The sequence below is a fragment of the Primulina tabacum genome, chromosome 1 (genome assembly GCF_025594145.1).
Source record: "Primulina tabacum isolate GXHZ01 chromosome 1, ASM2559414v2, whole genome shotgun sequence".
Lineage (NCBI taxonomy): Eukaryota > Viridiplantae > Streptophyta > Magnoliopsida > Lamiales > Gesneriaceae > Primulina > Primulina tabacum.
This window is the reverse complement of record NC_134550.1, coordinates 4064055-4348544: the sequence shown is the minus strand read 5'-3', so window position 1 is coordinate 4348544 and position 284490 is coordinate 4064055. Positions and strand designations below refer to the sequence as shown.

General features: G+C 34.0%; 27 protein-coding genes and 2 pseudogenes across 42 annotated transcripts; 14 read left to right on the top strand and 15 right to left on the bottom strand.

Moving 5' to 3' along the window:
• The first annotated feature begins 3473 nt into the window (after window positions 1-3473).
• LOC142529156 (uncharacterized) lies at window positions 3474-8891 on the top strand. The gene is made up of 5 exons (XM_075634634.1): window positions 3474-4713; window positions 6879-6937; window positions 7045-7173; window positions 7669-7804; window positions 8426-8891. The coding sequence occupies exons 1-5, from the start codon at window positions 4015-4017 to the stop codon at window positions 8762-8764; spliced, it is 1362 nt and encodes a 453-aa protein (XP_075490749.1). The 5' UTR covers window positions 3474-4014; the 3' UTR covers window positions 8765-8891.
• Window positions 8892-9460: 569 nt separating this feature from the next.
• LOC142529080 (DNA repair protein RAD4) lies at window positions 9461-18473 on the top strand. Its single transcript, XM_075634507.1, is given in 15 exon segments — window positions 9461-9651; window positions 9874-9927; window positions 10029-10141; window positions 10947-11222; window positions 11320-11412; window positions 12973-13065; window positions 13154-13255; window positions 13972-14021; window positions 14460-15221; window positions 15817-16162; window positions 16265-16459; window positions 16552-16603; window positions 16606-16703; window positions 17509-17718; window positions 17939-18473. Coding segments are annotated over 15 exon segments (2856 nt in total). The 5' UTR covers window positions 9461-9611; the 3' UTR covers window positions 18311-18473.
• Window positions 18474-22811: 4338 nt separating this feature from the next.
• LOC142529006 (pentatricopeptide repeat-containing protein At5g66520-like) lies at window positions 22812-25832 on the top strand (annotated as a pseudogene).
• A 1629-nt stretch (window positions 25833-27461) lies between these two features.
• LOC142528889 (mitochondrial carnitine/acylcarnitine carrier-like protein) lies at window positions 27462-30593 on the bottom strand. Of its 2 annotated transcripts, XM_075634269.1 has the most exons (3): window positions 30187-30593; window positions 28547-28938; window positions 27462-28116 (listed from the first exon to the last, which is right to left on the bottom strand). In XM_075634269.1, exons 2-3 carry the CDS (start codon window positions 28936-28938, stop codon window positions 27615-27617), a joined length of 894 nt encoding a protein of 297 aa, XP_075490384.1. In that variant the 5' UTR covers window positions 30187-30593; the 3' UTR covers window positions 27462-27614. The 2 variants fall into 2 exon arrangements, with proteins under 2 accessions (XP_075490384.1, XP_075490307.1); XM_075634192.1 differs by lacking the exon at window positions 30187-30593 and having other exon boundaries at window positions 28547-28944.
• A 1366-nt stretch (window positions 30594-31959) lies between these two features.
• On the bottom strand, window positions 31960-37478 carry LOC142528696 (senescence-associated protein SPA15, chloroplastic). 4 transcript variants are annotated; one of them, XM_075633916.1, is made up of 13 exons: window positions 37460-37478; window positions 36420-36818; window positions 35928-36071; window positions 35618-35691; window positions 34806-34882; window positions 34638-34709; window positions 33876-33944; window positions 33651-33697; window positions 33435-33552; window positions 33278-33346; window positions 32865-32968; window positions 32512-32587; window positions 31960-32297 (listed from the first exon to the last, which is right to left on the bottom strand). In XM_075633916.1, exons 2-13 carry the CDS (start codon window positions 36698-36700, stop codon window positions 32124-32126), a joined length of 1305 nt encoding a protein of 434 aa, XP_075490031.1. In that variant the 5' UTR covers window positions 36701-36818; window positions 37460-37478; the 3' UTR covers window positions 31960-32123. The 4 variants fall into 4 exon arrangements, with proteins under 4 accessions (XP_075490031.1, XP_075489950.1, XP_075490108.1 ...); XM_075633835.1 differs by having other exon boundaries at window positions 36420-37251; window positions 37460-37474; XM_075633993.1 differs by lacking the exon at window positions 37460-37478 and having other exon boundaries at window positions 35973-36071; window positions 36420-37431.
• A 3481-nt stretch (window positions 37479-40959) lies between these two features.
• On the bottom strand, window positions 40960-41783 carry LOC142516660 (protein RSI-1-like). Its single transcript, XM_075619875.1, has 3 exons — window positions 41650-41783; window positions 41540-41564; window positions 40960-41289 (listed from the first exon to the last, which is right to left on the bottom strand). The coding sequence occupies exons 1-3, from the start codon at window positions 41731-41733 to the stop codon at window positions 41108-41110; spliced, it is 291 nt and encodes a 96-aa protein (XP_075475990.1). The 5' UTR covers window positions 41734-41783; the 3' UTR covers window positions 40960-41107.
• Window positions 41784-44322: 2539 nt separating this feature from the next.
• LOC142516644 (geranylgeranyl pyrophosphate synthase 7, chloroplastic-like) lies at window positions 44323-45984 on the bottom strand. Its single transcript, XM_075619874.1, has 2 exons — window positions 45632-45984; window positions 44323-45218 (listed from the first exon to the last, which is right to left on the bottom strand). The coding sequence occupies exons 1-2, from the start codon at window positions 45943-45945 to the stop codon at window positions 44441-44443; spliced, it is 1092 nt and encodes a 363-aa protein (XP_075475989.1). The 5' UTR covers window positions 45946-45984; the 3' UTR covers window positions 44323-44440.
• A 4703-nt stretch (window positions 45985-50687) lies between these two features.
• On the bottom strand, window positions 50688-55930 carry LOC142556490 (uncharacterized). The gene is made up of 4 exons (XM_075667943.1): window positions 55834-55930; window positions 52622-52798; window positions 50962-52565; window positions 50688-50744 (listed from the first exon to the last, which is right to left on the bottom strand). The coding sequence occupies exons 1-4, from the start codon at window positions 55928-55930 to the stop codon at window positions 50688-50690; spliced, it is 1935 nt and encodes a 644-aa protein (XP_075524058.1).
• LOC142528616 (DELLA protein GAI-like) lies at window positions 55836-58051 on the top strand. Its single transcript, XM_075633720.1, has one exon. The coding sequence runs from the start codon at window positions 56101-56103 to the stop codon at window positions 57823-57825; it is 1725 nt and encodes a 574-aa protein (XP_075489835.1). The 5' UTR covers window positions 55836-56100; the 3' UTR covers window positions 57826-58051.
• Window positions 58052-78692: 20641 nt separating this feature from the next.
• Window positions 78693-81102, top strand: LOC142528551 (8-hydroxygeraniol dehydrogenase-like; annotated as a pseudogene).
• A 1859-nt stretch (window positions 81103-82961) lies between these two features.
• LOC142528476 (putative glycosyltransferase At5g03795) lies at window positions 82962-87822 on the top strand. Its single transcript, XM_075633546.1, has 6 exons — window positions 82962-83227; window positions 83327-83650; window positions 84624-84910; window positions 86437-86669; window positions 87090-87247; window positions 87423-87822. Exons 1-6 carry the CDS (start codon window positions 83054-83056, stop codon window positions 87522-87524), a joined length of 1278 nt encoding a protein of 425 aa, XP_075489661.1. The 5' UTR covers window positions 82962-83053; the 3' UTR covers window positions 87525-87822.
• Window positions 87823-88647: 825 nt separating this feature from the next.
• LOC142528139 (uncharacterized) lies at window positions 88648-97969 on the top strand. Of its 7 annotated transcripts, none has more exons than XM_075633368.1 (6): window positions 88648-91803; window positions 93098-93351; window positions 95887-96492; window positions 96904-96985; window positions 97057-97194; window positions 97441-97969. In XM_075633368.1, exon 1 carries the CDS (start codon window positions 88716-88718, stop codon window positions 91524-91526), a length of 2811 nt encoding a protein of 936 aa, XP_075489483.1. In that variant the 5' UTR covers window positions 88648-88715; the 3' UTR covers window positions 91527-91803; window positions 93098-93351; window positions 95887-96492; window positions 96904-96985; window positions 97057-97194; window positions 97441-97969. The 7 variants fall into 7 exon arrangements, with proteins under 7 accessions (XP_075489483.1, XP_075489527.1, XP_075489451.1 ...); XM_075633412.1 differs by lacking the exon at window positions 95887-96492 and adding an exon at window positions 92595-92732; XM_075633336.1 differs by lacking the exon at window positions 95887-96492 and having other exon boundaries at window positions 97624-97969.
• A 666-nt stretch (window positions 97970-98635) lies between these two features.
• LOC142528064 (uncharacterized) lies at window positions 98636-102831 on the bottom strand. Its single transcript, XM_075633146.1, is given in 7 exon segments — window positions 98636-99060; window positions 99177-99520; window positions 99639-99771; window positions 100757-101385; window positions 101387-101548; window positions 101972-102078; window positions 102491-102831. Coding segments are annotated over 7 exon segments (1782 nt in total). The 5' UTR covers window positions 102777-102831; the 3' UTR covers window positions 98636-98939.
• A 640-nt stretch (window positions 102832-103471) lies between these two features.
• Window positions 103472-104315, top strand: LOC142527982 (uncharacterized). The gene has a single exon (XM_075633037.1). The coding sequence runs from the start codon at window positions 103519-103521 to the stop codon at window positions 104173-104175; it is 657 nt and encodes a 218-aa protein (XP_075489152.1). The 5' UTR covers window positions 103472-103518; the 3' UTR covers window positions 104176-104315.
• A 7008-nt stretch (window positions 104316-111323) lies between these two features.
• On the top strand, window positions 111324-115973 carry LOC142527899 (receptor-like cytosolic serine/threonine-protein kinase RBK1). Its single transcript, XM_075632926.1, has 8 exons — window positions 111324-111636; window positions 111975-112550; window positions 114255-114512; window positions 114766-114920; window positions 115014-115093; window positions 115178-115313; window positions 115424-115573; window positions 115662-115973. Exons 1-8 carry the CDS (start codon window positions 111624-111626, stop codon window positions 115818-115820), a joined length of 1527 nt encoding a protein of 508 aa, XP_075489041.1. The 5' UTR covers window positions 111324-111623; the 3' UTR covers window positions 115821-115973.
• Window positions 115974-120558: 4585 nt separating this feature from the next.
• LOC142527822 (AP2-like ethylene-responsive transcription factor AIL7) lies at window positions 120559-126714 on the top strand. Its single transcript, XM_075632820.1, has 10 exons — window positions 120559-120673; window positions 121086-121315; window positions 121693-122188; window positions 122317-122399; window positions 124816-124824; window positions 124914-125002; window positions 125340-125413; window positions 125510-125560; window positions 125626-125702; window positions 126032-126714. Exons 2-10 carry the CDS (start codon window positions 121159-121161, stop codon window positions 126427-126429), a joined length of 1434 nt encoding a protein of 477 aa, XP_075488935.1. The 5' UTR covers window positions 120559-120673; window positions 121086-121158; the 3' UTR covers window positions 126430-126714.
• A 235-nt stretch (window positions 126715-126949) lies between these two features.
• Window positions 126950-143967, bottom strand: LOC142527749 (nucleobase-ascorbate transporter 11). The gene is made up of 10 exons (XM_075632701.1): window positions 142907-143967; window positions 142076-142173; window positions 141813-141983; window positions 130752-130852; window positions 130299-130434; window positions 130145-130195; window positions 129664-129951; window positions 128154-128388; window positions 127600-127880; window positions 126950-127392 (listed from the first exon to the last, which is right to left on the bottom strand). The coding sequence occupies exons 1-10, from the start codon at window positions 143571-143573 to the stop codon at window positions 127168-127170; spliced, it is 2253 nt and encodes a 750-aa protein (XP_075488816.1). The 5' UTR covers window positions 143574-143967; the 3' UTR covers window positions 126950-127167.
• A 2567-nt stretch (window positions 143968-146534) lies between these two features.
• On the bottom strand, window positions 146535-147263 carry LOC142527671 (protein SKIP34). Its single transcript, XM_075632591.1, has one exon. It carries the CDS (start codon window positions 147140-147142, stop codon window positions 146846-146848), a length of 297 nt encoding a protein of 98 aa, XP_075488706.1. The 5' UTR covers window positions 147143-147263; the 3' UTR covers window positions 146535-146845.
• Window positions 147264-156286: 9023 nt separating this feature from the next.
• LOC142527594 (kinase-interacting protein 1-like) lies at window positions 156287-159835 on the bottom strand. Its single transcript, XM_075632472.1, has 2 exons — window positions 159404-159835; window positions 156287-159115 (listed from the first exon to the last, which is right to left on the bottom strand). The coding sequence occupies exons 1-2, from the start codon at window positions 159495-159497 to the stop codon at window positions 156486-156488; spliced, it is 2724 nt and encodes a 907-aa protein (XP_075488587.1). The 5' UTR covers window positions 159498-159835; the 3' UTR covers window positions 156287-156485.
• A 1876-nt stretch (window positions 159836-161711) lies between these two features.
• LOC142527508 (MADS-box protein SVP) lies at window positions 161712-166908 on the bottom strand. Its single transcript, XM_075632367.1, has 7 exons — window positions 166396-166908; window positions 163290-163433; window positions 163118-163217; window positions 162992-163033; window positions 162715-162756; window positions 162469-162626; window positions 161712-161920 (listed from the first exon to the last, which is right to left on the bottom strand). Exons 1-7 carry the CDS (start codon window positions 166575-166577, stop codon window positions 161902-161904), a joined length of 687 nt encoding a protein of 228 aa, XP_075488482.1. The 5' UTR covers window positions 166578-166908; the 3' UTR covers window positions 161712-161901.
• Window positions 166909-171834: 4926 nt separating this feature from the next.
• Window positions 171835-179391, top strand: LOC142527367 (14-3-3 protein 1). 2 transcript variants are annotated; one of them, XM_075632255.1, is made up of 5 exons: window positions 171835-172428; window positions 173009-173131; window positions 173983-174099; window positions 178632-178681; window positions 179110-179391. In XM_075632255.1, exons 1-4 carry the CDS (start codon window positions 171952-171954, stop codon window positions 178650-178652), a joined length of 738 nt encoding a protein of 245 aa, XP_075488370.1. In that variant the 5' UTR covers window positions 171835-171951; the 3' UTR covers window positions 178653-178681; window positions 179110-179391. The 2 variants fall into 2 exon arrangements, with proteins under 2 accessions (XP_075488370.1, XP_075488296.1); XM_075632181.1 differs by lacking the exon at window positions 179110-179391 and having other exon boundaries at window positions 171837-172428; window positions 178632-178987.
• Window positions 179392-180186: 795 nt separating this feature from the next.
• On the bottom strand, window positions 180187-187493 carry LOC142527280 (ATP-dependent 6-phosphofructokinase 5, chloroplastic). Its single transcript, XM_075632073.1, is given in 15 exon segments — window positions 180187-180422; window positions 180966-181094; window positions 181420-181500; window positions 181971-182075; window positions 182155-182271; window positions 182421-182561; window positions 182762-182836; window positions 182937-182960; window positions 182962-183039; window positions 183729-183824; window positions 184080-184191; window positions 184668-184741; window positions 186421-186456; window positions 186458-186512; window positions 186985-187493. Coding segments are annotated over 15 exon segments (1605 nt in total). The 5' UTR covers window positions 187299-187493; the 3' UTR covers window positions 180187-180254.
• A 3612-nt stretch (window positions 187494-191105) lies between these two features.
• Window positions 191106-194429, bottom strand: LOC142527198 (putative L-type lectin-domain containing receptor kinase S.5). The gene is made up of 2 exons (XM_075631965.1): window positions 193027-194429; window positions 191106-192161 (listed from the first exon to the last, which is right to left on the bottom strand). The coding sequence occupies exons 1-2, from the start codon at window positions 194264-194266 to the stop codon at window positions 191335-191337; spliced, it is 2067 nt and encodes a 688-aa protein (XP_075488080.1). The 5' UTR covers window positions 194267-194429; the 3' UTR covers window positions 191106-191334.
• Window positions 194430-204438: 10009 nt separating this feature from the next.
• On the top strand, window positions 204439-212714 carry LOC142527129 (diacylglycerol O-acyltransferase 2D-like). Its single transcript, XM_075631876.1, has 9 exons — window positions 204439-204794; window positions 204892-204966; window positions 205064-205149; window positions 206157-206263; window positions 206346-206501; window positions 208283-208369; window positions 209160-209257; window positions 211668-211755; window positions 212498-212714. Exons 1-9 carry the CDS (start codon window positions 204604-204606, stop codon window positions 212597-212599), a joined length of 990 nt encoding a protein of 329 aa, XP_075487991.1. The 5' UTR covers window positions 204439-204603; the 3' UTR covers window positions 212600-212714.
• A 12014-nt stretch (window positions 212715-224728) lies between these two features.
• LOC142527053 (thioredoxin reductase NTRB) lies at window positions 224729-227475 on the top strand. Its single transcript, XM_075631790.1, has 2 exons — window positions 224729-225785; window positions 227248-227475. Exons 1-2 carry the CDS (start codon window positions 224759-224761, stop codon window positions 227316-227318), a joined length of 1098 nt encoding a protein of 365 aa, XP_075487905.1. The 5' UTR covers window positions 224729-224758; the 3' UTR covers window positions 227319-227475.
• Window positions 227476-234048: 6573 nt separating this feature from the next.
• Window positions 234049-237141, top strand: LOC142526926 (uncharacterized). Of its 2 annotated transcripts, none has more exons than XM_075631707.1 (5): window positions 234049-234306; window positions 234619-235278; window positions 235361-236274; window positions 236364-236548; window positions 236835-237141. In XM_075631707.1, the coding sequence occupies exons 2-4, from the start codon at window positions 234636-234638 to the stop codon at window positions 236508-236510; spliced, it is 1704 nt and encodes a 567-aa protein (XP_075487822.1). In that variant the 5' UTR covers window positions 234049-234306; window positions 234619-234635; the 3' UTR covers window positions 236511-236548; window positions 236835-237141. The 2 variants fall into 2 exon arrangements, with proteins under 2 accessions (XP_075487822.1, XP_075487748.1); XM_075631633.1 differs by having other exon boundaries at window positions 234050-234306; window positions 234612-235278.
• A 1189-nt stretch (window positions 237142-238330) lies between these two features.
• On the bottom strand, window positions 238331-254917 carry LOC142526746 (DNA mismatch repair protein MLH3). Of its 3 annotated transcripts, XM_075631430.1 has the most exons (26): window positions 254736-254917; window positions 254249-254317; window positions 253359-253505; window positions 252906-252957; window positions 252551-252598; window positions 247956-248110; window positions 247819-247876; window positions 247501-247558; window positions 247285-247374; window positions 246999-247158; window positions 246897-246912; window positions 246584-246807; window positions 245710-245779; window positions 243044-244435; window positions 242903-242954; window positions 242667-242746; window positions 242346-242413; window positions 242035-242232; window positions 240624-240668; window positions 240496-240549; window positions 240288-240394; window positions 240037-240085; window positions 239307-239366; window positions 239133-239205; window positions 238852-238937; window positions 238331-238529 (listed from the first exon to the last, which is right to left on the bottom strand). In XM_075631430.1, the coding sequence occupies exons 3-26, from the start codon at window positions 253482-253484 to the stop codon at window positions 238371-238373; spliced, it is 3480 nt and encodes a 1159-aa protein (XP_075487545.1). In that variant the 5' UTR covers window positions 253485-253505; window positions 254249-254317; window positions 254736-254917; the 3' UTR covers window positions 238331-238370. The 3 variants fall into 3 exon arrangements, with proteins under 3 accessions (XP_075487545.1, XP_075487465.1, XP_075487627.1); XM_075631350.1 differs by lacking the exon at window positions 254249-254317; XM_075631512.1 differs by lacking the exon at window positions 254249-254317 and having other exon boundaries at window positions 239139-239205.
• Window positions 254918-256574: 1657 nt separating this feature from the next.
• On the bottom strand, window positions 256575-266197 carry LOC142526671 (serine/threonine-protein kinase/endoribonuclease IRE1a). The gene is made up of 7 exons (XM_075631245.1): window positions 265802-266197; window positions 264130-264343; window positions 260085-261553; window positions 259804-259976; window positions 259321-259567; window positions 258433-258736; window positions 256575-256937 (listed from the first exon to the last, which is right to left on the bottom strand). The coding sequence occupies exons 1-7, from the start codon at window positions 265969-265971 to the stop codon at window positions 256791-256793; spliced, it is 2724 nt and encodes a 907-aa protein (XP_075487360.1). The 5' UTR covers window positions 265972-266197; the 3' UTR covers window positions 256575-256790.
• A 4555-nt stretch (window positions 266198-270752) lies between these two features.
• Window positions 270753-282831, bottom strand: LOC142526541 (protein PIN-LIKES 7-like). Of its 2 annotated transcripts, XM_075631050.1 has the most exons (11): window positions 282711-282831; window positions 279886-280172; window positions 278769-278848; window positions 278215-278339; window positions 275863-275984; window positions 275095-275277; window positions 274814-274909; window positions 274600-274700; window positions 274288-274340; window positions 274028-274213; window positions 270753-271204 (listed from the first exon to the last, which is right to left on the bottom strand). In XM_075631050.1, exons 2-11 carry the CDS (start codon window positions 280018-280020, stop codon window positions 271077-271079), a joined length of 1209 nt encoding a protein of 402 aa, XP_075487165.1. In that variant the 5' UTR covers window positions 280021-280172; window positions 282711-282831; the 3' UTR covers window positions 270753-271076. The 2 variants fall into 2 exon arrangements, with proteins under 2 accessions (XP_075487165.1, XP_075487245.1); XM_075631130.1 differs by lacking the exon at window positions 278769-278848.
• Between the last annotated feature and the right edge of the window lie 1659 nt (window positions 282832-284490).

Here is a 284490-nt window from a genome sequence, read left to right as displayed (position 1 = left end):
ATACCAATTGTAGTACCGAGAGCTTGCCGCTTTACCAAAAGTTATAGGTCGTAGTAATGGTGCAACTCAAATATTTTAATCGCACAACAGTTCAAGCACCACGGTTCGATCGCTCTACCAAGTAAAGACAATTATTGCACCCAACAATGGAACTCGTAGCTCGGAGTTAAAGATTCAAAACTACTTGGGGTTGGTCACGTACTCTATTTAATATTTGATACATTCCAAAGTATGGAGCAAAAAACAGTACTGAACTTGTGCTTTTCTATTTTTTTTTAAATAATCAAACTCATTAATTATTATACCCGTTATATTTGCAAGATTTCATGGTAATAAACCTATCATCATTGTTCTTGATCTCATATCCAGGTGAATTAGAAAAGAGTGTTGATATTTATTATTTTAAATTCAATAAAATGAAACTAAAGTTAAGTAAATAGCGAGGACAATGAATAAATTGATTAACTAAACTTGTGTCACAAAGGTCAATCGAGTACCTACTTTAATTTTAATGTGTTAAAAATATTGACTTGCCTAACAAATTCACTTTATTTAAAATATATTCGGGTAAAATAGTGAAATATGTCTATATTTAGTCCAGACTATTATACGACCATATATTTAAAGACAAGAACTAAATATATTATATATTTTAAATTTTATGGGCCGAAAGTTTTACATTTAAATATTGAAAGCTAAAAATATTATAAAAAGGGATAATACGATAAATAACCCATATTAATAACACAAGTCTTTTTGTTTTGTCATATTTTATTGTCAAACAAAATAATTTTTATACGAAATTTTGGCACAATAAAAAAAACTCGTAGAAATATGTAAAATGATTCAAATTTGAATCCTACTCTCTTCAGCATAATAATAATAAAAAAAAATTAGAGATTAATTTGACTGCCAAAGAAAAAGGAGACGATTTCAGAAAAAAAAACAAAAACAAAAAAAGGACCAAAATGATAGGATCTTATGAGGGGACAAACTTTGAGCTATAATAGCTCTATTTTTGTAATATTGAACATCAATAAATTAAATCGAATTTGGTTTTCAACTAAATTAAAGACATTCAAAATAATTCATCGTAAAAATCACTTAAAGTTTGTCCCCTCATACGATCTTGAGCTATAATAGCTCGATTTTTATAATATTGAATGCCAATAAATTAAATCGAATTTGATTTTCAACCAAATTAAAGACATTCAAAATAATTCATCGTAAAAATCACTTAAACATTTTGAATTTTTTTAAAAAAATTTGCAAGTTGAATATATAAAAAAAAATTTGTTAAAACATCTTATAAATACTTGACATACAATATTTTTGTATTTGAAGAACATACAAAATGCTACAACAATGCATCTTAAAAACATTATCAATAGTAAGTAAATGATATAAATAAATAGACACAGATTTGTTTATAGATGTTCGAATATTAACAACTCTTATGACACTATTTTTCTATCTAATAAAGTATCACTAGAAAATTTTGATTTATACAACTCATTGTACAAACTTATTTGAACTTAGGACGTATACATTGCCTAATTGAAACTCCTAGCACACTCGATTGTAGTCCGCAATCTCACAATTCGCATAATGTTTAACGTCTCTTATGTCAATACTACAAACACAATCTTTAATATATTTAAGGGAAGACACACTCATATAAACTTTGAAGCTCACACTTGGGCTTACTCTCATTCTAGATAATCTCTTCATATATGTTGCTCATGCTTTGAATCTTCTTCCAAAACTTGTATTTGATCTTCAATATATTGTATTTATGACATCCAATAATGATATAGATGTTAGATTCAATAATATGACCGTTTGAAAATATTGTGTATGAATTCTAATATTGCAACAGTCAAATTCGTATTTCTAACCATTTTGTGAACTGGAATGTTGATGGTCTGCCATCAAATCAGCTTGGTTTAATCTAATCCGATCTGTTTGGTCTTACTTGAGCTTAACCAATTCAAGATGACCAAGTCAAGCTCTGTTGTTCTCCTGATTATAAATCTCGATTCATCGATTTTTGGGTAAAGTGATAATCATAAAAGTCATATGCTTTTCTATTAGATTTCCATGTAGTCAATAATATCTCAATTCTAAGTTCGTATGAGATATATGTTTTATAGATCAAACTATTGGCAATCTGAAACTAGGTTTTTATTCAGTGCAAAACCAGCAACTTTATAGTAGTTTATCTGCTTCTTATGACCAGATTCATTCTTTTACTTGTGAAGATGTTTTGTATACCATTCTCTTAGATTTGTAATGCATACTAAATTGTTCTATTTGAATAACCAAGCTAAGACATATGACAAAAAGGCAAGAATGGCCAACTGAGCTGATTGCTCTTTTCTTTTCGTCAGCTCGATTTTGCAACTAATATTTCGTATAGATAACATTCGAAACAATTGAAATGCTATGAAATATGACTTGTGAAAATTTGAGTTTTTATTTATTCGTTTTTGAGGCTTGTCATTTGAATCACCGAGATGTGAGATATAACCAAAACGGCGCAGTTCGTCGTTTTAATACCTATTATTTGAATTATTCTCAATTTACTCCTCCTCCACTTGAATGGGCGGCAATAGTCCCAATTTATATAATATTATAACTATTTTACAAGAAAAAAAAACAGTGTATGAGTAAGTTCAAGATTTCAAGCTACAGATACAAGTGTCATCGCCGTCTGCATTAGGGATTTCCTATTATTATAAGGCAACTCTTTCATTTATATAAAATATAATATAGAAATAAAATGATTTTAGATACCATACTTGGTAAATATTCTACTTATACACACGCGCACGCGCGCGCACACGCACACGCACACGTGCATATATATATATATATATATATATATCAATTTTCCATTAAAAAAATGAAAAACAATATATCAATGTCATTTTTAGTTTTTTAAAAAATTACACTCCGGTAAAATACTCTATGGAAAAATTTCGGGATAATGGAGTAATAGAGTGAATCCGAAAAATTTAATTATTATAATAGAAATCATTATAAATTATAATACTTTATTAATATAATAATTCCAGTTTGTGATCAACTAAAAAAAGTATTTTGTTTTTAATTTTGGTCGATTCTTTATTTAAGAAAATGATCTTATCAAGCGTTGAAGATGTCATTTTTTTAAATAAATTGTTGATCAATCTTATTTTACAAATTCTCCCCTAAATAAAAGTAATAATAAATTTGGTGATGACTTTTAAGCATATATGACATCAAAGCGTCTCAAATTCAAGTTTTAAATATAATAAACATTTTCTCAACTAAAAAACAGTAATAATAATTTTTAGAAACACGGAAAAACGTATTTTGAAAACCAACCAGACATTTATAAAGATCCTAAATTTGATACTGTTATCAAATTCGAGATTCAGAAATCTCAAAATCGGAAGCTCAATCATAACAAAATATTCATACCCCAACTAAAAAAAGAAGAAGCTATGTTTATGGTGGCCAGAAGTTGAAGCCTAACTGGTTGTGCCTGGTAGAGTGGGGGTCATACGAGCCTAGAATGACATGGTGCGGGTGGAGAAACAATGTCAATGTCCACCTGTCTCTTTCATTTCTTTATTACTTATTGTAAAAAGTCGTTTCTCATTCCCAGCTGGTCGATTCTTCGAACATATAACGAGCACTTTGTCTCTTCGTCCTCGCTTATTCAACTCTTTTGGAATACGCGCGTCACACGCATGACTACTATCATTACAAAGGAGAGGAGAAAGGGGGGGAATCTTGTATCTCAAGATTGAGCGCTGGAATAAACCCGTTTCTGGGTTTTCTATATCTGATTATCCACGGAGTTTCCATATTTACAAGTAATTTCAGGCCCCACCCACGTGAGGCTTTTTGCTGATTCTGATCGGCTTCCCACGTGAAGTTACCATTTTTTTAGCTTTTACTCCAGCGCAGGAAACAAGGGTTCTATTCAACTCCAAGTTCTGAGTTGTGGTTGATCTGCTTGCTGAAATGTCGGTGGGCTGTGGGGTGGAATGCGTGGTGATGTTGGGCTGCATGCGGTGGGTGTGGAAGCGCTGCACCTACATAGGTGCGGACGACAGCGCTACGTGGACCATTGCCAGCGCGGAGGAATTCGAGCCCATTCCGCGCGTCTGCCGCGTCATATTAGCAGTCTACGAACCGGACCTCCGCTGCCCCAAATACGCCCCCCAAGGCGGCTACCGCCTCAACCCCGACTGGGTTGTCAAGCGCGTGACATACGAGCAAACTCTTGGCCACGCGCCTCCTTACATGATTTACCTCGACCATGATAATCAAGAGATCGTACTTGCGATCCGCGGATTGAATTTGGCTAAAGAAGGTGATTACAGGATGCTGCTGGATAATCGGCTGGGTATGCAGATGTTCGATGGGGGATATGTGCATCACGGATTGTTGAAATCAGCGAAATGGGTTTTGGATGCTGAGTCGGTGACTTTGAGTAAACTGTGGACGGAGAATGGAAGGGGGTACAAAATGGTTTTTACGGGCCACTCGTTGGGGTCAGGAGTTGCGACGCTGTTAACTGTGATTGTGGCAAACCATGGGAATCAATTAGGGGGAGTTCCCAGGAGTCTGTTGAGGTGTTACGCAGTGGCACCGGCTCGTTGCTTGTCGCTGAATCTGGCTGTTAAGTATGCTGATGTTATATACTCCGTTGTGCTTCAGGTGTGTAGTTTTGGTGTTCCCTGGCAATTATTTTTTGTCATTATTGGTTTGTTTGTAGGGGATTTACTGTTTTGCCTTCAGCTGTATATTGGCAAATATATTTTGTTTAGAATTGCAATCTTTAATTCATTTCGATGAGATTCTTCTTTTTTTTTTATTGGAAAATGAAACCGCTATGTCTAGCTATTTATTTTCTTTCTTGCTTTAATTATATAAAGTTATGGACACCTTGCTGCAACACTATTATGTAAACCTTATGGAAATGGAAAAGATGTTAGAGTCTTTACCTATTTGTAGTCGAGCTAACGTGAACGTATGGATGATTGAGCGAACATTACTTTTGATTAGTGGAAGTGTAAATTACTTAAATCACATAAATTGGTTTCTTGGATCAATTGGCAAGGCATAAAAGTAGTTCAAGAAATTATATAGTAGCCTAAAATCACATTGCCTTGTCACTTTTAAGATCCTGCCAATTACATTAATTTCTGTTCGAATCACTTTGAGGTAATCGATAGAAACGGAGAGGTGCTCCAGCTCATGAAAAACCATTCTCTCCTTGGGAATAGATGAATATTGCATCAGCATCATTGTATATCATTAATCTTAAAATGTGAAGGAGGAACTTGTTTAGGTTTTAGCTATTGTCACAGATGTTTGTACACATGTTTTTTAGAGTGTGTTACGAAGGAAAAGATCATAATCATAATTGTTGTATGTGACATTCATCTTACTCCGTTAAAAAATAATCTCATGTTGTTTGAAACAGGAACAAGACCACTAGGCTGCATTATTGAAATTAATAAAACGTTCTACATGTGCCTTGGTACTGGTTAACCTGATCGGGGGCAAAACGTGCCCCAGTGTTATCTCTGCCTCTTCACTTCATTTTGAGGTTAAAAACTCACCTGAATGAAATCAGCGTATAGGTCCTACTCCTTCAAGAATTCTTTTGGCTATATTTTATGAAATATTCGAAATTGACATTCAGTGTTGATAAGAAAAATTGAGTAGTCATCAGTATACCTCAAATCAGTGATTTAATTGCTATTCCTACTTTTGTTGAGTTTGTCTTGTTATGTGGGTGGATCAAGCTGAACAAAAGAGCCTTGAATTTCATTCCCTTGACCTTGATTAAAGAACTATCACGAGACCACTGTTTCCAGGTTGGGTTAGGGTGGATCAGAATTGGATCGATTAAATCTTTGGTTGTTTTGCCCACTATGATGGATTATTTTAGGACCTAGAGAAGAATATGGGGTAACCATGGGGGTGCGGGGTACTAAAATATGCTGAAAAATTTTGATCTAGAATTTTTTTTTTTCAAATGAAGTTAATATCTGATTCGTACTATGGAAAATTACCTGGATGTCTTCTATGTCAAATAAAGTTTTTACTCATAAAACGAGAACCATGATTCAGAAAAAAAGGCATAATGGACTTTTTTTGGTTTCAGTTTAGTTTTAGGGAAATGGTTTTGCGGAGTTTGGTGCATGTTTATAGTGTTATGGTAGATATCAAATCATGTCAACTTGTCTGATATCGATGCCATATCATAAAAGAAAATTATTTATAATTTGTATGTATGTTAGGCATGTCAATCCAGTTTTTACTCGTAAAATTAGAACCATGATTCAGAAAAATACACATAATTGACTTTGTGGTTTCATTTGGTTGTTCCGGAGACATTTTAGGGAAACTGTATTGGGCAAGTATGGTATATGTTTATAAAGTTTTTAGTACATATATCAAATCACAGTAGAAAGTATTGATGTCATGTCATAAGAGAAAATTATTTAAAATTTTGAAATAGCATGTTTTGGATTAGAATGCAATATATTCACCAGGTATTTGATAGTGAAAACTTGGATCAAAATAAATAATTCTGTTGGGTGATGTGAGCGAAAGTGTTTTAGGGAAAGAGAAATAAAATGAGATGGTAATGTTTGGTTTTATTTTTTTCGATGGAAAATGTGTTGGGGAAACTGAAACCAAGGCCAATTTTATTCTCATTTTTCCTGTGGAGGAGAGTTCTTTTTGCATTTTAAGTGAAACTCTCTTGCGAAGAAGTAAATGATTCTATGTTGTATTCCATCTCATTTCATCGGTTGAAACCACTAGTGCTTCTTAAACTAATTACTCTCTTTTCACTTGATATTCTTCAGGATGATTTCTTGCCCAGAACACCCACTCCACTGGAAGACATTTTCAAATCCGTCTTTTGGTCAGTAGTTATAAGTAATATTGCTCGAAAACATCGAATTATATTCTTTGCCTCTGAAAGGAGTGAATTTTATCATCATTTAAACCAGGTCTTTTTGCTTTGGACAGTTTGCCCTGTTTAATGTTTCTCATCTGTCTGAGGGATACATTCATTCCTGAAGGTAGAAAGCTCAGAGATCCAAGACGACTATATGCCCCTGGTCGGATATATCACATCGTGGAAAGGAAGTTTTGCAGGTAAATTGCACCAAAATTAGTATACCGAATCTTGTAAAAGGAAAATATTATTATTGTTGAATCCTTAGTATGTCATTGTCTGCATCCCTGAATACCACTCCTAATGTATGCGTCAGTGTCATGTAGCCATGTACACACTTCTTGTCATTGCCACACACACAGAACTTGGTAACGAGTGTCTTTATATTTGGTGTCAGACATTACTTAAATTCTTGTGCTGCTGCTGCAACTCTATTGCTGCCAGATTCCTAGCAATATATAAATGTACTGAATACTGCTTTTTTCATAATTAGCAGAGGTACCAAACACCAACCTCATGCAAGTAGCTAGCTATCTTCACAATTTCCAATAACTATTTTTTTCTATACAATGGGAATACTACTGACGTGGTGCTTGTAAGCCTTGTGCTTTAATGTTGTGTAAAGAATTCTATATGCTTGCAATTATGACGAGAGGAAAAAATTAAAGATTTATTTCACTACTGGGTACTTGCAGATGTGGAAGGTATCCCCCAGAGGTTAGAACTGCAATTCCTGTTGATGGAAGATTTGAACATATTGTTTTGTCATGCAATGCTACCTCTGATCATGGTATTATTTGGATCGAACGAGAGTCTGAAAAAGCTCTTGTGGTAAGCATAAGCCAGTAGTATCATAACTCATTTTTACCATTCAGTTTTTCTCTAGCTTAGCAAACTTGGTATCTTAATCCCGGAGAAATTGAAAATCAAGTCCAATGATTTACTCTCATTTGGTTCACGGGCTTTGGTCTTTTGTAGTTTCCTATCCTAGAGAAATAACAATAAAGTTATTCTACCCTCCGAGCTTTTCACTCTCCTCCAGAAAAAAACAGAGAAGTATTTAGCACTTGCAAGAATACATAACAAAGTTTTTTTTAATTATAATATATAGTAAAGATTCTTTTCCAATAAACTAGTTTGTTAGTCTCCCATCAGGTTATGGTGGTTCTAAACTAGGCCAAACCTCTAAACATAATGGCAAGTTATTATTTAATCATATATTGTCACATGTCTAGCAATCTGATGCAGTCGTTTTCTGAAATCGCACTAGCAGTTAGATTGTGAATGATTATGAATCCTCAAGTCTAAAGAAGTACATATTTACCCTTTTAACTACTTGAAAAAGTGGCTACAAAATTCTGTACGAATTGCTTTGTAACTGGTTGTATCTACTGGTTAGATATCAGACACTCAAAGAAATTGGTTTTATATATTCCATCAAATGTTATGCAGAATTTAAAAGACCTTAGTACGGAGACCATAACGACTCCACCAAAGGTACAAAAACTTGACAGGAAGGAGACTCGAGAGAAAGAACACAAGGACGCATTGGAGAGAGCCGTCAGTTTGAATATACCTCATGCTGTTTCGTCTGCAGAAGAAGAAACTTGGGGAAATACTGAAAATGGATCTCCAGATGACACCGGAAATTCTTCAAAAACAGAACATACGGATGCTAGGACCAATTGGAATTATTTAGTGAAGAAGCTTTTCAAGAAGACTGAGTCAGGGAATTTGATATTGAAACAAGGGGCCTCTGACCCGGTCGTTGAAAATGCCCCTGATTCATAAAAGGCGAAAATTTTGCTTCAAAACTTGATTTCTTAGTAAATTTTTGTATTTATTCTTTGAACACATGTACGCACTCGATGATAGTTGAACATGAACGTGGTTTGTTTTCTTACCATGTTTTTTTGTACACCTGTTTGGACAAAGACAAGAAGCTGTGATTTTTTGTTCCGCTGTAAGTTTGTGTGCCGAGTGTTGTAATGATAAGAAAACGTTTATGGGGGTAACTCAATGTTAAATAGGATGAGATGCTCGTCGCTTGTAGCAACTGTGTACCATGTTTGGAACATATGGAATCGAGCCATCATCGATTGCGAAGTGCCCGACGTTGAAGAGACGATCAAGAAAATCAAGATACATGTCTTCCGTTCTATCCTAAGCTCTATTGATGTTTTTCATATTTCGATCTAGTGATGTATTTTCGTAGTGGTATGTAAATATTTTCTGGGAATGATCAGTGTATTTGTATATTTAAATTTTTTATTTTTTCTAATGAAATATTTTTCATTAAAAAAGAAAAGAAAAGAAAACGTTTATTATTTTTTCCCAAATCCCAAAAGAATAAGTTGTACATACTTATTTCCTCACATCCTCCACAGTGTGATGGATAATGCTACAAATTGACACATATGTCCTTGAGTTTTCATTGAAGAAACTTCTACAAATTTGGGCCACTACATCAGGCCTTCAAAAAGTTTGGGCCTCTGTCACGGCCCACGGCGCGCGGCACTCCATCAGCTAGCCGGGCACTCTTCGTTCCTCAACCGCCAAACTGAGTATAAAAGCGACGCCTTTTCTTGGTTGATTTCCTACTCCTACATGCGTAAGAGGCGCGCGCATTTCAACGAGAATGCGAACCAGAAGCCAATCCAAGCGACCACAATCGACGGGTACGTACACGAATTCCACTCCCAAGCTCACACTATTTGTTTGTTTTTGGAAAATCGATCTTTTGATGTCCGATTGTTCGCACAAAGGCCTTTAGAAATCCGTTTCAGGATTTTCAGTGGAATATGTACCTGTGTGTGTGTGTGTGTTTTGAGAGCCTAATTGCGGCTTAGAGTCTACAATATCTGAACGGTGGAGCTTACTAGCGTTTTCTGTGTGGCCAGGTGAGAAGGGAGCAAAGAAAACCCGTCTTTTATCAGATATCTCTGATGATAAAAGTGAGTTTATTATGCCCATTTTACTATAAGACTGAATTTAGAGGAGTTTTTGTTATGCATTACGTTTGATTTATGACTGGGAATTTTAAATGGTATTTCAGGGACTCTTTTGGATATATCTGGAGACGCGGTGGCAAAACTTTTAAGAAGAGTTAAAAAAGGGTCTAACAAAGAAGATGATGTTTATTTGCGGCTCTGTGAATCTGCAGCTGAGGTATATTTACTACCGTTTTGATTTTTTGGGCGATGGTATTTGTCTGTTATTCACAACTAGTGATAGTGAGGCGCATGGTTCTTGTTTCTCCCCCCTTAAAAATGACAATAATTTTTGTCAGTTTATCAAGTAAAAATATAGAAAGATGAAGGAATACATGATATAAGAAATGACAGAGGGAAATTTCTTTTTTTTTTCTCTTTTCAAATTGATAGACGAAAAGTTGAATTACTTTTCATAAGTGGAGTTGAATTATTTTTATCTGACTGTTGTTTGGGTTGTGCTTTTCCCTAAACACCAAATAAGTTTATAAACGGATTTCCCGCTTAATAAATAGTGATAGATTATAGTGGTTTACTTCCTACTCCTTAAACTTTTAGTGCCCACACAAAACACAGAGTAGACTGTTGAGTGTTAACTATATATCTTCATCTTATCGGGATTTTATAAAGGAGCACATGTAATATGTTGCTGTCATTAACTATGATACTTATGAATACTAACCCATGATTTATGCATACACCAGATTTTGCGTGTAATCAAATACTGAATCTTGAAATATAATACTACATATGAAGTAATTGTAATTGGAAAAAAGCAAATGATTTTAGATTTTGAATATGATGAACAGTTGCTGAAGAATTAATTTTTTTAATTTAATGTATGCATGATACAATTACTTCCTACGGTCTAGTGTGTATGAGATCAATGGGATATGCTGAGTGAAGATGGGCATTCTTACATCTCATTTTTCAACTAATTCAATTTGGCAATGTCTACAAAATTTTGATACCATTTTTAGCAGGGAATAGAATTAAAGGAGAACAACAAAGAATTATTGGATAAAACAGAAAAAAAGGATACAGCAGACGCTGATTCTTGTAGAGGAGATGCAATCGAACAGTATTATAATCTGGACGAGGAGTATGAAGATTCTGATTGGGAAGATGGTTCAATTCCTACATTATCTTCACCAAAAGAATATCAAGAAGATTTAGTCAGTGGAGTTTCAGTTGAGTTTGATGTTTCGCCTGGCTTGGCTAAGCGGAAGTCTGTGCGAAGAGCCACTTCAGAAGAGAAGGTAGCGTATACAATTCGAATATAAGCATGAACATTGTCTTTCAAAGGTGGGCTCATTTACTTCCTGCATTTTTATATCCAATCTTGTTTGATTTCAGGAAGTGGCTGAGGTTGTGCACAAGTGTCATTTGCTTTGCCTGTTAGGAAGGGGAAGGTTGATTGACGGTGCTTGTAATGATCCACTAATCCAGGTCATTATCTTTTCACCTTGTCTGTGTTTTGTGACCTCTTTGATGCACATCTTTATGACCAGGATGTATATTTACTATTATATGAATTATTTCTATGTTCTACTTATACCATTGTCCATTCAAGCCGAGCAGTTCTGTGAATGCAGCCTATCAAGTGTCAAAGAAATAAGTGGTTGTGGCATTGGCCATAGTATTGTTTGTCCATTTAATGGACAAGTGATTGATGGGTGATAAATTCAATATAATGTTGAGCGCAAAGGACTTAATACATGATTGTATGAACTGATGAAAGATCAGTTACAGTCTCTTTCATATTAGATTATAGCGATCCAATGCTTAATTTTTTCGAAGAATTATTTTTGCCTGGCTGTTTTAACCCATTGTATTAGCATTTGAATCCTCTGCATTTATGCTTCCATTTATTTCATAGAATTAATTTTACAGAAATATCCTCATGTGTGCTATGATTTCTGATGCTATTTACCATCTGGAAATCAAGTTCTTAGTTTTTTGTTTCTTTTTTGTCGAAGTACAATGTAAAACCACATATTTGAGGATGCATGCCATTCTTCACGTCACTTATTTTTCCAGTGGTATTGGCAAATAAATTGGAAGTGTTTTGTATCCCCAAAACCCCAAAATATTGGCTGCCTGGAGCCTTTAACTAAGTCCTGGACCAAAACATGCCATGGCCATAATTGAGTTGCTGTAGATTAATTGTACCTTTTTTTTAATGGAAAGAATAATGGTTTCCATATGTTTTGATTTGCTTTCAATGGTTAATTATATTGGAATTTGGTATCGTTCTTAAAAACTGATAATTGAACGCCACTATTAATTTTCTTCCTTTGGACGAGATTGAAATTTCACGAATGATTTTTCATGAACGCAATTCTCTATCCTATATTTAACTCTCATAGTCCTTCTCTGCCTCTTCATTTCTTGATTTCTCAGTTTGCCTCCTTTTTCCACAATGAGATAATATATAACATCTCCCTATATATTTCAAGAGAGAATGCATAATAGTTACATATTTAGGACTCTAAATATGTACTTACAAAACTAATTTCAATCTTAATTTTAAAAGACCGTACGAAATTGACCATTAATTTTCATTTTGAGCTCCAAATTTATACGCTGCCAGTTTCACATTAACCTCAGATTTGTTAAAGAAGGATATGAAGCATGTATCAGAATCAGCCATATTTCACAAGTTTATTTCTATTTATTTATAAAGATAAAAAGAAATTCATAGAAGCTAAATTTTGAATTTGAAGTGCAAACTTTCATGAATAATTTAAGTTCAATTAAAATTAGAAGGACATCAAATAATTCGAAAAATGCTTAATATGCTGAATGATTGATAACCAAATACTATTCTATTTAAAAAAATTACAGTTTTATTAGAAAGTATTTTTTTGCTCTACGAACTTGCAAGTAAATCTTCTGTTTTCAAATGTAACTTGAACAAAAATATAAAATAATCATTTTTTCAATATTTTTATGCATACATACAATGTTTGTTTTCATGAACTAATTTGCTGTTGTTTCGAATTGCAGGCTTCTCTTCTTTCTCTTCTGCCAACTCACTTGCTGAAGATAGCAGAGTCTCCAAAACTTGCAGCTAGTCATCTGTCTCCGCTTGTCAATTGGGTATGACTATGAGCTTTCTAGTACACATTCGTTTTTCCCCTTTTGTAGGACTTTATAGTACTTTTCTGTTTTCTCTGCTTGTTGTCAGTTCCACAATAACTTCAGTGTATGTAGTCCAAGTTTAGTTGAAAAGACATGTCATTGCGCATTAGCATCTACTTTGGAAACTCGAGAGGGTACTCCAGAAGCGGTATGCTTCTACTCTTTCTATTTATGTTATGTAATCTCTTTCTCTCTCTGGCTATAGGCATGCTACTTGAAGAAACTCAGTGTTGAGTTAGCAATTCTGTAGGTCTATGTAGAATGTGAAGACCAATTTTAATGAGTTCCTCATTAAAGTCATTTACAATGTATCTGCCAGAGATCTGCCAAAATCGATTTTCTAGCTTTCAGAACTTGATGCAATGCGAACTGTGTTTTTTAACTCTGGCAGCTTGAATTTGAGTTCATTAGGGAACTTCTGTGACCATACACTGGGGACCAAATTATGCACCCAAGGTGTGCTATAGCTTTTAGCTGAATCAGTCAAATAGAAAAACAGAAATTCTGGAGAAAAGTTTCTATAGGCGTTAATATGGACCTTAGTAGCAATTTTTTGAGGGTACTGTATAGCAATATTATGTAATTTGCGAGTCATATGGATATATAGGATGTGGTAAAAGAACATAGGATACAATGCTCATTTTTGGTAGAACCATCGACGTAATTGATTATCCCTCCTGAAGTTCCGAGATTAGTATTTTTACTTTTATTTGATGCTCATAGTAATTTTTGCAGAATATCATGTTTTATCATATTTTTATCCTAAATTTTAGAGTTGGATTTATGTTTTTTTTTAATGCTTGCTATCGAGTGAAACAATGTTAAATATTGAGTTTGACAGCCACTTTATTACTTCTGTTGCAGGTTGTGGCTTTATGTGTAGCCTTATTTAGGGCTCTAAATCTGAAGACTCGGTATGCAATTTTATCATCACTTGATGCCTGATGCTACTTTTAGTTTGTTACTGGCCTCCTTTTCTTGTTAGGTGTAATTATGAGGTTTTTATTATGTTTATTCCATGTCTTTGTGCATGCGATGTAAAACTGGTGTGCGTGCATAATTGTAGCCTCTAATAAGTCCAAAATTCTTGTCAACTTTAGCTCTAGCTAATACAATTGTTGGCCTGCATACTCATAGAGTTGGGTGTTATTTTTTGTTCCTGAAGTAAAGATATGAGCAGAATACAATAAAATGTTCGAGCAAGATCGAGCCCTAAATTTTTCGTAATATTTGTCTCATTTGTGCTACAATTTTTGGGTCCCCATATGATCCTTTTGATGACCTTTCGTCTTTATTCATATGTAAATCTTCGTTTTCAAACTCTCAAGTGTTAAAATTCTTGTTTTTTTCAGGTTTGTCTCCATTTTAGATGTGATATCCTTGAAGCCAGATGCAGACAAATGGAAATTTGCTGTTGAAGTAGGCAAGGGGCAGAAGAATATTTTTAATTCCTCAACGCCGATGGTGGGTGGACCAAGCTATTCATCTACTCTCTCTCTCAAATCCTTGTCAGATGTCAAGGAGAGTGGTCAGACTGATGCAAAAAGCGCCAACATATCTGAGACAGAAAAGTCCAAAAAGCACATAATCAAATCCCAAGTTTCTCGAATCACTAGTAAACCAAAAGAAAAAATGTTGGATGAATTAGTCTACAAAAACCCATATAATGCTTCTGAATCATGCGATGTTCAGGTTGAGGGATTGAAGAGAAAAGGAGATCTTGAATTTCAGATGCAGTTGGAGATGGCACTCTCAGCCACTGCTGTTGAAAGTTCTAAACACAGCATGACATCTACAGTGTTGGAATCACCAAGCACTTCTTCAACTCATTCTCCACCATATAGAAGAACGAAGAAAATCAAACTAGAAGAATCTCAAACTTCCTCACACGAAATATCTACAGCTATTGGATCCAGAAAGGTGGGAGCTCCCATTTATTGGGCCGAGGTATTTTGTGCTGGAGATAATTTGACTGGAAAATGGGTGCATATTGATGTTGTAAATGCAATTGTTGATGGAGAGAGTAAGGTAGAAGCTGCAGCTGCTGCATGCAAAACATCATTGAGATACGTCGTTGCTTTTTCTGGAAATGGGGCTAAAGACGTGACACGCAGGTTAAAAACCTTCAGAGTGTTTGATTGTTGAGCTGTATCTTGACCACTAGGTTTTCTCCTCTTAAAGTAGTAGACGATTATCTCGGTATGAATGTGTATTGATTCTGATTACTTTATGTGGAGAATGAAGTTGGCCGGTGACTGCGTGGTGGCATAGCAGAAAATTTTTAAAGTATGATATTTTGAAGAAAAGCTACCATAACAATAATTGGACCAAGTGGTTGCTCCAAAGCCTCTATCTGATATCAATATCATAGTTTCAGATACAGTAATTAAGTATAACATGAATTCATGTGTGGATTATAAAATAGATACTAAAAGTTATGCTTAAAAATATGTGTATTAAGCTATATGATAATCAGTTAGGAGGAAATAGTTACATATTAATTGATAATGTCCGTAAATTCTGATTTACATAGGTATTATGCGGATGCACACTGTCTTACTAGGTTGTCTATTGTTTGTGCACGTGAGGTGCTATGTAAGTTGAAGGCTTCTGGCCTTTTTAGGATCCCTTGCTAGAGGAACTTTATTTTATTCAGCTAATAATCCCTCATAGAATAAATTCCATTTTTCACGAAGATTATCATGTCAGATATTGTACTCAATGGTACAAGGTAGCATCACAAAGGATCAATTCGACCTGGTGGGATTCTGTGTTGTCACGATTGAAGGAGTTGGAGTCAGGTGAAACCGGTGGCACTGTCAATTTTGGTCAGAAAGCTTTAGGTGATGAGAAGGTTGAACCATCTGTATTAGCAAATCTGAATAATGGATGTGTTCTAAATGCTAAAGATTTAGATGGAGCGTCTGAAGAATTTGGTGAGAAGAAGGCTGTTGATTCCTGTATAGAAGCCTCGTTTAATGCCACTTTGAGCTCTCTTGAAGATATGGAATTAGCAACTAGAGCACTAACTGAACCACTTCCCACCAATCAACTTGTATGACAAGACACCATATGTATATAATCCAAGTGTTTTTCTTACAACTATTAGAAATAACGGCTAACATAGTTTTTATTTCCTGTAATTTTACTTTATCAGGCTTACAAAAATCATCATTTATATGCGATTGAAAGATGGCTTAAGAAGTATCAGATAATTTATCCCAAGGGACTTGTGTTGGGCTTTTGTTCCGGGCATGCTGTATATCCACGCACTTGTGTCCAAATACTTCATACAAGACAGATGTGGTTGCGTGAGGGGCTGCAAGTCAAAGCTGATGAACTTCCTGCTAAGGTCAGATATTGTACTGGAATTTATGTTTGGTCGATTCACTTAGTTTGATTAACTTTTATGAGGATGTGTAAGTAAGTGCTATATTATTTCAGGTTCTTAAGCGCTCTATGAAGCAACATAAAAAGGAAGTGGCAGAAGACAATGAATTACTTATGCCAACAATGAAAAGAATATCGATCTATATGGGAAGTGGCAAACTGAACCATTGTTGCTTCCTCGTCCTGTTAATGGGATTGTTCCTAAGGTAGATCTATGTTTTCATACTATGATGGATTTAGAGGATTAGATCATTGAACGAATGCTTTATTAATTGTGAATGAAAAACATAATATTAGATTCCCTATATTTTATATTCTCCGAACCACATTATGAGTGATTGTTTAGGAATTCCATTTGGTACACAGGAAATAGTTTTCTTTTAGTGAGGATATTAACACTCATTTTTTATATGAAGTCGAATTCCAGGTGATGTCAGCTGAATCTTGTTTGGTTGGCAGGGGCACACGGTTACATTAATCCCTGTTTTTAGCAGCCTATAAGGAATTGGTACCTTTAAGCAAACTCTGAATCTATTTAGCACCTATAATTTGATGTGCATAAGATCTATTTTTAAATATGTTAGTGCCATGTATCGAAGTCAGCTGAATGGGAGTGAGACTTGAGTATTTAGAATTTCCTATATATGATCTGACAAATATTTATCTTCAAAAAAAATTTATGCATGATGCGATTTGCTGTAACCGAAGTGAAAACATGTTTACAGAACCGGTAAGTTTAATACATTGTTAAAGCTTATCTGCTAAATATGTTTCTACGAAGTTTAGATTATTTCTCAGTGTTAGTTTTTTGTTCTTGCTATGCTGCTTCGTGATATTGAGAGACATCATTGTAATTCACCTTTTGTTTTGTCGGGAGATCTAGTATATCATACTTAAAAGGAAGGATCCGTACCAATACTTGTCATAGCCTTATACTAGATTATATAACGATAAAAATTTTTCACTTATTTTGCATTTGTGAACTGCTGATTTCTATATTCTACTTGGTAGAATGAACGCGGTCAAGTGGAGGTGTGGTCTGAGAAATGCCTCCCACCAGGTACAGTCCACTTGCCTTTTCCAAGGATACAACCTGTTGCGAAAAGGCTCGGTATCGATTTTGCCCCTGCTATGGTTGGATTTGAATACAGAAATGATCGATCCTTTCCCGTCTTTGAGGGTATTGTTGTTTGTGAAGAATTTAATGATTCCATTCTAGAGGTAAGTAACAAACTATCAAATCTCGATTGTTGTTTTATCGAATATTCCTTAAAAAATATTTATATTTCGGTATGTCATGGAATCTTGAAACCTTAATGTATGTTTGTTTGATGAAGTCATTTAGTCATCATTGTTGAGCAGTTGCCACCTTGGTAAAACAATTATACCCGAATAAAAAATTTCATTCTTTGCTGTGTTTGATGATGATTATATTTGTTAGGCATATGCAGAGGAGGAAGATAGAAGGAAGGCTGAAGAGAGAAAACAGGACGAGGTACGGGCACTTTCAAGGTGGTACCAGCTTCTTTCTTCCATAGTCATTCGGCAGAGATTGAACAACAGCTACGGGGAAGGATCAACATCACAATCCTCTTTTGACGTCCCAGCACCTGGCGTTAAGTACCATAAATTAGCTGTCGGTACCGAGAAAAGTGATGATTCTCCAAAATGCCCGGAGCAAAAAATGAAATCACCAAGAAACCATGACCACGAACACGAATTTACTTTAGACGAGCAAGCATTCAATGAAGATGGCTCGACAAGAGTGAAGCGATGCCGTTGTGGATTCTCAATTCAGTTCGAGGAATTGTAGAACCCTGCTTCTATGTATAATTCTTGTATTATCATAGTTGTAGGAGATGCATGTGTTGTTAGTTGCTCAATCTGCGCAGAACCAACACTTAGGTTATGTTCCCATGTAATTTTTGAATCTAAGGTTGTGCCTATATGTTGTATATTATCTCAAATGTTCCTGGTACGTGAGCCAGAGGATCCTATTGTTACTCCTTTTTTTTTAACGTAGTATTTTATTAATGATATCAAAAAATCTATAAACATTTACTTTTTAAACTTTATATATTTAACAAACTAGAAAAATGCAAGCGCACCTGAAAATCTAAACCGCCGAAAATATATGTACAAAATTTTGATCATATTTAAATGAATTAAAACATGATTAATGGCATTTATCAATTGAAATAAATTAAGCCACAAAAAATAAAAAATCATGACCATAGACGTTATATGAATAGGAGAATTTGTCTTATCCACTTGACACACTTCTCAATATGCTTCTTGGTTGATTTTGACAACTCAACATTTCTTTGTCGTAGTTTGTTATAATATGCATATAACCATTTTGGTATACTCAACAAGTATCTTGTCTTTTTTAACATCTATTATGTTATTTACAATCCTCATCTGGGATCTGACATGCTCGTAGCTTGATTCCTTATCACGACATTTTTTCGATTTTCTACATTGTTTTTATCTGATAATCTTGTTTTTTCGACTATTTGTTTTGTTGTTAAATGATTTTTCAGTTTTTGACAATCATCAACTATAACTCTTAAGAAAAAATGCTTGTAGTCGTGATAGATTTTTACTTGTGACTAAAAGTATGCATAACTTATATATTCTTCAACAACATAACCAATGAATGATGTTGCACCTTCTTCCAACATCGTGATATTTGTGATATCGTTTTTATATATTTAGTATCAATATTATCAACATATAGTTGTAAAGTTAATAAATTTTAACAACTATTTCTCAATCACTGTGATAAAAAATACTTGAAAATCTCTTCAAATGACTATATCTTAGAATTGTGTCCTCGTTTAATTTGACGTAATTCAAGAAAGTCGCTTCGTTCGTCATTTTTTTGAAAGCTTTAGAACAATGATTGCGTGCATCATGTCATGAGATTGATATAGTTTCAATCTCATTTGTTGTATCTAGAACATAATATTATATTATTCATTGAAACAAAACAAATTTTTTTCTATTGAGTTTACATTTTGTTTTTAAATATTTTGTATCTTGTGGAACGACATACAAAATTAATTATGGTATTTTAAAAATCTTGAGAAAAGACACGAATAACGTAATTAAGATAGGCATATGAGATATCATTCAAATATATGTCGAAGTATTTGTCTTATTCAATATCTCATATAATAATACAACTGTTTATATTTCATAAGTATTTTATGATAGTCAAAATTAATTTTATGAAATATTGTAGAATTTATTTGAATTTCAATATTTGGCTAAGTGAATTTTTTTGGCGACATATCTTATGAATTAGTTGGTTAGGAACTTTGACTAAAAAAAGAGACAAAAACAACTTTTTAGCCACCTCGAAATATATCGAGATAATATTGGAGGAAATAAAGTGAAACTGGATGTCTCAATAAAATGCACAAAAAATTTATCTATTTTGTCCACAAAGCTTTAGAATTATTCTCATACCATTTATAAATAGAATGAGAATTATGCACAATTTGTTTTTCATGTATTTTTTCTGAATGAATAATTTTTTCTTTTTGAAAAACTATTTTACTTTTTAGAAATATTGATATTTTATATGGAATTCATATGTCGCAAACCATGAATTAGCAATATAATCACTATATAGCACTTAACGTACACATACAATTCTTCAATTTCTTCTTCATTGTGCTTCGTTGAAATTTAAATCTGAATAATTTTTTATCTTAACATTTTGCTTTAAAAACGATTTAATATATATGTAAATGTGTTTCATGTTAGTTAGACCTAATTTCTAATATCTATAAAAAATGTGATTGAATTATATAATATAGAAATTAGGACATAGTAATACAAAACATTATTTTTTATTTAACACGTCTTTTTTTCATCCACTATATTTATCTTAACTTTTTTGTTCAAAATTTGACGTATTTCGTAGACTATATGTATGAAGAACTAAAAAATTATATATTTCACAGAAACCATTTATTATGCTCTTAGTAGGACAGAAGACTCAAAATACGTGACTTTGATTGGTGTACTCTCATACTTATTTTCATCTAAACAACAAAGCACATCATATAATTAATATCAGAAAAATCAATTACATCCAACAATATTAATCAAAATGAATAAAAAAATCATAATACATACAACCTCGATAAGAAAAAAATGATAACTCGAAGTTTAAAAATAATTTATAGTACAATAACAAAGAAATGGAAGTATACACGAGTAACAAAAAGCATAAATCACTATCAAACTAAATACTAACTCATATTATTAACAATTGATATAAATTTTTTGATATTTTTTTCAAATAAAGAGAAAATGTCTTATTAACGTCATTATTTCATAGATATTTCACATTTTTTTTTTGAAAAAAACACAAAAAGCAAAAAATGGTGTCTCGAAATCATCATGAAAAAATCCTTTAATAAAACCACTAAGAAAAATAGTCGTAAAAATATAATATAAAGTCACACAATTTTTCTTAAACCAAAAATATATATTAGATAATTGACAAAATATATCTAGCAACAACAAAGCATGCGTTAACTGGTGATATAATTAAAATTTTGAATCATGCATAATCATTGAATTATAACAAAATCGTATCGCATGCCAAAAATCTATTGGATATTATATCTTTAAACGATTTATCCATGTTTGTCGTCCACAAGAGGACTCCTAAACCTACCAAATTTTTTTAGTCCACCTATTATTTTCACAATAAATAATACAACAAAAATAATATTACGAAGCACATAAAAACTCAAATTCAAATACCTTCTATCAAGCTAAATATAAAAATTTTGAATAGAGAATACAATAATTTTCGTAAAAATTTTAAATATTGATTTATAGACAGAAGTCTTGAAATATATTTGCTGATCAATAAATAAAAAATACCATCTCTTGATATTATGAGACACAAGGTAAAAATAAAAAAAATATTTCGACATTTTTAATATTTTCTAAGTCGCTTCAAACTAAGTAATCTAGGCAAACAGAAAACATGCATTATGTGTTTAAAAATTAACAAAATATCTCAACAATAAAAAAATTAAAAAACAACCATTTTTGTGGGATATGTGGTTTTGTATTGTATTTTCTTTCGGCAAACAAACAAATCAGATAAGCAATCCAAACATAACATGATCAATACTAATGACATATAACAATAAAACATGTTAACGCTAGGGTAAAAAACTCATCGCATTGCAAGAACACAAAATGATCAAATAGATCATGTTATTTAGTAATATTTATTTAGCATCATTTATAAAAGGAAAAATTGACCAAATAGCCGAAAACAATGTTTGAAATCATTTTATAATATTTATTTATAATAGTAATATATGTTAGTAATATTAGAATTTTTTTTAAATGTATAACATTATGATAAAGATTTTCCATGAATTTGAAATGTATAAAATTAAGTAATTAAATTAAATTTGAAAGTAAAATCAAAATAAAAATTATCTTATTTGAGTTAAGTATACTATTAATGACTATATTAAACCAACATAGACAATGACCTAAATAACCTCATGGACATTACAAATTATAAAATAAATAAAAGGGTAAATAGTAAATTCACAAATGGAAGTCATATATTTATAATAGTAATAGAGTTAAGTACATTATTAATGACTATATTAAACACACGTAGACAATGACCTAAATAACATCATGGACATTACAAATTATAAAACAAATAAAAGAGTAAAATAATAAATGCACAAATGAAAGTCATATATTCAAATGAAAGTCATATATTTATAATAGTAATAGAGTTAAGTATACTATTAATGACTATATTAAACCCACATAGACAATGACCTAAATAACCTCATGGACATTACAAATTATAAAACAAATAAAATGGTAAAATAATAAATTCACGAAATGAAAGTCATATATTAATGACTATATTAAACCAACATAGACAATGACCTAAATAACCTCATGGACATTACAAATTATAAAACAAATAAAAGGGTAAAATAATAAATTCACAAATGAAAGTCATATATTTATAATAGTAATAATAGAAATAGATAATAGATTAAATGCTATGTTATATCTTCAATTTGAATGATAATCACAAATTTGCACATAGGAAGGAATAAAACTGAGTTGTCTACTAAATTGAAAATTCCTTTAATTGCGTGTCAATTGAAAAAATATAATCTGCTAACTGTGCATTCGAAGTAAAAATTAAATGATACAAAGATTTTCTTGAAATCCAATAATAGAAGTATCATGGAGGAGGAAGCAACAATGGTTCCGTACCAAAAAAAATGTTGATGCCAGGGTGGGTGGGCCGTGTAATAATCTAATTGCGAGATAAAATGGGGGCAGTGATTTTCAAAAATTAATGTTTCGACGAATTCCAGAATGTTACGAAATCGATGATTGTCAAGAATCTCCAACCATTAACTGTTAAATTCTCTACTCCGACATGGGTTCGCCATAACCAGCTCTTTCATAGGCACCCCCGACTGCAACTCCTCCAAGAACAATGCAGCAAAACTTTTCACGACCTCAAACAGCTTATTTCCTACGTTTTTGTTTCAGGCCTTCATCGCAACTCATTCGTAATGAGCCGCCTTCTTTACACGGCTTTGATCGAATTGGGAGACACCAATGGGGTGGAAAGTGAATTTGGAGTTAAGATTTTTTATCAAATCAGAAAACCCAACATTTTTTCTTGGAATACAATGATTAGATATTTCGGCGCATTTGGTGGCTTGCAAAGTAGTGGGATTGCTGTGCGTTATTATATGGAAATGCTCAGCCATGAAATGGTTCCCGATAGATACACGTTTCCGTTCTTGCTTCAGGCTTGTGGGGCTACTTCTGATTTGCGTTTGGTTGAGGAAGTTCATTGTCACGTTATGAAGTTGGGTTTTCATAGTGATCTGTTTGCACTAAATTGTCTTCTAAATGCTTATTTGGTTAGTGGGTCTACGATAGAAGCATGGATCCTGTTCGATGAAATGGCTGATAAAGATATAATTTCATGGACTAGTTTAATATCAGGGCTTGTCTCTCTGTCCAAAGATCGTGAAGCACTTCTTGTTTTCAAAAGGCTTATGGTGGATGATTGTGTCCCGTGTCCCAATCTTGCTACTATGGTCTCTACGATGTCGGCTTGTGGCAATTTAGGATCAGTTACCCTTATGAAATGTATGCATTCTTTACTAGAGAAGGCTGGATGGGTTGAATCAGATACTTCTGTAGTTAATTCACTCATAGATGCTTATGCGAAATGTGGAAATTTATGTTATGCGAAAGAAGTTTTCGATGATGTTGAAGATATGAAAAGAGACTTGTACTCGTGGACTGCAATAATTTCTGGTTTCGCAATCCATGGCCGAGGATTAGATTGCCTAAACCTGTTCTCTCGAATGGAGCAAGCATGGCAGGTTTACTCCTGATTCAGTAACCTTTCTTGTGATTCTTTTGGCATGTTCTCACTCCGGACTGGTTGAAGAAGGGTTACGTATTTTTGAGTCAATGACAACAAGATATAGGATTAAGCCTAGTCTTCGTCACTACGGATGCATTGTCGATCTACTGGGCAGAGCCGGGATGCTTGAGCAAGCTCATAATGTTGTTGAAAACATGCCAGTGGAACCTAATCTGGCCATATTGGGATCACTACTAAGTGCTTGTCGTCTTCAGAATAATTTGGAGTTGGGGGAAGCTGTTTTAAGAAAGATCGATTTGTTGAAAGAGAAGGGAGGATCAACTGTTCTTTTGTCGAATATGTATGCAAATGAGAACGAATGGAACAAAGTTGCACTCATAAGGAAAGAAATGAGAGGAGTAATGCAGGAAAAGCCCCCTGGTAGAAGCTTGATTGTGGTGAAAGATGTTGTGCACGAGTTTGTAGCAGGAAATAAGATCACCCATCAAGAAATGGAGCTGCAAATATCTCTTGAAGCATTGGAAAATCTCACTAAATCACAGTAATTTAATTTTGATTAACTCATGATATCTGAATCCTGTCATTGGGTGAGTTCAGAAATTGTTTATTTAATGTCTTAGGCATAGTTTCGCAACGTGATCGCATAAAGGCATTCGCCGCATGTGTAGAATCAGAATGTGCATGCGTATCACTAAACATGCACAAGGTTCCATGAGAAAAGGTATTATTGGCATTGACGAACATCGTAAATATCTAGCGAACATGTTTATATTCAGAGCTAAAAAAGTTAATTATATGACAATTTTAACTTGAGTCAGTAAGTTGGCACTTTTCTACCTCTTAAAATTGAAAATTAAGGTTCCAAATTGTAAGAGGTTTCTATATTTTTTTCAACTGATCTTCTGTATTGTAAAAATATCCTATCTAGAAAAGATCAACAATCTTTTCTATTAGGATTAATTGCCTTTTCAAGTAATTCACATTTGATTTTATTCCTTCAATTTATGAACCACCGCTTAGCCAAAGAATAGTCCCAATGGAAAGTGGTTAAAAAATAATGACAGGAGAAGGGGCAACAGCAGACCTGGACTCCTGTATTTGAAATGCCAAACATTCTTCAACATGAGCGAAATTTGAAGCAAGCATGCCTTATGATTCTATGTTTGGATAGGGTGATGACCACAGAGAATCTGATTTACACACTCAACAAAATGTTATCAAGAAGATTCAGTGACTGAAGGCTTGTGTGGTAAGCTACGACAGAAGACAAGGGATAAGGTGTAAATTATGGATTGCTCCTTAAGCACGATGAGATTAAAGAAAAACCTTAGCTTCCAGCTTTTTAATATAGGAACTGTTACAAAAGCCAGTTTATTGACAGGAAGTGGCTGAATTTGTGGGCAAGTCTCAATTTCACAAAGAAGGTTTGATAGTTGATGCTGGAAATGAAAATCTGATCCAGTTATTCTCCCTGATCTGCTGCCTCTTTCGACACACGCCCTCATTTGTTCTTGTGGTTCTGTTTGAGATTTTTTCTCTAGAAATGACTTCTCAAGCTGAAAAGAGAATTTCATCCTCGTCTTTTCATATGATATGACGAGTTATTTCCTCCCATAGATGAGCCTACAGAAGCTAGTGAGGAGTGGCGACATTGTCCCAGTACTTCCTCTTTCAGCTGCTGGAGTGAGATCTCCCTCAGATGAATCCTACATATTATACTGTCGACACTGCATTGGTTTATTCCTTTTTTTTTTTTTACTGTTCTTTTAGCGCAACTCCAAGAAAGGGGTTTGGCTGATAACATGTAAGAATCTGTGTGATTCATTGACCTTTGCTTTAATCTTGTTGATGATCATATGTCATCCAAGAAGTTTATCAATGGATTTCTGCAATTGAAATTTCCGAAACAAGAATAACGAAATTTTTTAGCGAAAATATTTAATCTTCGTCTAATTAAAAAAATGATAAAATTTTAGTTTAATAAATTTATAATTTATCTATAAGTAACATATCTCGATAAAAATTTATTTAGCTTCATCTGTATTTTAGAATTGTTTTTTAAAAAAATCATATCACCACTAACCTAAAATATTATTATAAAAAAATATATTTAAATTTTAACATAATCTCTAAATATTTCACACAAATTTTATTTCAAATAATAAAAAAATATGTATGCGCACATTGCTTGCGAGATGTGCTATATTTATGAACACATGACATTGATAAATTTTTTCATGTTTATTTTAATTTTTAATTTTGCTAATTAATGGTGAAAATTGTGGCTTCTGCTATGTTTTTGTTATATGATTTTGCTTCACAAGCCATCCGGTGTTGGGCATGCTTGAATATTTCAATAAATTTTATTTACTGGACATTCTTTAAAATCATAATTACGTAACTGTTACATCATAATTATTAGTGGAATGATAAAATATTTGAGCAAAAACGTTTTTATTATTATTATTTTTTAAAAAATAAACACTTCCCTAGCGATGTTTGGACATAAATTTTCCTATATTTTTCTTTAAAAGATATAAAATTTGGCTCGTGGGATTTTACTTCAACTTCTTCAGAAACTGAAACATAAAACTTTGTGGAGTAAGTCTCTGTGAGACGGTCTCACGAATCTTTATCTGTGAGACGGGTCAACCCTACCGATATTCACAATAAAAAATAATAATCTTAGTATAAAAAGTAATAATTTTTCATGGATGACCCAAATAAAATATATATCTCACAAAATACGCACACAAGTTTTTGTCAACTTTATGATATTACAACATTGTTGAACTTTTTGCAAACAAATATTCGCCCTTTAAAGTAAACGGAACCACCACGTCGACTTAATTAAACTTGTGGATGATGTTTGGTGAAAACAACTTTTGGTAAGTTGGAATATTGTGTCGTTGTTTATTGTATCTCATTTTTTTTTTTTTTGGTTGGCAATTACCAAATTTCCATGAAGTCTAATTTAAAATTTTTTTTTATCTCTATTTCTACCAAAATATATATTAAGATATCACGGCAGTTCTGCAGAAATTTACATAATAAAATGGTTTTTTTTATTTTTAAAATAAAAATCATTAATTTTTGAAATTAAAATAATAAGAAAGAAAATAAAATGTAAAAGAAAAATATGATATATATATATATATATATATATATATAATTGAATAAAATATTTGCCCTTATACCAAAGTTAATTAGTAAAAAAATAAATTAACTTTAATAAACAATATAGGTATGTATGCCAAGAGTTAGATAGACCAGCAACATCATATTATTTGAAATAGAACAAAAAACTTCATTTTTTTAAATCCCAAGCAAAACTATCCATCCGTATTTCCCTTTTAGAAGATCTATGTTTGTGGTTTTTAAAATATTATTAATTTTGCATAGGAGCTTTGTGCACTGTTGACTTATAAATGACAAATGTAGTTTGTCCCAGAAAAGAATGACCAGAGGCTGCCTGATCATTCTGCTTGTGGCGTTTTGGCTGAAAATCTCATCCGGCAAAGCAAGCAAGAACAGAAAAAATTACTTGAATTGTAAATAACAATGTTCTATTTTTTAGCATTATGCATGTATCCACTTTCAATAAAATTCAAGAGATTGTGGAGAAAATAATATCCCGAAGATGGCGAAATTGGCAATGCCCTTCATTGGCAAAATAATGCAATTAACCTAAACTAGACCTTGTAACTTCATATGCCAAGAAACATGCTGCATTTGCAGGAACACTACGCGCCATTGCTGGACCAAATCCCCTATAAAGACCTTTGACTCCTTCTGCTTTCAAGATCTTTTTGAAGGCATCCATGGATCCAGAGAACTTCGGATTCTTGTAGTCATCGACTTGAAGCACACTCTTTATGACATCCGTTGGGTAAACTGAAACCCAGAATGAAGCTCCAGCCAAGCCTCCGGCTAATATTAACGACCCTCGTCCTAAATTGGATGTGTCGTGGCCCCCAGCAAGATACTGCTTCAATGCTTCATACACACCAAACATAGCAGCATTACCAGGTACTTCACGTCCCAAGGTGGGAACTAATCCCTTGAACAGTCCTCTTACTCCCCCTTCTGATCGAAGGACGTGTCTTGCCACATCCATTGGCCCATTGTATTTCAAAGTAACGGTGTCGGTGCCAGAAACAGCTAACGCACTCTGGGCTTGCAATCTGCAACGAGGAACAATTCAAACATCGACAAGGTCTCATTATTATTAAATGATGAATCGCTTTACAATTTTAAATACTTTTGTTCCCCAATACGCTCACTTGATTATTCAGAATTGACTGCTAAAATAATCAATTATCATAAAAGTCCAAGAAAACTTGTAAGAGAAGGAACTGGTAGTCAGACTTGGGAAAGTAGGATGAATCAAAGAAATTCTCTACATTTGACCAAAGAGTCTTGATTAATTGATCTTGGAATTTCTATCTTCTTAAAATGGTTATTTTAAGATAAAATGCTGGCTGCTGTACCAAATATTAGTAAAAGGTAACAGTGCAATCATATTATAATTATCTTGCCATTGAACAAATGAGCCCACACGTCAAACAGACCTATCCCACCATGTTCCTATTAAGACTGAACTTGGAAACTGACCTGCACTTTATCAACTCTGTGGGGCATGCAAGAAAGGATACAGCGACTCCAGCTCCAGCACCACAAATAACCTGTTGATCGACACTGAGGGGAGCACCAGGTGCAGACCTCAACAACGCTTCCATTTGGCCTCGGACTGTGAATAGCAATGCATTGAAAGCTGCTACAGTCGCAAGTGGAGCTCCCATTCCCTTATACAGACCCCTTGGTCCTTCTGCTGCTATTGTTTGTTTCACAGCATCTATTGCACCTGCAAATTTAGGAGGCTGACCAGGAAGTGGAGCAGGCTGACTTTGGAGCTTGACCTTGATGGTATCAAAAGGGTGTCCAACTATCAATTGAGCTGCCCCTCCAACAGTGCCAGAGGTTAGATCTTTAGCTACATCACCCATCTGCATAGTTTTTTGGTTAGAAAAGAAAATGAAATTAGATAGCAGAACTTCCAGATATTCCTTGTTAATCTCATATTCAGATTCAAAATTCTCTCAGCATATGGAAAATGGACGCATCCACTTTGATTAGAGAAAACTGGGAAAATAACATGGAGACTTGAATCTTTGAGATGCGAAACAAGTATACACACAGTTACACAAGAATTAAATGATACAGTATTGAGAGATAAAGAATGGTACGAGAAATGTTTAAAGATAATGAAGGATGGTTCAAAGCATCAGCAAAGAAACAACATTAGACATCTTCCTATTGTGTGAAAGATTAGCATTGCAGGACTACGATTTGAGAGGAAAAAAAGTGTGTACCAGTGAGTGAATACAAATTATCAAAATTTTATTCCCGCAGAAATAAGAACCTAATAAAAACATCACCAGAAAAAGTAATTTATAATTATCATCATCATATCCCATCTCCAGAATTCATGTGTGAAATATCAAGTCATATTTAGAAAGTTTTGAATCCACATGTTGAAGTTAAACACCTCCCTGTGGCAAGTGCCTGGTTTTATAATATTTTTTCTCTCAAAAGTAACCATCCAATTATCAACCTGGTAAACTTCTTTGTGTGATGATGAAAGAGGTAATATCCTTTTGACATGCTTTGTTGATGGTTTTTATCTTTTTTCAGATTTACTCAACATTTGCATCCATGACCATGATTTATATACAAATTTTACCAAACTTACATGGGTCATAAGTTAGCAGGTCTTTGAGTATAATTATATAAGAGAAATAATTTTGATCGACTAACACACATACCCCCACAAAGACTCCTCAAGAGAAGTTAGATAAATATCAAAACATTGATAAATTTTACAAAATTCAAATTGCAAAATAAATCATAGCAGGCCCTAGTTTAATTTTTGTTGTCAAGGAAAAATTCCAAAATGAATCAATAACCAAAGGCAGTTCCGGACAAGATCCGAACCTTACAATCGACATTCAAGATCTAAGTGATTCACTCCAAGAAAATCATTCAGATAGCCAACAACAATCTCCTTTTTTAGAGTCATCAAGCCCTTTATCAGAAACTTATTCGGTTCAACAGACAGCTACCGAAAGAACATCAAAACAACGTATGTGTGTAAATCTATAGCTCCAGAAACGATTGATAAGCACTTCAAATAAGAATCCAATTTCATGAAAAAAACAAAGATCAACATACAGAAATCATAGGGAAAAATTCACCTCGTCCTATTCCCTTAAATCCCAGATGAAACTTGCAACAAACAGACAATCCCAATTCAACCGCACACCCTTTATGCTAAAATCCCAGATGCAATCTGAGAGACAGAGGACACAATAAGACTGTCAAATGCCAGAATGCATAGAGTATTTAAACGAACCACTGAATTTCCATTTATAATAAATGGAAAACCATTTGAATATTCTTAGTTATTTCAATTTGTATTTATTTTCATAGGGAAGAAAAGTGTTGTATTTTGTATAGGATTGGTGAATAAAGGGAGAATCTTGTGGACAGTGAGGACCACAAAGGCGAAATCTAAGAAGCGACAAACATAGGAATTTGGGAGTTCGCGAGCGAGGAGTGGGTGAGGGAGATGCGGTGGGAGTGTTTGGTCCAATGTCAGCCTCTCGCTGGGTGAGGTGAATCTGAATATACCTCGAGATATCTCTTAGTATTAGGAGCCACTAGTCACGTAGGTAGGATTAGGGTTGAAAATGATCACAACAAAATCTAATAGTATTAGGTTTGAACTTTAGAGTGACAGAGATTCAAGCTCAATTTTGTTTTTATCATCAAGGTCGAGCTCGACTTATCTTGAAATTATTAAGCTCGCGAAAAGCTCAAGCTCGACTCGTTAAAGCTCGTTTATCTTGATCTCGAGCCGTTCATTAATAGCTTGTTTATCACGTTTAATAATTCAAGCTCGTAAACATACAATTGAGCTCGAGTTTGATTTTAATTCAAACTTGTCAAAAATTAAATATATCTCTGTTCAATTCTTTCCATTGGGATTAGTACTATTATTTGTCGACTCGAGCAAAGAGCCAAGCTCGAGCTTATGAGCCATCTAAACAAGTCGAGCTCGTGAGTCTATCAATGAACATGTTTGTCAGCTCAAAAGCCGAATATCTTCAGGCTTGAGCTTGGTTTGATTAAATTATCGAACTCGATTTCGAGCTCGAGCTCCGCTTGATATGTTTGACAAATAAATTCGAACAAGCTTTTATTGAGTCGAGCTTTAAACAGCTCACGAAACATTCGGTTCGTTTACATCCTTAGGCATGATAATGCCCTTATTGTATTATAAAAAATTTGGGAACAACACAAAAGGGTGAAACCATGTTACATCGAAAATAGATACTCCTGTTGTAGTCATGGTTTTTGGACGTGGTGAACCTCACGTCAAATGATTCAAACAACATGAGGAGCTAAAACTTCCATGTAGCATAGAACTTTCCATTTTTATAAAAAAAGATGGAGGTGACAACTTTATCATAGAAAAGAGTCCAAGGTTTCAGCGGAAAATTTCATGTTACCAAAGAGCTAAAATTATTTGGCTAGCCTCGTGTTTAGTGGAGCATCAATTTAGTATTTGTTTGAGCCGGATTTGATGTATAAATTTTTTTCTCTCATCTTTTTTGTTTTAATCAGATGTTTGAAGGCTGATTTTTTTTATATAAATAACTATTTAAAGAAAATCATAAACGAAAGATATTTGAGCGAAAGTATCTAAGCTAACATGTTTATGAAACTCATTGGACTTGAAGGCGATTACTGCTAAACTTAGTCGTCCAAAAAAAATCTGTATCAGTGTGACCGTGATTGAAGCTGTAACAATCAAATACTTGCAAAATTAGATTTCAAGCATATGCTCTACATAATTCATGTATAATGCCCCTCCTAACAACTCGAGCTCGAAATTCACAAACCTTCAAATAACCTGAAGATTGTGTTTATTTTTCATTTTTCACATATTCTTTAACCATTTGGAATGAAATAGCAACAAAAATAGCACGTAACACATCTGGTTCAAGAATGATGAGAATATAAAGATTAAGCTTACAAACCCTTTATATATTAGTCGTTTTATCCATTCATTAGTTAGTATGAACTAAGAATTCATAATATCTACAGTAAATATGTGAACTCGGTATTGTCAATCAGTCCCGGTATCATCTTCGATGTCCCCATCGACTATTTCACTTGGCAAGCTCTGGCTCATCATGTATCTCCAGGTATCGTCTTCTTCTATTTCCCACTGTTTCTTCAGTTCATATATTGTTTTTGATGCAGCCGCAGCAATTGCAGGATTTGGGTCTTGTGCTAGTCTCTTAAAAAAGAAGAGTAATAGGTTTTAAAAAATATATAATACTGAACAGAAGGGAAAATGAAAACATTAACCGCAGAACGAAGAGTTTATCATAAGAAGGATGCTTCACGTATCTTTCCAGTGAGGCAGGAAATTCCGACAAACTTTACATAAAAAAATTTGATCTACACTTTTTAATTGGTGGAGACTATTTCGATAGCAATCGTATATGTACCTGCAAAGCTCCCATGCCAGCATTTCCAAGAGTCCACATGGATGGGGCAGCTGATAATGCATTAGCTAATGCTCTCCTGCTCATCAAGGTTTACGAAAAAACAAGAACATAAGTGGAACGCATGAACATGAATTTGAGTTGTTTGGGAATAAATGTGGCAATCACTCTGCTTATCTATCATATTTAAATCCTGTATTTAGGCATTAAACATTCAAATATGAAAGTTTGGTTGATAGCATTTCAGGTTTTGCCGCAAATTTATTGCATATATTATAGGACAGTAGTACAGAAAGAATATATAGCAGGGAACATTGCTTCTACCACCCATGGAATCATGACATGAGATTAGATACCTCGTACTGACATCAGGAGAACTTGAACACTCTGCCAATAGGGATACACTGCTTTTACCATCCATGGCATCAAGATCTATAAGGGTTGCCACCAAAAACTCCAGCTGATCCAAACAAAAACAGCAAAGATAAAAATAGTCGACTTAAATGAGTTATAGACGATGTATTTGGACTCAAGATTTTCTTCAAAGTTGAAATTTTATGTTTTCGTTTCAGTACTTTTGAGCATGGTTTTGAGAAATATCAGTGACATTGAAAAACAATAATTATGAGTTTCTGGTTTCATGTTAAGCTGAAACAAACCTTTTTTTTCCCCAAAGATTCTTTATCTTAATAAAAAATAAAAATAGTGGTTCTAAATCAATTTCAAATTCATTTTCCCAATCTCAGACATGTACACATTTGGCTCAGACCTCTTCTGGATCAGTGTAGTCAATCCCATCAGCTTCCGAAAGCGCTGAAGCTATGCACCAATAAGCTTCCTGTGCATCAGTAAAACATTAAGGCTCAAATAACAGTTATCACTCTTGAAAGTAAATTCCTCAAGATTTAAATACATTCAAGACAAACCTGAATAGCATCGATACGGTCTGCAGATACCTCTCCAGAAATGACATCAAGAGTTTTCCTTAAATTTTCAAGTGTAACATACCTTGCCACCTCATCAGTATTAGTTGAATCTGTTTTCCTGAGCAAATAAAGCATTTGCTTGAGCAAACAGTCTCAAAAACGTGATGCCTAATTTATTTTACATCGGAAAACTCTTATGTTATTACAGTAACTTACACTCTGCACATTTTGTTCACCATCCTATCATGAAGATTTTTGACTAACTGCAACTCCAACAAACAGATATCTGAATTCTCAAATCATTGATAAAAACAAAGGAAAAGTATTATTTGTGAAGGAAAGAGGGTGTGATTGGTAGAGGGATACTAGACACCATAAGAAAAACAACGTTTCGCTCCAACTGTGCAAGGAAAAGAAACAACACATTTTTAACGACAGTACCTCCAAAGCCATAAGAGAATCTTCCATTGCACGTCGTTTGGCAGCAACGTCAGCCCTCTTCAAATCCGCCTGAACGAGAAAAAGCAGTGTGTTTTTACTTGAGAAACCAGTACAGATTATAAGAAGTCCAAATCTTCGAGGAAACACCAAATAACCATTGTCGTCATAGTTATATCATCTCTCCTCCATATTTCCTTTAGAGAGATTACCAAATGACAAACATGGCATATCTATAACAAAATATTTGCCAGACAACACGGCAATAGATGCAGGAATCCAGAAAAAATGCGGAAAAAAAGGATAATGTCATACTTTTGAAAGAAAAAAGTATATATCTAATTGGGATGGGAAAAAGAAAAAGAAAAATAAAAGCCTTCATGACACACTAGCTACCAAAGAACTAAACAACCAATTAGCTCATTCGATTAAAAATTTATTTGATATAAACAAAAGGTTAACCAATATTTTAAGAACATGTATAGCAGTAGATCCAACATCAATCTCCTTCAATAGATGTCACTCTAAATCATATGCCAATCAAATATAGAGGGAAATAAATGGAAATACAATATACAATATTTCAAGGTATGTCGAGCGAAAAGAAAGCATTAAAAGATCACTTCATTTGATTAATGTTAGGCAAGTGGAAAGCTGGAAAAAATGCAAATTAATTGCTCAAAAAAGAATTGAATCAAGTTATAATCCGCACCAAGTAAAATAATATATTCAGATCAGAACAGTATTGAAGGCACAGACACTCACCTCTAATGCACCATCACTCCAGTGCTTGTCAGCAGCTTTTTTCAATCTTGATTGAGCTTTCTCTTTTAAAATCTTCCAGGAAGCCGAAACTAATTAGAACATTATCGAACATAATTCCAGCATGTTTTTTCAATATGCTTGAGAAAAAAGTAAGAAAAGGATCCTTACAGTAGCAATATGATGAAGCCTTTCCGCTCTTCTCTTCACATCATTGTCAATTTTCTCAGTTTCTTCTCTGGCCCGTGCTGCCCGATAAAAGGCATAATCGTATTGAATAGATAAAAATTTACAAAGCAGGATTATTTATGTTCTGACCTCCTAAGAAAAGTCATTCAAAATACTCATTTAGGTGCTTGTGCTGATTAACATTGCGAAATCTATTCTTTCAGTGTAGGGTAGGAAAATTCATTAAGAGAGAAGATACAATTGTTAGATATTTGGGCTTAGGAAGCCTAGCGGGTTGGTCCAAGAGAGTGAGACAAAGAAGAAGCCAAAGTAACTTAAATCCTCCAGTATCAAAGGTTTAGATTAGGAGGATCCAGAGAAGGGAGAGGGAATAGGTTGCTTGTGAAATTTTCAGTCGCATTAGGAAGGAGAGAGATATATATTCCTTCAGGACATATTTCTTGCTCCTGGGGCCATTTTGTCTTGAGGTGAATTGGTAATTTATCCTGTTACTTTTCATTGAATAAAAATCCTTATTGTGTTTTACTGTCGTTATTTCCCTTGTAGCTAGTATTATTTGGAGGCGAGGCTTTGTGTTTTTATCACCAGTCCCCATAATCGTAAGTTCATCAACTAGTTTGGTCAAGCTCATATACACAAAAGCAATAATGATATGCTCCTCAAATGAAATGAAGCATCCTAACAAATGTTAAGTGATATGCCAAATAATTTGGTACAGCAGGTGACAGGAATTCAGACACTTGAATATATCGTAAATTTGATAACCTAAAATAAGGTAGCCACAAACTTCATACCATCAAGTTTAAGGAACTCTGAACCAAGAAAGGCAACATCTTGTCTTGCACGAGCATCCAGCCTCATTATGCCTCTATTTGATATGTGAAAGCATAAATTATTAGCATTCATACAAATGATGGTTGCTTATCTAGCATTGTCTTGATAACTAAAAGGATGCATAGTCGTTTATATTAAGATATCGAAAGCCTTCAGATCAATGACATGAACCAGCAAAAGGATCCTTTCGGAGAAACATAAATAAAAGACTCGAAAATTTTGGACAATATAACCATTGCCTGAGCTGCGATAATTGGACAATAATTTTACCGAGAAAGAAGTATAATGTCATTTCTAGCTCGTTCATTCATGAACCTTGCATCATTGTGAACAAATTTGCATGCCTCGGATAATCTATGACTCGAACAGGTACTCTTATCAGTCTCGATAGGGTGCTTGCTTTCAGATTGAGGACTGATGCAAAAACAAATACATATCTTGAGTTATGACCATCTCACAACAAAAATAGATTAAGAATGCCCCTGATTCACAAGCCCATTCCGTAAAAACCAACAATTCAATAAGTATTAGCTTCTATATTTCATCATTTTGAGATGATTGACGAGTTTACATGTGGAAAGCTCCAGAACTATATGATGGATTGAAACACTTTTGTGCAAATTCATAATAGAGTTTGAAAAGGAACATATTTGTATGGAGAACACCTTACCATTTCGGATAACCTAGAACACTAATGAATCGTTTGAGGGCCACACAAACAGATGGTTTAAGAAAGAAGAATCATTAAAAGGCCACACATACCTGGATACATGTGAAAATTCAGTATAACATCTCACACGTTCTTTTGTGTCCGTACTGTGTGTTTCTGTTGACTGACACACCAGATAAGTTCGTCGAAATCCAATAAAAATTTTCCTTTTTCCACCTAAAGGCCAGAGCCCCTTGCTGAAGAACTTCGGTTTCAACACCAAGAGATATCCATCCCCTTGTTTTTGCTGGATGACTCCTTGCTTAATCGAGAATACATTAGTACTATGCGGCAATTTGACTGATGAATAAATAACGCCATTTGGACTAGCCATAAATGCTAATCCAAGGAATCTTGTGTCAGCGGCGAAGTGGCTTTGCTAGTGATGATAACGGATTAATACAGAAAATGAGAAACTCGAGCTAGCATTTTCCCAGTAGTACGTACGAGAGCTGTTAAGTAAAAAGAAGAGAAAATGTTAACACAATGAATTCAGATGATATTTCATGAGGGATATACAAGTCCACAAGTTAAATTAATTGACATCATGATTGGCTAGGATGAAACAAGTCAGTTTCTTGAATTTTTTACCAGTGGCCTCAATTTTTCTCCTGTTTTTCTAGTGTCAAAAATAGGTACCGAGATTGGTTTGACAAACTTTTAACAATAACTTCAACACTTAAATGATGTTCAATGACAAGAGATACAGTGCACTTCTGATTTTTTAATTGGACTATAATAAAAAGTAGACAAAAATAGTTTAGAAAAATTATACTACAATCATAGCAAACTTCCCAAATAAATCATCTTTTCCAGTTGTCGATAATCCAAACCAAAACATAGCGAAAGACATTTCAGGAAAATTGCTGCATAATCATCAATCATCTGCGACACAAGTATCAAAAATATCCCATTCCAAGCAAAAAATGTTACAAGTTCAAACATGACAATAATAAGCTTTATACAATATCAATCACAAGAAACCAAGAAGCCCAGATTCCACATTTGGCATGAATCTGACCAAACCAAAGACGGTGAAATTTCATCGAAAAGCAAATATAATGCAAAGATTGAGAAGTTCGGAAGCATTTACCTCCAATTGACTTGAACAGAAAGAGGGATGCTGAGATTTTTTGTATAGTCTTGCGTCAAAAATTGTTATGCAATAGCTATTCTTAATATTATTACTACTATATAATAAAGAATGACAGTGAAATGAAGGGCCATTGATGGATTGAAGCAAATTCTGACCACAAGCTTGGTGTGTGGCCCCTCTGTAGCCAGCCAGCGCACTAGAAGAAACAGAATAAGAGCAACAGGAGTCGCATCAAACGGGTCGACAACGTGGGCCGACCCAGCCCAATAAGGCCCGGTACCATCCCACACCTCGTGGTTCACGCTCATCCATTTTTTTTTTTTTTTGAACAAGGAAATGATGAGTTCTGCAGACATGCTATGTAAAGTATTAAAGAGAGAGACTAATTGTGTATACATGAACATTCGAAGTTCCAACGGCTTGTCGGTCTCTGTGGGTAAAAAAATACATGAAGCAACCAAGTTTAGTTGGGCTAACGGTACATAACTTATAGTATGAGATGAGTGATTTCTTGAGAAGTTCTTGTACGTTAAACCACTAATATTGCGCTGTTTGATTTTGTTGACTAGTGGACAATAAAAGAGTGAAGTAATTAGATCTTAACGGTTAGTATCATCTCTACTGAGAAAAAGACCGACGGTAGGAAAATGATAATATTGATGAGACAACACTAACAGATAAACACACACCTTCTCAGACTCGTGGGTCTAACATCTCAACTAATTAACATCCAAGTATGTGCATTATGCGTCGTCACTAGTATAAAAAATAAAGTTTGGTCTTAACTAACAGCTATAGTTTTTGACGTAGTGGTAAGCGTTTGATCTTAACACGTTGTTTGTGCAAAATATAATATATGAGTCAATATTATAATATATTGCATGTATATTGTAAAAAATATACATAAACATAATACAAATATATATTTATTGTCCAGAAATTTAAATATGGAATGTCTCTTTTTGAGAAGCTATAGATGAAATCAGAATGTAGCAAAACCACAAAGTAATAAGAAATTCAAAATAAACAAAAAAAAAAGAAAAAAGAAAAGAAAAAGCAACTAAATTGTATTATCTTACCCTTTAAGTTAGTCGATGCCATTAAACGTTACCAAACCAGTAGAAATGTCAATTTGGATATGGTCTGCCACCACTGAAAATGCATGTTGAATGACGATTTTGGCCGACTCTTTGGAGGCGGGTCCAAAATAACTGACCTAATTGGGTTGTGGGTCGGGACAAAGGAGGTGGGTCAATCATTTTTTAAAAATATTATATTATTTTTATAAATCATTTTTGAAATATTTGTATTATTTAAAATAGATTATGTATGATCGATTGTTTTTGAAATATTTATATTATTTATAATAAATTACATATAATTAATGAATTTTGAAACTCCCCCATGTTTGATGGCATGACGAGGCAAGCCGTTTGATAGCTCTCGCCTCTCTGTAGACAATTGAATTGCTAGCTGTAACATTTTTGGGCATAGCTGCCCATAATATTATACTCGACGAATTTTGATTAATATTATAAATCATTGAGTGTATTTCCCATTTGTACTCAAAAGCATCGGATGAGGATGTAAACTGAATCAATTTGAACCATTTCAACTTCATAAAATTGAAATGAATCGAGTTTTAATTCATTTAAGAATTGGCAAAAACTTGTGTGAGACGATCTCACGGGTCGTATTTTGTGAGACGGATCTCTTATTTGGGTCATCCATGAAAAAATATTACTTTTTATGCTAAGTGTATTATTTTTTATTGTAAATATCGGTAGGATTGACCCATCTCCAGATAAAGATTCGTGAGACCGTCTCACAAAAGACATACTCTTAAGGGCATCCGCATCCGTAGTCATTAATCTATGTTATTAACTTTCCATCTCTTCAAAAATTATAGGGTCCAAGAGCCACATAATCATTATATTAACACTCTCTCATTATTAACATACACTCACATTTATTTAATATCAACTTTTATTATTTATGGGTCCCACTGTCCACTTACTCTTTTTTTTTATTTTATATTAATTAAATATCTTTCAAATTTTGTTAAAAATTTTACAACAAATATTATTAAAAATAAATACTGTTATTATTTTAAAAATAACTTAATTTCAATATTAATTAAAATATTATTAAAAAATAAAAAAATTTCGAATCTTTTATTTAAAATATTATTAAAAAATGAAAAAACAATTTTTTAATAGTTTTATTGATTATTTTACGAGTTTCATTTATTTAAGTATTATAATTTGCGTTGAAGCGATTTACCTTTTTTTGGACGGTATTGTGCCAATGAGATCGAATTACGTTTAAAGCTCTCCGACATGAACCAGCGGAACGATTGTCATTGTAGTAGCTTGCAACACGTCTTCAGAAATCATTCCCCTTCTGATCATTGCCGATGATTGGGTCATCACTCATTGTGACATACGATTTCGCTAGGAGTTCGTCTTCCTCCTTTTTCCATATTATTCGCTTCTTCGTACCCTCAACATCTACATCAGCATTTTGCACATTTTCGAAATCAACTCGTGTTTCACGTTCGGACAACTGAGTCTCTGGGACAAACGTAGGAGTTGGCGGTTTGTTTTCGATTGGCATAACGGTGTATTGTGGATTATATAATCCATAAAAATAAGACGGCATGAAATCTAGGTTTCTCATACTTTGCCAATATTCGGGTGTAGGCGGTGGATACGGAGCTCGGGAGGCGTAATTTGGATGATTCAAAGGATTTTCATAACCTTGGAAATTTGAAACAAACGGTCAATTTGAAAATTGTGTTGGATATTGCGTAGAAGAAACAAATCGAGGTCGATTTTGTGAGTTCTTACTATTGTCACCCATTTGGCTAAAAATTATGATTCAAAAAATAAATGTTGAAAATGAAATTGAGAGTATGAGAATGTGTAGAAGAGATATTGAGTGTGATTACTAAAGAGAAATGTGTTGGGATGAATTTGTAGAAATTGATTAGTAATTTATAGTGAATAAATTATGTGTAAATATCATATGTAGATTTTTTAAAATGAAATGCAAAAGAGCCGTTTGCTTTTGTAAATAAAATATATTTTTTTTGAAGGATTTAATTTTCAAAACAAAAAGAATAAATATATATATATATATATATATATATATATATATATATATATAAAAGTTAAGTGAAAAGAGCCCTTTGAGATTAATAATGTGTAGACTCACATTGGTGCATGAATATTAATGGGTGTTAATAATCATCCATTAATGCACCAATGTGAGTGCCCTAAGAATTTCCCATTTTTGGGCGAAGGAAAACTCTTTATTATTGTTCTTGGTTTTTTTAAAAAAAAAAATTAAAAATAACAATTTTCTATTTTCAATCAAAATTACATCTCATGATTGGACAAATATCCCTTTTCTTAAAAACAAATAAAAATGAATTTATTATATGAAGACATTTAAGTTTCGATTCGATTTCGGTTAAATCGGGAACGAGGATCGAGTTAAATCAAATTTATGGTCATTGAAAACAAAAACTTTTCTGCTTCGTTTTACAAATGACGACAAACCAAATTAATTCCAAAATAATAACGTTCCGGCTATTATGCTAATCAGAAATAGTAACACATACAAAAAAAAATTATTATTAGTTCAAGGACACTTAGGGCCGCCTCGTTTAGTCTTCCAATTGTTGTAGCAAGCGCAAGTCTCTTTGTTGCCGTAGGTCCCCGGCGGCACACACAGGCACTTGGCGCAACACTTTAGGCAGAAGAACATGCATGGCTTCTTGTGCGATGTAGCCGAGCAACGGTACGTGCATCGAGGCTTGCAATCTGTGGCACCCACATGCAGATCAATTAGTTTCTACGACTAAACTCCCAAACTTTTCATATGTAATTAGTAACGACGGGTAAATTGCAATCTTCGACCATTCTGAATGTCAGTCGAGTTATGAAGCTCGTTATATTCTTGGATTTTAAACTTGAATCCAGAGACATAAATGGGATTGTTCTGTATGAATGGGAGTTCCCATTTATTTAAAAAAACTGGATCCATTTGAATGCATAAAATTTTTACACTAACCTTGAGGTCGAAGATGGTTATACCCCTGACAAATTAATATCAAGAACAAATGTTAATAAAAATCATTAAAAAAATAAAAGGATATAATAGGATTAAATGTTTAAAAATACCTGAACAACATTAGATAATGTAAGGAAAAAAACTAGGGACAAAACCAAGAAAAGAGTAGCGGTACTCTGAGTACGGCTTCTCATTATATCTTCGAAGAATTTTTTTTCCCCTCAGAAAATGTAGTAAAATGTGATGGTACATTTGGTGCACGAAATGTTGGTAATTTATAGGGGAAAAGATTGATTGGATCCAGGGAGGAAAAAGACAGCATTTGAGGCGTTAATCAAGGAAAGTTAGATTTTGACAAAGAAAATGTCAGTATTATTGGAGGCAATGGGAGAGGTAAAAGCGCCGTACTTGATGGTTGAGGTTATTTAATTTGTCAAATCACGTTTTCTTTTTTGCCTCAAAAGTTCAATTGAGTACTGGTCGAGTTAAATTGAATTAGAAATTCGGATTATGGTTCGGTTTGATTTCGTTTTTTCTAATATATCAAAAAATATTATCATCATATAATTATGCGACGGTTAATTAGATGGATCCAACCTCATTAACTTGGGCACATGTCGGGACAGGTTCAGATTTTAATTTAAATGTTTTGGAAAGGTTATGTTAAATTTTAAGGCAAAAATTTATGTGAGACAGATCTCTTATTTGGGTCATCCATGCAAAAAGTATTACTTTTTATGCTAAGAGTATTACTTTCTATTATGAATATCGATAGGGTTGATCCGTCTCACATATAAAAATTCGTGACACCGCCTCATAAAAGATCTACTCAAATTTTAATTACAAACGTATGAAAGAGACGAAGTTGTTCCCCAATTACCTCTTCACTAAATAAATAAACGTGCATAACAAATAGGAGTCTACATGAGGTTGATTTTGAGAGCATCTCCAATCATTCTCTATGGACTATAATCTCCATAATAGATTATGGATTTTCCTCCTATGCATCTTTAAATTGAATCTCCAAAACGGAGATTGCTATAATGATCTTCTATATTTGGAGAAGCCCCGCAGCTATAGAGGACGGTTTTGGAGGATGACATTAATTACGAAAATGCCATCCTCAAAAATTGCATGAAGATTCGAATTCTTGAAACGTTTAAGGCTCGAAATGTGTATATATTTAATATATACAATTATATTATATTAATAAAATATTAAAGTTCACGAGCGAATCGAAAACTATCAAATAAAGTAATTTTGCCTTAAGTTCGGTTAAAAAAAATTCAAACAGATTTAAGTTTGGCTCGAGTTCGATAAATTCGAATATATATATCAACTACTTATCAAATTAACTCGAAAAATTTGCGAATCGATTTGATTCGGCACTGTGTTAATGTGTATTGAGAGTAACACTCCTACGTTGAATAAAATGAAGCAGAGACCAAAAGTTCCCAATGTGACCAACTGAGCACATGTAAGGTTAGTATATGCTACATCAGAAGTGATTCTTTATCTATTTTAATATCATTAGATAACGTGAGTCTCTTATAAAAATTGATATATATATTGATGATTCAAAAATTAATATTTGAAACATAGCATATAATAACACATGTAATAACGGGCGCATAGATATGTGCCACCCAGGTACGGAAAGTAATTACATTATATATATTATATGTAAAATTTTGTTAAAAGTAGGTAATAATAATTTAAATTTTACTATACGAAAGAAAATGCGATGTTGTTCAGATTTGCCTACTTCCAGTTGTTATTTTAAGGATGTAATTTTGAAAATGGTATTATCGTGATCCTAATCCCGAAAATTATGAAGGTACAATAATTGAAATTTTATATATTTTATTTGAATAATTTACTCACATTTTGTTTAATCAATATTATCGAGCAACAAATTTATATTTGAACAAAAAAGGAATAAAAAAAAGTGTTCAGATTTTCATCTTACCAAAATCAACATATTTCTATATATAGATCATAGGAATGATAATCAAATAACAATACTTAAAATTTGTGTCAACAATAACTTTTTCTATCATGATTTATTCAATATTATTTTTTCTTCAATAAAATGCTAAACAATAAACAACTCTAAAACAAAATTACTAAAATGAATTCAAAAAGACCAAATTTAAATTGAAATATTTGTTTATTACGCTGAAATAAAATATGATTGCGCAAATTTGAAATATATAATAATAAAGATTAGATCTCTTCTGAAACGATCTTATAGATTTATATTCATGATACATGTCGATTCAATCTATAATTAGCACTAAAAATAATATTTTTGGCATGAAAGTAATATCTTTATTATAAAAAAAATAAATTTTTATTGCATTGAGTCGGGTAGAAGATTCATCTAACTGTATAGATACATCAGAAAGTTTCACAAGACTTGTTTGAATAAGAAAATCATAATTTATTTTTTATTTTGACTAAAAAATATATTTTTTGTGTTTAGATTACTAAATTACAATTTGGGTTCGGCCAATTACAAATTGAAACACATATTGGGATGAGGCAATTATGTTTATGTTTATATAATTTGATAGACAAAAATAATTTATTTGTGATTTACCTCGTGTCTTTCTGACAGAATTCAAATCTTGTTTAAATATAAATGTATTTTGGATCATAACATCAAAATAAAATTGGAGTGGGGTACTGATCACACACATATATAATCTTCTTCTTATTATTATAGAGGATCCACACACATATATATAGATCAAGTATATGTACACGTAAACCCTGTGAAGTCGAGACCAGACTTGTAGCTCAGTTGATCTCGACCATAGCCAATGTTGGCAATGACCCGAGTTTGAATCCACCTCCCCATGTGCTCAAAAAAAAAATCCCTGGAATTGAAGTTGTGAACTAATTCTGGCGATAGGCTATATAGTTAGCCAGATGATACAATGGTGCTGACCTCAGAACGTCGAAGCTATTAAGCTCCTCCATGGCCTTATCCGCCAGTTCCGCAGCAAACTCCTTTGCCTTTTCGAGCCCCATAAGCTTCGGATACGTCGCTTTATCGCTCTCCAAATCTTTCCCCGCAGTCTTCCCTAGTTCCTCGGACGATTTCGTGACATCCAAAATATCATCCACCACCTGAAAGAGCAACCCTATGCATCTCGCGTACTTCCTCAACCTCTTAATCTGGATCGCATCCCCGCCGCCCATTATGGCGCCGCACACAACCGCGGCTTCCAAAAGCACCGATGTTTTGTGTACATGAATGTACTCCAATTCATCCAGGCTTATCTGTTTTCCCTCGCTACATATGTCTACTATTTGTCCCGCGACGAGCCCTTCGGACCCGACAGCAGATCCCAGCTCGGCAATGGCCTGAACTACCCTCCGGGGCAAAACGTTTCTAGTATTGACCGCAACGTGTTGAAAGGCGAGGGAAAGCAGGGCGTCTCCTGCAAGAACCGCAGTTTCTTCCCCAAAAGCCTTGTGATTCGTCGGCTTCCCTCTGCGTAGGTTGTCGTTGTCCATGCATGGGAGGTCGTCGTGAATGAGCGACATCGTGTGTATCATCTCAATAGCGCAGGCAACGGGGAGGGCCATGTGTTCTTCTCCCCCCACCAGCTCGCACGCAGCGAGGCACAATGCTGGCCGAATACGTTTCCCTCCGGCAAGAAGTGAGTACCTGATTGGTTTACTTGTTAGCACAGTCTAGTAAAATCATACTTGATGGTATCTTGATTATTGTATATATCAAGATGCACGATGATAGATATATCTTATAAGAGTAGGAAAATATATCTTTTAGTTGATTATTATATATAATTAATTGTATTTATTTTCCAAAAAACATGATCCAATCTTCTCTGCATAATATAATACACCCTACGTACACTTGATTTTGAAAGTATATCAACTATAAACTAGCTCAATGACCATCTCGAGATCGATCGACTTGAAAATTCACAAGCCTAAACACGAGTCTAGAAAATTTTAAAAGCTCAAACTCGACTCATTTAGACTCCACATTTTATTATATATACCATAATTAGTCAATTTTGTAATCTTGAAACTGGAAATAGGGAAACACATTATTACCTCATAGCCTGGTGGATCTTAATGGGGTTTCGTAGCGGAACTGCATCATCCAAGGCTTTGTTCACCCTGCTCACCTTTGCTGCCATATAATCTTGAAACTGGAAATTGGGAAACACAAAATCCAGTGGCTTCGATGGACTGATCAATATATCATGAGATAAAGGTTGAGCTACAGACATTGTCGCGACATTCGGAGGCTGAATCTTCATTCGGATGATATTGTTCCTATTATTATTTGATGTTTTGATTTTACCAAAGTTGTATTTTCGAAAGAATAAGGTTTCGTTAGCAGGGATAGTTGCTAGAACTGCCATTGATGTTGTGTGTGTATCTTGCAGATATGAAAAGAGTTGGTATATATATATATATATATACATACATATAGTATGATGATAACGAGGTGGATTTATATGAAGTAAGGAGGCAGTTTGATTCCCTAGTAAAGTGCTTCAAAATTATGCCACTGACCTTAGATTTGGACTGTAATGAGTCTGAATATTTTAGAAACTTCAGCATGCAGTGAATGTAATCTCAATTAAAGATTTAAAATCAGTTCGTGGTGAAATATAATTAACTTAGCAACTCGAGTTATTCATTTATGTCAAGCGATGACGGATATGAATTAATAATATAAAAATTAGAGTTACAAAAGATATAATTTTAAACTGTGAACAATGTTTCTTTATGATTTCAAATTTATCCATAATTGAGTCAATATTGAAAGTTTAAGCAATCTCTTTCTTAATATATATTAGCAATTAAATATTTTCAGGTGATTAATCTTAGAAATTGGAGAGATGAGATTTTGAAAACAAAGAGAGGAGAGAAGAGATTTGAAAATTATAGAAATGATTGGATTAATCAAATTATTTCTCAGTAGTAAAAAATGATTGAATTATTTAAAGAAACGATATTTTGTCGAACAATTGGGTGGGGCAGGAAAGGGGGCAAGTGATTTTAATTGTAACTTAGATTCAAACTTTACGGGGTCGGATGTATGGGCAAGAAAATTTTGAGGGGAGGGGGACCTCCGCCCCTTTTGGCTCCGTCCTATAGTGAATATAACACTTTATCGAGCACGTTCAAGAGATGACTCGTATCCATTTTATTTATATACGTAGCACTTTGTTGTGCATATAACTTATTTTCTGATGTCTTTATCGGCGAGTATCGTTAATACTATTATGTCACGTCTCGAATTCATGCTTTCGTAAACGCAACTGCACAATAGACTTTTGTTACAGCTAATTCGTATCAGTTCTCGTTTTATGAAAATGACTAACATAAGTTACTATAGGAGTCAATTGCATCACATTTATTTAAGCCATTTTAATTGAAAATTATTGATGGAAATTTCAGCTGGCTTCAAAAATAAGAAAAGACAAAAATTTGTGTGAGACGATCTCACAGGTCGTATTTTGTGAGATGAATCTCTTATTTGGGTCATCCATGAAAAAATATTATTTTTTATGCTAAGCGTGTTATTTTTTATTGTGAATATCAGTAGAATTGACCTGTCTCACAGATAAAGATTCGTGAGACCATATCACAAGAGACCTACTTATAAAAAAATATATGTGCATAAAATCTGCTCGAGCGACACACTTGGCTCAAAAATCTCTCCAATTTTTTTTCCAGGAATCCAATATTTTATTTTTTTCGATTTATTATATAGCCGATTTGACTCATATAGAACTCCTCTATAATTAGAGTTTAAATCCACACGGTAATAAATAATTTCATGACGAGCGCAATGAGCCCCATTATTTCGTGAATATCGTCATTTTCTTTATTTTTATTATATATTTTTTGAGATGATATCAGTAAATGATGAATTATTTTGAATAATATTTAGTTGATTGTTGTTTATTTAATTCATTTAGACTTTATATTAAATTTTTTTTATAAGAAATCATGTAAAAAGATAACATATTATATTTTACAATATATTTATCTTATTAATTTAAATAATTATATCAAAACCGAAATAATCGAATCATTTCGATAGAAAACCGAACCGAAGCGAAGAAAAATGGTTTGGATATCAGATTATATATTTGTAAAACCGAAAACTGAAAAAACCGAAATAAAAAATCGAAAACTGAACCGAACTGTCCGATGAACACTCCTACTTTTATGGACACGCCCTAGTTTTACACATCCATCAATTAAAATATTTAATTATCTATAGGCGAAAATAGTTTTGGTTTTAACCTGCCGATCATTTATTAGCGCCTAACGACAACATCTCGACCCCTAAACACAAACTGATAGTGCTAACAAAGAATCTCTAGTCACGATATACCGATGATTGGATATTAGGGTAATGGTTCGTCGAGACTCCAATATGAATACAATTTTTTGTTTTTTTCCTCGCTAAAAAATCAACTAAAATTGTAATACATATTATTAGCCTACGTAGTGCATGGGAGGAAAATATTAGCGTATTATTTATATATATGAATAATATTCTCTATACATAACAACACATGTAATTATTTCTCCCACGATCACCTCTTCCATAATTATCTCGACTTCGAGTTAAATATGTGATATTTCATTCTTTTAACAATAGTTAGATCGAGCTCCATTATTCCATAACAACTACATATAATATAATCGGTGAATTTCACTTCGCAAAATAGTCCAAACATCATACTTTGATTGACATCGCCTCCATATAAAATTCATATAGATTGTTGTGTGTGTATATATAATATGAGTTATTAATCATTATTTGAAATTGGAGTATATACCTCGATGAAGGTGACAAAAATGCCTAAGTTAGATAGATATGAACAAAATTAAATTTAATATGTGAAATGAAAGAGAATCCTTGTCAATTGATTCCCGTGACAAGATCCAAGAAACGAAAAGCATAAGTTTAATCAATCAAATGTCGACATGGATTAAATATTTGTTTGTTACATTCACTTAAAAAGAAATCAAAATAGAGGGTCGTAAGCCAATCCGATGACTTGTAGTTAATATGATATCAATATCTCATGTTTAGAACGAGATCTCGAGTTCAAGACTCAATTGTAACAACCATCTCCCCTAACTCAAAAATAAAAATATAATTTCACAACTAGAAATTATGTTATCAGAAAGTTGAAGAGTATGTTGATTAGATCTACGTTTCATGGTAAGCATAACTCCAGTTAAATTTAAAAAATCGACCAAACTGAATTGATTCGAACAGTAGGATAAACTGATTCAAAAATTCAATTTTTATTGTTATTATTTCTATTTATTTGGTGTTCAACTTTTATGTGGGCCGGCCTATCACCATTCGTATTTCACAAATATTTCAACATCCATTTTTATTATTTATAATAATTATATATTTTTACTATTTTAACGATCTATTAGTTCATTTGCTCTCCAAACAACCTCGATATTTGCAGGAAAAATTTCAAATATGGATAATGGAATTTAATTTTTAAATTCATAGGCCAAACACAGCTTTAAAAAATTGGCCTAAGGCCCATTATTGTAGGATTTTGGAACCACGCAAGTCGAATGGAAACAAAGGATCATCTTTAAACATGTTTAACAACAATCTAGATTCTCATCCAAAATTCAATAAATTCTAAATTTGTGTATTTTTTCTTCCGATTTTTTTTTAAAATTTAACTGCCCTAAAATGAATTTTTTTTTAAAAAAAATCTTTGAAAGGATAAAAATTTATATAAATTTAGAAGAAGAATGAAATGTGATATAAAAGCCTTCAGTTTTAATAATAAAAAAATGTTGGGATAAACGTGTATAAGTGAGAGAAGTACTTGGATGTATGACTTTCTGGAAGTTATCATCCTGCAAGGTTGTTGACATTGTTGTAAGATCTGATTGACTTGGTGATTCGTAAAAGAGACATGTCAGATTTTAATGGATGAAAATGATCTCGGATAGAAACAATGCGAGCAACGAAAAAGGATAAGAATAACAAGTCAACAAGCAGTAAGACATGCTTCTTTCTCAATAATTTTTATCTTAGTGGTAAGAGATACTAATACTTGATATCAAAGAGAAGGTCATGGATTCGAGTATCTCCCAATAAATATATATTTCTATTTTTTTTAGGGTGAGAGGTTGTCATGTCCCGCGCCCGAAGTTTATGACATCGGCTTTGCCTTTAAATATTTTGAAATCAAGTCTCTCTAATACAAAAATTCTAAAAGCAGTCTTTAATTCATAAAAGTGATAGAATATTGTATTTACATTCCAAATGTCTCAAATATAACAACATAAACAAAAGAAAAACATGTTAATAAATAAAGTAGCAACTAACGAATCTACGAAATCATGTATCTACCCTCGAAAAATGTTGTTCTCCTCGATCTCGTTCTTGTTATTATTCTCATTTTCGTCTTAACTGGAATGATAGTTGTTACGCCCCATGCCCAGAACCAATGACACCGATGTTTGCAAATAAAATTCGAAAACAACAAATCTCGTAACACAAAATTTAACCAAACCAATCTATTTCATAAGCAAAATTTTTCTATACAACGATAATTGATAACATGACATGTGCGGAAACGTTACAACTTATAAGTAACGAAACATATACAGGCAACTAAAATATATCCTCATCCAGATGCTCGACACATACAAAAAGCTATAGCGATTGTTGGAAGAGTTTTCACTGAAGCTGGTTACCACCTTCCCTGAAAACTACTGAGGTAAGGAGACAAATGATACACTTGATGAATAAGCATCTGATGGAGAATCCCACCCAGGCCTAACTATCGAAAACTTCCTGAACCCGAACCCGAACCCAATGCATGTCAATGCAAAAATCATCAAGTGATTGGAAGTTGGTAGTTATGATATCACCAGGAATCAATTTATGTGCACATCACTAGAGGATTGAAAAGTGATTGAAGACAATAGACTTGAAGAACCAAACTTGAATATAAAGGCACCATACGTGAAATACAGAGAAGATCTTCTACAAAGAGTGATAATTCAAAGGCTTGGAGATTATTTTTCTAATAATATCTCTAGCCAGAACCAACTAAAAATCGTGTGTCTCTTTGAAGCATTGCTTTTTTCAGTGACGTGAAAAACCGCGGTCGCAGTCTTTCGATTCGTGCTGAGTAAACTCGAACTAACGCGATTGCATGTAAATCAAGTTAGCCAAGTAACCGTATTAAACAAGTCATGTACGACGTGCTCGCAGGGACGGATCCAGGAATAAAAGTTGGGGGGGCTTGAAGTCAATATGATAAGTTATATATTATTAAAAAAAATTTACATTATATCGTTCAACGAAGTTGTGCCCTACGAGATTTTAAAACATAAAATTCATCAATAATAGAATTTACATCAATATGTTTAGCTAAATCTCGTTCAATATAGAGTGTCAAACAATCGGCAAGAAAGTCATCCTCCATTTTATTGCGAAGTGCCGTCTTCACATGCTTCATTGCTGAAAAAACCCGCTCAGTAGTGGCAGTAGACACATGTAATGTCAAAACAAGATGAATCAACCTAGTCAACATAACATAAACACTTGACCGTCTACTCTCGGTCAATTGCTGACACAACTCAACAAGTGTAGAAACCTTTAAATTCTGCATCACATCAAGTTTATAATGTATCAATTCATACTCCAAAGCAACAATTTCTTGATCTGTGAAATCTCCAGGATAAAACTTCTTCGCAAGCTTGCAAATATCATCACTGTTAAATGAGTCAAATGAATTTTTAGGATCTAAAGCTGTACTAAGAGAAAGAAGTTCCACCGATGACTCATTGAACCGAGTATTTAACTCCATCAAAATGAAATCTATTGCTGCATTAAAAACATCAAAGTGGTAATGATGTTCTATTGTAGTTTGCCGACAGGAACGTCCAATCTTATATAGACAATCAAGGTCAGGTACATCAATTTCATTTCTTGAGCAAAAAACTTTAAATTCCTGAAGAAATTCATTACACCCACATTCTCTAAATTCTTGAAGGCAAGTTTTGGTAGTAGTGACAAATGTGATAGCAGTCAAAATGTCTTGAGATTTTCTTTGAAAAATTTGACAAAGAGTATCTGTTGTTCTCATAATTTTATGCATTAAGTGCAAAATAAACACAAATTCAAAGCTTGCCATGTTTCTGTAAATCCCCCGAACTTCAGCCTTAACTCTTCCATTTGGAGAATAATCACTGAGAGCTTCAAAAACTTTGCAAGTTGCAGTGTACATACCTATCAAGCTTTTTACCGAATCATAGTGAGAACTCCAACGAGTAGCTCCTGCTCGTTGCAAATTACCAATCTGGTTTGCACCACTTCCAGAATCACGTTCTCCAATTGACAACATATACTCAATTTCATTTCTCTGTGCAATATGTAATTCAGCAATGCGCTTAGTAGAAGAAGTGACAATATTAACAATATTGTCCAAATGAGAAAAGAATTCCCAAATAACACTAACATCCTTAGCTGCAGAAACCAATGTCAGTTGTAAACGATGTGCAAAACAGTGGACATAGAATGCATAGGGACAATCTTTGAGAAATAATGCTTGAAGTCCATTCCACGCTCCAGACATATTGCTAGCACCATCATATCCTTGGCCTCTGATTTTCTTAACATGGAGATCATGATGAACAAGAACATTTGATATCTCATTTTTCAAATTCATTGAGGTAGTGTCACTAACACTTTTGATGGCAAAAAATCTTTCTGTCAAAATCACATGATTGTTCACAAACCTCAATATAATGGTCATTTGCTCTCGTTTAGATATATCTCGGGCTTCATCAATAAGAATATAGAAGTATTTATCTCCAACTTCTTCACGAACCATCTGTCGTACTCTATTGGCCATAATATGTAAAATCTCTTTCTGAATTTCTGGAGCGATATATTGGGCATTTTTTGGAGCATTCTCAAGCACAACTTCATCAATTTCTATATTCATTTTTGCAAAGCCTTCACCAATTCAAGAAAATTTCCACGATTAGATGAAGATAGAGATTCATCGTTACCTCTAAAAGCACAACCTTGAAGTGCTAGCCAACGAACAGCTACAATTGAGGTGCTCAAACGCAGACGATTTTTCTCTTTTTCCTCTTTAGATTGTGCATGCATCACTTTATCAATATGTTGTGAGGGCCTCATCAAATTTTCAGCCCTTCTCCCACACATAGTATGAGGTGAAGAAGCTGCAGAACCAATATGGGCAAGAAAAGCACATGTTTTTCCTTGGTTTACCCTTTTCCAATTGTCAAATCCTTCATTGACCGATGCCGAGATATTAGATGAATTAACATCATTCAGGAAAAGAAAACAATAGAAACAATATGCCTTATTTGTTGAAGGCGAATACTCCAACCAATAAAATTTCTGAAACCATTTTTTCTGAAAACGACGATTCTGGCTTCTAAATTTTGTACATGGATACTCCAACATATCTGGTTGATAAGGCCCCATATTTAGATATGAACGTCTTATCTCATCTCGTACATTAACATGATATTCACATATTTGTTTTCTTTTTCCTGGATCTCGTTCAATAAAAGTAGACGAAGACTGATGATCGTCTCTAGGAGAGGAACATGAAGGAATTTGGATATGTGGAAATAGAAGACTTTCACTGGATTGATGTTGCATTGTAAGGACTGTAGGAATTGAAGTATCTTCACTAGCTTGACGATCTCTCTTCTTAAAGAAAGAGGATATCAATGTTTTTCCTTTCTTTGCAGCAGATTGATATTTCATTTTGAAATAGTTCAATTTATAATCCTAAACAAGAATAAAATAATTATTAACCAAATAAACAAGTAATAATCACTCAACAACTCAACAACAAACAATCAAGAAACCACAAATCACACACAGAGAAGCTATAAAAAACAAAATAAAAAATGTATAGCCGATTCTTACCTGGATTGTTGCCTTGCCGATGAGCAATTCGATTTCTTCGGGAGTCCGCAATTCTATTCTGTCGCTAAAGGGCTTGGGACTTGGGAGAGAAATTTTGTAGAATTGAGGTGGGGCGGATCAGAGGATAAATTTGGTCTCATCCTTGTAAATGGACGGGACTTGATTGGACTAAGACATTGATGTACGACGGTTTTTGAAACAACCGTCGCTATTAGCGACGGTTTTTAAAAAAACAGTCTAAAAACAGTCGCTAATAGCGACTGTTATTAGCGACTGTTTGAATAAACCGTCACTAGTAGCGACGGTGCAATTAAAACCGTCGCCGATCCAGATCGGCGGCGGTTTTACTAAAACCGTCGCAAATACTAGCGACGGTTTTTGAAAAACTGTCGCTAAAATATTAAAAAAGTGCGCTAAATTATTAAAAAAGTGGGCTGGGCTACAGCCCAGTACAGCCCTAGAATACATCTCCGAATAGGTGTTGACAGGGACAATCTGCATTGCTGTTCGTATTGTTCTCTGATTTCCTTATTTCAAGTGTGCGTGTGTGTGTGCAATATTGTATCTAAATGATCATTTATCTGAAGTCAAGATGGTAGGATATTAGGTCCAAATCCAATTTTGTATTCGAAATATAAGTTCTTTTTTAAATTCATTTGTGTTCTTGTGCAAGTGTTAAAAAGAGCCAAAAATGAGCATTGAGCGTGAAGCGCAAATAAAAGCTACGGTGTTGGTAAAAAAAAAAAAAATAGGTAATCCACAATGATTGAATGTGAAAAGGTGCGAAAAAGCAATAGTAGATAAAATTTTGAATAATCTAAAAAAAATTTACCAAAAAAAATAAATAAATAAATAAAGCTAAATCTCATTCGGTCTTAATAAAATAAATAGTCAGTCTTTTGTGTGACGATCTCACCAATTTTTATCTGTGAGATGTGTCAACCTTACCGATATTCATAATAAAAAGTAACTCTTAGCATAAAAAGTAATATTTTTTCATGGATGACCCAAATAAGATACTCGACTCACGAAATTGATCCGTGAAACCGTACGACTTGAGTTTTTGTGTAAAATAAATTCTACCCAAACCCTTTCCTTATCTTTGCATCCCCAAAAAAAGGTCCATTCCACCCAAACCCTTTCTTTATCTTTGCATCCCCAAAAAAAGGTCCATTCTTCGGGAACGAGACGGTAATAGAGTAGCTTGTAGGGCGATCAACCAAAAGTTTTTAATTATAATTTGTGTCAGTAGGTTTATAAGGTTGTGTTTGGATGAAACATTTGGATTTGTGGGAGGATTTGAAATGTTTGTATTTAAAATGATTTTGGAGAGTGAATTTAAAATTAAAGAAAAAAATTATACTTGGACGAAACAAGATATTGTAAATTATTCATTCTAATTTTGGACCAAAGTGATACAATATATTTGAAATCAAATACACTCGAATCTTTCAATCCAAGCGCAACCATTGTTGTGCTTGAATTTGAGTTAATTGATTTCAAATTTTTTGATTTATTTGAATGAATAAAATTTAAGTAAATTTCAAATATACTCTATATCAAGTTAAGAAATTTCAATATTAATAATAGTTGTGAATTTCAAATATACACGAGATGGACTCATTTGCCAAATCAAATCCCTTCTTCTATGTTGATTTTAGATATGAAAAAGTATTAAGAAGAATTTGAAATGCCTTTATATCGAGTTATATTTGAAATCCTATACAACAATTGAAATTAATTGTCGAGTAGATTTACCTCAAATAAACCAAAGAATTTGTTAGCGTAGATTTAAATGCGTAGATTCAAATCCATCAATCCAAATGCAACATTAGATCAAATATATCAATCCAAACACATTATTTAAGGTTGAGGAGGTTTCAAATTGATATGTTGTTTAAAAATTTTATACTAATAGTTTTGCTAAATCGTAAACGCATCATCATGAATGTTTTTTGCAATACAGAAACTATTATAAAACAGTCGTTAATTTTTTTTAATCAACAAAGTGTTATTTTACTTATCATTATAAATATAAATTGGATCGACTCATCTTACAAATATAAAATCTACGAAACTATCTCTTGCTATTCATGCACACAAATTTTTCTCCCTACCCATACACCCTAATATTAATTGATTCAACCAAAAGTGATTTATAAAATGATTTGACATAGTTAACAACCAAGGTTTTGGTAGTTGAAGCTCAAATTTATATTTCCTTATATCATCAATTTACTTTATATTAATGCTTATAACAAAAAATAATAATAAAAAAAAACAAATAAATAAATAAAGAAAGAAAAGACCTCACCATTACTATGGCTACGCTTTCTTCTCTTCCTTATCTCCTCCACTTCTCCTCCCTGCTCCTCTCTTGAAGCTCGCGCCTTCTTCACGAGCCCTTCCATTTTTAACTCAAAAATTGATACAAAAAACCAAGCAAAAATTAAGGCTTTCAAGTTTCAACTCCACTTGTGAAGATCCATGTTTCTTGAAGCAATTGCCCACCGAAAATAGAACCAGAAACCCAAAAGAAAAGAGGAAAAAGAAAAATCAACCCCTACATTCATCTTTCAGTATGAAAAGAGATCGAGACCGTGGCAAGGCAGCGGCGGCGCCCCCTTCCTCCGCAGACAAATCCAAGAAGTGGGAGGAAGAGCAGAAGTGGCAGCAGCCAGATGCGGGCATGGATGAGTTGTTTGCTGTTTTGGGGTACAAAGTGAAGTCTTCAGAAATGGCGGATGTGGCAGAGAAGCTTCAGCAATTGGAGATGGTGATGGGAACCACAACTGAAGATGGGGTTTCTGTTCTTTCAACTGATACAGTTCACTACAATCCCTCTGATCTTTCTGGATGGGTCGAAAGCATGTTATCTGAGCTTAACAACTCCAGTAGTTTCGATATGCTTCCCGATTCAATTGTAATTTCAGGTGAATCTTCCAGTAATATGATCAGCTTTTCAAATGATGGGAACATACAAGGAAACGGAGGAAATATCATTTATGATGATGATTTGAGAGCAATCCCTGGCGGTGCTGTTTTTGGTAACCACCAGAAAGATGTTCTTGATTATGATCCCGAGAAAGGTAATAAGAGGATAAAATCCGCTACTGGATCTGAATTTCTCGAGAATGGGTCGATGGTGGAGGCGGCGAGGCCGGTGGTGCTGTTGGATTCGCAAGAAACCGGAGTCAGACTCGTCCACACTTTAATGGCGTGCGCGGAGGCCGTTCAGCAAGGAAACCAGAAAGTAGCGGATGCTTTGGTGAAGCACGTTGGTTTACTGGCGGTCTCTCAAGTTGGGGCCATGAGGAAAGTTGCCACCTATTTCGCGGAGGCTTTGGCACGAAAGATTTACAAGATTTATCCCCAAGATTCACTTGAGTTCTCCTACTCCGATGTCTTGCAGATGCACTTCTACGAGACGGGCCCTTATCTTAAATTTGCCCATTTCACTGCCAATCAGGCGATCTTAGAGGCGTTTGCTGGAGCAACTCGAGTTCATGTGATAGATTTCAGCTTGAAGCAGGGGATGCAGTGGCCAGCTTTGATGCAGGCTCTGGCTTTGCGTCCCGGAGGCCCGCCAGCGTTTAGGCTCACTGGGATTGGTCCGCCGCAGCCGGATAACACAGATGCTTTGCAGCAGGTGGGTTGGAAATTGGCTCAACTGGCGGAGACAATCGGCGTAGAATTCGAGTTCAGAGGTTTTGTTGCCAATTCATTGGCTGATCTTGATGCCAAAATATTGGACATTAAGCCGAGTAACGTGGAAGCGGTGGCCGTAAATTCTGTTTTCGAGCTGCACCGACTGCTGTCCCGACCAAACGCGATAGAAAAAGTGCTGAATTCAATCAAATCCATGAATCCCAAAATAGTAACGATTGTCGAACAAGAAGCTGATCATAATGGGAACGTTTTCTTGGACAGATTCAACGAGGCCTTACATTATTACTCCACCATGTTCGACTCTCTGGAGAGCTCCAGCTCGATCGACCCAAACAGCCAAGATTTGGTGATGACGGAAGTCTACTTAGGGCGACAGATATGCAACGTGGTGGCGTGCGAGGGGGCGGAGAGGGTTGAAAGACACGAAACTTTGGCCCAGTGGCGACTCCGCCTGGGTTCCGCCGGTTTCGACCCGGTTCACCTGGGCTCAAACGCGTTCAAACAGGCAAGTATGTTACTGGCGCTGTTCGCCGGCGGAGATGGTTACAGGGTGGAGGAGCACGAGGGGTGCCTGATGCTTGGCTGGCAGACTCGACCGCTCATCGCCACCTCCGCATGGCGGCTTAAGGCGGAGTAGAATTCCGGCAAGGGGACCGAGTGGGTCTAGAAAGTTGTACAGCTGAGTTGGCTCGAGAGAATGGCACAGAGGGGCTGAGAGCGACTGTCCGAAAGAGGAGTCAAATCTTGTCTTTTTACCTGTTTTACTGCTCTCAATCTTAACCTCACTTTTTTAATTACTTTTCCCCCCTTTAAATTCGAGGTTTTATTCTATGTTTTACTTTACTTTTTTTTTTTTTTTTTGTGTGTGTGAAAAAGCCCTTTTTGGGTTTGATGTACTCTGTTTAATTATCTTTCTTTTCTGTTCAAGTTGTGTGTCAGTCACTCTCATTCCAATATCATAATAATAGTGGTGAATTTTGTTTCAACAACAATTTATTTATTTTTATTTTATATATAGAATAGGGGACATATAATACCATCCATTTTTTAAAAATATATGTAGTTTATTGCTCTATGGAATAATATTTTAATTAAGGAAAATTTTTTGGGGGTCCGTTGAATTTTGACAAATTACTTGTTCCACTTTTACTCTTAATTCTCTCAAGGATTGGGTATTTGATGCATCACGATCGATTACGGCGCATTCGGATAAGATAAGTCTTCAAATTTGAAAAGTGTTGGGATTTTGACTAATAATTCGTTTTTTAAGTATTTTTTTATCACAAAAACTTTTACAGAGACAATCTCATTGATCAATTTTGCGTAGAAAACAAACAAATGAATGTGTTTGTTCTGATCAGCCCAAAAAAAAAAAAAGGAAACTAAAATCTCTAACACATAGTAGTACGAGGCAAGGAGTTGTAATTTTTTGAACTTGACAATGTATATGTGTGTGTGTATTCAAGTTTTATAAATAAAAAATAGGAGCTAAATTATTTTAATATTGGTTCAATCCATATTGGTTCGATCCAAGCTGGATTTTGAATGAGTTTGAGTCGAACATAGATAAAAAGATGTTTTTTTTAGTTTATTTAAAGAGTTTATAAATCTAATATGTCGTAATTTATTTTAACATTAATAAACTTATAATACTATATTAAAAACAAAGAGTTAATATTTTGGATTAAATAAGTTAACAAAATTAAAAAATATTGGAATATTCAGTGTAATAATTTTTTTTTAAATTTCACAATTACAAAATTGTGTATGACACTGTGAAAAGAATACAAATATATTTGTTTTTTGGAAGATAAATCGGGACATGATAAAATTTATAACAATACTTTGCATAGCTTATAAATGAAAAAAAAAATATTATTTTGACATCTTACAAGTTGTTTTAATAAAATTTTATCGATAAACGACCAAACGGGATGATTCGAGTATCAAGTGCATTAGATTCCTCCGGCTAAATCAATGCCAGTCTCTTGAAAACGAACTATATAAATAATGGAATCTTGCTCCCACTTGTTTCATTTATATTTAAAAAAAACATTAATATAATTAAACTATTAGTCTTAGTTTAGAGATGATTAGTTTTTTAACGACCTGGCCAGCTTATTTTGTTTTTGGTGTTAATTTTAATGACATTATAATATTATGGTATCTATAGGCTGCCAATCGAATAAATATATGATACAAATGCATAATACATTACACAATTTATATCATGGTATCCAGCTCCCCTATGCAGTACTGTGGGGACCCTTGCAGAATTCGTCACCGGATCCTAGGGCGGTGTTCGTAAAAGATTATATTTTGATAAAAATGATTAGATTTATAAATTATAAAAAAGAGATGATGTTTGAAAATAAAAGATAAAAATAACGATTAACTCTCGAGCACATGATAGATTCTACGTATGTATATTTGAAAGATCTACGATTTGTTTGTGGCCTTTGTTTGAGTAAAATATGTTTTCATGATTCACAAGCAGACTGGTATTGAAAATTATAAACTTCCATATATATATATATATATATATATATATATATAGACACACACATATATTTCATGAATTAGTATAGATGGATTAATGTCAATATATTTGTAGGATCGAGTGCTTACCGCTTTACCAAAAACTATAACTAGTGGTAATGGTGCAACTCAAATTTTTAAACCGCACAACAGCTTAAGCACCAGGATTCGATCGCTCTACCAAGCAAAGACAATTATTGAACCCAACAATAGTTTTAAATATACGTGGACAAATTATAATTATTTTAATTAAATACTGACGTTCATCGAAATATACAAAATAAACAGAAAAATTTACATTTACTTGAAATAAATTAAATATCCATTTCAAGTTGAACTTATCCTATTACTCGTAGTTGTTAAAAAGCATGTTGTTGTCTTAATCCTAAAATCTTGTCGTAATAATCCAAGTGATTAAGTGGAAATTAAATTTTTGACTTTGATATAGTAGGTAAGTTGTCATAATTATTTACCAAACATTATCCATAATATTCCACCTGAGGGAAATATTACACAAAGCTTTGACGATTTTAAGCCACTCATGATTAGTCTTTGGAGATGATTAAGACGTGATTGGAATTGCCGATTCAATCTGATCGTGATGGAAAAACACAAATATATATATATATAATTTTTTTTCTTATTATAACTAATTAATTATTTTTGGAGTTAATTTAAGTTCAAGTCTCAATCTTACATGGTATCAGAGCTTCAGATCCATCGTTATGTGTTAGCATGCCCATAGTTGGGTCATATGTTAATCTTCTCACACTCTAGATATTCATTATTGGGCGTAAGATCCTCCAGCGGTTGGATAAAAATCCATAGGAACTGCGTATAAGAGTTTGGATAATCCCTTTGAGCTAACTTTTAAAATTGAGTGAACGGAATCTCAATCTTAATCAGTCAATTATACGTTCATATGTACTTTGTGAACAAAATCTATTTATAAGACGAGAAAATGTTAAATTGGTTTTTAAAGTTGGCTTATGCAGATTTTTTTCCCATGAATTGGTCAAAATTTGACATCTACCAACAATGTCAGTGATGGTAATATTACCGTAACAATCGGAGTAAATGTAAAAAAACAAAACCAATTTATTATTCTAAATTTTAGAATCTTACCTTTTTAGCAATACCTTTAAATTTTTTAGATAATTATGCTGTTTAGTTTGACAAAAAGACAGTACAAAGTATAAAAAACTTCGTAATCACCAATAAAATAACCTACATATTTGTCGAGCATCCGAATGATTAATAAAAGAACTGATGAAAACAATGATTAACTAACAATTTGCACACTATAACATGTCCTTTTTTGTGTGGGATGTGTTTAGCTTGTTTATAAAATATAAACTCATATCGTTTAAGAAACAAGTCGTAGGATCAAACGTCAAAAATTATAATTAATAAAAATAATACAATTATGATATTTTAAATAATAAAAACAGTGAAACATATTATTGGATTTTTATTATTATTTGATGGGTGACTGAATTATTGTAATAATAGTAGAAAAAAACATCATATCACGTTGGAGAGGACATCCCTTTGAATGGGATTTAAGGCCAATGAACAATGTTCATCCCATGTGCAACATACACAATTAAACATGGAAAGTATTGTTCCCAATTATAGCCTCGACAATTTTGGGACCCAAAAACAAGATAAAAATTAGGACACATTTGTGGGTTCATTGTTATCCAGGCATGACTAGACCCTCCCTTTACCCACAAAGGATATATATATATAATATGTATGTCGACTGCAGTACTGTATTTATATATGATACCCTCGGATCGAGGATGAGCACGGACTACTCTCGATAGTCCAGATAGTTAGTGACTCAACATTAAGGAGCTCTTGGCAGGACATCCCCACGGGAGGTCATCCGGTAGGTCATCCAGATCGACCTCCCAAAACACCCGTAATCAAGGCAGAACGGACATGGCCGACCTCCCATGCCGAGCTCCCACGAGTTTCCGAGCCAACCTCCCATAAGGTGTTATCGCACCGATTGGACATATTTTGACCCACCTCCCGAGCCGAGCTTCAACAAGGTCCAGAATATAGACGGGCTCTTACCTAGAAGAGCTTCTATTTAGACGATAACATGTAGCCCACAGAAATAAGGCCCAACCGTCAAGATCTAACCATATCTAGAAGATCTAGCCAAATCTACAAGATCTAACCAAATCTTTCACAAAATTCTGAGCATCTAAATCTACTAAATCAGGACAATATTTCTCTCCTATAATTATCAGGTTTCGTTCATTGTTTATTTATTCATATATTCACATTCTCTTAGAACACACATTATTCTCTCAGTTTTTTGTTATCTGACTTGAGCGTCGGAGGGGCTACGCCAGAACAACCTTCAGGCCCACTTGTAACACTCCTGTTTGTACTTCCAGATCCGATCCAAGCTTCACAAGTGAAGATCTGACCTCTCAGCTATCTTTTGTAGGTCTGATCCGAGCTCCACTAGTGAAGATCCAACCTCCCAGCTACCATTCCGGATTTCAACAACATCAATATATATATATATATAAAAAGATTTTTAGTTCGTTGTGTTTTGTAATTAATTTTTTGTGTTGAGAATTTTACGATGTTTAAACTTAGATAAAGAATTACACACATATTTTCTTTATGTTTAATTCATGTAAGATTGACATAATTCTGTGTCGCACCCACACACCCACAAAACGTGGGGACCCGGACGTTAATCATCTTCTTAATCGTCATTGTGATAATTGGATCAATGTAATTAATCTGGGTCTAAATTTTTTTATTTTTAAATTACAATATTAAATGCGGAACGTAATGGAATACATTCTAACATACATATCAGCATTAAAGTACAAGTCTTGTACTATATACAATCATTCAAAACTAAGCTTTAACGACTACATATCAAGTATTTAAACCCTATCTCTAATCAAAGTCCGTAGTCTCCACTCTAATCACGATCTCTCTTCATCTCCTTGACCCTGAACATGTCCCACCTGTTGCCATGCAGACATACAAACACGACAACAGCCGGATAACTCTGGTGAGATATACATCCCAGTATAAATCAACGAAACATGCAATCATATAAGCATGAAACAAATAACAGTAATATGTATCAAAATCTGAAAACATAATCAATATAAAACTGTCAATCAGACTCGTGACTCCACGTCTCAGACTATACTCAATCCTAGTCTAGGGATCCCGGTTTCCAGACGTTGGCATTCCTTTATCGAATTCAGTAATAGAAGAAACTTCAATTCTATTCAATCGATATAACCAAACATCCGGTGTCTTGACCTATTCGTCACAGACTGTGGCACTATCGTCAATTCACTATCTTGTGACAAGGTGCAATGTGCCAGTGACGATTCCATCACCATCGGCACTTATGTCACAAGACTACTCGTCTAATACTCATCTAATACATGCTTCTATAAATCAATAGAACAAGCATATCAATTCAAATCATTGTAAATAATAACAATAACTATGTGATTTAGGAAAACTAAAGTATATCCTACTCGAGCCGTTCTCCCAGTACCACATTGACTTATACCTTTCGTTCGTAGTCCCGGTCTGAAGAATTGGAATTTCTGAATTCAAGACTGTCTCTGTCAATCTGAAATGACATATCGAGAATAGCAATATCAACATTCCATTCCCAATTCAATACTAACTCCGATCAATCTGAATCTAATTCAAAATCAACGGCATAACGACACAATCCCGATATCCCCGTCAATACAATATCAACAGATATCAATTACAAATCAAAACCAATATATGATACAATCCATAATCAATCAATAATCCAAATCTGTCCAATTTCAATCGATATAATCAGAAAATCATAACAATTCCATAATCAATCTGTTCTTCGATCTGACTTCTATTCTACGATGTCTAGTATTCTCAGAACACATAATAATAATCAAATAACAATTCCTCCAATATCATAATTTTAAATGATAACAGAACTCAATAAAAGTTACATCCTGTAATATCTATCGACGAGATGATCATAAAACTGTGCTCGGATCGAAATTCTGATAACCGGATTTGGCACAATCAAATTTCTAAGTTAAAATGAAGTTTGAGAATTTCACGAAGCTCTTCCCTCGATTCTTTCTCTGGAAGTTAAGAAGGAAATGAAGATTGTTTACATATCAAACGCATGGTGTGACAAGTGTCCCACTCAAATCATTAATTGCACTTTAGCCCCCTGAAATCTTCATTATTTGCGATTTGGTCCTCACAACTCTTTTTAATTCAATTTAATTCCTACTAATTACAAAAATCGTGGATTCGTAAATTAAATAATCTCATATTAAAATGATAAAATCTCGGGCCTTACAATTCTCTCCCCTCTGAGACATGATTCGTCCTCGAAATTGCAGGCAATCAAATCATAACAATAAGAAGGTATAACAGAAGCTAAACAGAAAGCCCACATCAATGAAATAACTCTGGAAACTCTTGTTTCATGTCTGATTCAGTCTCACAAGTAGCTTCTTCAATGCCATGACGAGTCCATTGCACTTTCACAAGTGGAATGGTCTTTGTTCTGAGTTTCTTTTCTTTACGATCAATAATCTGAATCGGTTTCTCGATATAACTCAGACTTTCATTGAAACGTCTACCGTTTTAAAAGTGCGGAAATATATATATTTTTTTAAAGCTCGCAATTACAAAATAACATTTAAAGTAATCGTATTTATTTGCCAATAAGAATAATGCAATTTAAAAATAACTAACGTCATCCAAAATCAACGAAAGCGTAACGTGTAAAAATCGTAATATCATCAACTTATAAAAATGTGCAACTCCTCTCAAAAGACGTGAATCAATATGCGGAAAAATAATGGTCCTCGGGTCGTGTCATCGCGCATCCCGCCTGCCTACTCAGTCTTCGGCACCTCAGGTCCCCTGATCAAAATGCTCACCTGCATCACACACGCCTAGTGAGTCTAAAGACTCAACACACCTGTACCAGTAATAACAAGTACATATACGTAGCACACAGCAGTGAAAAATAGCATAATCAAAATACGTTTCATGAGCTTAAAAACATGAACATAAGCGTGTCGTGTAAAATCGTAACGTGTCAAAACATGTCTCATCATGTTATCATAGCATATGCGTAACTGTGACCTGTCAAAACTTGGTAATAGCATGTATCATCGTATCAGCATATACGTGTTAAAATCTTAATTTGAATTCCGTTCATTAGCTGTGACTTTCGTATCATCATGTCATCATGTCAGTCGATGGATCCATCTACGTGTAACCGCGGTACCCGGCGGCGGGGGACATCAGCGACACTCTCACCCGTCAACTGAGCCCGAGCCTATCATGTCAATGGAAATACGATCGTCGGGCTCCCTCTGGGGCCTTCTCCCGTAAACGGGCTCCCTCTGGGGCCTTTTCCCTCCCGATATCTCCAATCATATCATCGTTTCATCGTGTTAGTCACAACTAAATCACTTCCTTCAAAACGTGTCATCATATTCATCACTTAATAAAAACATGCATAAACGTAACTTTTCTTTTAAACCAAGCATGCACCGTATTTATCATAATTGCGTAAAAATCGTAAACATGATGCATGAACATTTAAAATATCATAAATTTGTGCTCAGGGCGCTGTCACGACCAAAATCTCACTCCGAGTGCAAAATGACTATTTTGCCCTAGAAACCCAAAAATTATTGTTTCAATCCTGGACTTCTAAAATTGACCCGAAGCTTACCAAACTCCTTAAAACAATGTCCCAAAACATATTTATAAGCGTTCCTAGACGTAACTCGAGCCCAATTCACCGCTTATCTAATTCGTTTAAAAACTCGATTCGGGGTTCCGATTTTAATCCGAATCGATCCAAAATTTACCCAAATCTTCTACAACTTTTACCATATCCTAGTAACACTTAATAGGCCCTAAAACACTGTCATTAGGCCCCCAAACCCACGGCTGAAATTTCCAGAACTAGCCAAAACTCTCGGTCCTATCCTATTGCACCACCTCATACACTCATTCTTTTCCAAACTCACGCCACTGCCCACACCCGACGTACCAGCCATGAACGACCTCCCCTTGACCACCTTGGGACTCTACTTGACACACTAAACCCATGGTTCCAGCCCCATGCAAGCGGCTGTCTTCTAAAAATCGAGAAACAACAAAAGGCTCTGACCGTGACCAACCCGTCTCGCCTTGGCTTGATCGATCGTCCCGTCACTCCAGCATGGTTTGAGCTGTTCCAGACCTCAACTCAGACCCACCAGGGTCTGGTCCAGGGCTGGAGAAGGCCCTCGCACAGCTGGTGTAGCAGGAAGAATGGATCGCGCCATCTCACAACTCACACCCGATCGGCCCTCATCTATTTCATCAAAACCCAACAAGCTGCGCACACCAGCACTTAAAACTTACCAACCAAGATCTGAACAGACCCTTAACATCATAATACAGCAGCTCCTTGCACCAAAAACCAGAAAAAACGTGAGCCACACTCATAGGAACGAGACCCACATAAAAACCGAAAAGATCTTTCATGGAAATGCTTAGATCGAAACATGTTATGCATGAACACCATCATCAGTATATAACACGGGTATGATGCAGAAAAAATGGTGCAAAGCGTGCCTGATGATTGAAGACAAGAATGATGCAAATGGAGACCCGAAGGAGTTTTCTTTGCAAACCCAAGCCAACCACCGGTGCTTTCAGCTGCTGGGTGAAAAACCCGAGGGTGATGAACTCTGAAAGTGGGGTGTCGGCTGCTAAGGGATTTAGGTTTAGGTTAATGAGTAATTAGGTAGTGATTAAATAGATAAATAGTAGGTAATGGGCTTTAAATTATCAATTAAAGGTTTAAAATGCTAATTAAGCCCAATAGGCTTAAAAACGGGCCCATTAGTTCTAAACGCACTCCCGAAAATATTTCGTGATGAAAAGATGTTGAAAATATTAGCCGAACTACTAAAAAGTCCCCCGATTCGATAAAATTTGCGTACCGTAAAAATTAAAGATTCTGCGGGTAAAAATACCCAAAAATTCCCATTTTGAAAAATACACTTAAAAATGCTTTAGCTTTATTTATAAAAATAAATCGTGTAATAAAATAATTTTTCTGAAAATTCTCCGGTCTCCGATCCTCGTTCGAACGTGAAATGCACCTAGAAACCCTAATGCATGAACTTTAAAATTTCATTAATTAAATCCTATCTTGCATGAATTATGCATAAAATACATAAAAATAATTAAACGTAAATTAATGAGATAAACAAGCATTTAATGCTTTAAAATAATTAAATAAAATACCAAAGAAATTTAATAACTTGCATGCACGTGGTTTACGTGGACCTTCAAATTTTCGGGACGTTACATTCATCAAGCTCGACCTCATCTGACTGAATAATGTGAGAATCATCAGGGAGATACTTCCGCAGCATGGATACATGAAAGACATCATGTATTCCGGATAGAGAAGGCGGTAATGCGATTCGATATGCACAATATCCTATCTTCTCGAGAATCTCGTACGGCCCAATATATCGTGGAGACAGCTTCCTCTTCTTGCCAAATCTGACAACTCATCTGAAAGGTGAAATCTTTAAAAATACTCAGTCTCCTGCCTCAAATACCAACGGTCTACGTCGAACATTGACATATTTGGCTTGTCTGTCTTGAGCTGTCTTCATTCTCTTCTGAATCAGCTTTACTTTTTCTGTCATATCCCTAATCATATTAGGTCCAAACTCAGGTACCTCAGAGATATCATCCCAATACAGAGGGGATCTGCATTTCTTACCGTACAATGCTTCAAACGGAGCCATCTCAATACTCGTCTGATAGCTGTTATTGTATGAAAACTCACAAAGTGGCAATGCATCCTGCCAATTAGTGCTAAAATCAAGCACTACAGCTCTCAGCATATCCTCCAATGTCTGAATTGTCCGCTCTGACTGTCCGTCGGTCTGTGGATGATATGCGGTACTCAGATGTAACTTCGTACCTAGAGCCTGCTGCAAACTCTGCCAAAAGTGCGAAGTAAACCGAGGATCACGGTCTGATACAATCGACTTCGGCACTCCGTGCAATCTGACCACTTCTCTGACATAGATTTCTGCCATTTGGTCATATCTGTAGATCATCTGATACGAAATGAAGCATGCTGATTTGGTCAATCTGTCAATCACAACTCAAATCGCATCACAACCTCTGAAGGAACGTGGTAACTGCGTCACGAAGTCCATGAAAATGTGATCCCATTTTCATTCAGGAATCGATAAACTGTGCAGTAAACCTCCTGGTTTCTTTCTTTTCGCTTTCACATGTTGGCAATTCAAACACTTGGATACAAATTCAGTAACATCATATTTCATCTGTTTCCACCAATACTGTGTCTTCAAATCATTATACATTTTTCTGCCACCAGGATGAATGCTAAAACGACTGCTGTGCGCTTCTGCTAGTATCCGCTATCTCAAATCTGAAACATTCGGCACAACAATACGATTATTCACATACAAAACACTGTCACGAACCTGATACTCTGATCGATGCCCTGTTCTGACCATTGAAATCAAATTCTGAACATTCTGATCACTTTTCTGAGACGGTTTAATTCTCAAAATCAGCTCTGGTTCGACTTGAATAGCATATAATCTCATTGGTCTATAATCTGTCTCAAATACAAATCCAAACAAACAGCAATCTTCTATCAAATTCGAAACATCAATCGTCGATAAGGATAAAGAACATACCTTTCGACTTAGTGCATCAGCTGCTGCATTGGACTTTCCCGGATAATATTTGATTTCACAATCGAAATCCTTCAATAAATCAAGCCATCTTCGCTGCTTCATATTCAACTCGGACTGTGAAAACAAATACTTCAGGCTCTTGTGATCAGAATAAATTTCAAATTTTTCACCGTACAGATAATGTCGCCATATCTTCAATGCAAAGACGATGGCTGTCAATTCAAGATCATGAATTGGATAACGAGTTTCATGGGGCTTCAGCTGTCTTGAGGCATAAGCGATAACATGTCCTCGCTGCATCAAAACACAACCCAATCCTTGGTGAGAAGCATCACAATAAACTACAAAATCACCAGTACCTGACGAAATAGTCAACACAGGAGCACTGGTCAATCTCTTTTTTAACTCAACAAAACTGGACTCACACTCCTTAGACCAGACAAATGGAGCATTCTTCTGAGTTAACTGCGTAATAGGTTTAGCAATACTCGATAAATCTTTAATGAATCGGCGATAATATCCTGCCAAACCCATAAAGCTACGTATCTCTGGTACAGATGTCGGTCTCGGCCAACTAATCACAGCCTCAACCTTACTAGGATCAACTGAAATTCCATCACCAGATATGATGTGACCCAGAAATACAACATGTCTCAGCCAAAACTCACATTTCGACAGTTTGGCATACAATTTCTCAGCCCTCAAAATTCTCAACACAGTTCTCAGATGTTCAGCATGTTCTATCATATTCTTTCGAATAAATCAAAATATCATCGATGAATATAATCACAAAATCATCAAGATATTTCTGAAACACACGGTTCATTAATCCCATAAACACAGTTGTAGCATTTGTTAAACCGAAAGGCATGACAATAAACTCATAATGTCCATACCTGGTTCTAAACGCTGTATTCGAGATATCAGAATCTCTGACTCTCAGCTGATGATATCCAGATCTCAGATCGATCTTGGAATAAACAGATGATCCCTGCAACTGATCAAACAAATCATCTATACGAGGCAATGGATATTTATTCTTTACCGTAGCCTTGTTCAGTTGCCGGTAGTCAATGCAAAGTCTCATTGACCCGTCTTTCTTCTTCACAAACAACACTGGAGCACCCCAAGGAGAAACACTCGGTCTGATGTAACCCTTGGCCAGTAAGTCTTCTAACTGCTCTTTCAATTCTTTCAATTCAATTGGTGTCATTCTGTACGGAGCTCTAGAAATCGGAACTGTACCTGGCATCAATTCAATGCTGAAATCTATTTCTCGAATCGGAGGCAATCCCGGAATCTTGTCGGGGAAAACATCTGCAAACTCGCATACCACTGGCAAATCAGCCAATGATGGGCTCGATTTCAGTAAATCAATTGAATAGACAAGGAATCCCTCGCTCCTTTCTGCAATAATCGAGTCATAGACATAGCAGATATCAAAGGAATCCTAGATCTAGAACCCTTACCATAAAATTTCCACTCCTCAGCCATCTCAGGTCTGAATCTAACTATATTATGAAAACAATCAACGGTAGCTCTGTACATGGTCAACATATCGATACCGATAATACAATCAAAATTAGACAACCCAAGTACAATGCAATCTAACTCAATCACATGCTCATCATACCGCAGTATACAAGATCTAACAGATGTCACTGATATCAAACATGTCCCCAAAGGAGAAGAGACAGATACTACAGCAGCTAGGGACTCAACAGACAATGCATGCATCAATGCAAATCTCTCAGAAATAAATGTATGTGATGCACCAGTATCAATCAATACATATGCAGGATAACCATAAATAAAACAGTTATCTGCAACAACATCGTCAGGTGCCTCCTGAGCCTGCTCCTCTGTCAAAGCAAATACTCTGGCATGCTGTCTAGGAGGCTGGCTCACTGTTTGGTTACCTCCTGAGCTCTGCTGTGACTGAGATGGTGCTGGCTGGAATGAATGAACAGCAGCTGATCGTCTATCAGTCTGTGCCACTGATCCAGATGATTCGACACCCTGTGATCTCTGAGATCTCTCTGGGGACAAACTCGAGCAAAATGTCTCTGCTGTCTACAAATACGACAACTGCCGAACACTCCTCGGCACTGCTCTGTGGAATGCTTCTCTCCACAGGTGCTGCAATAAGGTCCTGCATAACTCTGGCCCTGACCGGTCTGTCTTGAGCCACTAGAACAAGATGAACTGCTTACAGATCTCTTTAACTGCTTTTCTCTAGCTTTCAGGAAGTCTTTCTTTCCTCCACTGCTGCTGCCACTCTCAAATCGGGGAGGTGGTTGCTGTGGTCTCGGTGATGGAGGTACAAACGAAGCTCCTCTCTGTCTCATCAGACCGGCTTCGGCTCCCTTAGCTCTGTTCAAAGCATCAGTAAAATTATTCGGTCTCTCGGTATTCACCAAGGTAAAGATTTCCAGATTCAGGCCATTAATGAACTGATCAGCAACGACTTCGTCATTCTCGGCCACATGTGGAGCAAATCGTAGCAGTGTAGAGAACTTGACCACATATTCCTTGATGTTCAGCTGACCCTGTCTCAAATTCGCAAATTCTGCTCCCTTATCCTTCATGTATGACACTGGAAAGAATTTCTGATAAAATTCGGTTCTAAAGACATTCCAGGTAATAGTCGTACCTCGGTGCTCCAAGGCCCGCTTTGTTGTAATCCACCAGTTCTTTGCCACATCATGGAACTGGTGCCCAATCAGTTTCACTCTCCGCTCATCAGTGTAATCCAAGGACTCAAACAGCATCTCAATGTCGTCTAACCAACTCTCACATTCAACTGAAGTCTAAGTACCCTTCAGAGTCGGTGGATGGAAAAACTAAAATCTCTTCAACAATGTCTCCATCGGTGTTGCTGTCACATCCATTGGAGGATTCGAAGTGCTACCCTGTTCTGGTATTCTTCGAGGAGGCATATCTGATTACCAAAAGGGTTAGTAACCAAATACAACAAACATGTTTCAGTCCTCCTCTGATCATCTTACTGATGATCAAGAATCGGTTCTGATTCATTCTCAATAATACACGTTACCAAATCAAATCAGATAAACAGGTAAACATGCATTATATAAAGCAGTAACACATGCTAGCAATCACAAGCAGGAAAGAAAACTCAATCTACCCCGCTCACTAGCTTCTATCTCAATCTAGAGGATCTATCGCTCTGATACCACATGTTGTGGGGACCCGGACGCTAATCATCTTCTTAATCGTCATTGGGATAATTGGATCAATGTAATTAATCTGGTCTAAATTTTTTTATTTTTAAATTACAATATTAAATGCGGAACGTAATAGAATACATTCTAACATACATATCAGTATTAAAGTACTAGTCTTGTACTATATACAATCATTCAAAACTAAGGTTTAACGACTACATATCAAGTGTTTAAACCCTATCTCTAATCAAAGTCCGTAGTCTCCACTCTAATCACGATCTCTCTTCATCTCCTTGACTCTGAACCTGTCCCACCTATTGCCATGCACATATACAAACACGACAACAGTCGGATAACTCCGGTGAGATATACATCTCAGTATAAATCAACGAAACATGCAATCATATAAACAATATAAAGCATGAAACAAATAACAGTAATATGTATCAAAATCTGAAAACATAATCAATATAAAACTGTCAATCAGACTCGTGACTCCACGTCTCAGACTAGACTCAATCCTAGTCTAGGGATCCCAGTTTCCAGACGTTGGCATTCCTTTATCGAATTCAGTAATAGAAGAAACTTCAATTCTATTCAATCGATATAACCAAACATCCGGTGTCTTGATCTATTCGTCACAGACTGTGGCACTATCGCCAATTCACTATCTTGTGACAAGGTGCAATGTGCCAGTGACGATTCCATCACCATCGGCACTTATGTCACAAGACTACTCGTCTAATACTCATCTAATACATGCTTCTATAAATCAATAGAACAAGCATATCAATTCAAATCATTGTAAATAATAACAATAACTATGTGATTTAGGAAAACTCAAGTATATCCTACTCGAGTCGTTCTCCCAGTACCACATTGACTTATACCTTTCGTTCGTAGTCTCGGTCTGAAGAATTGGAATTTCTGAATTCAAGACTGTCTCTGTCAATCTGAAATGACATATCGAGAATAGCAATATCAACATTCCATTCCCAATTCAATACTAACTCCGATCAATCTGAATCTAATTCAAAATCAACGGCATAACGGCACAATCCCGATATCCCCGTCAATACAATATCAACAGATATCAATTACAAATCAAAACCAATATCTGATACAATCCATAATCAATCAATAATCCAAATCTGTCCAATTTCAATCGATATAATCAGAAAATCATAACAATTCCATAATCAATCTGTTCTTCGATCTGACTTCGATTCTACTATGTCTAGTATTCTCAGAACACATAATAATAATCAAATAACAATTCCTCTAATATCATAATTTTAAATGATAACAGAACTCAATAAAAGTTACATCCAGTAGTATCTATCGACGAGATGATCATAAAACTGTGCTCGGATCGAAATTCTGATAACCGGATTTGGCACAATCAAATTTCTAAGTTAAAATGAAGTTTGAAAATTTCACGAAGCTCTTCCCTCGATTCTTTCTCTGGAAGTTAAGAAGGAAATGAAGATTGTTTACATATCAAGTGCATGATGGTGACAAGTGTCCCACTCAAATCATTAATTGCACTTTAACCCCCGAAATCTTCATTATTTGCGATTTGGTCCTCACAACTCTTTTTAATTCAATTTCAATCATACTAATTACAAAAACCGTGGAATCTAATTCATTATTCCAAAATTCGTAAATTAAATAATCTCGAATTAAAATGATAAAATCTCGGGCCTTACAATATACATATATATATATACACACATATGTATGTATGTACACTCATATGTGCTCATTTTATCACACACTTTCTTGTTTGCCCCAATTAAACCAATCATCACATGTCACTTGCATGTGATGATAGACAAAGGGGGGTCTTCTTCATTTTTCTAATGTTCACAACTTTAAGCTGGTCCGAACTTGTTGAGAAAGTGAGGGACAAATAGCAAGTTGTGGCATGAATCTCGTCCTAATATATACCACTCAACCATTTTAAAGTAACATCGAGTTGAAAAAGTATGTGAACAACTTCTATCGCTTGAAATAATATTGTTTTATATCATTACGAGTATATGTCCAGTGTATTTGTATCATATTATATTAATATAAAAATAATTACATCGGTGACGTTTACGTGATGTGAGCTAGTATGGGCTTCAACCTGGGCTAACTCACCTCTTATGGTCATATATCAAACTTAGACTATACTATTTTTGTAGGTCAACCCATGCATTTATGGGTCATAATTAAAGTCAAGTCACATTATTTATGTATTTATTCTTTGGGAGACTTAATTATTGATATATATTGATGGACTAATAGAGATTTTAATGGGCTAAGAGAATCTTCAAACTTACGTATTGTGGTAGGTAAGAACACATACTATAAAATATAAATATAAATTAAACAATGTTCTCCGTTTATCTCCTCAAGATACTTTAATTTATTTTTTAAAAAAAATCATTTATGCAATTTTTTTTTGAAAAAAATTAATTATTAAACTATAATCTAATGTTATAATGAAATTTAAGTATGTTAATATAATAACATTTAGTTTTTTGTATCATTATATATTTTAAAGTTTAATCTTTTCACAAACGATTTGAATTTCTTTTTTAAAATAAAATATGTTACAATTTAAGAGAACATATATATATATATATATATAAATATATATAATTTCTCGGGAGGTTTTTTAAAAAAGAATATATTTTTAGTAAACTTAAAATTTTGTCCATTGAGATGAAGAAAAATTAACCTGATACAAACGGCAGCTGTTGCCTCCTGGTGAATTTCTCCGCCGGCGGCAATAAGCGGACGGAAAGAAATTGCGGCGCTGCAGCCATCGCAACCGCTCAACCTACACCGCCCTTGATGAAATTGTAGAAATGGCCTTGGCATGTTCTCTATTTTTGTCTCGATCTCTGTACCTCTCTCCAACGTACATGAGTTCTCGATGCTAGAATTGATATCTAAGTCAAAGTTATGAGTTTCATTCCATGAAGATTAAAGAATGAAATCTTTTTTCTTGACCATCTTTTCCGTTCCTTAGTTCTGTGTCCTCTCTGGTTTGGGCTGCAGGTGTTATTTGTTTCATTTTTTCGTTTGCTTTGTTTTTGTTCTTGTTCCCAGCAAAGATGATGAGCTTGCTTTAGTTTTGGAATCGTTTTGCTGGTAGACTTTCGTGTTCATTATTATCTCTCTTTTTTTTGTTTACATTTCAGAGGAAAAGTTAGATTGTGGTGAGGAAAAAGGGCATAGGGTGATGTGCATTCAAAGATATTTTTAAAAAATGAAAGTAAAAATAAACTTCAAAATTACATGCCGGACATTAAACATAAGCTTTGAAAATTCCTGCCTGACATTGACGAGATATACTGGACAAAGGTAGTTAAGCTTCGCGACGTTTTGAAAGGATAGAATAATAAGCAGTCTGGCCAAGCATTAGTTTTGGATCCTAGCATTAGCTTTGGATCCTATGAACTATGATGAGTAAACGAAAATATCAAACATTTGTTTTTTGTCGGGGTGAAAAGTGATATCATATCACGAGTTAAGAAATAAGAAAAGACTTGAAGTTATCCAGGACTAAGAGTCTCACACACAGATCATTGATGGTTTCAGGTTCTTGGAGGAACAGCTCTTAGAAAAGTTGCTCTGGCCCAAGGATATAGATGTGCGGCCAATGATGGAAGTTGTAAAGGCAGCAGCTTCCAGTATATTGCAGGTGGTAGTATATTATGATATTGAATGTGTTGAGTTTCATGGAAAGGGTTTCATTTTTTAATAATTTTCAATGGAACACAATGAGTTTTGATTGACTTGGTATATTTAAGCTGTTGGAAATATTAGGCGGCTGGTGATAGTAAGACTTGTATAGTGAGTGGTACCGGATCTCTTGGTATCGAAGCTATGAGCGGAGGTTGCTCGGAGGTTCAATTTCACTCGTAATGGATGTTAGTTGTCCCACGTCGGTTATATAAAATTCTTGAGAGTTGTTTATATAGTCTTGGACAATCCCCCTCTTGAGCTAGCTTTTGGGGTTGAATTATGTCCAAATTTCAATCTTAACATTGTATCAGAGCTCGGGTTCTATCGTTGGACCACCCGTTCTGCCCATAGTTGGGTCATTTGTAAACTTCACGGTCCAGATGTTCATTTTTGGGCGTGGGGGGTGTGTTAGTTGTCTCACATCGGTTATATAAAATTCCTGAGAGTTGTATATATGGTCTTGGACAATCCTTATCTCAGCTATCTTTTGAGGTTGAGTTAGGTCAAAATTTGACATTAAATGATATTTTCATATAGAAAGATAACAGATATTCTTTCTGTGTGAGACAACTGATATGTATGATTTTTGTTCTTTTATATCCTATGAGTTTATTCAAGATTTAGAAACACAAGATCCCAATTTAAAAAAAGCAAGATCCTCCCCCAGATCATTCCAAAATAATAATATTAATAATAAAGTAAATAAATAATTAAATTAAGGATCATTCTTCCAATCATGTTTCGAACATGGTGCCCCCATTAATGATGTATTTGTAGTGTCTCGATTGTTTTCTTATTTTTTCTGTTCTTTTATTGTTTTTTTCCAAATAAACTTTAATTATTTTTGTTTTTAAAATCAATATTATCTCATTGCCACTCTATGATTCTACCAACTATACATCATGTAATGGGATAATACTGATTTTTAAAACTATGTGATTCTACCAACTATGCATCATGCAACTAAAATTTGAAATCACGCTGCGTCTCAACCACATTAAAAAAAACTCTAAAATCACATATTTCAAATCTCACAACAAGAAAAAAAAAATGTACTTCAGATTTTGCAAACTCGTAATATTTATTTATTTTTCTACGGTTTAACTCACTTCTTTCTTAAAAATTTGTTTCTTTTACTTTCGTTCGGACTCCAACTTAATCATTGGACGTGTCACACTTGAAACACTTGTGAGATTCCTTGACTTTTGTTCGTCTATGCAAACCCACCTCGATTTCTCGTCCCGACCCGCGCTGTGAAGATTGCAAAATCAAGCTCACCGACGAACCCGATGTATTTTTTTGGTAACATCAAGCGCCCTTGTAAATATTCCAAAGTTCTGCCGAATTGCGAAAAAGGTCACATGCATTAGACCATTTTAAACTTTGGTTGTTTCAAACGGTTATTAATTAAGTAACAACAGTAAATTATTGTACAATTATTTGATTGGCTGAAAGCACTTCTTTCAAGATAAAATTAAATATTCTTATTTTATTTTAATTTGCCTATATAACAATCCATTTCATTTTATAACTATACAACACGACCATACGTACGTACAAAATAAATTAATAAATTAATAAGATCATTTATTGAAAGTAAGATTAAATTATTCTACTAATTTATTTTGATGATTACAGAATTAATTTGTACAATGATATCGTTTAATTAGTAATAGTTACTCGACACATGATGATACCAATAATTGCATTTCTTGTCATTTATGGAATCAAACAAGCGATTTTAATTCTGATATCAATTACGAGACCGAACGATTGTCTCTTTGCTAAAAACTAAATATGAACATTGCAGTTTAAATATTTTAAATTGTACCAAATCCCAAGCAATACTATCCACTTGTCTTAACATGAATCCGAGAAAATCCTTCAAAAAAGTTATATGTAAAAATTTCCTATAATTGTTTAGAGCCTGAATAAAAAAAAATTCAACAGTTCAATTTGAAGTGATCTTCTTGGTTATAAAAAAAAAATTATTTTTGAAAATCAATGTAGGATAAAATTCATAAATGTTTTTTTTTGCTTATACATGTTTCATTAAGTTTGAGTCATGTGTAGATTAGGATTCATTTAGGCTACGAGAATAGAGAAAAAAAATTATTTTTTATCAAGAAAGCTACTTCATGAAGTTCTTGGTATTTATTTGGTGAATGAATTTATTTTCTTAAAATTACAGATTTTTTAAAGTCTTTTTTCTCAAATATGTGCTGTGAATTTTGTATTTCTAAATATTTATCCAAAATTTTACAATTTTCATATATTAATTGAATGTGATTCTTGATTTTATTTCAAAACTTACACTACATGGGTCGCTGACATAATAACGGAGATTATTGTTAAAATTCGTAAAATATCAATAGAATTAGAACAATAATCTCCGGATATCAATAAAATTCGTAAAATATCATTAGAATTTTAACAATAATCTCCGTTAAAAATTCGTAAAATATCAATAGAATTAGAACAATAATCTTCATACATCAATATAATTTTAACAACAATCTCCATTAAAAATTCGTAAAATATCAATGAAATTAGAACAATAATCTCCGTTATTATGTCACCAAACCATATATTGTAAGTTTTGAAATAAAATTAAGAATCACATTCAATTAATATATCACCCAAAATTGGTAAAAACAATTCAAATGAATCGATAATATTGAACATGTTTGACGCACTTCTTCTTTTTATATATTTGAATATGAAAAATGTTGCAAACGTTTTATAATATCAATTTTTTAAAAAAATCTGTTTACGGTGCGTTTGGTACGGGTAATTAGGTGGGTTTATTTTTTTAACACACCTAATCACATGTTTGGTAGGGTTGATTATTTAACCAAGTATATCCCTCCTATGAATGATTAGGTTATATTAGGTGTGATAAAATAATCACTCCCCACCCCCTATGATTATTTATCTCACTCTTAATTCATCATGTTTTTTCAATTTTACCCTTCTCCTAAATCCAAACTCACTACCACTTTACCGCCGCCACGTCATCGTCGACAACCGTCCAGCCACCGTCAACTTCCGGCCAACCACCGTCGACGACCGTCGCCGCCGCCGCCCACCACCACATAATTTGAATGACAATTTTGTCAATTCATCAAAAAACTATTATTTATCTCATCCTCAAAAATCATACCAAATATAATATTATTTATTCTTATTTACTTCAAATATTTTTTTTATCATTTCTCAATTAATTATTTATCGTACAACTATCCGTGCTCACATAAATTTTTCCTTTAATTTTGCTATAAATACCGTTGTTCTTGTATTCATTCACACGCATTTTTCTTGAGATTCTTTTTCCTGCGAGAGAAGGGAGATTGCTTTGACTAATGGCGAAATCACCGGAAACAGAGCACCCAGTGAAGGCTGTTGGATGGGCTTTCAAACGACACTTCTGGGGTTTTAGCTCCTTTCAAGTTCTCCAAAAGGTACAGATCCGAGTTTACATTTGTTTTTCAATATTTTTATAGAACTGGGAATAATGAAAGTTTTGATCTTTTTTAATGTTAAACATGGGTTTTTTTTCGGTGGTTTCATTTAGTTTGCGGAATATTTGTAGGGCTACTGGGGAGCATGATGTGCAGTTCAAAGTTTTGTATTGTGGCGTGTGCCTTTCTGATCTTCATATGGTCAAGAACGAATGGGGATTTACTCTATATCCTATCGTTCCTGGGTAAGATTTATACTCCGTGTGTATGTGTGTTCATATGTAAATATTATGTGGAAATGTTTTCTTGATGTGTAATAGATCATGGGTTCTTCATATGGGCAAGAATAAGTTCGGGGGGATCCACTCTATATCCTATTGTTCTTGGGTAAGATTTATCCTGTTTGTGTGAGTTTGTGTATTCACGTGTAAATATTTTGTGGATATGTTTTCTAGATGTATAATGGGTTTATGTTTTTTTCTTGTGCTATTATTTAGGAGGAATTCAAGCGAGATTTTTGTAGTTTGTGGGTTGTTGATGATATCGGTTGCAAAATATAATAGTTGAATTTGTATTTTCAAGTGCAAAATGAGAAGGGCTGTTTACTATTTTGAATAGTTCTTGCTCGAGTGTTGACTTTTTGGTCCAATGTTGTTGCTGTATACGTATGTTTAATCCTCAACTCAATTTAAATATTTATGTTAGAATTTGATGTATTTGCTGGTCACAATATGGTAACTGCGCAAAAGGGGCATGATACATATGCTTAATTTTATTGATATGTAGGCATGAGATCGTGGGGATTGTTACTGAGGTAGGTGAAACGGTGGAGAAATTCAAGGTTGGAGACAAAGTAGGCGTAGGTTGCTTGGTCGGATCATGCCGCCAATGTGATCAGTGTGCTATTGATCTCGAAAACTACTGTCCCAAACAAATATTCACATACAGTATGCCTTGCTCTGACGGGACCGTTACATATGGAGGTTATTCTAATCTCATGGTTGCTGACGAGCATTTCGTCATTCGTTGGCCTGAGAATCTGCCTCTCGATATTGGTGCTCCTCTCTTATGTGCTGGGATCTCGACTTACAGCCCATTAAGGTTCTTTGGACTTGACAAGCCGGGGTTGAAAGTTGGTATAGTTGGTCTTGGTGGCCTCGGCCATGTAGCCGTGAAGTTTGCTAAGGCTTTCGGGACTCATGTGACAGTCATCAGTACGCCGATCAATAAAAAGAAGGAAGCTATTGAAAGTCTTGGCGCTGATGAGTTTTTAGTTAGCCGCGATCCTGAGCAGATGCAGGTTTCTTTCTTCTCGTTTCAGTGGATCACTTTCTTCTATTCTAGTACAATGTAAATTACTAACGTCGTACTTATTTGATTTTGCGTGCATAGGCTGCAGCAGGAACTTTGGATGGAATCCTTGATACCGTGTCCGCAGTTCATCCCCTAGTACCTTTGATAAGTTTGTTAAAGCCCGATGGAAAGCTTATCTTGCTTGGTGCTCCAGAAAAGCCACTTGAGCTTCACACCTTTCCCCTGATTCAAGGTGAGAATAAATGTCTGTTAGGAAAAAAATGAAGGAAAAGTCATTAAAGAATAAACCTAAAATTTCACGGATATCCTAATGAAAGAACTGAAAATAACATCACTGAAAAAATTGTCTTCATTTCTATTTGAGTGTTCTATTTCTTATTGATGTATACTTTTTGTGGACTGCGATCCATTCGTTTTAGACTCTGCCGACTCCAAAATACAAACTCATTCACTTGTTTATTCTGTCACCTTTGGAAAAAATGAATAATAGGGAGGAAGACAATATCCGGAAGTGCAATAGGGGGCCTGAAAGAGACTCAAGAAATGATCGATTTTGCAGCCAAGAACAACATACTACCGGAGGTGGAGATGATCAATATAGATTATATAAACACCGCTATGGAGCGTCTCCTGAAATCTGATGTGAAGTATCGGTTCGTCATTGACATTGAAAAATCGTTGAAAGCTGAGTGAGGCTTTATAAAAAAAAATTGCTTCTTAATAAGTTACAGTTTCGGAGTATGGGAATAATCGATTCTTTTGTTGCGTTTTTGTAATTTTTTTTTTGTTTCGAAACGATGAGACTCTGCTATGGCAAGTGATCTTGTTGTATCAAGTTTATGATCAGCCTATGTACGCTTAAAGACTACATTTCTGGTTTGGCTTCTTGTTTTCATCTACCTTTTATGTGTTGTTTGTAGTTTTAGTTTATTTTTTTGTTTGTTTGAAAATGATAATGAATTTGCATAGGACAAGCATTGACGATCAAAGGTATATTTTTCGTGCCTAAATCTTCCCTATAATTTTCTAAATCTTCCCTATAATTTTTGTATCATTTTCTCTTGGACCATTTCCCTATCTCAACAATGGGGAATCAAAACCAATTGATCTAATTTTCAATTTTAAAATTCAATTTTTTTAAATTATTGGGACAAGTTTTTAGATTGGTAAACATTGTGTCCAATAATTTTGGAAATTATTATTTACGTAATTTTGTATTTGATTTAATCCGAAGTTACTTTTGGAGTTCCAAAATAATTTAGTGTTACGAATAGTACATAAAAGGAAAATGTGAAATTATTATTATTAAAAATATATATATTTTTCTGACTAATATAAAAATGCGTATTTTATTTTAGTGAAAACCATACTAAGCAGTGTATTTGTTGCAGAGAACAAACTTTTGTTGTACAATTTATAGATTTCTATTAACTTTTGCAAAATCTCACAGATTTCTAAATATTTTCACAGAATCTTGTATATTTATTTTGCGTGACTTTTATTGACATTCGTAAACTTTTTCATAGAACCCTGTGTATTTTGTAATTTATTATTTTGATTTTTTTAAAATTTATTTGAACTAGCAATTGAACATGAATATCTTTTACTTATTTCAAATATTTATCTCTCGTAATATAACATTTGTTATATATTGATTTTACGAAAGACAACAAATAAGTCAGTATTAAATTTATTGCAATTAAACTTCAATTATTCAAATCAATTCAACATGTTTATTTAAATAATTAATTTTTTTAAAAAATACATAATAATAATTTCAATTGTATAAAAAATATATCAATTTTATTTTTGATAATATGTCAAAAAAATAAACAAGACAAGTTTTTGTATCTGAAAATAAATAATAAATTGTTCAAATATTTTTAATTAGTGTAAATTTATAAAATTTTAATATATTTAATTTATTATAGTTATTCTTATATACGTGTGTTGTTAAACAAATTATGTATTAATCACACACACATATATTTATTCAAGTTAATGAAAAATATCATGTGCAATAAATCAAGATATAAATTAACTAAAATTATAGAAAAAAATTAAATATCAAATGTTATATAATAATCAATAAACAAAATTAAAATTTATTAATTAAAAATAAATATTATTTTCAATTTATAGATCAATAAAAATTATTATTTTTTTGTTATGTAGTGTAATAAAATTTTAATTTTTTAATAAATATAATTTTAAATTTTATGAGGTTTTGTGACTGAAACACCAAAAATAAAATAAACGATATTAATAATTTTGATTTTAAACTATTGTTAGCAATAAATAAATATATATATTTTAAAACAAATAAAATGAAAAATATATGGACGATAAAAGAATGAAAATTAGTATTTGTATTGAGTATGTGAATTTGAGAGTTTTTTCAATTAAATGTACATTCAAATCTTTAGGTTGAATCGAATACATAACATTTTATTGTGGTACCTTAGACTTTAATTCTTATACTTAGTATAAATACATGGAGTCAATAAAAGTCTATTGACATTTTGAATACTTATAAACTTTTGTAAATTTTTAAAAAATCAAGTTTGAATACCACATGATTTTTTAAAATTTTACAAAAATTTACATTACAAAAATTTACATTGAATGCTATTAAATTTTTTATAAAATATATAAAAATTTAGATTGAATATCTTTATATTGTTTAAATTCATGCAAATCTAAAAACAATACACACCTAAATTAAGGTTATAAATTTGGAAAAAAAGGAGGTAAAGTAGTAAAGTACCGTACGATAATTCGTGTGACGTTAGATATTGCTGATAAATTAAGACTCAGAATCACTCCGGCAGCAGCTCCGCCCGAGAATGTCGGCGGTGAAACCCCAGCAGATGTCGTCTTCCGCCTCCGTATTCACTCTCCGAGGCTCCCTACTCACTCTCAGTATCGTAACACTAGTGTCCTTCACTTACATTTCCATTAAATCCCTCAACTCGCCGTCTCTACAATCCCCCGATTCCCCTCTCACCTCTCAATCTCAGGTACTACCATTTAATTAATTAACTAATTATAATCCTTCACTATTTTTTCACAATATGATATGATTTCACCGATTTTCCAATTTTTTTTTAAATTTCAAGGTGAAAAACGATGAAGATTTGGTTCCTGCGGACGGATCTGCGGTTAAAGATATGGATGCGAGTGATGATGAATATGGCGACGTTTTCCACAGTCCGAAGGTGTTTAGGTTGAACTATGAGGAAATGAAGACAAGATTTAATGTTTACATATATTCGGATGGGGATCCGAATACGTATTACCAGACCCCGAGGAAGCTGACAGGGAAGTACGCGAGCGAGGGGTATTTTTTCCAGAATCTTAGAGAGAGCAATTACGTGACGGATGATCCGAATCTTGCAGATTTGTTCTTCATTCCGATCTCTTGTCATAAGATGCGAGGCAAGGTACACTGACGCCTCTATGTTTTTCTGTTTTATGCTTGATTATTGAATCACTACTGAATGATGGAAGCGACACTGAGTTCTGCCGGTGAGGGGGCACTGCCCTGTCCTATCAGCCACGCATTACTTTCCCCTTGGTTGGTGGTGGAATGTTTTCAAGGCAGTGCTTAGAGACTGATGCATCCATAACATGGCATCCTCAGTCATCTCTCTTGCTACTGCCCCCAATTACCATGTGTATTGTTTCCACTTGCCATAACTAGCCTGGCCACTGTTAGAAAACTTATTGGTTTGGATTCTGGAACCGAACCGAACCACTTGGTTACAGTTCCTGTTTCGGTATGATCATGGTCAGGCGAAAAATGGCGTGATTTATGAGTACTCAATCTAACCAAAGTTAATTATTTTTAGCAATTATATTACAAAATGGTATCGATATTTAAATTTTTATTTAAAAAAATAAAAATAGGGGCAAAATTTAGTTTATGTGAATCAGGTAGTTGAATTACATAAATTAAGTTGTCGAATATGCTCCAGGATTTTAAAATTAAGAGTTGAGCTTGAGACTTATTACGTGTCAGGGTCCTCTTTCCTATATTTATAGGACCGAACGGTGGAAATGGTTTTAATTCCGGTTTTCAGAGATAATTTAGGTTTTGGTTCACAGTTCCAAAGGATCTGTGGTCGGATCCAGCCATAGCTGTCACTGCATGCTCATAAAATGAGGCACTCATGTTTTAAAAATGATTTTCTATCCATTTTCAAAAAGGTTGCTGGTCAAATGCTCGCAAGTCCATTATATAGTGTTAATTATATTTTTGGGTCATTGGTCTGTTTTCTAGCGAGCTTTTACCTGTTTTGATTAAAATATAAGAGATTTTGATTTTGTGCTGGGAGGGAGTTATTCCTGTTACATCTGCTGCCGAACATTTGTGCCTCTGAACCATTATGCAATGTATCTTTAATTAACATGCAGGGAATATCCTATGACAATATGACCACAATCGTCCAGAAGTACGTGGACAGCTTAATATCCAAGTATCCATATTGGAACAGAACACTGGGTGCAGATCACTTCTTTGTTACTTGCCATGATGTTGGTGTGAGGGCCACTGAAGGACTTCCAAATCTGATAAAAAATTCGATTCGTGTTGTTTGCTCTCCAAGTTATGATGTTGGCTTCATACCACATAAAGATGTTGCTCTCCCTCAAGTTCTTCAACCATTTGCTCTTCCAGCTGGAGGAAATGATGTGGAAAATAGGTATTTCATGACATTTAACCTCATGAGTGTTTGCCCTCTGCCATATATTTTATTTATCTATCATATTAGTGTACCTAAAGTGGTCTGTTACTTGACCTTTTTGGGTTACTACCCGTAGCTCGAGAATGCACCTATGAGGTATCTATATCGTCTGTAATTTTTAAACAACTGAAGATTGGGATGATCAACTATTCATAACCCCCTTTCCCATCCATGAAGGAGAATTTTTCATGCCATGAGACTCTTTAGGTTTTGATTATATTGAATTTAAATTCCTGAAGTCAGAATAGGCACCTAAGTTTGGTCCTTTGCTCTAGATGTCTTCTTCGTCTTATGAAGTATCTCCTCTCCTTAGGCATAATTTGGTGATAATGTCATTATATGATTAAGATAGAATCTTCCGCAACACACTTATGATATGAGAGCAAATATTTTGCTTTGTGGAAATTTTTTTGTTTATGTATGTATATTGTTATTGAATATTATAAATAATGCTTACATTGAATAACTATCACAGTAATATGGAGACTATTCTTATAATATAAAAAAATGCGGAAAAATATCATAGAATATATACATATCTAATGATGCTCAGACATTCCAAAAAATTGACTCATGCCTTGTCTAAGATGTCAAGGACACGTCATGGGCATGACTCGGTTATGTTATGTGTCGGACATGCAATGTGGTTTGTTTTAAGATTAAGAGGGAAAAACACTGCACACAATAAGTACACAGCATGGACATTTTACATTTGTAAAGCTGGTCTGCTGGCTTGAATCTTTATTGTGCGAATGAAGTTTGAATTCCCTAAAAATGTTTGTTAGTTAAATAACTCATGGAGATCGATCTATATGCAAAGTTAATAAAGCTGGTTCTTGAGTTGATTGATGACACAGAGGCTTGAGACCTGCTATAGCTTACCTCTCAGAAGCCTTTGTTTCTGTATTTTTTTTTGTAAGAACTAAATCCAGAACTGAGTTTCTTTGTATTATCATTTGCTTGTTTATAAAGTACATATTGTGAATCGTGTGAATTTTTTTTCTTACGTCTAATTTTTTAACTTTATTTCTTAATGCGTCTCTTTTTGCTAAGGCGTGCAATTCACCTTATGCATTGGGACTATGCACTTTGAACTAGTTAATAGCTATGAACTTCTTGTATAAAATTTCTGTGAACTCTTTAACCGGTTTGCTTCTCAGCTTTTTTTCCACCACTGAATGATTACTGTAGTGTGTTTTGTTCCTTTAACATTTGATTTTTTCCCTCCATTAACTCTGATTTCTTGTTTCTGTCGATTCGTGAAATAGATGTCTGATATTGATAACTTTAATATTTCCCTTTATGAGTACGTCACAGTTTCAAATTTCTTATGGCTCTCTCTTCTATTTGATCATCTTCTTGGTTATTAGAAATCTTAGCGATTTGAAATTTACTCTTCTTTTTGGATGCCCGTCAGTATTTTTCTCTTAAAGCCCAAACTTCTTTCTAATTATTTTCGTGTAGCTTAAAGTTTTTATTTTCAGGACAATTCTCGGTTTCTGGGCCGGGCATAGAAATTCTAAAATCAGGGTCATCTTGGCGCGTGTATGGGAAAATGATACAGAACTTGATATTTCAAACAATAGAATTAACAGGGCGACCGGACATCTTGAGTATCAAAAGAGATTTTACAGAAATAAGTTCTGCATATGTCCTGGTGGCTCTCAGGTGAATAGTGCCCGCATAACAGATTCTATACATTATGGATGCATACCTGGTGAGAACTCTATCCTTTTTAACTCCTGAAACGTGCCTTCTCACTCTTCACAGCCCTCCACTATTTGCGGGAAATGATAAATTACTTTGTCATATCTCATGTGTTGTCTTTAATGCATCTGAGAAAAACGGAAGCGAGAAAACAACTAACAACTAGTTTTGGTTACTCTTTACAGCAAACTGACAAAAAACCATTATTGGTTACTGTTCACTGGATAATTTCCATTCATTTATGGGAGGTTTAATCATCAATGAGAACAGATCCTTGTTCTCTATGGTCACACATTGAAACATATGAATGTAGTTAAAAAAATAATTTGGATACTCCTCTTGTTATGAAATGTACACAACTGTTAATTTTCAAAAATTTCCATGATTAAGGTATCATTGCTTTCTAATCGTTTCTTAATGGTTGTCACAGTGATACTTTCTGATTTCTATGACTTGCCTTTCAATGATATTCTGAATTGGAGAAAATTTGCGGTGGTACTAAAGGAGAGAGATGTTTATCAGCTTAAACAGATTCTTAAGAATATAACACAAGCAGAATTTGTCACACTGCACAACAATTTGGTCAAGGTATGAATCTATCCTTGCTGCAGAATCTTCAACTGATATGTAAATTATTTATTGTGTGATACTTTCTTTTTTCTCGAGTGACAGGATTCTGTTTCTTCTTTTATGTAAGTTTATCGACTTAAGCAGGACTTTAATTACATGGCTGTTTTATGCTTTTGATATACTCTATCATCAGGTCCAGAAGCACTTCCAATGGAACTCGCCTCCCGTGAAACACGATGCATTCCATATGCTCATGTATGAGCTCTGGTTACGACACCATGTGATCAAATATTAACTCTTAAACCAACTAATGAGGTGAGCACGACAATGGTCAGATAGCATCGGTTGTCAATATGAATGCTTGTAAATTATCACGAGATAGTCGCAGATGGTTCATTCATTCTTGTTTCTCTTTTTTGAATTGTAGCTTTAGATAGAATATAGAAGCTCTGGTACTTCTCTACTGATTCGTTCTGTAATTGTCGAGCACTTGTAGGCATCAAAAGGATTTTGGATCAGACAATTTTAGAGTTTCAAAATCTGTACCTGATAAATTTTTTTGGCAGAGCCGTCCGCCACAGTAATTCTTAATTTACGAAAACAGTTAACTCAAGTTAAAAAAAAAACCCGTTGAACGACCTAAGAGTTACTTTTATTCTCCTCTCACGGTATCGATACAAGCTGATATTATAACGAAAGTTAATGGAAGTAATTCAATGTTCAAATTTGAATAGCTAAGTAGAAATCATTGAGGCGTAGATGTTATTTCATCTTAAGTATATGTCCACATTCGTTCCGTTCAAGATTGCATTGCATTGCCATTTAGACCTAAGTCTAATAAAGCACACGTAATGCAGCTGCTGTAACAGTATTCAGGTTAATTTTGGCGTCTGCGATACATTTCAAATTTTTATTGGAGATAATAATTATTTTAACAATCTCAATAATTATTCTTAAATTTTTATTTGATTTATATCTTGAGAACTAGGACAAATTAAATAAATATAATCTTAATTAATTCAATTGGTCTTTAACTAAATATCGGGATGTTATACACATGCAGTCCTTGTCTTTTCATTATCTTCAAACATTGGTGATGGGCGTATTTCAAAAACTAAAATGGTTATTGAGTTTATTCAGTTGTTTGGAAATAATATCTATGTACTCGGATGACATATATTTATTTTAATATGTTTATTTTTTTTATTAATTTATTATAATGCTTTTTAGTCATATATGATTTATTTATTGACTTTAGTTTTATTAGTAATAATATAATCTAGATAGAATGTTATTTTTATATATTTAATTCTTTTAATATGTAATTTTGAAATAAATAAATTTTTTTATTGAGAAAATATATATATATTTTTTTCCTTTAAGTTGTCATTGTATTATTTTATCTTTATGTGAATTTTCCATTTTCGAAGGAGTCTCCCTCGTCCTTCATGAATCTGATTCTGAGCTCTAACTCCCAAATCCATTCATGAATGGCGTCCTCCGCTCCGCCGCCTCCGTATTCCCCCTCGAGATGAAACGATCGATATCCGCCATTATTACACCGCAGCCGCTACTCTCCTCAGGTCAATCTTCCTTTTTTGTCATCTCTTCATTCTTCAAACCCCTATCATTCTCTATCGCACCCGCAGCCGAACCCGTTTCCCAATCAGAATCAACTGTCGGTGAAATCTCCTTTCAATTGTTTTCTCTACTCTCCCAACCCAATTGGCAAAAGCATCCTTCTCTCAAGAGATTAATCCCGGTGATATCCCCTTCACTTTTCTCCTCATTCCTCTCTCAGCATCCTCATCTCAATCCCCATACTGCCCTCGCATTCTTCAATATTCTCTCCGGTGCCCCCACTTTTAAGCCAAATGTGCAGACGTATTCATCTCTGTTACGCATTTTGATCCGGAGTAGGAATTTCGGGGTCGCGGAGAAAACGAGGATGCTGATGATTAAGTCCTGTGAGACTGCCGAGGAAGCGCGTCTGGCATTGTGTGTTTTGCGGGAGATGAATAGTTGCCATGATGATTTTAGATTTAAACTTAGTGTGAGGTGCTATAACACACTCTTGATGATGCTGACGAGGTGTCTTATGATTGATGACATTAAATGTGTTTATGGGGAGATGTTGGATGATAAGATGTCTCCAAATATTTATACTTTTAATACATTGATTAATGCATTTTGTAAATTGGGTGATGTTAGTGAAGCTGAGTTGTATCTGAATAAGATTTTGCAGGCTGGGCTGAGACCCGATACTCATACGTACACGTCATTTATTTTAGGACATTGTAGGAGAAAGGATGTTGATGCTGGAAGAACGATTTTCATGACAATGCCACAAAAGGGTTGTCGGAGGAATGAAGTTTCTTACAATAACTTGATGCATGGATTGTGTGAAGCAGGAAGGGTGGATGAGGCAAAGGGGCTATTCATGGAAATGGGGGTTGATAATTGTAAGCCGAATGTCCGAACCTACACAATTCTTATCAATGCTTTGTGTGGTTTGGATAGGAGGTTGGAGGCTTTGAACTTGTTCCAGGAGATGAAGGAAAAGGGTTGTGAGCCCAATGTTCACACTTATACAGTTATTATTGATGGTACTTGTAAAGATGGTAAGCTGGATGAAGCACAGGGAATATTGAATGCTATGTTAGATAGGAATTTGGCTCCAAGCGTAGTGACTTATAATGCATTGATCAATGGGTACTGTAAGAAGGGGATGGTTGATGCTGCTCTTGAGATATTTGACATGATGAAGGCAAGAAATTGTAGTCCAAATGTACGGACATATAATGAGTTAATATCTGGATTCTGTGAGATAAGAAACGTGCACAAGGCAATGGCACTTCTCACTAAGATGCAAGAGCAGAATATGTCTCCAGATATAGTCACTTTTAACCTTTTAGTTTATGGACAATGTAAGGATGGTGATCTAGATTGCGCTTTTCACCTGCTTAGGATAATGGAAGAGAAAAATGTTGTCGCTGATCAGATTACTTTTGGTACTCTTATTGATGCTTTATGTGAGAAAGGAAGGGTTGATAAGGCTTATGAAATATTTGATTCTCTCAAAGTGAAAGGAATAAAGGCTAATGAAGTTATATATACTGCTTTGATCGATGGTTACTGCAATGTGGAAAATGTTGATTTTGCCTTGACTTTATTTGAAAAAATGCTCGCTGAGGGTTGCCTTCCAAACTTGGCTTCTTACAATGCGCTGATCAACGGGTTGTGCAAAGTGAAAAGACTGCCTGAAGCTGCACAATTTATGGAAAGAATGTTGGATGCAGGCATGAAGCCCTCAATTGTTACTTACACTGTTCTCATGGATCAAATGCTAAAAGAGTTGGCGTTTGAACAAGCATATAAGGTTTTAAATCAAATGATTGCTCTGGGGCATAAACCTGATGTCTGTATATACACTTCATTCCTTCTTGCTTATTGCAACCAAGGAAAATTGAAAGAAGCAGAAGATGTAATGGTTGAAATGAAAAAAGAAGGTGTCCTACCTGATTTGATGGCTTACACAGTGTTAATTGATGGATATGGACGTTCAGGATCCGTAAATCTTGCTTTTGATACCTTTGTATCTATGGTTACTGCTGGGTATGAACCATCTAATTATACATATTCTGTTTTAATAAAACATCTCTCAATTGCAAAACAAATCAATGAAAATGACAGTGGAACAAGGCTTCATCTGAAAATGGATAGTGGCTCTATTAATATTGTTGATGTATGGAAAATTATGGAATATGATACAGCTCTCAAACTCTTTAAGGAGATGAATGAGCGTGGATGCATGCCGAATATAACCACTTACGATGCACTCATCACTGGACTTTGCAGAGAAGGGCGCATCACTGAAGCCTGGAGGTTGGTTGCTCATATGAAACAATGTGAAATCTCTCCAAATGAAGTCATATACAACACACTACTAAGCTGTTGCTGCAAATTGAAACTGTATGAGGAAGCTGTAGATGTAGTTGAGACCATGCACAAGCATGAATTTTTGCCTCATTTAGAGCCCTATAAGTTACTTATTTGTGGTTTATATGAAAAGGGAAATAATGAGAAAGCTAAATCAATCTTCTCCAGGTTGCTTCACTGTGGTTACAATTGTGATGAAGTGGCTTGGAAGGTTTTAATTGATGGCATGCAAAAAAGAGGGTTTCTGGACGGAAGCTTTGAGTTGTTTACCGTCATGGAAAAAAGTGGCTGCCAGCTTAATCCTCAGACTTCTACAATGATAATGGACGGGCTAATGGTTCAAAGAGATGGACCGTAAGACAGTATTTTATTCGTCTCTTGGTATATTGGTCTATGATTGGTGAGAAAATTTTTCGCGGATCAACTTGTCTATATTATTCAAGGCAAAGCATAGACTCACCTCCAACCAGATCTTTCCGTGCTGGTTTTTATGTGATGCGTGTATCAGATCAATACTCTTTAGCCTTTGCGGTCGGATTTGGTGGTTGTGTCAGTGATCTCACTCCTGCTCCTTGCATGTTTCTAGGACAAGCAATCACAATAGACTGTAGCCTGTGTCATTTGGAACATTTGAGGTAACTCATATTATATATTTTAAATTGTTCTGATTACTTGTCAAAATATTCTTTTTTTCTGCTTGTTATTTTTCTCATTTGTGCATGTACTATTTACCATAATATATAGTTTTTTTGGTATTCCTGTCACTATCTAGTTGAAATTGCTTATCTTTCTTTTGTTTTTATCTTTAGTAGTTCAACCATTTTCTTGAGTGGTGAATACAAACAGTTTACTCTTACATTTGCATGGAATGTTTTTGTTTAGTTATCTTCTCAGTTACACAGCATCCATATATTTTGAATTTGAATATGTTGACTGATTCACGCATTTGTTGATGATAATGGTAGCATGACTAACCAACCAATTGGGAGGTTGAAGTTGCTTTCTAAATCTGTTTCGCACAGTAAAGGAGAAAGGGTGGCTGAAAATGGTGAACTTCATAGTTTCCTAGTGAAAGTAATTTGGTGGGTGAGGCTAGCAGTTAGAAAATGTGTAACTTATGCACCTTTTTTTATAGATCAATAGGAATTTTTTCCAGTTGTGAAAGTCTAGATCAAGGAAAGATGGCATCCACTCATTGGAAATTTATTACTTTCCTTCGTTGTCTTTCCTTATTTTGTGCCTAAAGAAATCATCCTGAATTATTGAACTGTGACTTTGAGATCAATAGTAAGCAAGGCCTTTCTTCCTTGTTGGTTCTTGATTACCTTATTTGGTCAAGTGAGTCTACCTTGCAGACGAGCCAGATAGGCAATCCCTTGATCATTGGATCTTGAGATTGGATGTTTGATTAATGTTTTCTCTGTAGAATTTCCAGCCCAGGTGCAGTTACAAACTGTTTTGTTAGAGTATGTGGAAAGATCGTTGAAACTCCTTCTGGGTCATAAAATGGTCCCATGGAAAAGAATGAACTTAAAAGTTTTCTCTGTTGCTCATTATCTCTGAGGTGATGCATCAGCTTAGCTGACTGGTGATATCTTCTCTTATGTCCTTTTGTTTGGCATATCTTATATTTTATTTAGCTCTGAGGCTGTCATGTAGTACTATCAATTTGCAAGCACCAGTTATTGCTGTAGTCTGACAGTGCACCTGGTTTCAACAGTTGCACATCGAGAATATCATGAACAAAGATTAGAACAACCTAATATTTGTTCAACAATAGTATTGTCTGAGAATTGAGATGCATCATAAGGACAAATTTAAATTTGTTCAATGGTAGTATTATCTGAGATGCATAAAATTCATTCTTCATGTCATATTCAGTTAACATTGTATCAATTTATTGGTAGATTAATTTAATGTTCTACACAGATGTGGATCGCTAGAACATATATGCACTACTTCAATGTGCAATTGATAATGCCATCATGTAGAAATCCACAAATGCATACGAGATAAAGGGCTACAGAAAGCTGACTCGTATTAACTTGCAAGGAAAGACATTACAATTGATATATCAGCAAGGAATGCTTTGATATATCAGCAAGGAATGCCGTTAGATGTTTTGGTTGCAAGGTTTTGATCCTGCCAGTATGCTCGATAATACTCTAAGGGAGTTTCACAAGGTAATTACAACCAAATAGTAGTGTATATTATTGCTATGTCATCTTAGTATCTTTGATGCACATATTTCCTGCAGGTTGATCTGATGAGTCTTGAACATGACGAGCTTGTTTATTTTAATGGCAAACTAAGAACACAATTCTTTTTTGCCAATACTTGTGTATTATAAGGTATTTTGGTCTTGTTTAGTTTCTGTTAGGTCTCAATCCACAAAACACCAACAAAGCCAGTAATAAAAGAGATTCAAGGAAATAGTACTCAAGGTAATTATATTCAGCAAATAACAATATGATTTATTAAGAAAATGACCAATCCTCAAATGAATGGCCCCTTAGAGCCGAAAATATTCATAACAGAACATTTGCCCTATCAGAAACTGTCATAACAATCAAAGACATACTAAAATAACCAATCCCACCCCATTTTATTATTGACGCACATAAAATAACTAACCCCACTATTACCCATAAACCCAAGCCCACTACACTCATAAGCCCAAGCCCGTAGCAGTTTCATTCCAATAAAATATTTTCCATCCCACATGGTAAAACCAAAAATTGTCATCTCATTTTCATTTTATAGAGTTATAGTTTGTATTTGGATCGAAGGATTTGAATTTTATAAAAGATTTGTGGGAAGGATTTCAAATAACTCCATTTGTGGAAATTTGTAATTTGAGATCTATTGCATTAGTTAATAAACAAGCAAAAATTCCGAGAGATGAATTTCAAGAGCACCCAAACAAGTGAAATGGATTGTTATTATGATTTGGAATCTTGAGATTCAAATCCATCAATCTAAATGCAATCTTAAAGTTGAAGAAATATTACGAAGATAAAACACAACACAATACAAGATTTATGTGGTTCAACCATTGAGGACTTACATCCACAACACAATTCCCAGATGACCACTAGTATCTGATTACAGTATCTTGGTTTTGATTACAATTGTCACCTCTTCATGTAGGTAACATTTTATTGGGGGTAAATGTGGTGGGAGATAATTCCCGAACCTAAATCAGTGTGATATCATATCAAAGATACACATCACAGGATTTTATCAATAGTTTTCTTGTGTGCAAATGCAACAAGGTGGATCATTTGAAACTGGTTGGGTTGCTTCAACTGCTGCTCATTCCCTATCACATCTGGAACACATGTATATGGATTTTGTTGAAGGTTTCTTTTGACCATGACAAAAATTTCTCCTCATAGTAGTGGACGGATTCTCCTAGTACGCACATTTTGTGTCCCTTCTCATCCATACACGAGGGTTCTCCTTGCACAGTTCTTCTTCGACCACGGTTATAAGCTCCATGATCGTGATGTTACTTTTACTAATTCCTTTTGGAAGGTACTCTTTCATTTGAGCGGTCTCCATCTCTGTTTTCGTTTTACCTACCACCTGCAATGTGACAGCCAAACTGAAGCAGTTAGCTGCTTTGTGGAAATGTTTTTATGATCTTATAAATTGACGGAATGGTTGTCAAGGATGGTTCATGTTATTATACGAGCTTCAATTTCACCCCACCCTTAGAACAACACCTTTTGAAATTGTTCACAGACGCGTATGCCTTGGCCCTTATCTTATTGTCCAGGTCTTTCGCACATTGAGTTAGTGGACCATGAGCTGCGAGATAGTGAAACTGTGTTGAACAACCAATGGAAATGTTTATTTCATGCCTAGAATTCCATGACGACCCAACTACAATTCTTCACATGAAAAAGTCCGATTTGAAATGTGTGATAATGGCACTTTTGAAATTGCATGCTTATATAGCCAAATGACTATGGCCTCCCACACTTGCAAGAAGTTTCCTCCTCGATAGATATGGCCATTTATGATCATCAACCATGTCTAGCAAGTTGCATGCGAGCTCCAACTTCCTTATTCTTCAAAGATCTACCCAGTCTTTTATGACTCGTCCTTGATGAAGTTCAAGGGGGATGCTACTAGTAATACCATTCTACCACCACTATCACAGGGGAACTTCGACCCCTTCCACGTGCCATTCTAACACACAGGGAATAAAATTTTCGGTCCATTTGGGAGGGGCGGTCACACACACATGCTTTATGGGAGAACGCCTCGACCATGGGCAAACAATGCGCTTCAGTTTTGTTTGCAGACAAACTCTGTCCAAATCTATGAAGATAACTTGAAAAACATTTACTCCAAGGAAATTCAAATCAAATAGGACAATGAGTTGATTGATCTTTTATTTAATCATTATCTTTTATTCTATTTAAGTTTGAATAAATGAATAATTCCCGTAGTTAGGATTGTGAGTTAAGATATGTTGATCTTTTAATTTTGGTTAGGATATAATTATATTTTATGTAAACTCTATTATATATTTGAGAGTTTAATCGATAAAATAATAATAAGAAAATTATTCAGAAACTCTTTTTTACGAGATCTAACATTCTCTCTAAAACGAGCCTCCATTTCCACCAAAAATCTATTAACTGCCCCGTCACATGATTAATAACTCAAGGACCATAACAAATTGATATCAGAGACAGTCGTTACAGGGGATTTTCAAGCTAGTCAACAACAATTCAAAGCCTTTATGAAGAGATATTAAGAGGACGAGGTAGTCGCTGAGAAATGGCAGCTAGCATTAAATAATCAATTGGAAGAATTGTTCAAAACCATGTCATCAATATGGACGGAAGGCTGGGACAACGGAGACAAGGACAACAACCGGCAGGAATCAAACGACCGGTGTTTGCAAGGGTTGCAAGGCAAAGAAAAAGGCCATCTTACGTGCCTCGATATTCTAAGCTAAATTCCCCAGAATGAGGCGATGGACAGTTGGATCTCTTGGGCTGGCTTAATAGATGTGAACATTTCTCTCGACACCAGCGGATCCCTGAGGAAGACGAGGTTGGATTGACATTCTTTCACCTTGAGATCGATGTCCAACCTGTTTTTTGTAGTTGGAACGAGATCGTCCAGGGTTACAGTGGAATGAATTTAAGAACCAACACCACCTAAGGTTAACCCTGGAATACTACAGCAGCAAGTTCCCCCTTGTGCAGACTGAGGTTGCATACCCTTTGTTTGTGTTTGAGAACAAACACAATTGCAAGGGGGGGAATGTCATGGGATGAATACTGAAGTTTAGGAGATATTAGGTTGTACTATTTTGTATTCGTAAGCAATTTATGAATCTGAAATTCCTTAAATGCCTTCCACAAGTAATTGCGAGTGTAGGATAATGATTGTTTGGCTCTAAATTTCATTTAATGAACTATGTACATGATAATTTAATGCTCATATTATCTGTTTAGTTGTATTTTAGGGAAAAGGTCAGATGACCTTGCTTATATCAAGACATACACACATCAGTCCATTTCATTACAATTAAATTGTGGTTCCCTTCTCTTTTGATATCCAATTTTATCTTTGACTGCTTTGTAGCTCACCCTTTCCAGGTGGACCACTTTTGGTTTTGTACGTTATTCATGCTTCAAGCTGATATCTTGTCATTTGTTGTTTGTTATATGTACCCTTGGTTTCTGAGTCCTTTAACTCTGTTTTCGCAGGCGTAAATGGAAACCATATAATTCCGTCATGGAATCCTGTCAGGTGATAATATCGAAGTTTTAATGAACTGCATAGAAGAAGGTAAAACAGTTGTTACTTTCCTTTTAGTTCCTCTTCTGGTTGTCTTATATATTTTGATTTTGTTATTTCAGAATACGAGTTATCCGATACATTTGATTAATATGAAGAAGTTTTGCTCGATACCAATTTACAAAATGATGGGTATTGGAACGCCTGAATTGGGACGCAACCCAAAATCAAGGAAGTGAAGTTGTGGGACCTCCATTCTGGTAATCTATATTCATTTCTTACGCTTCTATTGTGGATGTTGGATTACTGTCACCATTATCTTTGGTTTATTACTATAAAAGAGAGGAACGATTAATATGTTAAACTATATATTCAACATATTGCTGCACCACCCAAAATCAAGGAAGGCTGAGCTAGATTCTTTTTTTATCGAGTTAAAGAGAACGGTCAAATATAAAAAAAACCGAGCTGCATGTGGCAACAGGTTTTGCTTCCCTTGGCAACAGGTTTTACTTCCCTTGGCAACGGGTTTAAAACGCTAAAGTCTACTTAGCACAAGGGATATGATGCAACATCTTGGAATAGGGAGGGGGGGCATCATGAAGAATCCTCTTGATTTTGTTGTTTATCTTCATTACATGGAGGACACATGTTATTGGCTTGTTGACTATCAAAATGCGCACGGACAGGTTGTCAAGCTTATTTTCATCGCAATAGAAGAGGTCGCCGTTCGACGTCACATAAGATACGAAGCAATCCAAAATAACCTGTCAGTGCGAATTACCAGGTATTCTTATAATACGTGAATTGGGATTCACTTGTGCAGGAAGATCGACAGTATCCGTAGGTAAAAACTATTGTGTCCTTGGATGCTATGATATTTGGACGAGTTGTTTTCCAGTCAAATTGTTTACAGATTTTTTAGCGCGTGAAAGTATCCAAAACAATTGTAAGGCGTTTAATTATCTGTTTCGATGTATATTGCATTGGTGTTAATTTACAAAAATTTCAAGGAAACTGAAATTGCTATCTCAATTTAGGAAAATTATAGAAATTCATTGACAGATATAACTGCTTTTGTAAATCTGCACTATATATGATAATATTTTTGAAAATTTGCAATTATTTATTATAGATTTTCATGGCAGATTTGATAATAATCTATTAACAAAAGTAGAATAATATAAATTTCTATCATTCATAAATTGGCAAAATTTTAAAATATCATCAAAATTTTGAGCGCTAAAAATGAGTTGGGCTTCTGTATCACCAATTGTGACCGACTCAATTAAAACTCGATTTATACTTGATTTTGACCGAACTTGAATAGATCAAGTCGAGCTTGTTATATTGGAAAGACCGCAGGACATTTAGAAACCACTATATCGCGCATCAAGCTTGCATTAACTCAAACTCAATTCAACACTGAACGTCTAGCAAGTCGAGCTTGAGTTTGTGTAACTCAAATTAATCTAATCAAGCTCGAGTTTGAGTCAAGTCAACTCAACACGACGCGATTCCCGCTCTCAAATTTGCTACAATTGAATGGCACTGTTGGTGCAAGTAATTAGTGATGGTATAAAAGCATTCTGGGTTCACGAGTAATAGAACCAAATGAGTGAAATGACCAATATGTAAATTTCATAATTCTGCGGAGCATCAAAATAAATATTCATAACCTAACATATAAATTGCACGAGATTTTGGAATATCGTATTTCGTTATTCAGAATAAGAATCGCATGGTAGTTCTAAAATAGAGGCTTAGAGCAGTAATATCTAAAATAAATTTTCGAGTACATTAAATTTGGTGGATACATATTTGAATATACGACACTTCTCCTGTCTTTTCCCCCTTTGGTAAAAAAAACATAAATCATTTATTTCGAAAAAATAATAACAAATAGTCAAGAAAGTAAAAGTTATACCGCGGACTTCATATTGTAAGTGACAGGGGTACCTATTTAACTCACTGCTAGATAACTCAGACCAGTGTTTTCTGTTAGCTACTTTTGCGGAGAAATTAGCTTATTTTCCTCTGAGTCGTGCTTCGTGGAGGAATCTCCGCCCATCAGTTCCTGAAAGCCTTCAACCTTCACAGGTTGAGCCCTCGGCATTCCCACATTCCTGTATGAAGGAGAAATATTCAGAGATGTAGATTCTCGATTAGATACATTTCACAATGATCTCAAAAAATATGGAAAAGGATCGAATTCATGTCAAAACTCAAGATAGTTTCTTACGGTGAAGGGATTTGTGGAATTTGAAGAGAAGTCATTGGCCTAAATGGGTTGTTGGCTTGAGAATGGAGAGACGATATTGCAGCAAGTTGTTGCTGTCGCAACTGTTGTTGCAGCTGGGGATGTCTGGAATTTATTGCAGTGAGGGCATTTGTATCAAGTGGAAAATCAGATGGAGCTTCCATCTTCACTTGCACCAGTGGCCTGTCCTTGTCCATATTCATATTCATGGCAGGACGAGGCGCCGCTTGTCGTCTTCTCATCCTCTCCCACTGCTGCTGTTGCTGAAAAGCCAGAAACTGGGGATTATTCATCTGCTGCATCTGAGGGTTCATTTGTCTTAGAATCTGTAAAAAAACCAGAGTAAATTAATTCAACATCAGATTTATTATAAATATTCTCATGTCAAAAACCACAAGTAAATAAAGGTATTCAAGAGTAAGAAAGCTGGTAAAAGGCATATACCTGCTGTGTCTGTTGAAAGGGAATTTGATGATGTGCTGGCAATTGTGCATGGATTCCCAGCACTTGTTGCTGAGTTTGGTGCACAACATTCTTAGTGTTGTCCTTCACAAGTTCAGCCAAAGCCCCTAGATTACTACAAATCAAAAGCATAACAAGTTAATCAAATGTGGAGGAAAGAAGTTCTCAGATGATGGTAATAAGCCTCAACACAAGCTACATTGACGAAGAAAAAACTATAAGCAACTCATGGATCAAAACATTAGATAACTCAAAACACTGGATTACTCTTCACCGCAAGGTGAGAGAGTGACATCATTGAGAAAAATATTAAAGGAAACAGATATAAATATAATGCAAAAGAAAAAAGCCAGATACAAATGCCAAAAATACAATGCATGATTGCATATGTAGAGTGAAAAAACTATAAGCAACTCATGGATCAAAACTTACATAACTTAAAACAAAGGATTACTCTTCACAGCAAGGTGAGTCAGAGTTATATCATTCAGAAAAGTATAGGAAACAGATAAAAATATAATGCAAAAAAAAAAGCCAGATACAAATGCAAAAATACAATGCATAATTGCATATGTATAGCGATAAAGTTGATTTATACAGGCATACAGCAAAACATATCTCATGTTTAATGTAATCTTTCGAATTCTACTCGACAAACTGCATGAGTCCCTGCTCATCAGTGAGTCTTTTCCATAGTCGGACATGGTATATCTTATCATTGTATATTCCTCATACAGGGATATATCAAGAATTTTTCCCAGTGGAGTCAACGTATGCTTGAACAATGATCAATGCAATCCAAGAATGAGAGCTAAAATAATATTTTATTATAAAGACCTTCCGGTGAAATGAGTACGCTTTAGAAGATGCAACAGAAACAGAATATCTGAGCAAAATAAATGAAGGTAACATGATTTATTAAAAATACGGGCCATTAATAGACCTCAAAATTGTAGTACGATCAAGTCCACTCTTCCTCATTTATATTTGTCCTAACTCCCATGTATCTCGCAGATAACACGTAACATATCGTGTTCATTTCCAGTAACAGATAACGCGTCTAAAAATTTCACATATAAAGTAAACAAAACATTTCTCACCTATTTTCTGACATCTGAAGGAACATTTTTAATAACTCAATGGCTGAACACTGTTTCCGGTAGCTGTCAGCAAGGAGCTTCAAAACACACCCCAATTTGTTGATATGACAACTCAAAAACTGCGTCAAGACTTCTAAAGGAGCCTCTGTAGAAGATTCAAACCCCACATTAATTAGTAATCGTGCTACTACCTTCTGCGACATTTGTGATGCTTCTTCTTGACCAAGAGGTTTTTCTCTTGCTTGAGATCCATTTTTTCCAGGAGTTTGATGTCCTCCTTGCTCCATATTAAGATATTCAGGTCTAATACCAAGCCTTTCAATCATAATAGGGCTGATCACAGAACTTTTGCTCATAATCTGTGGCAGGTTATCCAAAACCCCGTTGAACTGTACTTTCTGATTGTTATCCAGTGCACTTCTTTGCAGAACCGCACTATCAGGAACGCAATTCAAAGTAAACATGGTTTCAGGGAAAAAGACTGTTTCATCAGCTGTGTTAGTGTCAACTGCAACCAAGTTTGATCGCAAACTCGGCGTGTCATTAAAAGCTGTTCTCCTCCTTTTGTGATTCTCTAGTACTCTAAGATATGTGGCCATCTGTTCAGGTGTCCGCTTATCCGATTCTCTATCCCCCTAACAGTAATCTATATGATTTGCTTGCTTTATATTTCTCAAAAAACAAAGTATACCATGTTTCCGGCAATTCTTCGAACTTAAACCTTTGGGATATTGAATCAACTTCGGATTCACTATACCTTGTACCAGCACTAAGGCTTCCTTTAGATTGCCCCTGCGAAATTCATTGTTAACGAGAAAAATAAATCTAGCAGTGAATTAAAACATGAAAGACTTAAGCAATCAAGCAACAGACAAATGAAAAAGATTTGAATTACTGCATAGACAGAAGAATAGATCAGATAATCAAGTAATCGAACAGATAAATAGAAATTCTGATGGGCTAAATTTACAAAATATGGTACTATTTTGATTTTGAGCACCGGTATTTATTCGCATCAATATCTTATCCTAACTTTTGTTCTCTATATTAGACACCAGTATTTTAAACTTTGCCTTTTCCTCGTCTTACTAGACAAGAACTCAAAAGTACAATCAAGCCTCTAGATAATTAAACTGGGATTCTCTATCTTAATTCAAATCAATTCAGAAGATATTACGCATCACAATTCACAGCTACTAAAAGAAATTGCAAAACCTTGGAAGGTGCCATATTCCATGCAGCTAGGCCTTGGCGGGGTTGATCGCCATCTTGAGCACCATTTTCCAAAGTGAAATACACATCATCGCCATGCAACTCCAAATCTACACTCAAATTTATATGTTGAACAAAGGTTGAGTAAAAAAATGACAAACCTTCGGTTGCTGCAGTAATAAGGTGCGGAAGGAACAAAAATGACGAAAGTAGAGAAAATGGAATCTCATTGAGCAAAATATGTTCCTCAGAGTCGGCCCTCTAGAAAAAGAAAGTGCAAGCTAAAAAGGGCACTGATATATAAACCTAGATCAAGATTTACAAACATTCGAGACTAAAATTACAGACCATAAACTCCAATTTTGTACAAATACTACAGCTAGAAACAGAACTGTTCTGCACTAAGAACGAGGGAGAAAATTTGAGCCTGGTTTGGAAACCCAAATTATCGATACGAAAACAAAATCCAAAATCAAGTTGAAAAAATCATGAACGTAAACCCTCATAAAAAAGAATGCTTACAATTGGGATTAAGCTTTGAGACGGCGGGGAGCTGCTGCTGAGATTGAAAGAGTAGGGAAACCGAGGCCTTATCGTAGAGGAGAGCGCGTGCACGTAGCTGCAGCTGGATCTGAGATTTAGTCTTGGAGTCATTGGGTCGCATGAAAGCGTCCCAGGAGGCCGGGGACGAGAGGAAGTGAACGAAGTTGGAGTAGACGGCGTCGCCAAGCCACGAACGCCACACGCCGTGGCTCTCGAGTTTCCGCGCGAGATCGTAGCCTCGGCCGTCGTCTCCCATCAACGCCATGAACCTCCTTTTCTGGTGATCAATTATCCTAATGTGCCATTAACTGTTTTTTTTACGGGAATAGGAATATATACATAAATTTTATAAGTTGTTTCACTCCAAGTATTATTTCCGTAAAAATTTGGATTGATCTCTTATTTGAATCTTTTATAAAAAAAATTATTATTTTTCATTCTAAGAGTATTATTTTTTATTGTGAATATCGATAGAATTGACCGATCTCACATATAAAGATTTGTGAGACCGTCTCACAAAAGACCTACTCGATTGCATCAACTTCGTATTCATTTATAAAGTGATTATCATCTATTATATATATAATTTTGACATATTTTGTTACATATTTAATATACAAAAGTTAACGACATGTCAATACTATGTATATATATATATATAGTTAATAAAGAGATTGATAAATAAAATTGAGTGAGTTTTTTTATTATTATTCTCAAATTACCTTTATATCAACGTCTATATTTTTTTATAAATAGGAAGTGGTGAATAGTTTTGGTCAAGTTTTTTTTTATATTCTCAAGAATAAAATACAAAGTTTCCAAAGTAAAGTTTTTATATTCAAGTAGATGAGTCTTTCTTAAGTAACAAGTCAGACTGGCCCAGCCCATTTACCTCTGTTGTCTTGTATCTAGGTTTCTGGGAGCGGCCCAGCTCATTTACCTCTTTTCCTATATCTAGGTTTCTGGGAGCTCTCTCGCCCCAGCTCCAGCATCCTCCAGCAGCCGCCATGGCCGCCGTGCCCTCCGCCGTTGCACCGGCCACAACTCCGAATAAGGGCGTCCAATTTGCGCAGAAGCCCAACTTTCAGCCCCTAAAAGCACATGAAATCTCCGACGGCCAAATCCAATTCCGTAAAATCCCCGTCCCCCCTCATCGCTATACTCCTCTCAAAAAAGCATGGCTTGAAATATACACACCTGTATACGAAAAAATGAAAATCGATATCCGAATGAACCTCAAATCCCGCCGGGTGGAGCTCAAGACTCGACCCGACACTCCTGATGTCAGCAATCTGCAGAAGTGTGCAGATTTTGTGCACGCGTTCATGCTGGGGTTCGACGTGATAGACGCGGACGCATTGCTACGTTTGGACGAGCTTTATGTTGAATCATTCGAGATTAAGGATGTCAAAACGTTGAGAGGGGAACACTTGTCGCGGGCGATCGGTCGGTTGAGTGGCAAAGGAGGAAGAACGAAGCACGCTATCGAAAACTCGACGAGAACGAGAATCGTGATAGCTGACACGAAGATTCACATACTGGGTTCCTTCGCTAGCATTAAGGTTGCAAGGGACTCTCTATGTAGCTTAATTTTGGGTTCCCCGGCCGCGAAGGTGTATTCAAAGCTAAGAGCAGTAACTGCACGCCTGGCGGAAAGGTTTTGAAATTTCTTCTCCTTCGATTCTTGCAATTTCCCTATGGAGAAATTTGGGTTCTTTGGTAAAGATAATATTTGATGTGTGTGTTGATGGATTTTATTGTTATTCATAAACTTTATGGTTCAGTTTATAAGTTTGTTGGTGCATTTTTTTCTTGATTTATATCTGAAGCCAATTCTTTTGTTGCTTCCATCTGCTCCATTCTGGCATCAAGGGTCAACCAAGCACCCTCGATCCTTGCCTTAAAGTAATGGTTTGGATGGGAAAAAGTTGGAACTTATTTGGTGAAAGGTTTACTTTCTTGTGAATGCGATAGATTTGCAAAGCAGAAAAACAACAGCTGAGACATGTTATAATATTAGATGAAGTAGAAATTCACACAAATTAAGACAAACCATTTGAAATCAAAGATCATAGTTGCGCCTTGGAAGCTTTCCAGGGCGCCTTGGTGAAGGCTGCAATGTTTTTCTATTTTTTTAACAAAATGGGCTGCAAAGCCTTGAAATTTCTTCTCATTCGATTCTTGCAATTTCCCTATGGAGAAATTTTGGTTCTTTGGTAAAGATCATAGTTGCGCCTTGGAATGGGCTGCAACTTGAGCTCCTCTCAATTGGGGATAATACATATTATTATATTCCTCTAGTTTTCATTTTTCACAACTATGTTCCTCAAACTTTTCGTGTGTCATTTATATATCTTGTCTGTTAATTTTTGTCTTAAAATGTCTCTGTCCTCAACTCATCCATCGAGGGTAACAGAATTCTCATGTACTCTGTTCGTGCGTTAGCCCGTCCCAATTTAAAACCCAGAATTAATGCGTTATTTTATCCCTTTAGTTTTAACTTTTTCCCAAATATCTCTCTTGAAAATTTTCAGGCTTGATTTACTCGTACATCTGTTAATTCTTACCCGAAAAATGTCGCTGTCGGCAACTCATCTCTCAGTAGGTAATGGAATTCTCAAGTTTTCTACACGTGTGTCGGGAGAGCCCCAATTTATAACAATGTTCTCCATATTCTTGCATACACAAGTCCTAATCCCAAAATTCGGACGTCCTCATCGTCTCAATTTCTCTCTCGTAATCGGCAATTTTGCTCCGATATTCAGTTGACGACGAAGGCAATGAGGACTCCCCATAAGCCTCTTAGCTACACTGAAAGATAGATAATCATTATCAATATAAATGTATTGCCTTCAAGGTTGTGGTCTATAACCAGTAGCTGCACTGCATTTTAGCAAAATTCCAATCTTATTGAATCTCAAATGATCATCAAATTCCACTTCTCTGGCATCTATAGCACCAGTGTCAAAATGCCAATCCTAACTACTGAAAATTAAGTGTTCGTTGCTCCACTACCATAAATATTAGAGTCGTCAAAAAAAGTCAGGTTCATCGGATCAGCACGTCCCACTTTGAAAATAGGTGTTGTATTAAGTTTTTAGTGGCCGGTTTGGAGACTAGTGTTTTTTAAAAAAATTAAATTTTCTAATTTTTCGCTAATTTTTTTTTTAATCGTGGAAGCAATTAACTTATTTTTAGATTATGTATTTAGGAAATTAAAATTAATATTTGATGTGTTTTTAATGTCTCTTATTTTCTTTGTTTTTTTTTAATATAATTTAGTTTCTACTTATGTTATTAATATTATTTAGGTATGTGGTTTTTTTAATTCAAAATAAAATCGGTAGCGTGAAAACTTGTATGATTTGTTTATTTGTTTAATTGTGAAATTGATTACTAATTATTATGTTGTTAATATTTTTTTTTTGGAAATATCAAGTATTAACTTTATTTCATAGTTTTTATTTATGACTTTTTAATTAAAAAATTTGCACAACTTGGGGCATAGCGCGGTTTTTCCAACCCGCCGGATTTGCGGTTAGTCTGTCTGTGCTCTAATAAATATGAAACTTTAGGAGATCAAAGGATTATATCCTTAAATTTCAAATTTAATTCTTCAAATCAGATCCTTAATTTGTTCCATCAATTTCAATCACTTCCAAAATTATTCAACACAAACCACAAAAGTTCTTAAAGTAATACAATTTATATGTGTGTAATAATTTAAATTTCATGTTATGTACTTTTTATTTACAAACAAGGACAAATTGGTCTTCTGACAATTCTTTTAGTTAGAGACGTCACGTGGTCTATTATTTTTGACTTTTAAAGAAGATGGCTATCCGACCATTATTGCGCAATCGTACAAGATGGATTAAAGTGAGCTATCCCGTAGGCATTAATTGTTCGTTTGTTTATAGTGACCACTTATTTCTTCTATAAATTTATCTTTTTTGATACATTTTCTTTAATCTTTATCGATGAGACGGCGGGTCAATCTTATCGATATTCACAATAAAAAGTAATATTTTTAGTATAAGAAGTGATAATTTTTTATGGATGATTCAAATAAAAGATTTGTGTCACAAAATACGACTCGTGAGATCGTCTTACACAAGTTTTTGTTTTCTTCTATTTTTATACATTTAATGATATAATATATTTATAAATTTTGAAAAATAATCTAACCAAAATATTTAATATTATTGGATCGAGTATTTTCTGTTTTACAAAAATATGAATAATATATTATAAAACATACAATAGCTCCAAGTTATATTTCGATAAAAAAAATAGGCATGAATTGATATCTACTCCTCAAAATTCTTTTAACTTCAACTCCATCACCCACTAATGGAAGAGAGTCTCTTCAACTGAGGGTTAGGTTAGTTAATCCGGTCCGAGATTTGTTCATAGGGAAGTAATTAATATTGTTATCTAACAATTTATTTCAAAGTAATTGAGATATATTGAAATTGATAGGAAATTAACATACGATCTTAGATTAGATATTAGAATAAGTCTTTTGTGAGACGATCTCATGAATCTTTATCTGTGAGACAGATTAATTCTACCGATATTCACAATAAAAAATAATAATCTTAGCATAAAAAATAATATTTTTTCACGGATTACCCAAATAAGATAAATGATCACAAAACACGACCCATGAGACCGTCTCACATAAGTTTTTGACTAGATATCAATTGTAATATAGAAAATTTGCATTTTATCGAAAGCTATCACCGATAATAATTATATAAATCAGGTATTTTTAATTATGAAATATCAATGTGTTATTAAATCACTTACCCATCAACCTCAATTGTCACTTAACAACGTAATATATTTACATCTCATTTATTGTGAAAAATATATTACTGCAAAATTTCTTCACAGAAAAGTATTCAGAGTGGTCCACATACAGACACAGTTCGATTCAATTAATTTCATTTCATTCATAATTTCATGTTGAAATTATATTATTTTTATTTCTCATTATTTACGGCCAAAATACTGAAATACTTTCTCTTTGGATGTCATTTTTATAATCAATGATAATGTCATAAGTATACAATTAAATATTTTTAATCATATAACCAATAACCAATATTCTAAAAAAACTCGCTAATCTCTTTTAAAATTAAATATATTTAATCTCGTTAAACATTCGCGTTATAGTTACGACATTAATTCACAAGGTTTCATTTTTTTTTTTTTTGAATGAAAATATTTTTAGTAAACTATTAATTATTGCATTTTTAAACTATATCTGTTTTAGAACTTGGAGATATATCAAATTAATCCTATTTAATTAATTTTCTTATAAAATTTTAAAATATATAGGGAAAATAGATTTATTTCTCATAAAAATTTTAAAATTTCATGTTAGTTGTAATAATTGTCTCTGATGAGTAGAACAATCGAAACATGATGTTTTAGTTGTTGTACAATTTAAAATATTTTAGTTACGTTGTTATCACTAGTCATAAATTTTGGTTAAACGGAAAAAGTTCGGTCCTACAATTACTATCAAAGCCAGGGTCACGAATTCGCTTCGCATTGATTTCGATGAGTGCAATTATTATGAGTAAGATTGTTGAGGTAAAATAATTGTATCGGTTGGACAGAACAATCGAAAGACATATTTGATTTGTTCCGTTGTCAATAGATATAATTTTTGATAAAGCGTGAGCTGTCTCTTTCATTTCATAATATTTGAAAATTAAATTTCTGAAATATTTCACACGAATACCACAAATTGATGTTGGATTTGGTCCATCTGAATCATGAAGATATATATATATATATATATATATATCGATTACTCTAATTATTTAACTGTACCATAAACCTTAGTGGAGATTTACGACATTGCCTTTTTCTAATATTGTTCGGATGTGATGGAAGATCATCGGTCAATACGACTGAAACATGTTTGTTTGTTCGTTTGTTTTAGGCCATCTCTTTAACCAACTCCATAATTTGTCCGAGACCTACTGACTCTGGTTAATTAAATAATTTTAAAATTAATTGTGGAATCATAAATATTTGGACGTAAAATTAAAATCAGTATTTTTAATTAATCATATTTATTTTGATGTATTGAATCCCATGAATTTGAAATTCAATTTCTTCATTTTCTTTGAATTTCAAAAATTCACACAACGGAGTCATTATAAATTCATCGGACACCATTAAAACAAAAAAAATTCTATCAACCCCTCCAAATTTAAATCACCCCATCTAATTGTAATGTTATATAAATTATTCCAACATTAAAATTAAATTCTAAAATTTTTAAACCTCTTCATCATATCTAGTTCCTCCATATAAATCAATATTTTTCTTCTAAAAACATGTGTATGCATGCATATAACCTGGGAGAAATAGCAATTGATTCGGTTTTTTTTTTTTTTTTTTGAGTTGATGGAGAGATATTTTGTTACAATTGGGTATCGAAACGAGACATAATCCAAAACTTAATATTTTGATGTCAGATGAGCTACAAGTCATCGACGCTTGTTATGTTAGTTACTACCTATTAGAAATAAAAAAAAATAAATATTTTTTTGCTTAGAACGAAGTGGTTAATCGGTACTTTCTAATTGGATTTGCATTGGTGAGGTGGTTGACTTGACCTTTTGGTTTGGCTTTTTTTAGAGTTTTTTTTATAAAATAGTTAGTATTTTGGAAGAGCTTGGTTAACCAACTAAACCACGAATTTCAGGCTTAAATTTTTTTACCTTTGTGTCTCATCGTTTGTTGGTGTCTGAAACCGATTAATAACTAATTCGTTATCCATTTTTAAATATATGATATAACATGCTCGTGATTAAATTTATTATAAATATGATATTCCACTCGATTGAAATTGAAAATCGTCTTATTTATATAATTGTCACAATAATACGAGTTTCGTATAAAATTGACGTGGGATTCATTTATAATATATAATCTAATCCAGAGGAAAACCAAAAATTGGTTCTTTGAGTTGATCTAATCATGCTATCGATCGGCAAAAAAAAATCGGTCAGAATGCAATGAATAGAAATTTTTTCTCATGTTTTTAATTAGTTCCATTTTGTTATAGTACTGACATGACGTTGATATTAAATATTGTTGTCATCATGATATTGTTTATTTATTTCTATATATTTTTAACTTTGGCAACCGGGAGAGCAATTGTTATCTTTGATGTGCTCTGAGTAAAGCCAAAAGGTCAATATAATAGTATGCAAACCACACTGATCAGATAAACCACAAAAGTTGGATAAACCCAATTAGTCAACACAGTAACCTGCAAACAACACTGATCAGATACACCACACTGGACAAACTTTGTGTGACAGTCTCAAAGCTGATATAACAAAATCAGATAGAAAATTGAACATCTGACATCTTAATAGATGCTGACCGTACATTGAAATCCAAGCTACCCATTGGGATATTGTTAAAAGTTGATATTAATTATTGTTGTCATCATGTTGATGTTTGTTGCTTGCATTCCCGTTGAAATTGGAAGTCCGTAAAAATTTGACTAAATGATCAGGAGAAACCAATTTATTGTATAAATACCAAAATTTAGCTAATAAGAGGACCAAAAGTCGATAGAAAGCAACTTTTATACGAATTTTATTATCCCCCCATAATCCACTTGCTTAAAGAATATGTAGTGTGTTTCATCCTACATTCCCATGTAGCATAGATAATGTGGTTACTGATTCATGTGAGTATCTAATTTTGCAATCTAAAAATTCAATACATCTTAATTTAAGTAGAAAAGAATGTTACTAGAGAGTCGAAAACATAAAAAAAAAAATTTATAAAATTTTCCAATAAAAAAGAAAAGAAAAGAAAGTTATCAAGTATTAAATACATTAGTAAGTCATGACACATTCGATGTATGTCATCCGTAAAAATAAAAAAAAAAAAAAAGAAAGAAATGTTTTTTTAAGAAATGATATTTCACTAATTATTTTAGTTTTACCGGACATTGTTATACGTATAAAACTAGAACCAAACTGATGAAATAATACTTATGTGCTAGACTTGCTAAAGACAAAATCTTATTAAAAGAAAGGTAAACTTGCTTTAAATATCACGTTCTAAATGAACGATGATTATAATACCTCTTATCCCACGTTTAAGAATTTTTTTGAAGAATTTGTAATTATTTAAAAATGACTTATATAATAACTTGAGTTATCCACGACGAATACAAAATAATTTTTATTCTCATTGATCTGATAGATAGACTTACTCTTGTTTTTAGAAATATCCATCAATACCAAACCAAAATCTCATATAAAATCTACATATATTTTGGTAGTGAAATAAAAAAAAGAACTTATATATTCATATTCATCATTCTCAGTTTATATGGTGCGATCTGCTTGTAGCAAAGTTTTAGGTCACCATATGTGTTCGTATAGTCTTTTTATCACAGTCGTATGACTCATACGATGAGACGACGACAAATGACATAATGATTTATAATTTTAATTTTTTAAACAAAATTTGAGTTTAATGTGGGATGAAACAAATATAGATAATGAACTCATGTATAATCGTTCACGTTAGTTTATGTCTAACTATAAATAACATCAGTATGTTTGGAAAACAATATGTGTAGGAAGGAAGTTTTCCCTATATTGTAGGGATGGAATCTACAAATAGCCTTGTCCCATTTGAGTAAGAATGTAGATGCGATGATTGCGCATTAAACTATGGACGGCCCAGATTTAATCATTTTAAATGAAGTCTAAGTTAAGATATTATTATTGTATGTATAAATATAGCATTCATTCCCTTAACCACAAACTGAAACAAGCCCCAGTATTTCACTCTGCTTTTCATGTTCCTTTCCCCCCTCTCTTCCAAGAATCTCGACCTTCACAAGATATACTAATATACCATTTCTCTTTCCCTTCTCCATCTCTCTCTCTTTTGTGTCTCTCTTTCGAAGGAGAGGGGAATGAATGTAGGATTGCTCAAATGCAACTCTTTCAAGCTTTTTTTTTGATAAAAAAATGTGACGTATCCTTGAAAATTTTGGTGAAAACATTGGTGTTTATTGGAAATTTTGAATCTTTTTTTGATCCCTGCAAGCATGGATATGCAAGGTAAGTTTATGTTAATGGAATGTGTGTGTTGGGAGTGCTGAAGAATGTAATTTGAATGCGTGATTGTGTTTGTTTATGTGGGCAAGGAGGGGGGTAATTAATATAGGATTGCTAAAATGTGACTTTTCAAGGTCTTTTTGCCAAAAAGATTTGAAATATCCTAGAAAAATTTGGGGAAAACATCGGTGATTTTTTTTGGAGATATTGCTTTTTGATTGTTTTTGGGAGGTCCCATTATCCCGTTAACCATAGCCATTGAAGGTAAGATGGAGAATGTATTGAGTGTGTGTGGGTGTACTGGAGAATGTATTTTGAATGCGTGATTGTTGCTTATGCAGGGGATGAAGTTCCATCCGAAATCCATGTGAAAAAACTGGTTTCTGAAGATACTGCCACGAATATGGAAGAAAACCCAGAAACAGAATCATCAGAACACAGCAATAACGATGGAAATGAAGAACAGAAGGGGAAAAATCAGGGGCCGGAGTCTTCTGAAACTGAGGCGAAGAACGAAGAAATCGAGGAGCATTCGTCTCCGAGGGGTGTTTTGGAGATTCCCATCTCGGGTTCGGACTCGGATAATGGTAGCACCATGGATAGGAGCAGCAGTTTTGGGAGAGAGAAATCATCTGGAGTGTTAGTGGAATTGAGTTATGGGAATCTGCATTGGAAGAAACTGTTCAATCAGATAAAGAAAGGTTCATTGAAGAAATTTCCCACCATTTCATTGCTCGGCGGGCACGGTTACGGGTTTGGATTCGACCTGACGAGGAAGAAGATGACGAGGAAGAAAATAGGGAGGAAGAGTAGTCAAGAGGACGCCATTGATTGTGGAGACATCGTGATGCCTAAGCCATCTTGGAGAAATTTTAGCTTTGAAGAGCTTAAGCAGGCCACTGATAATTTTAGCTCTGGTAAGTTAAATTATTCTTTAGTTTTTCAAATTTTCTCGTTAAGTTCTGAGTGTGTTCATACTTCATCCATATTTTTGCTTCAAGCTATGATTTTTTCTACATAAATGGATATTCGAACAGAAAGTTTTTACTTTTACCAGTGGTGATTTTTGGTGGATCATATTTTCGTTGTCTGTTCTTTTGTCCCATTAGGATGATTAATCTTTCTTGAAGCGTCTGAAGTTACAATACACAAAAAAGTATTAAATAGATACTCCACTATTATTTACCGGTCGCGTCTTAGCTTCTGAAAAAAATTTAGCTGTAAAATTTAAAATTTCATTAAAAGCTGGGACTCTTGATTAAAGACCAAACACGAAATGGGATCGAGTCAAAATTCAAGTCTAATATCAGATGTGGTAACAGTTGACACGGCAAAGAGTCTCGGAAATACATTAGAAGCTTCAATATAAATTGGGATGATGCATGATCTTCTATCTTGAAAGTTATGTTTATTTTTGTTTGTGATTCAAATGAATCTGTTATAATAATATTGTTATTATTGTCTATTTTAGAAAAAAACAGCAGAAAAGTTGCAATTTCTATCCTATTTTGTGGACAGACATGTTATAATTTATTAAATTTAAGAGTTATGGTTGGATGTCAAGTTATCAACAACCCCACTTCTTCAGTCAAAGTGCTTTCTCCAAGTATAACAGCCTCTCCTTTTGGTAGCCAAACACTTTTGACTGAGTTGATATTAATTAGATGTACCCAATCACTAAACAAAGAAATGAAAAATAAATATAGGAGTGGGCATCATGTTACTTGAAACCATGATTTTTAATAATTTCTTGGCATTTATATGTGATTAAACGTTTTTGTAATAAGATTGGTAAAGTTTGGTGCACTTTGAAAAAGCATTAAATAGTGGGACCTTTGGGTGGACTCAATCCATCTCTAGGTGCTGCTGTGTAGAGTCAGCATGTAATTTAGTTGCTAACGATATTATTTACCCCTTTCTAGCACAATAGCATTGACTGACCTCTCTTTGATGCTTTCTCTACCTCTGGTAATAGACTAGGATGGAAGCAGTATCGGGACCCTGAGTTTATCGATGTATAATCTTGATCAAACATTTTTTTTTATTTATGACCTTCTTGGCTTTTTGTGATTCCTGACTTCCACGTGTGAAAAACAAGTAATCCCATTTGCGGTATCTTGTGTAAAAAGCTAAGAAACCACATGAACATATAGTCTAAGGAAGGGACGAGACTTAACAAATTAAGTAGGTTATATGTCAAAAAATTATGGTTAAAGGAAGGTTAAATTTCGAAATAATCCAAGTGTAATTGCCATGCTTGACTGAGAGTAACTCCGGATGATGACTTATCTAGTCTCTGAGGAACTACATAATTTTTTGGTAAATTTATTGACCTCAGTATAAGTTAAAAAACAAGATTTGGTAGCTGTATTTTCATATCTGAAAAAATTTGATTTGCAGTTCTTATCATAGAACTTAAACTTAACTTTTGCACATGGAATACTTGTGGAGCAGGAGTCCTAGTCTTATTCAATAATGTTTAATGTTTCAGACAACACAAATAAATATATGTACAATCTTGGTATGTTTGTATAGACAAAATTATTGTTATAATTTCCCAGCTATGACATGATTTATCTGCTAAACTGTTTAACCAAGCTCCTGCATTAAATTTTGGTTAGATAAGCTGATTGGGAAAGGAGGACACGCAGAAGTGTACAAAGGGTGTCTATCAGAAGGTCAAGTTGTGGCTGTAAAAAAGATAATAAAGGAAAAAAAGAAAGATGAAGAAAGAGTTGGGGACTTCTTGTCTGAGCTCGGGATCATTGCTCACATTGATCATAGAAATGCTGCTAAACTAGTCGGCTTTAGCGCTGATAACGGCTTGCACTTAGTCCTCCAGTTTTCTCCCCATGGCAGCCTCGCCACCGTACTACATGGTGATCCTCTCGGCTAATATTTATCTTAAAATTATATTATTAACATGTATGACACATTCGTAAAAGGAACTTGAATTTTAAGAATGTAACACTATCATAAGCTCAAGATGATAATCCTGTATTTTGGATGAAAAAGGACCAAGATTTTTCCATTCTATTTGAATGACTTTCTTATGTGGAAATAGATCAGAAAACAGTGTTCCGTTATATCGCATGATATTTTGTCTAATGAATGAGAAGTTTAGGAGTGCAGGTTCTGAAGATTGTTTGGAATGGAAAATAAGGTGTAAGGTGGCTATCGGCATTGCTGAGGGATTGCAGTATCTGCATTATAACTGTCAAAGGCGTATAATTCACAGGGATATAACAGCCTCAAACATTTTACTCTCTGAAGATTTCGAAGCTCAGGTTCTTGTTTCGTGCTTAATGAGAATATATACATACATATGGAATTATTAGAAACCATATCATTATCTAAATGTTCATTCGTATCTCGCGCAGATATCTGATTTTGGACTAGCAAAATGGCTTCCTGAGAACTGGGTTCATCATGTCGTTTCTCCAATCGAAGGAACTTTTGGGTAACCACACCACAGTTTGACCACTTGCCTGCCTTTTGGATTCAATTACTCTCATTCACGCTTTTTAATTTATGTTAAAATCAGATACATGGCTCCTGAATATTTCATGCATGGAATAATTCATGAAAAAACTGATGTATTCGCCTTTGGAGTTCTGCTGCTTGAACTGATAACAGGTCGTCGAGCAGTAGATTCTTGTAGACAAAGCCTTGTCATGTGGGTATGGCTTGTTTCCACCATGCCACTTTTTCTAACTTTACACAAGAACAAGAAATAACAACACAACCCACGAGTTTCCTCTGTTTGATTTTTGCCACTTATTATTGATAGGCAAAACCTCATCTGGAGAAGAACAATGTCAAAGAACTAGCAGATCCTCGGTTAGGTTCTGATTACGACATTATAGAAATGAAACGTGCCATATTTGTAGCTTCAACGTGCATTCATCACTCGCCGGACTTACGTCCCAATATGAAACGGGTACTAATCATATTCGATACATTGTAACTTTTGAGGCCGTTCTTGTTTTGTCCTCCGAGTTAAAGTGAAATTCTTGTCTTCCACTAAGGTTGTTCAGCTGTTAAGAGGTGACCATGAAACGGTGGAAATGAAGCAAAAATCCATGGGAGGAAGAGCACTACTTGTGGATGCTTGTGACTTGGAGGACTATACTTGTACTACGTACTTAAAAGACTTGAATCGACATATGGAACTAGTTATGGAATAATTTCACGTATCCTCGTAATTTTATGGAGGAGAATTCGGTTCTTGAGATATTTGATATGCTGTTTGCTATATATCTATATACCTATAAAAGTGTGGATAATAGAAAAGTTTTCTCATTGTGAACGGACATTATTACCCTTCACATGTTTAACTATTTTCATTTTTTAGGTAACATACGTGGTAATTTCACATTTAGTCTATTAATTAATAATTAATACTAATAACTATATTTTATGGTTATGATTGTGTGATTTTGACTTTCTCCCCTTGTCTTTCTTTTATTCTAATAATTATTTAATTAAGTCATATTTCATTAAAAAAAATTATTTCATTATATATATACATATAAATGTGTTGATAATAGAAAAATTTTCTAATTTTTGTAAATAAGCTTGAAAAATAAAGTTGAGTTATATTTATATTTTAATTTATATGTAGCAAATAAGTCATCTCCATGTTCTTAAATGTTTGAGCTATTTTTTAAAAAACATACTATTAAATTTGTTTAGTATTAATATCAATTATTTTTTTTCATTTTAATAATTTTCTTGGACTTTCATTTAAATTCTAAATTAAATTAATTACGTTATTTATTGTTCTATTTCACTATATGTGAATACATTCAATGAATTATTAAAAATAAATTTTAATATAATTAGATTTAAAAAAAATTTCAAAAAATTATATATACGAAGGACTCATGATAAAGTATATGAGTGCTTTGAATGAAGAGTCATTCAAATAAATTATAAATTAAATATTGACAAATAAAAAAATAAAAAATTTAAAATAGTCATTATTACTTTTAAATTAAATAAAACTATTTGAATTGAAAATAAAATTATATTTAATCAAAATTATAAAATTTTTTTGTCAAACTATTAATTTCTAAATGCATGAAAAAATATAATATATTATAAACCTAAATTTAATTGTGAATTTAAATAATATTAATAAAAAGATTAATAAATTTGAATCAGAAGTTCCTATAAAAGTGTTGACAAATGAATCGTTAATCCACATATATCGGATGATATGATACTAGAAAAATATTGATGTACAGTTGCTAAAATGAGAAAGAAATATGTAGAAAATCAATCAATTTTTTCATTAGTTTTTTCCTACTAATTTTGATAATAAATAAAATAAATTGAATAATTAATTGTTTTAATTACTCTCATAGATTATGTTTTATTTAAGTCTCCCCTATTTATATATTATCAAATAGTTCTAAATCATAACAATAATGCCATGACGTTTTATTTATATTTGTAGAGTTATTTACATACAATTATATAATGACAATTATATTGACAAAAAGGTAATCAAACATTAAATAAAAAAAATCAATACACACTTAACTTGAAAAAAAAAATTATTTTGAGCTTATTCACATATGTTATCACAATTGATACTTTTTCAGCTTATTTTTCTAAAAAAAATCAATGACGGCATCTATTATATGAAGAAGAAAAAAGTAGAGTCAAATGGTACATAGATAAAATTATTATCAAATTGTTTTAAAAAATGACACAAATGAATCAAAAAAGAATAAGAGCAAGATATTCCTACAAATAATTCTTAGTATAACGTTATCATAACTAAATTGAAAGTTATGTTGGTGTAGAGTATGTCTCTTGTGAGACGGTCTCACGAATTTTTATCTGTGATACGGGTCAATCATAACGATATTCACAATAAAAAATAATACTATTTGCATAAAGAGTAATATTTTTTCATTGATAAGCCAAATAAGAGATTCGACCCACGAAATTGATCCATGAAACCGTCTCACAAGAGTTTTTGTGGTTGGTGTAATGAGAATCACCAGTTGTGCAAATAATATATAGAAATTAGAATTTAAATGAGAGGATAATTAATATTATATGTTTTGTGTTAAAATTCTAAATTTCTATCTTTGTGATGCCTTTGAATTTGTATAGAAGAATATATAATTTTATCTAATTACAATTGTAAAACAATTAAGTTATGACAATTATATCACTTAAATTAATATGATATAATAAATTTTAAAATATGAAAAAAAATTAGACCATTATAAATATGACATTATCATCATTCATCTGACACCTCTAAAATATTTTTTATTATCATGAGTCGCAATTTTACCATCCCAATTAATAATTAATAAGAATTGATTAACCATTGTTATTACTATCTCATTATTATTTATTATCTAATGTCTCACCATTTTGTGATGTTAAATTTTATTGTTTTTAATTAACAAAAAAAGAGGAAAAATTTGAAGAAGTTAGGCATGATATGAATCTAATTTATTGATAATATTCTAATAATAATAAATTGAATTGGAAAATATTATTATACTTACGTAATTATAATTTATTCTAATTCAATTTTATTAGCTTTTTAATGTCCAGTATATATATAATTCATTAGTAGTATACATGATTTTATTTTTCAAACTATAATAAAAAACATCTTAAAATATAAATATATAGTGAAAACTAATTCAAATTTTCTGTTAATAGCTTCGAACCTTAGCAAATGTAATTCTAAAAAAATAAGAGGATAATGATTATGATGATACATGACACTGAAAATTAATTTAGAGTGGTGATATTTTTTTTCTCTTTTCTGAGATAGAATATTGATATTTCAATTATTAATTTAAGGAAATGAATCTTCATTTAATAAAATTGTTGGAAATGAAGTTTTCTTAGTTCACTGCTTTAAACAAATATATCTAGGGCATAGAAGGGGTTAGGGATGACAACTTTTCTCACGGGTTTGAGACCATGCGGGGAAAACCCGAAACGCAGATGAGATATCCGATTTTTTCGGGTTGGGGTTCGTGATCGTGTATTTTTTAAAATCTCCGAAGTAGTTCGGAGCGTATATGAGCTTACTATCTCCATCTTCGAGCTCGCCACGCCCCATTGTCATCCTTAGAAGGGGTGAATCGAGTATTTATTTATTTTATTTTCAATTCTTGTATTTAAATATATTAATTTTTTTCTCAAAATACAATTTGTGTCTATAAACTTTCTTTAGCTAATGTAATGTTTATTATTTTTTTATATAATTTATTGACTAACAAAATGTAAGTTTGTGAAAGATTTCGAATTTACGATATTTACGTGGTTATAGGTTAGAATATAACTTAAAATGAAAAATGGTTGTCAGATGTTCTTAATTATTCCAAAATTATAAGTAAGTACTATTTTAGATTTTCAAAATGTAATTTTTACATTTTAGAAACATATTTATCAATTAATTGATGTAATGAGTAGATAAATATCAACATCATATACTAAAATGTTTTCTTCCACTCTTATATTGCTTAATTAATTAAAATATATTCATATAATTCTATTTACACTCTTATATTGCTTAATCAATTCAAATCCTTTCATATCATTGTATTTGTATTATTATGTTAGTTCAATTTAGTACTTAATCTGATAAATCATTATTCCAAATTGTTATAATTTGTTTTGATCTATCTTTTTCCGAACGAAATGTTGTTTGATGGATTTGATCACGTTATGTAAAGATTAAAAATATTTTTATTATTTATTTATTTAGAATATGGGTTCACGTGCGGATCCACGTGCTTTTATGCCAGTACATATAAAAAATGGTTATAATGTTTGAGATGGATAGCAACAAATATTTATGGTGTTCACCGTTAAATTTAGTATAGCATGTCTTGTTCTTTAGATGGATTGGGACTTATATATCTGTGCTTTGATTTAATATTTTGTATTTCTCTTATGACTTGCTTGAAAACATGGACAAAATTCGAGTCGATTTCAATAATAATTGTGATGGATTTCAAATATAATTAAGATGAATTTCATTTGAAATCATTCTCAAAATCAAATCTCTCACTATAAATCAAATAATTCAATTCAAACTCAACCAAGAATCGATCGGACCGATATTGAACCGGTAATTAAATAATCGGTTGGACCGATTTATTTTCTTTTATTTTATTTTTGAATTTAATTTTTATATATATAAATATGATTATTTGGATTTTGAATTTTGTTAAACATATTATCTTAATAATATTAGAACTTATTTGATTTTTTTAAAAAAATTTTGTAAATATATATTTTTATTATTTATATATATAATTAAGATTTTTAGAATTTAAAATATATTATTACTATATTATATTATTATTTTATATGATATAACATTGTTTCGGTTCGACTGTCCTGTTGAACTAATATGATCAATTGAACCAATATTTTAAGATAGACCGGTTCGTTCGTTGGTCCTATTATTAAAATATGGATTTGGAGATAAAATGTCATACTTTTCATGAATCAAATATATTTTACTCAAATTATCATATATTAAACAATATTTTTTATAACATATTAAAAAAACTATTAAGCGAAAAATTATATATTATATATAAAAAATAATATTTCTAATAGGTCATAGTATTTCTAGAATTTGTTCTCTTAAAAAAATTTAATTCAATATAACATACATTTAATTTAATTTTCCATTCACATGCAAAAAAACAAAAATTTTAATCGCCGAACTGGTTTTAGCCGGCGATCGAACAATTCAGTAGGATAATGGCTACGACGCGCGGCCGTCCGCCCGAATGTTCGGAGAGAGTTTCTTTTAGCCGCCGAAAAAGCCACTGCTCTCGCCTCCTAGCTATTTCACTGTTAATATGCATGTGTACATATGAATAAATAAACCTACAAATATTAAGATAAAAATAAATAAATAAAGTGAAACTTTGATTAGTCGACTTCAGGTTTGACACCGAATGGCAGATAGAACCGCCTCTCTCCCATTGTAATCCTTCACCCGCCGCCACTGTTTCTCTTCTCTACTGTTTAATAAGTAGCTTTCTGTTTCTTCTTTCATTCTCTTTTACTAATATATAGTAGTATGATGTGAAAAGAGGATCACAGATTGTCTTTCCTTCTTTCTTTTTAACTTGCGAAGAATCTCTTGCTTGCTAGCTGGTTGTTTATCCAGTAATTATCTGGTGTATTAAGCTTTGCATGTGCCCTTTCTTCTGCTTTGGTTTTCTCTGTAATTTCCTTGTTCAACCCGTCTTTATTCAGCTTCAAGTAATTTTGTTTTGTTTTGTTCTTCTCATTGTTATGATCCATCAACTGGGTTTTCTTGGTAATGAGGGATTATTAATTACTGACTATGACTGCATTTCTGCAGGTCATCTTTATTATATATGTTCAAAAATATGGAGTGTGTGAACTGATTCATTAATGGCTCTTGTTTTCTCATGCAGTTGGCGTTTTGAAGTGGAATTTGTATGTTATTTGAGGTTCCTTCCGTAAAAGCAAATTAGAGGGATCAAGGAAATGGCAGGAGAAAGCACAAACTGGCTTTCATTCTCGCTGTCATCAGCTCCAATGGAATCCCGGCTCGAATCCGCCATGAAAATGGCAGCGTTTCAAGCTTCTTCTCTGGATGATTCTCGCCTTTACTACCCTTTTGCAGATAATCCTTATCCCTATGGTAAAAAAAATTATTTAGACATTTATATGGACACAGAGAGAGAAAGAGAGATGTGTATGTATTCAGCTTTTTTGGACCTTTCCGGAATGTCTTGAGTAAATGGTTGAAGATTTGCACAAATTAAGGCCTCCGTGTCTCTATTTGCTGAGCAAAACAAGTTTGAAAAATGTGAGAAAAGACAAGAGAATGCATCCCTCTATTACATAATATCCAACATTAATGCATCAATTTTTTTGTACAAGAGATTACATTTACCCAACCATGTTTAATATTACAAACCTCGACTCTAGTTTTCCATTTTGCATTTATTATAAAGATTCTATTTTCACCCTGTATTTGCCTCAGTTTGAGTTCTTGGATTACAAATTACAGCTCAGATTACTTTGCAGGGTGCCCCAGCGATTGTAAACCCCAAACCATGTTAAAAAACCACCAGATTAAGGAGAACGATTCCTCCATTTTCACCAGTTTGTTGGATTTATCGCAAGTGCATCAAAGCATGCAGCAGCAGCCCAAGCTGGAGGACTTTTTCGCCGGCGGCGACTCTGCCGAGACTCAAGACTCGTCCTCCTTAACACACATTTATGACCACCACCTGACCAGCAACGCCTGCGCCAACGTCAGAAATGGAGAGGAGCGAGATCTGAAGATCGTTGCTGGCTTTCAAGCTTTTTCGACAAAGTCGAGCTCGGAGGTGGATGACTCGGCGTTTACTCAGTCGCCGGTGGAGTCGGAATTCGTGGCTTACTCTCAGATTCCCATTAAAGATACCGAGAAGAACAGCGAAGGCGCCATTGTTGTCAACCCTGAGAGTTGCAAGAAAATTGGCGAAACTTTTGGTCAAAGAACATCCATTTACAGAGGCGTCACCAAGTAAGTATACACACACACACACATATACGGCATTTTCGTTTTACTTTCTTGATTTTTTTATTGAATCTTTGATTACGTGCATGGACATTCTGAAAAATGTGAAAAAATTTCTTTTGATTTTGCTGCAGACATCGATGGACTGGGAGATACGAGGCGCATCTGTGGGATAACAGCTGCAGAAGGGAAGGCCAAGCCAGGAAAGGGCGTCAAGGTACCATTTCGAGGAGTTTTTATTTCTTGAGAAATATTCAAATATATAAAATATTTTATAAAAACCGAAAATAATTTTTTTTTCAAAAAAGACAAAAAAAATATGGAGAAGGGGACATTTAATTCCGCATGCATTTGCTAAAGAAATGTCTGCTTCAGGTGGCGTGGACGATAAAGCACAAGTCTTTAATTTCATTTTCAAAAATAAAACAATAAATAAAAAATTATTTCTCTTATTGATTAATGATTGATTGAGAGAATGAAAAATGTACAAATTCGTACTTCGTTTCCTGCAACAATATTTCATTGATTTAATCAGTCTGGCCGCCATTTACTCGTTGTTAATTACAGCTAAGAATAATATGTAAAATTATTTTATTTATCAAACAAAAAAAAATTCTAAATTTATCCAATGAATTGATTTTTATATATATTTTTATTTTTTAATTGTTTAAAATTTGATACGAGTGCAAATTTTTTTCATATTGATATAACATAAGTACGTTTTCATGCCATTATTCCGACAAAATTTAGATTATAAACCAATATGTAGGTATTTTTGACCAAGATCAAAACTTTATTTAAACCAATATGCAGGTATTTTGAGACTCTTTTTAAATTAATTTATCGCTAAAATAGTGCAATATATTTAAACTCGTAGTGTTATGTTTCGATATGTATCGGATAAATCTATGTAAATTATGTTAGTCAAATAAATTATACCGACAAACTTTGTGCTCTCTTCAAAAAATTTTGATATGAAAAATCTAATTTCTGACTGCCAGGATATTATCAAGTTATGAAAGGTTTTTTTAATTGAATTTTGTGTTCCCAAACACACAGCATCTAGTGATTGAGCGCATACCAAAAATACGCAGCTAGTCTGAACTCTACCACCTGAAATTCTGAATTTTCATCAGATTTTGCTTTAACTTTATTGCCTTTTCCTTTGATGCCCAAATTAAAGGTTTGACCATGTCACCATCCCACCATATATATACATATCTCACATCAAATATTATATCACCTGCCCACCTTATTTTCTGGAATTCACACCTTTTTTTTATACTTTATATTTATATATATTTTTTTATTTTAAAATAATATTAATACAGTTGTTTTTATTATTAGAATTGGTAATTAAGTGAACCATTTCTTAAAGTTGATAATTCACAAGATGATTTTTTTATTAATTGAAATAATTGTCTGAGTAGGGAGACTGAGAGACATGATAACCTATCATATAATATTGTGTACATGTTGAATGATGGCTGGAATTAGTTGTGTTTACTTGGACTTTGGTCGATTGAGTTGTCTAATAACCACTTGGAATTGGATATCTGTTTTCATATTAAGTGAGGCTCGGGATATAATAATACTATGAAGTCGGTATTTTTCAATTTTATCACATTTTAAAGTTCTCCGAATTTACTATACGGGGTTGAGTAGCACCCTATCTCTGCAACTTTGGATCAAATGGACCCTTTATATTTGATGGGAAACTCGTTTCATGTTTTGGGAAAAAAAGGGGTCTAGCTTTTTCTACGTCACGGGGAAGTAATTATCCTGGTATAGCATAGCCGTGTAATCGAATCGGACCGATATAACGGTACTTTGAAGGCTTGAATTAATTCTGTTAAAGTTGGATTCGAAGTTCAAAAATTTTAAAAATTTTGGCTCGAATTTGTTTCGAATTAGAACTCGAGTTCGAATTCGGCTCGAAAGATTTCAACATGTTCGCGATGTATTCGAACTATTGCTCGAAAATAAATACTTAAATATTCAAAATTTATTATTTAATATATAATTATATTATTTTTATAAAATTTTAATGCTCGGGAACTATCAAACTAAATAATTTGTGCTCCTCAAGTTCAGCTCGAAAAAAGTTTGAAACGAATACGAATCAAAATTTTTTCGAGCTGATTTGAAAAGCTCGCGGACTGGTTCGGTTCGTTTACATCCCTTATATAGCATACGCAAAACCCTCCCTTAATATGTGAGAATGAGAATGAGAATGAGATAAAGGAGGTTGAAGAGTATTTCAGAATTCATGTCATTAACACTGATTTGATTATTCACGATTGGCTTCTTAAAAGCGACTTTTTTGGATTGATGACTTGTATTAGTCATGTTATAACTCTATTGCATTTCTCAAAAATTTCGAGGAAAACAAACTACCATGTGGCTTTCTTAGTCCGAGCCTCTTGGACGTACAACCTTCGTATTTATTTTTGTATTTTTGGACCAACAGAATCCATGGTATTCAAATGGATTTTTCGACCTGTGATTTCTATGAATTGCATTTAATATTTTGTTTTGCACATGGAATTTTGTCTATTTTGTATTATGACGAACTCTACTCTTTCGCATGAATTGGTGTCATTTTCGTGGATTTCGCGAACTAAAATCTGCAGTCTACTTGGGTAAGTAATTCCTTGTGATGCTCTCCTAACTTATCCTATTTCATGTCCGTGTTTATTTGTTTGTAGCATGATAATTTCGATACAACCAGGTGGTTACGACAAGGAAGAAAAGGCTGCAAGAGCATATGATTTGGCTGCTCTCAAGTACTGGGGCTCTACCGCCACCACCAACTTCCCGGTAATATACTTGTTTTTCGAGTAAATGCTGACTATATGTGGACAGGGTCGGTGCTCGGTTAAAGCTCGATTCAAGTTTGGTTATTACCAAGCTCCATTACTTATTGAACTACTTGAGGTCAAGTTTATGAAAGAGTTGCATCTAGCAGTAATCTTGATAACATCAGCTGAAAATAAATATGATTCAAGCTCCAGAAGAGTGACGTGCAAGCCGATAAGAGCTTGAACTGACTACTTGATCAAGCTCAAGTATTGAGTTTAGTTGGAGATAGTGCTATCCGCGCATTACTCGCTTATCTTTGAATATGCGTGATTTCTAATTTCAGTTTTCCCAACAGATCTCAAACTACTACAAAGAGTTGGAGGAAATGAAGCATGTTACTAAACAAGAATTCATTGCTTCACTTAGAAGGTTTGTGTTTCATAAAATATTGTGGAATTTGGAATTATTATGCTAATTAGCCATGAAAGATTACGCATTTCATCAACCTGTCTCTGTTCTGTTCAGGAAAAGCAGTGGTTTCTCACGAGGTGCATCGATCTATCGGGGCGTGACCAGGTCGTCTGTGTTTTTTTTTTTTTAAAAAAATTCAAGTTTCAAAGATTTCAAATTCTTAAATGCAGGCATCATCAGCAAGGTCGATGGCAAGCAAGGATTGGTCGTGTCGCTGGGAACAAAGATCTGTATCTCGGAACATTTGGTACTGTGCCAGATTTCCTACACTTTCGCTACTCCTAGTTGGTCGATCAAATAACTGTTTGTGCAAGCAGAAAACGATTTAAAAAGTTGGTTGGTAGTATTTGAGTTGAAATTCTTTCAAAAGATGAGCCATCTAATGCAGTAGGGGGAACCCGCATCAGGTTGAGGCTGAAAAACCTTGAAATTTTATGCTTAATTTTCTTGAAGTACCTTATTTCGTTTGTGCCCCCACCTCTGATGTTTCCGAGATCTCCCTCGTCCGTCTCACCCGAATTTTTAGGTCCATCCCTGCATGTTTGTTTAGTCGATACTAATTTACACTCATGGCAGCCACTGAAGAGGAAGCAGCGGAGGCATATGACATCGCTGCGATAAAATTTCGAGGAGCAAACGCAGTAACCAATTTTGAGATGAGCCGTTATGACATTGAAGCCATTGGTAACAGCTCTCTCCCCATCGGCGGGACTTCAAAGAGGTTAAAACTCTCTCTTGAAGGCGAAGAACAGCTCCCACCCGCAGTCCCGAGCTCCACCCTCCGAGCCCCATCCAGGAACAGCCTTAGTTTTCCTTCTGCCAGTACCCCTTGTGAAGTGCCTTTCAACACCATAACGACACCATATGATCATCACAATCTCTTCCATCACTTCACTAATCCGAATGCGTCTGACTCCATCGCAACTATATCTCCGATACCATACTTCGATTGGCCTCATCACCCATATTACTGACTCGATATTTTCGACTAACATTTATTTTGTAACTCGGCGGTTAAGTTAGTCGAATACCAACCTTCATTTTGACATGTCAAAGCATTAGGAATAGGTCTTGATGATCATGGTGGGGTGGAAATGATGCTGTGGCAGGTTTGATTTTGGGTTTGGATTAATTTTCCAGTTGTTTTTCATTCCCAGAAGCTGATTTTATGTATGATCAATCAAATTTTGCTGGATAAACATTCAGTTTTTTGTGATGAATTCTCATGTTGTGACCTCTCTTACTCACTGGATCAGAATGTAAAGTTGACTTTATGATCGTTTCCGAAGTATCAGCAAGAAGCACGTGTTCATATTTTCGAATATTATGGGTACTCCAGGCGCAACTTAGACCTTGGATCAATGTGCATGTAAGGTCTACTGATCCAAGGGTTGTGCATCGGATGTATGTTATGAGATTTGTTCGAGAACATTATTTCACTTAAAAAATAAGCCATAATGAAACAAATGCCACCATGACAAACAAGACACGAAATATAAAATTTATCGCTCCAATATAAATAAAATGACTGATACAACAAAATGGGTCTACCCCCGTTCTTTCCATTACAAAGCACACATAGATGCCATGACCAATAATTGAGGATATGACTTTAAGTTTGCTGAGACTTGCTGTTTTCTAAAAACTTAGATATAACCCAAATGACATTTTCTTAACACCAGAGTTTACATGTAGCATATTATATAAATACATCACTGAACACCAAAACATTTGGCCCAGCGGAAACAGCGAGAAAGTTTACTTGGAAGTTCATAATCCGAAAGTGAAGATGGATCTGTCGTGACATTTTCTGTGTTTGACCATATGTAGACTCCTCGTTCCTGTCGGCTACCCGGGACTGTGTTGTCCAGTAGAAATGCAATCAAGAATGTCACCACCATGTTCATAGACAAGAGGGCATTGACAGCAAAATCGAACTGCGAGAAATTGAAAGCGTTATTGTATGAAGAGAAATGAAGGTACTTGCAGCACATTTACTGACAAATATATTAGTTCTCTTTGAAATAGTAAATTATGATCCTTTGAGACTCCACCTTTCTAAAACAACTGAACAGGCCAAACCATTTTCTATGAAAATATATCGTAAAGGTGAAAATAAAGAAACCAATAGATTGATAGCTTACTTCTTTACTACCGCTGTGGACGGGTCCATCAGAAGCTGCTGAATAAGGGATGAGATAACTCGGCAGAATAATACTGGATTCCGGAAGGTACTGTTGAAAATATACTGGGATGGACAAACCAAGGAACAAGGAAACACCAACAATAGTTATGTTTCTAAAACTAGCCGCTTGAGTATATTGCAGTGCCGAGAGACCTAATGCCACCACCAGAGCCCATATGAAGCACAGGACAGCAGCAGCTAAAGCTTGTGGTATCGAAGCAAGAAGAGCACCCACTTTACCTAACAAATGCAAAGTCACTAATTTTAGTCCCTTGACCACAATCCACATCATTAAATCCCTCCTAGCTTTCTGATGCATAGATTTAGGAATGACATAAGAGGTGGAATCGGCAACATGAAAAAGTTATCAAGAGATAATTCACAGAAATGAGATGATTCTCCCTGATAGAATATCATAGATTACCTTCGTTGTACAAGACAAGACATTTTTCACATGCACAAGCTTTCACAATGGAGTATCTAAAGCTTAAAGTAGATTGAGTGTATTAGTACCGATAAATGAGAAAAGGATAAGGAAAATTGCTCCAATCTCCACGACCTTTCTGCTTCCAACCTTAGTAATGTCAACGGCATGCACATTCTCTGTTAAGGTGGTTGACCCAGTCCCTGAGCCCCAAAGGCCGGCCAATAAACTGCAAAAACCTTCTAACCCAATTCCTCTGCTGACAACACCAGGTGTAGGAGGCTCCGCATTTATTCGAATAGATGCAGTGTGATAAGTCCCAATCTGTACAGTTCCTTTTTGCATCAGTGTCAAGCTATGAACCAGCACTCAATTTTTAGCTACATATAATTCTCAAAACAAGGAAAATCTCAAATCACAAGAAGCATTTAGAGTCAAGCAAGCGCACATAAACTTTTTAACAGTTCAATATGATTGCATCAACTTTTTTGTCAGGATGTACATTAAATCACACACTTACTCGTCCATGGGCATGTTGACTTGACAATTCTTGAAGCATTCTTTTGGAAAAATTAGCTTCTCTTTGCTGGCAAATAACGGCTACAAAGCCAACCAATGCAAATACATTTTTAAAAATTTGTAGGAAAAGGCATCTTTCTAATGTTCAAAATTCAACTGATATATTATGCATGAGCATCAAGTGCTGTGCTAGAGCGTGGAAGAGCATAAAGGTTTCCTCATTTGAATAAAAAGAGTGATTCTCCTGGCTATTTTCCATCTACATAGTAATGAGTACCAAGTTTTGGAACTTCCGTTTTTCACCAACTTGTTCTCATTCATAAATTCAACAAGTGAGTGTGAGTGGCAGTTTTCCCCGCCCCAAATTCGTTCCAAGTAAAAAATGTGGCAAATCTAGATAAGCATTCTGCTAATTTGCATTGGTATATATTGAGTTAACACCCACACTCTATGTCGTCCTAGAGAATTTAGGAGCAGAAGAAACTTTGATGGCATTGACAGGATACCATTAAAAAAGGTAACTGTCACAGCAGAGAAAGAAAACACCAACATTTCTCCATTGCTCTTTTCTACAAGAGCAAAGCATGTTACATGAAACTAGGGAATCCAAGAATCTCTAATCAAGGATAATCTTAACCTTCAAATTCAATAATATCTCAGCTACCATGTTGCCATTCAGAAAAGCAAAACAAATTTAAGAAGCTTCGCAATGTAAAACTTAGTATCTGATTTCTTTTATCAAATTTAGATTATATGTACGTGTATTTATTTATATTTAACTAAGATATGTGCCTTGAATATTATTAATTTTATGATATTTAATTCCTCATCCATGTTCAGTAAGGTTGAGAAGGCAATTCATTTCTGACTTATTCAACTCTAAAATATGAGAATTCATTGGCAGAATAGATGCTTACTTTTTATTTATTTATATATATTTGGTTGGCTACCATTTTTTTATGATATTTAGTTCCTTAGCCTTGTTAGGAAGGTCGAGAAGGCATTTTATTCCTGACTTACTTGAACCCCCCTGACTATGAGAATTCATAGGCGGATTGGAATTGAGAGATGCTTACTGACCGAGTCAATTGATGCAACAAGTGAAACGGCAAGCATTATGATCGAGGTTCGTAATCGGAAGATAGGAATACCCCATTGCAAAGGGTATGGGATCCTGACCCATGCAGCAGTCCTCATTGCATCAGATACATCTGTCCTACAGTGCTTCATGGTATATGCATGCTTAACACAAGCATCTTTGAGGATGTTGGAACTAGGTATGTTAGGACTACAGCCTTTATAGTTATAAGCCCCGCCAGCCGTCAAAAAAAATGCATAAGCCCAAATAATCACAACACTTAGGGGAACCTGCAATGATAAATTTTTTTAAAAAATGTTGCAAGAAAAATATAATGGAAAAAAATTAAGGAAACTTCTCATGCCATACAGAGAGAATAAGTTTATCAACAAGCGTTTTCACCTTTTTTGAAGGAAACGTGAGATGCCTCTAGAATAAGACATCATAAATAATCCTAACATGAACATATATGAAGGTACTCACTGCATATATGCGAAAAATTCTGTGGCCAAATACAGATATTCCTCTAAGGTACTGCAAGCAAAAAAAATAAAATATATTCAATTTATCATATCCATGATCCATTCACATTTGACTAACCATATTGTTTATGTACATTCAGCTTAGAGATGCTTACCAAGGTAAAAATAAGAACTAATAGGATCTCCGGAAGACTTATTTCCACACAGGCAGCTGCTTGAGGGAAGCCATAGCTAAAGAACGCTAAACCCACTGAAGCTATTGTAGGTGCAACCACAATAGGGTTTATATACCTGCAATTTGTTTTCAAATAATCAGATTTCCCAATTAAAGTTCTTTGAACTTAATCTTAGTGCAATATTTAAGTTTTTGACGAGACAATGTTTGCTTTATTAACTATAATCCATGTAAAAATCATGTTGAAGATCAAGAATGTTGAAAAAAGCAATTTAAAAACCCACACGAACCAAGTTCTTCTGTACGGAGGAAAAAGCTCAAGAGCGACTGTGAAACTGATTACATTCACAGATGTATATCCTACCCATGGCTCACGTATTTTCCCCAAATAACAAGGAAACTCAAAATCCAAAAGGCACCCATGCCAGACTACCTTAAGAGTAGAGACACCAATCCACTGAAACCCAATATGCACTGGAATATTGAACCAACAATTATAGCTCCTTGTAATTCCTTCATAATGTGCCTGAATCTCTGTAGGAAATAGAAAATTAATTCATAATTTACATTTATCACTTCTCTAAAGGTGGGGAAAGAGAGAATTTGTGAGAGCCCATTTCCCAAATGAAAACCCCAAAGCCTAGCCCATTTAGGAATAAGTTAAAAAAAAAATTGAAATGATAATCGTGAATCTTCTTCTCTCTCCATCGGCCGAAGCTTCGTTTTCTTTCTTTTTCAATTTCGAATATCTGACCGTCGATTGTGGCCACACCGGTTATCAAAAAATTAAAGTAAATAGATATTCGGAATCCTCTCAACAAGGGCTATCCAGTGATACCCTTTCTGCTAGGAAAAAATCGTGACTTCCGAAAACCCGTCGGAGACCGCCACCTGTTTTCGCCGGAAAAGTTGAAAGAAACCTTGGGTAATATTGTTTGAAGCTTGAATTCAAAGCTTTGAGCAATTTTCGAAATATTAAAGGTAAAAATTCAGAGTTTAGGGTTTCGAATTTTGGGTATTTTGATTTATTTGAGCTCCAACAATTAATATATATTGTATTATTGATTGTAGGTGCAATATCGGAGCTAATTGGAGGTATTAACAAAATTTCAGAATTTATTTGAATTAAAATTCGAAAATTCAGATTTATGTATAGAATTGTAGTATATTAATTAGGTGTTTAGATGTTATAGATGTTATAGAATTATAGTATATTAATTTTAGAAATATTAAAGCCTAAATTATGATTTTTGGAATTTTAGGCTAAATTGTCAAATATTGGGAAAAATAAATGAAACTTGATATGAAATTTATTATGTGCCACATGATTTGATTTTTCGAGAAATCCTTAAGAAAATTTCAGTTGTAAATTAAGTGTTCAGTTGATGTACGCATGAACTGTTTTATTATGACGTCTATATGATGTGAAATGACGTTAAGTACTTTGTAATGAGTTGTGGCGTGCCTTATATGCTTATGTGAATACGTGATTGCATTCATGCATTTATTTGAGTTGATACTATTAGTGCATAGGCATGGTATGTAGTTTAGAAATTGCCTATAACTTTCTTTTACCTGTTATCTGCCTATTGATTTAATCCTCGTGTCTTGTAGAATGGCAACTGGAGGAAGAGGTAGAAAAGGAAAAGAAATAGCGCAAGAATCTGAGGCGCAAAATGTTCGAGGACTTGCAGATATCATTAGAGGTAGACGTGGTCGACCTCGAGGACAAGTCGCTCAAAATGTTGAAGAAGAAGTGAACCAAGAACTTCCTCGACCTGAAAGACCTGGAGCTAGACAGGTCGCGATTGAGCAAGAAGTGGAACAGCTGATACAGAAAGTTGGAGGAATGCAGTTAATAATTTCTCAGTTCCAAGAATTACGTCCTCCAAAATTCTTTGGCAACGAGAGCGAAGAAAAAGCAGCAGGCTGGCTAAAAAGTATAAATCATCTATTTAATTTGTTGGAGTATTCCCAAGATATTAGATTGAAGCTTGCCATCTACCAACTTAAAGACCGAGCACAACTTTGGTGGGAAGCCACAGAGGAAGCAATGAAGGACTCTGGTGAAATTATTACTTGGGATGCTTTTCGTGCTCACTTTACCCAAGAATATGCACCACCATCATATTATGCTGCTAAAAAAGAAGAGTTTAATCAGTTGGTGCAGGACAATAAATCAGTGGTGGAATATGCTTCATAGTTTTCTGCTCTTTTGCCCTATGTTCCACATGTTGCTAGGAATGATCAGGCTAAACTATCACGTTTTCTGCACGGGTTGCAGCGGACTGTTCATACTTTGGTAATGAACTGGATATCGAGTCTTATGTGGCTTCAATTGACGAGATGCATACGCAATCACTCGTCCATTTTGCATCAAAACACAACCCAGTCTATTTAAAGAAGCATCTGTACAAACAACAAATCCACCTGAGCCTGAAGGCAAAGCTAACACTGGAGCTGTGGTCAACTTTTCTTTTAAAGTCCGGAAGCTAGACTCACATTCGGTACTCCATACAAAACGTCGATCTTTCATCGAATTTATCGATGAATTCTCGGAATACACGGTTCATTAAATCCATAAACACTGCTGGTGCATTAGTCAAACCGAAAGGCACAACTAAGAATTCATAATGTCCATAACGTGTCCGAAATGCTGTCTTAGGAACATCTTCCTCTCGGACTCTAAGCTGATGGTATCCGGAACGAAGATCAATCTTGGAATACACAGAAGTACCGTGCAACTGATCAAACAGGTCGTCAATATGCGGCAGAGGATACTTATTCTTCACAGTAGCCCGGTTTAACTGCCGATAATCGACGCACATTCTCATCGTTCCGTCTTTCTTCTTTACAAACAATACTGGAGCTCCCCAAGGCGACATACTGGGTCTGATATAGCCTTTTTCCAGTAAATCCTGAAGCTGTTCTTTGAGTTCTTTCAACTCTGTCGGGGCTAAACGATATGGTGCTCTAGAAATAGGATTTGTCCCTGGCATCAATTCAATGCTAAGATCTATTTCCCTTTGAGGTGGAAAGCCTGGTATCTCATCAAGAAATACATCTGGAAAATCCTTGACAACGGGAATGTCTGAAACTTTCAATCGTTCTTCCCGTGTTGCATCAAGAACGTAGATCAAAAATCCTTCATTGCCGATTGACAACAACCTGAACATTTCTATTCCAGATACTAATGGAATTCGAGACTGTGAATCATAACTATAAAAATTCCATTTGCTGCCATAATACGGTCTAAATCTGATAACTCCATGGAAACAATCCACAGTGGCTCGATAATTCGTCAACACATCCATACTTAGAATACAGTCAAAATCAGTCATGGCTAATTTGATTAGATTTGTTATCATAATATTACCCTCAAATCTAATCACACAGTTCAAAACTATCTCACAGGACATCAAATATACACCGGCAGGAGTAGCAACTGACACAGTATCCAACAAAGGAATATTAGCAATCTCATGCTCATCAACAAATGCAGCAGATAAAAATGAATGAGATGCTACTGTGTCTATCAATATGCGTGCAGGATAGTCAAAAACATAACAAATACATGCAATCACCCCACCTGGTGCATCCTGAGCCTGGTCTTGAGTCAAAGCATGGACTTGGGCTTGCTGTGGCCCTGGAAATGGCTGTTGAATAGGACCTCTGGGAGGTGGGTAACCAGACTGCTGAAATGATTGGGTAGAAGCATATGGTCTAAAGACTGGTCCACAGGGAACTTGACCAAACTGTTGTGGCTGGAACTGCTGTCTCCCTATATTAGGACATACCCTGGCGTAATGTCCAACCTGACCACAATTATGACAAGTCCCCTGAACTCCTACACATTGGGAACTAAAATGTCGACCACCACATCGATCACAATGCACAGTGCTAGACGACCCAACAGAACCTCCCCCTCGTGCACTGACTGAACTGGATTGAGACTTCTTCTTGAATTGCTTTCCTTTTGCCTTGTAACTCTGCTGTTTGGGTTGTTGGTATGACTGTACAGGCTGATATGGAGGTAAATCCACTGGCATTGACATACTACTACCAGATCCCTGAGAAACAGATGATGGACCTGGCTGTGGGTCTCCTCTGAGCAAACTTGCTTCAATTTTTTCGCCTTTTCCACTGCTTGAATATACGTATTAGGCGATCCAGTCATTACCAAAGTATGAACAGTTCACTGCAACCCATGCAGAAAACGTAATAGTTTAGCATGATCATTCCTAGCAACATGTGGAACATAGGGCAAAAGAGCAGAAAACTGTGAAGCATATTCCACCACTGATTTATTGTCCTGCACCAACTGATTGAACTCTTCTTCTTTAGCAGCATAATATGATGGTGGTGCATATTCTTGGGTAAAGTGAGTACGAAAAGCATCCCAAGTAATAATTTCACCAGGGTCCTTCATTGCTTCCTCTGTGGCTTCCCACCAAAGTTGTGCTCGGTCTTTAAGTTAGTAGATGACAAGCTTCAATCTAATATCTTGGGAATACTCCAACAAATTAAATAGATGATTTATACTTTTCAGCCAGCCTGCTGCTTTTTCTCCGCTCTCGTTGTCAAAGAATTTTGGAGGACGTAATTCTTGGAAATGAGAAATTATTAACTGCATTCCTCTAACTTTCTGTGTCAGCTGTTCCACTTCTTGCTCAATCGCTACCTGTCTAGCTCCAGGTCTTTCAGGTCGAGGAGGTTCTTGGTTCACTTCTTCTTCAATATTTTGAGCGACTTGTCCTCGAGGTCGACCAGGATGGGTGATTGCAGGTATTTGTTATGTTTTTTACTATCATGCACGCATATTGATAGACACAGGAGCATCTAATTCATTTTTATCTGCTGCATTTGTTGATGAGCATGAGATTGCTACAATTCCTTTGTTGGATACTGTGTCGGTTGCTACTCCTGCCGGTGTATATTTGATGTCCCGTGAGATAGTTTTGAACTGTGTGATTAGATTTGAGGGTAATATTATGATAACAAATCTAATCAAATTAGCCATGACTGATTTTGACTGTATTCTAAGTATGGATGTGTTGACGAATTATCGAGCCACTGTGGATTGTTTCCATGGAGTTATCAGATTTAGACCGTATTATGGCAGCAAATGGAATTTTTATAGTTATGATTCACAGTCTCGAATTCCATTAGTATCTGGAATAGAAATGTTCAGGTTGTTGTCAATCGGCAATGAAGGATTTTTGATCTACGCTCTTGATGCAACACGGGAAGAACGATTGAAAGTTTCAGGCATTCCCGTTGTCAAGGATTTTCCAGATGTATTTCTTGATGAGATACCAGGCTTTCCACCTCAAAGGGAAATAGATCTTAGCATTGAATTGATGCCAGGGACAAATCCTATTTCTAGAGCACCATATCGTTTAGCCCCGACAGAGTTGAAAGAACTCAAAGAACAGCTTCAGGATTTACTGGAAAAAGGCTATATCAGACCCAGTATGTCGCCTTGGGGAGCTCCAGTATTGTTTGTAAAGAAGAAAGACGGAACGATGAGAATGTGCGTCGATTATCGGCAGTTAAACCGGGCTACTGTGAAGAATAAGTATCCTCTGCCGCATATTGACGACCTGTTTGATCAGTTGCAGGGTACTTCTGTGTATTCCAAGATTGATCTTCGTTCCGGATACCATCAGCTTAGAGTCCGAGAGGAAGATGTTCCTAAGACAGCATTTCGGACACGTTATGGACATTATGAATTCTTAGTTGTGCCTTTCGGTTTGACTAATGCACCCGCAGTGTTTATGGATTTAATGAACCGTGTATTCCGAGAATTCATCGATAGATTCGTTATTGTCTTTATTGATGATATCTTGATTTATTCTAAGTCAAAAACAGAACACAAAGAACATTTGACACTAGTCCTTAAGACACTCAGAGAAGCGCGATTGTATGCCAAATTTTCGAAGTGTGAGTTCTGGTTGGACAGAGTTTTATTTTTAGGCCATGTTATATCTGCACAAGGAGTATCTGTTGATCCTAGTAAAGTTGAAGCTGTTATCAATTGGCCTAAACCAACCAATGTGCCTGAAATTCGAAGTTTTTTGGGATTAGCTGGGTATTATAGGCGTTTCATTGAGGGATTTTCTAGAATAGCTAGGCCTATGACCCAGTTGACACAGAAAGATCGACGTTTGTATGTTGTACCGAATGTGAGTCTAGCTTCCGGACTTTAAAAGAAAAGTTGACCACAGCTCTAGTGTTAGCTTTGCCTTCAGGCTCAAGTGGATTTGTTGTTTGTACAGATGCTTCTTTAAATGGACTGGGTTGTGTTTTGATGCAAAATGGACGAGTGATTGCGTATGCACTTGTCAGTTGAAGCCACATGAGACTCGATATCCAGTTCTTGATTTGGAGTTAGCTGCCATTGTGTTTGCATTGAAGATATGTCGTCATTATCTGTACGGAGAACAGTTTGTGATTTATTCTGATCATAAGAGTCTGAAGTATTTATTCACACAATATGATTTGAATATGAGACAACGTCGATGATTAGAATTGCTTAAAGACTTTGATTGTGAGATTCAGTACCAACCAGGGCGAGTGAATCAAGTTGCAGATGCTCTGAGCAGAAAGGTTCAGCCTAAAATGTTGGCATCTTTGACTATTTCAAAAGTTCATGAACATTTGGGAACTTCGGGATGGACTTACCAGTCCAGGGGCAACTACTTTATAATTTCATCTATTCAAGTTGAACCACATATTGTTTCAAAAATCAAAGCAGCACAGAGAACTGATACGCATGTTCATAGATTGAAAGAATTGACTTAGACAAGTCAATCAGACAAGTTCAGTGTTGCTTCAGATGGATGTCTGCGCTATAATGGTAGACTTGTGGTTCCGAATTTGATAGATTTGAAAGAATCTATACTTCGAGAAGCCCATTGTAGTCGACACATTGTTCATCCTGGAATCAGAAAAATATATCATATGTTGAAATCCCATTACTGGTGGGAAGGTATGAAGAAAGAGATTTCTGACTTTGTGGCTAGATGTTTGACGTGCCAACAGGTTAAAGCTGAGAGAATGAGACCTGGTGGTATGTTACATAGTCTTGAAGTGCCACAGTGGAATTGGGAGCACATTGCTATGGATTTTGTGACACACCTACCTCGTTCTAATCGTGGCTGTGATGCGATTTGGGTGATTGTGGATAGATTGTCTAAATCAGACCATTTTATTCCTTATGATCGTACTTGTACTTATAAGAAAATGGCAAAAATGTACATCGATCATGTAGTGAGATTGCATGGTGTGCCTGTAACCATTGTATCATATCGTGATCCCAGGTTTGCTTCGAAGTTTTGGGTAGTTTGCAATCAGCATTGGGTTCAAAGTTGGCAATGAGCACTGCATATCACCCACAGACAGATGGTCAGTCAGAGAGGACCATTCAGACACTCGAGGACATGTTGCGAGCAGTCGTGATGGATTTTAGTGGTGGTTGGCAGGAATCATTGTCACTTGTTGAATTCTCTTACAATAACAGCTTCCAAGCAACAATCGGAATGGCACCATTTGAAGCCTTGTACGGTAGAAAGTGTAGATCTCCTATATGCTGGTAAGATGTAGGAGAACGACAGATGTCAATGCCAGAATTTATTCAAGAAATGAAAGAGAAGGTTGAAATGATCAGGAAAAGAATGAAAGCAGCGCAAGATCGTCAAGCCAGCTATGCTAATAAAAGGCGTAGGCCTTTAGAATTTCAGGTTGGCGATCAGGTTTTCTTGAAAGTATCACCATTTCGTGGTACTATGAGATTTGGGCGCAAAGGGAAGCTAGCTCCGCGTTATATTGGTCCATATGCGATTGTTGAGAGGATTGGCACTTTGGCTTATCGTTTGGACTTGCCGCAGAGCCTGTCTGCGATACATGATGTGTTTCATGTATCTATGCTACGAAAGTACGAGCCGGATCCTTCTCATGTCTTGAGGACTGATGAGGTGGAGTTGGATAGTTCCCTTAGCTATATTGAGCATACAGTGCAAATTCTTGATCGTAAAGAAAAGCAACTCAGGAATAAGACGATTTCACTGGTTATGGTGCAGTGGAATAGACATGGGAGAGAAGAAGCTACATGGGAATTAAAGGCTAAGATGCGTCAGGAATGACCTCATTTGTTTGAAAATGTAATAAATTATTCCATGTATTCTGATTTCCCTATATACTATCAGTGTTAAATGTTTATAAACCACTTTTGTATAGATGTTGAGTATGCTAGATTTCGAGAACGAAATTTTTATTAGTAGGGGAGAATGTGAGAGCCCATTTCCCAAAAGAAAACCCCAAAGCCCAACCCATTTAGGAATAAGTTAAAAAAAAATTTGAAATGATAATCATGAATCTTCTTCTCTCTCCATCGGCCGAAGCTTCGTTTTCTTTCTTTTTCAATTTCGAATCTTTGACCGTCGATTGTGGCCACACCGGTTATCAAAAAATTAAAGTAAATAGATATTCGGAATCCTCTTGACAAGAGCTATCCAGTGATATCCTTTTTGCTAGGAAAAAATCGTGACTTCCGAAAACCCGTCGGAGACCGCCGCTTGTTTTCGCCGGAAAAGTTGAAAGAAACGGGTAATATTGTTTGAAGCTTGAATTCAAAGCTTTGAGCAATTTTCGAAATATCTATATATATATAAAAGCAGAGTTTTTACCAAAAATAGTAATTTCCCGCCAAAATGTCAATTCTAAAAAAGGAAAGATATATCATGAATATTGAAATATGTGTACTGCAATAAATGATAACTTCAATTATTGCTTGCATTGATTATATCGATTCGTTTAGTTCAAATTAGAATTTAATTTATTTTTATATTATTCAAATATAATTTATGTATTATATGATTTTTATTTTTTTATTTAAATTGAAACTAATCTCAATTGAAAACATAAACTATATTAAGCATCATGTCATTGCCATAGACTGACACAATCTAAAATTTTGATATATGATAGTGATTATTAGCCAAAAAAATAATCGACATGTGTTGTATTTAAGAAAGTTTTTTAAATTCTATATATATTTAAAAACAGAGTTTTTGCCAAAAATAGTAATTTTCCCGCCAAAATGTCAATTCTAAAAAAGGAAAGATATATGATGAATATTGAAATATGTGTACTGCAATAAATGATAACTTCAATTATTGGTTGCATTGATTATATCAATTCATTTATTTCAAATTTGAATTTAATTTATTTTATATTATTTCAAATATAATTTATGTATTAAATGATTTTTTTTATTTAAATTGAAACTAATCTCTATTGAAAACATAAATTACATTAAGCATCATGTCATTGCCATAGATAACACAATCTAAAATTTTGATATATGATAGTGATTATTAGCCAAAAAAATAATCGAGATGCGTTGCATTTAAAAAAGTTTTTTAAAATTAGCGCAAAAATAGTTTTTATAATTATATTATTTTTTCAATTTAAATGTCTATTTATTTTTCATTAATTTTTAATAATATAATCCCGTGCATCGCACGGGTTAAATACTAGTTAGAGGTAAAAATTCAGAGTTTAGGGTTTCGAATTTTGGGTATTTTGATTTATTTGAGCTCCAACAATTAATATATATTGTATTATTGATTGTAGGTGCAATATCGGAGCTAATTGGAGGTATTAACAAAATTTCAGAATTTATTTGGATTAAAATTCGAAAATTCAGATTTATGTAATTGGGTTTTCGAATTTTAGTGTTCAATAATTAGATGTTTAGATGTTATAGAATTGTAGTATATTAATTTTAGAAATATTAAAGCCTAAATTATGATTTTTGGAATTTTAGGCTAAATTGTCAAATATTGGGAAAAATAAATGGAACTTGATATGAAATGTATTATTTGCCGCATGATTTGATTTTTCGAGAAATCCTTAAGAAAATTTCAGTGGTAAATTAAGTGTTCAGTTGATGTACGCATGAACTGTTTTATTATGACGTCTATATGATGTGAAATGAAGTACTTTGTAATGAGTTGTGGCGTGCCTTATGTGCTTATGTGAATACGTGATTGCATTCATGCATTTATTTGAGTTGATACTATTAGTGCATAGCATTTCGAGCCTTGACTCTTTTGATTGCTATTGATATTGATCTATCGAGTTGTTGCGTCATCGATGGAGCGGGTGGGTAGGATAGCACTCCTGATGACTTGCATGAGGGCTGAGCGGGTAGCTCCCATACCCTCCATGCTACGTGCATGGATGAGTGGCGACTTGATGTTGCGTTGCTACATTCCTGGCACGGGTGGCCACTGTTACTGTTGTTGATGCGATTCATTTGGACTCTGTTTGGTATCCGTTATCGGTTGTTACCTTTCACGCATTGCATTACATTGCATTGCATCGCATTTTACTTGATTTTATTTCATGTCAATTATATTTGTCGTAATATTACTGGTTCGTCGTACTGGGGCCCGACCCCTCATTTCTTTTTATGATGTGGTTGTTTTTTATGCCATAGCAGGTTATCCAGGAGGATTTGACGCGTTTGGTGGAGCGTCAGGTAGTGGTGCCCAGTCGTCGAGTCATGGTTGAGAGTTCCCATATATATATATATATATATATATATATATATATATATATATATATACTATATTATGGAGTCATACATTTACCGGGGAGATACCCCGTGTAGCTGTACTGTTATTTTTACGATGTTTTGAATTAATAGTTGTGTGAACGAGCCTTGCCGGCTCTACATGTGTTTAGTCCTGGCCAGTGCGGCTATAGGTTGTGAATTGATGTTATGACTTTATTTCGAGTATATAAATATTATATTTGTGATGTTTTGATTTTTTGGGATGTCCTATTTACGAATAGGTCATGCCGAAATTTCTGTAGGCCCAAATTGGAAAATTTTAATCGCTTTCGCTGTTTACATTAATAAATCCTGGTTGTTTGATCATTAAATATTAATCAGGTGCACGAGCCCCCACAGAATTTGCCAACTTTTGACAAAAACACATTTTAGCATAGCATAATATTATGCAACTGTCTGGCTTCAAACAATTTTATAAATGTAACCCATCAATGAAATTCTTCATACATCTTTTTGCTAAAGGTTAAACAGAATGTAAAATGTCTAAAAGTTGTTATTGGAGCAACTCGACTGCTGGCACTGTTTTAGGTCTCTTGCTAAATCACTTAGCTGAACCAAATTTGAGAGCACTCGACAAGTTAAAACCTTTTGCTGCTATATGTGTGATTGTTGATACTTTCAGTAGATAGGGATTTCGCCTAAAGGCCTTATGACAATAATTGCAGTTCTTTAGGATGATGCAAAAGAAACATAATTGAATACCGCATTCACTTCGCCAGTGCAGAAGGCACTTTTCATGCTGCAATTATTGAGCGGATATTCACTTCACACACACAGAAACGAGTTCCACGGTGCTATGGAATTTAATATCATGACTGTAAGAGACATAATGCTGCCGTAGAAGTTACTTACATTTTCAGTGAGGTTCCGGAACTCTCGTGAATTCATTATCACTAATGCAGGAGCCAAATAAACAAAAGAACTCCCTTGAACCAATGGAAGCCGAGTACCAAAATAAGTGTGCAATATTGTTGTGATGCCAGACAGTAGCAACATTGTGGAAATTACTGTGGCAGTATCCCTCTGTCATTGTTTCACGAAAATGGCAAAGACATTAGGATAAATACCTATCTAGTATGAACTTAATTTTAGAAAGGGAGAGAGCAAAAGCTTACATCAGTACCACCCATTGCAGGTACAATGATAACAGGAATGAAAATAAGAGAACCGGCCAAAGATAAATAGTGTTGCAAACCATAGAGTATAAGGGGCACTGCAATTTAAGAGATTGGTCGGAGTAAATGACACACTTTTGATAGTTCACATGAAGCCTAATCAATCTGAGCATGTAGAATTATCATCTTCAATACTGAAATTATAAATAGAAGATAAGTGGGAGGAAAAGCAAGCACATAAACTGATATATTGCCTGTGGATACTTCTTATGGCAGTAAATAAAAAAAAGGTTCACCTTGGAAGTGTTTACATGCAAAGTGACTGGATGCTACATGGTCGTAATTCAGAAGTTAAGTTGTCTCAAAGGATCAATATAAACTACATATGTCATTACTCTAATTCTTTTAGTAACAACCCCATGATAACACATTGCAATAGAAGGATGTCCTTTATTAAAAAAAGATGGAAATGGTCAACAATGGATATGAGATAATATCAATGTGGCCATTATAAGCTTCCTAGTGACCGCATATTATGGTTCCATAACTTCCAGCAAATCTCACAACCTCAATCTTAAAAGCATTCAAAGAGACAAATTTTAAGAATTCTATGGCAAAATTACATTCAATGACATTTTTGGAATTTGTTTCGAAAAATTAAATTTTATTTCCTATCTCATGAAATCGTTGATTTTTCCACTGTTTGTTCTCCATTTTTGTACTTGGTGGTGTTAGAACGAAATTCAATCAAAGATTCAAGATATTCAAACTCCATAACGAAGATCAAGTAAGGACAATATCATCAAGCAAACATAAATATATAATACCGACCATAACCAGGATTATCCCGCAGTCCACATTTGATTTTCTGAGACAGATGCCATATGCCTGCGTCCCCAGAATCGTCCCCATCCGTATACACATTAGTAGCATCTTGTTGTCCCGAATTTCCGTCATCTTTCTTTTGCTCCACAACCAGGTTATTTGTCACAGTTCCATGCCCATCTACATTCACAGCACCATTGACATTCTCCTTATGCTCATCTAGCCTTGCCCCAATAGTACCCCCCAAATTAGACTCAGCCTTCCTATTCCCAGGAGTCTCAATTTCACCTGTCACTGCGGAATTCCGATCATCAACCCTTCGACCTCCACTTCCCGAAACTGGTTCAATCTCAATCCCTCTGTTCCTGGTCCTCCCCAAAATAGGATCTATCCCAATTTTGGGTGATACAGATCCATTCTTTTCAAGAACACCCTTCTCCAAATCAATCCCTTGTTCAAAACCAAGATTCTCATAGTTTTTCCTCCCAACTGATTCCCTCCTGCTGCTCATACTCTCAGTCTCACCCGAGAAAGTTGACACAAAGCCCGTCCTTTTAGCCCAAGATTTCAACTCCCTCGGGTCATGGCCTTGTAGGGGCACAAAAGGCTCAATCTTGGGTGGCATAACTGGCCCCTTTTGCTCACCCTTTCTCCCTTCACCCCTATTTTCCATTTTCAAACTCGACCCACCTTCCAATACAGATTTCCCTCAAACGGGTTCCAACTATTTCCAAGAAACAACCCAAACAAACAATCCAATTCAGTCTCCCCTCACTTCAACAAAAAACCTAAACTATGACGTAAAGTTAGAAGTATAAGTGTGGAGAGAAACGTCAAGTTCAAGGTGTCATGCTTCGGAATTGTGAGTGACCGAGCTGAAAACTTTCAGCGGTATCTTATGGTAACAACTGTTTCTACTTTTGTAGATACCGAGTTTGAAGTTAAATCTACTGTAAGTGGCATTGTCAGTGGCCGTTGAAACAGTGGCGGAGGGAGATGAGATCCAACTATGTTTTCGTCGGTGTGAAGTATACTCTTTTCTCGTTCCCATGTGAGCACGAGGATAATTTTTTTGACATTCGTTTATAGCAAGCGTGACGTGTAAACGTCAAAAATAATATTTTTTTATGATTATCAGAGATTAATTTTATAAAAAATTTTGTGATAAGCATGTACATACATACAATATATACATATACTAATTATCAATTTAATAGGTTAAGTCTCTTGTGAGACGATCTCACGAATCTTTATCTGTGAGACGAGATATTTACAATATAAAATAATAATCTTAGCATAAAAAGTAATACTTTTTCATGAATAATCCAAATAAGATATCCGTCTCACAAAATACGAATCATAAGACCATCTCACAAAAGTTATATATACACATACATATAATTTATATACGTTTTTTTTTTTTGTTGAAAAGTTATAAAAGTGGGACAATGAAAGACCGTCAAATTGCAAATTTTTTTAGTTTAGATTAGATTGATTTCTTCGTCTTGAAGAGGACTGATTGTTTATTATCAAACATTAAAAAAATATATATTATGCGAAGATCTTACTTATTACAACTTTGTATGCTTAGAAGAAAAATAAAAAATTAAATTAAGAGACGAAAGTTTGATGATTAAGACAAATATTAAGATGGATTAGGTGAGATATCACATATTTTACAAGTGAAGTTTCAATCATTAGAGGAATTAATGGCAAAGGTCACATCTAGAAAGCTAGCCTTTAGCATCCATTATGGTAAAGAAACCTAAAAAAAAAGGCATTGCCTACTTTATTGTGTTAGATTAATAAAAATATTAACTTCTTGATCTTATCTTCTAATCCATATATGATTCATGTCTCCACACATACCTTTAATTGGTTGTTGGTAGTGTATGCATTGAAAGATCGTTAAATTTAGATATATCACATTGTATTGTGAATATATAACATTTAAATACGTCTATAACTAATTTTAACTAATACTCGGATTAATTTGAAGTTTTTTATATAAAAACTTTTGCTTCAAAAATCTAATATAATTAGGTTTTGTTTACTAATTATTTTATGTGAGTATAAAACAACTAATATATAATTATATGATAAATAATTAAAAAGAAATTATTATAATTATGTGGTCCGAGTCAACTGTTGGAGAGGACATTAAGAAGTGAAGTTAGCACAACGTGAATAAATAAAACTATCCCCGGTCGGGTCAACCTCTGTTACAATCCTTGGATATGATTCACCACCAAAATGCTAGTTATAGAGGGGAGGGTGTCCAAGAAGCTATGAACACACAAAGAATACCTTTTCGCGAACGATGTGGGACGAACCATGTCAAGTTACAATTTATCCTACTTTCAAAACCGACGTCCATGGTTTTTGGTGCCTTTGCGGATCCCACATGCATGCGGATAGCAGCCCTCCCACCCATCGGAATGCGGTCATCCCCATAGAACGAACTTTCTGATACAACTGTTACAACTCTTGGATAGAACTCATCCCAAAAAAATAGCTATTGAGGGGAGGGTGCCGAAGATGTTACAAACCCACAAGACAGAAGACCATTCACGAGCGATATGGACGAACCATGACACATCACACAAGCTGGAGATCAAAATGTTGTGCTTGGCCTGCTGTCCTATTTAAAATATTTAAGATGCTCTATTATTATCACCTATAGTTTTAGGTTACAACGCAGACGCTCAAGCAAATAGAGACGAACAATGGTACGATTTTCTAAAACAATAAACTCATTCCTGAATGAAAAAAGTGATTCCTGAATGAAAAAAGTGACCCCTTGAATCCAAGTCATCATAAAAGCTTCAGTCTGAAACTAGCTAGAGCCAGCGTGCTTAAATCTAAAGGCGTATTCAAAATATGCCCCACGAGTCATGCAGCATACACAAGTACACAATCTCTAGCATCTTTCTGTCACGTTCATTAATAAGATGAGGTAAGTATTATGAGAAACAAAGTCTAGAGCATGCTCGCAGAAAACAAGTATTCACCATGCACAAGCAGCAGATAAAAGGGTCCCAGCTTGAACCACCATTTACTTCTTTCTTTAATCCAACCCAAACAAACTGCACTCAAACCTTGCAGCACTGAATGAACCATTCATGGTAGCCAACACAGGCCATACAAACTGCACTCAAACCATGTAGCATTGAGATGAAACCATTCATGGTAGCCAACACAGGCTATACTGCTCGATAACATCCATATGCCGCTGGTCTCTTGAAGGTTCATCGTGTTATGGGATGTCTATGCCATTCCAAAGTAATCTATTAATCTGCTAAAAAGTGGTTCCATGGCAGTTCACGGACATCTCTTTCACAAATCAATCACTCGACACTTTCCACTCCATCATCGGATTGAGAAGACAACACAACAAACAAACCTCTTCCCAATAACCTCTTAAACTAATTCCAACATGTAGCAGCTAAAACACATTGAATCAATCCTAATCTAAAAGCACTAAGAAATCGATCATAAGGATACTTTCACTGCAATCTCCAAGTAAGATCAAATTTAAAAACTATAGAAGACAGAAACACTTACTACCAATCAGAAAATGGAAAACTACCCAACTACTATTGTAGCATTATTTAACCCGTAAAACAAATAACCATTCAAGCACAAAAGCACTGTTTAAAATATAACATATCCAAATAACAATAAAAGCATCAGTTTTGTGCCTTTTTGCTTAACAATGTATCAATAACAGACCATGAATCAACAGCGGACAAAAAAAGTAAGGTTACTCATTAACACAGTTGTGAGTAAAGTAAGGTAATTTACTTATTAACACGGTTGTGAGTACTTACTACAGCAAAAACAACATTAACCAATCACTATTTCTTCTTGAACTACTAGGAAATAGGAAAAGATAGAAAGAAAAATTGGGGGCCAAAAACTGGAAATGGAAATAAAAGGCGTGGATTACTCCGATGATACCCAGACTGAAGAATAAGAGCGGAGCCGAGCCAGTTGGTCTTGCTGCTCCCTACATCGGCGCCTGAGGTAGGTCTCTATGATCTCCATAACGCGCACGAACTTCTTCATCTCGTCGAGCCGGTTGCTCAGCTCGGCTTCCCTCGCCCTTGCTCTCTCAAGCCGCGCCTCCGTCTCCGCAAGCCGGGCCAACAGATTCTCCACTATTGCTCTGTTCTGGTTTTCCACAGGCCGAATTTCGACGACGTCGTCTTCCGACGGCAACCTTCCGCTGCCATAGCACATCGTCAACTGCTTGTTTTCTCAGTTGTGCCTCGCGCTGTGATAGCTGTACGCCTGTACCTATTTCTAATCAAATTCTGAAGAAGAAATTTATATTTTCAGAATTGTTACGTAATGGACTAATGGATGAGTGGGGTTTTGATACTTTGATTACCCTTTTAAAAAATAATTTATATATTTAAAATTATATTTTATATTATATATGCACGTATAAAGAGATACTGACTTTATATATATATATATACAGTTATATTATATAAATATATTATCACTATTACTTGATACAAAATATTTGAGTACCTCATAATAATATGTTACCAAAGCTTATTTTTAATTTTACCATTAGATAATCTGTTATGGATAATATTTAATACAAAAACTCTTGTTAGATGGTCTCATAAGTCAATTTTATTAGACATATATTCAATTTAGATTACTCATGAAAAAATATTTTTTTTTATATTAAAACTATCATTTTTTATTGTAAATATGGACATTGTTGATCGTTCTCACGAATAAAGATCGTGTGACCGTCTCATAAGAAACCTACTAATAGCCAAAATGGTTTGATAAGTTTTTTTCATTTTGTGTTTGGTTATATAAATATTTCATTTTGGGTTTTGGTCCAATAAATTAGGTTATGTTTTGGTTTTTAGTCATTTTTCTATTGAGTGTTGACGTGTCGCACAACACGTCCAAGACAACATTGTTTTGAGTCACGTCGGTATTTTTGAAACCATATCACCACTCCATGAAAAAAGATTAAGAACCAAAAATTAACGTAATGTACATGACTAAAATCCAAAATTAAATACTTACATGACCAAAACACAAAATGGACAAACTTACAAAACTATTTTGGTTATTTTCCATAATTTGTCATGTAACTTTGATGGTGTGAACTTATTACTTATTAGTAACATCCATAGTGTTGAAAATAATATTTGAATGTTGAAAAAGTAATAGTTGAATATTTGAATGTTGAAAATAAGAGTTGTAAAATTAGAAATTTGTGTGTGATGATGTAGGTAATGATGTATTTATTTTTGGATTAATTGTAAAGATTTCCTATAAACAGATCTCTCATTTGTGAAGAAATTCACAATTGAGTAGAGAAAAAATATTATAAAGTGTGTAGTTTGGTAAATTTTGAGAGTTTGAGATTTTTACTTTTTACCATAAATTTTTACTTTTTCACAACACGTTATCAGCACGAAGCTCTAAAAGTCCTCCATACTTTTTCAAGCTCCAAACAGAAGAAAAAAGTAACAAAAGTAATAATATTTATTTAACTGTTATTTATTTATTGTGTATATATTTAATATATAATATAATGTTATTATTAGAAATAATAAAAATAAATTTTTCAAAAACTTGTTATAAATCCTGGGATGATGTTAAGACGACATCCCACACTCCCGGTAAGGGATACGACAAGTATAAAAGCCTATAAGATTTTTAAACAAAATAACTTATGACACATCATTATAATAATGTGATATAATATACATAATTATTTAAACATGACTAATATTATATACATCATATTATTACCATAAAATTATACAAATACATACATTTATTTTTTTGTACACCAACGGTCATAAACGGTAACAAAACGGCTAGTTTTTGCCCTATAAATATGATCTCACAAACTCTTTCAATCACTCCAACTTTCTCCTATTCTCTAAAAATTATTCTTCATCAAATTTTCGAAGCAAAAAGAAGATGGCTTTCTCAAGGTTATTTTTAATTATTTTGGTTATCATACTCACGAGTCTTTTATTTATCGGAGAATATCCTCCTCGTGTGTTTTCTTTATTTTTACAAATGCTTGTAATTGTTGTTTATCCATTATTTTGTATTGCAATATTCATTAACTAATAAAATGCATCGTAATTTTTTTAGTACCACCATGTCAAATTTGACAAAGCTCGAATTTGTTGCGCTCAACATCACGGGAAAAAATTATATGCCATGGACTCTCGATGTAGAAATGCATCTTGAGTCATTGGGTCTAAGCGAGACCATTAAAAAAAATGGTATATCTTCATCACAAGAAAAAGCAAAAGCTATAATATTTTTGCGTCGACATCTCGATGAAGGTTTAAAATGTGAATATCTCATCGAAAAAGATCACATGGCTCTGTGGAAATGATTGAAAGAAAGATTTGAACATATAAGGGAAGTTATACTTCCGACCGCCCGTGATGAATGGAATATGTTAAGATTCCAAGATTTTAAGAAAGTCAGTGATTATAATTCAGCGATGTATCGAATAATCTCGCAGACCATAAAATTATACAAATACATACATTTATTTTTTTGTACACCAACGGTCATAAACGGTAACAAAACGGCTAGTTTTTGCCCTATAAATATGATCTCACAAACTCTTTCAATCACTCCAACTTCCTCCTATTCTCTAAAAATTATTCTTCATCAAATTTTCGAAGCAAAAAGAAGATGGCTTTCTCAAGGTTATTTTTAATTATTTTGGTTATCATACTCACGAGTCTTTTATTTATCGGAGAATATCCTCCTCGTGTGTTTTCTTTATTTTTACAAATGCTTGTAATTGTTGTTTATCCATTATTTTGTATTGCAATATTCATTAACTAATAAAATGCATCGTAATTTTTTTAGTACCACCATGTCAAATTTGACAAAGCTCGAATTTGTTGCGCTCAACATCACGGGAAAAAATTATATGCCATGGACTCTCGATGTAGAAATGCATCTTGAGTCATTGGGTCTAAGCGAGACCATTAAAAAAAATGGTATATCTTCATCACAAGAAAAAGCAAAAGCTATAATATTTTTGCGTCGACATCTCGATGAAGGTTTAAAATGTGAATATCTCATCGAAAAAGATCACATGGCTCTGTGGAAATGATTGAAAGAAAGATTTGAACATATAAGGGAAGTTATACTTCCGACCGCCCGTGATGAATGGAATATGTTAAGATTCCAAGATTTTAAGAAAGTCAGTGATTATAATTCAGCGATGTATCGAATAATCTCGCAGCTAAAATTTTGTGGACATGAGGTTACAGAATCGAAAATGCTTGAAAAAACATTTTCCACGTTTCACGCATCAAATATAACTTTACAGCAACAATATAGAGTGCGTGGATTTGCGAGATATTCTGAACTCATCGCCTGTCTTCTTGTGGCGGAAAAGGACAATGAGCTATTAATGAGAAATCATCAGTCCCGACCCACTGGATCAACATCATTTCCAGAATTAAATGCTGTGAGTAAAAATGAATTTAAACCTGGAAACCAAAATCAAATTCAAAGACAAGGTTTTGGTCGAGGTCGAAATCGAGGACGTGGTCGTGGTCGTGGACGTGGAATTGGCCGTGGTCGTGGTCGAGGCCGTGGTTTTGAAAACAATAGAGATAATTATTTTTATAACTCATCTCAAAAGGGCGTCACGAACCACCCACAGAAAAGGCATCATGAGAACATGAGTGTTAATGAAAATCACTCGAAAAGATTTGAAAGTTCTTGTTTCAGATGTGGCACTCCAGGACATTGGTCTCGTATTTGTCGAGCCCCTGAGCACCTTTGCAAGCTCTATAAAGAATCGATAAAGGGGAAAGAAAAAGAGACCAACTTCACTGAACGCAGTGACCGTTTGAGTGATTCAACTCATTTTGATGCTGCTGATTTTATGAATGATTTCTCTGGAAATGATCAATATGTTGGTGGGATAGAAATGAACAATATTGATGCTACTGATTTTCTCAATGATTTCTCTGAGAATGAACAATATAATGGTAGAATATAAATGTACAATAATTTATTTTTCATGTATTCATATAATAATGTTTTTATTATACAATTATGATATGTGTTATATTTACATATGTATTGTCAGTAATCTTATTTCATTGCATATTTTTTTTGAAGTTCAAATATGGAAAATGCTATGAGCAAAGCTGAAGTTTGCATACCCGATAGTGGTACAACGCACACTATCCTCCGAGATAAAAGATATTTCTTGGAACTAAAACCAACAAAAACAACGGTGAATACAATATCAGGTCCTGTAGACTTGATTGAGGGATGTGGTAAAGCACAATTTTTGTTACCTAATGATACAAAATTTTTTATCAATGATACTTTATATTCACCACAATCGAAAAGAAATTTGTTGAGTTTTAATGATATATATTCCCATGGGTATGATACTCAAACAATGAATGAAGGGAATGAGAAATATATGTGTCTTATCACATATAAATCAGGGAAAAAATATGTGATTGAAAAACTACCAATGCTCCCTACTGGATTGCATTATACACATATAAGTCTCATTGAATCAAACATGGTAGTAGATAATTCTTCAATATTAACCAATTGGCATGATCGATTAGGACATCCTGGTTCAACAATGATGCGAAGAATTATAGAAAATACACATGGTCATCCACTGAAAGACCAGAAGATCTTTCAGAATAATAAGTTTCAATGTAAAACATGTTCTCTTGGAAAACTTATTATAAGACCATCGCCAGCCAAAATCCAAACTGAATCACCAATGTTTCTTGAACGTATTCAGGGTGATATTTGTGGACCAATCCATCCACCATGTGGACCATTCAGATACTTTATGGTATTAATTGATGCCTCCAGCAGATGGTCACATGTATGTTTATTGTCAACTCGAAATGTTGCATTTGCAAGATAGCTTGCTCAAATAATAAAATTGAGGAATCAATTTCCCGATTATACAATCAAGAAAATTAGACTTGATAATGCTGGTGAATTTACTTCCCAGACTTTCAATGATTATTGTATGTCTATGAGAATCATTGTTGAGCATCTTGTTGCTCATGTACATACACAGAATGGATTGGCTGAATCATTGATTAAACGTCTGCAAATGATTGCTAGACCAATGATTATAAAAACAAAGCTCCCTATTTCTATATGGGGACATGCAATTTTACATGCTGCTTCATTAATTCGCATCAGACCAAGTGCATATCATAAATACTCCCCATTGCAGCTTGCATTTGGTAAAGAATCAGACATTTCTCATCTGATAATTTTTGGATGTATGGTGTATGTGCCTATTGCACCACCGCAACGAAAGAAAATGAGATCTCAAAGAAAGGTTGGAATTTATATCGGTTATGATAGTCCATCAATCATTCGATATCTTGAACCTCAGACAGGCGACGTGTTCACAGCACGTTTTGCTAATTGTCATTTTAATGAGGAAATCTTCCCAATGTTAGGGGGAGAACAAAAACATACCGAAAAGAAAATTACATGGTATGTATCATCATTGTTACATCTGGATCCAAGAACAAAACAATGTGAAAAAGATGTACAGCAAATTGTGCACTTGCAAAGAATAGCAAATCAAATACCAGAAGCATTTGCAGACACAAAAGGGGTAACTAAATCATATATACATGCTGCAAATGCCCCTGCTCGAATTGAAATTCCGAAGAAACAAATTGAAAATACTCATGATGTCATTAAACGCCTGAAGCGTGGAAGGCCAATCGGTTCCAAGGATAAAAATCCTCGAAAAAGAAAATTCATAGAGAAACACGATGATCACATAATAAATAATGATGTTCCTGAAGAAACACACGATGATCACAAAATAGAGAATGATGTTCTTGAAGAAACACATGATGATGAAAATGTTCTGTCAGAACCACAAACTGACGAGAATCTTGAAATCTCTATCAATTATATTAATACTGGAAAAATATGGAACCGAAAAAGATATAGAAGAAATTGATGATATATTTTCTTATAATGTGGCAATCGACATCATAAATGATAATGAAGATTATTAACCAAAATCTTTTGGTGAATATAAAAATCGGCAGGATTGGATAAAATGGAAAGAAGCCATCCAGGTTGAATTGGATTCGTTAAATAAACGTAATGTTTTTGGACCTATAGTCCTTACACCTGAAAGTGTAAAACCTGTTGGATACAAATGAGTTTTTATTCGAAAGCGAAATGAGAAAAATGAAATAGTAAGATATAAAGCTCGACTTGTTGCACAAAGTTTTTCTCAAAGGCCTGGAATTGATTATGAAGAAATGTATTCTCCCGTGATGGATGCAATTACGTTTCGGTATTTGATTAGCTTGGCGGTATCTGAAAATTTAGAAATGCGTCTTATGGATGTTGTTACAGCTTACTTATATGGATCACTTGATAGTAATATATATATGAAAATCCCTGAAGGATTTAAGATGCCGGAAGCACAAAGTTCAAAACCTAGATAATGTTATTCTGTGAAATTACAAAGATCGTTATATGGGTTAAAGCAATCCGGCCGAATGTGGTATAATCGGCTAAGTGATCACTTGATGAAAAAGGGATATGTAAATAATTCAATATGCCCTTGTGTTTTCATTAAGAAAACAACATCCGGATGCGTAATTATTGCTGTATATGTTGATGATTTAAACATCATTGGAACAAATAAGGAAACTCAAGAAGTTGTGTCATACTTGAAGGAAGAATTTGAAACGAAGGATCTTGAAAAAACCAAGTATTGTCTGGGTTTACAAATTGAACAATAAGAATGTGGAATGTTTGTTCACCAGACAAATTATACAGAAAAGATCCTTAAACGTTTTAATATGGATAAATCAAATCCTTTAAGTACTCCAATGATTGTTAGATCATTAAACATAGAAAAGGATCCATTCCGTCCATGTGAAGATGATGAAGATATTCTTGGTCCAGAAGTACCATATCTAAGTGCTATCGGTGCCCTTATATATCTTACAAATTGTACAAGGCCTGATATATTTTTTTCCGTAAATTTGTTGGCAAGATTTAGCACATATCCAACAAAGAGACACTGGAACAGAATTAAACATATATTCCGTTATCTACGAGGAACGACAGAATTCGGAATTTTGTATTCAAAAGATGCTAATCCAAGTATAATTGGTTATGCCGTTGCTGGATACTTATCTGATCCACACAAGGCACGTTCCCAAACTAGATATGTATTTACTCGTGGAGGCACTGCAATTTCTTGGCGTTCACAGAAACAAACGCTCGTAACAACTTCATCAAATCATGCCGAGATAATTGCACTACATGAAGCAAGCCGTGAATGTGTGTGGTTAAAATCAATGACCCAACATATCCAAATCTCATGCGGATTATCATTCGACAAGAAGCCTGTGATACTATATGAAGATAATGCTGCATGTGTTGCTCAAATGAAAGAGGGATACATAAAAAGCGACAGAACTAAACATATTCCTCCTAAGTTCTTCGCATTCACCAAAGAGCTAAAGAAGAATAAATGTATTGATGTTCATCACATTCAATCAAGTGAAAACTCATCAGATCTCTTCACAAAGGCACTTCCTACGTCAATATTCAGAAAGCACGTATATAATATTGGGATGCGCAATCTACGAAATTTGTGAAGAATTGTTCGTATCAACATGAGGGGGCGCTTACGTGACCGCACTCTTTTTCCCTTACTATGGTTTTTATCCCAATGTGTTTTTCCTAGTAAGGTTTTTAACGAGGCAGTACAAAAATACGTAATGAAGACATCATCGTATCATGATCATCATCACAAGGGGGAGTGTTGAAAATAATATTTGAATGTTGAAAAAGTAATAGTTGAATATTTGAATGTTGAAAATAAGAGTTGTAAAATTAGAAATTTGTGTGTGATGATGTAGGTAATGATGTATTTTATTTTTGGATTATTTGTAAAGATTTCCTATAAATAGATCTCTCATTTGTGAAGAAATTCACAATTGAGTAGAGAGAAAAATATTATAAAGTGTGTAGTTTGGTAAATTTTGAGAGTTTGAGATTTTTACTTTTTACCATAAATTTTTACTTTTTCACAACACATAATATATTCTTTCTCCCTTTCTATTATCACTTCCTATTTTATATCAAACATCAAATGTTTTTTTCCCCTCCTTTCTAGTTTCTCTTTTAAAATATATTTCTTCAAATAATTAAATTATGTGAGCAAGTCTAAAATGCATGTGATTATTACTAGTGTTATATTACACAAAACTCATATAAGTTCATTTTTAATAATCAATTTTGTGATACGAATGTCCAATCTGACCCGATTTATTAAATATATTACATTTTTATATCGAATGTATTACATTTCACTTTAGATATAGACCGAATCGATAAATATCATAGATATAGATCAGTGATATCGTCTCACATGAGATTTACTCATTATATCAACCAAGATACTCTTATACTAACTAACAGAATCTGGTTTCTCTCTGTGACACTAATTGACTTTTACGAAAATATCCACATCAACAAATTCAAATAACATACGTATCAACGTGTCTCGATTATTATTATATATAATATTAAAGTCGAGTATTCTTAGATCAATATTTTCTTTTGAAATCTTCTTAAACTTACCTTCGATAATATTTTATCACCTACTCGTGGTGGTTTATAAATTACCTTATCTCTAATCAACATTATAAGTTTCTTGAAATTTCAAGTATTTTACTTTGATCCATATTGTAGTAATTCTTACATTTCTTCTTGCATTCTAGACTCAATTCTTTAATTATCACCACCTAGATTGATCGGTCTATGCAATTTTATTTGTGAGTGAGAGTACTCTAGAACTTACCTTAGTATCTTTTGAGGTGAAATACGGACTCACGTGGCTTAAGAATATAGGGGGGGTTAAATGCATTTTTTTTTTATAGGAGGTTAGTTATTTTTAGATTTCACACGAAGTTGTATGCAATTTAGCCCATTTTTAAATTGCTTTCCATTTCAAAGAGGTAAATGAGTAAAAAATGGAAGAGTTGAGGTAGTATATAGAAAATCTCGAGTAGAATTGAATAAATGCAAAACTCAAAAAGTAATGCGGTACATTTAAAGCAAAAAATTCAAGAATATGTTAAAATCCAGAAGATACGTCATGTAACATCATCTCATTAATTATGAATGTTACGAGAATGAAACAAAGAATATTGCAGAAGATTTTTCCTTTCAAAATCTGTCATTTAGAAACAGATCTTTAAGGTTTATGCAAGAGCTAAGATTGCATGTTCCTATAATGCTGTAGACTCCCTGAATTATGCAAGGCTATCTCATAAGAAATAGGCTGGAAACTTATAGTTTGGAAATTAACTGCTAAAATCACATAAAAGAAAAACAGTAAATGTCTCCATAATTTACATGCAAACTATGAGATTTTCATTGTTTACAGCTTGAGAAATGTCTGCCTCAAGAAAAACCAAAGCTGGGAAAAATTAAATGTTTCTGTTCTATCCACAATATGATCTTCTAAAGCAAATAGTCATTCTATCTGAACAAAAGAAGGTCAAGAATCAGGATTTGATACACGTACACCAGCTTTCAGGATTTGGTATCTTCTATTAGGATGCATGTAGGAGAAAATTGAATGCTTCTGCTTCTTCTGTCTCGTTCCAAAGATGAAAGACCGTAAAGGGATTCGAGATTTGCTTGTATTATGTTTCAATTGCGGTTGATCGCTAGGAATGTCAAACTCCTCGTTTAGTTTTACTAGTGTCTTTTTAATTTCAAGTTTTAGTACACTTACATGTTCTAAACCTGTCTCTAGTTCCTCTCTAACCTTGTTATTTTCCTGTTTCATGTTCAAGATCTCGCCTTGGAACTTCGCGGCTCGATGACTGCTGAATCTGATCTCTTCCTCCTCTGCGCCATCCTTCAAAGCCTTTGTGATTTCCTCTTGAATACTGCACAGTGAAGCAAATCGGCGATTCAATTCATCTTTTAGGGACGCACTTTGCTCCAGCCACAACGTTAGTTCAGTCTGTATTTCTCGCAAGTGCTTGTAAATGGGAAGGACCTCAGACTTTAGACGTGTTGTGACACTCCCCCCTTGTTTCTTTTTCTCTTGTAGTTTTGATATTTCATCCTGTAGATCCTGGACTTCAGTCTTAAACTTCTGGATCTGATGAAATGCAGTGCTAAACCTTAACCAGAAATCAAGGTTCTCATCCAGTAAGGCATCGATATCCATCCTAAATTTTTCTTCAACAGCTGAGATGGATAGTGTTCTTTCAATATAAACCAGCTTGATTTCTTCTTTGTTGATATTGGAATCTTCATTTACTCCAAAATTTTCACCCGCTGCTTGGGGTTTATCTGCTTGCAGCAAGTTTAACCTTTGGCGAATATGTTGAATTTCTTCATCTCTTTTCAGAATGGCTTTTTTGAATTCTCTCATTTGCACAATTGTATCAAATTGGCTCTCCTTCTCTCTCTTTTCCATGTCACTAAGCTTCTTCTTGATGTCTTTGAAATTCCTGAGAAGTGCTGTGTATTCTTTAAGCAGAATCTTCTCTCGATCCTCCACTCCACTCAAGAGCATCTTCTGCCAATTTAACCCTTCTTCTTTCTCCGCGTCTCCGAGAGCTTCAGCTATTACAAGTTCGTTGGAGTGAACAATTCCGGTCGGTTCTTCTGGTTTCTGTTCCGGAAATGTGGCTGATTTATCTATCGTTAACTTTTCAGGAACAGATGCCTCAGAATGCGGAACTTCGATATTCACTTCCTTAACATCCAATTTGTCGTCTGTATTTGAAACGTTGAATCTTTTTTCGGAACTCGGCACATCTTTCTGCTCTACCTTCAAGTCATCTAGGGAAAAAGACCTTCCCTCATTTTGTGATGTTTCCTTCTGTTGTACCTCTTCATCTGGCTTTACACTACCTAGTTTCTCTGATAAGTGATCAAGATTCAAACGCGCTTCAGAAAAGTTTGTTTCGAGATTGCTGTTTTGTCTTTCCACATTCTTGTTTAGATCCTGGACTTTGTTCAATTTTTCTTCGAGTTCCTTTACCTTTGCTCTCAGGTTATATTTCCCATCAATCAAGGTCCCCTTTTCATCTTCCAATCTTCGAATCTGCTCATGGATCTCACCTGCTTCGGTTTTTAACGTATTGATAAGTACAGTCTGAGACGACACGGAGGTTTCCAAGCTTAACACCTTATTAACTAGCTCATCGATCTTCTCTGCCAGTTCACTCACTGTCATTGATGCCATGGAACTCAAATCCAAGTTTTCTATAGTTTTTCCCTGTAATGCCTCAATTCTTTCCTTTCCTGACTCCTGCAAGTTATCTTCCAATGCTGCAGTTTTATCATACTGACCTTGTTTTTCTTTATCATCGGTTCGATCGTGCAGATACTCATTTCTCAGGGTCTTTAAACGCTCCCGGGAATCTTCAATCTTATTGAATTCCTCTCTTGCTTCCATGACAGACTTTTCTTGGTTTTCTTGCAACTGAGCTAACATTTCTTGACAAGATTTGAGAGCCGCCCCGGCCATTAAAGTACGAGCCTCATCATCATCAATGACCGTATCCATGTTGAATTCATCCTGCAAACTGCACACTTTTTGCTGCATCTCCATTACCTGGTTCTCAATCTCCCAGTACTTCGCCAATCCGTTTTCATAAGAGCTTTTCACGAACTCCTTGACCGTCTGACATGCTAGAATATCTTTCTGGAGCTTGTCAACCTCTCCAAGGGCCTCATCCTTGGACAAACCTGATTTAACTTGATCCTTCACTTTACAGGATTTCATTTGGAGCTGGTTTGAAGTTGATGTCACGAACCCTTTTAAATCTTTGATCGGTGCCTTAGGAACCTTTGGAACGTTCGACATGTTCATCGACGGGATTTGAGATTTCTTCAGGGTTTTCGGGGTGGCACAGTCTTCATCCTCTTCCATTTCAAATTGAATTTGTTCTGGGAATACAGTGGCTATTGTCCGGTTCGCGTTCTGCAGGTCTTTGGACAAATGGTCATAACGATCGGCCAGAGCTCGGAAAGCTCGGTACGATTCTTCAACAGAGTTGATGAGCTCTGGTCTTCTCTTGTAATACATCTCAGCTCTTTTTGCAAAGGAATCTCCATCCTCTTCTATCAACTTTAGCATACTTTGGACTTTCTCTTCCATATCTGCATTGTGTTATAAATAATTCACATTATGTTCGAATCCATAATTTCATGATTTTACTTTTATGTATTTGATATATCATTTTCCTAAAAGAGAGCTCATTTGACACCTCCATACCAAAAACACAAGAAGCTTTCTTCGAAATTTTTTAAAATGTTCGATGCGGCTTCGGTGTAATTGTAGGGGCCTCGACACATTCAACACAAAACATATCGATCTGTAGCTGTTTCTCAGAACATATTTTTGTTATAAAAAAAAGGTTATAGGAGACTCAGGGAGGGCGAGATTACCCTGAAGACTCTGTTCAAGCCATTTGGATTGCTTGGTTCGAACGTGGCTAGCCCACCACCAAGAATATGCATTGTTCGCAGCTCTCTGTAGCATTTCGTAAATCTGATCTTTCTTACCAACACTTTCTTCTTTTAATTTTGAACAAATAATTGGCCCGGCATGAAACTATTTCTCCCCCCTTAATGTTCACATGACATTAGCCTTGATAAAGAATGAAGGGAAGAAAAAGTTCCAACAAAAAAGACAGAAGAGTTATTCAATCAAGAATGGCTGGCACAAGAATCATTGTGAATTGCTATGTTTGAATTCATTGGTCAAGAGTTTTTTTCGCTCCATATTTTGAGTTGAGCCATTCTCGAAGGTGCGATCTTGGCTTTAAATTTTCTAGCGATATGATTTCTCGTAGAGGTTTTATATATATCTATATACCTGTAAATATATGAGTTTCATTTGTGAGCTTACTATTATGACCTCTTGTTTTGCATTTTGACATAGGTGATTTGGTTATTTTAGTCATTATCCATGTTAAGGTTAATAGGATTTAATTCATTTTAGTAGTTATCATTCAATTGTATTTATATTGGTAGAAATTTAAGTCTTGTGCATTTATTTTTTGTTCATGTGTTTATTTTCTTGTGATATTTAATATTATCTTTGTATTCCTTTTTTTGTTCACATGTTTATTATATTCTTGTGACATTTAGTATTACTTTTGTATTCTTTTTTCGCTTGTTTTATCATTCTTCTTCTTCTTTTTCTTCTTATTCTTTTTTTATTGTTTTCTCCATGTTTTTCTTTTTCTTCTTTGCGACACATTCGTTTTTTATTATTTTCACCTTGTTTTTTTTTTCACTTTGTGACATATGTTTTTTAGTCATTGTCCATGTTAAGTTAAGTATTTTTTTGTATTCTTTTTTCACTTGTTTTATCATTCTTCCTCGTTTTTTTTTATTGTTTTCTCCATGCTTTTCTTTTTCTTCTTCGCGACATTCGTTTTTTATTATTTTCACCTTGTTTTTTTCCTCTTTGTGGCATTTGTTTTTAATCATTGTCCATGTTAAGTTAATATGATTTAATTCATTTTAGTAGTTATCATTCAATTGTGTTTATGTTGGCAGAAATTGATGTCTTGTGGTATTTATTTTTTGTTCATGTGTTTATTATATTCTTGTGACCTTGTTTTTTCCTCTTTGTGACATTTGTTTTTTATTCATTGTCCATGTTAAGTTAATATGATTTAATTTATTTTAATAGTTATCATTCAATTGTATTTATGTTGGCAGAAATTGATGTCTTGTGGTATTTATTTTTGGTTCATGTGTTTATGATATTCTTGTGACCGTTAGTATCACCTTTTGTATACTTCATTTAAGTACATTGTGGTTTGAGCATTGGAAAAATCTATTATTCTATTAATTTATATTTATTGTTTTATTTTATGAATGGTATTAGGATGAAAAAAATCTTTTCATGTTTGATAGAGTTGTTATTATGTCATAATCAGGTTGATTGAAAAGTTGTCATATGAACAAGTGAACATATATGTTTATGGTCACATCAAAAAATAAATTAAATTGTTAAAAAAAATAGCATAAAGCTGAAATATAATATTATAGAGAACCACGATCACAAATATCATATACTTAAATAAATTACACTTTTTCCATTTTAATTTTCGTTAATAGTTCCGAGTCATTTATTTTACCTTATATCTCAATTACTACAATTTCATTCAAAATATTCAAGTAGGATTTTTTTTAAAAAAGTCGTGCCAACATGTTTAAGTATTGATAAAAATTTAATATAAAATCGCAGGAGTTCTTAATTTGGACCCTAACCAGCATACAGCAAACTTCCACATACAATAATATACTTGCTTTTTCCTAGTGATAATAAATAAAAAGATTAATTAGACACATGAACCAACCCTGTATGTTATTTTATTTGTTTAAAAATAATAATCTAAAACTGATTTAAAATCAATTTCTAACAAGTTATCTGAGCTAATTTGTGTTTACCACGTAAATAAATGAACACATTGTACCATTAAAAAATAACACAATTTTTTTTTTAAAATTATCACACATATTAATTTCGTGAGATGAATCTCTCAACGAACTCGACCCATAAAAAATATTACTTTCTACACCAAAAATATTAGTTTTTACTCCAAATATAAACCGGATCGACATGTCTCATTAATATTGTTCCGTGAGACCGTCCAGAAGACCAACTCATGAAATAATCGAGTGCAGAAAATAATATATTGATGAAAATTAGAATTATCTGATCAGGAATTAGATGCCCTTTGTCGAACATGAAATATCTAGCAAATTCTAGAAAATTTAATTTGAAATAATCCCCTTGAATTTATACTGCGTTACACAACCTTCAAAACCATAGGAATTACAAGCCTTACGAGTCAGTATCCAGTAACTGATCAGACATGCATGCATCAAAAGTACTAATTAGTCGAACGAGCCGCCCCTCCGTGAGTTCAGCCAGAATACGGCAGCCTGCAATCGAAAACCGATCTGCTTCTTTGAAAAACATCAACTGATAATATTTAGAGGGTATTTGGATAATCAATCAACTTATAAGTTTTTTAAACAGCCTACAACATTATCTTCGATAAAATGTTAGGAATTTTTTACAGGATATCAAACCAAATCACTTTTCCGTCTCTAACAATTGCGACGGTTTTTTGAAAGCTTCTCGAAAAAGAACGTCAGGAGATTTCGAACACGGTTTTCAAATTTTATTATATTCCGAATATAGTCTACCAAAACTAAATGACACAAGCTCAAAATATGTCCAAAAAATAACTGTTTGCGTTATTTTCATAGTATCATGTCACTTTCTTTGTAATTATAATAATAAAAAGATCTTATAATATATATCAATATCTTTACACACTATTATCTTCTTTATTTTATTCAACATTTCAACATCTTACTTTTTATAAGTTACTAGAAAATAACTTATAAGTTACTAGAATTATAATATAACAGAAGATGTAAAAACACGAGGGAAATAATTAAGTATAATATTGTTACCAACTCACCACAGCTTTAGAGATGTATCTGAGCTATCATAATCTTGGGGAGGACCAGTGGAGTTATAGGCATTCGTCACAGATTCCGACGACTGTCCTTCTTCGTAGATTAGGATGTCGGTATCAGCTCTTGGGACGGGTTTTTGACCATTTGTTATTTCCGACACCTTGATACATGGCACCAAGTTTCACATCAAAACAAGGAGAATCCAAGAATATCAGATGAGCTAGCTACCATTTCATATATAATTGTACCTGTTCTCTTAATCGTTCATTCTCCTCCAGAAGTTGCCTTCCCTAAAAATTTTCATAAAGAAACGAGAAAGTTCGATATGTTTCATCCAATGTAATGAATTCTAATGTCTTTCACATGATTTCATAACCATTGCAATGCTAGGATGTATGTGCTATAAACTTTTTAAAAATTCATGGCGATGGTACATAATAATATGATACAAATGTCAGTTTCCGGGGTTCATACAAATCACCCATCTGCTGCTGTACCAAGAGATGTTCAAAGTTTAAAACCGACCTTATCTTGAAGTTCATTGATTTCTTTTAAGATCTTCTCTTCCTGTCACAGATCAAAGACAAGGACACAAATTTCGAATTTTCAACCATGCGTGGATAATCGAGGGTAGCGATATGATGAGCCTACCTTTTTCTCCATAACACGCACAAGTCCAGCTTCGAGAGACTTCTCCAGCTGCTGCAACTCTTCAATGTTCAACCCTTGTAGCTCCTCTCCTCTCATACGCCTGTAAATACACCAGTCACACATGGTATCGTAAAATACATAATTCTCTCAACGTTTATACGTTAGTTCTTACCTAAGCTGATAGCTTTTCTCAGCCACTTCTTTGTTCAATCTGGAATAGTTGCTGTCCTCAACTAGCTGCAGCTCCAGGCATGGCTGCTCCAACTTATCGAGATTCTTTGAATGCAAGTTATGCCTTTCAAGTATCTCCTTCATACTTTATTGGGCCCATAAAAGAAAATAACTTGTTACATAATTATCCATTCAACTTATATTTAAACTAATCATCCTGTTATTTAGGATATCAATTAAGGTACTATGCTCAAAAATTTTATAATATAATTGGTTTTTTAGAACTCGAATTTCGAAAGTTTCGTGTTCCAAAGTGTACGAGTCAGGTTTACAATCTATAACACAAAGACAAGCAAAAATTTAATTAGATGCTGGAGACAAAATCTAATCTAATCTAAAATAAAAAGCTTCCCCTCTTGTCATGTTCACATTCTTGTAATAGATTCTCCAAATATTCGTGTGTATGAAGCTGACTAAATTCTTCTATACAAACTTGTGGATGCACCATTGGACCCTCAAAGATTGATTTTTATGTTCAAGAAAAGATAAATAGGATATTTACAGTCGATGATAGATCTAAATCACAGTGATTGGATCTGAATCACAGTGATTAATCATGTAATTGGCCAAAAATTTGGTTTTAATAAAATATATTTGGTATTTTCACAATTTAAGTCAGATTTTAGGTGGAATCCTCACATTACATCAAAGATGGCAGCAATATCAAGTGTCATATAAGCAATGTTTGATATTATGTCAGCACTCCAGCAAAAAATCAGACTGTATGTACAAAAATAACAAATTATTACACTTAAGATCAAATTTTGCTTAATTTGAGTACCAAAACCCTATCTAGACTTAGTTACGCAACAAATGTTTTCGAATTTTTCTAATATATATGCTTGAGTCTTAGACTTGGTAGTAACTTAGACTCAAGTTTTTCTTGAAATTAAAGATATGATTGGATAATATTTTATTTCACTCTTATTTGTTTTTTACGTACAGATGCCATTTCTGTTGGCAAATATAACTTTGCTTTATCTGTTCGGTTGTAAGGATAATAATTTTCTTCTTCGTACGGCTATAGTTTATTGAGATCTATTATATTTATGAGAGTTGGCCAGTAAATTTTTCTTCTTATACATTTGCTCTAATTTTCACCAGAATGTCATCATGATATCGGACATTGCTCATCAATCGAGAAAAATCAGAATAAATATGAGGGAAAAAAGAAAAATGATTTTTTTGATTCCTGAACTTGTACAATTTTGAATTGTCCATTACTTTTTCAAAGTATGTTTTTGGTTAGGGATGTAAATGAACCAAACCGTTTGTGAGCTATTTGAAGCTCGATTCGATAAAAGCTCGTTTGAGCTCGTTAATGAGGCTCGTTAATCTTTGTGAGCTATTCGAAGCTCGATTCGATAAAAGCTCGTTTGAGCTCGTTTAATGAGGCTCGTTAAGAAAAACGAACCAAGCTCAAGCTCTACGATATTCGGCTCGTGAACATGTTAGTTAGTAAATTCATAAGTAAAATCTTAGATGAAAAATAATAATTTTGATATTTAATTTGTTGATTTAACACAATAATTATGAATTATATAGCAAAATCTATTAAATTTATTTATTATAAAAAATTGACAAATTTTAATAATAATATTATATATTTTTTTCTAAATGTAAATTTATTTTTTAATGAATTTAATGAATATTTAAATGTACAATTCATATTTATTGAGATCGTTTAGGTTCGATAAAAATTTGAATAAGCTCGTGAACCATGAATATATTCGTTGAGTAGAGCTCGAGCTCGGCTCGATTATAAACAAGCCAAGCTCAAACATTCAAGAGTTCGGCTCGACTCGATTCAATTACATCCCTATTTTTGGTACATAAACTCTTACTTTTTTTGATTAAATTGGTCAAATTGCTTAAGTGATATTTCCGCAAGTCAACAATTTTCGATATCTAATCAGCAATTTCCGGTTTCACATTTTCAATTGAACAAAAATAACTGAAAATCAAAAGTTATTGTAACAAAACCAAACTTTGAAAACTTAGAGGACCAAAATTAAAAAATAAACAAGATAGCTAATAAAAAAACTATTTTCCCAAAATAATAAAATAGTAACTTCATTGAGGCAAAAATTTGTGTGAGACGGTCTCACGAGTCGTATTTTGTGAGGCACATATCTTATTTGGGTCATCCATGAAAAAGTATTACTTTTTATGTTAAGAATATTACTTTTTATTATGAATATCGATAGAGTTAACCCGTCTCACGGATAATTATTCGTGAGACCGTCTACTCCTTCGTTGAAGGATAAATTTCAAAGACTTACAAGACAAAAAACGTATGTAAACAATATAATATATTCAAAATTATCCCACTCTCAAGAATAGAGGAATATTTTTTATTAAATCAGCAAAAAAAAAAAAAAACACCAAATACGTACGTGATTTTAACATAAAGTTGATATCAAAAAATTTATAGTAGACCTCCTCAAGTATGTATAAATATATATACACACATAGGCCCGACACATAGTACATGTTAGACCCATGCATCAACAGATGTATACTGTAAAAAGGGATCACTTCTCCCAATGCAATCTACAGCTACAACATTCAGTCACTGTTTGTGTGTGTGTATGTATATATGAATGAAATCTACAGAGATTTCTAAGAATATGGTTGTACCAAGTTAAATAACATGCACTACGACAAAAGACCTCGTACATACAAGGTAAAGATAAAAAAAAATGCAGAAGTAACAGTACTTATGGTACTGGAAAATGAAAATTTAAAATCACCCTTAACGTTGAATGATTGAAGTATAATATTTTAATAATCCATAAGAATGGGAAAACCATCTGTAAAATCTAAAGAACTGGTGAACAGATGGAAATTGAGAAAAACAAAAAACATCATACCATCAAGATAAGATTTCTGAACAGACCCATAAATTTATGGACATCACCAGATATGAAAACACTTTCCGAATCTTAAAATGTTATCAAATAAAACTACATTATTTGCCACTGTAGAAATCGAACACGGAGTAAAAAAAAAACAAGCACCGACCAGTCAGGGAGATGAGAGAGTACCTGGAGCTAGCATATTCAAAGAGCTTCCCAGTGGAGGAGAAAATGATGAGAGCTACGTCGGCATCGCAGAGAACTGAAAGCTCTTCAGCTTTCTTGAAAAGCCCTCTTCTTCTCTTCGAGAAAGTCACCTGACGAGCAGTAGCGTTGTCGATTTTCCTGATCTTGATCTTCTCTCTCGCCATTTTCAGTGAATACGTAAGCAGAAATAAAAGATTCTCGAGCTGGAAATGGAAATCAATAAACCAGGTTGCCAAAAAGCTGGGGTTCAAAAATGGCAGGGAGACGAGCGTTTTGGAAACAAAAGGCGGCGTTTTGCCATTTTTAGGATATGTTTTACCAGAGAAGAAACCCTAAAAACAAGAAAGTGATAAAAAGGGAAAATAAACTGAAACACAAAGAGAGGCAAAGAGGGACAGGATCCTCATTTGGCCATTGTTCCACTCATCATTCTCAGATCCAGATTTACACACTAAGAGAAGACTCGCAGAAAGAGAAACAGATAAAAAATAGTCCACCAATAAGACAAATCGGTTTTGGTTGAGATGGGTAAGAAGGGTTCGTTCGATTCTACCTGTGGGTACTGTTTCACAGGATTTAGATGGTTCAGATTTAGTCACATTTGTGATTTAAATAAAACCAGTAGATTTCCATGTAATTGTGGTTAAATCTGGACCATGGATCTACACACGAGACACTGCCCCACATGTAGGTTGAAATAGTCCGTAAAAAGGAGGAAAGAAATTGAATAGGGAATGTGAATTGGTTGCAAGAGAATTTATTGCCTTTACCAGATTAGAGAGCTGTGCGTTATTTTTGGGAACCCAAGATTACTGTTTACTGTTGGCCAAAAGGCCACCAATCAATGAGGGGGAGATGGGTGAAGTTATACTCTGTGTACGTCCCGATGAACTAAATATACGAGTGATTTATATGATCCAAAGGTTGTAAAAGCAGTTGGTGAGCTGCACCTCAAGTTTCTTGTCATAATACTCCATTATTGGTCGAGTACACTGCATTCATTTTTTGAGCTGATAATGGGAAGAAATAAATAAAGGGCCTCTATATATATATGTGTGTGTGTGTATATGTATGGAGCATGTTGCGCTTGTTATATGCTATAATAATCGGAAAGCAAAGTTCTAAAAAGCTTAAAGTGGATTTAGCATAAGATTAAAGCGTTTGTAATTTTTATTATACTTCTATTTTATCAATTTTTTTAATGAATTAAATCTACTCAGAAAAAATTAATAGATTAAATACTATATAAAAATACAAATTTTAAGAATAAATACATAAGTTTTCAAGTTATACAAAAAAATATAAATTTTAAAATCACAAATTGTGTGGAGTAAAACTTTTATAGATAGTTGTTAGTCACAAAAAAATGACGGGCTCATGATAAATTTTATATTGACGTCTTTAGGGTTTTCTTTGTTTAAAAAATATACATTATTAAATATTTATATTTTTAAAAATTTAAATGTTATAATTTATATATATATATATATAAAAACATAACTTATAATTTTTCTTAAAAAAATATGTCCTTTCCGCGTTTTTTAGGCGTTTAATGTGGTCAACTTTTTGATCATCTGTTTTTTCATATTTTTGGCCAAAGCGACATTTTTTTCGCGAATTTCAAGTTTAAGCAATGTTTTTTTTCTTGTCTTTTAGAACACTAATGGAAAGAAATAAGTGTCTTCGTGCCCTTTTCTAGTTGAACAAGGTTCTCATGTACATGCATTCTAGAAAAAAAGGTTTCATTTTTCATCTTCCTTTCCAGAGTAAAATTAATATTTCATCTATTACATATTAATTAAGGGAGAGGAAGGTTAGGTTATTTCTATAAAGGAGTCGTAAATATTTACAATTTATTAAATAGCATAGTACAGTGCTACAAGAAAAACGTTGTTTTTAGTTGTAGCTAACTTTGAAACTACGTACAGAAATTTTTGCACTATGAGGAAGTAGCTTTAGTTGATGTAACTAGCGATAATTTAAGTCGATCGTCGCTAATTTAGTGACGTTTTTATTTAAATATTTTCGTTGAATTCAGCGACTGTTTAAAACAATAGTGGCTAACTTGAGCGACATGAATACATCATTATCATTGAAATAAGTGATAATTATGGGTGTGCAAAGGTCGGTTCATTTTGCTTTTTGGTTTTTCAAATGCTTAATTTGAAAATTGGACTATATAATTTATGTTTGATTCGTTTTTTTAATTACAGTTTGATTAATTCTATTTGTTTTTTGTTTTTGTATTACAGTTTGATTCATTCGGCATGCTTTTACGGTTTAACTAATAAATTTAAATGATAAATTAACTTTTATGTTTTATAATAATTGTTAATAGATATTTGAATATTCTTTTGTAAAATACCCAAAATATGAAAGATTTGAAAATTAAATAAAAATAACATTTTATAATAAATACAATAAAAATATAATAACAAGATTAATATAGTAAAATGATTTAAAATCATCAAATTAATAGTTTGTATTAAAGTTCACGATCTCTTGAATGGATAAACATCATCCTTTTATCTATTTAATATATCATATAAACAAATTTGAAATATTTTGGTTCGGTTTATTCAGGTTTTCAAATTTAAAATTCTACGTCGCAATAATTTTAAATCGAAACTGACTGTTTAACAGTTTATATTGAACCAAAGAAATCGAATTTTATGATCCGGCTTGATTTTTTTTTTTAACCATTTAATGAACATGATACTCACTAAAACTTTAAGGTTCGGGTCAACCGGTGATAGTAGTTCGAATGCAGACCTCGAATTTACATTAGGCCTGAAATCACGAAGGAGGCCGTTAGAAGGGGGCCAGGAGGGTGTCCCGGAGTAGCCCTTCCGACGGTCAAGTCAGAAACTGAGAATATAATGAGAGAGCAGCTAATGGTGCTGCTGAAACTCAATATTGTGAATGATCCCTGAATTGGACGCTCAAACATGGTATTTATAGGAGAGTACCTGAGCTTGTTATGGGCCATCTACCTGGGTTAGGATGAGCTTGGGGTCTAAAGTCTTGATGGGCTCATTCATGGGTTATTATCAGTCTTCACCTCCCAAGTCGAACTGAATTGCAGGTTCGAAGTTCGATTACTTGCATTGTCCTCGGGCTACAACATGTGGGTCGTGTATTCTCCTCCTGCCGTTCGTTAGTCTCCAAAAATTTGGAAGCAAATTAAATCACCTCCCCGCTCTGAAGGACCAGATCTGATCTGGGTCTCACCTGTAAATAGATGTTCCCTCATCACTTCATTCTCACTTCTCTCACGCAGAATTTTCTCTGCCCTTCATTCACCAGCTCTCCCCCGCCTACGCCTCACTCGCGCGCTAGACCTAGTGCAGCTTCATCATCGCCCTCATCAACCTCCCCTCGCTCGATCACCTCCTCATCAACGTAGAAATATAATATGTTAAACAAAATAAATAAATAGTTCATTAGGATCTTGAGTCTCGCCTTCATCGTCTCTACAAAATCGTCTCTACAAGTGTTATATAGGTATGATAAATGTATTGATGGTGGAGGTATGAACAATAGAGCCCTCGATGGTGTAGGCCTGGACTTGGAGTCTCTATTCTTGCAAGAACTAAGCCCTCTTTGGTGGTGGCGTGGATGTACCGGAACCTACAATTTCTCATGTACATGATGTAGTGGCAGTTGGGTATATACCTGCGTCCCTAATCCATACATCCTCATTTTCTTCACGCTTTCAATGATGTCAAAATATAATTGATAAATCTAGGCAGGGACTCTACCCTTCATCGCATTCTGCATAATAATAACATTGTAATAAAAATAAAACAATCGAACCACAAACATCCAAATTTACACACAAACATATCAGCAAAACTTACATCAACAGTCCTCGAGCGTTCATCAACAAATGGGACAGCCTTAGTGGTTTGAGTCTTGTTAAAAAGCTTCCACGATGTGGGATGTCGACTCAGCTTTGCACATTGTCGTGTATGACAATACAAAACTAGTAAAAATAATTAACAACCAATGTTATATAGAAAAAAAAATTTAAAACCGAAATAAACATATCATCGGTTTTGAGTGCTTGACAAATGAACGTGAACTTTCGATATGCTTCGTCATAATAGTGGCTAGACCCAGAGACTCATTGTTTCGATTTTCCTTGTTTGTCGATTCCCTTGCCTGCCAGTCCGCCTATTTATCATCAGAGACACTAATGGGTCTTATATAATGTGTTATCAATTATCAGTTATTATTATTATTATGATTATTATTATTATTGTTATTGTTGTTGTTGTTGTTGTTTCATTTGAAAAAAATTGAAAAAAGGAAAAATGATTCCTGCTGTGGTAGATTCATATTTTGCAAAATGGGAATGATATTTATTTTATTTTTTAAAAAAAACCCAAAATTATATAGTAATTCATGTTAAAAATTTATAATTTTGTTAAAGTTTTCTTATTAATTTAATAAGTATAGAATAAATATATCTAAAGACGATTTTATTTAAACTAATTTCCATAAAATTCATTTTGATATTCAAAATTAGTATTTTTCTGATAATACATGTCCATTATATTAACCCAGAAGAGGTCAGTTTGACCAATTTGGTGTCTCATGTGACCTTTCAACTTACTTTCTAGATTTTTCATCCCAAATTACCGTATGATTATCATCAATTTTTTTAAATTAAACTATTACACATATTTAATACTAGTAGAAGATACATACGCATAAAAAATTGCATGTGTTATTATTTTTAATTTGATTAAATAATACTAAACAATTAAAACAAAATTATTTTTCAATTTAGAAAAGTTTTTCGACTTAAAAATGAATTTTTGTTTAATTTTTTTTCTATGTAGAATATGGGATGACTTGAGAAGGTGTTTAATAGGGTCAAAAGATAATTATGGAATTAAATATTTTGGTGTTCTCTAATGTAAGTTACTCTAAATGTCTCATATTTAATAATATAATATAGAATATTATAGAAATAATTACAAACAAATTTACAAACACACAATGAGAGAGAAAGAGATGGTTGAAATGTCATGGCATAGGAATCAAGAATCGGCGGACTCGCTTCCCCATTGGTGAAGAGCAATGAGAAAGAGATGGGGCTTGCTCATTCGCTTCCATGCGGTTCATCAGGGAGAACTCATTGTCAACGGAATGGTTGGATAGTTAGGGTGTGGGGATGCGTAATCAAGATATCGATATGAAAAACTTTCACGAATTAATACGTATGTAACAATGATTGGAACCCGAGTCATCGGCCAATGTACAATACATTGTTTGTTGTGACTAGAAGCTCAATTAGATTTCGAATTTGAGATATCATCCTAAACTCAAAATTTTATCTAAATTCAAGACTCAGATAATCTACTTGTTTGTGGTGATTAGTGTCCATGTTAAAAGAGAGTGGCCTCAAAAATAGGTGACAAGGCAACTCACTCCCTTCACACGTTCACTCCATTCCCTTCCCACCTTTTATAAAAATTCCTATTTCAATTCAAACCCCTAACCCTCGTAAAAATCTCAACGACTTCTCCGATGGCTTTGAGTCGCGAGCAGTATCTCTACATGGCTAAGCTAGCCGAGCAAGCCGAGCGTTACGAAGAGATGGTTAAGTTCATGGACAGCCTTGTTGTCAGCTCCTCTGGCGCCGAGCTGTCTGTGGAGGAGCGCAACCTTCTCTCCGTCGCGTACAAGAACGTTATCGGCTCCCTACGTGCAGCGTGGCGCATAGTCTCCTCTATCGAGCAAAAGGAAGAGGGGCGTAAGAACGACGAACACGTAATTCTCGTCAAGGAGTATAGATCTAAGATCGAGAACGAGCTGTCACAAGTTTGCGCCGGAATTCTCAAGATCCTTAGTGATAACTTGATCCCTTCGGCTGCTTCTAGCGAATCGAAGGTATTTTATCTGAAAATGAAGGGAGATTATCATCGGTACTTGGCCGAGTTTAAAGTTGGGAATGAGCGCAAAGAGGCCGCTGAGGATACTATGTTGGCTTACAAAGCTGCCCAGGTTTGCACTTTGATGTCTTTTAAAAAAATGCCCGGATATTTACTTATGCAAGTAGTTTGGATTCCCGTCTTTAATGAAGCTTATATACATACATGCGCAACAAAGAAATAAAAAATCAGCCTTTCTCACAGCATAAGTAAACCAGGTTAATTTTTTTTTAAAAAAAAACATGTATGAAATTTCAGTTTTTTTCCTAACTTGAGAGAGGAGAGGGTGGGGTGGGGTGATCAGTACCGCACTTGTAGACTAAGTAGGTATGGGTATAAGATCACTTGATGTGAAATCCCATGAATATTTGAGGGTTCAATTGCATGGTCTTTTACCAAGATCATCCCTTCTGGTACAGGGACTGAATCCATGATTATTCAATATTGACTGCAGGTTTATAATTTAATTTTCTGGCTAGAAATCTGTGCTATATAGATGCTGTGTATATCAATGCCAAGCTTTTGTTATTTTTCAGTAAAAAGTTAGAAAGTTGAATAGAAAGCTGGATGCATCAATCTTATTTATTTGTTTTGCTACGATTTTTGAATTTTTGATTGAACTTTTTTTTTTTTATGTTTCACATTGTTCACAGGACATTGCACTTGCTGATCTTCCTCCAACTCATCCAATACGATTGGGCTTGGCTCTGAATTTCTCGGTTTTTTACTATGAAATTCTGAATTCATCAGAGAAAGCTTGCAGCATGGCCAAACAGGTTGGTTGAGTATACTACAAAAGATTGCTTTCATTCTTTGTCCCTTGCACTTGAAGAATTTATTGTCTCCTTTCTATCTTAATTTTTTTTCCATTTATTGGGGCGAAGGTACGAAGTGTTCATTTTGTGTTCTGAAAGGTTTCAGGTTGTTATCCGTCTACTTTTCAGAATTTTACATGCATCTAAGATAGGTGTAATTGGTGATAAATTACAATTTGTTTCTTTTTGGAACAAACTCAATTACTCGAGTATTCATACTGTGTATAATACTCTCCTAGAAATTATTTGTTTATTGGTCTGCGTGAATCCAGTGAACTTTGCCATACATCAAAATTCATTTTTTTCTTGCAATGCCTTATCAAAATTTTATTGTTATTCCAAAGCTTTGACCAAGTAAGTAGTTTTGAGATTCTCAGTAAAGAGGTTAACTCTGTCTGATAGAGTTGATTGGTCATAGCTTTCAATTTATATTGGAAGGTACCAGGAGCATTACCACTGTGAACCTTGTTAATTCCGATGTTTCTATGTTGGGACAATTTCAAAATCTTGTGCCTTTTATGTCACTTTCTTCCATATATTGGTGGAGACTGGAGACTACACCATATACATTGGTACGAGAGAGTTTTAGAATAAGGTTTCAGTCTCATGAAGAATTATCTTGTCAATTTTCTGAAATTGCTTCTACTGCCTTTCATAATTATTATGCAAGTATATCAACTTCTAAATCAACACTTATGAGATATTTATAGGTAAAGTTCATTGGGATTTTTTTGAAAATATTTTCATGTCATTTGACCTTTCCTTTTTCATTTGATATCTGGAAACTTGATTTTTTCCCTCTTGTCCTGCAGGCTTTTGAGGAAGCCATTGCAGAGTTGGATACATTGGGTGAAGAGTCATACAAGGATAGCACTCTTATCATGCAACTTCTCAGGGACAATCTCACTCTTTGGACCTCAGATATGCAGGTTAGAACAATAGTTATTTCCAGGCATTCATTTATATAACAAAAGATAAACACTTTAATCCTCGTATGTTTTTAATCTGCTTATTTTAATTTTTTATAATCTTGTTTCAAAGTTCTTTGTAAATTTAGTATGCCAGAGCTTTGATAGTATAATAGATATTTTTATTCGGACGTAGTTATTCTTTAGTGCCATTAATTTGGTTGGATCATAATTTCTGGGTTTATAAACTTAGAATATCTCAAAATTTTCCAATTTAAAGTTGTTCTCTCTGAAACCATGTTTTCCTTAAGAATCCTTCTTAAATTTTTTGTTATAATATTTTCTCCTGGAATTGCACAACGGTCATATTATGTAATTTTTACGTGCTTATGATATGGATCGTGTCATGGGTTGTTGGACAGTGGAATCCTCTATTCTCCCTTCTGATTGGATAAGCAATCCTTGTGACCTATGATTGGATAATAGTCGAGGCCCTTTTAACAAGAGAACCCCTCAATCTTGCAAAGATTAATTTTTTTTATTGAAATGATGAAATCTCAAATGAATCCTTACTCCATCAATTTCATACATATAAATGGAAAACCCAAGCAAATTAAACTGAAATAAATCCTACCAAAATTAAAGATCCTACGGAAATCTCAAGATTTGGAAAGTATCAAATAATTATTGCCAAGGAAATAAATAAATCTTTCTTACTCCTCAATCTTTAGCCTTGAATTTTCCATGGGTAGAACACCGGTAGACTATAGATGAAATAAATAAAAAATGGATTTTTGTGTTTGATTATTATTCTACCTTGTTACGTCATTTTTATGTTTTTTTTTTCTCGTTTCTTCCTTTTGCCCAAGGCCCATTTCCTCAATGTGGCTTGGGCATTGCAGCCACCCACTTGAGATGCAAGTTTCTTCTCAAACTCGCCGCCTTGTGTATCGATAAGCCCAGGTCTTCCGATTCCTTTGGTCCATTATGTTCTCGTCAACTCCTTCCAATCAAAATAATTTCTTGCATTGATGACCCCGAACACACATCGTAATTAAAACAAATCTCATGCGACAGCTGCTCCTCCATCATGGCTCAATTCAACTTTTACAGGTGTTGTAGCATCCTTACCCGAGCCATTACTAAACAGATTAATAAGCATGCAAATTTTAAATATGATAACAATAATTAAATAGTGAAAACCAAATAAATGAATCATTTTACAATCTAAACAAAAATAGAATAATAATCTCAGTCTAAAACGATAATACAACCATATCGAAAATATAATCCTGCACGAGAATACGAGAAATCAAATAAAACCTCCACTGGATCACCACCGAAAACCCAACTGCTATAGCCACTGTCCCTGGCAGTCCGAACCGACCAACCTAAGACCTGCCCCATGGAGTAGGGTGTCCAAGAAGAAAACAAGGATGTGAGCGACAATCGCCCAATACAAGAATGTACGGATATACAAACTGATATGATGCATGTGAAATACAACATGCTCGGATATCAAGGATCAAGTCAAGAATCTCATGCTCAGTCTAGAGACGCATGAGTGTGTAGTCTATGAGGTATGTGATGTAGTGAATAAGATATCCAAGCGTAGTATACACACTTATATGCGGCATATTTTTCTTTCTCTGGTGTACATTGGTTTCGGGAAGAGGTTCGCGCCGATTGATGTCAATGGGTCCATTTGTCCATTGGATTTCGATAAATCCAATTTCGAGTATTTTAGGAACATATTTGAGGCCTTCACCTTCCTTAGTTTTTAAAGTCCCCCATGACAGCTGTGTCCATACGAATTTATTTTCTACATGTGATATAGATTATGTCATGGATCGTTCGACAGTGAAATCCTCAAATTCCGTGGAAATTCCCTTATTTGATTTACGGACCTTGCGACTTATGATTGAATAATGATAGAGGCTTCGTTTAAGAAGATTACCTCTCTATCTTGCAAAGAGTAATTTGTTTATTGAAATCTTGTATGAATCCTTATTGCATCAAGTTCATACATATAAATGGAAAACCCAAGCAAAATAAACTGAAAGAAATCATACCAAAAATTAAAAGATACAACGGAAATGTCAAGATTTCGAAATTATCAATTATTATTATTTATTAAGGAAATAACTAAATCTTTTTGCTCAATCTTCAGTCTTGAACTTTTCACGTGTAAAAAGTTGACCGACTGATAGAGAACCGACATCAACATGCATGAACCCATTATCAGACTTGTGATATGAACCCAGACAACTCCAGAGAAAACCCAATATCGAAATTGGAATAAAACTCCAAGAACTGAAAAGATAGCTTTAATTGCATGCTTTGACTCGTTACTTATAATCGAGGTAGGAACCAAAATAACAAGAAGAAACGATGCCGCAAAATTTAAACTCACAAAGAACTTGTCTTTGAGAACCTAATAGTGCATCCTTATTCACTTTTTCTTGCACTATGTGTTCATCCTCGGATTTTTCATGACTTTCAAGCTACTATCCTCTCATACTCTTTCTTTTAACTCTCGTTCTTCTTCACATCTTTTTTTCATCCTCAAAACATCATAATAAACTTCACTAGGACTCAAAGTAAAAGAGCTACTCACATCCTGTTGATCAAGATTTTTTTTTTCAATCTACTCAACAAAAATTTAAAAAGATAAACGAAACTCGCCTTAGAACCAAAGCTATAGATTTTTTTTAGCCTACTCAACAAAAATTTTAAAAGATAAACCAAACTCGCCTTAGAACCAAAGCTTTATCAACTGATAGAGAACCGATACCAACGTGCATAAACCCAATATCAAACCAGTGGTACGAACCCCAACAATTCCGGTGAAAACCCAATATCGAAATTGGAACAGAAGTCCAAAACTTGAAGGTAGCTTCAATTGCATGTTTTCATGAGTTACCTATAAACGAGGTAGAAACCAAAATACAGAAGAAACGACTTCACAAAAGTTGAACCCACAAAGAACTTGTCTTTGAGAACCTAAGAAAGATAAGGGGACGACTGCCACAAGAACGAATCTTGATAAGTTCAATTTGAGCCTTCACGTGAGAGAGAGAGAGAGGAAGCACTGAGCTCACAATTTGTCTGACAAATCAATTTCTTCAAGATTCATTGTGATTCTCGTCTATAAGACATTTATATAAGAAACCTACATAAAATAGCTATATAGGCTTTAAATATGGAATTCTGGGCACATATCAAATACTAATCAAATAAGTCCTAAAATTAAAATAAATAACAAAATTGAGTCCCTTAAAATCACAAAATAGGCCTTCGACTAAATTACACTATTAAAAAAGCTCGATTATTAAATAACTTGGACTTCCAAGCATCATAATTCAATTTCTTGAATTTCTTCAAATTGTAAATCTCTCGATCTCATCATCTTCAATTTCTAAGAATCAAGGCACTTGAATGCTGCGCTATTAATTTGGTTGTTGGTCATAATGAGGATCACGTCATCGACTTTGGGCCTTTTTTTATCAGTTCTTGCTCGCAGCTTACTTCCTCTATGCGGCACTTGAATACCTATATTTATCGCTATGTTTCCTGATTTCATTTGTAAAGTTACCGTGTAAAGAGTAGAGGCTACAGGGGGAAATGCAAGGTTTATTCACCTGGGGTTGCTGCATTACTCTTCAATAATGTAAAATAATTGTTGCTTTTTATAAATTAGCTGATGTGATATGAAGGTTTGGATTTCAATTAAGTAAAACAATCTTTTGATACATTCATATTATTTAAAAGCCTACAAGATGTGCTCCTTAGCTCAAGGAGAAACAAGGCTTTCACCCCACCTTTAATTTGTATGGAGATATCATTGCTTACAATTTCTCGTAGCATACCTGTTTATTCCTTGACCCCCTCGCTTCTCCTTAGTTATATGCTACCTCATTAATTCTTCACCACAAGTTGCCATGTGCTTTGCTACATCAGATTGTCAATCAACTCAATCAATACGAGTATATACAATTTTAATGTAAATGTGTTTGAAGTTACTTTTTTATGATACCGAAGAACTTAACTTATTTGGTCCATGCTTGGAAACCAATGACTCTATGCCATCAGACAGTAGCAAATTTATATTTCTACATTTTACTGTTCAATTCTCTGTTATTTTTAGTTCCGTAAAATAAAAAGAAAAAGGAAGACGTCTTTATCCTTTGATAAATAAAAAGAAGGAAAACTTTGATAAATTTGGAAGCTCTAGTTAAGAGAGTTTGTTCCGTAGTATGAAATTATACTTACCTCGTGGAATTTGACATGAAATAATCCAGCATTTTCCTATATTTGATGTATGATTTACTGGCTTCACACTTTCAAATTAAGACAATGTTTTATACATCTTTTGGCTTCTGGTTGTTCTTGATTATTGATTCATGAAAAGAATCAAGGTAGATTTTTCAAATATGTCCATAAGTCTGTATTTCTTACGATCTTACTTCAAATGTAATTTAAAAAACGATTTGTTTAATAGAAAAAAAATTAAATTCCAGTTAATTAAAATTCGGCATTCTATGACCATGCAGGACCAAATAGACGAGGCTTGAACCAATGGCTTTATGTGTGTCTCAAGGAGGTGGGTTTGAATGTCATTATCTCTCTGTAATTTGCATATACTCGACTGGTGTTGAATTTGTGTACTTGGTATTGTGTTGTGGTACCTGTTTTATTAAAACTGTATTGGAGTGCATAACTGTCCAAAGTCAATTTCTCACTATTTCGAAGGAAGTAGGACAGTCAGATGAAAGGTATGTAGTTTCCTTCATTATCGGTCAACTTCATCTCTTGATGCCCGGAAGTTTGTTTGTGGAGAAATGTGACGCTTAAAATAGTGTTTATTATTAGCTTCGATTTCTATATAACTATGATTATGATTGTCTTATTGAATTTGTTCGAAGATTTGAAAAATTGCATGATTTTTATGGTTTGAGTTTTGCTTCTTCTTGATCTCAACTCATTTTGGGAAATAGAAAAAAAATTTCTTGTATGAACTCGGATTTACAGGTGCAAATGGTGAGAGAAGAGCGAATAAATTACAATCTGCACCTTTGAATTACTACTCTAAAAGGTTGATGAAGATTGACTTGGGGTGCAATCTGGTCCTATTTTATATATAGTACTTGGGTAGGAAATGTAATTTACTCGTGGCGAGGTCGTTGAGGCTTCGACTTTTTTCCCTTGTAATTCCTTCATTTGGCTTGTGGCGAAACTCTCTCTTTCAATAAATTCAATCCTGGATGATGTTTTGAAATTAGTTTTACTTATTTACTATGTCGAGGTTATGGATTTCTAGGGCTTCTTAAATATATTGAATCGCAAAATAATTAATTTTTTTAGAAAATTTTACTTCTCTATATTCAATTGAAAAAGCATCCCCAGGAAAAAAAAATTAGAAGAGCACAAAATTCTTTATGAAAAATGGAATCCAAAGTTATGTATACAAACGTGTTGGTTGAGATTATTTTTTTCATTGGTTCCTACTCATTTGGCGTTTAATAAATAAATACTATCTGTGTTTAATACATAAATATTGTATGTTTATGTGTTGTATTTTTTACTTTTAAAGTGTTTATTTGCTTCGTGATATTGTATGAAATAATATAAATTTTTAGTTATAATTAAAAACCTAAGGAAATTAATTCTTTTCCTTGACCTATCGATCGGATCATATGAAATATGTTTATATGAACGAATATGTATGAATTGTTTATGTTCCTTAGATCGTAGTTTAATGGTTTGTCTCATCTCGATATGAATTTTTCGTGATATATGTATGTTAATATTTCATGTGTCTTGATCGACTTTATTGTTGAAATAAAATAATATCAAACTTGGATGCTAGAGAAATACCATCAATTAAATTTTCAAATAACAACAAATTTAGAGTTGATTTGTTCTCTGAAGAATAATAAACAGTACGTAACAAACCCAGTCAGTGTGGCACAGTTTCCTTTAACTTCCACTCCTTCAAAAAGTCATAGAAATGCATTTCTAAGTTTTATGAAACGCATGCCAGTGTAGAAATGGCATTGTGAATGCTGTACACTAGGAAAAAATGGGATGCAGTCTGGAAAACTGGCCATCGGTAACTCTAGTCTACAACATGAAACTCATGTCTCTCGGGTTTAATTACCTTCGCCGTGTTTAGATTAGATGAAGTCTGGTTGTCCAGTGGATGTCAAACAACGATGCCACATCCTACTGTTGGGGTCGACTACTCTGGGCTGCACGATTACTTCAGGAATAGGGAAGTAGACATAATGAGTGTTGCATATTCCGACGGTGATGCCGCTGTACCCGGCAAATGCACCATGAACCTGTAACAGGAGTTTTGTACATTGAGTAAAATGGTTTCCAGGATCATCCGGTTAAACACAAGAGACTACTTTTTCGACAAAATTTCGACGGGGAAAAAGTATCTGTTATTGTATATCATGGTCCAACAAATGATTCATGGCGGATTGTAAGATTTCACAAAGCATTCGGGGTTCTATGGTGCGCCGCCAAGTAGAGAGAAATGAGGACTAGAATGTAACGATATGTCTATTCCTATGATTTTTTTTTTAAATTTTTATACTACAATCAATTCCGATGATTGATATCACTTTTATTATTTTTATTTATTATTAACACATTTTTATCATTAAATAAAAATGATCAATTTTATATTTATTATTACTGTAATTTTATTAATTTTTTATAAATATTATTTTATTACTATTATTCTATCCAGTATTTTTAAAACCGTACCAGTACCGATCATGGGTCCGGTCTGAACATATGTAATAAATGTTTTTACGGTCAAACTGATCAAGAACTAGTGAACCGTTTGAAAGAGTAACAGGCATAAGTAGTCTTACAGCATTTTGACCAAGAACAGTGCAGAGGATTCCATCTGATGCATTTGCACGGCATGCACGGATCATGTAGGTGGGATCAATGAACTTCACATCCGCTGGATTTCCAATCCCTTTAAAGAACTTCTTCACCTTTAATATACAACAAAAGATGTAATGCTGATGAGATGGACCCAAGATCAAGTATTCAATTGCCTCTAGAGGAGTTTAACATAAAAGCATGGACCATCATCAGAGCAGATGCCTCTAATCTTTTTTCAGGCACTTCTTTTGTTTGGGTTATATTATTAAGAAATGATATTGAATGGTAAGCTCAACTATTGGACAGCTTTCAACAATCAAAAGCAAATGAAAGGGACAGACAGGTAGAAAATGTGTTTACTTCGTCCAAAATAATTAATAGCTTACAAATTACATAAACCTATAAGTTGACAACAAGAGCCAGGTAGTGACAAACCTCTTGTTGTATAAGGACACCAATATCTCCCAGTACGATGTTACCAGATGCATCTGTAGCATTGGTTTTTTCAAGAAGGTCCTGTGTGAGAAAAATAAAATATGATGTTTCTGATAAAAAGGAGAAGCTATTTCTTGAGTTGAGGATCAAGAGTTGTCAAACGCCAGAAAAATAATTTGAAAAGAAAAATTATATTTATTCTTCCTGTAAACCATAAAGTGAGAGATAAAAACTAGAAGAAACTGTATAATTTTTTAAGTTTAGCTTGTCCTCCAATGGATGATTGTGAAAAGGAGGATGATTTGCATAAACGAGGAACATGTAAAGAGAAAGCAAGAAAGAAAGATTCTATACAGAGAACATTGGCAACTATCGTGGATATCTAAAATGCTAGAAGATTCCAAATGTTATTTAATTTAGACGGACAATAATATCATGCTGCAAGAGATGGCAGAGAGTGAATTTTCACATGCATTCACCTACTCAAGGAAATTACACTATAAGTTACTGCCATTTTGGAGACCTAGAAAGTAAAATATGATCATACTGACCTGCCCAGCTCCTTCTGCAACACAAACAACGGCAGATCCCTTCGTCTCAAGAAGGTACTCTAAATGGTGTAAGATACCATGAGGTCCATGAAGATTAAATGGCACCTGATGCAGATACAAAATCCCGTAATAGGCCAACCAAAAAGAGTCGGCAGTTTCTGAGTATTGACTGAAAGATTAATACCTCTGGAATCAAGCATACATCAATTTGTCCACTAGCAAGAGATGCTTGCATAGCAATAAATCCACTGTTACGACCCATCAATTTCACAATCCCAATACCACGGTAAGCACTGTGTGCCTGTCAAATGAGCGAGAATCATCTCAACTGAGGGTGTAAATGGAAGGGTTTCGGAGAACAAACTTCAATGGCCGAAACTCGGAGAACGAATAATCTAATCATGATAAAAAAAACAAACTCATAAGAATAAAGAAAGTGCCCATTTTTACCTCAATATATGCAGAATTGATAGCTCTTTGTGCTTCTTCAACAGCTGTATCAAAACCAAATGTTTTATCCATAAGCAGAATATCATTGTCTATGGTTTTCGGAACACCAACAACAGCCACCTTTAATTGTTTTCGGCGGCACTGGACATCAAACACCAACAATAAAAATAAATTTTTTAGATAAACTAAAGAAGGTATTACAAAACTAAGAACACAAGAACACATTTTTTCCTGACAAAATGAAAAACATAGAATACATCATACTATCATCAGCCCGCAATAAAAAGGTCATAAAGAGATCTGAGAGCAAAATTAAATTGTATAAGGAAGGTCTTATAAACCTCTTCATGTATGGCATTGGCGCCAGCATGGGTACCATTTCCACCCAGCACAAAAAGCATATTGATTCCTCTATCCTGCCATCGAATAATTAGATTTGTATCAAAACAACCTCAGCATACAGGAAAGTTTTTAGTGCAACAACCAGAGAAATGAGGGATCAGCATTAAAATTTACCTTCAAACTGTCCACAATTTCACTGAACTTTAGGTCCTCCACGAGACACTCCTAGCAAGCTCCCTCCAGAGAGATGGACATTCTGAACCACTTTCCGTGACAACTGTTATGAAACACCAAAGCACACTCAAGCGTTAGCTGACACCAAAGGACAAGGCATATGCTTCCATTAAATGAACTAATTATCCTAGTTAAGCTTTTAAATTAAATTATATTTAGGATCTCACAAAATGATTGTGAAACAACAATAAATGGAGAATTTGTTTGCTCGGTTATTATTGGGTTAGAGCAGTATATTTTTGTCTATTTGCGCAATTCAGTGAATCACTTGGACTTAGCTCACTCTCTATTACTGATTATTCTGAATATTCATATATTTCTTTTTTTATTGTTTAACCAAGAAAACTAAAACATTAACCAGTGAATGGAATAGAGTAAAATGTGAACTAGTAAAGAAGAAGAAATAAATCTTATAAAATTATCATTCATTACCAAGGAACTAGCATAACTAAGTTCTTCAGTCCTTATGAGACGAATTACTGCTTGAGCAACAAATTTTGCCATGTTTTCGTGTATGTATACAATTATATGCATTTGATATTTTGAAAAGATTATTCATCCAAAATCAGTCTCTAGCTCAATTCTGTGCTTCTAGGGCTTTTGATACAATTCTTGTTGATTGGGTGATGTATCATGTAGAAGAAATAGCTTTTGCATGAAGTGTTCAATCAACCAACTTGTTGACAAAATGGATTAGTGTACTTAAAATGTTTTAAGTAGCAAAAAGCTCACCGGCATTTCAGCTAAACCTATATCAGAAAACCCGCGATACCCAAAAGGAATCCCTACGATCTTTTTCACACCATATATCTCAAGAGTGATGACTATCTGCAGCAATAACAAAGAAGAAAGAAATTAAAATACATCGATAATCCTAACTGTTCTCTTTTCTAATAAAGAAATATAGGTAAATATAAGTAGGCAACCATTCTGGGTCTGCCCCAACACAGATACATTTTATGTGTCCAAACCAAAACTTGATGGTACCTCGTGAAGTCTAGTGCATGATTCTAAAGCTGTTTCAGCTTAATATCATGTTATTGAAACATGTCAAAATCAAAATGTACACTCGCATGGAAATACCTGTCGTATGACATCATTGAGACCAGGACAAAGGCCCCCACATGTAACAATTGCTGCTTTTACTTCTTCGGGTTTGAAGTATATTTTTTCTCGGGGCCCAGCACGGTGAACCCTGAAATTACCTATTGTATGAGCTTATTCTCTATTATCATAAAAGGAAATTTTCTATAACCTACCAAATTAAACCTACCAAATTAGAAATAATAACACCATGTGAAAACGCCATGAAAAGATCCAGCAGACAGTCTACTACAACAAAAATTTTGGGCCCATGCTAGTTCAACAGGTCAAAGAAGTCAATTGGAGTTTGTGGAACATGGCACCCTCAGAGGCCTACTGCGAGGCTAGAAATGATATCATCATACTGAATAGTTTCAAATAAGTTGACAAAGGCATTTTCACTTGTGAAAATAAAAACTTTAGAGAGAAGTAATACTATTGATTGATAAACTAATACTCCAAGATTCAGAAATTTTAAATTTTCATCTCACTGAGTTTCTTAACAGAGTAACATACTTAATATATCATCTTCTACAGACTTTTTATGTCTACAAACCTCGTAGAGTCAAAGTGAATCAGTATATTTACCATTGCTCTACCCATGTACAGTCTGAGTCGATGCACTCTGCTCCTGCAGATGTAGTAGATGAATAACGAATCACCTGAAATCATCACATAAAAAAGAAATTCAAAGCCAATCAGCACAAAAAAGAATAATGCTCGACGGAAAGAAAAGAAGGTTTGTCTCTAGGCGCCATCTGGTTCGTGTGATATGATAAGTAAATGATATGTAATAAAAATGATAATAAAATGAAGATATGGATAAATAATAGTGTGATAGATTATATGGTTCAGTATGATTTTAAATTCATGGATCAATTTTGTTAATTATATCTTGATTACCAAAATGCCCTTATCCTATATCAATTAGTAATATATTTTTTTTAAAAAACTGAATAAATAATTAAAATTTCTAGAATTACTTTATTTTAAAGAAATTAAAAAATTATAAATATTAATTATTAATTTTTTACTTATTTCAATATTCAATATACAAAGAAAATACCTACAAATATTAATTAACAAATATACAAATAAAAATTTAATAATAATAGAAATATCCATTTGTTGCGATAATAATTAACATAACAATTAAAATAACAATAATAATTTGAATAATAATAAAATTTAGTAACAATTATAAAATTAAATACAGTAATAAAATAATAACTAAACTAATTATAATATTAGTCATATTATATGTTATATTTAAAGGTTACTAAATTTGTTGAATTTCTAATAATTTTAAACTTTAGGGTATTAAAGGAACAAATAAATTAGTCAAGCCTCATCCTCATCCCCAAGGTATTAGTTAAAATCCAAAATGAGGATAATAATCTCTACTTTGTTGGTTGAACGTTCACCTATCATAATTTTAATCCTGCTTATCAAACACAAGATAATGGAGGAATTAAAAAACAACCTACCTTATTCATAAAACATTGGTTTCTTAGCAAGAGCCACATATGAGAAGTAGATCAAGTATTAAATGGATAAATTTGAATATTTATTTAATAAGGCTAGAGAAACAAATGGAATCAGATTTTAAGTGTGGTCAGATGCGGAAATGTTTGTGGTCACTTTCCCAATTTCAAATCTATTTCAATTTGGTCTAACATGAGTCTTTTAGCAAGTCTTAGCGTTTTAGAGGTTTTTGAGATAATTGAACAAATGATGAAAAACAGAACACAAGCCCTGCAATAATACCAACAAAAGAAGTATATTCCAATCATCCAACAACAGAAGGAACATGCTCATTACAGATTGATCACGTAAAGTGCGTCACTGATTTAGATTCCTCACTATTACGTATACAAACCTTGATATCGATCCACGGTAGGTATCGGGAAAAAACTTGTGTGAAAATAATACATCGTATGTAGGAGAAAAACAATCAATTGCCAAATTATAACGAAAACAATACGGATATCAAGGTACATATATATCAAACAGGGTATTCAATCATGAAGCCATAGTCGAATAATCAAGAAAGGAAGCTTTGATGCTTATATACACACTATACCATATGTACACAATTCTTGAACTCGTGTTGGGTCCTCGCGGTGCATCATCAAGCATAATCATTTCAAGATTCTATAACCTAATGCATATGAAAATCACATTGATGAAAAATGAGGGGTTCTTTTTTTAAATAACAAAGAGACAAGGAGATAATGGTGGTGTCCCGATCAAAGAGTCAAAAAAATAAGCCACATAGCTGCAGCAGACCAATGCACGGAAGATACAAGACAAAACTACAGAAAACAGAATGAGCTTTAACCTTAAGCAATACTCTGTCGTTGTTGTTGATATATCCCATGCCATTCCTCATCCGATGGATAACCTTTCAGAAAATCAGAACTCACAGGAGTCCTGTAATGCAATCTCAAGCTAATTATTATTTTCTAAAAAGGAAAGCACAATTGTTAAAAAAATCCAATGGTCCATTGATTATTATCCCGACCAGTGCCTAGCACTGATTAATGAAACAGACTTAATTCTACACAAAAGATAAAAGAAAGTATAAAATTTTCATAAGAAAAAGAACAACATTGAAGGAAAACTATTGGCGATTTTGAATTATAAACTCCAAGCATGAAAACGATAGAGCTTAATCCAGCATAGAAAATACTATCCCAGATCATCATCATCATGAGTTAACAAACTGATCAATTTATACAAGAACAAGTAAAGTGAAAATATAGGTGGAATATCATGAACAAAAATATACAAAAAAATCATATATTCTATAATGAGCATAACCTCAAAGAGAACAAATTAATAAGCAGAACCCAAAAAAGTTAAGGTCTTTAAGACTTGATTAATTCGAAGTCCACACACAAACCTCATCTTGAGGCAAAACGTTGAGGGATACGCAACGGCGTCGGGAAACACATCGGTGATATGCGGAATGCTGAATCTCGATTCGAAGTCCTTCTGGTACTTTGACTTCCAATCCGGGTCGGAGAAGTCAATGCTCGGGGCGGTAGATACTTGCTTCTCAAGCTGTGATTTCACCTGAATCCTTTTTAAAATCCTATTCCGCTTCTTATTCTTACCCGTACACAGCGACCCCAACGGGAACAGCTCATGATCGGAGCGAGTAGTTCTCGGCGGAAGAATCAACCACGATTTAATCGCCGGCGTAAGAACGCCCATGTTGTTATCGATTCAGTCAACAAAAACAACGAGAAAAGAAGATTCAGAATCGAAAAGTGGTCGAGCAAATTTACATGTGAACGTATACGCGTAAATGTACATAAGGACAAAGGGAGAGATCGGGGTGGCGGAGAAGGATAGGGAGTTGGAACTTAGCAAGAAGACGTCTTGTACTAAAACTAGAATTATATTTTGATATTTAGAAGAGAAAATTAAGAATTCAAACATATTTCAATAAAAAGAGGGCTCTTGTAAAATGGTCGATGTAACGACTCAATCTATCTTATGTTTAAATGAATAAAAATATTTTTAATATGAATGCAATTTTTTTAAAGTCAGTTTTGATAGATAATTCATCTCATAACATATGAGTTTTAAATATTTTAAAGTATAACATTTGATAATTTTAAAAAGGCAACATGTCAGTTTTAGTCATTGATGTTTGGAAAGAGTTCGAGTCATTTTTGGACTTGGACGGAAATGGAAGAACTTAATCGAGACATATTTCAAGTTGCTTCCGGGAAATTGAGTAGAGCTCGGGTAAAAGTTAGCCAGGGTTTATCCATCAAAGCCAGGCTACCCAGGCTAATCCCACCATACCAGGCCAGCCAGGCTCATCCCATCATGCCAGGTCAGGCTTATCCCATCATGTCAAAAAATTTTATAGGGAAAAAACACATCTATGTCATGTAGATTGTCCACCCAGCTCACCAACTTACCCGGACATCATCATTGGCACCGTCTATGAAATATCCGATTTATAGACGTATATACAGTTTCCATTCAAAACTAAGCCCAATCAGCTCGCACTTAGATTTTATCTATGGCTATTTATTTGGGCTCGAATTTCGACATCTATTTTTGGATTGGCATGGAAGGGCATTTGGCTATGCATTCAGTAACATACAATTATGTTGACCACTTAATTCGGTTCAACTAGGAAATCCCACTCTACCATAAATGATTCATATTCAAGATTTCCAAGTTAGTGATTTGGTTTTTAAGAAAACTAATCCAACAAGAAATGTAGGGAAGTTAAAAATCTGAGAGACATGAGGCTCTGGTACCTTATCTAAGTCTGAGAGACATGAGGCTCTGGTACCTTATCTAAGTTTGAGAGACATGAGGCCCCAACACCTTATTCAACTCTAGGAGACATAAAGCTCTGACACCTTATTTAAGCCTGGGAGACATGAAGCTCCGGCAACTTATCTAAGTTCAGGAGACATGAGACCCGACACCATATTAAGTCTGAGAGACACGAGGCCCCGGTTACTTTTCAACACTTAGAAAATTTTACAAAGTATTGGGACTACTTAGCCCAAATAACTAGCAAAAATTCAAGAAAGAAATGATTAAACTGGAAAATGAATATTTTCATAAATAGCTAAAGAAGTATCGTAGAGGGACTGAGGCCAAGAGTCACTTCATTATCAAAGAAAGATTCGATGGCCTCGTTTAGATTGGAGAAGTCTTCCATGTCCGCATGGAGAACATCATCCTATTCAAATTGCTTTTTTTGTTTGACTAACCAGAACAACGAGTATGACTCTAGCCCGACTATTTAATGATGGAGATGTGATGCCCTGGAAAAGGCTCGGATCATTCTTGGACTCGGGCCGGAACGGGGGACAAATTCCAAGTTGCTCTCGGGTAAATGAGTAGAGCCCGTGTAAAAGTTAGGCAGAGTTCATCCCACAAGTTCAAGCCACCCAGGCTTATCTCATCAGGTCAGACGAGGCTCATCCCATCAAGTCAAAAATCTTCATAGGGAAAGTATACATCTCTACCCAAGTAGATTGCTCATCCAACTCATCCAATCTACCTGTGTATCATTAGTAATGTATTTATTGATATGTGATATTTTTAGTTTTAAATTTTTTATTAAATCAATCATCGTCCCGTTACTATATTTCATCGATCAATTTTAATCATTTTTCTCAAAATTATATAATTAAAGTGGTAATATGTTGTTATTTTTTTATAATTATATTGTTAAAAAAATAACGCTACATTCAAATGTTTAGCAATGTAATTTTAAAATTTAACAATGATATTAACAATTAAATTATATAATTTTGAAAAAAAAAATCTAAAATTAATCAATAAAACATAGTTACATGTCGAGCAACCTTCCATCCTGATGCGTGAACCAAACCCGATCCACCAAGTAATCAAAGTAAGTAATCTTGGCACGGATCTGTTGGCCGCAGACTAGTTCGAGCAACACGGCCCCAAATGCATACACATCAGATCGTTGAGTCACATTTCCAGTGTGCAAACACTCCGGGGCAATGTACCCATCCATCTAAAACTCCCCCGGCCTTAACTTACGACGTCCTTTCGTTTTATATAGCCCTTGCTAAACCGAAATGGCATAGACGAGCGTTGACGTTCGACTCCACCATGATGTTGCTGCCTTTGATGTCACCATGAACCACCTTTTCTTCATATTCATGGCGAAGACAGTGTAGCGCCGATGCAACACCAGAAACGACGTTGTATTCCATGGGAGAGGGTCTACATTTGAAGGAGCAAATATGTGCTTCTCTAGGCAGCCGTTTGGCATGTATTCTTATACAAGCAGTAGCTTTCCATTGTTGTGGCACCACCCTGTGCAGAAAAAAAAATGTAATTTCTTATCATCTGAATCTATTCAGTTTTAATCATTTCTTATTTATCTCTACACTATATACCATACCAAAGATGGAGACAAAAATTTTGGAAGGTTTGTTAAGATGTTACGGATAACACGCTGTTTATATTGATCCCAACATGATTATCATCGACAATTCGAAATCTTGCTTAAAAGTGTGAATTCAACCGCAACAATCTTGTTACTCGAACTCCCATCTGTCAAAGAATTCATCAAACCAAGAAACTCTCCGGAGCTATTGCCGGAATATTCAAGTCCTATGCAATCACGAATGCCAGCCCTTCACCTGGTGTCTCGTTATTCGGCCGATACATAATGACCAAGAACGACGAGTTGAAAGACACCACTACCGTTTCATCGCCATCCCAGAGCTTGAAAATCTTTTTCAAGAGCACACATTCAGATTGGTCAGTTAAATTAAAAATACAAGAAGAAGAATCAGGTGTCAACTGAAGTACGTCATTGCTAATCGTAGCAGCATTATCGACCTGGAACACGTCGCAGTACGACTCGTCGAAAGGGCCGTATCGGCCTGTGAATGGTTTGTGTTCTTTATGAGCGTGGAGAGCGAAGAGAGAATGGCTACGGCGGCAATGATTGTGGTCAGATTTGCCATTTCTTGAAGGGTTCCAGTATTATTTTTGATTTATCTTATGCGATAGAAAATATCTAAGTGCTTCGAACTTGGAAGTTGCCTGGAAAATCACACTTAACATTACTATTTTACGATAATCAATTTGCTAGTCAGAAAATGATTTGTTAAATTAAACTGATTATTAATATTCTAAATTGTCATTAGCAAATATTACTATTTTTTTACATAGTGAACCTGAGAGGAACTTGTATATAAAAATTGTAGCAATTAATTTTTCCCTAAATTTTGCGGATAATTCTCCTATGTTTTTTTTATGGGCCGTTTAGTTTCATAAAGTTTACATTAAACAGAAGTTTCCTAATTGGATCATGTAAACCTCACGACTCTGCTCTTTAACGATATTGTACTTTTAATAAATTTCATTGCAAAATTAAATATTGTTTGCTTTTTAATCGGGTTTCTCCGTTTTATCGAATCAAAATTTTGTGGTCTACCCGATTCATCATGCCTGCTCAATTCATTTAGAATTTGGTGGTTCTGGTGATGGATATCAAAGTTATTGTAAATCTCACTATACTTGTATTAACAGATACAGATACATCTTGTTTCCGATATCGCAATTCATCTCATCTACAACTTATTCTGGTCAATGCAAAATCAAAATATGTAACATCGTATATGTACAAATCACAGCAAGAAACTATAAACAAAAGTTACAAAACACATACATTTAGAATTCTTAAAACTGGCTTTCCGACCAGGCTTAGAAAAAACATGGATAAAATTTACACTACTACACCAATTCCAAAGTCACTATATCCCATATGGTTCTCCCTCCTGCTGCGTTCTAGTTGGCTCCGGCTAGATCGAGTCATCGACGTGGTACCAGTCGAGCTTGAATCCAAATACGCTAGTACAGCGGAAGGCCACACAAACGCTGGCCTGAAAGAAGGCACGAAAGGCACTGGGACTGTTTTTGATATGATCATTTGAAGTATAGCCTCAGTTTTCGGTCTTTCAGTAGCAGTAGGATGCGAACACGCCAGCCCTAATAGAAGCAGTCTCTCTGCTTCTTCCACAACGTATTTGTCGCCCAACCTGGGATCCACGGCCTCGAGCAACCTCCCATCACGATGCATGAGCCAAACCCAATCCACCAAGAAATTAAAACCACCAATCTTGGCACCAGGGCGTCGGCCACACACTAGTTCGAGCAACACAGCCCCGAATGCATACACGTCAGATTGTTGAGTAGCCTTTCCGGTGTGGAAACACTCCGGGGCGATGTACCCCAACGTGCCTAAAACTCCCTCAGCCTCGGCGTATGAAGTCTTCTCATTTTCTAGAGCCCTTGCCAAGCCGAAATCACCTAGACGAGCATTGAAGCTCGAGTCCAGCATAATGTTGCTTGCTTTGAGGTCGCGATGAACGACCTTTTGTTCATATTCATTATGAAGATAGTGTAGGGCGGAGGCAACACCGGAAATGGCATTGTATCGGAGGTTCCACGGGAGAGGATCTACATTTGGAGGAGCAAAGAGGTGCTTGTCTAGGCTGCCTTTTGGCATGTATTCATATACAAGTAGTAGCTTTCCATTCTTGTGGCACCATCCTGTGCAGAAAATTATGTATGTATATGTGAGTGTGTAACAATCTTTGTAAATTTACTACGAAAAATTAAAAGAAGTTACAACTGGAACTGAATGTCATATGTCTTATATTTTTTAAATCTATGCACTTTCAATCATTTCTTGTCCTAAATTAATTAAAGGAGTCCTTAAATAACTCAGAATTGACAAGTGGAAGCCTGGATCTTGGCCTATTATTATCCACCGCATTCCTATTACAGACACGTATGCTAAATCAATACCTTTTGAACTTAAAACATTAAAAAAAAAAATTCTTGATTTCATTTTCGATAGCCACCAGCCTGTCCAGTTATAGAAAAGTCACTGCCAAACCAAAAGGGAGATTTTTTAAGATAAGCATCCAGCCCAACAGAATATTACCTCCAGCTAAAGTCTAAATGGTTCGGGTTTTATAAAACTCCTAATACACCTGCTCCAGTAGAAAAATCAACTCATACCCAAAATATCAATCAAACACACATCTAACATACCCCAAAGGGTTAGATGAAAGGATCAAACCACAAGGAAGTTTCTTGCTTGAGCACATGATAACTTATGAAACCAACATAGGTAGAATTAATAAAAGCGTGGACCAAATTGATTTGGTCTTGGTACCAAGAAATGTTGACTAGCTCAAGGGTCAACCAACCCAATTAATAAAAGTCGTTATAAATCTGCTGATAAGGTGGTAATGAATATATCTAAATACGAGAAAGTCAATGACGTTTTGGATGGGATAAAAAAAAGATTAATTTTTTAAAATTATAAAAAATTTAAACTCATGAGGTATGTGAATCATGAAAATATTCAACTTATTATCATCTACAAATAACAAAAAGAATCACTTACCAAGTAGTTTGACAAGATTCTTGTGGCGCAGACGATTAATAATTGTAAGCTCAGCCAAGAAATCATCCTGCCCCTTAATACTCTCCCTGGAAAACCATTTCACTGCAATCTCCAAATTCTCCTTAACCAGAAACCCCTTGTAAACCACCCCATATCCTCCCTGTCCCAGCTTATTCTTGGCGTCGAAATTCCCCGTCGCCTTCTTCAAATCCCTGAATCCAAATTCGCTTGGTGTTCCAGGCAGGGTTTTCAAAGCCCCGACCAGATTCGGGTTCAAAAGCTGCATCCTTCGCCTGTGTATGTAGTACCCTAACCCGAAAGCTCCTATCAGCAGCAGCACAAGAACTGGAATTCCTGCTCCGAGAACAATTTTGAGCCACTGATCATCCTTTTCAGGGAAGTAATGGACCGTTAGATTCCATCTCAGAACACAGTTTAGCTGAATGTCGTCCCCTGTTGAAGCGGAGAACCCGAAATATGAATACTGTCTCACGTGATCTCTCAGGTTTAGATTATATGACAGGATCGGGGAACCAGGCTTCGGCGGAGTCGAGCCTGTTTTGCTTTCTTGTTCAGAAATATATACTTCCATGACCTTTCCAACTCCATCGTAATCAACCCAAACGTTGTAAAACCTGGCTCCTATGGGAGCAATAGTTATGTTATAGGGTGTTAAAGACGTATTTATCACGGATCTCACGCTGTGTAAGTTTATCCCGATGTGATTGTCGTCGATATCGAAATCTTGCTTGAAAGTGTCGATTTCAACCGCGACAATCTTGTTATTCGGATTCCCATCTGTCGACGAATTCGTCAAACCAAGAAACTCTCCGGAACTTCGTTCCGGTAGATTCAGGTCAGGTGCAATCACGAACGCCAGCCCTTCACCTGGTGTCGCGTTTTTCGGGCGGTAAATATTGATCAAGAACGAAGAGTTGAAAGAGCCGACAACTTTTACGTTGATATCGCCATCCCAGAGCTTGAAAGGCTCTTTGAAGAACACACGTCCTGATTGGTGAGTTAGATTCATGATTTCAGAAGAAGCTGTATCAAGTGTTACCTGAAGTGCTTCATTGCTAATAGTTGCAGGTTTTTCGACCTCGAAAATCTCGTAGTATGATTCGTCGAAAGGGCCGCCGTATTGCTTGCTGAAGATTTCGAGCTTTTTATCAGCTTCAACGACCGTGGAAATCAAAGAGAGAATGGCTATGGCTGCGATTATTGTGGTCGGATTCGCCATTTGATGTGAGTTTTATGGCAGATGGGGTCGAATGAAGAGGACTTTTTTTTTATTCATCTTCTTGCGGTGAATCATGCATATAAATAAATGGAAGAAATCTCTGGTTCAATTGTTTTGTGAACTGCTTGGAAGTTGCCTAGAATTCCTTTGACTTTGTATTCGGAGTGGGTTGAAATTTTCACATATTATTATTATTATTGGTATATACATACATTTACCATAATTTTGTGACAAAAATCTTCAATCTTATTATATTCAGAACAAAAAATATTATTTTTTATTACATATATTGATCGGATCCATCATGCACAAAACAAACACCGAAACACATGCATGATAGTTATAGAGTTGAAATTTTAGTTTTTGTTGTTAATAGTTTAGTTTATGTGTATTAATATTATCGCGTACTAACCTTCGAAGCAACCTGACTTGATATAATCTTAAGTCATAAATACGGCTTGGTTCATGGAATGAGATAAATAAAAAATGTGTAATAAGAGTTATAAGAAAATAAAAGATAAAAATAAACATTACATCATGATATATTATATGATGTTTATTAAATAATTTTAAAATGACGTATTAATTTTGTATATTGTGGCGTAATGAACAAAATATCCCCATCATATAATTTTTGATATTATTATTAGTTTCATAATTTCTATGTATAGAGTTAGGGTTTGTGTTTCATTAATTATTAATTGATATCTATCATTAGGACCATTAATTAAAGAAATAATTTCCATCAATGCATTAGGTAACAACCCTTGAAATTAGTTTTTTGGATTTTCTTGAGCGTCAGCCGCACACTCGGATTCAATTTTCTAACATGCACTTAAATTTTCTTAACTCAGACAATATTTTTATTTGGCTACATCGGTGTCCGTTATAAAGCAAAAGTATATATTGAAATTAGTATTTGGGATTGAAAAATTAGAATGGGAAATGAGAAAGATAATTAGATTCATATTTTTGTAAATAAAATTTGATTCGTCGTGTCTTTTCAGGGTTTTGGAACGCGAACTTTGAGTAGAAAGAGGAAACGTACTTAAGAACAAAAATTACATGTAATTTCACATTAAAACTGAGAAGAAATAATGTTAATATGTCTCACATCGGTTCGATAGAGTTTCTGAGAGTTGCATATATAGAATTGACGATCTTCTCACTTGAGATAGCTTCTGGGGTCGAATTCTCAATCATAACATGGTATCGAATTCATATTTCACCGTTATGTGTTGGACTGTCTATAATTGGGTCATCTGTTGTCTTGTTAACTTCACGCTCCAAATGTCCATTCATGAGAGTGAGATGTGTGTTAGTTGTCGCAAATCGGTTGGATAAAATCTCTGGCAGTTGCAAATATAGACTTGAACAATCCTCCCCTTTAAGCTAGCTTTTCGGATTGAGTTAGATCCAATCTCAATCTTCACATTGTATCAGAGCTCAAGCTCACCGTTATGCGTTGAGCTGTCCATAATTGGGCTACCTATTAATGTCTCAACGATCTAATTGTTCATTTTTGAATGTGAGGTGCGTGTTAAAATATCTCACATCGGTTGGATAGAGTTCCTGAGAGTTGCATGTATCAACTTGGACAATCCTTCTCTCTTAAGCTAGTTTTAGGAATTGATTTAAGTCTAAATCTCAGTTTTATCAAAGAAGAAGATTGGACATCAATTATAAATTAAATTTGCCCATATTTTCATGGAATGTTTGCATCTGATAACATTATTCATGATCATGAAAAAGAAAACTGGTCATCTTTCTTCGTTAAATCATTTCTTGGGGATAAAATCAAATGCAAGGCAATATTCGAAAGGGATTAAAGAACCGAAACAGAGAACATGGATGGTAATATAGATTGAAGCGTCAACAGAATCATGGCTGCACAACAAAATATGAGAACATGCATTGATATCAGCGCGATGTATCCATCTTCACATGGATTGTGCAAAAAAATAAATTGTGCCTAGGAAACACGAATATATATGATGAAAAAACTATGGGAAAAGGACTACAAAAACCCATCCCTTCGATCTTGTTCCTCGGCTTCTTTATTCGCAACCTCAACTGACTTGAACCAGAGAAATGCCTGGATTTGATATGAAAGTTGAGTGTAAGTGTTAAATCTACCTAGTTTTCAGCATATCCATTTTTAACATCACAAATAAATAGAAAGAGCCCGTTGATTAAAACAAAACGAACTACAAGAGTCCACGCCTGTCTCTAAATTAAAACTCATAAATGATCTTAAAAAGCAACTCCAATCTTTTTAATTGGCTCCGCAACATTGACCTTCACTCATCAATTATTTTCCAAACTTCGTAGTTTATGATTTCAAAAACTTCAAGAAATCCCACATGAAAACAGTAAAATCAATGGGATTTTTTAAGAAACACGAGTTATCTTTGTAGATGATCTTGTCCCATTCTGGATGTGTTGAGAAGCACAGTCTGGAGAACCATGCACCCTTGTTTCCCAAAGAAATGATCATGCAAATGCACATATAGCCAACGAAAACCATTGTCAATTTGAACACTGGTTTCTCAGAATTTGCTCATATGATGAACGGTAGTTACTATCCTGATGGGAAAATCTTTACTTTCCTTCAAAAGGTTGATAATTGTTTAAATTTCAATTTCAATTAGTGTGGTATGAAATTCTCATTCTCCCTAAACCACGCTGGACCGAAAAGATAGATAATACCTGAATTTCTTCAGTTGCAAGTATGAAAGCCTGCTTAGGATATATGCATTCATTACTAGAAATATTGCATTGCCAGGCTTCGAAGAATATGACTAAAACATTATTTAACTTAGTGAATAAAGCAGAATGAAACAACTCACAGATGTAGGGATGCCCACGAGTACAAAGATCCCAAGCAATGGAGCATAAAACACGCTGTCCGAGTTCAAAATTCCAAACACGGTCCTTTCATTCACGTACTCAAATATTGAACCAATCTGCACTCCAACATTCAAAATTTCAGATGGATACACACTTGAAAATACTGCTGACCAAAGAGATTAAGAAAACAGGCACCATAATCCCAATATATAGTTAGTTGCATGTTATCAGCCAGTCTTAGCTGAGTGGACACTTCATCGCGCTTATAACTTTTCCAAAATGCACTCCAACTCTATCCAAACAGCGTTTCTATCTTTTGCTCGATCGAAGTTCTGAAGTGTACTGATGAATTCTTTTGATGAGAGAATGCAATCTATTGAAATGTTTTGATAAGAGAAAGACCATATCCAAAACAGATTTACAGTTGACCATAAGGTACTTCACGCTGCGGCTGGGAAAAAATACCGAAATACCGAAAAACCGTACCGAAAAAAATACTATCGGTATCGGTATAGAATTTTTTTTTTTCGGTATTTCGGTAATTTTTTATTATTATTATTATTAAATTTAAGTTCGGTATACCGAAAAAATTGTCGGTATACCGAAATTGTCGATATATCGACAAAATTTTCGGTGTCGATACGATACCGATATGAACTTTTTTCATACCGAAAATTCGATATACCGAATGTGCGGTGTACCGAATTTCTGGTATCGGTATCGATATGGAAAAATTCCATACCGATATTTTCGGTACGGCACCCCTAGTTAACGCGGGGGTGTGTGTGTGTTAAAATAATGAATCATAATGTTATAGGGTGTTAGAGACGTATTTATCACGGATCTCACGCTGTGTAAGTTTATCCCGATGTGACTGTCGTCGATATCGAAATCTTGCTTGAAAGATCAAAGTAAATTATCTTTGTCCCGACTATATGTTCAGAAAATAATCATTTTTCTACTAAAAAATAAAAGAACATTGCTAAAATTACAATAATTTTTAAAAATTAATAAAATATGTTTTTATTAAATAATTAATAATTGAAAGTACAGTAAAAGATATCTTTCAATTTTAAATTTTGTCTTTGTGTATTCAATGTGTGTTGGGGAAACACTAAGATTAAGTAATATGTTTTTTGTAATACGTTCTCAGATATTTATATTAATGAAATATGTCGATTCGGTTAATAACTTAGTCAGAATAAATAATTTTGACATAAAGAATAATATTTTTTCATGAATCACATCGTATAAAAAACTCTTCTTAAAAGTTGAACCATGAGACGATATTATATAAATTTTGTATTAATTAATAGTTTTGCGTCCCCATATGTGAATCTCACATAATTTATAGGGCTGCTGTTGCACTATTAAATAAGTGAAAATTGATAAATGTGCAGTAAATTCAAGAATAGAGTTAATGTTACGTAAATATGTACCAGACATAATAAATGTATTAACGATTTAATTTTCCCACATTAATTTGCGGTGTTTTACATGTTTCATACTAATATATTATATCATGTAATTAATTATTACAATTAATAAAATATGAGTATTGAATCATTATTTAAAATACTCAAATAAATTGATTATAAATCATATGATTAAAAAATAAATTAAATTTACAAATTTTAGAAAATTCGAAAATTAAAGTGAAAATTTAATGAAATGTCATAATCGGTGCAAATATTTAAATATATTTTAAATTATCAAAGATCTTCAAACTAAAATTCGAATTTTAATAAAAATTCAAAAAGTATTGAAATAAATTTTTAATCTAATAGTTGAATTATCACAAAAACTCAATACAAATATGGTCAATTTGTTTAACTAATATAAATAGCTATATGATCAGTTGTGTCTCATAGCATATATGTGTTCTAATCAATCACTGTCTCATGATTATGTGGTTTGATTTAATTTTCTATTGCATGTTTATTATTAGTTTTTGAGAAAAAAATATTGTTGAAACATTTCACGTTCGTAATCTTGATTTTAATTTTAACAAAATTTTTATCGTATTTCTAACATATTTACTCACGCGTGAAGTTGCAAACACAAGAAGAAAACTGAATTTAGCCAAACTAAATTTCTGACGAGCTTCGGTGTTTTGATGATATTTCTAAGCTGGATGATTCAAATGACAATCCACCAACTTGACTATTCAGAAAAATCAATTTGGAACAAGTTTATTTCACGTTAGTTGAGCAAAATCGAATTGTATTTAGGTCAAACCGTTCACTGAATGACCAAACTGATTGTACGAAAGCAACAATCAGTTGGTTATGAGCAGTTGCGGTATTTTAGCCATATCTCTCAGCTCGATTATTAGAATGAAACGATTCAGTATGAATTGTAAAGATAAGACGATGATCTACTAATCATATGCAGAAGTCAAAGTCTGAATCGAAGCTTAAGATGCTGATAAATGATAATGAAATTACTGGGTCTGCACAACCTGAAATCAGCAAGACTTGTTTCACCGTTTCAGCACACCTGTTGAACTGCTGAACCAGTTGATCTGTTGACCGGTTGAACTGCTGACCGGTGGAACTGAACCGCTGACCAGTTGAGCTGCTGATCAGTTGACCAAAGTTGACCAGTTTATGCTCAAAAAATGTTCAGTAAGGCGAATTTGACAGTTATATATATATATATATATATATATATATATATATATATATAATATTACTATTTTTTGTGTTATTATTTTAAGAGTTTTTTTTCCTTCTAATTATTCACACTCTTATTTCTCACATATTATTAAATGGTCGATAAATTACTCAATTTTCTAATAATGCCCTCAACGTTATTGAAACATTAGAAATTACGGTTTTGAGCATGTGATAGTTAGGAAGCCTATTTTCCTGCCCTAATTTCATTAACTACCTTCTAATTTTTTCCACTCTTTCAGTGTGGTCAGATAAATTTTGATAATAAAATAAAATTAAAGGATCGGCCAATTTAAGGGAAATATTTGTCTCGTGACTATCATTTGCACGAATTCGTTCGATTTTGGTTTTCTTACGCTATATCTAGAGTGTTTTTCATTCATGATACAGTAAACATTTGACTTTAAGATAATGTCAGCTTCTATTCAAATATGATAGACTTGCGTGATTTAATGATATTAAGATATGATGAGAATTACTCTAAATATAACATAGACTACTACATTGTTAGATTCTGTCATTTCAGAATAATAAAATTATTTTATCAAGTCAAATTTGGTAAGTTTAATAACCATATTTTATTTTTAAAAAAAATTAAAGACTAAGTTCATGAAATCTAAACTATAGGACTGAAAATGGGTATTGTGTCTGTACTTAGTTACAATAAAATTTATGAAATTGTATTTTGTTAAATGAATTTTTGATTTGACTCGACTCATGAAAAATAAATTTTTTATATATTTAAAACATAGTTTTTTTGTAAGTATGGACAGAATGTCTAAAAAAATTACAAATTTTTTTATGATATCGTATTTTGTGAGATGAATTTTCGACATAACTCGACTCATGAAAAATAATATTTTTTATGTTAAAAACATTATTATTATTTTTATATGGACAAGATGTCTCAAAAGAGACCAAATAATATTTAAGTATTTGATTTTTGTGAAAATTTCAATCCAAATAATTATTATTTATAAAACGCAATTAATCCAAGTTATAAAAATTAAACCTAATCCAACGGAACCTTGGTGTAACCTGTTAGGTAAGATTTATTTAATGGGGTGAGTCCCACATTAAATAAAATAATATTAAAATCACATCCCACATTGAATGTTTACAAAAATGAACGAGAAAAATTTGTTATAAATTGAGTCTTCCTTGTTTGTTTTTAGTATCCCAAAATCAAAAGCTTTTCAGCTTTGATAAAAAGAGAGTGCATAGAAAAAAAGAGTGTATTTTTTTTTGAGTGCGTGAATTCTCTTATGTGAGTTAGAGAAATTATTTTCTCGGTATACTTGGGTTTGGGAGTGTGAGATATTTAGTGTATTAGTGTATACACTTGTTGTAATATTTCTTCGTTATAAAAGTTGCAGTGCTCCGTGGACGTGTAGCCTATATTGGGTGAACCACGTAAATCTTTGTGTTCTTGTTGATTATTTTATTCCGTATTTTTGGGTGCTATTATCATCGTGATCGGCATCGCTTCGGTATAATCTCCCAACAACTGGTATCAGAGCTCGGGTTCCAACATGAGAGTTGTATATATGAGCTTGGACAATCCTCCACCTTGAACTAGCTTTTGGGATTGAGTTAGGTCCAAGTTCCAATCTTAACATGCTCACCACAGAGCATACTCAGAATTTTTAAGAATTTTCACAACAAGGCTAGCGAAGCGATGGCCGGAGATGATGGATCGGGACCGAGAATCAGCAAGTTCGACGGAACAGATTTTTCGTTCTAGCGGTTACAGTTTATTGATTATTTGTATAGCAGGAAGTTGCATCAACCTTTATCTGGAAAGAAGCCGGAAAAGATGGAGGATGATGACTGGAAGCTTCTTGACCGACAAGTGTTAGCGGTAATACGATTGACCCTAACGAAGAACGTGGCACATAACGTGGCGGAGGCAAAAACAACGGAGGAAATGATGTCCATTTTGTCGGACATGTACGAAAAGCCATCGGCAAATAATAAAGTACATCTCATGAAGAAGTTATTTAACTTGAAGATGAGAGAAGATGCATCGGTGGCTAAACACATCAATGAATTCAACACGATTGTTTCACAGCTAACATCTGTTGAAATTAAATTTGATGATGAGATTCGGACACTTATTCTTTTGGCGTCTTTACCAGACAATTGGGAACCTATGCGGGGAGCGGTTAGCAACTCTGTTGGAAAAAGAAAGCTACAATTCAATTATGTCAGAGATCAAATTCTTGCTGAAGAAGTTCGCAGGATGGATTCGGGTGAAGGAACATCATCGAGATCTGCTCTAAATCTCGAGAATAGAGGAAGGGGCAGGAGTGGCGAAAAGAGTTTTAACCAATGGCATGGTAGATCCAAGTCAAGAAATGAAAAAGACAATAACACATTTGAAAAGAATGTGAAGTGCTGGAGCTGTGGTGAGACTGGTCACATGAAAAAGAATTGCAAATCAACAAAGAACGACGTTAATGTTGTTACTGATGAGGTACATGATGCTCTATTACTATCCATGGAAAGCCCGGTTGATTCTTGGGTTATGGACTCGGGAGCTTCGTTTCATACCACTGGTAATCGTGATGTATTTGATAATTACATTGCGGGAGATTACGGAAATGTTTTCCTGGCTGATGGAAATCCTTTGGAAATAATTGGTATGGGTGATATCCGGATGAAGATGACAAATGGATCTGTCTGGAAAATCAACAAAGTAAGGCATGTACCAAAGTTGACACACAATCTGATATCAGTGGGACAGCTTGACGACTGAAGGTCATAAGGTGACCTTTGGTGATGGTTCCTGGAAATTGAAAAAGAGAGCCATGATTGTTGCTCGGGGAAAGAAAACTGGAAAACTTTATATGACTTCCAGTTTGAGGAATAAATTAGCGGCTGTGGATGCTGGAGCTAATTCAAGTCTATGGCATAGTAGGATTGGGCATACGAGTGAGAAGGGAATGAAAATGCTTGTTTCAAATGGAAAGCTACCGGAATTAAAGATCGTTGAATGCAAGCTGTGTGAAGCTGCATTTTTTGGAAAAAATAAAAAGGTGAGCTTTTCAAAAGAGGTTAGAGAACCGAAATCGGCGGATTTGGAGCTGGTACATACTGATGTATGTGGATCATCTCCTGTGACATCCCTGGGAGATCACTCAAGATATTATGGCACTACTGTTGATGATTCGAGCAGGAAATTTTGGGTTTATTTTGTGAAAAATAAATCGGATGTATATGAGACCTTTAAACAGTGGGAGTTAGCCATGGAAGATGTGATGGATTCACTGTCATCCAATCACACGTGGGAGTTGTCAGAACTTCCTGAAGGTAAAAGAAGTTTTACATAGCAAGTGGGAGTACCGGTTAGAACATGACGGTAGCAAGCGGTACAAAGAAATACTTGTTGTAAAATGTGAAAAGGAAGTAATTGGTTACACTGATATTTTCTCTCTAGTGGTAAAGTTAACTACTATCAGGACTGTACTTGGATTGATGGTAAAAGAAGATTTACATCTGGAACAGTTAGATGTAAAGCCGACGTTTCTTCATGGTGAGCTAGATGAAGAAATGAATCAATCACATGGATTTGAAGTACAAGGGAAAGAGAAAATGATGTGCAAACTTCAGAAGAACTTGTATGGTCTCAAACAAGCTCCAAGACAGTGGTACAAGAAGTTTGATGGTGTAATGAATAATGATGGTTTTCTGAGGTATCAGGCTGATCACTATTGTTATGTGAAGCTTGATGGTTATTATATCATACTACTGATATATGTAGATGATATGTTGATAGTAGTAGCTTGTCTGGAGGAGATTGATAAACTTGAGAAAGTGTTATCAAAGGAATTTGCTTTGAAGGATTTGGGTGTTGCAAAACAAATCCTTGGAATGAGGATCCTTAGAGATCGGATGAATGGAGTCTTGAAGCTTGAGAAGATTCCTGGAAGCAAGAATCCAGCTAATATGCTCACGAAGGCTGTTATCATTGAAAAACTGAAGTTGTGTTTGACTTCAGTTGGTCTCCTAGACTGACAAATGAGGTATGAGCTGCTGCACTGATGATGTGAAGACATGATTGAAATCAAGTCTTCAAGTGAGAAAATTGTTTGGTAAGATTTATTTAATGGGGTGGGACCCACATTAAATAAAATAATATTAAAATCACATCCCACATCGAATGTTTACAAAAATGAACGAGGGAAATTTGTTATAAATTGAGCATTCCTTGTTTGTTTTTAGTATCACAGAATCAAAAGCTTTTCAGCTTTGATAAAAAGAGAGTGCACAGAAAAAAAAGTGTATTTTTTCTTGAGTGCGTGAATTCTCGTTAGAGAAATTATTTTCTCGGTATACTCGGGTCTGGGAGTGTGAGATATTTAGTGTATTATTGTATACACTTGTTGTAATATTTCTTCCAGTTATAAAATTTGCAGTGTTCCGTGGACGTAGCATATATTGGGTGAACCACGTAAATTTTTGTATTCTTATTGATTATTTTATTCCGTATTTTTGGGTGCTATTACGATGTGATCGCATCACTTCCATGTAATCTCCCAACATAACCACCAGCGAGCGTACACATTATCCACACGCCAACAAAATCTTGAGACCGTTGTGGAATTCAATTTCCATTTTTTGGGTTTTTTTTTCTCCAAATAATCAAAAAGAGCAGTTAGATTTGTAGACGCTACTGTGTTAAAGACGTGAACTTTTTAGCTTGGGCTGGATCCACTGAGCTGTGTGTGTTGGAAATCAACTACAAAAGGGGAGCGGCGCTTCCCATAAAACGCATTCAATCACCTCTAACAAAGACCACTACTTTCACTTATGTCGACCGAGGCGGATGGGGTTATCCGGCGGGAGGAGACGCCATTGGATGAACCGGCGGAGTTCAAAGGTGCCCCGTCATCGGTGTTTCACATGATGCTGGCGCTAGTGTTGTGGCTGGGTGCAGTTCATTTCAACGTCATCGTCATCCTTCTATCTTTCGTATTCCTCCCATTTTCCAAAGCCCTTTTGTTCGTATTCCATTTTCTGTCCAACCCCCTTGTGTGTTTGTGTTTCTACGAGTTCGATTGATAAATGAGTTCTGGATTATCTGTGATTGATTTTCAGAGTTATAGGATTGCTTTTGGTATTTATGGTCATCCCAATTGATGAGAGGAGCAAATGGGGTCGGAATCTATCCAGGTTAGCTTGTGCAGTTGCCATTTGCTTACTTTGAAGTTATGTAATCTAGATCCTTATTTTTGTTGATTCTGAATTTGTGATTTTGAATGATTATCAGGTACATATGCAAGCATGCAGTTGGCTATTTCCCTGTGACTTTGTACGTTGAGAACATAAAAGCCTTTGATCCTAATGAGGCATATGGTATGCCCACTTCTTTATATCTGCTCGTGTTTTAGTATTTCTGTGTTTTCCTCTTCTTTTTTGACTATTCGGTTATTTTCTTTCTGATGAAAGCCTGATGTCACTGAACTGCTCGTATTTAGGTGTGAAATTGAGTTGATTCAGATTCAGGTCTTGTGTCAAGTTCTACTGAACTGATTTATTTTGGTGTGAAGTTGAGGTGATTCAGTAGATTGAAGTTCTGGTATATTCCAAGTTCTACTTGTTACTGAGCTGATTTTGTTTAGGTGTGAAATTGAGGTGATTCAGTAGCTTGAAATTGGGGGTGGGATTTAATATCAAGTTATCCAGATATGATTTAATTTTGATTTGCTTTTCTATCCAAGCTCAACAGAATCTGATTCATTTTGTGACCCGGTTTTGGTTGCATCAGTTTATGGCATCTTAAGATATGAAAATTATGGTGGTACTTTAGCTAACTGTTTCTCATGTCAGATTTTCTCCTCTTAGCCATGGAAAAAAGTTTCTGATGAGGATACGTGGAGAAATATCACATCATATAATATAAACTTACATCATATAGTATAAACAAAGTGGAAAGATTGCAAGAGTCTTTTGAAGACTATATGGATTCACATCATATATCATAAACTTATAATTTCAATTTGCATTCACACTCTGAGTTCGGATACTCATCATTTGTCCAAATCCGCAGCCATAGCAGGCGTACACATAGAGTGAAAGGAAGAAACTAGCAGTATGATCAACCTAGGGAAGCTTAACTTGTCTGATCATCTTGCTGTAGATAATCTAGAAGAAATAATAAGCAAAACTATGTGTGACCGGTCTTGTCTCCTTTCAGAATTGACCCACTTTCCATTCGTTTACAACTCAAAAATTTTTTTGCTTTCATTAAATGATATCAGCTGTAGAGTGGTGTTGTGCTCATTTCTGCTTCTTTAGTTTAGCCAATGTATTTTGAGAAGAAATTCATTTCGTTCTATTAAGTTTAACATTATTTCTTGCAGTTTTTGGCTACGAACCACATTCAGTTTGGCCTATTGGAGTTGTTGCACTTGCTGATCTTACAGGCTTCATGCGTCTTCCCAAAATCAAGGTTCTTGCCAGTACTGCTGTAAGAACGCATCTTTATGTGAATAATATTGTAAAAGTTTAATGTGCCAATGTTATTTCTAATTACGAGGAAATTTGATCAGGTATTCTACACGCCATTCTTGAGACATATTTGGTCTTGGTTGGGACTTACACCTGCCACAAGGAAAAAATTTTATTCCCTTCTTGCATCAGGGTACAGCTGTGTCATAGTGCCAGGGGGAGTTCAAGAGGCCTTTTTTATGGAGCATGGCTCTGAGGTTAATTTTATTTCAATTCAATCTTTTTGTGCTCAGTACATTGTTTTATGAGTGTGAATCAGCTTGTGCAGTAACCTAAATTAGAATTTTTTTTTTCACTGGCTTATTTGCTTTTGTATAGTTTCAGGATACATCTAATACACATATGCTTTATTGCGTCAACGTGTACACGACCTCTTGATGTCTAAAAGTTCTCTTCTGTTGTGAACGTAATAACATCGCAAATGATGTCTAGCATTGATTAAGCTTAACAAAAAATGAGATTATGTTGAACCTATGACTTCATATTTCTTTTATAGGCATACTATTGCTGAACACTTCATTGTAAATTCTTATGCCACGTGGTGATCATTTTTGGGGTGAAATTGCCATCTATTGTTTACAAAAGATCTTTGTGATCCCATTTCTTAAGGGCAATTTACATATCTGTTACCCCATCCGAGATGCTTCCAAATTGTACAAATCTCTCTTTTGGAAATTGTCGTGATGTTTACCTTGCATAAGGTTTGAAAATGTTAACAATTTGGTATAAAATGACTCTGGTATCTTTACATCTACGTACCTTCCCCATGTACCAAAATGCCGGCGTCTATTTCCTCTGAGGTAGATGTATGGATATCATCTTGATTAGGGAGGGAGGTGCAATCTGGTCATTGTAGAGATTAGTTGTAATGACCCGTAATTTTATTTATTTTTTACTTTGGCAGAATGGCAAGCGCTGGGCGACTGTCATTCTGTCCGGATTTTAATTTATCCATAGTGCAACTCGAAAATTTCATAAAAATAGAACCGGGTTCTATGGACAAAATCTGCCATCCAACCTTCCTAAATAAAACTTCAAAATCCTTCAACCAAAAAGACTGAGGGCGATGTTTCGTTCCATGCTACAAAACTACAATTCTTCTAAAAAACTTATGCTAAACCATTGCAAGAACAGTCCTCCCATGAAGTAAAATGTCATAAAACTTATTGTGGAAAGTAGAAAGACTGGGGTAAGCCGATACTGGTGGCAAATCCCTCGAGCATCCTCTCCAGCTCAAGCCTCATTTTCTGCCCCAATAAAATCTAGTAAGTTTGAAAAATCAGCAAAGTTCACCTTTTTAGATAAATCCTACTTGAATTTCTAAATTAAAAAAATTGTAAAATAATTTTTGCCGTTCTCTGGTGTTTTTCCTGGTATTTGTCTCCAGTCTGCTTCACCTAAACCTAACTAGAAATCCCTTTTCTAATTTCATTTTTTAATTTCATTAGAACAGTTATATTTTGACACACAATAAAGTTTTAAATTGGAATTTAAACAAATAATAAACAAAAAACTGAATAACATGCTAGTGGCATCGTGGACGATTTTTGGTGTTACATTAGCACTAAGATGTAAAGTATATAGAAGCATTGATTTCAGGTTTTATGTGGACAATTTCAATTGGAATGCTTTAGATTGTTAGGCATATAATCTCTATCAATTTTGGATTTTGTATGGAAGCTTTTAATTGGAATGCTTTACTTTGTTGGGCATATCATCTTTACGAACCAAATTAGCGGAGTATAATAAGAATAGGGCCATTTCCTTATTCAAAAGGTTTTTTTCCTGAATTCTTGGTTATTTTATTCAATTATATTCCAGTTTTTGCAGAAAGGGAGTCGGAGATTGTTTTATCGAGTTGCCTGTTGCCTGGATAGGCTAAATTATAGATATATAATGTGCATCCTAATATTTTTATTCCTTAATTTCCTACATATGTACGTGCTAGTGGCTAAATTCTCTAATGCTTCTTACCCAGATTGCTTTCCTTAGAAGAAGGAGAGGATTCGTACGAATTGCTATGGAGTTGGGAAAACCTTTGGTTCCTGTTTTCTGCTATGGTCAGGTATGATTTTAATGTTTTTGACTTTTTTCTCACTGGTTGTTTCGTGTGAAAGTATATTTTCTAAATATTCACTGGATTGGACTAGCTCATCACTTACTCACTTAGATTGTTGTCTGACATGTAAAGGGGCTAATAAAATTTAGTACGTATCTAAAAATGTATCACAGGGATACGTATCTAAAAATGTATCACATTCCCTGTTTATAATTTAAATTTCCTTCTTTTCTTAGTTGAATTCAGTAATGATTTTTGAAAAGCACAATCGGTGGATAAGTCATCTTCTCAGACAAACTTTCATTTTTCATTTCAATTATATTCGCATAAATTTCTCAACAAGTCTAATAAAAGAAATGAAACGAGTAAATGGATAAGTTTTTTAAGACATTTCTTTAGAAAAATGAAAAAAATCTTACTTCAACTATACATACTATTTGCTTTGGCATAAGTTGGCACTTGATAACATGCGATTTTAATAATTAGGTCTTTTTCCTCTCAGGGACTGAGAATATTCTCGGATCCTTATGGCATGCATGAGATGAAACCAAAGTTAATAGTTTCATGTGGGAGATGAAATTGATAGTTTGAGTTACCTTTCTTCAGGGTTGACCTTTGGCATGCCTCCTCCACTTTGGTTCTTCTCTATTATATAAAATTCATATCAATGCCTATTACATAAAAAAATTAAATACGTAAAAAAATTTAAACATTTTTACGTAATCTCTCTTTTATTTGTGACTTTTAAACTATGGCAAGCATCACTTACTTTATGACTGTTTCATTTATTGTGCAGTCAGATGTGTACAAGTGGTGGAAGCCCAGCTGGAAACTCTACTTGGAATTTTCTAGAGCTATAAAGTTTACACCAATACTTTTTTGGGGTGTACTGGGGTATGTTTATTTTAGGAGAATATGCTATAGCTTTTGAAAATTGCTGCTTTGCCCTTTTTATAGCATCCAGTTCATTTATGGATAATATGGTTGTTCAATACTTATTTTCTTCTGAGCATCAAAAAGGAAATATTGCAATATGCTGGGGAAATAATGTAGCATATGCTGCTGTATTGGCTTTGGTCGGATTGAGTTAAAAGAGAAGTGAGATAAAAGAAAAAGGGGATGTAGAATTTGTTCCTTTGTTTAGATACACTGGACAACTTTGAAAGGGAAAGGAAAGGGAGTTTTAGGTGAGACCACTAGGAATACTCCCTATACAACAGAGGAAGGGTCAGCAAACAGTCTAACACGTATTTTTATGCCCTAGTTTGTTAATTGAGGTGGGGGAGATTAAGAGCTTTATCACGGTGAAGTTTAGAGGGAGATGATGGAAGTTTTTGCAGTGTTTGATAAGTTTTTTTGAAAGGTACTTAAGCAGCAAGGGATATATGTGTGCAGACTCAAGGAAGCTCATGATGTAGAGGCAGAGGACTAATTCTACTGTAATATATCACTTTCTTGAATAAATTAAATGAGATACAAATGGGCTGCAGTTTATACTCAATTATCTATCCATAATTTAGAAAATAAATAATAGGAGTATCTCCAAGATAACACAATATCCTTAAGTATTTACAGTTCTCCAATTTATACTCCCCTCAAGTTGGTTCATAAAAATCTATCATGCCCAACTTGGTATTGAAAATTTTGGGTCTAAAGTGGTCCTTTGTCAACGCATCGGCAATTTGTCGTTCAAATGTGATGAATGACACACAGATGATTCCACTCTCCAACTTTTCTTTTATGAAATGCCTATCAACCTCAATGTGTTTTGTGCGATCATGCTGCACATGGCTATTCACAATACTAATTGCTGATTTGTTATCACAAAACAGTCTCGTTAGAGCTTCCAAGTTCATCTTTAGCTCTTCAAGAACTAACATTAGCCATAATATCTCCCACCCCCATTAGCTACAGCCCTTAATTTTACCTCAGTGCTGTTTCGAGCTACTACACTCTGCTTCTTTTACTTTTCCGAGGGACAAGGTCACTCTAGTGACTAGTTTACTACTTATCTATTTGATTATTTTTCAAATAAAAGATAATTGTCAATATCCCATGTGTTCTAATTTATAAATGTGGGATAATTGTAGAGATTAGGAGAAGTATTTTATCTTTAGGATTTGTGTACATCTTTAGTAGTTGATAGGGAATCTATCTTGATCTTTTAGTAGTTGACAGGGAGAAGGTTTCTTTGTATTTATAAGTGATTGTATGTAAATAAATGGTCAAGCTGAAGATTTCATAAAAGCCTAATGCTGAAAGATCGTGATGTTCTCTCCTAAAACGAGCCTCAATTTCCATCATAAACTCATTAACCGCCCCATAACGAGATCTGTAACTCATGACCATGACATATAACCTGTCATAAGCGTTTTAGGGGTCCTCCTGAATTAGTTGTCATGAATATGTGATAAGTATTATATGATTGAGTTTGATATTATCGTGGTTATTATAGATCTGTTAATATGATGAATCCGTGATTAAAAGGATAGCATTTTTATTGACAGTATCAAAAATCTGATCATAGTTAAATATTTAAATGGGAAATAAGAATAAGAATGGTTTTAAATGTCAATTATTTGACTATATCATAGCACTTATGACCAGACCATGTAGTTGAATTGTGTTATCTTTTTACGCTCGTGTGCTGTTAGCTTCTGACTTGAGGTCTTATTTCCTTCATTACTGTTTCGAAAGATTGGATTGTCAATTTGAAAAATCTCAAATTTTTTCCCTCAATTTTCAGTACCCTTTTTAGGCTATTTTTTTTATTTATCAAACTTCATTTTGATGAAGAAGAGAAACAATAAACAAACATGCAGCTCGAGTGAAAATTTAAGAAAATTGACTCCGTTCCATGCATTAGTCTATCTCTACAACTTTTATGAGTTGTTTTAATTAATGGGATCTGGTAACTCACACACCGATGAACTTTAGCTGATCAATGGCAGCCTAACTGCCAACAATGTCAACCCTGAAATTCGTAAGGCTCAACAATAATAAAAGTAGCAAATGTATAACTCTGTCAACTATCCAAGGTAGTCATGTCATGGTATGATTCTTTCAACTAGTCTCATAAAAAAGAGAAAATAACAGGTTGTTTTGGACCTTTTGGTCTTTATAGTATGTAATTCCTAGAGGATCCTGCTTTATGTGATTTTATTTTACTCTGCTATTGGCTAATACGAAGGGGTTACCTATTGGCTCATATATTTATTACATTTTCAAACGGAGGAAGAAATAAGTGTTTCTCAGCTTAAGGGGAGTGCTCTTATTCTGATTTTTTTCCGATTGTGGTTCGCAGTTCACCTCTTCCTTTTAGGCATCCAATGCATGTGGTGGTCGGCCAACCACTCATAATCAAGAAAAATCCGCAACCTTCTCCAGAAGAGGTATTCCTCTGCATGATCTTCTATTCATGTATCATTTCGCATTTTACGGAAGTTCGATGGCACAAAGTATATTAGGCTTCTGTGCTTCTGAATATGCTAGTCCACAGTACTCCACATAAAAAATCGAGGCTACTTGGAATCCTGTTTCCTTAATTTTAACCCGTAAAACAGTACTTTAATAAATTTCCGCATGGATTTAAGGTATATTTTCTTGCTAACTTCATATTTTCTGTATAATATTGATTCTCGGAATTGGTATGTTTTGCATAGACTTTAAATTTCGAGGTAGACAAGTTACAAGAATTAATCCAATCATGGAAAGTAATGTATTTTTTTTTGTTTTAATTATTGCTTGCTGCCATGTTTGCATAGTGGTCAAGATTGATTTCTAATATCCTTGTGTATGACACACAATGCTGTCACCGAACTTTCTTTTAGCTTGCCTATAGAACTTCTCATGAATTATGATAGAATCAATGTTTGCTGCTTGAAAAGTTCTGCTTTTCTATTTCTACTTGCTGCCATCAATGAATGTATTGGCCCCAAACTTTCTTTGCTTCCTCGTTTATGATGTACGAAGTTATTACATGCCTTTCGTTGTTGGATGCCTCTATAACTTCTCATGAATTATGATAGAATCAATATGTTGCTGCTTGATTTGATTTCTATTTGCTGCCATCAATGCATGTTGGCCATGAACTGTCTCGTCTTTGCTTTTTCTTTCCTTGGGGATCCATACAAGGTTGCGGAAGTCCATGAGCAGTTTCTTGAAGCACTACAGAATCTCTTCGAAAGGCACAAAGCAAGGGTTGGTTATCCTGACTTAAAACTCAGAATTCTGTAATGTGGGCAACATAATGATGTATAATTATGTTTTTTATTTGCTCAAAAAGTTAAAAAGATGGTCATATTTAATTCATACACGTGCATTTAAATTCAAATGAATTACATATTTATTAGCTGCCTGTTTGTTTGCACTAAATTTATAAATGCGCGGGCAATGCACCAATTTGAACAGAAACTGATAAAAAAACTGACTCCCGATAACTCATGGAAACCAAATTTGATCGATAGTTATAGTCTCTCATACCAATGTGAACGCCAAAGACAAGGAAAATAAATGGAAAAGACACTGAAAATTCACTAAAACTGGAAGAATAATTCCTACACATGAGGAATCAAAATGAACAAAAAAATACTAAGTGAGTTCACTGGAAACTGGAAGAGAAATACTACGCGCTTAATACTAAACTGGAAAATGCAGAAAAAACATGAGCGATGAAATTGAAATTTTGATAGTTGCTGCTGGAGCATTTCTTTTGTGGATTGCTTCTTTTTGTCCTTGCATCTGACCATTTTCTCCAGTCCCTACTGCCATTCTACACTCTCTCACCAATTTGACTACTCGTCTGCTTTAGCCCAAACACTATTATATGAAACATATATTTTTCCTCTGAGAAGAGGTATTTAAATCACTGAACCAAAGATTGGGATGTTAATTATTGCTATAGGGATATGAAATTGAAAGATATGGACGAATAAGAAGGTATGATAAAATATTTTGTGTTTGATACGATTTTAATAAGATTGATTAAGTTTGCTAATTGGATTGTAAAATCTAAATTACCGCAATCATTTAGAAAACAATTACCGTTGATATTTTTTGAAGCTGAAATGATATTATATAAACAAGTCATAAGATCAGTCTGTACAGAAGACTTGATATTGAAGGGGATGGATTCCACAAAATCCATATCAGTGCCCATCAGTGGCTAGTTGATGTGCCATTCCTTGTGCAATGTTGGATACCAGCTCCTGGAATCTGCATACCACCAGTCCAAATTTCGCCAATGAGATGGGCTTCAATTGCCAGAGGAGAACCGTGGTTGACAGCTAGCATAACATAAGCTGTGTCCGGCTCAATTCTCCATGATGGGGTTGTAGTAAAGTGAAGACGCAAACACCCTCCCGCACAGCATAGACCTGAGAAAAAAGAGACAGTAAACATTGTCGGAATGCAAACAATACCACACCCTGCTCGTCTCAACCCACACCACCTATGCCAAAGAAAGGATAAACATCCCGGACAGAGGTATCCACATCAACTTTAACTGTGTTAGAGTTTGAAGTTGTCCTTGTAGGATCAGAAATTTGGGAAAGAGTGCAATGCGGAGATGGTTTACAGCATGACAAGAAAGCTTCCAATAGTTGGTTAGCCCGAGCCAACACCACACGTGCCTCTATTTTCCTGTTGTCAAAAGAAAAGTTGATTACGAGCCAGCCAGACACTCCATGACACCATGGCAAAGCTCGCAAGATCATCCAAGCCACTATAATCTGCAATCCAACTAAAAAGATCCATGAAAGTGTGGCCACCGAAGCTATATAAATATGGTTAGAGAGCTGTTTGTTTTTAGACAGATTATGCCTGCTTGCAAGACCATAAAACATGAAAAGTATCCTCTGGATATTACTGGCAGCATGGACATATTTCCTGCATTTGAATACCACGAGATATTAACTGCATACGCACATGTAGAGCATCATATAAAGCTCGCCGCACTTGAATTTTGATTTTATTAGGAATATTGAAGTGCCAAAGTTTCATAAAAACAACTTCTTGCTCCACTACCCCTGCCATTGCTCCATTCCGTCTCAGCCCTCATGGCTAAATGATATCCAGATTTGACATTGCAGTGCCCAAATGAATCTTATTGCCACACCAGTGTGTCTTGGCCAACCCCAATACCAAGAACAATCCTACGTAATTCATCATGATCAATAGCCCAAAGTACCGTTTGGTCTGAGTGATGTGATCATTGAGTAATTGAGTAAAATAATAGAAAGATAATGATAAATAATATAGGTGAAAATTGCATTTTTGGTTCGTTATATATGTCTTTCTGCAATATTAGTCCAGTCAGTTTGCAATCTTACTCTTGGATGAACATGTGTTTGCTCTCTAGAATTTTGCAAAAGAAACTTGAAAACACAAGCATCCAGCCCGTGCTTACTTACACGCGGGTAAGAACGTATGTGACATAGGGGTTGTGTCGTTTAAGCGGAAAATTTCCGAAAAATCACAAAAAATTGGGAAACGAGGATTTTTTTCCACATGACTTTGAGATTTTTAAGATCTTAGGTCAAAATCAAGTCCAAGCATGTTTTTTTTATGAGAAAATATAAATACAAGGTCTTGGATTATCTCTGGGACTCTTGACAATTTATTTGACGACTAGGGTTTTGAGAGATGATGAAGACAACATCAAAGAGATAATTACAACAGTGGCACTAAGATTTTCTAATTTTTTCCTAAAATTTATTTTATGATTAATTTTGATTTTATATAATAAATTTCTCTATACTAAAGTAATGATATGCCAGATTACAGTTTGTTTTATATTTGATTTATTTTCAAGAGATTATTATTTTTGTTTTTAATTATTAATTGATGTCGGTCTAATATTGTCTATGAATAGTCTGATCACGTATTTTTATATTTGTTGATCAATCATAAATTGAAAGAACATTAGTTAAATATAACAACAAAGATGTCAATCAACATATATTAAAATTAACTAGGAATATATTCGGTTTTTATGTGCAGTTTTAGGTGAATATTGAAATTTCACAAATTTTAATGCATTTAAATCTAATTAAATTCAATTAAGAATAATTTGGTTCTTAGATTTAAATAAATTTATTAAATCGAGAAATTGATTAATAAATAGATTAAAGATTTTATCGAGATTGTGCAAGAATATAAAAAATGATTGAACTTCAACTTATGTCGAACATAATAGAGCTTGTAAGATCGAACATTTGCCGTTTTACCAAAAGCAATAGCTGGTGGTAACAGTGCAACTCAAATAATTTAAAACGTACAATAACTCAAGTACCACGTTTCGATTTACTCTATCTAATAGAGACAATATTGCACTCAACAATCTCTCTCCTCCCAATTGTTGCACTCATTGCAATCAATGATAACCGAATGTGTGACATTGGCTCTGATACTAATTGTATGACCGATTGTTTTATGTTTTATTAAAAACTATAGCTAATGGTAACGGTGAAATTCAAATCTTTTAAACTGTATATTAGCTCAAACACCACATTTCGATTGTTATTTTCAGTAGAAACAATTATTATACCCAACAGAGTTTGATACCGTTGTATCTCATTTATTGAATTTGAATTTTTCTGTGATCATTGAATACCATTAGATCTAATTTCTAAATTGCCTTAATTATTTAATTTAAACTAATCATTTTATCCTTTCGGGCATATTTATTTAGTCTAGCTTAATTCAAGTAGTTAAAATTTTGGTATTTAAATATTTATCTTTAAGGGATCCGCTCGAACTACATTCCGACTATATTATAACTTCACCTATTCTATTTGCTAGTTCTTCCCAACCAAAGAGATCGTTCAGTGGCCCTATATTGATGTAGTCTTGCTTCGCCTGATTTGTTCGAGCATTTGATACATCTCATTTGTTTTTATTTTTGTCGCATCACATTGGGTTAATACTCACCCTCTCGGGACCCGTTACCTTCTGTGTGTGGTGAGCAATCAGATTACGATACGATGACTGTTGGAGGAGCGCACTGGATACAGAGTTGTGGTTGTTTATATATATATATATATATATCTTGTCGTCTTGAAATTTTGACGTTGTCACGGTTTATTTTCCACATATATACTCTGGATAAATATTTTGGAGTAATTTATTTAAAAATCGAAAGCTTTAATTGTCGTGAAGTTTACAACTGACCAACTATGAGCAGAACGGGTGGCCCACTATGAGCAGTTCAACACGTAACGATGGAACCTGAGCTCTGATATCATGTTAAGATTAGGACTTAAACCTCTAACTCAATCACAAAAGTTAGCTCAAGATTGAAGGATTGTCCAAGTCTATATATGCATCTCTCAAGAATTTTATCTAACCAAATTTTGACAACTAGCACATTCCTTCGCGTCCATGAATAAACATAAAAGTTTACAAATTTAACAACACGAAGGAACAAAATAATGTTACAATTACTACTACTAGCGATTTCTTGAAAACCCGAGGAAAAATTATTTCTTCTTCTTTTTCTAATTAATGATGATTAAAGGCAGAGCATAAAAAGTCTACGAGATTAAGATATATAAGAAATAATTGCTGGCAATTATGCATACTATAAGACAATATAATTTACAACCACTCCTAGACAATTTTTCTCCTGCTTTTTCTTTGCCTCCTTGAATCTTGGACACCATACATTATTAAATTAATAATTAGCTTCATTGAACGATTTATTATCCGAGTTTATAGAGTAAATGAACGCTTGACCAATGATCATCAAGTGGACGATGGACAGCCTAAATTACAATAGAAGTGGTAGAGTAGACCCCCATATTTTGAAGAGTCCCGCTTCAGTCTATGGTACTGGGCGACAATCACGCGATACAGCATGGAATCTGCTGTTGTATAAACACCATGTAGCAATTTCAAACATGAACTTACTCAAAATCGATTTTTTTAATTAAAAAAAAAACGAACAGATACTTGATACTATAACTAATTAATAATTATTGTTAGAATACATTTTCATTCTGACAATGAATAAAATATTAATGTCAGTGTTTATCCAATAAATAAATAATTTTGATAACGATTATCAAATGTAGCGGTTTAAAAGCAAAGAAGGCTTAGATAATAAAATTAAGATTATGTTTTTGTGTACAATAGTTTCACCTATCTATATTTACAGAGTGAAAATGAAAATCGATTTTCACTCAAATTAGTATATATTATACAATGTTTTTTTCATAACATATTTAACAAAAAAATTGATATTTTTGCAGTAAAAAATGATAATTTTGACGTAAAAATAATATTTTTTAGGCAAAAACTTTTGTGAGACGGTCTCATGAATCGTAGTTTGTGAGACAGATCTCTTATTTTGGTCATCCATGAAAAAGTATTACTTTTTATGCTAAAAGTATTATTTTTTATTGTGAATATCGGTAAGGTTGACCCGTCTCACAGATAAAGATTCGTGAGACCGTCTCACAAGAGACATACTCTATCTTTTATGTGCCGTTTTTAGCTCAAATCAACAAGCTTTACACGATATTTCTTCATAACATAACCAACAAAAAACGATATTCATTTGAAATGAAATATAAATTTATCTCACAAATTGATCTCACTATGATTTTTATTTAAGATTAAATAACTCAATATAACCTAATCACCTCCCACATTCTTCATTTTATCAGCTACCACGATGCAAAGGAAATTTGTGGGAATGGACCCGAATTAGAATTAGATAAGGAGATTGATCGATTTAATATAATATGTATTTCACATGTAAATAAAATAATATTACAAGCTCACTAGTGTGCAATATATTATATTAATTATATTATATTAATATTAATTAAATATTAAATCTCAGAGAAAATTTCCACGTTTGTGTATACCATTTCCACCGCGTTTAAGACCCAAACAAAGTTTGAAATCACCATCGTTTTCAACTTACCTTCCATCCCCTCCACAAACAAAGTTGAATTTTTTGGCAACTCCATAATAAATTCAAAACCCTACCAACTTACGTATAAACTCTTGCAGGAAAGATACATACCAACAAATATTTTTTCTCCATTCGATCCGAGGAAAAATGAGTAGTAGAAACTGCGACAGAATCATCAAGAAATGCTACGGCGTGAAGGGTTTTCGAGTAAACTCGAGAAGATTCTCTGTAAGAAGGCTACGCAGAAAGTTCTTGCATCTGTTGAGGATACTCAGAAGATTGAAGTACATGTACGAGGATTGTTTGCGATCTTTGAGGAGGAATTTGTGTCAAAAAAGCAGTACTGGAAAGGGCAAGAATTTGGGTTATGATAATATGGAATACTGCGGGATAAGATCACTTGCACACTCGAAATCGTTTTGTGCAGAAGCCATTGCAGATTGTTTGGATTTCATCAAGAAGAATTCGACCAGTACTGCAGATGAAAGAGAACATATGTTGAGGTCAAACGGTTGAAATCCTTGCGTATAAACAAAAAATTTGTGAATATTTAATTTTATATTTTATTGATCTCACTTTTTCTTTGATTGATTATGATTATGATTCATGTTAGTTTAATTTGTTTGGTTTAAACTAATCTCTGTAGGGATTGTGAGTGGCAACCATGGTTTTCACGGCTTTGAGTTTTCTTGAAATTCAAAATTTTCCAAGGTTCTTCTTCTTTTTTTCCCCCTTAATCGGATATTCATTGTCACACAAGATGATGGTTTTCCTTATTTTCATGTTCTTTATTCTTCTCTTACTTTCAAATATGTGGCACAAACGTTTTAATTGTCACATTAAATTGATATTGCTCACCTAATCAACAATTATATAAATATTTATAAATATGTATTAATTATATATCCAAGTTTTTTTTACCTGCAGTGGCCGCTATCTTTAAACTATCGGGCTAACATAATATCATGTAAATCATGCTAGTCAGATAAATCGCATTAGACAAGTTCTGTGAGATAGGTTCGTTCGAAAAAATGTTGGTAGAAAGAATCATACTCTTGGTCATTGACAAAACACTCATATACGTACTCCACCAATTCGGACACTTCTCGAGAGTGTTACGAACCAAGTTGTGTAATATTTTGGAGATTTTAATAAAGAGTTGCAGTGGTTTTATTTTTTGAATAGTTTAATAATAATACTATATTAATTTCGTTAAAAATCTTTCCTAATGTGAAGTCTAAACAGGAGAAAAATCTGAGCGAGTAGTAGGCCTTGTAGAAAGAAGGATAAGATGATGCTACTAGTGGATGGTTTCTTTTGACTTGGGAATTAAATTAAGTTTTAGGAAAGGATGGCCACCTAAACAACTTAAATTGTGTGTAAATTATATTTGAAATAGTTAATAATAACATATTATAAAATTATAATCCCTTGGAGTCAAGGTTTGCCTCGTCACATTATATAATTAATTATTACCATAAATTTATGCAAATGATAATTCGTAAGCATAGATTTTTCAATCTAATTAATCGTTTGAAAAATTTTAATTAATTTCGAACGATACGCATGGGTTAAATTTAAATATAAATATGTTTTGTATGTAATAAATTTTTATGTGAATTATAGTGAGTAGAGTAATTTTTTACTCAAATGTAATTTTTTTTGAGTATGTCTCTTGTGAGACGGTCTCGCGAATTTTTATATGTGAGATGAGTCATCCTACCAATATTAACAATAAAAAATAATATTTTTAGCATAAAAAGTAATACTTTTTCATGGATGATCCAAATAAGATATATGTTTCACAAAATACGACTCGTGAGACTGTTTCATGAAATTTTTTGTCATTTTTTTAAAATTTCACTTTGGTTGGGAACGTAGTAAATGTGAAGATAGTATTGATAGTGTAAATTACGAGTAAGAATAAAATTTATTTATCTTGTTTTTTTTTATATAAATTCAAAAAATGTGGATTAGGATAGATAAATATTTAGATATGTTGGGAATAGAATATGACATGACTACACAGTGTGGCAGTCTCAGGTCCCATATCTTATGGGAGGCCAAAAAATGTTTTAAATATAATATATTTTTTAAATAACTTCAAATAAAAATTAAAAACAATATTTATGTTTTGTTTATATACGTATTTATAAAACGTTTTCATAAAAATGTTTTGTTTTAATGATAAAATATTTTAAGATTAAATGTGTTTGGACAATTATTCTCTAAAAACGTTTTTATAGTTCAAAATGTGTTGGACAACTATTTTAAAAAACAATTTATAGTTAAAATAATTAAAATTATATTTGTACAATTATTCTATAAAAACATTTTAAATCTCGTTTAACCTGCACTTTTCTTATTCTAAAAACATAAAAAAAAATGTTTCTGTCAATTGTTCTTTAAAAACTATATTTGGAGAACATTTTTTGAAAAGTATTTTATCCAAACACATATTTTTATTTTTTTCACTTATAAAACTATAAAAACTTTTTTAAAGTATTTGTCTAAATGAAACTTTATTATGCTATATTATACAACAATTTCTACGATAAAAGAGCTTCAGTTTCCTTAATCGTGTATTGACATCTAGGCTCTAGCTATATAAATAAATTTAACTACTGTCTTCTACTTTAATTTGATTTCCTAATAACCAGTAGTTTAGGTAATCAAATTTAAATAAGTTCAATTTTTAAAATTTGTATTAAGAAATTAAATTTTTTTTTTGACAAATTTCAATATGTCTATGTTGTATTCTGGATTTGGCCCCACAAATGACTTTTTTTCTCTCTCATTTTTCTCACTTTTTGTTTTATTGATAAGACAATTAGTAGTTGATTTTAAAAATAAAAAGTTTCATGTATTGTTCAATGCATGGTTTGCGAATTGGTTACTTCTACTATCAATTTGTCTGATTTTTTTTTAATGAAATGAATGTTAAAATTATATAAATACTTTAATGACAACAATAAAATAACGAAGGAAATGACAACCGGTGATTTGACGGATATGAAAAAAATGATTGTGTACAATTCGAGGGGCTTAGTTTTTCAAGTTCGACTCAGATCAAAAAAATATCAGGTACCACACTTTTGTCATCTTATAGGGATTTTTTTATTATAAAAAATAAATCATGACCTCAAAAATAGTTACTATAGATCTATAATAACAATAATATGAAAGTATAGATATATAATAGCATAATTATTATTTTTTATAATGAAGAAAGAACCATTTATTTAAATGTATGCTTCTAAGTTTTATTTAAAATTAGATTACAAATATTTGTCTGGCTTATAATTATTTTGTTTCCTGATTGGTGTAGCAGGTGAAAGTTGTAGCTGTAATTCCGGAAAAAGTTTGTAGTCGCCTTTGGGCTTTGGAATATATTGAAGACATATTTTACGTTGGTATTTGAAATTTTGTAAAGACTATCCACTTTTTTTTTTTTTTTTTTTTATTACAGCTCACACGGAAAAGGGGATCGAACCCAGAAAATCGGCTAATTCAGCAGGAGTGAGACCATTGGGTTACAAGTTCGGTCTTAAGACTTTCCACTTTTAGAACGGGTAGAGTTTGAGAGGAGGGAAGCGACCAACCTTCTTATACATATTGCTACATGATCATCATTGGACCAAATACGTTGGTTCTTCACTTAACCTCACATAATATCGAGTCAATGACGATAATTGAATCTATCATTGCCCTAAGGCATGTTTGGTTGGGTATTTTTTTTAAAAAAAGTATTGTTCAGTTATATTCACGTACGTAGCCAAAAAAAATTTAACCAAGGGACGACTAATCGGATAAATTCAAAAATCTAAAAGAGGACATATACCAACTGAACTTTTGGACTACTTTAATTCCTTTTTAAAGGCGATGGGCATGAACTAGATGTGAGCTGACTCCCAAAAAATCTTGATGATTGTAAAAAAATATAAATTTCACATATATAATATATTAAAATTTTCCCTTCAATCGATATCTTTATAATATGAAAAAATTCACACGTGACTACTAAATAAACCTCATTTCCGATAAAGAGGGGAAAAAAAATTTTGGAAATGCAGATAAAAAATTGAACTTTTGAAGCAAGAAAAAGCCGATGAAAGATGATGACAAGAAGAGGATGTTCATGCATGATTGTTTCCTTCGGTTTGGCTTTCTTTGAAAAAAAAATTATATAAAATCAAATGTCGCAAATCCCACAAATATATTTCAGAAAGTCAGCTGGACCAAGTCTTGGGCTAATAAAAAAATTTAACATAAGCTACAATTACATATATAATATAACTACTAATAAAAAAAAATTAAGATTGGGTCGGAACCCTCTCTAGCCTTTGAGATGGCTCTGCCCCTGGTTACGCCCGAACATGTAGTTATTTTTTTCGGGTTGTGTCTGGTAGTATATTTATTACCCGATCGGTTTCGACTACCAGGTACTTTTAGTTGGTTTGTTTCACTGCCTGCACGGGCAATGAACGGCCCGGATCACTGTCTGCACGGGCAATGAACGGCCCGGATCACTCCACATGAGTGATCCGGGCCCACCTCCATGTAAAAAAAAAAAAAAAAATTGGCTCGAAAAAATCCGAGCCGTTGGATCGACCCCTGCGGGCACTACCCCTGCAGGCAGTGCCCGCAGGGGTAGGGTCGACCGAACCCTTTTAGTTTCAATTTTTTCTCGGTTATTCAATATTTATTTAATAAGTAAAAGTCAGACTCTAAACTCAAATATCTATTCCTGATTTCCTCCATTCATCCTTCTCGGCTTCACAGCCTCCTTTGCCAAGAGGAAGCTCTCGTCTTTTTGCTATTTTATTGCCATATTTATTCCACTTTTTTTTTTCCCCCAGAAGCATTGAACTTAATTAAAAAAAATATTTGGTGGAAGTTAATTCAGTTGAAGCCAAATGCAAGTTCAAAGTTTGAAGCTAAAGGTGGATTCATCTAACAATTTCCAAGTTGAAAATTTTGACTAATTGCATTGTTGTATAGAGTTGGCTTCTTACTCGAAATTCTTCAAAAATATAGAATTTTATTGTCTAAGACAATTAGATCTGTGCACATCTTTGTAATTTTCCTGCTTTTATATATTTGACTTGCATGCATTTCAAATAATTTACAAAATAATTAATCAGTTTTAGAAGAGTCATTTTGAATATTTTCGGCTCAGTTTAGAAACAAATTCAATATAATTTTTTGTGTTCAGTTCGCTCGAGAACGTTCCAAGAACTGAGCTATTACAACTCTAAAATTTTTATGAGATGTTTATTTGCTCTCTTTAAACAATTCATTAATCCCGATAGTATAGAAATGAAATAAGTAACTAGATTTAAAAAAAATGAAATATTTTTTTGATCAAGGTAAAACATTATAGATATTCACAAAAAATTGTGAATCCACCAGTGAGATACACACGAAAAACATGCAGAATCATCATTAGGACCATCATACTTGCCGACCATCGATGAACTAATCGGATTAACCAAACAGAGTTAGTTTATGTCATTATGTATTGAACAGAGGCAAAAGCTTCAGTAACGATCGGACGATGTAAAAAGTCATAGCAACTCTCGTAGCTACTTGTACTAAAAAACAAGTAAGCGTAATTCCCCCTAAAAATTAAAATATATTGACATGGGGAGAAACATATTTACTAGTTATATCATTCGCAACCACCTGAATTGTATGATCGATTCAGATTATATGAAATATTGATTGGTTATCGATGAATAAAATAAAGTAATGATTCTATACGTTCTCCGAATCGATAATTAATTATAAAGATATTTCAATATCTCACAATCAAATATTTAAGTATGTCGTGAGACGATATTACAGATCTTTATTCGTGAGATGAGTCAACTCTCCCATATTTACAATAAAAGAGACATTTTTTGCAAGAATTTTTTCGATAACCCCTACCACAAAGAGATAATCATTTCCAAGGTCGGCCTCATTAGATCCAAGTTGAAAGAGATAAATTGAACAAGTATGATCGTCCCCTGTTGAGATGTATTCTTAAACCAAAATTGAGCTTATCTGCTAAAAACTAAGGTAGAACGATTTATGAATGTCTTCGCTGAGAGCTTGATTTTACCAAAGATGACGATAACTTGAACTCTTAATCATTTACGGATCTTTTTTTATTTTGTGCCGAAACTATTTATAAAGCACACATTGATTCCATTTTTTTCATTAAGTCTAGGTAGAGACCAAAGATCTTGATATATCTATCACTTTCCATAAATGACTCAAATAAAAGATATTTCTCATAAAATTGAATCATGAGACTTTTTGTCTCATAAAAGTTTTTGTAAAAATTTAAATACTTTTTTGTATGGAAAAGAAAAGAATTTTTTTTTTTGGGAAAGGAATATTTTTGGGATGTATTTAATCTTGGTGAAAATTGAAATGAGGGGGAATTCTAAAATAGGCAAAGGTCGAATAAGATTAGACTTGGTCAAGAAATGAGCCACAATTGTTTCCCTAAGCTTTTAAACGCACTGAAGTCAGCTCGCAACCTAATTGGCCTCGCCACCCTCACCACCGCCGCCGCCGCTACCACTCCGAAGATCACCGCCATGGAAAGCGATCTCAAGACTCTGAAAACACGCCTCTGCATCATTGGTAGCGGCCCCGCTGCTCACACTGCCGCGATTTACGCCGCCCGAGCTGAGCTCAAACCTATTCTCTTCGAAGGCTGGATGGCCAACGACATCGCTCCCGGAGGTCAGCTCACCACAACCTCAGAAGTGGAGAATTTCCCGGGTTTTCCTGATGGGCTTGGGGGTGGTGATCTCATGGAACGCTGCCGAGCCCAATCCCTCCGCTTCGGCACTCAAATATTCACCGAAACTGTCTTTAAGGTGGATTTATCAGCCTCGCCATTCAAAATTTTTACTGATTCGAAGACTGTTCTAGCTGATTCGGTCGTTGTGGCCACCGGTGCGGTTGCGAAACGCCTCAACTTCCCAGGTTCCGATACCTTTTGGAACCGGGGAATATCCGCCTGCGCTGTTTGTGATGGGGCAGCCCCTATATTTCGTAATAAACCCCTTGCGGTCATTGGTGGAGGGGACTCGGCTATGGAAGAAGCCAATTTTTTGACCAAATATGGTTCTAAGGTTTACATTATACATAGAAGAAATGAATTTAGGGCGTCAAAGATAATGCAAAGCAGAGCATTATCAAATCCAAAAATCGAAGTGTTGTGGAATTCGTCAGTGGCTGAGGCATATGGGGATAGGACGTTGGGAGGTTTGAAGGTGAAGAATGTGGGGAGTGGGGAGGTTTCGAATTTGAGTGTTTCGGGTTTGTTTTTTGCAATTGGGCATGAACCTGCGACCAAGTTCTTGGACGGGCAACTGGAATTGGATTCGGATGGGTATGTGATCACGAAGCCCGGCACCACACTAACCAGTGTTAAAGGGGTTTTTGCTGCTGGTGATGTTCAGGACAAGAAATACAGACAGGCCGTCACTGCTGCTGGCACCGGTCAGTCAATATGTAGTATTACTTTGCGTCATTTGTTTTTATTTTACTGTTATGAATTTATGATCCATGGTGATTCTTGACGTATATGTTTTGTTGTGTTAATTGTGTTTGTACGATTAGAATTTGTATTCTATCTATTGGTTATTTTATGATGTGTGAAATCCGAATTGAAAAACATCTAAATAGATAAACAAGCAAATTGAAGAAAGCAATAATTGGATTGATGTTTTGTGGTTTATATTATATTTTCGTAAATCACCCATGAGTGAAGTTTGTCCAAAGAAAGGCATGTTGAAAAAAAAGTTTATATTTGTAGATCCTTTTGAAAGTTCAACAACATGAATTAGCTTTTTTGGCAGGTAAAATGAGAAAATGCTAGGATATTAGTGGCAAGTTCTTGTAAAATTGTGATTTCTTGAAGTTGATAGGTACACCAGTGAAAATGTCCAATTTTTGGGGATGTTTGCTGTGGTGAACAATATCTCATTGAAATTCCTTTCTTGTATGGGTTTATGAGTCTTGGTTAGTTGATTTGAAAGCTTTTAAATGCCTTCCTTGTAAAGATGTGTGAAGTTTTGGTTGGTTAGGTTTCAAAGGAAAGAACAAGAGGACCTGGATAATAGGATTTCTGTAATCAGACTTGTATTTCTTTGTGTGAGGTATTTCCTCAAGTAAAGAATAATGATGAAAGTGAACGAGTTTAGGATTATTTCTCAGAGAATCCATTGGGCTCCAAACTTGAATTGGATTGTCCCTGATGCTCTAAAAGAACCTCGATGAATCGACTCGTGTAATTTACATTTACTTGGTCTTTATTGTTCTGTGAATACTTACACTTCAGTTTTATTCTACCAGCACTAGTTAAAAACCAAGACTTGTCTCTCATGATATGCTTGAACAGATGATAATCCTTAAAAATATGTGCTGTTTATTCCTTTGACTCGACTTAGTTATATAAAACAAGTAGAACTTGCTGTATAGAGATGAAAATTTGGTAGAAAATTAAAATAAGAAACGTTAGAATCTGGGAATTTTATGTCACGCTCTCTTCACAAGGGGTAGTTAAATTGATAAAGAAACACTTCCTATGTTGAAGCATCTTCGACATGATTAACTTCATGAACATTGTAAGTGGGGTATGAAAATCTTTTGATCAACTTCATGAACATTGTAAGTGGGGTATGAAAATCTATCGATTAACTTCATGAACATTTTAAGTAGGGTATGTAGCATCTCCGGGGTATGAAATCTATTGAGAGGAGAAAAATGTTGAAATATGACACGGAGGAACTGTGGAAGTGATATGTTCTATTTCTGTACAATAACTTCCAATATCAGGGATGTGATCACCCACTTATTTACCCATAAGGAACGTAAAGAAGATTTTCTTTCCATATTTGACGAATATTCATCAACGTCCAATCGATTTAAACTATAATTTCTTTCTGCTACATTTATACAGGTTGCATGGCAGCTTTAGATGCGGAACATTACCTTCAGGAGACTGGTTCTCAAGAGGGTAAGAGTGATTGAATACTGAAGTCAGTTGCATGCAGCTCTAAATTTATTTCTCTGATTGATATAAAAGAAGGAAAATTGGGATTGATATTTGTTATTATCACTGTTCATTCAAAATGTTGATTGATACCGAACGGTTTTCATGATATTATAAAATGGATTATGTTGTCTACTCTTTGATGATAAGTGGCTGTGGGATTGTACTCTCTTGAGGATTAATCAATTCCTACGTATAAAGTTCGTCCGATGCGCTTTATACGCATATGTATTGTGTTATTATTTTAAGATGTATGTTTGATATTAGGATCATTTTGGATGCAGAAGTAAATTCTGGACGAGAAATAATTTTATTAATTATTTATAAGCGTCTTATTTTTTAACAAAAACAATTTAATATTTGAATACAATAGTAAAAAAGCCACTTTTGTACAATTTTCTGCTTTGCATACTAAGTTTATTGATTCTGTTGTGCAAATGAATGGGCTTGGTGTGGCAGTTCTTGGCAGGTCCATTTCCAGGATCTGAGCAACTTTTGGGGCATCTACATCACTATGGAGAGTTGTTTCTTTCTTAAAAAAAATTATAGATACATGTAATAAGTCTATTCCCACAATGATTTAAAATAATACTAGAATTAATTAACAACGGATTCCTCCGACAATTTGATTAATTATTTTCGTATAAAAAAGCACAAAGAAAATAGTTATTGTAGGAAGCAACTTTGCAGTCACAATACAATGTCCATGATCTAAGTGACGGTGTTTTTGTTCATTGTTTATAAAAATATATTTTTTCCCATTTTTTAAGGAACAAAAATAGTTGTGTATGTTTGATTGAAATTTACATTAATAAGTGATGAAAAATTTTTATTCGCCTTTTCAAATAAATATAAATACGTGCGAAATTATATTTTATTTCCATAACTTTATTTTTTTTAAATCTTTTTTAGGCGCTATTTGTTTTTGTTTTTGTTTTTTTTTTCAATTTTGTTAATCAGAAATTTTTTTAAAGAGTAACAATCTTCTCGTTTATTCTAAAATGTTAATACAGATATAAAATTATAATAATTATAGAAGTAAGGACGAAGTTAGACATATTTCTTTGTGGGGTGAAACTAAAATTTTCAAAATAATTAGTGAATTAAAAGGTAAATTGATGGTTGATGACACAGGCGCCATATTCAAGTTTAACAAGCCAAATCCAACAAGCCTCTGGAATCATAGCACATAACTAGAATAATAATTCATCAAAATTCAAACTCTGGTACATCTCAAAGTGTTGCACCGGAAAATATTCCGAAGTATTTGTTTAATCACAGAACTCTTGTAAGACGATCTCATGTGTCAATTTTGTGAGACATATATTCTATTTGGGTCACAAATGAAAAATATTAATTTTTATGTCAAAAATATTATTTTTTTTTATAGAAAATATGAGTATGTTTGACTTCTCATAAAAGAAATAATACAACAGCCGAAAGAACTAATCTAATTCACATCTTTTCTCGTCTTCTTGGCTTTGAGGACTCCGAGGACAGCCACAAACTTTGATATAATCACAAAGAATTACAAAAATACTAGACTTGAAGAACTAGAAACTCCCCTCACCAAGAAGAGAAATTAATGTATTTTAGAAGAGAATCCAGATAAGTGATCTAATCAATTCGATTTATCTAAGTTCAGAGAAGATCAAAATTCTCATAACGTAGTATTGTTTTAAGAGTAATCAAATACCGTTTTGATGTTTCATCAAAGGATCTTACAAGATAGATCCTTGCATTAGATCAAAGAAGACTAAACTTTGAACCCATCTCACATTATAGACTTCAACACTTGATTTTTCTAAGTGTTCAAGATTATATTAGAGAAGAAGACTTGATGGTTGATCGTGCTTATTTAGTTATTAACAATGTCTTTTAGACATCGAAGTTGGTATCTTTATCAAGTGATATCCTGACACGTAGACCCCAACGATGTATCTTGTCGAGATCATACAAATAAGTAATGTATTCGTTTGTTAACTGATGATAAGTGTGTGTGTGCATATATGTGTGTTTGTTTGCAAGTGATAGAGAGGGAAATTATTAACATATAATTATATATATATATATATATATATATAAATACATATGAGTTTTGATATGATGAACTTCTATTGTGAAAAACTAAGTCGACGGAAGGTTTCCACTCTCTCACATAAATATATAGTAGTGAATCGATACACGCATTGTGTGTTTGTACAATACTTTTTATAATTCATTTGGTTTATATTTAAACGAGGATCAAAATATAATTATAAGAAATAGTGGAGGACTACACTGCAATTTTGATATATGAATTAAAAAATAAATAGAAAAAAAGAAAGGAATAAAAAACAATCTAAGAAAGGATTAAACCTACAATTTGATGTCTAATAAACAAAGAGTCTATCTGTTGAACTACATGTGATTTACATTAAAGTTTTATGGTATACAGAGATGTATGACATTGTCACGTGAGAATGGAGGCCTAAATAGGTAGCAGTATCACGTGGGGAGCAAGGGTTACAGCTTGATCCAAAGCCATAAAGCTTGGCCCGTTAAAGAGAGAACGGTTATAGCGTGAGTAGCAGTGCCAGCTGGTTCGGGTTGGACACGTGTGATTTGCCCCGACCCAACACTCACACCTCGATTCATTTATTCCACACAACCTGGCAACTCTCGAGTATACTTTTGTGAGTGACTGACTTATTACAAGGACTTATTTTTTATTACTATTATTACAGGATTTCGAGAAAAAAACGTTATAAATTTTAGATAATGTACCAAAAATAATCCAAGTCAAACTACAATTCCATCTGAAAATATTATAAAATATGGAAAAGTTAAATAACGATTTGTTAAATTAATAAAATAATTGTAAAATATTTTATATATTAATTGGACAACAAAACATATTTTTTTTAATATTAGTTGGTAGTTGAGTCAATTATCTAGAATGTTTCACAGTAGCAAACTAAAAATATTTTTACATAAATAAATTTTTTTTATGAAAAAACTTAAAATACTTTTAAAGCTACTTTTAAAAACTAAAGAGAATAATTAATATCGACCAAAATACAAATTAAATATTTATTGTTGATTCCTATAACGTTATCCATCTTGAGTCTCGACTCTTAATTAAGTATAAAGAGTAGGTCTTTTGTGAGACGGTCTGACGAATTTTATTTGTGAGACGAATCAATCTTACCAATATTCACAATAAAAAATAATATTCTTAGCATAAAAAATATTATTTTTTCATGGATGATCCAAATAAGAAATCCGTCTCACAAAATACGACCTGTGAGACCGTCTCACACAAGTTTTTGTCAAATATAAATCTGAAATTTTTACTAAAATATTGATTATAAATCTCCTGCTTATGAAATTTTCAATCTAATTATCTGAATCAATTCATTTTCATCTTATTATATATTTTATCATATTTATTGTAATATTTTTATAATTTATTTAACTGACTAGTTTGTATAAATTTATGGATTTATTTTGCTTTTAAACATAATTTTACTTTCATTTTAAAAACAAATAATTATATATAGTCAATGTTATTTACACTCTGATTTTTTATACTCACACTCTACTTATATATGTATAATATAAAATTTATTAATAGAATGAAGTGTATCTAACATAAAATAAAGTATTAATACTATCATGGAAAAAAAAAACAGCGTTGGTAATCTTTTCGATTTTGAAAATTTATGATGTCAATTTTAGTTTTCGTCTGTATGTTTCTTTCCATTTAATCATTCTTCCAACTTGATGTTGATGTAACATTCACATGACACTGACGTATACAATGTTGCATAAGTATTCCCATCGTAAAATGTACAATGTCATGTGATTTGTTTAGTCAGTACAAGACCTACAATAACATCCATCATGTAACAAAATCAGATATGGGACATGAAGTGGAGGAATATAGCTTCCTTATAATATTTGTCATGCTTTGCTGACGATGGAGAGAGGCTCGTTTATTGTGACCATTATATTAGAAGGAGATGATCATGGTTTAGAATTGGGGATTTCACATTCTTTGCTCCCAAACTATTTTCATGATTACTAATGATGGTTCATATTAGAAGACAGATCGACACATGATATTTCTGTTTTTCTTTTATATTAAAAAGATTGTAGAATCGAGAGTTTGCATTTTCGCCCCCAGTTATAAATTATAGTGAAACAATAGACGCTCGATCATAATATTGATATCAGAGTCAATGTTACATGTTAGGAGAGCGATTGACACGTGACACTTGGACTGTTTTACGATTTAAAATATTGAATTTGGACATTTACCTCAAGTTATAACTCTTGCTCAACGACAAATTCTCAATCATACATATTTCTATTTAATTAGAATTAGAATTAAGATACATGGAAATGGGCATCTTAGACAAACAACGCTTAACTTTATTATTATCGTGTTGATTGTGCATGAATGAAAGTATTAATGAGATGAGTGACTTCTTAGAAAGTTCTTGTGCTTTCAAACTGGTAATGTTGCGTTATTTGATCTAGTTGGCTATGTGAGCTATAAAAGAGTGACATTAGATCTTAACGAGTAATAATGTCTCTGCTTGAGACATGACTGATGGTAGAGAAATGATAAGAATGGTCTCTAAGGAATACGAGACACCACTAGCAGATAGACACGCATCTTCTTAGACTCATGGGCCTAACAACCCGACATACGAGCATCCAAGTAGGTGTAATCTGCGTTGTCTCGAGTATAATGAAATAAAGTTACGTCATGACTAATAGATATATCTTTTGACCTAGTGATGATCGTTTGATCCTAACAATTACAATGATCTCAGATGTCTATATTATATGCTAGTAATTCAAGCTTATTACAAAAAAACTCCGACTCCACAAAATCAAGCGTTTAGCCTTCTCTCCTGGAAACTCATCATCTTTTACTCTTATTAATCCTAGTACCTGGAACACATCGAAAATACAGACATATTTCAGAGAGGGCAAGTTGCCAACTTGACAATCACAAATACCAGACATTTCATAACCATAGTTTCAAAGAGCAGGTCTCTTGTGAGACGGTTTCACGAATCTTTATCTGTGAGACGGGTCAACCCTACCGATATTCACATTCACAATAAAAAGTAACACTCTTTATAATGGATGACCCAAATAAAAGATTTGTCTCACAAAATACGATCCGTGAGACCGTCTCACACAAGTTTTTGCCAGTTTCAAAATGGTTGAGATATACACAATATTCGATGGCTTTAAATGGAATGGAAGATGGACGTGTTAGATGATATTTTTGGCTTACACGACCTCCAATTATCTAATTTTAATTTGATTATGTGATGTCCATTTGAACCCCACATATCAAAATCAATTTTGAATTTTGCATTAGAGCAATAGCTAACCATCCCATTATAGTGGAAGAACTTCCTATTATTACTAAAAATCATTTAGTTATTAAGTGGCTATATTTTAAGACAAAAACTTATATGAGACAGTCTTACGGGTCGTTTTTTGTGAGACGAGTCTTTTATTTGAGTCATCCATGAAAAATATTACTTTTTATGCTAAGAGTATTACTTTTTATTATGAATATCGGTATGGTTAACCCGTCTCACAGATAAAAATTCGTGAGATCGTCTCACAAGAGACCTACTCATATTTTAATTATGTAAATACATTCTGAAAAGGTAATAATCTAAAACCTGAACTTATATGTCATATAATATTAAAATCTTAAGTTTGGAGTAGAATCTCATGTTCGATACCAAACTATAACAAATTCTTCCCCTAACTGAAAATAAAGATGATATCATTTATGATTTGAACATAAAATTCGAATAAAAACATAGTCCAATCTTTTTATAAAAGATAAACCAATTCTGTATGTCTACTCAGCATCGAGGAAAATGTACTAGGGTGTATGTGTGACTCGTTTAGATCCATTAAATCAACTAGTATTAAATACCTTATTACCTCTATAATCAAATGCTTCAATTTGCTGTAAGAGAAGTAATTTAGCTAGAAGCCTATTTTTTTCGAGAAGGTCAAAAATTATGTCCCAAAAGGAAATAATATATCCTCGTATCAAATGATCAATGATTCAGACTGCACCGACAGTTTTCCTCCTGCCTACTATAGGCTCGGGCCTAACACTCGGTGAGGACCATTTAAGGAGGGTGACTTCAAGAAAACATATATCAATGGGACCCAAAAGTCATAAACCTAGAAAATACATTATTTATGAGGCTAGGTCCATCCAAAAATTCAATTTTTGATTAGACTAAATTTCTTGTGAGACGATTTCACGAATCTTTATCAGTGAGACGGGTCAATCTTACCGATATTTACAATAAAAAATAATATTTTTCATGAATGATCAAATTAAGATATCTGTCTCACAAAATACTATCTGTTAGATCGTCTCACAAAAATTTTTATCTTTTGGATTAATAGACATGTTTATTAATCAAAATTTGAATTTTTGGATGGAACTAGCTTCATAAACATATTGTTTATTAAAGGGACCACTCCAAATGATCAACTATGTAATTGGAATTTTATATCCCACAAAAATTGACATGTTATATTAATTATTTTGATAAGGTGACATTTGTGTGAGTATGTGAGAAGAGCACAAATAATATTAATCAGAAGAAAAATAAAAATAGATTTTATATTTTAAAGATTAAACTGCTCAATACCTTTCTTGAAATATTAATTGCATTTCCTAATATGGTTCAAAGTCTTTTTCTTGAAGATGATAAAATATGAAAAAGTGAGCAGTTCTTGTTGATAAACCCCATCGACTGATCTGTTTGGATCAAATTTCCAATTATCCACCAATTTTTCTTGCTCTTTTTTTCCTCCTTTTTTCTCTCTATATTTGTCGGAATTTTCTTGTAGCTGGATAGTAGATTTCGCATTCAAATTTCTTCGGATTTGATGCGCCATTTCGTTGAATCGCTGTAACAGGTTGGTAGAGTACGTGTTAATTGTTTTTTTTTTGCGTGATTGGTGTTTTGCTTATATAATTGCATTAATCCGCATCGTTGAATTGTGTTTCTGTTGTTTTTTTTCAACCCTAAGAACCAAGCAAATTCGAATACGGACACCTATCAGTCGTTTCTCTAACAGGGTTTGCTTGGAAAGCGAAATTGAATTTTGTTTTACTATGTTGAATACTAGTGTAGAAAGAAGAACTTTTCAATTTCTGTGGGCGATTCCTTGGTTTCGGTATTATTATATTTGTGCTTCAGCGTATATTTGATAAATTCCAGGAGACAGGATAAAGTTGAAGAAAAATGACGATGGGTCCGCCCACGACAACTGTTGACGACGTGGTGGAAGAGATAATGAGAATCCATAGATCATTACCGGCCAGTCCGGGAATAGAAGAGGTTGAAGCAGCGAGAACTTTGATTCAGAATGTGGAGAGGGAAGATCAGTTGAGATTGGAGGGTATCGCAAAGCAAATCAAGGGAAAAGATGTCCCACAAGAATTGTTCGATATCTTGCTGGAGATGCAGCGAAATATGGTCCATTTCCAGAGCAAGGACATTAAGAGGGAGGCTCTGAAACTGTTGAATCTAGAGGGTGTACACTTAGTTTTTGGTGATTTGATTCAGAGAGCTACCAAATGCTTGCCTATGAGTTCAGGTTCTCAATCTAGAGATTCGAGCGATGTGTCGTTGGCTACCACAGCTTCTTTCTCCACCAACAGTTTGAATTCTCCATTGGCAACGGTCACTTCATCATCTTCTTCGAGTTTCTATAATGAGAAGGAGAGCGTGAAGGCTGCGCAGGTGTTGTTTGCTAAAGATGATAGTTATTTGAAAAAACCGAATACGGCCTCTCGTGTAAGCGGAAGTGAGGGAATTTGGGCCAGGAATCGAGCTTTTGATGTATCGAATGTGCCACAATATGTAGATTCCACTCTCAAACAAGGTAAGATCGACTATATTTATTCAGTCGGTAATTTTGCTATCAATATCCTGTTTTTGATGTTGGAACAATTGATATGTTACAGGACAAGAGGGGGAAAAACTCGGTCTTATAAAGTTAGCCAGTCTTATTCAAGTGTTGGTGAAGAAAGGAACTAGAGAGCTGATTCTGCAGGGAAAATTATCAGATCAAGTTGAGTGGATTCCTGATTCGATAGGGAAGCTTTCGATTTTGATCACATTGGATTTATCAGAAAATAGGATTGCAGGATTACCAGAATCTATAGGGGGGCTATCCTCATTAAAAACATTGGATTTGCATGGAAATAGAATTTGTGAACTACATGAATCCATCGGGGATTTGCTTTCCCTTGTTAGTCTTGATTTGAGAGGAAACCAGTTAAAATCACTGCCTTCGACTGTTACCAGATTAGTTAATTTGCAAGATCTTGATTTGAGCTCTAATGCTATCTCTGTGCTTCCAGACATAATTGGATCGCTGGTCAGTCTCAAAAGATTGAATGTCGAAACTAACGATATCGAGGAAATCCCACATACAATTGGCCAATGTACTTCACTCATGGAGCTTCGTGCCGACTACAACCGGCTTAAAGCCCTCCCTGAAGCAGTAGGACGAATTGAAACTTTGGAGATTCTAACCTTGCGGTACAATAACATTAAACAGTTTCCCACGACTATGGCATCTTTGTCAAGCTTAAGAGAGCTCAATGCTAGTTTCAACGAGCTTGAATATGTCCCTGAGAGTTTGTGCCTTGCTACAACTCTGATGAGGTTGAACATAAGCAACAACTTTGCTGACTTGCAATCTCTGCCAAGATCCATTGGAAACCTTGAAATGCTAGAGGAGTTGGACATGAGCAATAACCAAATAAGAGTCCTTCCAGACTCATTTAGAATGCTATCTCAGCTGCGTGTCTTGAATGTTGAGGGAAATCCTCTGTTGGAGCCGCCAAGAAAAGTAATCGAGGAAGGAGCTCAGGTTATCCGACTCTGTTTTCATATTTGTATTTTCCTTTTAAATTATTGTTTTACTAAATATGATTCTTTTTTTTTTCTTTTTCATGTCAGGCTGTTGTTCAATACATGGCCAACCTTTATGCACAGAAGGATGTCAAGTCACAGCCGACCAAGCAAAAGAAATCGTGGGCTCAGTTGTGCTTCTTTTCGACATCTAACAAACGTAAACGCGATAGTGTGGGCTATGCTAATGGTTAACATGGAGCACCTTGGAAAAACCAAATTGAACTTCTTGGGTATAGCCATTTCTCATGTTGATGGATTTCTCCAATAGTGTTTATAGTATAGACAGTTGGCTAAATGCAATGTATCATGACGACTAAGATTCCCTTTATCATCTCCTATCAGACACGCTAAAATCAATATTATTAGAAGTATATTCACAAATTTGGTCGAGCGGGAGCAATTTCTTTTGAACTGGTTTCGATCTTTGATATCACCATCGTTTTAAGTTACTCATTCTGAGTACGATCAAAGTAACTGTTTGTTGGGCTAACCCTCGCTTTTTTCTGTGTCATACAGCAAACCGATGATTTTTGGGCGACTAGTTCTCATTGAATTCAAATGCCTTGGCGCAGAAAGCAACCTTTTCAGATATGCTCTGATCCTTGCTTTCGAAAATTTGTAGATTCATGATTCATCATTGGTTTTTAAAAAAATTCGCCACCAACTGTATGTTGTCACTCGCATTTTTCAGATCTAGTATGAGATATGAAATCTTCCACTGTCGTCAATTAGCTTTGCGGTCCATGTGTCTTCTTTGTTGATTGATTTTTTCAAATATTGCAGCTTACATATGATCAATAGAACCTTAATTCCAATTCGTATTGTTCTTACCATGATCGAATATTAAACACCTTGATGATTAATTGTGCGTAGTTTGTTTTGGGATTTTCTTGTTTTGATGACGATGTACGTGAAAATTGAAATTTGCCTGCAAGTTAACCTATATTGGTTTTGGTCCTCTGATTGATCCGAAATTCAATATCAGTGCAATAATTTGGCTTTTTCTTTTTGTTTTTAATGACTTTGGTCCTTTTTTTAATAGAAGTGTTGATATGATGCCATGTTAGTAATGCAACATTGGGCATCAAATCAGCATGCCACCAAAGAATATTAAATATGCAAAAAATCTAAGTTATTCTATTAAGCCAGATTTATTTTGAGAGAATATTAATATATGCCATAAATTTAAGGAGCGTCTGTAAAAAATTATATTTGTAGAAAAACGATTAAATTTACAGATTGCGAAGGAGTGAGACATCAACAGTTGACAGTTCGAAAATAAAACTGAAAAATTGAAATTTTTTAAGGTTGAGTGTTTGAATTATTTATTTTAACGGTTGTTAGGTTGGATGAAACTAAGGTTAGCATAAAAATTTATAAATTTTTATGTATATCCACTCAAACACCAAAAAAAAAATACATATAAATACAAAACATATAATAAAAACTCATTGACTAAAAATATTAGTAAAAAAAAATTTAATAATAATAATAATAATAAGGAAATAACCAAAAGATACTTAAAAAATTAATGTTAACTCGAGAATATAAACATTAAGATATATAAACACACTACGACTTCAATCTCTTAAACAAACACTTTTTGGCCATTTGATTTGTGCCATTTGATCGTTATCAATTGATCAATTTTGTATTAACATCACTTAATTAAGACTTCGAAAAACAACTTTAGCTTGGCAATGTATCACAAGAAAAATGAACGATTACGGATCAAAAGAAACAAAAAAAAAAGGATTATTATTAGCAAAAAGGTTCATGTAAAATAATTGCTTTTGTAATGAATTCCATGTTTTAACTTCTTATTCCTGCGCCTCGGCTTATTATACATGTACCATTGACATTAACAAGGAAAAATGTGCCAAAAGATCGTCAGTACACAAGACATTCGTGTGGTACCATGCATGTTTTTCGAATCTTGTTGCCAATGGAGCTGCATTATTTCTTGTAAAGATAGAGCAGCATCGCCCAGAAGGATCACGAGCATTCAGATAAGAGTAATTCTTTCCAGTATTCACTACACCAACGTCCATGCTAACCAATAGCAGAGCTTAGACGCTGTGCACTGCGTTGTATGCTGAGCTCGTGTTGGTGTAATCCATGCCACAACTTCTGTGAACCAAGCTTAGTTATCTTATCACGCAGGACGGCTAAGTTGACTAGCGGGACAGTGGTTGGTCTCCCATGAGCACACTGCCGAAAGGAATAAATTTGTCAAAGACTATTAAAAATCAAACACAATATTTCAGAAATCAAGATTTATGCTATAAAGTTTATGATATATTTCTTATGTGGACTTTTAACATTTTAAAATATTCTCAAATTCATAACGATAAATTTTTAAATGGATAAAGATGCAACAATTATAAACTAAGACCGAGAATTTTAACCATTTGAGATCCATGTTATTAAAAGTTCGATAAAGGCAAATAGATAATGTGGAAAAATAGAAGCACAAACGAAAAATCAGCTTTGATTGATGGGATTTAAAATTTCTTGATTAGCGTAAGCTAACCTGGAAACACAGTGAAGTCTGTTTTAGCTCTTCAACGATAAGGGAACATTCGGAAGGCAGTAATGTATCTCCAAACATGATCGCACCTACAATTCAACATCATTTAAAAATACGAACAAAATTTCAACAATCCTTTCTCATTTGGCGTGTTTGTTATTCTTTCTATCATGTCCTTTTCTCATCGGTGCTCGGGCTTCAGTCTCTACAAGGGCACCTAGTACTTTCATATTATATATATTGGAAAACAGTGTCTTGTTCGTAATTAAGAAGTAGGACTATACCCCTACATGCTTTGCTATTAAGTACGCGATGAACCGATGGAGGTATGGTCGACGATCCATCCGTATCACCAAGCTGTTGGGATGCAGAACATGTGTCACATGAGGAGAAAATACTTAAGCAATTGAAGTTGTAGTCATAAAATGATAGTTATTAAAATATTGTAAGTAATTTACCTGTTGAAGAAATTCTAGCAGATCACTATCGGTTAAATTGACACCCACAATACACGGTACCTGAAATTAATAAATAAAAGGTTTCCAAAAATAAAAGAAGTTAATATAGAAACAGAGTTAGGTAAAATTGCTGAAAAAAGAGGGAGGTAATGCTTCAAAAGAGGGCTTAGTAAGAATGTGAATTGTAAAACATCGTATTGACCTCACTGATGCTAATGCACTTAATGTCGATATAGAATTTGTTCCTGAGAATCCTAAAAACAGTAATGACATTAAAAAAACTTGAAGGTCTAAAATAAACATTGCTTCTTCAACGATACACCTGCTCTTTCTAGGCTAGGATATGACACCCAATTACACACAAGGAAAAACTAAGACATAAATCCCATCAAATTACAAGGCAACATCATAAAAAACATCAACTTTTGATACGAAGCACAATTCAATCTAACTTAATATGTATCTTGAAAAAGACTGCTGTGTTCCAAACAAAAATTGTCAAGTTGGTTAATGCATCAACTACTACATGGCAACAGTCCGCTATGCCTAGATTATGGATAAAATGGAAACATAAAAGTTCGTTGAAATGAAGAGAATGAATGGCAAAGAACAAACAGTTAGACCAGACAGTGGCTGGTAAGCCAAGTTACAGTAAGATGAAATAGCCACCGAAACAGCAAGAAATGGAAGTCAGCTGTACATCAAGAACAGGACAATATTAGAGCTTTACCGCAAGAAGTTTAACAGCAGTTGCCTGTCTGTGTAGATAATCTATACTTCTGCAAGCCAATATAACAAAAATAAGTGACAGTTTATCCCGTGTTAACGTAAACTACATTATAAATAAACAAAATACGCAACAATAGAATCCATTGGAGGTCAATGTTTGCAGTTAAGAAGGAATTTGGGATATTTACAGCATGGTATGTGTCCCTTCAGAAGAATGAAAAATACTTCTGCTGCATAAGAGTTGGCTATTACCTTGTGAAGGAACCTGTACCACGGGAATGAATATTGCATATCCAACCCCACTTCTGAATTTGTTCCTCATAATTATGCAATAACTGATATCCAATTTCCGGCAAGACCTGTGTACGTTGTCGGAAACATCAAATTCAATACCGAAAGACTCTGGAAAAGAATGGTTGATCTGTAAAACATGATGATTAATGATGTGTAGATGGAATACCATTTCTTGCTCTGCATCCAGGTAGGTGATTTTCTTCATTTCTCCAGATAACACCTAGTATTTGCAGTAGATGAGTAAATCACAATTCACAAAGCATCTTACTATCTCTGATCAGCTAATTGTTTTACCTTGTGGCGTAATTCTTCCAGTCTTATTCTCTCATCAGCAGCATGCTGTAAACAATAACCAATCCTCAATGCATTAGTCAATTCATGAAGATGTTGAAATTGTTCCATATTCGAATGATACAACGTTATTAGTCAAGAACATCCGTGTGTTGATGTTTATGCATTTCTTAAAGTTTAAGAAAACCAATGAAGTTAAATGGTTTCTCAAGGATAACAAATTGAAGCTGTTATGATCTTTAATCCACATATTGAAAGTAAGGAGGGAAAACAAAAGAATGCACACAAAATGTTCAATGTAGAATCAAACACGGATATTCAAAATAGATGAAATAAAATAATGATCGTTTGAAACTTTGAATATTAATTTGAAAGTTGATGTGATTTTAAAAAATTATAATAGGTAACAATATCGAAATAGATGAAACAAAATAATGATCATTTGAAGCTTTGAAGGAAAAAATGTGAACTTGCATGATATATTATGTTGTAAATAGTTGTCTTGCAATGTGATATGATAATAACTCAATTGAAATCTTGAAAACAAAATTTGAGAGAAGTTTTGGAAGGTGCAGATAAAATTATGAAATGTAATTTAGACGGGACTTGAGTCTGAAAACCCAAACAAGCACAGCCATTAGAATGATTTACAATTACACCCCTCTATCAAGGGTACAAACATTATACGGGACACAACAACTGACTCTGTAGCTATAGTCCATCAATGTCATAACCATGGGAGAATTTGATGTCGACCTAACCTCTCACAAATTGACGCTAATAAAGCTCTTGTGTTTAAGCCCAAATTTGTAAAATTAGATCCAGTTTAAATTTAAAAGAAAGTCAATAACGTATCATCATTAAAAATAGCAACACTTACAAAAATTTAAACTATTCAGCTAACGATTCACTAATGTTGATACAATTTAAACATCAAGGAAAGTAAAAGAATTACAAGCTCTTAAATCTACTTGGAAGCACTACCATTAACAGAAGAATTCTTAACCCAGGAGTTAACATGATTCGTGACCAATTCTTATTTGGAAAATTATTCTAAAGGATTGACAATAAAAGCAGATCAACAAAAAATTATAAAAAATTGAGAAAATTGAGATCACCAGGATAAATTTTAATTGATATTTTTTAAATATTTTCACCTGTTTTCTTCTCCAAAAAAATTTCAGAGGTTACAGCTCACAAAAATCTCCAACAATATGCCACTGTCTGGCCTATGATTCAAGCGCTCGCTATATACATTTGGGTAATTAGCTCAATCAGAGTAAAAAGACTAAGATCTGAATTTATAATTGAGAAACTAACTGATATAGTTATTGAATTTCTCAAGTAAAATCAAGAACTCATAAAAGGAGGAATATAAAAAAAACACCCCGAATAGTTGCTAAAAATGCAAGACCTGATCAATCACAATGAGGGTTTCTCTAGCCACAACTGCAATGAACTTCTTATCCACCTGATTAAGAACTTTGGCATCATCAAGGGAGGTCTTATCAATGGTTGTAGGAACTAATGAATCACGCATAAGGTGAAAGGAGTCCGAGGAGATGTCAAGTATGGTATCCTGATCTTTGTTATAACAACGTGCACGCCCACCCTGTATGGATGATAAAGTTGATTTTACTGAAACCATAAATCAGAAGATTCTGTGGCAAAACACATGCAATTGCACTAATACTTCAAAATTTTATATCCAATAACGAACTTAACCTCGGCGGGCAAACAATACTTTCTCCATTTCTGTCCAGAATCCAAAGGTTCGTGGATTTCTTGAAAATCTACTCATGAAAAAACAAGAAAAGAATTATATACAATCGTTTCCTAGGCCTGCACTGAGTAATAATATAGATCCCATCGTTTCATGTATCCCACATGATTGATAGGTAAGACTGAAAGATTCAGGATAATGAACAATGAATGATCAAGTAAATTCAAGTGGATAGATACTTTAATGTATGGCACGAGAAGGTAAAACACTTCCTACAAAGGTAACAAAAAGTGATTTGTAATTGGCATAAATAAAATACTGACTTCCAACAGTCTCCATGCTGGTCTTTGGTGATATGTCATCCTGAATCTTGATGGTCTCTGGTGTCCTTTCTAACCCTGGCCTGTGAAGAAGACAAAATTGATTCGGGTTAAAATTTTTATCAGCTAAAATTTTTACAGGACGTCATGAAAACCTAAAACTTTGCGCAAACTAAAAATATATAACTGATTATTCCACTAGAGTAAAGCGGTATTGAGCAAATGATTTCCGCAACTACCTTAAGCTCACATTTTCTTCATGAAGTAGTGCAGAATTCAAGCTGCTAGGCCCTGCACAAATCATTAAATTTCTCCTATGTTATAAATGCTCTATTTGAAAATTTGAATAAATAAAAAATAGCAGGCTGTGGAAGTAACACCTGTAGATAACAGTGTTTTGGCGATCATCTGACAGCTGCTTCTTGCGGACACGCTGGAAGAATCACTCAAACCAAAAAATCTCTTCTTGCCTTTGTAACATGGTGGAGCTGAACGGCTCCTTATTGAGCTTTTCTTTCTATTAGATGTTCTCTCTTGCATCCTATCGTTCGGTCTTCCGCAGTCATTCTCCAACAAAGGAGCATGATCGAATGATGACACTGAGTATCTTTTGGAACTCTTGTCATTGAAAAAAGGTAAAGGAGACCAATCAGTTTCGCAAAATGTTTCTAAAGGATCTTGAGATGGAGAATTCTCAAAGTCATCCCAATCATAATCCCCAATTCCTTTCTTTTGATCAAGGAAAGAGTTCATAATTGAGCAACTTTGCCGCAACCAATTTCCTTTCAAACTTGAATTGCCGCCTACGAGATCATCATCTTCTCTATGAATGAAATATCCATGTATAGAATCTTCATCAAATTCAGAGTGACTTTCAACCAGAGTTTCCGGAAACTTGGTCCCAACAATTTGTTTTGCTGTCATGGGGCACCATCCAGAACCAGAAGATTGCTGACTTGACTTGCAGTTCAAGAAATGTTTACAGGAGTCAGATATGATGTCACTAAATACTTCAGTTGAATCCAAGGAGTCTCTTATCATGAACTCTAAGTCTTCATGTGTGTCATATGGAATCATAGGAGAAGCTTGAAATGGTGGTTCTTTATTGCACGGTACATCTCTTCCATAAAAGACAGGACAAATTTCATTCTCAACGTTCTTATCACAATCAACCCACTTTTCCTGTATTCTCAAGTCCTCACTTTCAAATTCAGATCTTTCATCATTTGCAGATGATTTTCTGTCATGTGGAAAGCTTCTTTGAAAGTAGCAGCGCCTCAGAGATTTTCTCAGATCCCGATTAATAGGTAGATCATCGCCAAGTGCAAGGCAACCAACAGATGTCCTACTCATTGACATGTTATTTGTGTCACCATCGGTTTTTTGTAAGAAATCCCCCATTTCTGGAAATGACATGCCAGCCTCTTGTTTATCAGATGAATATCCAATAAAGTGGTAACAATCTGGATAGAAAACACAGCAAGGATTTCGATGGCAGATACTATCTTCATTTTTCGATACTCTGCGACCAGATTGAGATTGATTGCACGATCGACTTAAGTAGTCGGTATCAGGCCAAAAACCAGCCCCACTTTGATGCTTTTTAACCTTATAAATTGTTGGGGAAATTTCTCTGCGTGAAGATGTGCACTCCTCCCAAGCATGAAAATTATCATAATTTTCAGATAGCTTCTTCAGCTGTGGGGTATCAAGATCTATAGAAGTTGGGATATTCTGTCCCCTGAATCTCTTTCTTCCACTTTCAAAAGTGGCTGGCATATCATTTTCCCCCAGCAAAGAAAATAATTAAACATATCAATATATAGAGGCAGCGAAATGGAGCAAGATAAGAGAAGCAGCAATGGCGTCATATTGTCTGCCATTATAAAAAGGGCTTCATGCACCAAAATAGCACATAATCTATCTGTTCCCTTTATTTGGGCCATTATTGAATTGGCATGGAGTTTTAAATGTGACTCAGAAATAATTAAATTTCAGTAATTTTACTTCATAATCTCTAACGTAGTGGTGTAACTCAGTGAACAAACTCACAATTTTTTTATATAGAAACATTTTTAAGGAAAATGTTATGAGGGAAAATGAAACATTTCATTTTGGGACAGTCGGCTGGTATATGCAAACTTTAATAAAGAGGGAAAAACAAGTGTCATCGATTCATCACTGCTACTGAAGTTTCCTGCTGCCATTATTATAACACTCTACAAATAAATATTCATCAATGAAAGATCTTAGAATCCATATGGTACAAAATTTTTGGTCCGAGACATAAAAGCCAAGCCTCCCACGGCGAGTGATTTATTTGTATGTATAAATTGCTCTTGTTAAAAATTTCCCATCGTGAAATACATATTTTTGCAGGTTGGACTGTGTACAGGGATGAGCTATGAATGGAACTTAACTACTTGAGCAGAGAGTTTGTACAGAGAAAAGTATTTTAATTTGATCTGCGGGATAAGTACATGAAACGAGAAGCAGTTAGACATGCAGTGTGATCCAAAACATAAGTCCACATACAAAGAGAACTCATGATTGAGAGTGTTTGAGATAAAAATATCGAAGCAAAAATTAATGCAAGACAAGAAGGCATAAAAAAAGAAATAAGCATGTTCTTTTTTTTTTTTGTATAAATTAAGCATTTTCTCAGTTGGACGCAGATCACACAATTACGAGTTGGCATGGTTTGGGCCCAGAGCAATCAAAATATCAAATCAAAATATTGGTAAATAGACCAGCGTAAAAATGTTTTAGACATGTCTAAATATTATGCCTGAAAGGATAACAAATTATCAGAGGGAAAAAAAACAATTTAAAAAAATACAAGTCTTTTTTATTTTCCAAAAAATCCAGCAGGGACATGCACAAAGGGAAAAAATGGATACAATAATTTTGATCCACAAGTAACGGGCATCACTCTATCGATTAATCAAACAATCTCCACCCTGGAAGATCAATTTTTCTTTAGGACATAAAAAATGAACTGGACTGAAGCTTAAAATATAATTTTACCAGCTGCATAGTCCATTACCATGAGACAGATTCTCAGTCCAAAGGTTGACGACGCCATTCTCAATGCAAGAAAGTACAGGACCCCAATCCTGATAAAGAAAAAGTAAACATGGTAAATACAGGGAAATATATGCCTTTGTAGAGCAAATTTCCCCATCGAAAAACAAAGATTCCTTGCATTGCAAGTAAACTTTAAAACAAAGCAGAAAACACTAGTGAACTTTCACTTACCACGTCCAGAAAATTTTGAAAAAACAAGTTTGTGGATGAGTTGAATTCCAGAACAATATTAGAAAGTGTTTGCAACCAATAAAAAAAAAGTGATACTTATCTTTTGGCTTAAAAAAATTAGTTTTGTGTGTTTCTTAAACCCAGATTCTGCGTTAACTTCTATATAATTTAATTGAAATTCAGATATTATTGGGACGTTGATTCTACTTCTACAAAAGTGATTCTTCTTTAAAATTAGTATTTGAATAGCTTATTTATTAAACATTGTTCACTTCTGATTTTCAGCTATTTACTTTTGTTTTCGAACAAAATTCCCTTCTGTGTATTCCAAACTTCTTCAAAATCTATAAATTTTATCGCTAATTTAAAGGTAGAAGTTATTGTAAACACACCCTTGAAATCCTCTCTCCACATATAGTAGCCTGAACCCAGCCCTGAATTGATTGTAGCCAACCAGATTTTCTCAACTAACATGTAGAAATCATAAACAACAAAGCATGACCAAATACATGGAATCTATCTATTTTTATGTGCTTTCACTTGGCATATCATAAGTAAAAAATATTAAAAAGCATCATAAGTTGAATATATGTTGTTTTTTACAGCTTCCAGAAAGCACTGATGTGAAATTTCAAAACCTGAATAGCACAAGGGGACACTACCTTAAATTCAACTGAGGTCCTTGATTGCTCAGAAGCAACTATATCATAGTAAGATCTTGGGCAGCTTAGATTCAAAACGAATGCTGGACCCATCTGACCCTTATTTCGTTTCACGCTTTGGGAACCAGCAGTAGGCTTTGATGAATTCGATATATCAAATTTAGTTGCCAACTGATTCAATAGTTTATGTATTGGTCCTTTGCAAATAAATCTTGAATTGATGTCTGCCATTTGTGGTCAAGAAAAAAAGATTCCAAATGACACTTCTTCACCGAATAACAACTTTTACAAACAACAATATAGACATGGATACATATATATTGTATCACCTGCACAGAAGGAACCTTCAATCAGAAACACCGATGCTATTTGTAAATTAAATGACCACTGTTAAGCATCATGCAAGTCACCATACCTTTAGAGAAAAATTTTGCAAAGGGGGAGAGATATGTCCAGAAACGTTCAATGCACCACTAGATATGTTCAATCTATGCAAAGCTCCCCCACTCATGGAATTATTAAAAAGCATTGACAAAGGAGGGTGGGAAGGTCCAACGTGAAGCAGCTCACATGCACTGCATTTAAAGGAAAATATTAAAAAGAAGCTTCAATAGTTGCGTTTAGAATATAAAAATAAAAATAATAATAACCTTCTAACAGTACTTCTAACGGAAACAATTAGAAGCTGAGAGGAATTATACCTCTCTGAATCCATGACTTTAAAGGAGACATTCACATGAATGAGGGAAATTCTTAGCACACTCATTCTGATGGATTCCAAGACCTTGGGACTACAATTCCAGATATATGCACATAACCACGTCAGGCAAGAACAAATTCCGTATGCACTAAAGTAAAATCGTTAATGGAATATTGTAGAGCTTCCGAAACTTAATGTTCAATATTGCCAATTGAACCTGGATTCCATGTGTTTCCTGCGAACTGGTTGATTGTAAAATATATCACGAGCAGTAACTGCAATCAGCAAAAGAAAAGGATATTTTTTAGTAAAAGAAAAAGGCTATGATGTGACACGGACTGGCAGATAAAAGCAATAGAAATAAATTAAGTTTTTCTGCCCACTTGTTAATACATATCGCAATTTGATGCCTATCTTTAAATGAAAATAGAACTGCCTCGTGGTAAGTGAATATTGTACCAGAGCACAAAATATCAAACTCTGGTTTGAAACAAAAACAACTGATGATGAAGCTTTTGACAACAATTAATAATACCTGTAGTGCCTGAATCTAGTCTATCATCACTTATGGAAAGAAACAAACACTTGCGGTTCTGCGAAAAGAATAAAAATATGATAAAACGGGAACAGTTGCATCGAAATAATGTGTTGTAAGTTTCATGATCCCCGTACCTTCATTATCTTTTTATATCCATTTGGCCTTCCACGTGCTTTTGTCACAATTTCAAGCAAAGAAATATCAGAAATTGAGCACAGAGTTTCTCCATGAAAGTCAAAGCTTTCCATACCAGCATCCACCGAATCCACGGGAACAAACTTTGATGTTGCTATTTGCACAAATAATAACACTAAGTTTTGATGATGTAGTATATTAAATAATTCCAGTCTCCGGACTCGACCACTTCACTCTATCAATGGCATAAGCTTCAACTAAACTCTGAAATCAATTAATACTTTCAATCTCACCAGTAGACCAATTTAAGTCTCCAATTTTCTCCAATAAATGGAAGAACTACTTTTAACTAAGTTTTGATGATATATATTAAATAATCAATCTCAAAATCTTACATCAATATTAAAACTGCTAAAAACAATTAAATGAAGCCAACCTTCTTCTAATCTGAAAGCTGTGGTCTGCAACAATTGGAAATCAGACTGAGCAGGTTACAAAAATTTGATGGTTTACAGTTTTCGAACATAAAATAATGGAAATTACTGTGTTTGTCATTCACACTTTTCTGCCACTTTGTAAACTAATTTGTCAAAAGTATCTCCAAAGAGAAATTTAGAAGTAAAGCAGAGGCAGCATGAATTCCAAGTCTTTCTGACAGATTTCACCTGGGTTTGCCTCGCTACCAACTGACAAAGAAGCAAAGCAAGAGTATTACAGGTAGGTAATTGCAACAAATAGTGTGGTTCACGTATTCAAAACCATTTTCTGGAAGAAAAAAGAAACTGTTGCCGCTTGCTTCTACCCAGGATAATTACATTCAGTGTTTTCTGGAAAATATATTGGAGAATTGATGAATGCCGAGTTTCTTTCCAAGGGAACATTCCATAATGGAGATTTCATTCATATAAAAATACGTTGGGTGAGAACTTTCTTTTAATAGTATATAGTATCTTTTAAAATTTTGAAAAATAATACACAGGATTAGAACATAATACAATAATAATTTTTTGGGAAGCTGTGAACTTTTATTTCAGAAACGGAGAAAGAAGGCTGAAAAATTAAACAAAGATACATAGCCTCTGTTTTTTGAAACAAAAATATCAGTATTTCTTCCTTGATCTTGTGTTTGGCGGAAACATAAAAATTCTAGAGCTGAACTCCAAGCCATTATTCTTAATTTTATTTATTTTTATTTTTTTATTACAACTCACGGGGGAGGGGGGATCGAACCCGGGGAACCGGCTAATCCGGCAGGGGGTGAGACCATTGGGCTACAACCCGGTCTCTATTCTTAATTTTATTTAATTCGGGACATACTAGCTAATCAAATATTGGAATTATTCAGTGTTCTAAAACTCAGGTCAGGAGGCCGCCTAGGCACTAGGCTCCACTCTACCACACCGAAAAGGTGCTAGGTGGCCAGCCTAGGTGGCAAGGGCGCCTAGACGGGATTAGGCGGCCATAGTATTTTTCTGAGATTTTTTTTGGCTTTAAATTTTTGAAAGCTCTATTAAATCCAGAACATTACATGGAGAAAAATTATAAGTTTCTGCTTTTAATTTTTTGAGTGTAGTAAATGGCGGGAGCGATGGCGGGGCAGTCAGTGACCGCCTACTGCCTCGGCCGCCTAAGCACCGCCACCGCCTAGCCGGTTGAATTTTTTTAAGCAATAGCATTTTCATTCCAAGTCTATCGAGTTGTTTTGAAGCCCAACAATTCATTATAGAAGACTCATGGCCCGTTTCTTAATGGGATACAGACCGATTGGCCCAAAAATACAAAACCCTAGAATCAAACGGCTTCTTCTTGTCTTCTCTTTACACGCCTCGGCAGCATTTTCTTGTCTTCTCTTTAAAGTTGACATTGTATCTCGTTATTCTTTAAAACTCGAAACCCTAGCTCAAATGGCTTATTCTCTTTACACACCTCGGCCGCTTCTCCTTGTCTTCTTTTTAAATTTGATATTGTATCTTGTTTTTCTTTAAAATTCGAAAACCTAGCTCAAATTGCTTCTTCTTGCCTTCTTTTTACACGCTTCGGCAGCCTGCTCGCCCACCTCCGCCGCTTGTCTGACCGCCTCGCCCGCCAGATTGCTTAGGGCCACCTAAAGAAGCCGTCTGATGCTAAGGCGGGGGAGGGGGGGTGTCGAGGGCCCCTACCGCTTAGGCGGCCGCCACGACTGCCATTTACAACACTGATTTTTTGGAAATGAAGTCCAATTAAAACCATGATTTGTTGACTTGCGCTTGTCCAACACACAACTCTCATCTTTTTGTCTGCTTACTTCACGCACACAAGAAATCGATCTAACACACTAAGGCCTAAAAGTAATTTTTTTATTTACTCTGATTTCTCTTGCATTGCCTGTTATCTTGACTCGCCTTAAGCAGAAGGAGAATTGGTCCACGTGTCAATTGGATTTTAACAAAGTTTGAGCTGAAATTTATTCTAAGAACCATTACAAATCTTTTGATACCGTGGAATCTGCCTAGCGGCGCCTAGTCTCTGCCTAAGCGTCCCAGGCACTAAGCACTGATATAACGCCCAACTAGTGCATAGCGAATTTTAAAATCTTGGAATTATTGGAAGCGACGATTGTATAAACCCTGTAGAACGGTTGAAATGCACAACTTGGATTGTTGCATAGCTCAAAAAATTGATAATCTACTATAAATTTTGATAAAACGACAAATACTTGATGTTATAATTCGTATTAGAACCAAGGTCAAGCATTTGATTCCTATAACTATAATTGCAAATTTGTACAATTATTATGAGAGGAATTGTTGGAAGTGGCAATTGCCCCTACCGACAGAGGGGGCCGAATCGTGGAGCCAAGGTTGTAGCATTTAAAGAGATTTGAATCATATTGTTACCACAACTATAATTTTTATCAGTGTTCAATCTTTAGGTGAAGGTAATTGTAATGCACCCAATCTTATACTTATAGCCATGCCACTTAATATTAAACCTTTGAAAATTGTTCTCCCATTACAGCTGAAAATGTCTCCGCTTGAATTTGCTATGAACAAAATTCTTAGTCTAAAATCCAGGTGATCACATATGAACCAAAGCAATTGGCAATAGTCTCCCATTTGGGTAATAATGTAACATGAATAGGTAGTTAATAACACCAAATTCTCCAAATCAAAATTACCTAAGGAAATTCGAGTTCAGATTAATAAAGCCTTTAGTCATTCATGCCATCCTGCTTTCTCCATAGCCAACATTCTTACAAACATGCAGAAGGACCAGCCGTAAAGTTGAAACTGACCTATGTCATTGTTACAGACCAAAAGGAAGTGAGTCCAATGGGTAGAATGGAAAAGCCCACAATTCAAAATGTATACCAAGGGAAAATCAAATGGGGAGTTGTCATGGGGGGAGGGGGGAATAAAAGAGAATCGAGAGCTTGGTGTGGGGAGTTATGTGCTTTTCAAAATTATTCAGAAGGTTGGAGAGGTAACACATACGTTGCAGCTACGTTATGGTCTAGATCTCCTAACACAATTAATTCTGCCTCAATTTTTTTTATTTTCATCACAGAGCTTTACATCTTTTTTCTTCCATTGCTTCACAATCTCGTCACCATCTTGTCGAAAATATAAATCAATTGGGCAAGTTTGTTTTAGTTTCTTCCTTTGAAAACCAGGTGTGATACTAGAACACTGATCAACTGGAGCTGATATAGGTCGTTTTCCTTTTGCTGGGACATCTTCTTCAACTTCCAAGTATACTTGTCCTTCTGCAACTTCATCAACGTGAGGGATCACTTACATTTGATTTTTCACTTCTTTCTTTTTTGTCATATAACAACACATTTCTTCTTTCACATGTTATGGACATTTTGAGCAAGTTTTCGTATTTCTATTGCCCCCAACAAGATGGAGCTTATGTCAGATAAATCTCACCATTAGTTATTTTCCCAAAAATATTGACCTTAACTTTATTGGTATTTTTTGGGTGTACTAATGTCGCATAATTCAAAGCTGGATCTTTTTGAAGGGCTGATGATTCAAAATTGGACATTTCTATTGGCAAGAACAGGCTTTAAAGGAGATTAGGACTAAGGAGCATTGAAAAAACTGGAAGCAGTAAGAGCAATTGGAAAAAAGAAAAAGGGAATAAGGCTGCCTTCTAATTTATTTGAATTGCTAGAAATCGAGAAACCAAAACTGCTGTGTTGGGCTTAATCTGCTACACGCCGATAATTAGAAATTAGAATTGAAAGTTCAAGGGAGATGAAAAGTCTATCGCACGCCGTTACATGCACGCAGGGCCTTTTTTTATTAAATAGCTATGGGCTTTGGTAATTGTGCTTCAATTTGGTTGGGCTAGGGTTATTGTTGATTATACAAAAGATTGCAGACCAATTTCATGAGGCGCTAGCTTCTGCACCTCACGCAGGCTTGTGCCTGGGCATAAGAGCGTGTTTTAGGCGCCCCTGTTTCAAGGCATGCGCCCGGGTAATTACCCAAGAGCAATGATAGGTGCACCTTTAAATAACTATGTTACATCTTGCTGGCGGACATAACTTTACTCACACCAGTTACAAATGCAGAGATCAACCAAAACTAATAAATTCAGCCATTACCATATTGTTCTCCCAGAAGCACCAATCCATCCCGTGTAATACCAGATCCTATCATAGAAAATACATATTAAAAGAATGATGAATCCATTTTCTATCAGAAAAGGGAAAGATAAAAAAATTGTTGAACCCCTGTTGATTAAGTTAACGATCAAGAGATGGAAAGAAAATCATAATACCAACAAAAGGAACAAAATGCAAAAAATCATCGTAAACAACGCATAATACAAAATATTGAAACTCTCTTCCATCTCCTTAAAATATGCAGATATTGAAAATTATAGTGTACATTGGACTAGTTATTTCAGTTTCATCCATAATAATAAGAGAAATGGAAACATATAATAAAGGAACTTACCATTATCCACCACTTTAATATAGCAATTACCAACCCTGACCGCAACAGAGACCTGGTGCAGCAATTCGAGTAACTTTTGAGAACTCAAAAAGTAAAGCGTAAAATATCGAGAGGTATCTAAAATTATAATCGGGCTATGGAAACTGCAAAAGTCTTGGTTGCGCTACTATAGGTTCCATCAACAGAAATTTGATCCATAAATTATTTCTGAAAACTAAAAAATTTTTATGCCTGCACAAATTGATAGAATAATTGCACGAAACACCACCATAACCATTTTGAATCCTGCAATGGATATACAATGGAAAACAACATTCTTTTTGTGTCCATTATCAAAAGAAAAGCATATAAAATTTTCCTTTTTTCAGAGAAGATACTGCACTTAAATATGAGGTAACCAATTAGAAATCATATTACCACGCTCAACATAAAGAAATCCCATGAGCAGCATACCTCGGTAGCACCTGCATCAATGCTATTAAGAACGAGCTCTTCAACAATCCTTGTCAAATCACATATTACAACTCCTGAACGCATGGAACTGTGAACCGCCTCTGGTAAACCCTTGATGCGCTTCATCAAGCGATACCCCAACAAATTCTACAAACCAAAACGCCAAAACAGAAATACGTCATAAAGCTTCTACAATCAAATGAAATAATCTTTCCAAAAAAATATATTGTGCTCAACATTTTCTCCATAACGTTAACATCTTAGACGATCTTTTCTCAGCCATCAAACATATAAAAATCGGAATACATTTGTACATTTTTGCAAACATACCATAAAACCTAGACCACTTAATTACTACAGTAAATAGATTACAGGGGCTCAAGGAGAATCATTCTACCAGAGAGAGAAATCCAAAATCAGAGTATCGATCAGGAACGCATGAAGCTAAACCAAAAGAATCATATGTCGGATTTTTCATTATGAGAGCCAGTAGATTCACTAACACCATGTTGCTGATTCTCTCTTCTTCTTTTTTATACCGATGGTTTGTGATTTAATGGCGTTTATGGAGTTATATTAAACAAGATGAACAAGTTGTGTTTGGTTAAGTTTTATTCATTTCATAGATCCTATATTTTGGCCTTTATGGATAACTAACGATTTTTTTTGAAGAAAAATAAACGATTTAAAACAACTGAAATTTTGAAATCGAACCAATTAGAACTGCCATTCAGAAAGAATTTACCAGCATTTTGTTCTAGTGGCAACTACAAAATATGTAATCTATTTTGTGTCAGGTTAGAATAGCAGATTTCACATTCCGATTTATACTTAGATTATGTAATCTAATTATTGTGAAGTAAATGCTTTATATTTTTACTCCAAAAGACCGCACTGGCCAAAGAACATCAACATTTTATTGAAACTGAGAAATGTCAGGCATCTGGTGGGCTCATGTTCTGTCAACAATTAAACACGGAAACGAACAAAAGTTATAAGAAAAGTATAATGCAAGATGACTCAGAGGCAACCACCCAGTCGCTCCCAAAAGTATCCAAATTCATGTGTAACTACACCTATATTCCAAAAAAACAGGAAAAAGAAAAGTCAGCAATTGATTACTCCTTATGTAGCATGACTGAACCTCTAAACTACGAGTACCCCCAGAGTTTTCTCCCTGACTGGGAATGGTACCCACGAGCTACAGAAAACTTTTAACAAAACGACAACTAGGTTCAGATATTATCATAAACAAAACACAAAAACGTTCTCCATCCAATCAATCCAAGCTTCAGACGCGCAAAAGGAAAGATGGACTACGAAATTAGGGTTTTATTCATAATAACAACAATCAGAGGAATGAATCCATAGGCGTACCTCGTGATGACTCGGAGGCAAGAGCCTCAGAGAGGTGGCACCAACGATCGAACTGCGGACAGCATCTGGCGGTGGATTCAGTCCGATCCGATGAAGTAAACCTCGTGGTGTTTGTGTAAGTTTGGTGTTGTTTGAGGAAAGGAGCGGGGGGGAAGTTAAGTCGGCAGACCTTTCGAGTTCCTATTTCAAAAAGTCAGCTGTTTTTATAGGAGAATTAATTAATTATTAATTATTATTAATTATTAATTAAGGAAACGTGTGAATCAAAAACAAACATCATGTGTTAGGAAATTATTTTATAATTATTTTTTAAAATAACCAAATTTAATAATAAATATAAAGTGTGAATCATTAGCAAAAAAATTTCGGAAATTATCAACTTTCTATTGCTTGTATTACTACTTTCTCCATGTTGATGTATGATGTGTTATTTTATATAACTAATTATTAAAATGAGTAAATATTAGCGTTTGAATAATTATTGATATAATATAATGAATATATTGAAATTTTAAATATTATTATAAGAAATTAATATGTCAAAATATTATATTATAGACAACATTTAAACTAGAATAACAATACTTTGTAGTTAAATTGAATTTTTTATCTTGATTGAGTGAAAATGTTATTGATAAAAACATAGATAAATATATCTAAAAAACCAAATATTATTTTGTTTATAAAAATTTTAAACAATAAATAAATATTTTCAGAAGTCAAAACTTGTGTCAATTTAAAAAAATTATATTAAAGTTCTAATTAAGATATAATATCAATTTACGGATAATCAATATCTAAAATTCACGACGACACTCTTTTAAAAAGTTGAAAAACTTAATATTATAAAAAAAAATTTACATTTTATTTAATATGATACAGAGTAATAAAAATTAAAAATATTACAAATAGCACAAAACTCAAAATCATAACCAAAATTAAATAAAATGATATAACCAACATAAACATTTAAATTTGAATTTTAAAAAATATGAAAAAACTTCAAAATTTATTTATTTATGCATTTATTTATTATTTGTTTTCAAATATTTGATGTGATAGGTAAATATATTAATATTAATTAATAATTTTTTTCTTTTTATGGCAATTTTTTGGCGAGAACTATGTAGTAAAAGGCTAAAAAATTGGCGATGATGTTTGTGTAGAATAAATTAGTATCATATGCCCATAACACATGAACATCTATTAGATTGATGCATGCAATGGTTTTTGATTCCTTCAAAAATGTAATGTTACATACACGAATTTGTGCTATTTTCATTTCTTATCAGTAATCGGCCTTCTTTAAAGCAAGATGTAACCTTAGTATGGTGGTGCAAAAGCTTTCCAAATAACGAATACGGAATGCAATTTTGCTCAATTGGATTAGGGTGAACATAAAAAAAAGAATTTGAAATTATGGATAAACCACATCTTACTTATTTACACATGCAAAATAAATGACAATAAGAGAACTAAAAATACATCATACTTAATATAAAATATTATATAAACAAGTCAAGATTGAATTTGAAGTTTAAGATCTTTCTCTAAACTAAAAAAAAGCATTTCAAATTTATCAATCCAAACACAACCTTAGATAATATATTAATTTTATTTGTAGCATTAATATATAGCAATATCCTGTTCCAACATCAGATTGCTTCCTCTAACCTGAAACTGACCCATATCTGGTGCAAGAAAAACATTGTCACGAATTCATTGTAAACAAAGACAAGGGAGTTCAGTGAGATCAATTTAGCAAGAACGTAAATGAGTCTGCCAAAAAATTTACGAGGATGTCAGGTCGAATATTTTGTGACGACAATATTTACGTTCTTACGAACATATATATTTATCTTATGGGATTCCGACCCATTGAGGTCTGTCTGTGTTATTACATAGGTTAACAAATCTTTATCGCCACATTCGATACTCACATTGAACCTCTGAAGAATCACAAGAGAAAATGACAGACACATAATATTATTAGGATTACACATATATACAGAAAATGTTACATATTTACACAATACAGAGTTACAGGGTTAAATTTTACTGTCCGTTGCCTATGAAGTACTTTGAGAACCATTCCTCATCCCTGCAGAACTTAAGCATTACCTTGTACACTTCGATCAGTAATTTCGGAAATCGACTTGTGAAATACCTATCAAATCCTTCTGGTACTGGTCCAACTAATTCCTGATGTCAACACCGGTAATAAAACTGTAACTGCTTTTAAATGCGAGGAAAATAATGTGATTATGTGAAAGAAGTGCATGTATTTTGAACATAAACTTCACATTTAGCCGATAGTATCCACTGGCTCAAGAACAAGGTAAAACCATGTTTTAACCAGTTACAAAAGGAAACAAAATTGGAATGTGATAGATAGCTCACGAATAATTGAAACTCGGAGATCATTCATTCATTCCCCCAAGTTGGGATGTTTCCATCAACTAATCTAGAGGACTTGTGGCAGTCAAACTGCCCAACGAGCTTTTTACCATATTTTTCAAAGATAGTAAGACAGTAGGCGGCAGATACTTCTATATCATTTGAACTTGAAATTAAATATGTAATTGTTAAGATACTACTTTTTAAAGGTTTTGGAATGATGACCAAAGCAACTATTAGTTTTAGTGGCTAAAGGAGACATACTTGGCTTAGAGAATTTCGTAGGAAGTCAGCAAAAAAGAGTTAATATATGTGAGCGATAATACTAAGCACTTCAGCTATGATGAATAAGCTCAATTAAAGCATAAAACCAGTCAAAAGTCATCTGAAATTCAGAAATGAGACCGATAATAACAATCACGATCAGAGGAGAATCTTAGATATGCATAGGCAGTCAGCTAGGTGTTTCGACCAAGTTGAGACAAAGGATCAGCTAAGAGCAACTGTTGAAAAAAACTATATATCAGCTAAGACAAAACTTTATAACAGTAAAAGATGAAGAATCTTTCAGACCATCAAAGCAATATCATTAGTTTTGCAGCAGTTATGAGGGTGGTTTTTAGGCTTCAGTTATTCTCGTACCAAGATTACACATCACTACCGTTGGAGACTACCATCTACTTAAAGAGATTGAGGAGAGACCAATCTTTCAAGAAGCGATCATTATTGAATCTCAAAATTTATTTCATTCACTAGTGTTGATCATTGTCATATCATTGAGTGAATTATTTGTAAATAATCACTCCACCGAAGCTTCAGCGATCTTAAGAGTATATTAAGTTTAGATATAATCTGAGGGGGTGTAGTTACTAGTATTTAGACTTGGAGTTACAATCAGTAGAGTCTTGAAAAGATGACAAAGGGTTTTTGTGGATTAAAGATTCCAGCAGATACATTTTTAGATAGAAGAAAAGAGAACATAGAAGTATTACACTATATTTGAACCTCTATACATTTCTTGTTTTCTTTATTTTATGCATTTTTATATTCTTTTTAATTTACTGGTCATTGTCCTCTTAATCAGATACTTTTTGTATTCTTTTGGTCCAACTCACTCGCATCCCTATCAGAAATAAAGAAATCTTAGCCAACCCTGAACAAACATCAAATATCTTGCAAGTTCTAAAACAACTTTTTATTTTAAATATATCATGGCCTATTCGACCCACCCTCTAAACCTAAACTGTTTTCCTTCATTTGACCAAGAACTACAGTAGTGGTTTGTATCACGTGCTGGTACCTGAATTTCTGCAGGAAGCTCTCTGTAATGATTCAATTTGTTACGCATGACCCTTAAAAAATCACGAACACTGTCAAATTTATAACGTCTATAGCGTCCAATGTTATTCAAAAATGAAGGGTCCATCTTCTCATTCCACTTTGAGCCCAAAGCCAAAGGAGCTATATGTTCCAGTGCATTGAATAGATAAGAATTACTCTCCCTATCCTCCAATTCCACACGATCGCTGGAGTCACGGAGGAAGGAAAGACGCATCTCTGCATTCCAAAATAAAGGATGATACAGAACCTCGAATGCTTTCGGCCTGAAAATCATTAGTGAATGGCCAAAAGTTAAAGTTAAAAGTTGAATTTAAATACCTGCATTCAAATGAATTGTGAATCATCGTAATGGTTTTATTCTTTAAAAAAAACACCACCATGGTCATGGTGGGGGGTTAGCAGACTCCTATCGGTTTATATAATAAAAATAAAAGGAGAAAGGGACTAGATCAAAACCTCCTCGAAGATATTTTGTAATTGTTTATTCTTCGGAACAAAATCTTTTCAGATACTAACAGATTCCTAGGGATAAAGAAAAACTAGAAAATTCAATTATCTCTTTTGTTTAGAACTTCTATTTTGTAATTGTTATTCTTCGGAACAAAATCTTTTCAGATATACAAAATAGAAGTTCTAAACAAAAGAGATAATTGAATTTTCTAGTTTTTCTTTATCCCTAGGAATCTGTTAGTCCAGTTATACAAACAAACGGGGAAAACTAATTGATGAGAATAGTTTTATTCATCAATTTATAGGAAAAAGGATCCTTTGCATCATAATGGAACTTCATCCATCTGTTGTAACAATACAAGCCAGTTGGTCAAGTTGACAGCTCAGTGTTTTTTACCTCAATTCAGCATTAGGATCTAATAATTTCAAGAATAGATCAACAGCTTCTGGAATATGTTCCACAAGGAAAAGGTCAATTTTACTTCGTATAATGTTGATGTCGCGTTCCAGATGGTTGCCAAAGGGATGCCTACCACCAGTAAGGCAGAAATACAAAACACAACCTAGACTAAATAAATCAACTGCCCTTGTCTGACGCCCATGGAGGAGCTGTTCAGGTGCCTGCCATCCAGAACTTCCACAGCCTGCAATCAAATAGTGAAAAAATTAGCACAAATCAATTTTTGTCTAGCAATGTCCTCCGGAGAAATTGCTAAGAAAGTAAATATGACAAATAGGTTTCTGATAACATGTGGCGAGCACACAGCAGAACATTAAGCGACTACCACATTAATTATGCATAGCGATAATTTACGGCTTACGGCTGGCCCAACTGAAATATCAACTGGTATTTAGAAACTGACTAACTTGCAATTTTCACCTGTAGCATGATTACTGAAGGAAGATGCATCGCCAACAAGGTGTTTGCTAATACCCATATCAGAAAGCTTTGCGCAGAGAGATCTTTCACTGACTATTAACACATTTTGAGGCTTTAGATCACGGTGGACAATTCCCAATTCATGTAGATGAACAATTCCAGATATAACATCCCTATGATAAAAAGTAAAACAGTCAGCTCAGTATCAAAAGGGTTTTAGATTATTCTAAAATAAGAGATTTTGTTCATAAGTACATTTATCGCATACAAAATAAGTTGACCTCATCAATCTCAATAACAAAGGTGAAGGATAACCATCTGACTTCCACAATTTATAGTCTTGCATAAAGCCTTTCAGATAATCGAGGTGAATTGTAAATTCCTCTGCAACCTCTGTATCCAACTTCTTTCCAAAAGACTTCGAGTGCATGAGAATAAGATCATTTAAGCTGCAACTACAACGCTCCAATGCAAGATATACAAAATCTTGATCTTGTTCTACTCCATACCATCTAACAATATTTGGATGTCTATCAGACACAATAAGATTTTGAATTTCTTTGGAGGCGATATCATTATACGCCCTTACAAGACGCTTCACAGCAACTGGACGACCTTCGTGAATTCCTTCAAGTACAATGGTTCCATTACTACCTTTTGCAATCTCTTTGTTGAAAACAAATAATCTACCAATCGTCCGTCCACCAGAGCTGCAAGAAATTAGCTGGTTAAGGTCCTCCAAGAAATTAAGACCCCTCTCATCATGATTGTATTTGACCTCATTTTCTTTTTCTTGCTTTCCATGGTTAATTCCGTTCTTCCCAGATTTGCGAGGTTTCTTCCTTTTAGAATGCAAGTTCATTGCCATCGTGTAAGTGGACTGCGCAACCCACTTGATTTTTATTCTAGAGAATAAATTGTAATGGTAGGCAGCAAAGGCTAGAATGGTAACAAAAATAGGCAAAAGTTGTGATTTCCTAAACTCTCCATTAAGTGTTAGAAAACTATGATTAGAAGTCTCTTTCACATCTAGCAAATTAGGTTCCCTGCAATTTTGATCAGATACATACGACGGAAGAACACCATCGAGGTCCTTTCTGTCATGTACATCAACATAATTATCATTATTGTTCGTTGAAGGAAAGAGTTCTAAAATCTTTTCAACATTTGGCTGTGATGGAAGAACATCTGAAGTGGATGCAGGAAACCGCATATCTTGATGATGAGAGTCTGGCAGCCGCAGCCCATTGGGCATGGATAGGAGTTCCAATAAACTATGATTTCGGAAGCGGTAGACTAGGGCTCTTGACTGACATGACAATGGCATTTTATAAGGAAGATCAGGTTCAAAAGACTCAGAATCCAAAAGATCATCCCCAAGAGACTTCTCCATGTCTTGACAAAGATAAGCAGACCCAATTTCGGAGATGCTCAAATTCCACAGAATAATGTTTGAATTCGGCATATATGACGTCAATCTGTAATCGGTCCTTGTGACGTAAAGTGGTAGTTGATCTTTCAAGTCAGAACCTGATTGATATTGCTCCCTAACAGAAACGTTATAAAGAAAACCATCAACACTGCTCTGCATTGCTATTGGAGATTCAGGCATGCTATATGTATGGATTATTCCTCCAGTCTTAGCATCAACTAAGAAAGCGGTGGTTTTTTTAAATCCGAGTACAATGCCTCCATCCTCAGTTATTTGAGGTGTTGAACTGATGTATTCTTCAAGACTGGGAACAAGTTTCTAAAAGATCATAACAGATGTACATCGCATGAGAAGCATATTAACAAATGAAACGTCAGTTTGAAAACATCCTAAATGATATGTCAGTTTCAGTACAATAGAAGTTCTATTATTATACATACTAAATGTTAATTTTAATAATGATGAGAACACCAACGTCTTCGGTCAATACAAATATTTTTAATTGAACTCGCAAGCTTTAATAGTCCAAAAGATTTGTATTTCTTCCCCCGCACATGTTATTTCATTTTTTGAAGCGGTGATTACACCATTGCCATCCTTCTCTCTTGACTTCCAAATAACAACATGGGTTCCCTTTTCATTCAAAGATAACTAACTGTAGGTGAGAAGGCAAGACTACTTGATAGATTTATAGCAAACAAGGAATCAAATGGTCTTTCTATTATAATTATTAGGTGCGTAAAAAATAAACTCGACCCGAGTCGAACCGAATAATATCGGGTTCGTGTTGATGGTTAGGGTCAGACCGGGTTAGACCCGAAATATGACCCAGAAAAAGTAAAAGGGACGAGTCGGATCGAGTTCAGACCAGCCCAAATAGACACGAGATGCCCCCAAATTTTTTTATATAAAATTAAGAAAGATTGACTAAATTTTCATATATTGTATGTTTGAAAGGATTTCATATATTGTATGTTTGAAAGGAAAAAAATTATTGTATATTTATATAATAAATTTTTCATCATGTAATATGTAATATGTAAATATTGATTTTTAAAAAAATTGTTTCTTTTGTGTGGTAAATATACCTTAAATTTTCATAATTAGACTTTTAAATTTAAATCATATAAAAACAATATATATATAACCGGTTTGGTCGGATTCGGGTTGGTCGTTTTTGGATTGATTCGGGTTTGGCCGAGAAATTTTTTAGAATACCTTGGCGTCAATCCGAATTGACACCCCTACTAATTATAGTTTTTAAACTCGTTACATAGAACTTTTGTTTGATGTCTCTAAATCAATGTTTATCCCGTCATCCAGAAATATGGAACGTAGGAGGGACGACTATTAAGCACAAGTAGGGAAACCAGTGAACTTACAGACTGGAGTAACATAAAAACCAATGTTACTATTGAATCAATAGAAGCCCAAGTAGATTGCCACTAAATCTGAAGTACACAACCTTGTGGTAAATTTATTTAGAGAATCCTATGGCAGTATATGGTCCGGGAATTTTATGTTTTTGGTAACCCAGTGATAATTTGCTGAGAATGTCCAATTATATGATGATTGATGAAATAACAAGCTTTTGATATTCATTGGTTGAATGATGCCTGACAATTCTAGTAACTAAATTATTAAATCCAACTTTTTCACTTCATTAATATTGAAGGATATTTAGGCAAAAAAGCTTTGAGCAATATGTGACCTCAGAAGGTCAAACTCTATTTGATTGCTTTTCTTCTCAAAGTCCCTTTGAAACAAGTGGTTTCAATTTAGTATGAATCTTAAGAATATCTTTATGACTACTGGCTGAAGAAAGGGTAACATTTATCTAAAATGGATCTCTTGCAATGTGTACAAATACCATTTCAATTAATTTATTATCAACGCTACATCGTAAAGAAACTCATCTCATTAGAACTTTGTGACTAGAGAGATGAACTCTCCAGCTCATTGACTATCTTGCCTGAAGAGAAAAGACTTTTTCTCATCACTAAAGTTAGAAACAATGCAAAAACAAAAATGGCAGTCACTAAAGCCAGAAACAATGCAGCAACAAAAACGGCAGTCTTCCCCTTTGTCAAGATTGAGGACAAAGATTGTAAACGGAGATCTAACATTACGAAATAACTTATCAAAACTCTCCCACAATTACATAAGTATTACACATTCTTTGTTAATTTTAAATGAAGTAACATTAGCAGTGAATTTTTCTAGAATGTTTGTCTTCATCCTACCCCTCCTCATGTATTTTCATCAGGATGCTTTTTTTCTTTGGCCATAAGTTTTACCATTTTGAATCTTTCTTTTTAAAAGTATATTTTGGGGGAAGAATACAGGCAACTAAATACACTCTAAGAGCACTTGCCAGTCATATTTTGTGTTTTTCTTTAAAAGTAAGAGCATCTGTAAGATGCTACCAAATATTAGTCCAATCAAACATATTTTCTACTCTTCATGTAAGCCAATCTATTCATGAAGTGTATCAGTACAAAGCCTGAGTACAGCTTCAAGAACTATATTTACATCCTCCCAAAAACACGTACCACATTATTTGGTATTACACGAGCAGTCAAAAATCAATACTGCTGACCCTTTTCATCTTAGTTTAATCTAAAGTGGCAATATATCTAACTACATAAACTGTGCAGTCAATAACATATGCTATCTGACAAAACTCTCTGAAAGCAAATCGCATCAACTTTGAACTAGAGTATTTCAGGTTAAAGCCCATGAATTTCTCAAATGCTCCATCCTCTGGTCATCACTATATAATAATATTTAGCAATAGCACGGATGAATATCACCAATAACAATACTAGCCATACACTCTAGCAGACCCCATACATACACCTAAAAATATGAGCATGTGATAGTTAAAGAAGTACCACTTCACCACGGCTGTTATGGGCGTACAATTCCCAGTCATCCCCACAATCTATATAATAATTGCTTCCTAGTCCAGATACATTACTGACAGGGGCCTGATATGATGAGTAAATTTCTGGTCCTGACGAAAATGACCAGAGTGGTTTCAACGAACCAACCTCCAATAAATAAATTGTGCCATCCAAAGAAGCCACCAATGCGGTATCAGGTCTCCTGATTTGCCAAGAAAATTAAAATTTATGAGGAAAAACAAATATTGAAAATGGCGAGTCACCTAATAGAAAGAAAAAGGAATATAGTTATCTAAGAATGCAGGAATATCACCAATGTTAATGTTGTTTACCAAGTAAAGTCCAGCAATAAAAGTATCCTGTTAATGAGTTCTGATTTTTTATACAGTGGGAATAGGATCAATAAGCAGTTCAAAAGCAGTAACACACTGCTTGATTTAGATGTCCAGCGCAAAAAGGTTGAATCTGAAAAGGACATATAATATATTGTTTCATGTATGGTAGAAAATCTCTTTCCTTATGTGTGTTTAACTCAAAAAAAATTTACTTTCACACATATTTAATAATTAATAATAGTGAAAAATGTTTCAAAAATATGAAATTTAGACTTTATTATGATTATCAAACTCATTAATTTTGTTTACTACGAAAAAACTAGCTGCAGACATTTCACAGGTGTGAAACTTTGCTATGTATTACTATATGTCCAATTTCACTACTAATTAAAGTTGTATTTATATTGTATTCTTGAAATGAATAAAATTTATTTTACAATCCTATAAAGGAATAAATCCTATATACACTAAAGTCACCACAGCCATAACAGATTTAGACTAGAAGCGAATATCTAGTCATTAAAAGTGTGATTATTCATCTTAAAAATCTAGAATGCTTGTTTGAAATATGTCTTGAAACATAATCAATTACCTTCGCAAAACAAAAAAGTGTGCCGCGTGAAAAATAGCAAATGGCATCAATCACTTTATTAGGGGGAAAAAAGCATGTTATCACTGATGGTAAAATGGTTCCTTAAATGAAGAGAGTAAGGAGTACAAGAAATGGCAAATAAAAAACAGAAAAACTATCTTTAGTAAAAATTAAGAAAGAGAGATTAGGCAATACGCTTTCAAAAATCAAATAATTTCACGCCGCATAGACTTTAATACCTTCACCAACTACTCAGACAATCAAAAATCATATTAATTTTTTTAAAAATTTACAAACTCTTCATTTGTAATTTGTATTAATTTTGTAGTATCATGTTTCCTTGAATTTTCTGGCTTGGCTCAATCAGCAAACTGATAATACATATGAAAACCAACATCAAACTTAAACAATAAAATTTCTTGATTTGTACCATGGTTGCTAGTATTTTCCTTGTACTTTGCTGACAAATACAACAATATGAAAAGTAAGAATGTCTTGGTCCAATGACATCGCATGCTGCAAGAAAGGATACAAGAGCAATTCCATTTCAAGGACATACTATAAACGGCGCAGGAGTTTGAAACTCTTTTCCGACGATTCAAACCTCTTCTAAACCCCAAAATAAGCTCTTCAGCAATGGTAATAACAAGCAAAAAGAAATCTCAATTTCGCAACAATTCAAAAATTAAGAATTCTAAGAACACAAGTACAAACACAGAATAAAAAATCATACTGGTTCGCATCCGACAACAAAGACCGACGAGCCGGTGCCCGGAATACGCCATCCCACGAGACACTGCTATGTGAATTCAGAACATCTGGAGTGGATCCAGAAAACGCCCCGAATAATAATAATACAATAAAAATAAAAATAATAACGAACAACGACCAGCATTTCATCATCGATGATAGGATTATTGTAGACCATATATTAGGTTTCTGAATTCGGCCAATAGCCAAAGTAATGACTAATTGGGAGATTGAGATGAGGAACTGTGCGAGGAAACGAAGATTCGAAGCTTTATCAGAAGAGTGGATGAAGAGATGCTCAAGCCAGCCGCGGTTTCTTGCTTCCGCCGGCTGCTTTGAAGTCTTGCTATATTAGTCAACTTTAGCTTCTTTTTTTCACTCTTACGTGGTTAATTTTTCAAACCAACCAGCTGGAGCCCATAAAATAATTATTTATTTTAGACAAAAATTTGTGTGATACGATCTTACGAGTCGTATTTTGTGGGACGGATATCTTATTTGGATCATTCATGAAAAAATATTGTTTTTTATGCTAAGAGTATTACTTTTTATTGTGAATATCGGTAGGATTGACCCGTATCACAGATAAAGATTCGTGAGACCGTCTTACAATAGACATGTTCTTTATTTTATTGGACAAATATTTCAATAATGTTTTTAAATTATATTTTGATATTTTATATCTATAAAAAAACTTATCATCACACGTAGCATTCAATATTAATCAACCATGGCTATATATTTGTCGATCTTAATTCCGAGTCATTTATAAACTTTTATTTATGATGTTGTATTTTTTAACATATCGAGTAATAACATAAATTAGATGTCTCAAAATTCATGGTACATTAAGAATAAAATAAAATAAATAGCCATGAATATTAATGTACAAGGTGAAATTCATTACCGTAAAGAAGTTAGATGAATGGTTCCCTTAACCATAGATTTTGGACTTGAAAAATATGATAGTGTAATTTATTATTAGATCTCATATGAGTGAAACGATCTCACATATCTATATATTTTATACAAATCGATCTGATCTATAATATTATGAAAAGTAATATTTTTGACATAAAAAAATAATAATTTTCATTGTTGAAATTGGATTAGAGCTTCGTCTCACAAATTTGATATGTAAGATAATCTCATAAAAATTTTGTGTTGATTTATAAGTGTTGACTATATCAATGGCCTATTTATTCTTCTTGATTAATTTTATCTCTATAATTTGAAGAGTGCAATTCCAAATTACAGTGGAAGAAATTTGGAGTTGATAAAAAATGATATACAAATTAAAATGTTTAGTTTATTATCAAATTTTATTCATGCTTGAAAGTATAGGACATAGGTCCATAGTTTCTCAGACCATCACTAATTTACCTCGAACATTTTAAAATATGAGTACTAGACTTATTACATTAAAATTATTGAGTTTTAGGTTATTGCATACTTCCAAATTGGATGGATAAAATCATAGACAGATTTTCTTTTATGATTTTAATTAAAATACTGATGTTTCTTTGAATCAATTAATTTTGAATTAAATGTTAAAATATTAAGTATTATTTTGCGATGGAAATGACAAAAAGATATACATTCCATATAATTAATTTTGACTTATGAATACCAATAATTTACCTTTTAAAATATTGATTTATATTGATGACTGTAATATTGTATATTGGTCGTGTGAAGACCCAAAAATGCGAACAGAAATTATACATATTTTTTCAAGTTGGGCCATGCAAGAGAGTGAACAAGACCATTGTAATGCCCGAAATTTTATTTACTGTAATCTGAGATTAATCTGAATTGATTTATGGATTAATTAAGGTAAATATAGACGGAATGGATTAGACCGGGAAAGACGCGAAGTATGTGCGAGGGAGGTGCCATTCGCGCACATGCGCGACCTAGTGCACACACATGCGCGGAACGGGCAGAAGACCCCGCGCATATGCGCGGAGTGAGGGCGCGCATATGCGCGAGGTGTCCAGTAGCCAAGAAGCTATAACAGAACATTGCGCGCACATGCGCGACGTGAGCCGCGCACATGCGCGATGGAGGCAGAGAGTTGGGCGCACATGCGCGGGCTAAAGTCGCGCATATGCGCGAGTGGTAGAATGCCGAGACAGTAGGTCTCTCGCATATGCGCGAATAGAGGATGCGCATATGCGCGAGCTGATAAATATTCGGACAGAACTCTCGGCGCATATGCGCGGGGCTTGGGCGCGCATATGCGCGAGTCATGCAGAATGAAAAATCGCCACTTGCCCCTTAATCATGCAACGTGTATGTATATATATACCAGCCTATGTCCCTTCAGATGGATGAGGGAGAGAGACGAGAGCTTCAGGGGAAAGTTTAGCTTATTTGTACTGCAAATTTTGATCGTGCAAAATCCGTCCGTCCGAATTGTAATCCCAGTACAGCACCGAGTTCCTAGCGACGACAGCTACAACTGAACGTAAGTTTTGTTACGTTTAAATATGATTTGAAATTATGATATTGTCATAATTGAATAGGAATCATATATGGTATTTCTGATACAGTGGACATCGTATATTTGAAGTCAGATTGAAGAACAGACTGTTTATGTAATTGTTATGATTTTCAGAGTTGATGTGATTGAGATTCAATATCAGAGTTGTATTGTTATTCAGATTATAAGTTGTATTGATACTGATGATGAGTTCTGGTATTATATCTGTGATGTTGAGATTAACGGGGATATCGAGACTGTATTGTTATACCGTCGAAACATCAGTAAATTGATATTGATCAGATTCAGTAATGATTTCGATTATATCGTGATATCGTCGATATGGATTAGATTGTATCTTGATTCGATATTGATCAGATTATGTTTGATTTGAGTATTGATCAGAATAGATTTTGAATTGAGTTGCATATTGAGATTGTGCCTATGCGATATTGTATTTCAGATTGATATGGACATATTTGACTTCGAGACTTCGACTTCGTCAGACCGCGAAGACAAAGGTATAAATTTATGTTGATGTGGGATTGCACAACTCGAGTCCGATTGACTTGAATTTCCCAAAATCACATACTTTACTTTATTGCATCGATATTTGCAATTGTATGAGATTGATATCTTTGATTTATTGATTTATGTATTGAGTCATTAAGCGGATACGCCTAATTGTGAATGAGTAATCTTGTGACAGTAGTGCCGGATAGTGATGGAATCGTCACCGGCACATTGCACATTGTCACAGGATAGGATATTGGTGAAAATGCCAAAGTCTGTGACGGTTAGGTCAAGACACCGGACGTTTGGCTATATCGGAGTGGATAGAATTGGAGTTTCTTCTATTACTGGTGTTCGATATGGAAAGAGCCAAAGTCCGTGAATAAGAACATACTACCACCCCGATCGGGAGTGTAGGTGGGTGTATGTTCTTATTCTGATTGGGATCCCTGAGTCGAGTCTGAGTCTGAGAATCACGGAGAGTGATTCATTGCTTGATATGGAATTATGTTCCTGATGATGGTATATGTTTAGAATATAATTTATTATTGATATTGATTAATGTTTAGAATTATAATACATGTGATGAATATTTGATTCATGTTCTGATTTTGATGCATGTTATGCATGTTTAATTCATGATTTTATATTGTTTATAAGAAATGCATGTATACATGGTTTATACTGGGAATATAATTCTCACCGGAGTTATCCGGCTGTTGTCTTGTTTGTATGTGTGCATGACAACAGGTGGGACAGGATCAGGGTCAAGACAAGAAGAGAGAGAGATCATGATTAGAGTGGAGACTACGGACTCGGATTAAAGATAGGGTTGAACACTTGATAATTAGTTGTTAAACCTTAGTTTTTATTGAATGTAGATTGTACAGGACTTGTATTTTATTTATACAAATATGTATATTAGTTAGATTCCATTACGTTCCGTAATTAAAGAAATTTTTTTTATGACCCAAATTACTTGAATTAATAAGTTGATCCTAATGATGATTAAGAATTGAATTAGCGTCCGGATCCCCACAATCATAAAATCAAACACGCAAAATTTAATATAGGTTAAACCAGGAAACAACGTATTAAATAACTAATTTAGTGGCTTATTAAATAATTTTTATGCAGCCAACTCATGGCTTATCAAAGTCATTTACAACCACAAATTCGAGAATAATAACAGCCCTTCAGCTTTCTCTTCGTTGTAGAAGAGAAAATCATGTAAAAATCATATTACTACACCACAATGACCACATTTCAAACCTTATTGTTGTTTATAATTACAGAGCTCTGAATTCAATTTTCGTCATTCATAATATACCACACAACATTATGTATATGTTGTCAAAAATTCAGCTCAATCCAATGGTTTGATTCTGCAAACAACTTTTGCAAGCAGACTGTTTAGATTCCATACAAGAACCAAAATAGCTTCTATTCATTGTCTAGAAACTGATTCAAATGACATTCAAAGCAATCCGACGGTTCAATATGCCACAGACGCTTCTGCAAGTTGACTGAATTTTGTATACATGCAAATTCGAAAAAAGTCATCGCATCCTCTCTTTTTGTACTCTTTTGGCGACCTTTGTGTATCAAGTTAGGATGAGATACACCTTTTTTATTCGTCATATGGGCACATCTCATATGTGTCAGACTTATTTGATGTTGGTCATTTTCAAGAAGCAAAATCAGGCAACTTTCAGATGTATGTTTAAGATATCCAAAAAGTTTCTTCACATTTGACTCAAGTAAAGTAAGTATTATTATGTTTAAAAACTACATTTGGTAAATGAATTGATTCCCTTTTTAAAAGTATTGTTTAAGCATGAATTATTCGTTTCGTGTCATGATTTAAGAAAATTATGATTTTAGTGTTGTTATGATTCAATTCGAATTGTGAAAGAAACAACATTATAATCAGAACTAAAGAACCACAATATCCATAGTTTTTGTAAATAAGGTTATCCACATTAAGCAGCAACACAATATATTGTTCTGTAAAGGTAAATTTACACATAAAAAAGCAAAAAAATCAAATAATATAAGATATGCATAGAACAAAAACAAAAAATTGAATTATATTTTTCTAGTCACATATCACACATAAATAAACCAAAATAAATCAAATAATATAATATATGCATAGCACAAAAACGAACAATAGAAATATATTTTTCTAGTCACATATCCTGGAAACGTGACGGATCGATTGGGCATTTGTTTAATTATGATTCAAATGAACGGATGTTCACGACGACAAGATCCACATGAAAACAGTAGACCATCCGGTGAGGGCAAAGGTTGCAGCAATATAAGTCCAAAGATATAAGATGGAACTCTCTTCTTGTGCTACTTCAAAGAGTTGTGTCATTGTACCTGCAATATCATGCGCATTTTGAGTTGGTCTTTTTTTATCACATAAAAGGTAAGATACACGTGAGAGGATGCACTTAGCTCATACACCTTTTTGTTTGTTAAAAGATGTTAAAAAAACATCTTGGAATATATATACATACATACATACAACAGGGACGTAGAAAAAAATTAACCTTGGCTAACTGATCGGGAAAAAATTAAATTAAATATTTTAAGATTAAAACATGATAAAAAAAACTAAATTAAAATCAAAGAACACTTGCAAAACTGTTAGATCCCTTAGTTTTGATTATGACAAACAATAACTTATTGTGTTAGATCAAGTTATTGTTTGTTTTATACTACATGTACTCGATCGTTCTACTTAATTCGATAGATAAACGTTCAACTGATCTCAAGGCTACATTCAACCGGTCTCATAATGTTGATCCATCCAACCTCTGTATTTATTTTACTCTAGTTGATCGGTCAAAAACATTTAAAGCAGTGCACAAAGTTCAAACATCGATTCCCTACAGCACTGTTTTGGTTGGATTTGATGTTTTCCATAAGGATATTGCAAGTCAAAAATACAGACAAAAGATTGCAAAAAGATCATACCAAATCCCGAATGACAGAATTCTGTAGTCTGACAAGCTTTTTGATAAAAAAAAAAAAAGAAAAAAAGAAAGTGGACTTAAAGTCGCAAAATCTTGAAGGATATTAATGAGCATTAAACGTTAGTTACAATGACTGATGGTGACATGTCCATATTGTCGTGAAACAGTACAAGTTATCGTTGAATGGAAAAATTCAAAAGCTACTATAAATAGAGGATATCAATAAGAGTTGAAGATACAGAAATTCGCAAGAACACACATTAAGCTTACGTTCTCTAAAATATTTCCGAGCACTCCTAATTATTATTCACTAATACTCATCAGCCCTTGCATCCAAGAACATTTATCAGATTTTCAAAGATTATCAAGGGCCTCAGTCAAACCACTTGACCATTTCTGTATAGAATGTTTGAAGAGTTGTTTGACAATTTGAATGTGAGAATTCACTTATTTACTTGTTGTATTGGTTGTTAGACTGTGTGTCTCAACCATTTGAGTTACTAGTAATTTCAAATTAGGCAGTAGATAAGTTCTAAATTTGGAGTGAACTGTTACAAGTTTTGTAAAACCAATATCTTGTAATGAAACACTTCCTTAAGTGGAAGAAGGGGTTATGTATGAGCTTGAGTCTCCGAACTTCCATAAACATCATTTGTGTTACTTCATTACTCATGTTGTTTAAATTTCCTTATTAGAGTATATAGTCCAAGAATTCATCGAACCATTTCCGCACAATTGTAGTAAGAAATATGACACATATTAAAAGAAGTAGCGTGTAGGAATTGGCGACGGCCAAGAAGCCTATCATTTTTTACGAACATTACATGCAGCCTCAAATTTTTGACAATTGAGACGGCATGCGCCTCTTCTTTTGACATTCAGACTCCCGACTTTTCTCGTTGATGGTATGAGAAACGCCTATAAATAGAGGTCGTTGAGGTCCGTAAGCACACACCTCATAAGAAAAAAATTTACAACATCTATAGAGAGTGTGGAGTGCTTAGAAGGCTTCAACCGGAAGGAAATCGAAAAATTTAAAATTTCTCGATGGCCGGAGGTAATACTCGATTCGCTTTCGCATATTATTTATCATGTTTATATATGTACAGAAACATGATTTTAAGGAAAAAAAACTCTAACATTTGGTATAGGCGATTCTCATACCATCGATGAGTGTATCGGGAGCCGAGAGTCAAAAGAAGAAGCGTGTACGCATCTCAATTTCTGAAGTTGAGGTTGCGTACGCATGTTTTGTCAAAAGTTGTAGGCAATTGCCATAACCATTTTCCTACACGTTTATCTTTCTTTCTAATACGTGTCATTTTTTTCTAACTCAATCGTTTCTTAAGAGTTGAGAAAATATGGTCTTGACATTTAACAACATCAAGATTGATCGTACTATTTGACAATGTTTAGAATGAATTTATTTTCAAGAGTTTATTCACCTCCTATAAACTCTAACTATATCCTAACAAAAACATGTAACGGTAACTACAATATTACACGTAAACCACTAAAAAAACACTTCATTTCTGATAAAAGAAATGAAGGAACCTTAAAAAAAAAAAAAAAACTAAATGAAACGAGCAAATTTTAAAACTCTACAAATGAATCACTTTAAAAAAACATCTTTTCCATCTTTCCAATGAAAAAAATGCAAAAGAGACATAGAAAAATACAGAAACTAAATGAAATCATTTAAAAAAATATCAAAAAGTCAACTTCATAATTATTTTCAAGAAACCCACAATTTGCACACATCAATGAACTCAAGCAGTTAAAAAACAATAAAATCTAATTTAAAGAGACAAAAATCCAGATAAAAATTGAACTTTTGGAGCGAGCGAGAAAAAAACTTAAATGGATAAATGATATGAAGAAGGAGACTCGTTTCATCTGCTTCCGCAATTTATTTGAGTAGAAATTTTATAAATCAAAAAACGCAAATCACGCCAAATATATTTCAGAAAATGAATTGGACCAAATATTTGGCTAAATAAAAAATCTAGCATGGGCTAAACAATTAGATATGCATTATAACTAGTAAAAACAATTTTTTTTAAGCCTGGAGCTGGAGTCGAGCCCACCCAGCCTTTGGGGGTGGTTCCGCCCCTCTTTAAGAAGAACACTTATATTTATTTTCGACCTCCGGTGATCTACTTTATCAACTTTGTGCTTTAATATGATACGTGTTGGAGTAAACCTTTAGAGAAACGAAGCGTACCGATATTCATTGCTGGTGGAAGAGTGAATTGGATCATAAGGATAAAGCTAAAGAGAGGATCAGCGGGGAGGAACCCTAATTTCGCAGCTCCAAGAACAACGCCAATCCCGATTATAGGAAGTATTATGTATCTCACACAAATAACTGCAACTATAAGTGATGGCTTCACACTTGCCTTCTTTAACCCTACATCAATTCATGCACACAATATTGGTTAATTGAATTAAAAATTATATCAATCTACACGAAGAAAATTGTACCTTGTGTTAGGTTGCCTCCTAATATAAGGGTGATGCACGGAATCGTTCCATCCCTACGAAATTATGCACGGAATGTAGAACAAGCGTCATGCATTAAGTTTAACGAAAGCACACCAATTACTAGGCTATGCATAAGCAACAATTGATAATCAGTTAACAGGTTTTCTGCATTCGCCTCTCATATATATACTTTATATATTTGACACTTGCCATGTTTATCAAGTGTAAAAATTATAACATGTCAGGATAGATGAGTATCAAATACATCAAATATAGATAAGGTGAATGAAAATCACCTGTTACTTAACTTACCCGAGTAATTTAACGGAATCGTAGACAACCCTGAGTGGTGCAGCATCACCGACAATAAGGTGTCGAAGCAATGATACTGTCCCAAATATGAATCCCAAAATCTGAAAATTAATCAATATCTGGCTGTTATTTTTAATCTTGATTCACAGTTTATATATATATATATATCATATTCATATATATGTGTGTTGTTTTTTGTGAAAAATCAACCCACCGCAGCAACAACTGGAGGCGACATAACCTCCTCCCATATCTGATGGAGAAATCCCAATATCTGGTTCCATGAGTTTGAATTTTGCTTGGGTTCAATCTTCACCAAAAGTGAATGTCTTTAGACATGATATAATTTATTTATAGCACTTTTTACGAAATTAAGTATTTCGAAGCGACGTATAGAGTAAGTGTCATTATATTGGCAATGGTTTTTACTGAAACTATCGTAAAAAAGTAATAACATCAGTATTTTGAAAAAATATATAAGCAAAGATGACTTACGATTGGTTTGATCGTATCAGGTTGAGTGGAGGATGCATCATGTAAAAGAGGAGTGATTTCATCACCCTCTAAATCCTTGCTGGGCTCGAACAAATCTTGATCCTCTCTATGCAATTCTTTGTATTTTATGCTGGCGCTTTTTATTAAATAATAAGCATAGGTCCAAATGTAGAACCCACCAATCTGCAGGTTATTTCAATTATTCACAGTTAAACTTCGGTTCATAAAATCAGCTTGCGAGATATGGTCACATGTTTTTGCTTTCATGAACATGTGGAAAAATAATCGAAATCGGTTTGTTAAGTCGGTCTATTTTGGATTTCGATATATATATAGTGATGATATCAGAGTGATGATATAGTATCGAAAACATCAACAGTTTCTTGTGACATGTCTACATTCAAAACGAAAAAGAACTAAAAGTGCAAAAAATACATACTTCTTGCACTAAGATCAAATTTGGCTACTTAGATAATCAAAATCTACATGAAACAAGCGAATTCGAGTATATTTTTTGCTATTTTCCCTGAGAATATATATTTGTAAGTTTTTGGCTCATGAACTTGAACAAAATTATATATATATATATATATATACACATATATATATATTCCAATTTATACTATTAATTTATAATTATAGAATATAATATTATATATATGTATATAGAATATAATATTATAATTTATACTATATATATCCAATTTATACTATTAATTTATAATTATAGAATATAATTTTAATATTAAATCTTTAAAAGTTGCATACCGACAATGAGAAAGTAACGTATGAGAGTCCGATATTGTAGCAAACAGTCTGATCTCCAAAGGGACTGCCATTCTCGTTGCATATTGCTGGGATGATTATCAGCAGAATGTTTCCCAAGTTTCCTATTAAAATTTAAAAACTTTAAAAATATGGATATGCACAAAAATTTGTAGATTTTATTTATAACCTAAAACATAAGATGGTATTTTAACAAATTAAATAAAAATAAAAAAACGATTTAGTTATATATTTATTTCTAATATTAATATTTATCGTACATTAAAAATAATGTAAATAAAATAAATACGGGTGAGCGGTATTTTGTTTAAATTGAAATAATCAACCGAACCAAATCAGTTTGGCATTTCGGTGCAGTTAATTCATCACTTTAATTTTATTTTATAAATCACAAATAGATCACAAAAATTCTCGTGAAACTGTCTTACAAATCAATTTTTTAAAACAGATATCTAAACCAAACTGACTCATAAAATTACTTTTTAATCAAAAGTATTACTTTTCACTGCAGATATAAACTAGGTCGAGCCATCTCATGTATATATATTTGTGAAACTATTTCACAAATTATCTACTCTTCGTAAAAATCTCATTATCTCGGTGTATTAAGATAGATTTCAATTATTTTATTATATTATAAAAACCAAATAAATTAAACTAACTGACTTTTTTTCGAAATGCGTTGCCATTTTTTTAAGAGTGAGTCTATTGTGAGACGATCTCACGAATCTTTATTTGTGAGACGAGTCAACTCTACCGATATTCACGATAAAAGTAATACTCTTAGCATAAAAAGTAATATTTTTTCATGGATGACTCAAATAAGATATCGGTCTCACGAAATACGACCTGTGAGACCGTCTCATACAAGTTTTTGTCTTTTTTTAATAGGGTTATTATAATCAATTGGGGTTGGGGCAGGCTTCTTATCAAAAAAAAATTTATTAGGTTTTCGCTAAAATTGAGATTGAATGGCATGATTTAATTAGGAATAGATTATTTGACTTGGGAGATATTTGAAAGATATGTTTGAAATGACTCGTCTTTTGGTGTATTTTAAATCCATCATAATTAACATTTCATTTACATAGCTTAAGGAAGATGAAATATTTAAAATTCACCCCCGACAAAAGTTAATCCAAGCAGTCAAATGAATTTGAAATTAATTGCTTCAAATCTTTTCATTCAAGAACAATCTAATAGTTGACATCGAAAAATATGCTACAAGGATCCAATAGCGTTAATCGTTATTCTTTTTTATGTTCTACCATAGCTTTTGAATGCCTTAGTTTGGTTTTCTAATTTAAATTGTTCCCTCAGTTTTGATTAATTCGGTTACCTACCAAAATATCAAATTTTTAATTTAGTCGATTCTTGAGTTTGGATGAAAATTCGATCACTTCATGTTGCTAGAAAAAAAAATTCATTCATTTCACTCTATTTTGCGAAATAATAAAACTTAAAACCATCACAATGGTTAGTTTTGTGAGACGGATCTCCAACCTGACCTACAAAAATATTAATTTTTATGTCAAATTATTACTTTTCACTACAGATATAGGCTGGGTTGACTCATCTCACAGAGACCGTCTCACATGAGTCATACTCTTTGCGAAATTCGATTCGATAATTAACCACATTAAGTATTGAACGCGCAACTTAAAAGATGAGTAAATAGAAGTAGAGTTGTCAATATGAGTTGGACTCGTCGGATTGGCCCAATCCGCCAACAAATTTAAATGGGTTGAGTTGAAATATTCTCAACTCATTCAAAGGCGGGCCTAGGGTTGCAAATGAGTCGAGCTACTCACGAGTCAAGTTCAAATAGCTCGAGCTCGTGTAGGTAGTAAGTCCGGCCAAGTAGCTCGCGAACTACTCAAAAATATATATACTTATTTAAAATATAAAAAATTGATCGTTTCGCATCGATTATACCCTTAGGTGAGCCAACTTGCCGCATGTTGTATTGGGTAGGCCTGCAGGTTCAGATTTTTTAAAATATATGTGTGTGTTGTGTCTCGGGGGTATTTTTGTGCTGAAAGTTGTGAATTTTTTTATTAATTACTTAAAGTGTGAAATCAATAATTAATAATTTTATTAAAATTTTATTCATTCAATAATCAAATTCAATTAAGTATATATTTTTTTATTGGTTGGATCAGGTCGTCTAACCCACAACTCATTTTAAATCGTGTTAGGTTAAGGATTTTTCAACCCACCAGAAAGCAGGCCGGTCTACGGGTTGGCCGCTAGATGACGGGTTTTGACGGGCCAACCCGGTCTTACATGGGTTAACCCATTTGACAACTCTAGATAGAAGATACGTACACATACCTGCTGAACACATGGCCATGACGAGGTTTTGTATATGAGGTTCTGGTTTGATGATTTTGGAGGCGATCCATGCCAGCGTTGCTCCAAGCAAGAAGGTTATCCCGATGTTAACAGGCATGAACCACCTATATATATAAATCATCACCAAATTTTTTTTATTCAACTAATTAATTCTTAATCTATTTTCTAGGAAAAAAATTTGAATTATTGATTTTAACATATATATTGTCAATAATTACACACACTTTCATCAATTTTATATTTATCTTATATTATTTTATAATTTTACATTTGTCTTTATCGTACGCATTTAGGGGGTTAAATGTAAGAAACTTACAAATCCTAGGGGATGTATAATGAATATAATGTTAGAAGTTAAGATTTTTTTTTTAATTTTTCATAAAATTCAAGGGAGATATGTGTAATATTTTAATATAATCAGATTTTTTCTACCCAAAAATTATACACGAGGGAATTTATGTTAAATAAAAAAAACTATATTTCATTTTAATATTTGAAATTATTTAATATGCAAATGTTTTTATTATACGTACCATGTGATGATGTCTTCAAAGCGGACACTCTTTGCCAGGCATGCAAACGCCAGCGATGGAGTGAAGACCACGAACACTATCTACTTATTTATTATAGAAGATATAACAAAATTAATTAATTAAATGGACAAATTCTTTTTTTTTTTCAAAATTCTTTGTGATTTTTGCCATATATATTGTAAGATTTAACTTTTAATCTTTTTTCGATGTAATGCTAACGCATGAAATGTCATATCAGTACTCTAAATGAACAATAACTAAATGTGCCAAAAATCAAAATACATAATCGAGACCGAAATTCGATAATTATAAAAATAATCAAAACCGCAAATAAACAAACATATATAAAAAAAATATTTTTCATATCGTCTTTCAACTCGTCCTGAGTATTGGTCATTTCCTCTTCTAACTTAATTGAAATTTTATATTTTGGTTCAAAAATTTTAGTCTTTATTTTATGAAAAATAGATTGTTTTGCTCTCTTTTTTTTTTTAAAAAAAAAAAAGTCAAATAATCCGTAACGACTGATTTTTTTGTCTAAAATATATTTCAATATTTTTATATGGGCCATCACATTCAATTTGTATAGGATGTACCGGTGGAGGCGCTACCTTATTATTATAATTATGGTTATTTTTAAAATTATTCCACCTTTTATTTATGTGAAATTCTAGAAATATTTATATTCTGGTTCAAAAATTGGCAGTTAATACAAATTTTGGGTTTTTATTTTATGGAAAATTGATTATAACTTCGATTTTGGCGATACAGTTAGAAATATTAGAGTTACATCATTATAATACATCAACTATAGATTTCTTCACTATTACTATCTATTTCTAGTTTCATTATTTATTATATGATTAGAAAATATTGGCTATAGTTTATATTTTCAAAAATTTATTAATTCAGTTTTTCTAATTTTCTTGATATTTTTATTTCGATTTGGCTTCGTAAAAAAGAAAGTCGGGTTCGGAAAATAACCGAATTAACAGAACATAATGTACGTTAGCTCCTACCTTGATTATTTCACCTAAAAGTTAACGATAACCGATATAAAATAATAATAATAAATAAATTTTATATATTAAAATTAAGAAAATACGAATGAACTTACTTTGTTGAGGGATCTTCGGGCATCGGATTTGAGAAGATTGAGATAATCGGTAGCCATGAAAGCTCCCAATACGCTTATTAGGAGAACCTGCACTATCGGCATCGATGCCACCATAAACAAAGACCAAAATCCCATTTTGGCTTTAATATATATATTCTGTTATTATTTTTTAAATCATATATATATATATATATATATATTATATCCGTGTAATATTTATTGAATTTATATTTTTTTAATCTTCGTTATTTCTCGGCCTTCGCTTTTTCCGCTACTCCAAATTTGACCTGTGAAGAAACAAGAAAAGAGCAAAAAAAAAAAAAAATCACACGAGCAAAAGTTGGTATGACCAATGCATATACTGTTTTATTGCACAAGAAATTACAAAATTACTCATCCCACGAATTGAAACAAAAATCGAAGAAAATTAAAAAAAAAAAACATATAAGCACGCAATATATGTACAACTGCGCAAGTGTCAACTAATTGAGTGCATGTATTATATATATTAAAAAGTATTGACTCATCCCACAATCAATAAAGAAAATATAATTTTAATCCAGTAAATTGACATGTTTTGGATTTTAATCTTGTAATTTATCAATATTTGTTTTTTATTCAGCATTTTTACTTGATTTTAATCTTTTTTTTGGCCAAAGCTAACCCCGTTGAATATTATTTATTTGATTCTGATATTATCTTACATAGTTCTTATAGCATGAATAAATATGAAGTACACACATTAAAATAATATAAACAAAAACAAAGGGAAAAATAAAGAAAAACGACACTTAATAATTTAAAATAAGAGAAAAAATCTATTCATTTTCATTTATTTTATTTAAGATAAATTTTATTTTTAATATATATAAAAATATTTTTAATTTTCGATATATGAATCACGCAGAAGATCGTCAATGTCTCCAAAATAATGATAACCAAACATTGTCCTCAGACCATAGCTCGTAATTTGACCTTTTGCACATAAATATATGTGTAATATGTATTAAACACGCCTTGACATATCAAAAAACCAAACAAAAAAAGGAAATATTTTAAAAAAAATTAAAATTGTCAATTTTTAAAATAAAAATGATGCGAGACAAAATATAATATGGAAAAATTTGTAAAATTTGAAATCGAAATTATAAAAAAAAATTATCAAAATTATATATAAAAAATTCACCAACATATCAAAAGTTGGCTAAATTTAAATGGTTTGACTTCAATTAATTTTTTATTTTTATTTTTTATTGACATAAACTTCACTTGTACTCACGACCAATTTTCAGAGTTTAAAATAAATTTAAATTCTCTTTCTACAGGGGGAAATCGATTATTATTAATCGATTTCCTATTGTACTTTTTAATATAATAATGAACATTATTGCATGTGTCGATTTGTTTGGGCCCGCAAACCTAATGTTACATGGCAACTGCCACAAATTGGAGATTTTTATATATTTATTTTCAGATAAATTTTTTGTAGTTTAATGTATAAAAATCTAATTTTAATCTATGTTCTCTAAAAGTTATTTCATGTCTTTGATTACGTATAAACTATTTAAACAAACTTATATGAAATCGTCTCACATATCAATTTTATGCGACAAATATAATTTCCGATCTGATCCATGAGACAATATTATTTTTTATGACCACTTAAAATATGTATCGTATCAATCTGTCTCACGAATGTAGATATGTAAAACCATCTTATAAGAAACTTATTCATTGAGACAAATATATATTTTAACCATATAAAATGTATTACTTGTCAAACAATGAAAAGTAAGCGTGAATTGTTATATATATTTTCTTAGTTAGAAATGTGAGAAAAGTGGAATAGAAATTTTAATTTTCCATCACTGAGCTCTCTCTCATGTTTCCGAAATATGGCCAACTTATGGTGAAAAGGCATTTTGCTAAATTCGACTAATACTTGTATATTTGTAGTTTTCTCTATTAAAGTATACCTTTTTATGCTTTAATTAGGAGGAAAAATTTATTACAATAAAATAAATCTATCATTTTCCTTATTTTAATTAATTTCATATTTATTTTAGAGTAGATCTCTACGGTCTCACAAATCTTTATCTGTGAGACGGGTCAATCCTACCGATATTCACAATAAAAAGTAATACTCTTAGCATAAAAAGTAATATTTTTTCATGGATGACCCAAATAAGATATCTGTCTCACAAAATGTGACTTGTAAAACCGTCTCACACAAGTTTTTACCTTTATTTTATTAACAGAAATCTATCTTCATCCATAAAAACTTTTTATAACTCCCAAAGCACTTTATAATTATCCAATTATATATAACACATTTTTTAAAATATATATATATATATATATATGTGTGTATATATTGATATGTTGTAAACCGAAACAACGATGAGATACCATTTAGCAATTGGATGTAACGAAACATAAAAAATCTATACATCCAATAGATGAATGTAATTGGTACTCACATAAATCAGCAGCATACACCATATCAAATACATACATACATATACACACACACACACACATACGTCTTGTACCATTGTAGCACTATTTGGACTCTGTATCCATGCAGTCTGCTTTTTGTTCATGGTCTGCTCTTAATTACGTTTTTCGTATATGAGAATTTCACGGTTTCAAGAAAAACGAAGTCACAAAAGATCATCAATCCAAAAAACTATTTCACCACACACACACACAGAGACATATATATATAAGCATCATGCAATTAAGTTGATTTTTTGAAAATTCAAATTACTATTGGATTGATGGGTCGCAGAAATGAATAAAAAGAACTTAAAACATAAACTGACCGATGAGAATTGAGGAAGAAACCTGCGCAATAATTGTTGATGGACTCTCTCCCTCTCTCTCTCTCTCTCTCTCTCTGATTATGTGAAGAATGGTGTTAATGGTAGGCCGATAAATAGATGCACACGTTGCCCTTTTAATTACTAGGGACCCAAATATTTCCCTGCTCCGATAAATCTCGTTTACACTAATTATTAAAAATTAAATATACCGAACATTATAACAAATAAAATACAATAAACCACAAAATAATTATTCGATTAATCTGTTTTAAAAAAATATATGTCTCAAGTACGATAAGGGTTTATTATTTTTTTTAAAAAAATATTTTATTGCATTTTGTATATACATATTTTTAATATGTTTAATTTTTAATAAGTTTGATAAAATTATTATTGGGTCGCATATCGTACGAAATTAATTTTACATAGCGTGAAGACCAATCCTATTATCATGAAATTTTGTTATTATTATTTGTCACATTCTTTTTTTTGTTTTGATCTCGTAGTATTGTAACTTCAAATTAATAAAATATTTAAATTCGAATTTTCCTTAATCACCCTAATCAAATGATTTGCCATGTGACCTAATATATGCTGAAAATATGACAATCTTTCACACAGAAACGAAGCCAAGGGGATGGGTAGTTGCTTGCACCCCACTAATTAAAAATATAACAATTAATATATTAAAATTCTCAACAAACAATTTATAAGTCGATTTTTACTTTATTCTTTCCATTTACTTTTACAATTTTATTAGTTTAAATATTCTTTAAATTTAATTTTTTGTTATTTTTCTTTTGATATTGTGTAAATTTAGTTAATTTATCTTAAAACAATTATTTTTAAAATTTTATCGTTCTAAACTAAATTGATCTCTTATAATTATTTTTTGTTAGAATATACGTGAAAATATTAGAAATATCATATTTTATATGTCAATATTGATTGCTATATGCCATTTTATAGTCTCGCAATAATTCAAGGATATTGACATGTGACATGTCTCGAATTATTGGAAGATCGTGTGTGGTTGGCAATGACAATAAAGTCATCTATATTGTTTTCTAATTTCAAGGCTTAATCAATCAAATTAATTTTTTTGGCACTTTTGAGGTTTTGTTTAGGGGCATGTTCATAAATGGGTTAGATCTCAAGCTCGACTCAATTCTCAAATGGTAAAATTTGGGTATTTTAATGATACAAAAACTTATGTGAGTGTGTTTCACCAAACTTTTTTACAAGCCTTGTGTGCTCATCCGATTATTCAAGAGCAATTTGTGAAATTTTTAAAAAGTTTCACGAACACAACAATTTTTTTTTTGAGAGGTCATGTTAATTATCCCACATCGGTTGTATAAAATACTTGGAAGTTGTATATATGGTCTTGGACAATCCTCCCTCCCTGAGCTAGTTTTTTAGGTCGAGTTAGGTCCAAGTTTTAATCTTAACATGATATCAGAGCTCAGATTCCACCGTTATGTGTTGGACTGCCCATAGTTGGGTCATCCGTTCTGCCCACAGTTGGGTCATTTGTAAACTTCACGCTCCAGATGTTCATTCTTGGGCGTGAGGGAGGTGTGTTAGTTGTCCCACATCGGTTGGATAAAATACATGGAAGTTGTATATATGATATTGGGCAATCCTCTCTCCTTGAACTAGCTTTTAGGGTTGAGTTAGATTCAAGTTCACTTTTTTACTCATAACTCAGATCCTTAAAATCTCATATACCACACTGCATACCCCCAACACAAATCTTATCTACTCTGATGGTTCTCGA

Excerpts from the sequence above, each read along its gene's own strand:
- LOC142529156 (XM_075634634.1), top strand. The coding sequence starts at position 4,015 with ATGTCGGTGGGCTGTGGGGTGGAATGCGTGGTGATGTTGGGCTGCATG. Across the intron at positions 6,938-7,044 it reads ATTTTCAAATCCGTCTTTTG|TTTGCCCTGTTTAATGTTTC; the intron begins GTCAGTAGTTAT and ends TGCTTTGGACAG. Across the intron at positions 7,174-7,668 it reads GTGGAAAGGAAGTTTTGCAG|ATGTGGAAGGTATCCCCCAG; the intron begins GTAAATTGCACC and ends GGGTACTTGCAG.
- LOC142528889 (XM_075634192.1), bottom strand. The coding sequence starts at position 28,944 with ATGCAGATGGGTGATGTAGCTAAAGATCTAACCTCTGGCACTGTTGGA. Across the intron at positions 28,117-28,546 it reads ACAGAGTTGATAAAGTGCAG|ATTGCAAGCCCAGAGTGCGT; the intron begins GTCAGTTTCCAA and ends TCCTCGTTGCAG.
- LOC142528696 (XM_075633916.1), bottom strand. The coding sequence starts at position 36,700 with ATGGCTAGTCCAAATGGCGTTATTTATTCATCAGTCAAATTGCCGCAT. Across the intron at positions 34,883-35,617 it reads AGAGTTCCTTAAACTTGATG|CACGGGCCAGAGAAGAAACT; the intron begins GTATGAAGTTTG and ends TTTATCGGGCAG. Across the intron at positions 33,553-33,650 it reads GTGAACAAAATGTGCAGAGT|GAAAACAGATTCAACTAATA; the intron begins GTAAGTTACTGT and ends TTATTTGCTCAG.
- LOC142516660 (XM_075619875.1), bottom strand. The coding sequence starts at position 41,733 with ATGAGAAGCCGTACTCAGAGTACCGCTACTCTTTTCTTGGTTTTGTCC. Across the intron at positions 41,565-41,649 it reads CATTATCTAATGTTGTTCAG|GGGTATAACCATCTTCGACC; the intron begins GTATTTTTAAAC and ends TTAATTTGTCAG. Across the intron at positions 41,290-41,539 it reads TAACCATCTTCGACCTCAAG|ATTGCAAGCCTCGATGCACG; the intron begins GTTAGTGTAAAA and ends TGGGTGCCACAG.
- LOC142516644 (XM_075619874.1), bottom strand. The coding sequence starts at position 45,945 with ATGGCAGTTCTAGCAACTATCCCTGCTAACGAAACCTTATTCTTTCGA. Across the intron at positions 45,219-45,631 it reads AAGATCCACCAGGCTATGAG|GTACTCACTTCTTGCCGGAG; the intron begins GTAATAATGTGT and ends TAAACCAATCAG.
- LOC142556490 (XM_075667943.1), bottom strand. The coding sequence starts at position 55,930 with ATGGAAGGGCTCGTGAAGAAGGCGCGAGCTTCAAGAGAGGAGCAGGGA. Across the intron at positions 52,566-52,621 it reads TCAAGGTTGTGCTTTTAGAG|GCTTTGCAAAAATGAATATA; the intron begins GTAACGATGAAT and ends GAATTGGTGAAG. Across the intron at positions 50,745-50,961 it reads ATTTAGCTAAACATATTGAT|TTCGAGTTTACTCAGCACGA; the intron begins GTAAATTCTATT and ends CAATCGCGTTAG.
- LOC142528616 (XM_075633720.1), top strand. The coding sequence starts at position 56,101 with ATGAAAAGAGATCGAGACCGTGGCAAGGCAGCGGCGGCGCCCCCTTCC.
- LOC142528476 (XM_075633546.1), top strand. The coding sequence starts at position 83,054 with ATGTCGGCGGTGAAACCCCAGCAGATGTCGTCTTCCGCCTCCGTATTC. Across the intron at positions 83,228-83,326 it reads CTCTCACCTCTCAATCTCAG|GTGAAAAACGATGAAGATTT; the intron begins GTACTACCATTT and ends TTAAATTTCAAG. Across the intron at positions 87,248-87,422 it reads TGCACAACAATTTGGTCAAG|GTCCAGAAGCACTTCCAATG; the intron begins GTATGAATCTAT and ends CTCTATCATCAG.
- LOC142528139 (XM_075633455.1), top strand. The coding sequence starts at position 88,716 with ATGAATGGCGTCCTCCGCTCCGCCGCCTCCGTATTCCCCCTCGAGATG.
- LOC142527982 (XM_075633037.1), top strand. The coding sequence starts at position 103,519 with ATGGCCGCCGTGCCCTCCGCCGTTGCACCGGCCACAACTCCGAATAAG.
- LOC142527899 (XM_075632926.1), top strand. Across the intron at positions 112,551-114,254 it reads CACTGATAATTTTAGCTCTG|ATAAGCTGATTGGGAAAGGA; the intron begins GTAAGTTAAATT and ends AATTTTGGTTAG. Across the intron at positions 114,513-114,765 it reads CCTCGCCACCGTACTACATG|GTTCTGAAGATTGTTTGGAA; the intron begins GTGATCCTCTCG and ends TTAGGAGTGCAG.
- LOC142527822 (XM_075632820.1), top strand. The coding sequence starts at position 121,159 with ATGGCAGGAGAAAGCACAAACTGGCTTTCATTCTCGCTGTCATCAGCT. Across the intron at positions 122,189-122,316 it reads ATTTACAGAGGCGTCACCAA|ACATCGATGGACTGGGAGAT; the intron begins GTAAGTATACAC and ends ATTTTGCTGCAG. Across the intron at positions 125,561-125,625 it reads ATCTATCGGGGCGTGACCAG|GCATCATCAGCAAGGTCGAT; the intron begins GTCGTCTGTGTT and ends TCTTAAATGCAG.
- LOC142527749 (XM_075632701.1), bottom strand. The coding sequence starts at position 143,573 with ATGGAAAATAGGGGTGAAGGGAGAAAGGGTGAGCAAAAGGGGCCAGTT. Across the intron at positions 130,196-130,298 it reads TAGTTCTTATTTTTACCTTG|TACCTTAGAGGAATATCTGT; the intron begins GTAAGCATCTCT and ends TTTTGCTTGCAG. Across the intron at positions 129,952-130,144 it reads GAATTTTTCGCATATATGCA|GTTCCCCTAAGTGTTGTGAT; the intron begins GTGAGTACCTTC and ends TTATCATTGCAG.
- LOC142527671 (XM_075632591.1), bottom strand. The coding sequence starts at position 147,142 with ATGTGCTATGGCAGCGGAAGGTTGCCGTCGGAAGACGACGTCGTCGAA.
- LOC142527594 (XM_075632472.1), bottom strand. The coding sequence starts at position 159,497 with ATGCTACAGAGAGCTGCGAACAATGCATATTCTTGGTGGTGGGCTAGC. Across the intron at positions 159,116-159,403 it reads GCTTGAACAGAGTCTTCAGG|ATATGGAAGAGAAAGTCCAA; the intron begins GTAATCTCGCCC and ends AACACAATGCAG.
- LOC142527508 (XM_075632367.1), bottom strand. The coding sequence starts at position 166,577 with ATGGCGAGAGAGAAGATCAAGATCAGGAAAATCGACAACGCTACTGCT. Across the intron at positions 163,034-163,117 it reads TGCGTGTTATGGAGAAAAAG|GAAGAGAAGATCTTAAAAGA; the intron begins GTAGGCTCATCA and ends GATCTGTGACAG. Across the intron at positions 162,757-162,991 it reads TCAATGAACTTCAAGATAAG|GGAAGGCAACTTCTGGAGGA; the intron begins GTCGGTTTTAAA and ends GAAAATTTTTAG.
- LOC142527367 (XM_075632255.1), top strand. The coding sequence starts at position 171,952 with ATGGCTTTGAGTCGCGAGCAGTATCTCTACATGGCTAAGCTAGCCGAG. Across the intron at positions 173,132-173,982 it reads CTTGCAGCATGGCCAAACAG|GCTTTTGAGGAAGCCATTGC; the intron begins GTTGGTTGAGTA and ends CTTGTCCTGCAG. Across the intron at positions 174,100-178,631 it reads TTTGGACCTCAGATATGCAG|GACCAAATAGACGAGGCTTG; the intron begins GTTAGAACAATA and ends ATGACCATGCAG.
- LOC142527198 (XM_075631965.1), bottom strand. The coding sequence starts at position 194,266 with ATGGCGAATCCGACCACAATAATCGCAGCCATAGCCATTCTCTCTTTG. Across the intron at positions 192,162-193,026 it reads GAATCTTGTCAAACTACTTG|GATGGTGCCACAAGAATGGA; the intron begins GTAAGTGATTCT and ends TTTTCTGCACAG.
- LOC142527129 (XM_075631876.1), top strand. The coding sequence starts at position 204,604 with ATGTCGACCGAGGCGGATGGGGTTATCCGGCGGGAGGAGACGCCATTG. Across the intron at positions 204,795-204,891 it reads CCATTTTCCAAAGCCCTTTT|AGTTATAGGATTGCTTTTGG; the intron begins GTTCGTATTCCA and ends ATTGATTTTCAG. Across the intron at positions 208,370-209,159 it reads CTGTTTTCTGCTATGGTCAG|TCAGATGTGTACAAGTGGTG; the intron begins GTATGATTTTAA and ends TTTATTGTGCAG.
- LOC142527053 (XM_075631790.1), top strand. The coding sequence starts at position 224,759 with ATGAGCCACAATTGTTTCCCTAAGCTTTTAAACGCACTGAAGTCAGCT. Across the intron at positions 225,786-227,247 it reads CGTCACTGCTGCTGGCACCG|GTTGCATGGCAGCTTTAGAT; the intron begins GTCAGTCAATAT and ends ACATTTATACAG.
- LOC142526926 (XM_075631707.1), top strand. The coding sequence starts at position 234,636 with ATGACGATGGGTCCGCCCACGACAACTGTTGACGACGTGGTGGAAGAG. Across the intron at positions 235,279-235,360 it reads AGATTCCACTCTCAAACAAG|GACAAGAGGGGGAAAAACTC; the intron begins GTAAGATCGACT and ends GATATGTTACAG. Across the intron at positions 236,275-236,363 it reads TAATCGAGGAAGGAGCTCAG|GCTGTTGTTCAATACATGGC; the intron begins GTTATCCGACTC and ends TTTTCATGTCAG.
- LOC142526746 (XM_075631430.1), bottom strand. The coding sequence starts at position 253,484 with ATGAAGCGCATCAAGGGTTTACCAGAGGCGGTTCACAGTTCCATGCGT. Across the intron at positions 252,599-252,905 it reads TATTAAAGTGGTGGATAATG|GATCTGGTATTACACGGGAT; the intron begins GTAAGTTCCTTT and ends TTTCTATGATAG. Across the intron at positions 242,233-242,345 it reads AGTATTGTTTGCCCGCCGAG|GGTGGGCGTGCACGTTGTTA; the intron begins GTTAAGTTCGTT and ends TCATCCATACAG.
- LOC142526671 (XM_075631245.1), bottom strand. The coding sequence starts at position 265,971 with ATGATGAAATGCTGGTCGTTGTTCGTTATTATTTTTATTTTTATTGTA. Across the intron at positions 259,977-260,084 it reads TTGTTATTGAGATTGATGAG|GGATGTTATATCTGGAATTG; the intron begins GTCAACTTATTT and ends TTTTTATCATAG. Across the intron at positions 258,737-259,320 it reads GATCCTAATGCTGAATTGAG|GCCGAAAGCATTCGAGGTTC; the intron begins GTAAAAAACACT and ends AATGATTTTCAG.
- LOC142526541 (XM_075631050.1), bottom strand. The coding sequence starts at position 280,020 with ATGGGATTTTGGTCTTTGTTTATGGTGGCATCGATGCCGATAGTGCAG. Across the intron at positions 274,341-274,599 it reads GATTCCGTTAAATTACTCGG|GGATGGAACGATTCCGTGCA; the intron begins GTAAGTTAAGTA and ends ATAATTTCGTAG. Across the intron at positions 271,205-274,027 it reads TCCACCAGCAATGAATATCG|GTACAATGACACAACTCTTT; the intron begins GTACGCTTCGTT and ends ATGATATTGCAG.